Source organism: Ornithorhynchus anatinus, chromosome 2 (genome assembly GCF_004115215.2).
Source record: "Ornithorhynchus anatinus isolate Pmale09 chromosome 2, mOrnAna1.pri.v4, whole genome shotgun sequence".
In the NCBI taxonomy this organism is placed as follows: Eukaryota; Metazoa; Chordata; class Mammalia; order Monotremata; family Ornithorhynchidae; genus Ornithorhynchus; species Ornithorhynchus anatinus.
This window is the reverse complement of record NC_041729.1, coordinates 91,927,738-92,216,095: the sequence shown is the minus strand read 5'-3', so window position 1 is coordinate 92,216,095 and position 288,358 is coordinate 91,927,738. Positions and strand designations below refer to the sequence as shown.

The 288,358-nt window shown below is 39.7% G+C and overlaps 1 protein-coding gene across 6 annotated transcripts; it reads left to right on the top strand.

The window, feature by feature from the left end:
• Positions 1-48,787: 48,787 nt before the first annotated feature.
• EYA4 (EYA transcriptional coactivator and phosphatase 4) lies at positions 48,788-280,931 on the top strand. Of its 6 annotated transcripts, none has more exons than XM_039911180.1 (20): positions 48,788-48,950; positions 52,677-52,789; positions 77,006-77,109; positions 153,640-153,689; positions 206,248-206,372; positions 215,055-215,147; positions 220,717-220,783; positions 222,165-222,307; positions 222,429-222,572; positions 227,333-227,412; positions 229,496-229,679; positions 241,128-241,264; positions 242,711-242,794; positions 258,971-259,060; positions 263,428-263,486; positions 263,593-263,753; positions 266,389-266,503; positions 268,874-268,995; positions 272,647-272,747; positions 277,360-280,931. In XM_039911180.1, the coding sequence occupies exons 3-20, from the start codon at positions 77,077-77,079 to the stop codon at positions 277,438-277,440; spliced, it is 1,869 nt and encodes a 622-aa protein (XP_039767114.1). In that variant the 5' UTR covers positions 48,788-48,950; positions 52,677-52,789; positions 77,006-77,076; the 3' UTR covers positions 277,441-280,931. The 6 variants fall into 6 exon arrangements, with proteins under 6 accessions (XP_039767114.1, XP_028938814.1, XP_039767112.1 ...); XM_029082981.2 differs by having other exon boundaries at positions 48,789-48,950; positions 229,496-229,661; XM_039911178.1 differs by lacking the exon at positions 272,647-272,747 and adding an exon at positions 272,787-272,887 and having other exon boundaries at positions 48,789-48,950.
• The last annotated feature ends 7,427 nt before the right edge of the window (positions 280,932-288,358 follow it).

The window sequence follows — 288,358 nt, the reverse complement described above, 5'->3', positions numbered from 1 at the left end:
GCTTTCTTCTCAAGCCTGTAATTTTAGGAGAAGAGGAGAAAAAGTACTTTGAGAAAATGCAAAGTAAATGAACCGTCCAAAGTGTAAAGGAAAAAAAAAGTCTGTCTAACTGTTTAGGGTCTCTAGGTAAAAGGTTTTTTCCACGTTTTCCTCAATTTCAAAATAGTAATCAGCTGTTAAAGAATGAATGCATTTATCTGAGAGTAAGTACTATTAAAATAAACTGCCCCCAAATCCCCCCAAATCTAATTTACTAAATCAGTTTAAATTTTTCCTTTATTGTCATCCAGTTGAAAGTTTATGTGCTTATTCGTTACAAATGCAGTAATGAAATGAAACCAGCCTAGTGCTACTCCTTTGTACCAACTAGAGCGTCAGTATTCTGTGGCACCACTCTCTGATTATTTTTATACTTTGTTTGACAGACACTTCTGGAAATGTCTTCTTGTTTTACGTCGTCAGCATAGCTCCTAGGCAAAGTTCCTTACGTATCTTTAAAGACCGCTAAGCTGATTGGCATTTACTCATCCCAACTCTATAAGAATCATGGGGTCTGACTTGGCAACAATTACTTTTTTTTTTTTAAATAGAACAGCTGCCCTCAAAACCTGAATCCATCCGGTCCTATCTGAGAAATGATAGCGGGGCAAGGAACTTTAAAATCAGTTAGCGCTAAGTAGAAGAAAATTGTATTTCAACAATTGAAAGGTCTTTTCATACTCCGGAGCTGACATTTCTACAAAGAGCTTAATTGCTTGCGTGGGCCGAAAGGGTTATGTTCTTTTTTTAAGCTTCATGTGCTCTCAGCCAAATACTAGCTCGAACATGCTGGGAGTGGTTTCTGGATCAGCAGTGGCTCTTGCTATTTTAGACTGGGTCACAGCTTGAAGTTGTAATTAATTTTGATGATCCTGACAATCACCATTTTGACAGATCATGTTTTTGATGAAACTTCCAGAGAATTATTCTCGCTGAGGAGATCTTGGGGTCCCATCCTAGAGGAAGTATCTTACAACCTGGGTTCTAATTCTGACTCCGCCGCTTGTCTGCAGTGTGACCTTGGGGAAGTCACTTAACTTCTCAGTGCCTCAGTTACCTCATCTGTAAAATGGGGATTAAGACTGAGCCCCATGGGTGACAGAGACTGTATCCAACCTGATTAGTTTGTATCTATCCCAGTGCTGACACATAGTAAGCTCTAACCGATACTATTGGAGAAAAAAGGCACAGTGAAAACTCCTCTTTGGAAGCAAAATTTTTTTATCCAGTGTTTACTATGGGCAGAGGGTTGCGCTAAGTGCTTGGAGGAGTGAAATATAATGGAACTGGTAAATACAATCCCTGCTCTCTATGAGCTCACAATCTAATGGGATATCTTCCTTATTTTCTTGTGCTACTGGGTGTGAGCCTCACATGATTTCATTCTTCTCAGCACTGTTAATGCTACTGACTTTTTTCTTAAAAACCTGGAAGTTTTTTTTATTCAATGGAAATGCCATAGTAATATGTAACTTCTGTGTTTTTCTTAGATGTCCAAAGCTTGGCCTTCCTCTTCCTACTTATTTCTTAAACAATTACTCATCTACACATTCACTTTTCCTTCTTCCTCCTATTTGCAAAATTATTTTAGTATATGTTGCCCCTTTGTCCCCCGCTATATTGTTAGCTCCTGAGGGCAGAAATCATATCTGCTATTTCTGTTGTACTCTTCCAAGTTTTTAGTACAGTTCCCTGTACACAGTATGTGCTGAATAAATGTGACTGATTGATTAATTGATTGATTGAAAATCCAACCCCCTTGTTACATCCTTTAGGGTCTTACTCTCTCTAATGCTATTTTCATTTGCTCATCCACTTTCCATACACTATATTCTCTGCTTGTTTAGTAGGTCTGTCATTTTCAATCAATCAATCAATTGTATTTATTGAGCACTTACTGTACTCAGAGCACTCACTATACTAAGCACTTGGGAGAGTACAAAACTCTCTTGTGTCTATATAAAATTAATTTCCATGATTGATCCAGGAAAGTGGGGGCAGATTCTTGGAACCAAATCTGGGACTTTCCATATATACCCAAATTAATCTGTAGGCTTTTTTTATCCAGATCAGGAAATTGCTTCATGACTGCTTAACTTGATGGGGTTTTTTGTTGCTATTGTTTTAAATAGTATCTGTTGAGCACTTACTATGTGCCAGGAACTGTACTAAGCGTTGAGGTAGTTAGAAGCTAATCAAGTTGAAGACACAATCCATGTCCCACCTAAGGTTCACAGCCTTAATCCCCTTTTACTGATGAAGTTACTGAGGCACAGAGAACTTAAGTGATTTGCCAGAGGTCACCCAGAAGACAACTGGCAGAGTTAGGATTAGATCCCAGGTCCTCTGACTTCCCAGGTCTGTGTTCTTTCTTCTAGGCCGTGCTGCTTCCTCAGTGTGTATGTATACTAGATTTACTCAAGAATAGTACATGAAATGTCTGCAGCTTGACAGTCTATGACTCCCCCCATAAATGAAAGGCTTCCAGGAAATCTCTGTTTTTCAGATTCTTCTAATTAAAGCATTAGTTTAGTTGGGCAAGAGGATTGTCTCTATCTGTTGCCGAATTGTATATTGCAAGTGCTTAGTACAGTACTCTGCACAGAGTAAGTCCTCAATAAATACGACTGAATGAATGAACCCACTCTCCAACCCTCTCCTCTGATTGATTCCCCCAGGAAGGATCTTACTGATTGGCAAATCTGTCCATTGAGAGTTCACCATTATCTGATTGAACGGAAAACCTGGCTGCCCTTTGGTGGGAAAACCTGCCGGATGAGTCCCTGGTGCTATTGACACAGTCCCCTTTGGAGAGCAATTTGGATAGAACCAAGATGGAGTCTGAGCCGGGTGACACTCACTTGCTCATAACCTCCCTAACCCTACCCGGTGGGAAGAAGAAAAAGCAAAAACAGGTCCAGAACCCAGGGAGCCTTATGAAAGCTCCTACAAGGAGGAAAATCAAATTCCCCAGGAAAAGCAAGGCACTCCAATTTGAACATTATCACATTTATAGCAAATCATTGCATTTGTAACACACTTCAATGAATAAACATGTTGAAGTCTTCATTTGTGAAAACTTAGTGCAAAGAAAATATTTTGTGTCATTTAATTGGTGTGGCCTGGGAGATGAAGCACGGGCCTGGGAATCAGAAGGATTTGGATTCTAATCCCAACTCCACCACTTGTCTGCTGTATGACTTTGGGCAGGTCACTTAACTTCTCCGTGCCTCAGTTCTGGCATCTGTAAAATGGAGAATAAGACTGTGAGTCCTACGTGGGACAGAGACTCCATCCAACATGATTGTATTGTATCTTCCACAGTGCTTAATATAGTGTCTGGCACATAGTAAGTGCTTAAAAAGTATCACAATTATTATTAATCATTTAAAGGCACTACATTCAACAAGTATGTAAGAATGTTTTTATTCACCCCACAGCATTCATTCACATATCAATAAATTACATATTGTATAATATTTATTCACATTAATGTTTGTCTCCCCCTCTAGACTGTAAACTCCCGGTGGGCAGGAAACATATCTACCAACTTTGTTGTATTGTACCCTCCCAAGTGCAGTGCTCTGCACATTGTAAGGTGCTCAGTAAATACCGTTGATTAATTGATTGATCAATTCTATTTGTTTTTGTTGTCATCGATGAAGTTTGGTAAATTTTGATCTTGAGAATGCTGATATTAAATTATCTCCTATACCTTGGATTATGAAATTATTTGTATGATACTATTAGGCTGATCAGGTAGCCCAGTTCCCAGGACTTAGGTGTTGCCTAGTGGAAAGAAAATGTGCTCGGGAGTAAAGCAAACTGGATTCTTGTCCTGGCTCTGTCACTTAGCTGCTGTGTGACCTTGGACACTGTGCCTACATTTCCTGATACGGAAAATGGGGATTAAATGCCTTGGACTGGGAATGCTATTTGAGAGGGGGAACTGTATATAATCAGAATATAGTGTATCTACCCCAATAATTGCATCATTATTATTATTATTATTGCATTTATTAAGCACTTACTAAGTTCCAGGCACTGTACTAACTACTGGGGTGGATACAAGCATATCGAGTTGGACCAGCCCCTGGCCCAGGTTGGGCTCACAGTCTCAATCCCAGTTTTATAGATTATGTAACTGAGTCACAGAGAACTGAAGTGATTTGCCCAAGGTCATGCAGCAGAAACAGAGAAGTGAAGTAACATCCCCAGGGTTATAAAGCAGACAAGTGGCAGACCTGGGATTAAAATCCATGACCTTTTACTACCAGGTCCATGCTCTATCCACTGCGCCATGCTGCTTCTCCGTAGTAGTAATTGTAGTAATAATAGTAGGAAAATTGTCGTAATGATAATCATAATTGTGGTATTTGTTAAGAACTTACTAAGTACCAGGCACTGTTCTAAGCACTGGGGTAGATACAAGGTAATCAAGTTGGAAACAGTCCCTGTCCCACATGGGGCTCACAGTCTTAATCCTATTTTACAGATAAGGGAACTGAGGCACGGAGAAGTTACGTTATTATCTTAGGTCACACAACAGACAAGTGGCGTAGCTGGGATTAGAAACCAGGTCCTTCTGACTCCCCTGCCCATTCTCTATGCACTAGGCCACACTGCTTCCAGTACTTAATACAGTGCTTGGCTCATAGAAAGTTCTTAACCATGACCACAATTATTACTACAGTTATTATAATAATAATGACTCTTATCATTATTCAAGATGATTGCATTTACTCCTATCATCTTGCATAATAATAATAGTCATTATTATAATGTTATTATTATATTATGACTATTATTATTATTCAAGATGATTGGAGGAAATGCATACAAATATCCCATAATTGCAAGCATCTTCCCTGGCCCCGATTAGACGTCTCCCCCGATTAGACTGTAAGCCCGTCAAACGCAGGGACTCTCTCTATCTGTCGCCGACTTGTTCATTCCAAGCGCTTAGTACAGTGCTATGCACATAGTAAGCGCTCAATAAATACTATTGAATGAATGAAACCAGGAAACTCCCTACTGCTATTCCAACCATGGGGTAGGCTCACAGAGACTCTTCTTTCCCACTGACTGTCACATCAACTGGAGAAGCAGCATGGTCTAGTGGAAAGAGCACAGACCTGGGAGTCAGAAGACTTGGGTTGTAATCGTGGCTCTGCTAATTGTTCTAATCCTGGCTCTAATTGTTTCCTGTGTGACCTTAGGCAAGATGCTTTTTCTCTGAGCTTCAGTTCCCTCACTTTTAAAATGTGGATTCAATACCTGTTCTAATAATAATAATTATGATACTTGTAAAGTGCTTACTATGTGTCATCCACTGCTCGAAGCACTGGGGATGATACAAATGAATCAGGTTGGACATAGTCCCTGGGGCTCACACTCTTATCCCCATTTTACAGATGAAGTAATTGAGGCACAGAGAAGATAAGTGACATGCCCAAGGTCACATAGAAGATGTGGCAGAGCCGGGATTAGAGCCCAAGTCCTTCTGGCTCCTAAACCTGTGCTCTACCCACTAAGGCATGTTGCTTCTTCTACTACTTAGATTGTGAGCCCCATGTAGGCCAGGAACTCTGTCCAACCTAATTAACTTTACCTACCCCAGTGCTTAAAACAGTATTTGACACATAGTAAATGCTTAACAAATACCATAAAAAATTAATGTTATGAATATGTCTTCTGTTCTTGGAAGTCCCTTTAGAAGGAATCCAGAGTCCTGGTTTTCCAGAAAAGTGTGATCACCTAGATTCAATCAAAACAGGATTTTCTAGAATCAGGAAAACTGCATTCCAAATCCAACACTCCTCCTAAATTTGGTGAGTGGCTTTGAATGCAAGCTGTTTCAATTTCTCTCTAAGTGTAAACCAAGAGAGGGTATCCTTTAACTTTTATCCAACAATACAGACCTTTGTGTTTAGACTTTAGAGATGTCTCCATCTGATTAACTGACTACAATAAATGCAATTGTATTTATTGGATACTTATTCTCTTCAATGCCCTATGCTAGGTGTTTGGGAGAGTACAATAGAGTAAGCAGTCACAATCCCTGTTCTCAAGGAGTTTACATTCTAGTGAGGGAGACATTAAAATAAATTATAGGTAGGGGAGGCAACCCAGCATAAGGATATGAATACTCGTGTGAGTGGGGACAGGAGAGTAATTAAGTGCTTATGGGATGAGAACTCAAGTACATAGGTTTCACCAAAGGGAAGTGGGAATAGGGAGGGGAGATGAGAGAACAGTCATGGAAATCTTCCTGGAAGAGATAGATGCATGTTTAGTAGGGCTTTGAAGAAGGGGACAGTGAATTTGTGGGACGTAAAGGGGTAGAGAATTCCAGAAAGTAGGAGTTGTAAAATCGAGATCCTAGCTTTCATCTCTTTTGCCATGAGGCAAGCTTGCTGAAAGCAGGGCCAGGGCATCAAGGGGAAAGGAAAATTACTACCTGGCACCAAACTTTGGCACTGGCTATTAACTTTCCAGGAAACTTTTTGAGGACTGTGGAAAATAATACCTGTACCTACCTATTTCATGGGGTAGAGTGAGGTTAACTGAGTTGATCTATCTCCTATAAGTGGACCTCTTTTCTGCTCTCTCTATATAAAGTAATATTATCATTCACACTTGCATTTTCTCATTTTTTCTGGAAAAATGTATTTTTGCTTTGAGTTCCATGGAATGGATTCTGAGACTGTAGCTACATTTATATAGGATTGAAACACTATCTTGGCTTCATGGTCTTTGCAGTTTAGAAGGCTCAGTAAATAGGTGTCTCTTGGGACCCCCCCAAAAAAACCAAAAAAACCCAAACCCAAATGTGGCCCAGTACAGTCAGGAATCTAGGCCAAATGTCAGAGGTAAAATACTGTTAACTCTGAGATGGTTGGTTAATTAAAAACAAAATTAGTTTCTTGGGACAGATTTACCAAGAATCATAAAGCTTAGGAAATAAATACTCAGGTGTACATGTCAATCAATCATATTTATTGAGGACTTACAATGTGCAGAACAATGTATTAAGTGCTAAAGAGTACAATATTACATAGTGGGTGGATGCATTTCTGGCCCACAAGGACCTTACATTCTAGAGGGGGAGATAAGCATTTTTCAGAGTTGCCACAGATGCTGAATGAGGATTCATCCTTATTGCCGCCTGAGTTTCTTCAGGATCTCTGGTGAAGTCTCTTATCTTGACTCTCAGCATCCCTCCCCCTTTCAAAGTCATTAAAATAAAATTCTGAAATTTAGAATAAATGGATTTATTAACCAAAGTTGTGCTCAAGGTAAGAATATAGTCACAGTTTTCATCTAGAGTTATATCAGGTTTTCATGATCAACCACTTACAAGGTTTTCGCCTTCAAAAGTAATTTAATATTTTCATCAGGTTTGGGATGTTTTGTGCATTGACTGAACCTGTAATTGTTTTTGGAGAAATAACATGAAAGGAAGAAAAATCATGCCCTCGCTAAATTATTAAATTATGAGTTATTGCAGAATAGTTTTATAATCATATCTCTATTTTGATCAGAAAAAAGTAGCCTCTGGTGAAACCACAGCACTTAAAATACCCTGGTGTTTCCTTCATTATTAACTTAGGAAGGTGAAAAAAAAATTAAGCTTTCCTGCAAATTTCTGGTCTTTTAAGAAAAGCCCAGAATTGCATATTCTTTTAAAACATAAACTGTACTTACTGTCACACTTTCAATTTGGTTTTCCTTAAACCACATTTCCTCATCTCCTTCTCTCATGCCTACGTACAATAGAACCATCTGTTGTTCAAGTAGTTGTTCCTGCATGAATCACTCTCTGTCAAAATTTTGAGGTTATAAATGTTCAGCTAATTGAGCGATCTGACTAACTGAATATGTTGTAAGTGCTTTAAAATATCTTTCAACACTTAAAAATGTATGGCACATTTAAAACTTCAGAGTATTGAAAAGGTGGGGTGAGCCGCTCACATCTCTTTAGATGATAAAGCCGAATTCATATTTGTAAATGTGTTTACAATTCTGGCTGAAATCAATGTGAATATTTTTAATTTAGGCATGCTAGGAATTTCTAGAGAAGCTGAAATATTGAAAGTTTATGCTAACATTTTAAAAGTTTTCCTTTATTCCAGTTTTATAAACTAATATAAACTAATATTCCAGAGAAAAAGAAAGCTTCTCCTTTATTTCCAGCCTATTTTAAACAACTACCTGATGTTCAATCTATGATTGAGGAAACAGGGAAATTATCTTTGCAATAACAGGTGTGGTTTTATAACCATCACAATCCCTTCTCCTGATCTCTTTGGATAAATTTAAGAAAGTTTTGTTCCTGGCAGGCACCTTCAAACAATCAATCAATTTAGTGGTATTTACCGACCACATGCAGAGCACCCTTCTAAGTGCTTAGGAGAGTAAACAATAATGTAGATAAAACCCAATCTGCCCACAAGAAGTTTACCGACTGAAGGGTAACTAATTTATTACAGATTACAGACTTTCTGAGTTAACTGTCCCCAGACCTGATAAAAATTATGAACCACAGTTTGTTAGGAAGGAGCAAGAATCCCTCTTCTTTCTTGTTATTTTATTGTGAACTAATTGAGGGCAGGGACCATATTTTTTTACTTTTATTCTACTCTCAGGAATATAATAATGTACTCTAGGGAAACCCAGAAGATGTTCAATAAATAGAAATGAATGTGTTAATATAATTGGGTTTGATTTGCCTTTAGGAATGTCATTCTATCTCATCTTGCTCTTTTAAGACAGTGGCTGGTGTTGTCCAAAGAAGGCAGTGATAGTAGTAATAGTGCGGGCATTTGTTAAGTCCTTATTATGTGCTAAGCACTGGGATAGATAGTCCAATCAGATTAGGCACGGTACCTGTCCCAAATGAGATTTATAGCATAAGGGGTGGGAGAGCGGGTATTTCATCCCCATTTTACGGATTAGGAAACTGAGACAGAGAGAAGTTATTTGCCCCAAATTAACCAGTAGATGTGGCAAAGTAGAGATTAGAACCCAAGGCTCATTGAGGAACAGGGATCACATCTAATTCCCACCCAGTATTTAAGCATTGTTACTCCTAGTGCTCCTACTTAGTCTCTAGTCCTGTACTCTTTTCACTAGGCACAACTGCTTCTTTTTTCCAAGGTATGTGTTAAGGATTTACTATGTGTCAGGCATTGTAGTAAGCACTGGGATAGATACAAGTTAATCAGGTTGGACACAATCCCTGTCTAACATGAGGTTCACAGTCTTAATCCCCATTTTACAGATGAAGTAACTGAAGCACAGAGAGGTTGAGTGACTTGCCCAAGGTCACACAGCAGACAAGCAGTGGAGCGAGCTTTAGGACCCAGGTCCTTCTGACTCCCAGGCCCGTCCTCAATCCAGGAGATCATGCTGCTTCTTAACAAGACAAACCCCTCCTCTCATAGAGATCAGATTGTAAATCACCAACATCTGCCCGTCCAGCCGTTAGAATGTAAGCTCCTGGAGGGAAATGATAGCATGTCTTGCTTCTCTTGTTTTCTCCCAAGAGCTCAGTATCATGCTTTGCTCTGAGTAACCATTCAACAAATGCCATCGTTGATGATGATGATGTTGATGGTGTTGGTGATGATGGGTCAAAGTTGAAACAAAATAAGTCCCCAAAGCAGGCTGGGGACAGGGCAGGATCAGGGAACATCAGTGGGTACTGAGTGTGCGGGAAGGTGGCAGCTGTGGGGCTGTGTTGGCTGGGCAGGTTTGTGCCGGAGAGATGGCACACCTGGCACTTCTCCCCTAGTAACCATGCCATCAGCCACCGCTCCCAATGGTTCTCGCACCCCGCCGGTCCGGAAGAGGACTCTGTATCCAGTCCATTGGTGGCCTCTTTCCCCCTCAACCTCCATTCAGATCCCCGTTTCTGGCTTCACCTGCTGGACTGATTGCCTGGTTGATTTCAGGGCTCCTGCTGAGCTCCCATAATACCGTGACACTAAGCAATGGCTTTCCTCAAACTGAACTTCCACCCTTGTGAGTTGAGGAAGCATAAATGTTTGTCTGACAGAGGGAACCTATTTAGAGTTCCAGCTCCACTAATGACGTTCCTTGTCCAGAAGTTCCTAAGACTCCCTAGTGCCGAGAAAAATGAAATAAATTCACTACCAACTAAAATCTGAGAAAGCTTTTAGAAGCAATTCTCTACAATGGGACTGACTGCATTTGAATCTGCCTTAAGCTGCATTTCACAAAAATCATTTTCTCCTTTTCAATTTTGCTGTTCCCCATAGGCTCAAAATTGAATTCCCAAATTACTGCTTTAGAGAATTCTGGGACTCTGTTTTGGCATGTCAAAGCAGAGAGATTTCTGTGTGTTTTTAACGGTGACCCCAGATGGCTATTAGGCTAATTAGTGTATTATCCAATTTGGACCACTTCTCTAAGAAAAAAACACTTGACTTTTCTGGCAAAGCCACAGGAGACTCCTGATTTTTTTTTTTCAATACTAGGAACAATTTCTTGGTTTTGAGTCTGGGTTTCCTGTTCAATTTCTTGAGGAAATTATTCTCTTAGGGTAACTGTAAGGTAAATGACAAGGGTTACCAATTCCCCAGGCTCTGTTCTTTTACATGTGGGATGTTCTGTGAATGTATATTTTTTTCCTAAATTAATTTAAAGAATATCCACTAATGAAATGAAAGTCAGCATGATTTGGTAGAAACAGCATTGGATTAGGGGTTAGCTCTGACTTTTATTCCTGACAATGTTCCTGACAAACCAACCTCTTCAAATCCTATTTTCCCATGACTTTCTATTGTGCCAAAAATCAATCAGTGAATTAATCAGTGGAACTTATTTAGTCCTTACACTGTGAAGAGCAACTTACTAAGTGCCTGGGAGAGTACAGTATAGTTGGTAGATACAATCCCTTTCTCAAGGATCTTACAGTCTAATTGGGGAGACAGATGTTAAAATAAATCATGGGTAAGGGAAGTCAATCAAGAAAAAAGATATGTACGTCAGTGCTTAAGGGGGTGGTAGTCAGAGAAAGGGGGGGTTATCTAAGTACTTAGGGGGTGGAACTAAGTGTATGAACCCAGGGACATAATAATGAAGGATCTGCAAGGCAACTGTAACAGTTGCCACCCTCTTCTGACAGCTAGGGTGGAGAGTCAGGGAGCTCAGTGGATAGAGGATAAATTGAAGAAAAAGAGGAAGAGCATCTGGGAAGTGGTGTGGCCTAGTGGGAAGAATACAGCCCTGGGAGTCAGATGATCTGGGTTCCAATGCAGACTCTGACACTTATCCGCTGTATCACCTTGGGCAAGAAAGTTGCAATTTATCTGGGCTTCAGTTACCTCACCTGTAAAATGGGGATTAAATGCCTCTCCCTCCAAATTAGATTGTGAGCTTTATGTGGAACAGGGACTGTGTACAACCTTTTTTTTAATGGTCTTTATAAGTGATCACTATGTGCCAAGCACTATATTAAAGGCTGGGTTAGGTACAGGCTAATCAGGTTGGACCCAATTCATGTCCCACATGGGGCTCACAGTCTTAATCCCTATTTTATAGATGAAGTAACGGAAGCACAGAAAGGTTAAGGGGCTTGTCCAAGGTCACACAGGAGACAAGTGGAGGAGCCAGGATTAGAACACAGGTATTTTGATTCCCAGGCTTGTGCTCTATCCACTAGGCCACGTTTTATCTACCCCAATGCTTAGAGTAGTGTTTGACACATAGTTAATGCTTAACAATTATTATTATAATTATTATTTTTAACTCTACCAATCTTTGAGAGTCGAGGTGAAGTCCTGGGTAACTGGATCTCTGTCAGGTTTGTCTGGAATAGGCTGCTTGGACCGATCTTTCAAAATCCATCCCAGAGCTAGAATTCATTCTTTCACTTGAATGCTCCCTGCTCCCCATTTCATTAGATGAGATCAGCAGTTAGAAGAGAAGAAAAAGTGATTTGAGCCAAAAATGATAGAATGGTTGGAGAGAAGCTCAGGAGACAAGCCTGGACCAGAAAGATGCGCGAGGGTGAGGTTGTAGTAGTTTTGCCTGAATTGACTTCATTGCCAACATTCTAGAATGGGCTAGGGAAGTTTTGTAAGGGCCTGAAATGACCATGCTTCCAATTTCCTGCAGTAGAGTTAAACGCATGCTAGATGATCTCTTGTATCATCAAGATGAATGGGAGCAGGTACGATTGCTAAGATAATCACGGTAATTTGAAACTTGGTATTTTACTGTCCTCTAGACCATAAGCTCCTTGAAGGCAGAGAACATGCATATCTGCTTTATTTTGTACTTTCCCAAGCATTTAGAACAGTGCTCTGCACACAGACAACACTTAATGAATACCATTTATTGATTGATTGAAAGTTGTCATCAGGAGCAACAATAATGATTGAGAATTTGGGGCATATAATAATAATGATAATAACATTGGTATTTGTTAAGCGCTTACTATGTGCAGAGCACTGTTCTAAGCGCTGGGGTAGATACAGGTAATCAGGTTGCCCCACATGAGGCTCACAGCCTTAATCCCCATTTTACAGATGAGGGAACTGAGGTCCAGAGAAGTTAAGTGACTTGCCCACAGTCACACAGCTGACAAGTGGCAGAGTTGGGATTTGAACCCATGACCTCTGGCTCCCAAGCCCAGGTTCTTTCCACTAAGCCACGCTGCTTCTCATAATAATAATGTTGGTATTTGATAAGTGTTTACTATGTGCAGAGCACTGTTCTAAGCATTGGGGTAGTTACAGGGTAAACAGATTGTCCCACCTGAGGCCCACAGTCTTCATCCCCCTTTTGCAGATGAGGTAACTGAGGCCCAGAGAAGTTATGTGACTTTCCCACAGTCACACAGCTGACAAGTGGCAGAGTTGGGATTCAAACCCATGACCTCTGACTCCCAAGCCCGGGCTCTTTCCACTGAGCCATGCTGCTTCTCGAGGATGAATAAGAAACAATCCCTGCCCTGGAATAATTTACAGACTAATGGGCAAGACAAGCAACAATACACATATTATAGTTCATAGACTGAGAGAATAGATTGAAAATAGCATGCACAATTGGATCAATAAATCATAACATAAATAAGTATATAAATAAATGAGGGCATTAATTATTACCTAAAAAGTGCAGGTTATCCTAGGTGTGATTCCAAAAATGAAATTTTCCAATAAATAATGATTATTATTATTAATAATATTTGTGGAATTTGTAGGTAGTCAGAGTTGAGCAGAGGTATACCCCTTCCATTCCTAGCTTGGGCAGTAGCTAGTGAGTGGAAGGCAATCTGCTATGAGTCAAAACCCACCTTTGCTGGGCAGCAGCAGCATGGGAAAGTGTTGAGGGGGGAGAATCAAGTTTACTGTGCAGAAGGCGGCAATGGTAAACCACCTCTGTATTTTTACCAAGAAAACTCTATGGATCCACTACCAGAACAATTGCAGTTGGAGAGCGGGGCCTTCTGGGAGAGATGTGTCCGTGGGGTCGCTATGGGTCGGAAACAACTCGATGGCATAAGACAAGGCAAGACACCTCATAGTGTACCTGCAGGGGCAAAACACAAGCCAGATCATGAAAGCACAGCAAGTTTCAGCCTCATATTTAGTGCACTGAAGCTTTGTTCCTGCATTGTTCATTAGAACTGAACTTTAGTCTTTTTTCATTTCCCTTTTGCAGTGAGATGGAAGGTTTCAATACACTTTTTTCATGTCTTCCTATTACAGGAAAATTCCTCTCCTTTTTATCATCTAATATCCTCTTGCTCCGCAGATGACTATCAGTAAAATGTGGGCTTTTTTTCGGTCCTCTCTCCTCAAATATGAATTCTTACTGTGCTGAAAAATTACTGAGAAATTCCAAAAATGTTAAGATCCATTACTGATTAACATAGTAATAGTAGAGAATATCAAAACTGTCTGCAGTTCCATCACATTATGGAAGAGTTTCCAAGCCTAAAGAGTTGATTGGAAAAATAAGCCTGGAATGATGAGTGAAACTCCAGTCCCGGATTAAGTTGGAAGAGTAAATGTGGTCTGTCTTTCTGTCAGTCAGGCAGAAAGCAGTGTCAAGGAACCCCTACTCTGCTGAGTTAGATTGAAAAACATTAATAGTAATAAAAAAGGCTCACATTGATCCAGGGATGTGGAAGACTGGCTGTGAAGGTGGTTGGATCCCCAAGTCACTGTTTGCTTTCCACTTTACCTGGAGTGAATATGCATCCCTCCCTCCCTTCCACAGGCTGTGCTATTTTTAGCTGAGTATAGCAGCTGAGACAGAGTTCAGTGTACAAGGATGGGGGATGGTGTTAGGCAGCACAATGGCCTACCTTTATGATCATGAAAGGGGGCCCCCTGATGGCAGTGGGCTTGGAACAGCTGTTCCCCCTGTCCAATTATGAAATAATTTCCTGGAAGTGTGGAATGTTAAACACCGTAAAGGGGAAGGCTGTGGAGTCCCTTTTCCTCGATGCCTATGAGGGAGGACATTTTCTCACTCTCCGGTTAAAATTTGTGACAGTCTCCCCAATGGCTAGAGTATGGACTAGGAAACATTCTAGACCAACCCTACAACTGTGTAAAAACGAATTCAAATCTACCCAAACTAAAATGGATAATCTGAGCCCAAGCGTTTACTGTGAAATTTCTAAGAGAACTGACAACCTATCATTAGATATCTAGTCCTGGTAAGATATAAAAATTCTGGAATCAAATTAAGGATATACAAAATAAAGTTAGTACATTTAAGCCTGTTTATGAGACTCCTTTTGCGTTGAGCTAAAACAGATTTTATTGTTAATGCCCTGGCCCAAAAGCACATTTATATAGTTAAAACTGTCATAAGTAAGGTTTGTGGGAAAAAATGTATTCCAGAATCCAGTAGACAATGAGAGCGAATACATGTGCATAAACAGTTCTATCTACATTTACATGTGCAGAAGATAGAATTTCTCACAGAAACTGGCATGTGTTAATGCATTAACAAAGACTGACATATTTGCAAAGTCAAAATTGCATTTTATGCTTAAGTTCATTTTCATATGTGTTATTCTTCTAAAAATTAGTTGAGATAAAATTCTAACTGAAAGGAGATTAAAAATGTCATTTCTAAAATTGAAGTCATTTCTTGATTTGGTCATTAACTCTTTAATTAATGATATTATTAATGACTTAGAGAGGGGAAATTACTTTAACAAGATCCCTAAAAGTCTAATAGTGAGATGTGATCAGAAATAAAATATGTTAATATCCTCAAAAGTTGCACAGCTTTAATATGTGACAATCAATTTGATAAATATAACAACACAAATGCAACACCCAGGAACTTCTCTATAAAGTTTTCCATTTTCCACTGAGCTGAGGTTTTTTAATGTTTCTTGATGCTTTTGGGACCTTTGGAAAGGTCATTAAAAATGAATATGATGGGCAGGAGAATGTTAAATGGAGGCATGTTCTGATTAATTTTCACTATATAGTATTTGTGTTCAGGGTTTATATAGCACAGTAAAACTTTGTTCATCCATAATGTGTAAAAAAACTTTGGTCCCTTGGAAAATATTACCATAAAGATCCACTGCATGACAAATCCACAAACTACAGTTCAATTCAGTTTATTTTTACATGGAGTCATTATGAGCTAAATTTTTTAAAAAGGTTTTAAACAGAGTCTATTCTTCTCAAATAAAGCATCTCTGGAAGTGAATTTGTACTACAGATGAAATTTCATTACCATGCATGTGGTCACACCTTGTCAAATTTTAGGCCCCAAATTCCACAGTGACATTGATATTTGTGTATATTTAAAGTGACATTCATTGGCAGAAGGACAAGTATGTAGTTTGAGTTCATGGTACACATTGTGGTGAGGGGCTACGTGTTATGAGGTTAAAGCAATTTTTAAAATCACTTGCTCATATGAGAGGGTGGAGAATTTTCCCATTGGCCATTTTGTTCTGCCAGAGTCACTTTGTATCTGACCTTTGTGGTCTTCAGCCAGGTTCAAGTGAAGTTAACCACAGAAGCTGGTTCTCAGTTTTAGCGGCATCAATCCAGTTCTTCAGGATGAGTAGTTTTTTTATCATAGTGTGTGACTGACCAGCTTTTTGGTTTTTGTTTTTTTGTTTCTAGGATATTTGTTAAGCACTCACCACGTGCTAGGCACCGTAATATGCCCTAGGGTTGATACATGTTAATTGGGTTGGACACAGTCCCAATCCCACATAGGGCTCACAGTCTTAATCCTCATTTTTCAGATGAGGTAACTGAGGCCCTGAGAAGTAAAATGATTTACAACGGTCATGCAGCAGAAGAGTGGGAAAGCTGGGATTAGGACCCAAGTCCTTCTGACTCTCAGGCCCATGCTCTATCCATTAGGCCATGGTTGATCAGCCAATCAATCAGTCATATTTATGGAGTGCTTATTGTGTGAAGATCGCTGTTCTAAGTGATTGGGAGAGTACGAGTCAGCGATATATCAGAGCTGGTAGATACAATGAACCCAAGTCGCCTAATGAAACCATTTGTTCATTCATTCTTTCAATCATATTTATTGAGCACTTACTTAGTGCAGAGCACTGTACTAAGCACTTGGGAAGTACAATTCGGCAACAGATAAACACAGTCCCTACCCAACAACTGGCTTACAGTCTAGAAGGGGGAGACAGACAACAAAACATAACCAGTAAACAGGCATCACTACCATCAAAATAGATAAATGGAACCATAGATATATGCACATCATTAATAAAATAAGTAGAGCAATAAATATGTACAAATATATACAAGTGCTGTGGGGAAGGGAAAGGGGTAGACAGAGGGAGGGAGAAGGGGCAATGGGGAGGTGAGGAGGAGCAGAGGGAAAGGGAGGGCTCAGTCTGGGAGGGCCTCCTGGAGGAGGTGAACTCTCAGTAGGACTTTGAAAAGGGGAAAAGAGTTAGTTATAATTTGTAAGAGTCATAGTAATAGCATTCATTAAGCACCTACTGTGAGCAAAGCAGTATATTAATCTCTAAGAAAAAAGTACACATATGTGATATAGCCAACTAACAGTTTGGGCCACATATCTTCAGAAGTTTTGATCCCTCCCAAATCAAACAATAAGGATATCAATGATCACACTCTACTTGGGTTCTTGCCATTCCAGCCAAGTGTCATTGCTTTATTTTACTGCAAATATAGCAGTTTATGAACTAGAGAGCAGTGGACCAGAGTGAAGGCCAACTCATCTGAGGAGTTCAAAAAGATGACCACTAGGGTCTTTGGCTCAGAGATTTTTCAAATAGAAGGCCCTGATATTACTCACTCTCATTTACACCTTTTTAGTGTAGAGAAAACTTCAGCATACAAGTCCAGGAGGCTTATTTGAACTTCAGGTGGTGACATGTAAAAATAACTTTTGGGGTGTCTCTTAGGCTATTTATTGAAATTAGGGTTTCTTCCCCTCCTCTTCTTTCTTCTATATCCCCAAACCTCATCTTTTGGGCAAAATGAAAAAGAGATGTAGATAAAATACTTCTGTTCATATATAGCTTAAAGAGGAGTTTGCTATTCTTCATGCCAAACAATGACGTTTCCTATCGCCTTCATAAATCTTGGGAAATCCTGTTCCCTTCTATGTTCTATGAAGAAATTATGTGTTCTTTGATTGAGAAGAAAAGGGAATTGGGGCAAGAATTCTTGCCCAGGGAGATTTTCTTCTGGCTCGTGTCTAAACTGAGGCATCACCTGTTACTTGCAGAAAGCCTCTGATTTGCATGAATCATTTCACTGTGGCCTCTGGGAAACTATCTTTAGACTAAAAGATTACCTTGCGACTGGAGGAGAGGATGATGAAGGTGAGGTGGGCCATCTGGCCCAAAGGATATAAGATAGAAAAAGAGGGACTAAGCAGTGTACCAAGAGATAGATTGAAAACTCAAGCCAAGCAAATGAGAGTTGGCTAAAAGTGACTAAAGACCCTGTAGGAAAACATAGTGTGAGAAAGAGGGAGTGATGTTGTTTTAACAACTCTAAATTATTTCTGTCTGTCGTGGGGTGACTCTTCCACTTCTATAATACCAGTTACAGGTAGGTTATTATCGTGTTAGAGGTATGTAACCAGCCTGTTAAGAGTTCCCAGTAGTTAATGGAAAGCCCTTTTTACTTAACAAGGGAATGTTATTGTTTATTTTGGCTATTTTCTGTAGACTTGAGGTTCATGCTGTAGTGAAACTGTAAGCCAAGCAAGGGGTAGGGATTGTCTCTATCTGTTGTTGATTTGTACATTCCAAGCGCTTAGTACAGTGCTCTGCACCTAGTAAGTGCTCAATAAATACTATTGAATGAATGATGATTCTTCTAGAGACTGAATAAATCATATGTATTTAATGCTTATCAATTTGTGGTATTTTTTTACTGCTTACTAAGTGCAGAGTACTCTACTAAGTGCTTAGGAGAGTACAATGTACCAATTAATATCTCAGGATTTTGAGAGTGAGCTTGAACCTTCTGTTGGGAAAAAACCCTTAGTCTAGTTCTTCCTGACAGATGAGGAATGATATCCTGACAGGGACGTTTTTCAAACATGAGAAGGGGTGATTGAGGAGGCTATGGAAATTCTGTCTCAGGAGATTGTTAAGGTAGAATAGATATCTGCCTAGCAAAGATAATAATAACTTTGGTATTTGTGAAGTGGTCACTATGTGGTAGTCCCTGTACTAAGCACTGGGATAGATACAAGATAATCTGGTTGGACACAGTCCCTGTCTCACACAGTGCTCACGTTCTTAATCCCCATTTTATAGCTGAGGTAACTGAGGCCCAGAGAACTTAAGTGACTTGCCCGAAGTCACACAGCAGACAAGTGGCGGAGCTGAGATTAGAACCCAGGTCCTTCTGACTCACATACCCATGCTCTATCCATTAGACCATACTGTTTCTCAGGGGCATATTCTGTCTGGGATAGGATTGGATTGGAGCAATACATTTCTGCTTCTTTGGGTTGTTCAAGCAGTTGCAAGGGGCCAGGTCCAATTTTATTTTGCAGGAGGTGGAGGGGAAAGGAGCAGAGCCTATTTTGTTCCAGGACCCAAAGACCGTGAGAAGCTGCAGCATGGCCTAGAGGAAATGTCATAGGCCTGGGAGTCAGAGGACCCGAGTCCTAATCCCACATCCACTGCACTTGTTGTGTGACCTTGGGCAAGTTACTTAACTTCCCTCATCTACAAAATAGGGATTCAGTACCTGATTTCCTTCCTACTTGGACTGTGAGCCCCAAGTGGGACCTGATTATCATGCATCTACCCCAGTGCCTAGTACAGTGCTAGGCACAGAGTAAGCACTTAACAAGTATGATTTTTATTATTAGAAGGCCCATGAGCATCTTTCTGTGTCTCAACTCAGATTTCCTCTCATGTAGTTTCTGATGGGAGCTGAAGAGTAAAGAGTTCTCACTTGTCACTCATATCTTCAATTTGTTTTGATGTTTGGTCCTACGATATTAGGAAAAAAAATTATACTGGGTAAACAGGAAACTACACTCCAGTGAGCCATAATATGTGTTTTCACTATGTGTTTTGGCTAGAAGACTGTAGCGAATCGTAGTACGTTCATCCAACAACTAGAGCCTGTTTTCATACTGTGTGCCTCAGTGTCAGTAGAAATGAAATATTCACTTAAATGTATTTATTGAGTGCTTACTGTATGCAGAGCACTGTACTAAGCACTTGGAAGGTACAGTTGATCATTTTTGTCATTTTTAAAAAATTAGGTACAAACATTAATTCAGCTCTCCAATACTAAATGATGACCAACAATTTTAATTCCCCTTTCACATTTGAATAATTTCAACACCCTCTCTTTGACACTGACCATACAATGAAGCATAGTGCCTGTGGTCCTGTTTTATAATTTAAAAAACCATAAGAATAATAATATTAATAATTTACTATGTGCTAAGCACTGGAGTTGATACAAGACAATCAGATTGTAACAACCTGTCCCACATGCAGCTCACAGTCTAAGGAGGGAGGACAGGAATTGAGTCCCCATTTACAGATGAAGAAACTGAAACAAAGAAAAATCAAGTGACAGCAGGCAAGTGGTAGAACCTGGATTAAAATACAGATCCTTTGATTCCCAGGCCTGTGCTCTTTCCATTAGATTACACTGATCCTTTCAGTTACTAATATAATATGTTAATTACTTGGTTATTGTTTTTGTTCAAATGTGAAATTGAGAACAATTTATTAAGTAGTCCTTTTGGCTAGCATGTGCACTGATTACTGGGCATGGGTTATATAATTGCTACACTCATTAGTAGGAGTTAAAAGCTCCTGTATACCTTCTGTAGATATGTACCATTCAGAAAGACTCGCCCTTTGCCTCCAAATACATTTCTCTTATTCACTTAAACTACAGCATTGGTGGAATGATGTTGTTCTGGCATCCAGATCACCTTATGTATATAAAAAAACCCACGTCTGCCACTTGCAGTAGTTGATGTAACACTGACTCAAAGAATTAGGCAAATTTATTGCTTCAGTATAGTGGCCCCGGAACGTTGGGCTTATCCTATATTAGACAAATTGCTAATTTTAAGAGGGTAATGCATTGATTTCAAGTGAAAAATGAAACCCAAGGTCCACCATTTACTTTAGGTTTGGAGATCTGCCACTCTACTTGTCTGATTGTAAACAGGTGCTTGTTTACAGCTTCACACCTGATGCTAACAGAATAATGCTTTCAAAGTCACAGGCAGTGTATCTTATGAAAAGTAGTCTAAACCTTTTCCAAGAAAAGTGAGCTGCCTAAATAAACACCTCAGCAATTTTCTTTACTGCCTGTGTTTAAACCATTCAGTTTAATTTGACTGTATACATTTTAGTGCAAACACTAAAAGGTCAGTTCTGTCTAAAAAAAATAGTAAAATAATTTTCTGGGTGAAAGGAGGAGAAAAGATAAATTTTTCAAAGCCACGATCCATTATATTTGAGGCTTTGCCTGAAGATTAAACACCATTTTTTGGTTAGCGGCATAAGCAAAGCCTTTTAGTGCCAAGAGGAAGGAAATGATCTTTCAGAAAGGAAATGATCTCTCAGGAAATGGTACGTTGAATCACTTTCATTTAACTTCACCTCCGAGATTTTGGTTTCAAGCCATCTCTGCTCTCCTTAACAGAATGAAACGAAGGAATCCAGTAAGGTTGAAATGACTGTGGGTCCTGTGGCTTTTGCTCAAATCAAAGAAAGCTACAGCTTATATCAAATTAAATGTCAAGTAGGGACTGCATTTCTGCACTTTCAAGGGTTTTTCCACATCCTAATTACATGTTGCTTTCTTTTCTGAAATGGTTTGACTTTTATAATTTTGCAATTAAAAATGTTTGGGAAAGAAACATTCAATGCAGTGATTCAGAATTTGTTTCAAACCATAAAATATGCAGAGGAAAGTAAAGGTATTTTCCAACCCTTCTCTTAGGTATGTATTCAGCAGAAATAGAATCCACTAATTATTGCAAAAAATATTTTGTAACATTGCATTTCCACTTCTCATTTCTTTTCATACCATTTTTTTCAACTCATCAGAAGCATTCCAAAGAACAAACTTTGGCTTGGGCCTACTCCCACGATAAGTATGCTTTTGTGGCTTTTACAACCTCACATATTTTGTATCAATATTGTCATAAAAAATGCTAAACCCTTTGTGATATTTCTTCTAGAGGCCAGTTTTGCAGTCCATGTTGAGCCTGCCCTAAGGTCACTGAGTAGAAAGCCCAGGAAGCTGACAAAAGACCTTGCTAAACAAAAAGATCTAGTCCAGTTGCAGGCATTAATTCTCTTCATTTTCACATTAAGATTATTTCAATTCAAGACTTCATGTACCCCATCCTTCAGCCTTCAGGTATATTGGCAACTAAAACCAGCTAGGAAAAGGGGAAGATTCTTTCTTAGTGATTTTTAAAGAAGGAGATTCTATAATTCCTTATTCCATTAAAATACTAACGTTAGTTAAAATGGTTAATCAATCATATTTACTGAACATTTACTATGTGTAGAGCACTGTACTAAGCACTTGGGAGAATACAATACAACAGAATTAGCGGATACGTTCCCTACCCATAACTAGCTTACAGTCTTCTTATAATAAGTAATTTATAACCAAAAAATATAACACCTATGTTGTTCTTAAAAAGTAACAATATATGTAGTAGTTCAGATTGGATAGTGATAATTCCTTTGATTATTTTCCACCATTTTAAATATATTGCTGTATCTTATATAATCTGCATTCTTAGGATTGCAGGGATTGTGTCCAACTTGATTTGTTTGTATCCACCCCAGCACTTAGTACAGTGCCTGGAATACAGTAAGTGCTTAACAAGTACCATCGTTATTCTTGCTAAAGCAACATCCATGAAAATTGGCCAGGAAGCAAGGCACCATAAGCCTATTTAGACTGTGAGCCACACGTGGGACAACGACTGTGTCCAACCTGATTAACTTGAATCTTTCCCATTGCTTAGAACAGTGCTTGACACATAGTAAGCACTTAACAAATACAATAATAATAAGCAGTGCCAATACTCAATCAGATGTTGGTCCGGTCATCCAGCCCAGTATTCTGTCTTCAGTACTCTGTCTTCAACAGACAACAGAAGGCACAATTTGATGGTTGCCCTGTTAAACACCCATCTCTTCTTTAGGGATTTACCATGTAGTCCCTCTGAATTTCCCTCTCTATCCCCACGTTTTTCCTCTAGTAACCTATTATGAACCATTCTTGAACCTGCTGATACTTTTGGCTTGCACAACTTCCTTTACTAACCAGTTCCATATGCTTACCACCCGCTAGGTGAAGAAGCATTTCCTTTAGTTTTGAACCTAAAGTGCAAATGTTCGACATATGACGCATAAATATAGAGCAAGATACATCTACCAAAATAGCCACTATAGTTTGATTACTCGATCCAGGAACCAAGGTTCAGGGGGGTGATATGGAAAATGCAGCCACCTGAAAATTGGAGAAAGATGCAATTAGTGTACTGACCTACTCTAAGATAAGAGAGGGAATTGTGCAGGGAACTGGGGGTTGTTGAGAAGGCAGGAGGAATAAGGGGAAGGGAATCAGAAGCAGAGGAAGAGAGAGGCAGGGAACTGGGGGAGCCAATCGTAGAAGATGAATGTGGCTCCTGGAATTTTGGGAGGAATGTGTCAGGAATTTCTGGGGTCTTAGGGCCATGAGTTCAGTCTTCCGATGGAAATGCCAAAAGACCAGACAGGTTGTGAGTGAGTAAGAAAAAGAAGAAACAGAACAAAGAAAGCATAATAAACCTAACTGGCCCCCTGAAGCAGAGAAAACAGACTGGGTAGAGATATGTCCACCATTGATGTCTGCAAGGGGAAAGTGTGTCAGTGGCATACCCCAAGGAGATTTGGGGGCAGGGCAGATGCCATGCACTCCCACAGATCCTGCCGGAAGCAGAGCAGGAGCAGCAGCAGCCGCCACCCCAATCTTGTCTCAACAGTTCCCTAAGTATTTAATAGTGATGGTATTGGTTCAACGCTTACTTTGTGCCAAGCACTGTTCTGAGGGTAGATACAAGGTAATCAGGTTGTCTCACGTGGGGCTCACAGTCGTAATCCCCATTTTACAGATGAGGCCCAGAGAAGTTAACTGAGGCCCAGAGAAGTTAAGTGACTTGCCCAAAGTCACACAGCTAATAAGTGGCGGAATAGGGATTAGTACCCATGACCTCTGAGTTCTTCCAACTAAGCCATGCTGTTTCTTGAGATCTGCTTATTTCTCTGGGATCTGGAGGGCATAGAGTTAAGCCATGGATGGGGACACCCTCATGGGTTTGGAACTTGGGATAAATGAGTCATAATTTCCTCTTCTCCCATTCCCTTCTGTGTTGCCAATACACTTGGATTTGAGGCCTTGTCCTCACTCCTACCTCAGCCCCACAGCTATCTGTACTTATCTGTAATGTAGTGATTTATATTTATCTGTCTTCCCCTCTAGACTGCAAGCTCCTTGTGAGAAGGGGACATGTCTACCGACTCTGTTATATTGTAACCCTCCTCCCCTTAAGTGTTTAGCACAGTGCTCTGTACACAGTGAGCACTCAGTAAATATGATCGCTTGATTAATAGTGTTTTATCCACAGGACTTCATCATCCACCGTCTGGGAGGAATCACCCAGATTCACTTTACCCCAGTGATATCCCTGACCATGGAGGTCACTGATACTTGGGTGTCTGACTTGGGGCTCCTCAAAATGTCTCATTTCGGGGTTCCATATCCTAGGATTGCAAGTGTAATCCACAATCTAAATACCAGTCAAGAAGGGTTAATGGTGAAAGAACAAGAGGGAGAATTTTTGATTATTCCAGACATTCTCAAATCATCAAAACAATTTTAATTTTAATGTAGAAAGCTAAGTGCAAATTTTTGGATCTAATTCTTAGACTTCCCTAATTATAAAAGCTTCATTAAGTATACAAATTTGAAAAAATAAACATTTTCCTGGATATGAGTGAATACGCTTCTCTGATACGCCGATAAGGGGAGGAGGGTTAATGGAGCATGACCAGGATAAAAAATCCCTCCCCTCCTCCGAATTTAAAAACACTGCCTGACTCCCTGATTGACTGAATTCCTCTTATCAAAGGGTTCCCCTTTGTTCCCTGAATCCTGAATCCTAGGAAAGAGAGGATTTTAGGAATTGACTTCCTCCTCTTCCTTTGTCTCCTCTGAGTACAGTTCCACCTCCAAAAAGGTCCTGAATACTTCAGTTAGGCTCAACCAACACTAGGAAGTAATTCTCTGCAGGAACCAGATTTGTGACCATATAACAAATCATCAAAAACCAAGTGCCAAAAACTCAAATGCTGACAAATCAATCACCTAGTGTCAGCAAATACAATTATTGACACATATACCTAAACCTAACCCATAGCCATAAACCTTACTCTAAATCCTAGTTTTGGCCTGAACACTAACACTAGCCTTAGTCCTAACTCTAATGTGTTTTTTCAATGATTGAGGTTGTCAACGGGTTGATTTCTATTTTGGGAAATGTTGATGATTAAAATTCCATCACTGACTCAACTTTGGGTTGTTGGTTTCAGGCAACCTGTCACTCCCTCGTGAGTTTACACCTGCTTCAATTAAGTACATGTATAATTATATTCAGTATATATATGGAGCACGGGCTTTGGAGTCAGAGGTCATGGGTTCGAATCCTGGCTCGGCCACTTGTCAGCTGTGTGACTGTGGGCAAGTCACTTAACTTCTCGGTGCCTCAGTTACCTCATCTGTAAAATGGGGATTAAGACTGTGAGCCCCTCGTGGGGCAACCTGATTCCCCTGTGCCTACCCCAGCGCTTAGAACTGTGCTCGGCACATAGTAAGCGCGTAACAAATACCAACATTATTATATCTCTCTCTCTCTATATATATATTCAGTAACATAAAGGTAACCATTATCAAAGAATTATGTTCCTTAGCACACTGACCAGTGATTTTAGAATTTCTCAGTAATTTTAAAGAGCAATGATACAGTGATACATAAGCAAGTAAAAACCAAATGCAAAAGGCTGGATTATCCTTTGGGAGGCTGAGTATGAAGAAAGCAGGGTACCAGGCTCTCGATTCTATTTATTGCTATTGTTGTTGTTTGTCCGTCTCCCCCGATTAGACTGTAAGCCTGTCAAAGGGCAGGGACTGTTTCTATCTGTTACCGATTTGTACATTCCAAGTGCTTAGTACAGTGCTCTGCACATAGTAAGCGCTCAATAAATACTATTGAATGAATGAATGCTATAGCTGTAATGATGATAATTCATTGTGGTTTTTGATAAGCACTCACTATGTGCCAATCATTGTATTAAGTTCTAGGGTAGGTAAAAGATAATCAGTTCAAAGACAGTCACTGTTTCCCATGGAACAGACAGTGTAAAGGGAAGGGAGAATAGATATTTTGTCCCCTTTATACAGATGAGGAAACTGAGGCATGGAGAAGTTAGGCGACTTGCCCAAGATTACCCAGTAACCAAGGGGTAGAATCAAGATTAGAACTTTGCGTTTCCCTAACTCCAAGCTGTGAGATCTGGATCCCACACAGGTGACACATCCATCTCCTTGAGTATCAAGCAACATAGCCTAGTGGAAAAAGCACAGGCCTGGGGGTCAGATAACCTGGATTCTAATATTTGCTCCTACTTGCCTGCTATTTGACCCCGGGCAAGATACATAACTTGGGAGCTGTAAGAGGCTTGGCTACTCTGACTCTCTTATTGCAGCCATTTCAGGAGGATTGACCACTGTCTCACAGCCTACCAGCCAAGGGTTGGAGCAAGGAAAATGGTGCAGACTGGATTTCCAGAGCTGGGAAGATCGGTCTCTCAGTTACTTACTGGGGCCATCTAGAAACAGGTTGGCTGTCGAGAGAGGATGGAGTTCCACTTTGAGTGGAAGAATGACAATAATAATAATAATTGTGGTATTTGTTGAGGACTCACAGTATGCCAAGCAGTGTACTGAGCACTTTTGATACAAGATAATCAGGTCCTACTTGTGGTTCACAGTCTAAGTAGGAGGGAGAACAGTACCAAATCCCCATTTTGCAGATGACAGAACTGAGGCACAGAGTAGTTAAGTGACTTCCCCAAGGTCACCCAGCAGGTAAGTGGGAGAGATGGTATTAAAACTTAGGGCCTCTGACCCTCAGTCCCATATTTTCTTCATAAGGCCACACTCCTTCCCTAAGCATGCTCGACCAGACCATGCTTGTGGTCAATTGAACTGGTCGACTGGAGGTCGAATGGTACAGTGGCAGTTTGTGTGACTAGGGGCTACACTGAGGCATGGTCATGACCTCCTTTTCTTTTCATGGTATTTATTAAGTGCCAACACTGTTCTAAGTGTGGGAGTTGCAACAAGTGAATTAGGTTAGACACAGCCCTGCCCCAGCTGGGGCTCACAATCTAAATAGGAGGGAAGACAGGAAGACTGAGGCATTGAGAGTTAAGTGACTTGTCTATGGTCACACAGCAAGCATTTGGCAGAGCTGGGATTAGAACACAGGTCCTCTGACTCCCAGGCAAGTGCTCTTTCCACTAGGCCATACTGCTTCTTCTCTTATCCAGGATCCCCTTAGTCAGAAGCCTGGGCCACCCGCCCCTGAGCCTCTGTATTAATATGGCTCTGATTAGAAAATATCTCTCAGTAATGTTGTAAAAATTCCACCAGAATGTTTATCCAGACTGCTAAGGCAAATTGATTATAAGTATCTGTGGAAAACCCCCAAATACCACCATCACCAAAGTGGGTTAAATAAATCTGGATTATAAAAGTGGATTTAGCTCACTGCTATGTTGCTTACATTAGCATTATTTTCAAGCATAAACTCCTGAGAGCATTCTGTAGTCCAGACTACAAATCTTTCATCATTCAGTCTTTAATACATATTTTACCTCAGCAATGGCATAAACCCTTTAGTTTATAGATTGATATTGTATGTAAATGCAAAAAAAAAAAAGTATCCAGAATCAAGATTCCACTATATAAACACCAGCTATGCAAACCCAAATGGAAAGAGTTCATAACTGAAAAATAGCACAAGTGGGGTTGGAACAGATTGAACATCCAAACCTTAACAGCCATGTCTTGCTGCCATGTATAGCATTATGGTAATGCTATCCTACACATGTGGTCATGGGAACCAAACGCAAAGCTTGGCAGATAGGGTCAAAATATGCATTAGTCCACAAACATTTCACCCAGCTCTCAAGGTTTTCTCCATTCTTTCCCACACTTTCCCAGGGTCAGAACGACAATGCAAAAATAGTAGTAAGCCTAAAATACCTATACTATCTTCTACGTCTTCAGTAGTTAAAACTCCTATTTCTCTGTGCTCTGCACACAATAATAATTATGGTTTTTTGTTAAGCAGTTACTATGTCTCAAGCACTATTCTAAGATCTGGGGTGAATACAAGTAAATCAGATTGCCTACAGTCCCTTTCCCACATGGGGCTTACAGTCTAAGTAGGAGGGAAAACAGGTACTGAATCCCATTTTATAGTTGAGGAAACTGAGGCACAGAGAAGTAAAGTGACATGCCCAAAGTGACACGGTCAGCAAGTGGTGGATCCAGGATTAGAACCCAGGTCCTCTCCAGGTCCTTGTTCCTTCCACTAAGCCACACTGCTAAGCAGTCAATAAATGCAATTGATTGATGGATTTCTCTCTGTATGCTAGAGATAAAGATCTGTAATTATCTCAAATTGTTCAGAGGAGTACAACATGTACAGGAATATATTTGCATATATATATATGTATATAATATTGGTATTTATTAAGCACTTACTATGTGCAGAGCACTGTTCTAAGCGCTGGGGTAGATACAGGGTAATCAGGTTGTCCCATGTGAGCCTCACAGTTAATTGCCATTTTACAAATGAGGGAACTGAGGCACAGAGAAGTTAAGTATATGTATACTATGTATATGAATGTGCATTACGTGTATAAGCACTCTGTATGTAAGTGCGTATATATCCTTCATGTTTAAAGATTGTATGGATGGTTAGATTTTGTTCCTGAGGGAAGTATACTTTGCAAAGTTTCTTCTTGTGGTAGTGGCTGTAAAAAGGCTTTTAAATATTTTGCACGTATCAAAATAGTAGGAATCTTTTCTGGTCCGTTGCCCAGTGGTGGTGTAGGGTGTTCATATATAAGGCTGCTAAGATCCTAAGGAGACTGCCCAAGGAGGCTGTTCCCTTTTCCTTCAGCAACTAAGTGTCCATTATGGGTCTGCTTTCTCAGCTAGCTATCTAGTTATGTTTTGTAATTGCTCCTGACTGATCCCTTTGTTTTGAGAAGCATTGTGGCCTAGTGGAAAAAGCACAGGCCTAAGAGTCAGATGGCCTGGGTTCTACTCCTGGATCTGCCATTTGTCTGCTTTGTGACCTTGGGTGAGTCACTTCATTTCTCTGGGCCTCAGTTCCCTCATCTGCAAAATGAGGATTCAATACCTGTTTTCCCTCTTACTTGGACTGTAAGCCCCCTGTGGAACCTGATTATCTTGTATCTAATCCTGTGCTTAATACAATGCTTGACACATAGTCCATGCTTAACAAATATTACAATTATTTTGGAGTGCTGGGTCCTGAGAGGCTGCCTACCTACTCTATGTGCTCTCCCAAATGCCCCACACTCAGTAAGCACGCAATAAAAACTACCAATTGAATGGGATTTTCCGTGCTTCTCCATGAGCATCAGAACCAGGTTACACTTCATCCCATGGCCAAGGTTTAACTTCCACTCCCCAACCTTCAAGTCTCACACCAATCCATTGAGCATGTACTCCATGGGAGTGGAATGCCCTCTCAAGAGTCCTGGTGGAATTCATATAAACTGAAGGAAAAACAGAACAAACCAGCCAGAGCAACACAAACTCAGGCTCCAGGGACATAATGAGAGTGATCATCCCAGAACATGATTGCAAATGTGATGTGAAATGATCATCACCACCTGTTTGGGAAGGCCTTGTAAGTCTCTGGTATAAATAGTAAAAAAGAGGTGATGATCATTATTATCGATCGTCAATAATAAGTCCCCGGTGCCACTTATAAGTAGTGTGGTCATCCCAAGCACAAGGGCATAGACGTTTTATAGCACACCATACCATCAGACAGTTGCTATTTATATGTTTATAATATCTAGTTTCAAATGTTTCTTCCACTCGCTGCGGGCCCAACAAGCCATACAGCAAACCAAATTTAAACATAGTCTTTATTTTTCCTTATACCTGATGATCTTTCATAACGTAAGCATTGTTCTCAGCTTCCCTCTCCTTTTGGTAGCTTATTAGGTTATCTTACCATCAATAACCGCCATAAAGAAATGAACTATCCAGTGCAAAGTTTCCCCTTGTGGTTTAAATAAAGTATGGAGGAAACTGTCAAATGGTCTCTGAGGATCTGTGCAGTTAGAAATGTAGGGAAATAAAGCTTGAAATATTCTCTCTGGTATTATTCTAGACAGGGCTATTAGCGGGGTAGAGGGGTGGTAAAACTAGGTTGAGGTGGACTCTGAGAGCATTGTGAGGCTGACACTTTTTTAGGGCTTTTGGGAAAACCCACTGAGTGAAGCAATTTATATACTCTATATCCGCTCCCCGTTCATAATATATTATAGCTCCTTTTTTTTTTTTGGCCAGGCGCAATTCAGTTACTTGAAACAAGACAAAATAATATAGAACAGTTTGGGCTCTTATAGCTGCTCAGTAAATTGGGACTCATGAATTTTAATGTTCTACCAATGTCCTTTCACAACCCAAGAAGCGTTAGATTTCTCCTATAAACTTAAATCGGAAACTGGTTGTGTGTTTTCATGCTCTATAGAAAAGCAAATAATTAAAGGGTCAAAGAATTCTCTACTCCGAAGAAACTGGAAGCTGTGAATTTGGAAAACTGCTGTGGTATTTTTTAAAAGGACTGTCTTTGTTTATTTGATTAACACTTGCCTTTTGAGTGGATTTTCTTCTGAGGTTTCTTTTTGTGGATAGTTTTAAGCATTATTATTGAGTCCTGCTTTGCTTGAATTTATCTTGAAAACGAATCACTCCCCACCAATGCCAAGAGAAGCTACATGGCCTAGTGGAAAGAGAAGAGTTCTGTGAGTCGGAGGACCTGGATTCTAATCCCGCTCCACCACTTACCTGCTGTGGGACCTTGGCCAAGTCACCTTTCTTCTCTTTGCCTCAGTTCTCTCATGTGCAAAATGAGGATTCATTACCTGTTCTCCCTCCTACTTGGACTGTTAGTCCCTTGTGGAACCTGATTAGTATCTAGCCCCTCGCTTGGCACAGAGTATTTAATAAATATTGTACTTCTGATTATCACCATCATCATGTCCCTGGCCCTACTAGCTTCTGGGCCAATTTCATCCAGATCAGAACATCTCTGCCGCCCATTTTGAGGGTCTAGGTCCCCTAGATAGCATGACTTGCCTCTGTTCCCATCCCAACCCAGCCTGCACGTTTCTCCCCTCTAATGCCAACCTACTCGCTGAGACTCATTCTCATGTCTCTCACCTTTGATCTCATGCTCATACCCTTCTTTCTGCCTGAACTCCCTCTATCTTCCATCTGGAAGACTCTCCCACTCTCCCATCTCCAAAACCCATCTGAAATTGCATCTCCTTCAGGAAGCCTTTCCTGATTAATCTCTCATCTCCTCTACCCTATGTATCCCTCCACCGAGTCACCTATGTACTTGATTCTATTTCCCCCTAAGTACTTAGGTACTCACCAAACCCCACTATCCTTATATACGTACCCTTAAACTTTGTTGCTTCCCTCTATCTGCATTTTAGTGTCTGTCTCCCTTACAAGACTGTAAACCCTTTGAAGACTGGGTTCATATCTACTGACTTGTAATTTTTCAAGGGCTTAGTACAGCGCTCTTCACAGAGTAAGAACTCCATAGATACTAAGGATGATGATGATGATGATGGCATTTGTTAAGCGCTTACTATATATACAAAGCACTATTCTAAAGCACTGGGGAGGTTACAGGGTGATCAGGTAGTCCCACATGAGGCTCACAGTCTTAATTAATCCCCATTTGACAGTTGAGGGAACTAAGACACAGAGAAGTTAAGTGACCTGCCCAAAGTCACACAGCTGACAAGTGGAAGAGCTGGGATTTGAACCCATGACCTCTGACTCCCCAGCCCATGCTCTTTCCACTGAGCCACGCTGCTTCTCAGTAGTAATTGAGTAAAACTAGTAACTAGTATTAGTAACTAGTTACTAATAACTAATAACTAGTTACCAATAACTAGTAATACTAGTAACTGATTGATTGAGTTGCCCAATTTAGATTGCCTTACCTTCAACTAAAGGTATCCAATATGGAACACTTCAACTGCTAAAGTACTCTAAGGAAAGATTTTTCTCATGGCCATTCCCTGCCTGGTGCGTAAGTCCCTAACAAGCTTCTGAAAATATACTAATGAGATTCATTTTGAAACAACAATTTTATGTTGCAGCTATGGTCTTTGAAAATGATTCCTTTTTTTAGGCAAATAAAATCAGTGAAGCTGCTTAGACCTCTCTCTGCAAGGTCACCAATTGGTTAATCAATGGTGTTTATTCAAGCACTCACTACTACTACTACTACTAATAATAATGGTATTTGTTAATTGCTTACTCTGTGCCAAGCACTCTTCTAAGCACTGGGGAAGATACAGGTAATCATGTTGTCCCACTTGGGGCTCACAGCCTTAATCCCCATTTTACAGATGAGGTAACTGAGGCACAGAGAAGTTAAGTGACTTGCCCAAAGTCACACAGATGACAAGTGGTGGAGCTGAGATTAGAACCCACGACCTGTGACCCTCAAGCTCGTGCCTTTTCCACTCAGCTACGCTGGTCACTGTGTGCAGAGCACTGTAATCATTCATTCACTCAATCGTATTTATTGAGTGCTTACTGTGTGCAGAGCACTGTACTAAGCACTTAATGATTGTGGGATGGTTAAGTGCTTACTATGTTCAGAGCACTGTACTAAGCATTGGGGTGGATACAAACAAATCAGGTTGGACACAGTCCCTGCCCCAAACAGGGCTCACAGCCTTAATCTCCATTTTACACATGAGGTAACTGAGGCACAGAGAAGTAATGTGATAATGTGACTTGCCCAAGACCATTCATTCATTCAATAGTATTTATTGAGCCCTTACTATGTGCAGAGCACTGTACTAAGCGCTTGGAATGTACAATTCGGCAACAGATAGAGACAATCCCTGCCCAATGATGGCCTCACAATCTAATCGGGGGAGACAGACTGCAAAGCAAAACAGAACAAAACAAAAACAAAGACCACACAGCAGACAAGTGGCAGAGTCAGGATTAGAACTAATAACCTTCTGACTACCAGGCCCGGGCTCTATCCACTACACCATGCTACTTCCCCTACTAAGCGCTTGGGAGAATACAATATAACTGAGTCGGTAGACACATTCCTTGCCCACAACAAGAAATGACCTCTTGCTCTCCTATTCATATTCTCTTCCACCTTTTGGCTGCACTGGGCACTGTGAAACAGTCTCTTCTGCCAACATTGTGTATCCTTGGTCTTTTTAAAAAAAAAAAAACTGTTCCTCCTCGTTTCCTTCTTACCTTTCTGGCTGCTGCATCTCAGTTTCTTTTGCTGGCTCTTCCCCTGCCTCCTATCACCAAGCAGTGGCTATTCTTCGCTGTCTCATTTTCACTTCTTCCCTTGGAGAGCTCATTCTCTCCCATGGCTTCAACTACCACTTCTTTGCAAAAGACTCCAGAATCCAGTACCCACCTCTTCTCTTCTACATCTTCTCCTACTGCTCGAGCATCTCTCCATAAATGTCCCTCTAACACCCCAAGCTCAATTTGTCCAAAATTGAATGCCTCATCTCTGTCACATTATCTCCTCAACCTAACTTCCCCCTGCAGCTGACAATACTACCATCCTCCCTGTCTCCCAAGCCCAGAGTCTTGGATTTATCACTATGACTTCCTGCCCTTTCAACCTCTATATTTAGTCTGTCACCAAATCCTGTTGGCTTTTCCTTCACAGCATTTTTAGGATCCACTCCTTCCTCTCCATTCAAATGACCATCACACTGATCAAGGTGTCATCCATCTCAGCTGCATCAGCCTTTTCACAGATCTCCCTGCCTCCAGTCTCTCCTCTGTCCAGTGAGGCCTTTCTTGACTAAACCCTCATTTCTTCTTCTCCCTCTCCCTTCTGTTTCACTCTTGCACTGGGATTTTTATCTTTTATTCACGCCTCCCTCAGCACTTATGTACATATCCATATTGTATTAGTTGATATTAATTTCTGTCTCCCCCTCTAGATTGTACATTCATTGTGGGCAGGGCACGTGCCTACCAACTTTATCGTATTGTACTCTCCCAAGCGCTTAGTACAGTGCTCTGTACACAGTAAGCACTCAGTAAATGCAAAGTATGGTCTTCTTCACTCTGCTGTCTGAATCATTTTATTTAATAGATTGCTCTGCATACAACTCCCCACTCCACAAAAAAATCTCCTATGAGTGCCTATTATCCATATTAAGCAGAAACCCTTGATGATGAGTTTTAAGGCACTCAATAATTTCTCTCTCTTACTTATCCACTTGATATTTACCACTTTTCCAATTCAGTCTTACCCCATCTCAAGCTAGATTACTCACTGTGCCTCATTCTCATCCCTCCTCCCACTGACCTCTTGCTTATACCTTCAACCCTGCCTGGAACTCCCACCCCCTTCAAATTCAACGGACTATCACCATTTTAGAAGTCTTTATGAAATCACATCTCCTCCAGGAGACCTTCCTCAATAAACTTCTAATATCCCTTGTTTATTTCCCCCTTGTCTTTCAGCATCCTGAAGCACCTAAGCATTTATCTACTCATAACTTTCCATGGAGCTTTTATACTTCTCTTCCATACTCCTTTTGGAAGTAGCATGGCCTAGTGGCAAGAACTCGTGCTTGGGAGTCAGAAGTCATGGGTTCTAATCCCAGCTCTGCCACTCATCTGCTGGCTGACCTTGGGCAAGTCACTTAACTTCTCTGTGCCTCAGTTACCTCATCTGGAAAATGGGAATTAGGATTGTGAGCCCCATGTGGCACAGGGACTATGTCCAACCTGATTACTTTGTATCTACCCCAGTACTTAGAACAGTGCTTGGCACATATTAAGTGCTTAACAAACACCAAAATTATTTTTATTATTATTATTTTTTACTTAATTACCAAGTCATTTACCCATCCTCTTTTCCTTCTTCAGCTTCTCAGTAATTTGTTTGTGTCTTCACTACTTTATCAATCAATCAATTGTACTTATTGAATGTTTACTGTGTGCAGAACGCTGTACCAAGTGTTTGGGAGAGTACCAGAGTATACATAGCAAAGTTGGTAGACATGTTTCCTGCCCACAATGAGCTTACAGTCTATAGGATGAGACAGCCATCAATATAAATGAATAAATTATGAATATGTGTATATGTGTTGTGGGGCTGAGGGAGAGTTGAATAAAGAGATCAAATCCAAGTGCAAGGGTGACTTGAACGGGAGTGGGATGAAAGGAAATGAGGTCTTATGGAAGGCTTCTTAGAGATGTCCTTTTAATAAGGGTTTGAAGGTGGGGAGAGTGATTGTCAGATATGAAGAGGGAAGGTGTTCCAGGCCAGAGATAGGATATGGACAAGAGATTGCTAGAGAGATGGATGAGATCAAGGTACAGTGAGTAGGTTAGCATTAGCGGAGCAAAATTTGCAGGCTGGGTTGTAGTAGGGAATTGGGGATGTAAGGTGGGGTGGGGGGTGGGTGGGAAGTTGATTGAGTGCTTTAAAGCCTCTGGTATGGATTAACATGGTGACATTGAATATGAGGGCTGAATGAGAGAGATGAGTTGAGAATAATGACAAGGTTAGGGGCTTGTGAGACAGGTGATGGGGGGTGTTGTCTACAGTGATGGGAACATCAGGGGAGGACAGGGTTTGGGTAGGAAGATAAGGAGTTCTATGTTGGACATATTAAGTTTGAGATTTAGATGAGACATCTAATAGAGATGTCCAGAAGGCAAGAGGAAATTTGAGAATGCAGAGAAGGAGAGAGATCAGGGCTGCAGATATGGATTTGTGAATCATCTGTATAGAGATGCAGTTGAAGCCATGGGAGCAAATTAATTTTCCAAGGTAGTGGGTGTAGATGGAAAATTATAGAGTGTGAACTCTTTATTGGGATGAATCATGTCTACTGATTCTACTGTATTTTCCTAAATGCTTACTATGCACAACAAATACTATAATTGATTGAAAACATGAAATTCCCATAGCAATCTGGTAGTCTAGCATTCTCTCAAGCAGATTTTTTTGGCATTTCATTAGTGACATTGATGATGTTATTCAACTCAGTTCTGCCCTACTATCTGGTTAAGTATTGAGTTTAGACTCTGATGCGATTAGGGGATTAGGTAAAGTTCCTCCAACAATACGAATTAGCTTGAGTTTAGTGTGCCATGTTCTACAAAATACAGCTAGTAAGCATGCATGGGTGAATACTATGGTATGAGTTTTACTCTAACACCAGGTTTCACAAGAATGCAGCCTTTGCTGTTGCAGGACAACTATTGAATTTTGTAGTAAATCATCCCAGTTTAGAGCTCCTGATAGGATTATACAATGAAATTAAATCATATTTAAATTGGTGAGAAGTACTAATTTTCTTTCTTTAGAATTTACATCAGGAGCTAGGCAACTTCGGAGAGAAGCACATGCAATATATATACATATATATTGCATGTACGTCTATATCTATCTATATGTATATCTCCTAAAATTATCTCCTAAAACTAGTGAAAGGCCATATTTGAGTATCCCATCAAGGGATGATTCCTTTAACACGCAAAAGTAGTGGGAGAAGATGTTAACTTTATAAAAGTTGAAAGAAAACCAATGTAGGTTTGTTGGCTACTACTTCCATGTACACAACAGATTTTAGTTTTGCTATACAAAACTCCTATTGACATTAGTGAATAAACACTGCCATGTGATTAAACCCAAGAAATTGTCAACATTCTTGGTTTCTTAGGAAGTTTTGGCTCTGTGAAGATTCGGGGGTTTGAGGTTTAGTTATGGAGCGAGGAAAATCAAAATAAAATATAGACAAGGAAGATGAAAAAGTTGGACAAAAATCAGTTAAAATGAATATACATTTGATTCAGATGCACACAAAGGTCCAAGGCCCAAATCATATTATTTATTTGTCTTGTCACTAAAAATGGTTGAGCCGGATTTTTTACTAGTTATTTGGGGTTAAAAAAAAACTATTCAGGGGAGCAAACTTATATGAGCATACTTCAAAGTTTCACTTAAATGAATGAGGAATTTTAGTAAATTTTCATTTGTTTTGAAATAGAACCCTCTATGATGCATTGTTTGCAGATTGAGGAATGTGCATAAACAGTGATGTTATGGGTTTAATTTGTGAAATGAGTGTGAGAGTTGATTATCAGCTTTGTTTGTTGGAAACTGAAACCTAATTCAAGTTCCTTTTTAAAAATACAGGAATTTTTCTCAAATGTGAAATATTTTGGATTATGTATTTTGCTGAATTTTTCTTAAGAAAAATCCTGATTGTTTTTAGATGGCAAAATAATCAGTTAAGAACTAACTTAAAGACTATTCAATATTAGAATGAAAAACTTGCAAAATGTTATATGAGACCACTTAAAAATGACAACAAATTCAAACCTAAAATGAAACACTTGCTCCTAATTCCATACTTGAAATTGGATGTATTGGAAGCCAGTGAGACAGTAAAATCGTAAAACTGGGCCAGAATTTGAACAAGGCAATTCACCAAATCCTGAATGTGTGTCGTACTTTTCAGCTAATGAAGCTAGGTAGTCTTTTCAACTGAAATAACACATCAATTCATTCAAAATACATTTGGCTACGGTTTTAAAGAAACTTAATATTAAGGCCATAAAAGAGGAAATAAAGCCTTCATATTTTCAAGCATCTAGTGTTTTTCACCTTTGAATAATAAAAATGACCTGCATAGAAGTCCAAATGAAAGCTTTATTTCAATACTTAAAATGCTATAAAGAATTTAAAATAGAAAAGCAGTGTTCTAGAACTCACTAAAAGGTACATTTGGCATTTCATGTTTACTAAGTTTTGCCAGTTGTAACCTGCCACTGAACCAACAGGGGAACTCTATACATCAAATTACTGGGGAGGGCGTGTCACGTTTTCTTTATGACTGAAATCTGATCCTCATGGTAAAAAAAAAACCCAACCAAAAAACCTCTTTCACTCCCTCTTTGTAGGACTGTAAAGCTCTGAAGAACCAAGGATATTATTAAGTACACAGATCAGGAAACTCAGATTAATGAATTTTTATTTGAACCCATGAAGGAAAAGAGTTATAACTGCTGTTTTAAAATCCAATGTGAAAAGCAGACACCTAAAACAGGGGGAAATGTCTATCAATTATGCTATTTCTTTATTTCTTAATCAGAGAAAAAGTGCCTCATTTTTCTGAAAAAAAGTCTTCATATTTAGATAGCTCCTTTCATCAAAGGATTTCCACAAGATTAATGTATGTCAACTCAATAATCCCTACAACATCTCTGCAAGGTAGGTAGCTGTCAAATAGTATCATTTGCGTGGTGGAGGTAGAAGAAATTGAAGCCGAGGTGAGATAAATTCACATGAATTAGTGGGAGAATGTGCAAGCATACAGCAGACCTCCTAATCCCTGTAATCTAAAAGACCTCTTTGATTATTTTCCTCCATCTTGTTTCATAATCAGTGAAACTAACTTGAACCCAGATTGTTTTCCTGGAGCTGGTTTTCAATTTCCCCAGGGACGTCAGGCTGAGTCAGAGCTTGCAAGAGTCCTAAAACCAACCCTGTGGAGAAACCTCTTGCTGTTGAGAAGTCATCATCAGTAGGCAGTGATCTTGCTTAAGGACTGGTCTGGAAATACACAGTGGAGACAGACACTAAAATAAATTACATAGAGGAGGAAGTGATAAAGTAAAAAGATGTATAAATTAGGTGCTATAGGGTGGTGCTCAGGTGATATGGAAGTGCTGACATGGGAGTTGGGGATATAAAATGGGGAGACTGGAAATTAATTGGAGAAGGCTTCTTGGAGGAAGATGTAATTTCAGAAGTTCTTTGGAGATGGGGGAGAGCAGGGATCTGTTGAATGTGAAGGGGAAGGGAATTCCAGGTGGTGGTAATGGGGAAGGGGGATCCCAAGTGAATTCCAGGCACGGAGAGGGTATGAGCTAGAGATCAGCATCTGAAGAGAAGAGATTGGGGCACAATGAACTGGTTGGTTTGAGAATAGGAGACTGCCTCTTCCCCTCCAGCTTTTGAAGAAGGTTCATATGCTCGTGGTGGCAGAGGGTTTACATTCCTACTATTTCCTGCAACTCTCTCCTAGACTCATCTATCCAGCAGCATTTTTAAGACCTGGGGGGTTGGGTGGAGGGGCTGGGGCACAAAGAGGGAGAGATTATGCACATGGAGAGAAGAAGGCTAAAGATGCCATTCACATCAGTTTTCCTTTCTCCTTCTGGGCTGAGCAACTACAGTCCAACACACACCTAAAAATAGTCCTGGAGGGTTGTGTGATGAGGGCAGTGCCAATAGCATGGAGGTGCGAGGTCTGGTCCTGACAAGGGAGCCTATCTATTTTTAATTGTGAAGACCCATGGCAGGTTTGTGATCTAAAAGACTGAATCTTGGCTATATTACAGTGGGATCAACTGTGTTTTGCTTGCCAAAAGTTTTTCGGCAGAGATGAATGATTTTTCTTTCCTCTCCACTTCAAACTACTTGGTAATGTTGTTGGAATGGAGTGATGCGTCTACCAAGAAATGACTGTTTTACTGGTGGATGAGATAAAATTACAAAGTATACAATTAGCTGTGTACACAGCCTTTATGATGTAAAGTGCTTTTAGGTCCTCCAAAGGTGATATGTCATTAACATTTAGCACTCAAAATGAGCTTATTTGTGGGGCACAGTCACGCTTGGGTAACCACTTTCCTTATTTTCATATGAAATTCCTGATTTTTATTTTTTTTTAAGATTGCTTTTTGACCTTAATAAATGTTGGAAAACATAGCATACACTGCTGAGGAAAATACATATGGTTTTAAATTTTGATGTTGGAAGAGATTGCTTCACTAAAATAAATTAGAAGGAAGCTTTCATTATCTAAGCTTACAATATACTATTAGAATGTTGGGTCAACTCTTAGGTATCCACAAGTGGATTATCCACTTTGTGGATTATGTAGGGCAAATGTTTAAACTCTTACCAGCTGTAAATCTGACATTTTGCGGCCTTCTCTTTTGCAATACTCACTAGCTGCACCTTTTTTCCACACTCTTTCAGTCTGGGAATGTTTTCCTCCCAGTTTTCCTGAGGCCTCTTGCTTTGCTGTCCTGTGGATACTCTGAACATTTTCCCCTATATTATCTTCCAGGTATGTTTTACTCATTATGTTATTATGCCATTTAAGCACTTACTGAGTGCCTTGCATTGTGCTAAGTGCTGAGGTACATTGAAGACAGTCAGGTCAGGCACAGTTGCTGTCCAGAAAGGGCTCACAAACTAAGAGGTAACAAGTGGAAGTATCCTATTATAGGATGATACTATTATACAACATTAGAGATCAGGTCCGGAGAAGTTAAGTCATTGCCTAAAGTAACACAGTGGTCCAAGGGTTGATCTGGGAGTACAAATCAGATTTCCTGATTCCTAGTCCCTTGCTCTTTCCACAAAAACACACTGTCCAAGCTACTTCCCTCTCAGGATTGTCGCCTTTCAAATCCCATTTAGCGTCCGAGAAATGAACAGAAGCCAGCATTAGCACTGCCCAATTTTAGAGCATCGGTGGTGTCAAAGGCAGTAGTTTCCTCTGAAGTGGACCAGTGGTTTGGGTATTTTGGTAATTGAACACTGGGAAGAAGGAGGAAACTCTTTTTTAGAAAGAAACGTTATAGAGCTCCAAGAGAGGAATTTCAGGGGTTACTTTCTGCACCTGTTCTTGACTGGAACGTTTTTTATTTTGTTTTTTTGTTTGTGTTAAAGCTCCCTTGCTTGTCGGTTCCCTCCCTTGGCCTCCTTCTTTTTCACCCTGCAGGATCCCCTCCCAGGCTTTCTGCTAGTAGGAGAATTCCCATCAATCCATCAATCAATTACATTTATTAAGTACTTACTGTATGCAGAGCACTGTACTAAACCCTTGGGAGAGAACAATATTGCAGAGTTGGTAGACAGGTTCTCTGCCCATAAGGAATTTACAGTCTAGAGGGGCAGACAAACATTAAAATAAATTACAGATATGTACATGCGTCCTGTGGGGCTGAAGGTGGGGTGAATAAAGGGTACAAATCCAAGTGCAAGAGTCATGCAGAAGGGATATAAAGTAGGGAAAATGAGGACTTAGGGGAGATGTTGGAGGACATATAATTTTAATAAGTCTTTGAAGGTGGGGACAGTGGAGATCTATCATATGTGAAAGGAGAGTGAGTTCCAGGCCAGGGGCAGCATGTGGGTGAGGTCTCAGTGATAAGATAGAAGAGATTGAGGTACAGTGATGTACAGGTTGGTATTAGTGGAGCAAAATGAGTGTGCTGGGTTGTAATAGGGAATCAGTGAGGTAAGGCAGGAGGGGGCAAGGTGATTGAGGGATTAAGGACTTGCACTGGGAAGATGTTAGGGAGCTCCCAGGGGCCTCTGAGGAGCCACTTTGGATAGAAACATCATCACGGGGCATAGATTGCACTGTAAGCCTTTAGGGTTATAACCCCAACTGCCAAGTCCAAGGGACCTCAATGTTGCCTGTTATTAATTTGGGTGATATAGAAAGCATACAAGGAATTTGCAGTCTAGAGAGGGAGACAGACACTAAAATGTTACAAAAAGGGGAATATGGGTAAGGGGACAGAGGCAGGATAAATGAGATTTAGATACAGAGAGTTGCTTCGCATTAAGGGAGTAAAGTGTGTAGGTTGGTTTGTGGTAGATCAGCAAGATAAAATAGGAGGGGGAGAGCCGATTGAGTGCCTTGAAGTTTATGGTAAGGAGTTTTTGTTTGATGTGGAGATGATTGGACAACCATTGGAGGTTTTTAAGGTTTGGGGAGATATGAGGGATTGTCTCTATCTGTTCCAGAGTTGTACATTCCAAGCACTTAGTGCAGTGCTCTGCACATAGTAAGCCCTCAATAAATACTATTGAATGAATGAATAAATATAGGCTGAATACTTTACTAGAAAAGTGATGCTGACAGCTGACATGCTCATCTTGTTTAGTTATCCCATTTCTGTGTATGAGAAGCAGCAAAGCCTAGTGGATAGGGCATGGGCCTGGAAATCAGAAGGACCTGGGTTCAAATTCTGGCTCCACCACTTATCTACTGTGTGACCTTGGGCAAATCACATCACTTCTCTGTGCCTCAGTTACCACATCTGTAAAATGGGGATTGACTATGGGCCCCATGTGGGAGATGGACTGTGTTCAACCTGTTTAGCTTGTATCTTCCCCAGTGCTCAGTACAGTGCCTGGCACATAGTAAGCGCTTAACGAATACCATTTTAAAAAAAAGTAATTGGGTATCCACTGGTCATTCATTTTATTCACATGGGTCTCTCAGTAGCATCTATTATTTGAGGACCACTGTACTTGTAACTTCTAAGGTTTAGAAGATAGTAAAATTGATTGGCTAAATGAGGGGCATGTCTTCCAGGGAAAAGTCATCCATTAATAACTTCACAAATCTGGCTCAGTGGAAAAAGAATGGGTTTGGGAGTCAGAGGTCATGGGTTCTAATCCTGGTTCCACCACTTAGCTGTGTGACTTCGGGCAAGTCACTTAACTTCTCTGTGCCTCAGTTACCTCATCTAGAAAATGGGGATTAAGACTGTTAGCCCCACGTGGGACAACCTGATAATCTTGTATCAACCCAGCGCTTAGAACAGTGCTTGGCACATAATAAGCGCTTAACAAATACCAAAATTATTAATATTGTTATAAAGAGAAACCTAGAGAGCAATTCCCACAGAGATCAACGGCGACATGAAAATAGAGATAACACAGGATATAGATTTGCAAGATAGTGCAAGAGGAGAAGTTGGAAGAACTGGGCAGCAAACATAGATGCATCAGATCACAAAGGAAGGTTAAAAAAAAGTATATCGTGTTAATGATATAATAATAATAATAATGGTATTTGTTAAACACTTACTGTGTGCCAGCCACTGTTCTAAGAGCTGGGGTAGATACAAGATAATTGGAGTGGACACAGTCCCTGTCCCACACAGGGCTCAAGCCTTAATCCCCATTTTACTGAGGCACAGATAAGTTAGGTGACTTTCTCAAGGTCACACAAGCAGACAAGTGGCAGAGCCAGAATTAGAACCCATGACCTTCTAACTCCCAGGCCTGTGCTCTATCCACTAGGTTATTCTGCTTCTAGATCATACCTAGTATACTGTATTCAGTTGCTGACAACTTACCATAAAAATAAATGATAGAAAAACTGAAGGAAGTTCAGAGGGAAGAAATCAGAATCATTAAGGGCTTGGAAAGATTGAAGTGGGGGCAACATCAAATTGACTTCAGTTTGCAGAGACTGGCTAACAGATGACAAAAAGTGGTGATGATATCTGTTTATAAAAATCTGAAGGTTGGGTGTAAACACCAAGAATGAAGAAGAATGATATAGTGTGGGGCAAAGGACGATCAATAAGAAAGGAAAAATATAGTTTGAGACAGCAGAGGAAGGATGAATGAGAAAGGAGGGAAGAGATTTGTAAAAGGCAATTTATTATAGTTCTGTCTCCCAGAGAAAGTGTCCAGGTCATTTCTAAAAGCTTGGAAAGTTTGAAGAAGTCCCGCACAGAAACAAACCAGAAAGAGTGGAGAAGTTATGAATAATCTGACTTTTCTTAAGATCCAGGAGTAGTAATAGTATTTATTAAGAGCTTTCTGTGTGCAGAACACAGTACTAAGTGATGAGAAAGAGAATACACAGGTAGGAATTACAGAGTCACTGTCCATTGGGGTGAGGGAGCTCATAATCTAAGAGTTTAATTGTGGAGAAGGGCCTGGAGAAAGAAAAATCAGAAGTGATGACAAATTGAAACACAGCACAAATAAATATGTAAAATAGGGTTCAAGTCTCAGTGGGAAAGGGGGCCTCTGAGAGCATGCAGGAGTACCTTTTATCCCCAGCCCAGCAAGCATGAAGCGTGATGGGAACAGGGGCCCACAGTAATGGGAGGTAAGACTGTGGTTCCTATGGTGGTTTTCTCGGAATCAATGGAGGAGTCGGAGAGCAAACAGGAGCAGCTTTTATCGTAGCATCCCACAAATTAGCATCAACATTTTAATGTTATCTCAAAATATGTGTTTAATATACATCAAACCTACAAGATCAGCAGTATTCTGACTTTTGGACTCCTGTTCAATCGTGAGCCAATTATCTGAATACTCTACTGTTTATCAGCAGAATGGGTAAAGCAAAAGCGGACAGTCTTTATGGACAGGTTTGTCTTTGGTTTCCTTCTCTACAAATTATTCCCCTGAAATTTCCAGGTTAGGAGAGACTCTGAATAATTTGAACATTCCTTGCTGGACTGAAACCAAACTGCATTTGGGTAGTTTCCATTATGTGTTCCTTGGAATTCAAAGATCCTGTCCAGGTGATCTATGGTTTCTATTTTTATAAGGTTCCAGCCATGCTAACTTTTCTTCCCAGAAAAAAAAAATGAGCAGTGGTGATAGTTGGACATGTTCTACAAGTCCACTTCGAAGCTCACAGTTAAAAAAGCATTTGTGGTTGTTTCCCTTATAAACTAATTTTCAATTAAATGAAAATTACATTTTTCGTTTGTAAGTTCCTAGAGGGCTGGGACCCTGTCTTTATAATTTAACTTGTGTAGAGCCCAGAATAGTGGCATGAACATGCAGCTATTTAATACTCAATAAGATGGTAATAATTCATAGATTCCAGAAGCAGCAGGAGCAAATGGTTCGGCAAAACCATAGCTAATGTAACCTTAGGGCCTGTTTATTAAGTGGGACCACACCATGTTTAGATGAATTCAGTTTTTATTATTGTAATAATAGTAATTATTATTTTTTTTAGTGGTTATGGAGCATGGGGACAGGACTGGGAAATGAACTCTTTCCTGGCATGGAGTTAGCTTTTAAATAAAATCGTACTTTAAAGCATTAATGTCTTCATTTTTAATTCCTTCAGTGTTTTTAGATAGCTAATTTTTTTTTAAACCCTGGGCTAGGACTATAGAACAGGGTAAGAAAGAAGCTAAAATAATTAACTGGGAAGGCTAAAGTTGAATTATAGCTACTTTGATTCCAGAATTCCATTTAGCTCCAGTAACCTACTTAGAGGACACTGAGGGATTTTCAGATGTTACCATAATTGCTATTTTCAAAATTTATAAATTTTTGGTGATTCCATCTGTTTTCTTGTAGTTGAGATCCCCCCAAAAGAATTCCAAACAGAAACTTAATTTAGAGGCTACTGTTTTATAAATATATGACTTATGGGTCTTCAGTCAACAATAGGATGTATAAGCAAAGCAGCTCTTGGTGGGTGGTAATTTGGAAACTTGTAAGTTTGCACCTGTTGGGTTCTCACAAATCTTTTAAGGCTGCTCATGATTACTTCCTATCCAGGCTATTGAAAGTACTTTTAGCAAATGCTAAATCATTCATCCATTTGGGTCAAGATGCAGATCTCCTGGCTCCATTTATATCTTATTTGAAACACTTGGGCTTGGTTAGCCTAAGGTTTGCAATGTGAGAGGGTGCGGAGGAGAGAGACACAAATCAATCATTGGTTTAGCAGAGAACTACTAAACACCTGGGAGAGTACACTAGAATCAGGAGACCTGTCCTCACATAACTTATAACCTAAAGTATTGCACCATTGGTGATAGAAGTAGCTGAATTAGTTATATTGCTTGAGCACTTACTGTGTGCAGAACACTGTACTAAGTGCTTGGGAGAGTACAATATCAAAGAGTTGGTATGCATGTTCCCTGCCTATTGTGAGTTTATAGTCTAGAGGTGGTTTAGGTTCTTCACCAAAAGTACCACATCTGGAATATGCTTTGTTATATTCCCATTTCTTCTTCTTTCATTTAAAGAAACAAAATAGAGAATAACACTATCACCCAAAAGGAGATCCAAAATATGGAGAAAGCCTATTGCTAAGGCTAATTTAATTCATATTTATTCATTCATTCAGGGGTATTTATTGAGTGCTAACTGTGTGCAAAGCACTGTACTAAGCACTTGGGAGAGTGCACTTTAACAATAGACACATTCCTGCCCACAACAAGCTCACAGTCTAGAGAGGGGGACAGACATCCCACAACAAGCTCACAGTCTAGAGGGGTGACAGACATTAATATAAATGAATAAATAGATAAATTACAGATATATACATATCATGATGCCAAAGTGGAGAAAGTAAAGCCAGTATTACTGCTTAGGAAATCCTTTAGCCAGGACAAAGAGACACCCATTAACGTTTGAAAATGTTAGGTTCAAAACAAACAAAAGGAAATATTGCAAAATTAGTAATAAATATTTGAAATATGTTGCTATAGCAAGTTGAACAGGCAAAAGCATTAATTTCTAAGTTTGAGAGGTTTGGGCAAATTTAAAGACAAAGATACCATAAGGGGCAATTAAATCTCCCCCTCTGGACCCAGCTCTGCCACTTGTCGGCTGTGTGACTGTGGGCAAGTCACTTAACTTCTCTGTGCCTCAGTTCCCTCATCTGTAAAATGGGGATTAAGACTGTGAGCCCCACGTGGGACAACCTGATTCCCCTGTGTCTACCCCAGCGCTTAGAACAGTGCTCGGCACATAGTAAGCGCTTAACAAATACCAACATTAATTAATTGACTAACTCGTTATGGGCAGGGAGTGTATCTGCTAATTCTGTTGTATTGCACTTTCCTAAGTGCTTAGTATAGTGTTATGTACATAGTAAGCACTCAATAAATACCATTGATTGATTGAAGGTTAGGGATTCTAGGTGGCCCATCGATTATCATTGGGATATATGTCCAGGAGACCAGCCACATTGGAGGCTCTACTATTGGAGATTGAAAACTAGACCGGATAGACCATTTATCTAGCCCAGTAGAGGTATTGCTTAAATCCATAATATATCCACTTAAGAAGTAGCAAGGCCTAGTGAATAGAGCATGGGCCTCGAAGTCAGAAGGACATGGGTTCTAGTCCTGGCTCCTCCACTTGTCTTGCTGCATGACCTTGCACAGCTCACTTTTGCTCCTCTGCTCTTCATCCACCTCATCTGTAAAATGGGAATGAAGACTGTGAGCCCCACATGGGACAGGAACTTTATCCAACCCAATTTGCTGGTATCCACTCCAGTGCTTGTACAGTGCCTAGCACATAGTAAGTGCTTAAATACCATTTATCATCATCATTATTATTATTATTCACTTAATATATAATTTACTGAAAACGTAACTTTCATTCTGTCTTTAAGAATCTTGGAAAATTGTGTACACAATCTTAGGCGCTATCCATTTGAAGTATTGGAGCTGAATCATTGAAGCTTACTAGCAGACATTCTATACTTCTCATGGAAGGGAGAAACCAGATCGGAAGACACTGAGTGTTTTACTTTCTTTAAGTGCATTATTCATTCATTAACCCCAAAATGGCAACAGCTTTTCCTGGAGGTAGTTGGAAAGCAAATAATGTGGGCTATGGAAGCAAACCTTTGTTAAGGAAAAAATGAAGTACCAATTTCTCCAAAGTCAAGAACTGCACAGGCTACTTAAGATTGCTGGGAGTTATTATTTTCTTATGTAAAAGAGTTAAGGTTCTGTTCTTTTATCCATCAGCCCTGCAGGAGAGGTCCACAAAACTGGTGAGAGTACAAAACACTGCATTTCCTGCAACAGGGTAATTGTCTATGTTAGGGTAAGGCCACCAGGCTACAAGCATAAGGAGGTGGGGAAGGCTTGATTATCTTTGGGAATCCAATCTTTGCTTGCCTAATGTGGGCAGGATTTTTCTATTTGCCCTCCAGCACCGAATTGGAGCTACTTTTTTCTGGGCCAAAGTTCGCTTTGCCCTCATCTGTGAATGCCATACATCTGCTTCTCTGCCCCATGGAAAAGTCTTCACTTAGTGTATGCCCTTCATTAAGTTTACACCTTATCCAGCCCAGGTGCTTTTTTTTTTTTTTGGAAGGGTGGGGGTGAGGTGTCATGGATTCTTAGTGAAACCTAAAGAGGAGAAGATGGGGACTGATGAAGAGGAGGAAGGGGGAGAGAAAGGGAAACTATAAATTCCTTGTGAGCCGCGATCACATCTGTCAACTCCGTGGTATTGTTCTTTTCCAACTGCTTAGCCCAGTGCTCTGCAAACAGTAAGCGCTCAATAAATACTATTCATCGATTGAAATGGAGGGACACAACGGAAGGGGAAGAAACGAGGATGAAGGAGAGTGAGGGAAGAAGGAAGAGAGGAAAGGTAGAAGATAAAAGGAAAAGAGAAAACGGGATGAGTTGGAGAAAGAATAGAGGGGGACAGTAGGAGAGAAGGGGTTGAAGAGGAAAAGGGAGAAGAGAGGGTTGGAAAAGGGGAGGAAGGGAAGGGGAAGGAGGATGGGGAGAGATGAAAAAGGGGGGAGGAAGAGGCAGAATCAGAAGACAGAGTCCCCCCTCATAGCAGGGGGCTTTTCTTGCTTTCCGGGTCCTCCCACGCAGGAAAAGGATCCCCGTGGGGTCACGGACTCGATGTTCCCCAATGTGCCCCCCCCCCCCCCGTCGGGCTGCCCCCCCTCCCCCCAGGTTCCTTGTCCTCCTGGGTCACGGCCCTCCACTCCACACCAGTGCCGCGCACTCTCTGCTTAACGCTCCCTTGGCTATTTGATTTTATTTAAAATTTCTTTTCTTTTTCTATTTGCGGGGAAACCCCCCGCCCCTTTCTCTCCGAAAGGACTTGCATCTGACAACTCCTCTACGGGAGGCTTATTTTGTTGTTGTTGTTGTTTTGTTTTTAAGGGGAGCCAAGTTTTGGCTTCTTTTACTTTCCTCCTCCCCCCTCCCCCTGCCCCCGCCCAATTCTTTCGCACTTGTGCAGCTATTTGCTGGGGGGGTGGTGGTCGAAGGGGATGTCCTGTTTTCCGCCGGAGGAACAGCTCACAGGAGGAAACTTGGACTCAAAGAAGAGGCCAGAATAAAATCAAATAAATAAGGATCCGGGGCTTTTTTTTAAAAAAGAAAAAAGAGTGACGGCTATCCTGGAGGCGGGAGGTGAGTACCCTCTTCTGCTTAGCCCCCTCTTTCAGTCTTTCAGTCGTATTTATTGAGCTTTTACTAGGTGCAGAGCACTGTACTAAGCGCTCCCCGCTTAGCCCATCAGTTCTGCCCCCTGGGTACCACGGGGTGGCCCCCCGACCTGCCCTCCTCACTGCTGGTGGGGGTGGGTTTTGGGGGGGGGGCTTTTTGCAGACAAGGCAGAGGGAAGCCGCCAGAATTGGGGGGCTGGAGGAAGGGCGAGGGTGACATCGAGCCGCTTCGGCCCCCCCGGCCGGTCCTTCTCATTCATTCATTCATTCAGTCGTATTTATGGAGCTCTTACTATGTGCAGAGCACTGAGCGCTTGGCATGTACAACTCATTCATTCATTCAGTAGTATCGAGCGCTTACTATGTGCAGAGCACCGTACTAAGCGCTTGGAATAGACAATTCATCCAGTCGTATTTATTGGGCGCTTACTATGTGCAGAGCACTGGACTAAGCGCTTGGAATGTGCAACTCATTCATTCATTCAATCGTATTTATTGAGCTTACTATGTGCAGAGCACCGTACTAAGCGCTTGGAATGTATAATGCATTCATTCATTTAATTGTATTTATTGAGCGCTTACTCTGTGCAGAGCACTGGACTAAGCGCTTGGAATGGACAATTCATTCAATCATATTTATTGAGCGCTTCCTATGTGCAGAGCACCGTACTAAGCGCTTGGAATGGACAATTCGGCAACACATAGAGACAATCCCTGCCCAATAACGGGCTCACAGTCCAAACGTCCACGGCCCAGCTTTCCCCTCCAGGCCAGGAGACGAAGCATTCCAAGCGCCTAGTACAGTGCTCTGCACATAGTAAGCGCTCAATAAATACGATTGAATGAATGAATGAAGCCTCCTCCCCAACAGACCATCGTGGCGATGGGCTAATACCAGGTAGCAGGGGAGGGAAAAACCAAACAAACAAAAAAAGCCAAAATCCCACCACCCTTTCGGAATTTGGCCGGTGCCTTAGGTGGGCGTGCTCCTCCTGGCATCTTCGCCCACCCCGTGCCCACCTCTCCTTCCCCTTAACTTTTCCAGGGGGAAGATGCTGAGCCAAGGGAGACAGGAACCCGGGTGGGATTTTTGTTTTTTGTTTGTTTGCTTTTTTTCCCGGGTGGATAAAAGAAGACTTTAGTACCTTTGGGAAGTTGGCGAGGGTGGAGTAGGCCCTGCTTGCCAACTTCTCCAGGACTGGACCCGGCCGGACCAGGCCAGGGGGAAGGGGAGTGGCCATCCACAAACTGGCACCGGCTCTGCCCCGGGGAAGGGGGCACCCCTCGGTTTACCACCCTCCCCCCCCACACTGAGATGCAGGGTGAATTTTAGGGGATCCCCCCCCGGACTGTCCTTTAAGCCCCTCTCCCCCCCTTCTCTAGCAGCCAGCTGGGCGCAGTAATTTCCTTGAAGCTGAACAGTGCTTAGCACATAGTAAGCGTTCACCAACTACCATAATTATGATTATCACCTAATACCATTATTATTACTATTAATTATTAAAGGCTGTCTCTTTCCCGGCATTGTTCAACCTGGCCGTCCCTCCCCGGCCTTTGGTTGGGTTGTTTAATCGGTGCCTCTCGGCCTCCAAAAATCTTTACTTAGTAGCACTTTAAATATTTTCCTTCCTTTGTATACAAAGACCCGGGACAGCTTGTAGCTATTAGGAAGCTCCGCCGACGGGGTCCCCTTTCAGAGCAAGAGGAGAACGGGGGGTTGTAGGGGAAGGGTCGCACGTCTGTCATTGGGTGGCTAATTTTTGCGTTGTTTTTTCGTTGTGTTTTGTTTTGTTTTTCTACACCCCTTAGAGGGAGAATGTTTGGGGCCCGGGTTTGGCTTGCCGGGCAAAGACAAAGAAGTGTGGGTGTTTTGCGTGTGTTTTTAACACAAGTGTGTGTGTGTGTTTTGTGTGTTGAGTGGGTTTGTTTTGTGTGAGTGTTTGTGAGTGGTTTATTTTCGCGTGTGAGATGTGTTTGCTCTTTCACCAGCCCAGGGCAGGAGAGTCATTTAATAATCTTCACCCTGGGAGAGAGGAAGGGGAGGTGTCGTCCCTCCTCTTCCTATTCATCTATTTTGATGCTATCGATGCCTGTCTCCTTGTGTTGTTTTGTTGTCTGTCTCCCCTGTCTCTCCTAGACTGTCAGCCCGCTGTGGGGCAGGGCTGGTCTCCATCTGTCGCCGAGTGGTACTTTCCCAAGCGCTCTGCACACAGTAAGCGCTCAAAAAATACGAGTGTATGGATGAATTGTACTTTCCCAAGCGCTTAGCCCAGCGCTCTGCACACACTAAGCGCTCAATAAAGACGAGTGAATGGATGAATTGTACTTTCCCAAGCGCTTAGCCCAGGGCTCTGCACATAGTAAGCGCTCAAGAAATACGATTGATTGGATGATTTGTACTTTCCCAAGCGCTTAGCCCAGCGCTGTGCACATAGTAAACGCTCAATACATACGATTGAATGAATGGACTGCACTTTCCCAAGCGCTTAGCCCAGGGCTCTGCACATAGTAAGCGCTCAAGAAATACGATTGATTGGATGATTTGTACTTTCCCAAGCGCTTAGCCCAGCGCTGTGCACATAGTAAACGCTCAATACATACGATTGAATGAATGGATTGCACTTTCCCAAGCGCTTAGCTCAGGGCCCTGCACATGGTAAGCGCTCAACAAATACGACTGAATGGATGAATTTTACTTTCCCAAGCGCTTAGCCCAGGGCCCTGCACGTAGTAAGCGCTCAAGAAATACGATTAAATAAATGGATTGCACTTTCCCAAGCGCTTAGCCCAGGGCTCTGCACATAGTAAACGCTCAAGAAATACGATTAAATGAATGGATTGCACTTTCCCAAGCGCTTAGCCCAGCGCCCTGCACATAGCAAGCGCTCCATCCATACGATCGAATGGATGAATTTTACTTTCCCAAGCGCTTAGCCCAGGGCTCTGCACATAGTAAGCGCTCAAGAAAATACGATTAAATGAATGGATTGCACTTTCCCAAGCGCTTAGCCCAGCGCCCTGCACCCAGCCAGCGCTCCATCCATCCCTACGATTGAACGGATGCACGGTCCTTTCCCGAGCGCTTAGCCCAGCGCTCTGCACCCGGGAAGCGCTCAAGAAATGGGGAGTGGATGGAGGACGCAGGAATGAAGACTTTGTGTTTTGGTTTGGAGGGCGGTTCCACGTGCAGGCCCCTCGGTCCGAGTGTGTGTGTGTGTGTGTGTGTGAGTGTGGGTGTCTGTGTGCAGGGGGAGGGGGCGGGGACAAGGGGTACGCGCCGTGTACCCGATCGGGTACGAGGAGGTAACAGGATTCTCCGTGTTCAACCCTCCTGGGCCTTGGGCCATCAGTTTGCCTCTGGCTGTCATTCCAGACACTTCCAAAATCCGATAGCTAAGACAACCGACAGGTTCGATTTCACATTAAGGGCTTTCCCTCCCCGACCCCCTTTCCTTACCCCTTTCCCGAAGGCGACCTCCGGGAGGGATGGGGATGGGAATGGGGACGGGAATCGTCTGGGCGCGCTGAGAAATTCCCTCCGGAATACCGGCGGTGGGCCATCGCGATAGGGATCTGTCGACGGTGTCGCTCGCTTACATTTGCACCTGGGAAACTGACGATACTAAAAGACGCCGGAGGGTTTGTTGATTTGATTTTTTTCTCCTTCCCTTCCTTGGATTTCCCGGGCCAGCACAGGGCATGGATTGAGCCGAAAGATCCAACTAACTTGGTGGAAAGATGTACCTGGAGGTAGCCAGGAGCTAAGCCAGAGCGACGTTTTTAAAAGTCCCTTCGAAGCCACAGGTTCGTTATGGGTTCATCTTGGGGGGGAGGGCCAGGTCAGAAAGCGTTTGGAAAAATTATCTGGCAAGGGAGACCCCCAGAAATAAGCCTTCTTGCTGCTGGATCTGGAGAGGATCCCGTTGCAGGAGGGGGAATGAGCCTGTAGCAATAGGCACCGGGGAGGGAAAGGCCTCGAAAATGATGGTTTCTGTCGTGATTATCCCGCAAAGGCTTTGCTCTAACCGGTGTCAAGGTTTGAAGTGTAAGTTAAAAATGATTCCTGCACACCAACGTCAGAGAGGTGACCGTTTTATGTTTCGAACCCAAGTAAACCATAAAATGGGGCTGATTGTTTTCTGATTTTTCTAAAATTTCCCCCGTTTTGTTTGGTGTTTTTGCCCGATACCGGTAAAGAAATCAGGGCCCTACAATAGTCACTGTACTCTTTAAGAATGTCACTTTAGCTCTTTGGGATCATACCAAAATTAATGTAGTAGCGCTAGAAGATTTAGAATGGATGAGGGGGATTTGGTGAGTCAAGGAAGTATGCGATGGAGAGGCTTTTGGATTGATTTTTAGGAAACTAGATTTTAGGGAGTTATAGGACTCGGTAGAGAAATAAAACTCTCTTTCAGAAAGAAAATGCTAATGTGAAATCATTTTCAAATTACTCTGCAACTTAATCTGTGATGTGAGTTTCCTGATGAAAAACAAAACAAAAGTTGGTTCAAGAATGTGAAGTCACGATTAGGAGTATGTGTTGATTTCAAAAATAATTTAGTTAAATTAATATTGGAAAAAGCCCGACAGGAATAACTTTATTTCTTTCCATGCATAGGCTTCAACAATTGTCCCTTACAACCTTTTCAGATAGAGAATGAGTTGAGTTTGAAAAGAATTAAAAAAAAGAGATCTGTTTTCCTATATTACAGTTCCTTTCAGATGCCTGTAGTGACTTTTGGTAAATTGTACATGGCTGCTAGAATGTCCATTGCATGTTTTTAATATTTCTTAGTTTGCTGATGCCGAGATTTAAAACTGTATTTCTGTATTATAGCATTTTAGAATACCGTACTTTATGCAAAGGAATTAAATAATCCAAATTTCAAAGAGTTGTAGAGGGATAGAATACGCATGAACTGTTATGAAAGCTGAGTACATTGGATAGTTCACATTCCAAGTTTTGAATGATAAAGTTAAACTTATTTCACTCATTGAAACCATATCTATTCTGTAAAATGCCAGTAGAGGAGATCTAATCCTTTTCAAAAATTTAGAGAGGGGTCAGATAATTTAAAGCACAAATATTCGTTATGTTTTTTTCATTATCTTTTTCAGTTAAAGTAAATGAAGAGACATTATGAACTCTGAGTGAAACAGTTCTCTATAAGGAGTTTATGCAGCATAGTCCCACATTGCAGCTGTGGGTCATATTTCATAGAGCTGTTAAAGCACTTAAAACCTAAAATTAGGTACTGTCTGGTAGTAAATATTTCAGATCACTGCTTGAAGAAATAAATAGAAAAGTGTGTTAACAAAAAGAAAGAGACGTTTCGAATCCCTGTCACTGGAGAGTTGAACAATGAGGAGAGTACCATACACTTTAATTTTTATTGAAAAGTATGTTCTCACAGTTTCCTCCACAGAAAGACTAGTGTCCTTTAATTTTCTTCATCTCTTATAAATTATCTCCTTTTGGAGAATCTTAAACTAATTGTATTCAGGACCATCGCGAGGTATTTTGTTACAGCAGTTACTGCTGGAGTGAAACTGATACCAGGAGATATCAGATGGATTTCCAACATACCTGTTCCCCTTCTGAATCTTTCTTACTGAGCTAAGAGGTGAACTGAACATTCAGGTGCAGTTCTAGGAAGCATAGAATAGTGTTGAGCAACCATATGTCCTTAAATAGCATGGAGCTTTTGAGTGTTCAGCAAACATATCAGGGTTTGATTGGGTTTGTTCAGTTACATTGAACCTGCATGCAAGAAAGCAAATGAGCAAGCAAACCAAAATAGTACAGGCATTTTACAGATGGTTGTCAGGAGTTCTCAAAGGATTAATAACCAAACTTTGATGGAAACGTTGCATGTCTACATAAACCTTGATGTTGCTGTATTTTGCGGTCTATTTCGACATTGCCTGAGATAGCTTGACCATTTCTGAATGTGTGTTTTCTGAGACAAAAACATTAATGATTTCTATTTACATATTCAATACAGAAAAAGTTAGGGCTGGTTCATTGTTAAATGAAGAGACTTTTTAAAGCCATAAGATGTGTGTGTGTGTGTGTGTGTGTGTGAAAGTTTTAAAACTTCTGAATAAGTGATTTTCAATAAATTCTAGAGAGCATTAATGTGAGAGTTGTACTATAATCTTTCTTGTCATTGAAAAGTGCTAATTGATCTTGGGATACATATATAATAGCATAGTTTGATATTTGAGAGCTCTGGGCTTTGATCTGGCACTTTTCTCCCCCGTGAGATTCCAGGACATAACTATCTTGAAGGCAGAACATGTGTATTTCTGTTTAGAATTTCAGAAATGTTTAAAAAACATGTTATCTTATGGCATTAAGAAAATGTGTTTGTGGGATAAAAGAATCAAACTAAGATTTTTTTTGACAAGCTATAAAGGCTAAAAAAAAACCTTCTGTGGGTTTGTTGGGGAAATTTAGAATATTATTATGCAGAAATAGGTATTTGTTGTGGCGAGAGATGTGGCAGGGAATAATTATTACATTTATGTTGGAACAGATTCTGAGTTGAGCTTCACCAGCTGAGTGTGGTCAAGCCGTTTTGAAATTTCACACGTAGGAATTGCCTGCCTTCACTTCAGATCCTTAATCCTTTCATTTCAAAATAAGATCTAAAATTTAAGTTGGTCTTTTGAAGCCCAATGTGTTGTAATATTACTCCAAAGATATGTGGGCCTTATTTTGATATTTTTAATGTACATAAGAGACTTCCTCAGTGACAACAATAATAACGGTAACAATAATAAGCCTACATAGATATGTAGGTAAACCTGTATTTACGTGTATAAATAATATTGAATATTCTTGTCTTCTCTGGTTTTGTAAACTCTTAGGGTGGTTTACACTGATCTCACAAAATAATGTCTTTTAAAGATGCAGGCGTCTGGTGCAAGAAGTAGGTACTGTCTTTTCTTTTTATTGCGTTCTCCCAATCACTTAAAATAATACTGTGCACACAGAAGGTGCTCAAAATTACTACTGATTAATAGGCATCCATGCTGAGTTGCGTTTAATCCATTTTTCAAGTAGAGGGAAGCAGTGTTGCCTAGTCGAAAGATTATTGGACAGGGAGTTGGGAGACCAGGCTTCTAGTTCTGGCTGTGCTTTGTGAAGTTGGGCAACTCTTTCAACTTCTCTGTTTCTTGCTTTCCTCATCATAAAATGGGAATAAAATGCAGTCCCTTCCTTTTAGAACATAAACCCCTTGTGGGTCAGGGACTGCATCCAATCTGGTGATCATGTATCTACCCCAGGACCTTGTCACACAATAAGTGCTTAATAAATGCCATTCCTATCAGTGGTAGAATATTATGTTTTGTCATTCTTAATGAATGTCCATCTCTTCAGATTATCTCCCAAAGCCCAGTGGAAGATCCTTTTTAACAAACCATAATTGAGAATTTTAATTTGGGCCAGGGGAAGAGGCTGATGGTAGCATTCTACTGGGAGCACCACTTAGTGACTCTCAGTCCTCAGGGAAGGGGCCCTGCAGGAATGAAATAACAGATCTGGAGGCAGCGGTGTCCATAGGTTCACGTTCCACCTTCTTACCATGTTGCAATTTGATTGCTTCTGAGTACGGGAAAAACTTTCAAGGTGATCATCAGCTGTACTCTAGCTGAATGTAAATCCGACTTCTACCTGAAATTGTTTGCTTTTTATGGTGGATATGAAGATATTTTTGATGCAATGTAATTTTGATATCACTAACCTGGCAAGATCCCAACTTAGTGAGTTCGTAAAGAATTACTGCTTCTTCTGTCTCTCCTCCCCCCTTAGGAGAACAGAGTAGTTCTATTGAAATGTCTTCAATTAAATCATAAAAATTTACATTCACATGCCATTAAGTTTGATTTCCACTCACAAAAGCAGTAGCTTTGAGCTTGAAATTCTATCCCTCACCTTGGGTACGGGTCCCACATACTGTGCAGTGCAGCTTGAATGTAAGGTCACATACACAATTTGGAGATCCCCGAACAGAGCTAGCAGGGTGAGCTAAGTATTACATTTCACCTCTGACTCTGAATTTCCTTGTATTTGAAGGTTTGACAGAGACCCTCAGTGTTTGGCTATGCAATTGGTTATTTTTAATGTTTGTTCTTTGAGATAATATAAAAGAGGAGAATGAGACTTCAAAGATTTGAGAGTGATCTTTTAATCTGTCAGAGCTGGACCTTTTCCCTATCCAATCAACTGACAGAGTGCTTACTGTGTGCAGGACACTGGACTACAAACGCTTGGGAGATTGCAACCGAGCTATCAGACACCATCCCTGCCCTCAATGAATTTGCAGTCTCTGTAAGCGGCTTCTCACAGGCAGCTAACTTGAACCAGCCCAAGAAGGGAGAGCAAGCCTCCTTTTCCAGTTTTGTAGATGCACTTTACACTCAATTTGCTGGTCCAGTTATTGATTATTCAGGCTCAGACTTAGAAATCCCGACGAATACTGCAGTGGTTTTATAATGTGCTAAATATTTTCTCGCGTCAAGAATGGTGCCTCCAGTTTAGCGCAGTTAATGCTAGTGGAATGTGCCTGCTGGATCATTATCCTCAGGGAGTGAAGATGTTGCCCTTGACGGTATTGCTATCCACAGGTAGGGGTGCAGCTGAAAAATCCTATGTCCGATGAGCAGTTCTTTCTGAGGAGTATCTGGATGAAGTCCACCCTTCGGTTGACAGTTGAGGTCATGGCCTAGAACTTAATTTCTGCCTCTTTTCACAAAAAGATCCCCTCTTCCCTTTTCTCTTATGCCTCTCCTCGATTTCTGGCCTGTTGCTTTGCTTTATTATGCTGTCATGTGCATTTTTTTACATCACAAAATATTTTGCCAGTGCTGCACTATTTTTCTTGCCTAGGTTTCTCTAAAAGATATCGCTCAAGTTAGCTAATAGTTAACAGCTCCTTTAGCTAGGGCTTCCATTCGGATCCCCAAACAGAAAAACAAACTCTTTTCTATCAGTTTGGGATTGAACTGACAAATCTGCTGCTGATCTTTCTTCAGGAAGATGTGAAAGACTGTGATAACACTGGTTAGTGTAAATGTGCAAAGGTAGCTGAGAGTTTTAGCTAGAATGGGCAAATAATTTTAGGTTAGTCAGGACAGTCCTGGATATTTTATTGATTGCACTGGGCAATTTTAGAAAAAAAAAATCATATGAATGGATCTGGGCAGCCTACCTTGTACTGAACCCCAGGACACTTGTTCATTTTAAATGATTGGAGTCCACATAAACTACTCCTCTAGACTGTAAGATCCTCCTCTAGACTGTTAGCTCCTTATGGACAGGGAATATTTCTACCAGTTCTGTTACACTGTACTATCCCAAGAGCTTAGTACAGTGCTTTGCTTGGAGTAAGCATTCAGTAAATACTACTGATTGATTAATTGAAGAGGGAGCTTGTATGGATTCCATCCCTCATTATTCCGGGACTTGTAGTAGAGTCATCTCAGAATGCTAAGGAATTTTCACTCCCTAACTCCTCCTCTCCTGTTCTCTGTCACTGCGATACCCTAGTTTTAGCTGATGCCCAGCTCATTTCCTTGAATATTCCCCAAGCCACTGATAACTTTTTTGGGCTTTAGAACAAACCTCTGTATTTCCTTAACACTTTTATTTCCTTGATCTGTGGGAAGTGTGATATCACATTTACATTACGAGCTAGAGGATTGTGGTGAGCCAGGATAATTTTTTTTGCAATGTGTCACTAATAGCCATGCCACAGATTATAAAATCTCCTGCTAGACTGTTAACTCCTCTGCTAGACTGTAAACTCTTTGAGGGCAAGGATAAGGTCTACTACCCCAGTTGTACTCTCTCAAGCACTTAGTACAGTGCTGTGCACAGAGTAAGCACTCAGTAAATGCTGTTGAATGTCTAATGTGGCTCAGTTATTCCAAGGCAAATCTCAGTTTTCTTAAATACTTTTTCTTCAGAATTCCATTTTCTCCAGAAAATCTCTTTAAATGCAGGAAAGATCCTGCCTGATCCATTCCAGGTTAATGAAATTCACTGTATCTATAGCTGACTTCTCATCACACTGGCCCTAAATGCTAAGGATTCCTGATAATACATATTTCCAGAGGAGTGCATAATTCCAGAGGACTTCCACATCAGAATTAACAGAGTCAGCAGGGCTGAGTGGGAACTTCAGAGCCATTAGTGGGTTGTTAGTTCCAAGCTGAGCGTCTCAGAATAGTTGTTGTATATTGATAGAACGATTACACTCCTAAGATATTTACCAACTGCCACTGAGTTCATCCCTATTTTATTCCCCCCTCATGATGGGGCAAACCTCAAGAAGGAAATCTTTTACAGGAAAGAAAACAGGTCACTTGAGTTCTTCTGTAACTTTCTCTTCTGGGGAATTGTGTTGATTCATTTCCAAGAAGAGGCCGTTACCTGTCCTTCACGATAGGAAAATGTTTAATTTATGGGAACTTTTTTCTTTATGAGTCTTCTTTGTCAGAAAGTATTAACTTACCTGCAATGTGATATGATGTATCTTTTCTGTTTTGTCTGCAGCACACTGAAATATGCCCAGGGTGCCACATCATTTGTACATTTTTTACCTGCCATTTGAAACTTTCTATGGAAAAAAAATGTTCCTGCCTCTCGTACCTGACATTTTATACTGATACAAAGCTCAGGACCTCTTGTAGCATTTATTCATTGTGAGGCTTACTGTTTTTAATGAAGTTCTTCATATTGTGATTTTGAGTGGAGCTATTGATTGTGAGTAGAGCAAGGGAATTTAAAATATTGACATTGAATGTACCTTTTATGTGGAAAAAAATTGACAACGCACCCATGTTTAAGGATGATTGTGGTTGAACAATTTTATTTATTTTATGCTTATATTCCAAAATGATTTATTGTGCCTAAACATAAACATAGTCAGATTTTTTATTTTTCTTTCTGGAGAGCCTATCCTCATATGGTAGCTACATGTTATTCATCTTATTATTATTTCTCTAAATCATTTTCATTGGTGTCCGAAGAAGATGCTACTGGCAGTGACTGCTCTTAGAGTATGTGCAGGTGTGGCTATAAAGACCGATACAAGACAAAGGGGACTGAGCACTAATAAACACTGTCCTTTTGTCATGGGAAGCAGCATGGCAAAGTGGCTCGAGCTTGGGCCTGTGAGTCAGAAGGACCTGGGTTCTAGTCATGACTCTGCCATTTGTCTGCAAGTCACTTCTTCTCTGGGCCTCAGTTACCTCATATGTAAAATGAGAATTGAGACTGGGAGCCCCATGTGGGACAGGGACTGTGTCCAGCCCTGTTTGCTTGAATCTACCCCAGCTCTTAGTACAGTGCCTGGCACATAGTAAGTACTTAACAAATACCATTATTATTGTTATTATTATTATTACTATTTCAGTGCTCTCGCATTTGCTCCTGGCAACCCTGGGAAGCTTTTTTTTATTCTCAAAAATTTCCCAATCTTCCTGAAGCTACTGCTTCGGTCCCTTCTTCTTTCCCTCCATTCCGGGTGGTCACTCCTGTCTGCTGTGCCCACTGCCAACAGTGTATGACTATGTTGCATTGCTGGAGATTATGCTTTCGAAAGGGGTATTTTTTGGGCGGATCCTGTGGATATGAGACAGAGATGTCTTTCAGCAGAGGCCATCTAGACTGATAGATGTTGTAAAGCTAGGCATTCGTCCCCCAGAATGCTTTAAAGATGACACAGATCTGTCACAGATGAAGGGACTAGGAGATTTGGTTCCTTTAGCAAACCCAATTGCCTACTGCAAACGGGTGTGACTGCTCTCCCTGGGAGCAGCATGGCCTAGTGGATCGAGTTAGGGCGTGGGGACCTGGATTCTATTTCTGGCTCTGCCATTTGTCTGTTGTGTGACCTTGGACATGTCACTTTACTTCTCTGTGCCTCAGTTATGTTATCTGTAAAATGGAGATTGCTACTATGAGACCTATGTGGGACATGGACTGTGTCCAATCTGATTACCTTCTATCTATCCCAGCACTTAGAATAGTGCCTGGAACATAGTAAGCATGTAACAGATATAAAAGGAGATTCTGGGGCACCCTAGGAATCTTCCAGTGGGTTAATGCTGTGTTAAAAAGGCCAAAGGTCCAGAGGAGACTTCTTCGATTCACATGGACCTCTTGGAAAACCACAGAATCACCTTATCAATAATAATAATAATGGTATTTGTTAAGCACTTACTATGTTCCAAGCACCGTTCCATATGGGGCTTATAGTCTAAATCCCCATTTTACAGGTGAATGGAACTGAGGCCCAGTGAAGTGACTTTCCCAAGGTCACACAGCAGACAAGTGGCAGAGCTGGGATTGGAATGCATGACCTTCTGACTCCTGACTACGCCATGCTGCTTCTCATGTTTCCCCGCCATCTGCCCGTCGAGAAATTTTTTGTTTCTGCCTCTCCCCTGGAGCATTCAGAAATATTATGAGACTCTCCCATCCTTCTCCATAGAAGAAATAGATATTCAGCAAGAGCAGGTCAGGGGAATCCTTTCCACTAGCAGCCCCATGCAGGGCTAATTGGCCAAGGTCATGCTGCCCTGCCGGAATCCAATTAGTCTGGAGAGAAACACTATCACCAGGCTAATCAATCATCAATCATATTTATTGAGAGCTTGTTATGTGCAGAGCACTTTACTAAGCACTTGGAAGAGTACAATACAACAATTAGCAGATATGTTCCCTGTCCATAATGAGTTTACAATCTAGAGGGTGATCAGATTATATTTGTTGAATGTGGGACATAGTCATCATCCAGAGCTGGTGCACCTTTCCCATCCCTTGTGATCCCCAAAACAGGTAAGTAAGGATGAAAATGGAGATAGTGACAAGTGTGAGCTTGGGCAAGTCACTTAACATCTCTGGGCCTTAGTTACCTCCTGTAAAATGGGGATTCAATACCTGTTCACTCTCCTACTTAGACTGTGAGGCCTCTATGGGACAGGGACTTTATCTGACTCAACTATCTTGTGTCTTCCCCAGAGTTTAGAATAGTGCTTGATGCATAGTAAGTGCGTAGCAAATACCACAATTAATTAGTATTTAAAGACTCTTAGTGTTCTGGAAGGTGGATAATAAAAGCCCTAGAATGCTCTGAGATCCAAACTGAATATATATATGGAGCATATTCCAGCCTTGTTGTGGATTTTTAAGCTTTAAAATTGAGCAAGACCTGTTTAGGAGGTCAAGGCAGGGAAGGCTGCCTGGGGTAGACAGGGTAATCTAAAAGTCCAATTTTTTTTTAATTCTCCAGTGCAGCCTACAGCAGTCTGGGTCTAACCTGACTAACCAGGAGCCGTAGCTAGCTAACATAACTAGGTCAGTCTAGTTTCAGGCATAAATGGCCAGTGGTACAGATATATCTGTGAGCCTTGATATCTGAGCCTTCTTGTACCTCTTATACTGTGAAATGTAGTCTGTCAGCAACCACAATTTCACAGATTGGTCATGCTGCCTTCATCCACCTAAAGTCATGCCATATGGGCTGAAGGCAGACCACTGCGGGCTCTTCAGCCCGCTAATGATTTGTCTCGGTGGGGGCATGCTTTTTTGGTCAAGATGGTGGAGCAGTGATGGATAGGCGTCTGGGTGACTGTAGCTAATACTGTAATTTGCTGCAGTCCTGTGGTCTCCTGAGGAGTGGGAAATTGCATTCTGGCTTCTGGGTTTTTTTTTATTATTATTAATAAACTGAAAAACAACAATTTCCAGTTGAGGGTTTAGGGTCCTTGCTCTCCTTCATAATTGTCTGAGCATACAGAAGTTGGCTTCATCCGATAATTTCTGTTGAGCTCATCCTTCAGTCAGTCTGGGAATTTTTTCCCCTAGACTTAAGGATTCCACGTAAGAGGTAGCTTCTCCAACATCATATTTGTTTATGTTACTGCTTCAAAGTGTGGGGAATATCAAATCCCTGGAGTGTCTGTTAAATATACAGTAGGCCTCTCAGTGATAGTGAGTGGTTCTCTTTTCAGGCACAGTTGAGGAAAGGAAAAAATGTTGTTTGGTTTTCAGCGGTTTGTTTATAGGCATTTTCCACAAAAAGATGAGCAAAACCCTTCAAAAGCAACCAAAGTACTAATTTAGCCAAAATATACTGCCTTACTAGTCCAAAAATAACATACAATTAAAATTAGTGTTTCCAATAGTTACACAAATTGTCTTTGCTTCTTCTCATGAGTCACTTTAAGGATCCAATGCCTGTTTTCCTTGATGCTCAATTCAGCGTCATTTGTCTGCATTTGTGGAAGCCAAATCATTCCATCCCACTATCTTACTGAGGAAACAACGGGATGTTATTGAGGATTTTATTTTCCCTGTAAGAGTAGAAAACATGTTTTGAGCTGACTCTTTTCAGAGCATATAAACTCTAAGATGGGTGAGTGCTAGCATCTTGACAATCTCAGGCACATCAGTGTTGCATGATGGGTTGGAGAAGATGGGAAAGGGGGGAGAAGGTTTGAGGCAATGTGGCCTAGTGGAAACAGCATGGGCCTGGGGCTTAGAAGGACCTAAATTTTAATACCACCTTTGCCAACTGCTTGCCGTGTGACTTTGGGCAAATCACTTAATTTATCTGTGTCTCAGTTTCCTTAACTAGAAAATGGGGATTCTAGTTCTCCCTTCTCCTTAGACTGTGATCCCCATGTGGGACAGGGACTGTCTGACCTAATTGACCTGTACCTTCCCCATTGCTTAGAAAAGTGATTGGCACCAGAATAAGCACTTAACAAATACCATAAAAAAAGAGAAAATCTATTTACTGTTCCACTGATTCTACTCCTTAAACTGACCCTTACTCGATCAAGATTTGAGGGAGAGGAAGGCACCAGTAGACTTGCTTCCTTCAGCAAACCTGATGGTTTTTGCTTAGTGACCCCCCAACCCCTCATCTTAGGGAGTCCTTGAAAGGGTGAGGGTAATTTCTTAGTGGCTTGGTGGTATGTCAGGCCAGAGTTCTCTTCGGACCTTCCTGGATCCAGTTAGATCGAGCCCAAGAGGCTTTGGTTCGAGTGCATGACAGTGTCTGAGGTTCAATCCCGGGAGCTGGTGGTTTAAAGAGCCGCACTGCAGCAGCACAGTGACAAGTCTTCAGTGTTTAAACTCTGGCTCATTCTTTCTCCCCCAAAACCAGTGGTGAAGAAATGTCAGCTTGATCTAGGACCACCATATTTAGCACCAGTCATCTGAGGACTAATCATCATTCATAACCAGTTTCAGGTGCAGGATGCCTAAGGGGCTGCTATTAGTGTAGTGACTGCCCACCTTACCAGCCCCCAAAATAGGCTCTGTTTCATAAGGGGAGAAAAAAGAAAGTGGGCTTTGGGTAAGACTGGTTTGAGAAAACTGATATGGCTTCTGCAAAGCATCCCTGAGGAGAAGTCAATGAGGGATGATGGACAGTATGTTTGTTTACAGAGAAAGGGCTCAGAAATAGGTTGGATTGACCCTTCATTCATTATTGATACTTGCCCTTCCAGTCTTGCAATACCCTCAAAACAAACTTGATTTCTCCCCCACCAAGCTATGATAGAAATATAGATGGAAAAAGCAGCAGTCCTAGGGCTCAAGATTACTTCTAGTTTGGGGAAGGTTCTGACTCAGTGGTCCCATCCCAAAGTGATTCCCTGGACTTTCTGCCCACCAAGTGCACCACAGCTTGTTTGATCTGGGCTGCACACAGCCACCATAGCCCCACAACTTCAGGGTTGGCCTAGTAGCAGCAGCAATATAATTGGGGCACTCTAGAGGCCCCTGGGCATCAGCATCATAGTACTCCTATTTCAGTGACCCAGAGCATTTTACCTGAGCTCAGAAATGGACCATTAGCCCAGACAAAGCCAATTCCCATTTCTTTCCCCACTTAGCTATTGGGGATTGAATGGGGGAGAGGTGGCACTTGTGGAAGGAAACAAAACCAAAGCCCTCATCACAGCCCAAACATTGGAGTGTTCTACCCCTTGACTCAGTTATTCTATGATTTCCATAAAGAGGAAAATTGTTTTTGACATAGGTTATTCATGGAAGAGGAAACTCCAAGGGGTTTTAAAATTCTCATTTTTGTATGTTAAATTTCATGATCCACAGCTTTATTTTTCTACTAATCTTCCTCTGCTCTCCATGGAGCATGATGGACTCAGCCCTGGGGCGATTCCAGGAAGCAAAGCAGTACAAAAGCTATGTTTACTCTGCCCCACCTCTAGGGGAGACATTTAAATTCAAGTCAGTACTGTACCATTTTCTATTCCTTTTCCTTAGTGACCTGAAAGTTCATGCAGCTTCCTCAAGAGAGTAGGTTATGTACTGGAATAATCTTTTTTCTTCTCTGATGCTTCCTGTTTTTCTACGGAACCTATAGTAGTTAAGCTTGTAAGACTGAACTTATATCACTGCGGGGAAATTGGTCTGGACCTCTTAGGAAGAACTCCTTTGCTAATCCTGCCATTTGTGTAGACTGGCAAAAGTGTTTCCTTCAAGAAAGTTAGAAACTTCACGTATACCATTATATAAAACTAGTAAATTGAAAGAGGGTTTAGTTTATTTCCAGGAACTCTCATGAGGATTCAAATAGTTATAAGAGTTGAGTCTAGAGTCCAAGGTAACTGCACAAGACCACCAGAGCTACTCTTGTTTCCAACCATACTGCTTAAGCATGAAATCTGAGTGAACTTTTATATTTGTTATATTGTAGTTAGACTTCTACTCGTGTCTTACCTATTCTGACCCCAAAGGCTGTGTCATTGGTGGGGATTATCACCAGAATCAGCTGCCACCAAGCACTGTTTATTACATTCATATACTTTCTATCTGTTTAATAATCTGTGGTATCTATTGAATACTTACTATGTGCAGAGCGCTGTACAAAGTGCTTGGGAAATAACAATATGATAGAGTAGGTAGCTGAAATCCCTGATCACAAGGGATTTACATAATTTGTCAGTTCAACTGAAAATGAAAAAAAGGAAATCAACAACTATAGCATGAGTGATGTAGAGTTGAAAAAAGGAAGAACTTTTTGCCATATGGGTTTGTAAAGAAGTATTTTAATAAACTTCCGAGGAAGTTATGGTGCCATATCCCCTTTCTTGGAATCTTTTACAACAAGCTTAGTATCCAGCTGTGTACTTTTTATTTATTAACCAATTTCTCTTCCAAATGCTATTTTCCAAGCTATTGGTGCCTGAGTTCTGAACTTTTTCACAAGCTTTTAAGGAATCCCCTCCCTCCCAGCCATATTGAATAATAAAGCTGATGTTTGTATGAACAAGAATTTGAGTTTGACTTAGACTGTGAGTCCCCTGGACGCCAGGGACCGTGTCTATTTTCATCTATGTTTTACCAATTTTTTCCACTTTTCCACAGTTTTGCCCACAAAAGTCGCTCAACAAATGCTATACGGCTTCAGACTTTGCCGGGGAGGTTAGAGAGCAGGCTTCGCTCTGATCAATTTGTTGTAGGAATTGCTATACTATGGTAATTCTGGCCCTGCATTTACAAATGAAAGCAATGTCATGATTGGGCAAGATGGTTGGCTCTTTGAGCCCAATACCTTATCTCCAGTAGTGTAAACAGGGATATTTGAAGAAACTGTGTTATGGTTGCCCATGTGAACATCCATCTTAGCAGCTAGTAACTGACTGTTTAATATCACTAACCTTTCCTCTAGTGTAATCCATATTGGCTACTGGCCTTTGAATTTATCCAAACGCTTCTTGAATCAATTGATATTTTGGACTTGTACAGCTTCCCGTGGAAATAGATTCCACGTGCTCACTAGTCCCTGTGGGAAGAATGGTTCCTTTTGGTAAACGAGTATAAATCTACCTGCCTATCAAAATATCCTTAGATTCCCTGTTCATCTTTCAAGACTTGCTGAATGTTTTCTCCATGTATTGCTGCTATGTTACTGTGGAGTGTAAGAATGCACTGATAAAGTCAACTCTGCACTGCTGTCTAATATGGCATAGGACATTTTGTGGAGCAGATAGAAAACTTATCAGCCTTTCTTCCATGTGAACAGGGAACAAAAGTCTGGCAGTCATAGATTACTGCTTAAAATTTCACTGGCATAAGCAGTGCCTGAAGGTATTTGTTTGTCACAGACTATATGAAATGAATTAGGAGGTGAGTCTGATTTGGAATTGAATGAGGCAGCAGGATTGCAAGGCCATTTCTATGTTTGCCTCTAACCACACCCTTATTGCTTCACTGAACAAAGAGGGCAGTGAAATGTTTTGGGGAAAGATATGAGGAATGAAAAATGCCCAACAAAGATATAACTCCAGTCACCATCTGTTATAGACCCTTAGGATTTGGAGAGTGAGAACAACAACAAAAAAAATTCCTGGACCAATTCTCAGGTTTTTCTAAAATGTGAGATACTATGCCCAGGAGAGACATAAAGTAGTCAGGCATATGTTGGGTAACAAATACAGCCATATATTTATCATCAAAGGGGTTCCTGGGTTACACAGAAGAAAGCTTTATGGGCCAGAAAGAGTGGGGACTACAGCCAGTCAGCCTACTTTCTCAAAGGAGCCTGGGAAACTTCTCTGTGCCAGCCCCCTGGTAGGAGTAAACCATTAAGCAGCATAGAATATAAATGGTTTCTTTTAGGCCAAGTTTAATAATGAAAATATTTCAGTGCATTAAGGAAAGAAAGAGTAATCTGAGCAAGATCTCTGTTCACCTGCAAAGATCACTTAAGGTTGCCCGGAATGTCAATTATTGCCTCCAGAAATCGACTGATCTTCCCCTTTATCTCTGAGGTATTTTGAGAAATGTCTCCCTGCCGCCTGACAGTAAACTCACTGTGGGCAGGGAATGTGCCTGTTGATTGTTGTATTGTATTCTCCCAAGCGATTAGTACAGTACTCTGTACCCAGTAAACCTTCATTAAATATGATTTAAATATGGAGAAGCAGCGTGGGTGGCTCAGTGGAAAGAGCATGGGCTTTGGAGTCAGGGTTCATGAGTTCGAATCCCAGCTCTGCCACTTGTCGGCTGTGTGACTGTGGGCAAGTCACTTAACTTCTCTGTGCCTCAGTTCCCTCATCTGTAAAATGGGGATTAAGACTGTGAGCCCCACGTGGGACAACCTGATTCCCCTATGTCTACCCCAGCGCTTAGAACAGTGCTCGGCACATAGTAAGCGCTAAACAAATACCAACATTATTATTATGATTGAATGAGTGAATGGAGTGTTTAATGGTAGTAATAGAAGTATTTATTGAACACCCACGTTGTGTAGTCTACAATAGCAGGCACTTGGGAAATACAGAAAAAAGAAGTGATGCATACCCTGCCCATAAGGAATTTACACTTTAGTGGGGAAGACAGACATGAAACTATTTACAATAATTGTCAAAATAAATAATTGAGTGAGCAGTTGAATGTAAATACAAGAGTGCTTAAAGTAGCTAACTTGTTTTCCAGTAAAACTAAAATCTGTTCTAAACCTTGCACCTGGAGAAATGAAGTGGGAGGAGAAATCATGGTGAACTTTAGAAAATACCGATACTAGCTAATAAATAAATATTGCAAAGTAAAGACAATTGATTCATACAAAATATGTGGGTGCAACTTCACTTCTGAGTTAATGATACCCTTATTCCCTAGTATTCTCTTTTCTTCTTCATGCCCCTTGAAGAACAGAAGGTGTGAAGAAAAAAGGTGTGGAAAGAACAGCAACCAGGCCAGAGTCATACATATCTGTTTAAAGATCTGAAGGTAAAAATCAAACACATTTTTTGTAAGATTTAAGAACATCCAGTTGCTACAGCAAAAACTTGGGAGAATGACATCATTTGGTGAGGTGCTTACCTGGTATTCTTATGAAATTTTTCATGAGAAGTCCTACTCTCAAACTGGATCCAGGTATTACATGCAGAGCTTGAATAAGGGAGCAAACCCTGGAATGAGATTTACCACAAAAGTTACGAGTTAAAAATCAGACATGAGAGAGCAGACCTGTCAATTCCAACCCCCAGCAGTATGTCAAGTCCTTTTACCCATCCTCCTTAATCACTTAAGCCCTTTCAACAAAAAATGGCTGGCTGTTTCAGAATGCTGCGTCCAACTGGACAATAGTCTACTTAGAACTGAGGCTTAGTGGAGAGGGTGATATGACAGGTAAGGGACCAGGGCAAGGAGAGATGATGAGTACTCGGTTGTCAGAGCCAGTTTGGTAGAGAGCCCCACTTGGGTTTGGCGACCCAGAGTTTAAACTGCTCCATGGTTTGGTGACCTAGAGTTTAAACTCTTCTATTCACACAGATGTATTCCGTAAAATGTCAAGGAAGGACCAGTTTAAGTTCTGCTAGATTCATCATTTCTGTTGGACTCCTTGGATAGTTTTGGTAGCCAGAAACATCTTTCCAGCTCCAGTTTTCCAGGGGATTATCCTTCTCCCCAGGATCCAAGGTCTTGCCAAGTACTTACTCACGTTCTTTGTAGGGATTTAATCTTGGTGACTTGCCCAAATTCATTTTGGAACAATATACTCTAACATGCTTCCTGGTCAAAATTACCCACCAAGATCACACCATTCCAGTGATTGCCACCATACACAGGCTGTACATACAATATCTGGATCCAGTTTAAGAGACAGAATTCCCAAGGCAGAATTTCAAGTGAATACTATGTGAGCACCTCAGGAAATGGTAATGTTCTCCCCAGTTTTTTCTCTAGCAGTTGGTTATTCCTAAATTCAGAGAAGACAGATGCAGATTTGCTGGCTTTCAGCTTAAACGTATGGATATGTAGTTGAGCAGTCATTTTTGGAAAAAAAGCTGTATCTTCTATGTTGTTGCATTGAATGTCTGTAATGCTTATTTGTTCTTAAATCAATTGAAGTATTGGCTCATTGGGAAAGGTAAGGCACTTAAGACCACTCAAAATAGCTTATTATTAGGACCAAGAGAATGTAGATGTTACCTATAATGGAAATCCTCTCTCTTCTATGATAATCAGGGAATTTGACTCTCAAAAGAGTGGTCATTTTGCCAAATGATTGGGGTGGATAGTATTACCATATAATTGTCATTAGCCGATTTAGTAACTGCTTATTTTGTGCTAACTGCTGGAGTAGATACAAGGTTATGATTTCATACAAAGTTCTGTCCCAATTTAGGCTCAAAATCTAGTTTGTCCAAGTTTTCAGATGAACCATGAGCCCCAGAAGTTATGTCATTAACTTGCTTGAAGTCACACAGTAAGCCAGTGCAAAGCTGGTACAGGAGCCCAGATCTCCTGACTCACAGTCCTAGGATCTTTCCACTAGGCCGTGGTCCACCCTGGAATTTTGGGTTGCACGGGTTCTGACCTCAAGAAAAATAGACCCAGTTAAGATGGTGCTTGTGACTTTAAGTATTTGAGTAAACTGATGCTATGGGATTTAGTCTAAATAAAATTAAACAATTTAAGCAAGAATTTTCAAGAGATTACTTAGGGGGTGGTTACTAACCTTAGAACTGTCATTCAAGAGTAGTATAAATAAAACAGGAATACTACTGACTTTAAATTGGTTCAATTTTTATTTTTCCATTTTATTTTATCAAACTTTGATAAAAATTTGTTTCCACAATTGCACAGTGGTTGGGGACTATGTCCTCACATCAGAGTATGAAGGCAGAGATCATAATACAGCAATGAATGGGATAATGCAAATTTTAGTTTCACAGGGCATCTTGATAGAAAGAGGTATCAAATTCTGGTATCATTTCTCATCTTCAATAGATGCTTTTTCAATAAAAAAGGACACTGGTGCCTGTGACATATTGCATTTTATTATTTATCTGATCACTGAGTACTTTGTAAAGATGAATTATAATTTAACAAACTGATAGGGAACCTTCCCTTTCATAAATTAATAATCAACCCAGTCTCTCAACAGAATTCTTTCAGTGCTCAGCAGAGCACAGACTGAACTAGATACTTGGGAAGCACACACAAGACTCAGTCACTACCTTGGAGAAGTTTACAGTTTAATCTCCTAAATACTTTTTCTAAGATTAGAATAAAAATACATCTCAAGAAAAACAATAAGGTTTACATTTTTGTGAATATGTATACTACTTATTAGATTTAGATTTGTCTTACGGCTTTATGAATCTGAAGTAAATTACGCATACTTTAGCACACAAAATTTTAGCGTTTGGTGGCCTTACTGGTCACTCAAGTCATGGTGTATTTAGTGAAGGGTTACTGTGTGCAGAGTACTGTATTGAGAACTTGGGAGAGTGCAATATGGAAGATATGAACTTTTAAAGAATAAATATATCAAATTGCTGCATAATTTAATTTCCTGCTCTGCACATTTAGTAAACAGTGGTTGAGAGAAGTCAAGGACAATATTCTTCTGATGGCACTGATGGTCAAAAGAAAAGCACAGTGAATATTACATATCTTTAGTATCCTCAGAGAAGTGTGTGAGGCTGAAATAGATGAAAATGATGTGCTGGGATTGGGGGTGGGGAGGAGGTGTGTGTGTTTGAGAGAGATTAAAATTGTTTGATTTAAATGATGTAATAATGGTGTCAGTATCTCAGATTGGCCCAGGCAAACCTTCCAAATATTTTAGAAGCAGTATGGCATGATGGATAGAGCACGGGCCTGGGAGTCAGAAGGCCATGGGTTCTTATCCCAGCTCTGCCACTTGTCTGCTGTGTGACCTTGGGCAAATCACTTAACTTCTCTGTGCCTCAGTTACTTCATCTGTAAAATTGGGATTGAGACTGTGAGCCCCTCTTGGGACAGAGACTGTGTCTAATCCAACTTGCATGGATCCACCCCAGCACTTAGTACAGTGCCTGGCATGTAGTAAGCACTTAACAAATATCATCATTATTATTACCATTATTGGACCCTGAATTCACAGTGAAAAATAACAGATAAGCATCAGTGGAATGGTGCTGGGGTATATAAGAAAGTGGAACTTGGAGTTAGTCTCACTCTGGCCAGGCAATAACTTGTCAGAATATGAACAAAGTGAGGAGAATTTGGAGGGAGTCCAGAAAAGAGTAACAAAATAGATTAAAGAATAGAAAAAACATGTCTTGGCAAAAAGTGAAAGGAATTGCGGTTATTTAGCCTGGAGAAGAGATGTGTGGCCCAAAGAAGCCCTCCAAATATTTGAAAAAACATATTGTTTAAGCAGTGGTGAATGTCTTTTTTCAGTTCCATAGATTCGGGGACAAAAAGGAATTAAACTACAGCAGGATGGCTGAAGTTAAATGGGCAGGGATTGTCACTATCTGTTGCCCAATTGTACACTCCAAGCGCTTAGTACAGTGCTCTGCATATAGTAAGTGCTCAATAAATACTATTGAATGAATGTAGAAAAAGAGTTTTGGGTTTGAAAAGTTTTGATGAAATATGTTAGCATGTGATAATGTGGAATCCACTCTGGAAATGTTCTAGGGGACAAAGGAGTTAGTGAGCACCCTCCTGTGTAAGATGGTGTTTCAACATCGTCAACATCAATACCATCTTGAAGTCCTGTGGAAGAAATTGCCTTTGAGAAGTTCACAGTCTAAGGGGGCCAACAAGGAGGCATAAATGGTTACATAAATAGTTTTAAAAAATCAGAATAAATATGGATCCACTTGAGATTTATAATTTGTAAATCTTTTGCTAATAAGAATGATAACAAGAATAAAAATGGTATTTGTTAATCACTTAATATGTACTAGGCACTGTTCTACGCCCTGGGGTAGATAGAAGATAGGTTGAACATGGTCCTTGTCCCGCATAGGGCTCAGTCTTAATCTCCATTTTGCAAATGAGGGAGCTAAGGCATAGAGAAATTAAGTGATCTGCCCAAGGTCACACAACAGACAAGTGGTAGAGCCAGGATTAGAACCCATGTCCTTCTGACTTGCAGGCCTATGCTCTTTCCACTAGGTCATGCTGCTTCAAAAACATAGACCAGACAGATGCATTACCGAGTGTAGCATGATGGGGAAGGCGAAGAGATTAATCAGGGATTTAATTAATCATGGAATGAATCAGGGAATGCCACCTGGAGGCCGAGGATTTTACAGACAAGAGGAACTTGGTTTATCTAATCTGGCAGAAAGGAGAGAACATTCTAGATAGGGATTATGGATGGTGTGACCTCAGATTCTATTCTGTCAGTCTTTGATCCTTCTGTTGCTTCTCGATTTGCCTGGTATCCCATCTGTGAAATGATGCTGTGTGGGCCAAAACCCACTATTCAAACATTATAAGGACATTTTACAGCCATGTTTTAGATATATGAAATTCTAAAACAGAGAAAAATGCCACACAAAAAATAATTATGAGTACCTGGAAATCGGAAGAATTCTTCATTTCATTCCTAATTTAATTTTTCATTAAAATGTAAGAATTACTAAGTTTTTCCTCAGGCTTAAAGTCACAAATCCCAAACTGGGTAAAAGAAATAAACTGTTTTTCCATGACAATTTAGTGACAGTTTTAAAAGGCTGAAGTGCTTCTTATGACTTTTATGTTTCATGTATTTATTAAATGAAGATAGGAGGCTTGATTCCCCTTTCAATTAACCTTACTTGTAGGGATAGACGATGAGAGATGTGAAACAGAATTTTTTGCCTCAAAAAACAGCTTGAGGTTGGTGGTGTTCCTTAATTTTATATTTTGATTTAAGAGCAATATTGCTCTTACATTATTAAATTTATTTTCTAAGACCTTTCTTTTCCTGGCAAATTTACAAAAATCAAACCTTGTAGGATTTGATTCAACTTTCATTCCCAAACTAGGATAATAAGACTAAACAGTTTAATTTTGTTCATAATATTTTAGAGCATGACTATACTTGGCAAAGAAGCTAATTTTTCCATTACCATGAACATTCTGATTTTAAAGAAATGTAAATGTTACACACTGAGGTACTCAGTGGTGTGATAACACCACTGAAATTTCCTTTATAGCTAACACTGGAGTAGATAGTAATAGATGAAATAGCGGATCACTTTAAGAATACCTGTTATATATAGTCTTCTGTCAAATCCCTGCTGGTATTTATTGATAATTTTCAGTGTTGTATTTATTGAGTACTTACTGTGTGCAGAGCACTGTACTAAGTGCTTGGAATGTACAATTCGGTAACAGATAGAGACAATGCCTGCCCAACAATGGGCTCACAATCTAAAAGAATTATGCCACTTCATCGAGATGATTGTGATATTTCTGAACTATCCTCTCACTTTCTCCAGGACCATGTTGTGTCTTCTGTTTTCATTGACATCAAAGGTCACAAATTTCAAATTATCCACAACTTCAGAAGGAAGAGCGTTCATAAGCAGTGTCATGCTATTATCAGTGAGGACAGTCCTTACAACAGACTCTCCTTATGGTGCCATTTACAGATTTATAGGAGAAGGAGGAGCTTTCCTTTTTATTTCCATCCACTGCCTTGATGCTGTCCTGTAGCTGCACGGGGTAAGCCCCCGTACAAAAAAAACGGAAGAAGGTGTGTTTACCCAGCAATGGCTGAAATACTTACTGGACAGTGTAATGCCCTTAGTGACAAGGTTCTAGCCATTTTTCTAGGGGAAATATTGGTGGGAGCTCTCTAGTCCAAAGTGACTGGAGAAGAACTAAGTGTTCAAGGAGCTCTGGGAGAGCTCTCCCAGAACTGTTAGCCCTGCAGGCATTCATAGTTTTTAGCTGGTGACCTGTGGTTGGGGAAATCCTGGGGATCTTGGCTTTGGTTCCAGACCTCCCTGCCTTTTTGGTGGACTCTGGTTCTAATCATTGAATAGCATTTAGTGAGCACTTGCTCTGTGCAGAAACCTTTACTAAGTATTCAGTAGATTACAGTGGAGTAAATAGACATGGACGGTGACCTCAAAGAGCTGACGGTATAGTGATTCCAACCCTGAAGGTCCTCTAGACTGTAAGCACTCTGGTTAGGGAACTCTGGTCTGCCAACTGTGTTGTCTTCTTCCAAGCATACGGTACAGTGCCCTGCACATAGTAAGCACTCAATAAATACATTGAGAGAGTGACTGAAAGCTGAAATTGTGGGAAAGCACTGCTGAGTGGAAGACTACATTACTCCTCTACTGTGAAATGGAGTGGCTGATTTTATAGCATGTGTGATTATAATTTGAATGAATAGGAGCCCTGAAGCCATCCCAAAGCCCTGCCTCTGGAATCTGGGGACAAGGGTTGTGAGCCTATAAGCCAGATGACCGAAATTTACATTGGCAAATTAAAGCCTTGGAAACAAAAAGGGCTTGACTTACTATAGCGTGTCCTATCCACAGCAGCGTAGCTCAAATTTTGTAGCTAAAACTGGGTCAAACCTGTGACAGAAACATAGATTACAGTTTGCAGAGATTGAAGGGTTTGTTGTGGTGTTTCAGGATAGGGGAAAACTTGTTGCAAGACTATATTTTCCTCCATTTTTCTTCATTGCTGTGATCCCTCTTCCCACTCCCGCCCAAGGTTGTCACATAAACTTTTACACCACCTAAAACTATGGTTGGTTGCTTCTTGGTACAGTGCCCCATTCTCAATATGTCCTCAATAAATACTTTTGATAATGATGTTGATGATGATTGGGAGGGGAGTGGGGAAAGATTGCACAAAAGTTAATGATATGGGGTTGGATATTTACTTTTCCGAGCTCATGGATGGCTCATTTCAGCCATCTTCTTACATATCTTGTTTTAATAACTGTGGTACTTGTTAAGCACTTACTAAGTGCTAGGCAATGTTCTAAGCGCTGGAGTAGTTGCCAGATAATCTGGTTGGACACAGCCGCTGTCCCACCTAGGGCTCACAGTCTTAACCCCAGTTTTACTGATGAGGTAACTGGAGCACAAAGATGTTAAATGACTTGCCGAAGGTCACACAGTAGACAACTGGCAAAACTGGGACTAGAATACAGGTCCTTCTGACCCCCCGGCCCAGGCTCTGTGCACTAGGCCACACTGCTTCTTGTTTTCATATCATTGCTCTCTCTTCATCACTCCTTTTGGCCTCCTCTTAATCATGTTCAACCAATGGGATTTAGTCAGAGTATTGACTGAGAGCTTACTCCAGGCAAAACACTATGTTGAGCGCCCAGGGGAATATTATAGAGAAATAGGCAGGCACATTTCCTACGCTCAAGTACCTTACAATCTAGTAAAGTCTAGGTATATTCAACTCTAGTCATTCATCTATTTGAACTCTGAATTTTATTCTATCCTTTTGGAAACATAGGATTTAATTATTCCATCTCAATTATCCTATACCTCCATGTTTATCCATCCTCTTTATGAATCTGATTAATGGTAGTTGTTTTGGAAGCTGTAAGTAATTAAGCCTTATTATTTATTCATTATAGGGAACTTCCTGTTTTAAAACACTTTGTGTATTTCATATAATCCTATAGGGTGCTTTAATGAGACTACTATAAACTAATAATTATATGTGAGTTTGTCTTCCCTGCCCACTCTCCACCTCACCCTTTCATTTGCCTAATGGTAAGGATCACGGATTAAACTGTTAGCTTGTTGTGGGCAGGGAATGTGTCCGCTTATTATTATATTGTACTCTTCCAAATGCTTAATCCAGTGCTCTGAATACAGTATGTGCTCAATAAATATGATTGAATGAATGAATGAATGAGTCTATTGTGAAGTGTGTATTCAGTGGTTTGGTTTTGTGCTCTATAACTATGTTTCTAGAGTTTTCTCTCAAAGGTTATCTTTTGTTGGCTGCATTCAATAAGCATTTCTAACTCTACTAGGACTTTGTTTTCATGAGACCTTTTCTTTTTTCTGGCAGGAGTGGGAAAGCAAGAGTGCTAAATTATGTTATTTTAAAAAATTATCTCGTTTCCTCAATAGCACTTGACATGTTGAAACAAAATGCTTTGGTAATTTTAGGTATGAATTAAGGGTACAATTTGGAAAAAAATAACCATTTTTGTCTTTCTCCCTTTCTTTTCTTTGTCTTTTTAATTTAAGGAGTGCAGTTTGAATTTAAAGAGGAAAGACTCCTCTTCTTGGGGAGGGAAAGAGAGAAGTGAGAAAACCCCATGGAAGACCCCCAGGATTTAAATGAACAATCAGTAAGTCTGAAATTCAAACACGTTTTCATTTGAAATGTTGCTGCCTGGAAAACACAATGGTATGTTTTGAAAGAGTAACCTGGTAAGAAATAATTTGCCTAGTTGGGAATTCTGTCATCTCCTTTAAAAATGTAGCACTATAGGAAGCCTTGGGAAATTTTTATTCAGAGCTCATTTCCGCTTAAGGGTAGCACATTTTGAGGGTTCATTTGAATCTCCACTTGTTAATCACAGAGCCATCATAAAATTAGGGGGAAATTAGGCCAAAATTGAAGGAGAAAATTGAAGATCATATTCGGGATATTATCAGCAGGTAGAGTGCTTAAATTAGATATGTGCTTAAATTAATCCAGGAAACAAATTAGCTAAATCTGTCCATCTGTCCCTAGTTGCTTTAAAGGGACCAGTGTGGCCGGATATCTGAGCCCAGAACCCAATAATCAACTTGTGTTGATAGGCAAAGAGTGGGTAAATAAAAAGGTAGAAACTTAGATAGGCCTAAGCTATGGTTTATATGAACCTTATGATAGGAGTCCAATGCTATCAGATCTGACTGTATATAGAGTTTATAATTGCTACCTGAGTTTCTTCATCTGTGATAAAGATGTTTGTGGTGACTTTTGAGTGATAGATTGCTGGAGAACCTTCAAAAATGTTTTGGAGCCAATCACTGTCGTTTCTCTACTGAAGTGGGGTTGCATTGTTGCAAAATATAGTAGAAAACTGAAGGTGTGTATTGAAGCAATTTAAAAAATGCCTAGGCCTTGAAATATCATAAGATTCCTAGGTCATATGTCATTGAAACACAATAGAGGGAGGGTAGGTCCTAGTGAGGTCCAGTCACAAGATGTGGGTTCTTCCAACACAACTTCTTCTGGATCTGCCCCTTCTTCTCCACTCAAAAAGCCACCACCCTGGTACAATTTATGGTCCATATCAGGATAGCTATTGTGTTCACCTTCTTGCTTGTCTCCCTGCATCCAGCTTCTACCCTCACTAATTTAAACTCCATGCTGCTGTATGGATCAACACTTGGGAGCTAGCTTGGCCCACATTTTTCTCAAAACTTCCCTGGCTTCCAAAGGGTCTTCACATTATGCAAGAACACGTCATAGTTGGCTTCAAGGCTATTACTGCCTTACCCCCTCATACCTATCTCCTCTATTCACCTACTGATTCCATGATCATTCCCTTTATCTTACAAGCTATCCTTCTAACTGAATATGATTCTTGACTCTCCCAACTACTGCTCCCTCACTCGTGCTATTGCTTCTGATTGGAATTCCCTTCCTTTCCAAATCTGACAGACCAAAGGTCTCCACACAGTCAAAGCCCTTCTAAAATTCCATCCCTTTCCCTATTCCTTTCTGGCAGTATTGAATCATATAAATCCAGGTGCCATCTCTAGCACTTATGGAATGATCTTCCTCAGCACTTTTGTATAATAGTATTTGTATATTTTGTTGTTATACCTTAATTTTCTTTGCTCTTCTATTTATATATTTTTTTATGTCTGTCTCTGCCTTTAGAGTGTAAATTCCTTGTGGGGAGGGAATGTGCCCATGTGTGTTTCCGATTTCCCAAGTGCTTCGACCAGAACACTACACTGAGTCCTCAAATATGAATACTATTTTTGATTTTACAAAAAATGATGGATTAAAGGCACCACCAGCAGTAGGAGGTGGTCCTGCAGAACAGGGCAGAAAAATGGCAGCTAGCTCTGGGATGTTTGTGTCAGTTGGATGAGGAAAGTGCTGAACAGTATGGGTCCATTGGACAGACCCTTGGACTACTAACGAGGAACACAATTTCTCTGCTAGAAGTCCATGCCTGCTGAATGCTGAAACATGGATTTTAGCCATTCTTATCCCAATAACCAAACTGATTGAAAATTCCCATTTGTTCTGATTACAAATGAGGATGGAAACTTAGTACAGAGCAAATCGCTTAGTGCAGTACTTCACCCACAGTAAACCCTCTATAAATACAATCAATAAAACACTTGGAACAGGTGAGGATAGAGTCACATATTTTTTTCAAGTATCATTTGGGTTTGCCTCGTGCAGACATAGCCACTGAACAGCATAAAAGGATCCAAGAAACAGAACTTGCTTAGAGATTAGGGAAGCCAAAACTATTTCTATCACTCCGCTTTTGTCTTTTATGAAACTAAGCAGTTGTTTTACATTATTTTTCAGTTTACCAGCCCTGGGAGATTAGTTTCTATCTTTTATTGCAGTTATTATCATGCCCTCTAGCCCTGAGAGGGGACTAACCTGATCCCAGCTGCTGCACAAAATTAATAGTGGTCCCAGGTGCTTTAATGTTGCAAAATCCATACAATGGCCAACAATCCTCAGGGCTCTAACACCAGGCCAAGAGTCATTCATTGTATTTTTAATGCCTCTGGACAGGACTTCTGCATTCTGGGTAATGTGGCAGCTGACAGTTTACAGACCCGCTGTGCTCTTAGTAAAAGTCCATCCCATTTGGCAAGTGGCATAACAACATCCAGATCTATTGGAGTGACACATCTACGTTCCAGGAACATTCTGCGTTTCAAAAAGATTTGTGTTGGGGTTGGAAAAATTCTGGATCCAATTGTGTGTGGGATCAGACAGATCCACATGTTTGACGTCAAGTGAAGCGGTGGATCTAGGCAGATCTGTTTGCTCATTCATATTACTCCAACAGATTCAGATCTGTAGTTGAATGTAAAGCTGCTTGAAACACCTAGATCCCTTTTGGAATTTTTTGCTGGTGAAGTATCTTTATGTTCTGCATCAACACAAGAGTTGCTAACTCTCCGGTAAATTTGCCTATTGCAAGCAGCAACAACAACAAAAAAATTACAGGTAAATTGTGGGTGCCCAATATAGTTTTTTTCTTCATTTAATTTCTTTTCCATTGATTAGATTTTTAAAAAAATAATTGGCAGTGATACTTTCTCATTTGTAAAACATATTTAGAAATTTAAAAGAAAATGAAAATAATCTGGATTGAACAATGTTTCTTTTTTATATTCAGTCGTATTTATTGAGCACTTATTGTGCTAAGAGCACTGTACTAAGTGCTTGGAATGTACAATTCAGCAACAGATAGAGACAATCCCTGTCCAACAATGGGCTCAACATCTAAAATGGGGAGACAGACAGCAAAAAAACCCAAGTAGACAGGCATCAATACCATCAAAATAGATAAGTAGACTCATAGATATATACACATCATTAATAAAATAGAGTAATAAATAATATGTACAAATATACACAAGTGCTGTGGGGAGGGGAAGGGGGTAGAGCAGAGGGAGGGAGTTGGGGCAATGGGGAGGGAAAGAGGAGCAGAGGGAAAGGGAGGGCTCAGTGTTGGAAGGCCTCCTGGAGGCGGTGAGCTCTCAGTAGGGGTTTGAAGAGGGGAAGAGAGTTAGTTTGGCGGATGTGAGGAGGGAGGGCATTCCAGGACCGCGGTAGGATGTGGGCCAGTGGCTGATGGCGGGACAGGCGAGAACGAGGGACCATGAAGAGGTGAGCGGCGGAGGAGCAGACTATGTGGGCTGGGCTGTAGGAGGAGAGAAGGGAGGTAAGGTAGGAGGGGGCAAAGTGGATGGAGAGCTTTGAAGCCAATAGAGAGAAGTTTTTGCTTCATGCGAAGGTTGATAGGCAGCTACTGGAGATTTTTGAGGAGAGGAGTGACATGCCCAGAGCGTTTCTATAGAAAGATAATCCGGGCAGCAGAGTGAAGTATAGACTGAAGCGGGGAGAGATAGGATGGGAGATCAGAGCGGAGGCTGATGCAGTAATCCAGTCGGGGTCATTCTGATCCTTGGTTTGCTGCTTATGTTCAATCACATTTATTGAGCACTTACTGTGTGCAGGGAAATGTATTAAGCCCTTGAGAGAAGTACAATATAACAGAGTTGGCAGACATAATAATAATAATGATAATAATGTTGGTATTTGTTAAGCGCTTACTATGTGCCGAGCACTGTTCTAAGCGCTGGGGTAGACACAGGGGAATCAGGTTGTCCCACGTGGGGCTCACAGTCTTAATCCCCATTTTACAGATGAGGGAACTGAGGCACAGAGAAGTTAAGTGACTTGCCCACAGTCACACAGCTGACAAGTCGCAGAGCTGGGATTCGAACTCATGAGCCCTGACTCCAAAGCCCGTGCTCTTTCCATATTACTTACCCATGACAAGCCTACAGTCTACATGGGGAGCCAGGCATTAATATAAATGAATAAATTACAGATACCTATCTCCATAATTTATATATGTACTTTTGTATATATATAGTGGGGCTGAAGGAGAGGGCATAAAAGGATACAAATCCAAGTGGAAGGGCAAGGGGGGGGAAATAAAATTACTGAGCCCAAAGGCTTATCTGACAGCCAGAGTTGTGGCATAAATTGCTGTTGCTATTTTTGTTCATATTTTTAGGATAAAAAGATTATAAAGATTTTTCTTGAAATGAAATCTTCCATCATAAGTAACTACCAGCCTTTGATCAGTCCTGAAGACTTCAGGACCGAGAACTTGAGCTAAAAAATTTATTTTAATGCAGTTTGTACCTACAAAGCCTTTTACACTGCTTCATCCTAGCTCGTCATGTTCTCTCTAGTTGGTGGGTGCAATTAGCACGTTGACAGGTTGCACATGTCTTCTCATTCTTCAGAAACCTTCAGTGGTTTCCCATTCCTATTCATGTTAAGGAGGAATTCCTGAACATTAAGGTGCTCATTCAGCTCTCACTTTTTCTCCTACTTATCTACTCTCTTCTCTGTCTAAACTTTGTATCTTTCAGAGTAACCTACTCATCATGAATCATCCTAATTTTGCCCACCTCCAATCTCTTTCACACCCTTTCCTCTGCATGGAACTCCCTCCTCTCTCCAGTTCCTTCTTTCCACAGTGATATCCATCATCTTCAAAGTTCTTCTGAAGTATTATCTCCTCGGAAAGGCTTTTCCCAATTCATTTCTGTTCTCCCTAGCTACTACGTTAGCATTTCTATGTCAGTTATGCACTTCTGCACTCACAAACACCCACAGCTTTTTTGTCTCAGCTTTACATAGATAGCACATTGGGGGTTGCATGAGTTATTTTATGCATAAACCCATTTAAGACCAAAGTGACTCAATAAAATGCCACTTACATGGCATAAAACAAGAGACTAGCACAGCTGTTCCATATAGCTGGGTTGGTAATCATTAAAGCTTCTACTTCCCATGTTAACCATTTATTTTCAGGATAATTGCTGAGCCTGTCCACCATATGAGAAGCTCTTAGTCATTCTGTGGTCAACATGGACCAGTCTCCACACACATTTCTCTATTTCACCCCTCCATCTCAGTCAGGTGTGGATCAGATTTAGGGATTATTTCTCATAATTTTAAAGTTAATCCACAAATAGTGTTTACTAGATTCCATATTTGGTTGCTAGTTTGTAAAAGTAATGTACTTGGAGTTTTATTTTGTTTCTAATATCAAAAATTGCTTTCATTTCAAGTACTTTTGGATCTTGAGAAGGATACATTTGGGTTGAAATTATTCCTAACCTTCTAAACGAAAAGAAATGAACAATTGACAAGTATCTCTATATTACTGAACCTATCACTGCTCATTTGTGGAAGTGAACTGGGATGGAAAAATTCATAAATTAGTGAATTCAAGAGTAGGCAACTACTAAGAGTCTCTTAACAAAGGTATTCAACACTTCTTTGTGATTTTTTTTCTCCTGGTTATTATTTACTGCTCAGTCAACATTAATAGAAGAAAACTAATTTGGATGCTAACTTGCTAGTTTAGAGTTTCAAAGGGCCTTATTAGAGACTGATGTAATTTCATCCTTTGGACCGTTTATATAACAGAGAGCATATTTGAGTTACTTGATTTTAACCTGGAATTGCATAATAGATTGAAGTCCTATAAGCCCAAAAGATTTGTGCAGCTAACATGTGTAAAGCCTGTTTAGGATTCATGGAGGGAGGAATACACTAGAATGCTAAGCCTTACTTATTTTACACATACAAGGTACAATTTTACTAATTATATTCTTTAGAGTATCAGTTTAGTTCTCATCTAACTGCTCAATGAATTTTTCTAACTCCTGCTTGTACATTCCTATTACTAAAAGGTTTATCAGAACTTTTCTTAAAAGTCAAATGATTTTAATCAACTCTGAGTTTTTAAGCAATTTTATATTTTTCATGCCAGAATTTTTAGTAATCTGATTCTGGAAATTAAAGTTAATTTTGCAATTATGCAATCACTTTTATCACAGGCAATTTCTTATTTAGGAATAAAAGCAATAATTCTCTTGAAAAAGCAGAAGTTTTTGTAATGGTAAAATGTTTAATGATGTCTTATAATGAAAAATTGTGGTGTAGATTTCTTGGATAGTAAAATAAGATTAAAAAGATGGAGATTTTTTAAAAAGCCTAACAAATCATTGCTTAGCCCCATTCAGACTATGCTGTGTGACTTAAGAAAGATGGAAGAGATCTGAATAATACTAGTCACTATGGTATATTGAGTGTAGGAGTGCTCATAATTTCTAAGAATGCTGTAGTTTGCATTTTTTTAATTCAAACATTTCATATTGAGGGAAAATTTTGTTTCAACACTCAGTTCACAGTGATACTGTAAGAATATTTTTTTTTCCTACAAACTAGAGTTCTCCCAACTTCTGATAGTGCATTTCTTCTGTTATTTGAGCTTCTTTTGAGTTCATGAATTTCAATTACTCTTAGAAATTAGTTTTAGGAAATCTGTATTTTTTAAGTGAGTTTTTTGGCAGATGTAATAGCACAGTGAGTCACTCAAGGGAATCAGGGTAGGAATTTACTAAAAACTGTTGTTCCATTTTGGTTAAGAGCCACTGAATTGTTAACTTACTGAGGGCATGGTCTACTTTTACTTCTCTGGTAAGCATGTGCCTGGTAGAGAGATGAGAGTGTCTCTGTGCAAACCAGTATCATTATAATCAATTAATTCCCTCACCTAAGTTATTGATCCTTATCTTTTCTTCAGGATTGAGGTTCATCCACTGATTAACATAGAAGTGCATCACCATCATCACTTTTTCCAAAACCTAGGGTAGTGCTCTGAATTCAGATATTTAAAAATACTGGTGAGTAAATGACCACCATTTCTGGTAATACTACTAGTAATAGTAATAGTGGCATTTAAGTGCTTACTATGTGCCAAGCTTTGTACTAAGTACTAGAATAGATATGAGATAATTTGGTTAGACAAAGTCCCTGACCCATAAGTCCTCTGACTCCCAGGGTCTTTCTCTTTCCATTAGGCTATGCCTATTGCTGTGACACCTGAATACTTTCGGTATTCCCACAGATAGATTTTTACCAGTGGCTAGTGCTGTTTATTCTTTATTAGTTGTGAACACTTCGAGGGCCAGGGACCATGTCTAATTCACACCTCTGTATACATTACCAATGTGTAGTGTAGGTTTCTGAACACCGTAAACTCTTAATAAATACTATTGCAACTACTGTGATTTCCAAGTAGTAGGAGATTACTTGTTATGGTGAAAATGTTTATGTGCCCCTACTGAGGACAAAGATATTCTGAGGAAGTAACTCGCATCCTAGAAGTATCTAGCTGAACATTTGGCATTACATGCTTTCAAATGACTACCCATCATATTAGAGTTTTTTTTCTTACCTTAATATTAGAAGTTAACATCATCCATCTTTTATAGCAGGGTGAACTGAATAAGGGAAATAAAGACTCATACAGAACATTAATACACCTCAATCATATTTGGAAGGAATAATGATGCTAGAAATAAAAAATATAGCTTTGAGATGGTGCTGAATAACCATATCAGGATTTATCTAAAGAAAATGGGAGGAAGAAATGCTTATGGATATGTGATGGAGGTAGCAAGACCGAGAGCAGGAGATGAGTTCATGAAGCTGGAATGATGGCCACTGGGTGGGATGATAGAAGGCTAGGTGAGAAAGTGTTACTGGAATGGTGGGAGAAAAAGAAAGTGAAGAATGATGAGAGCAAATTCACAGAGAAAGTCCCAGTTATGACATTAGGCTACTGATTTCTGGTAGCGTTACTATTAAGATGCAGTCAGAATTGGAAGGTTTGCATTTTCATGATTGGTCAGATTAGATATTTACAAGAAACTGCCAGTGGATTCTAATGTATTTTTTGACTTCTATTATCATTTTAATTTCCCTTTCAAGAGTTTACTGTTTCTTGTCCCCACCTAATTACCCACCTCCTAATCATTGCAGGTGTCCTTCCCTAGGCTGAAATATCCTTCCTAAAATCATATCCATCCATTCCTTCAAATCTCTTCTCAAACCCATGTCTCCCGAGACATCTTTCCAGATTTACTCTCCTCCTACTCTGATCATGTTACTCCTAAGCATTTCTAATACAGTTCATATTTCTGTTACTTTTGCTATTCATATTTATGTCCCTGTCCCTCTAACTTTTTCCAAATTTTGTGTTCACCAATTTGTGCTCTTCTCCTCTTTGCCACTGTATTACAAGTTTATACAGCCAAGTACCATATCCCAGTTCACTGGGCTCTTGGTCTTCCACTGAACATGTCCGTGTTTCCAATATTTATCAATTTTGGCTTTATTGCATATTGCTACTAGAGTTCATTTCATCTTAAAAATCATCGGATCATACTTAATTTTTTTCAGAAATATATATAGAATTTCTGTCAGGTGAGATCAAGATGAAATAGAGATCTCTTCTTTGTGGCATGTATTTTTTTATGGTATTTGTTAAGTGCTTACTATATGCCAGACACTGTACTAGATGCGGGGGATAGATACAAGATAATCGTTTTGGACACAGTCCATGTTCCATATGGGACTCATAGCTTTAGTCCTAATTTTACATACGAAGTATGAGGCACAGAGTAGTCAAGTGACTTGACCAAGGTCACACTAGCAGAGAAGCAGCAGTGCTGGGATTAGACCCAGGTCCTGTGCCTCCCAAGCCTGCACTCTTTCCCCTAGGTCACACTGCTACTTTTAATTAATCTCTAGTATCATTTACTGTGGGTATGTGTTTCAGTGTGGATGCAGGGCTTGAAAAGTCCATATCAATGTATATATTGGCTTGTAACATCATAAATATAACTATATATGGTCTCATTTGCCTTCTGTTCAATCATTACTCTCTCTTCTGAACTTCTAGAATGTGAAACCAATTCCTGCCTCCCTCAATTCCTATGTTTTTGGGTTCCTTCCTGTCCTGGTTTCCATCCCAACCCCGATTTCCATACCAACCCCTTGACTGAATCCTTACCCCTAAGGTATCTGATATCCACTCCATGGCCAAATTCTTTCTTCAAACTTCATCTGCCTTGATCTTGTTTGGAGAGGGGAAGAGAGTTAGTTCAGCAGATGGGAGTTAGTTTGGCGGATGTGCAATTGTTATTTATTATTATCATCATCAGTGGAATTTGTTTAGCACTTACTCTGTGCAGAGCACTGTATTAAGCACTTGGGAGAGTACAACAGAGTGTCAGCTACCTTTCATAAAATTCATTCAGTCGTATTTCTTGAGCACTTACAGTGTGCAGAGCACTGTACTAAGTGCTTGGGAAAGTACAATAACGCATTCTCTGCCGACAACGAGCTTACATTCTAGAGAGAGGAGACAGCAATACAAATAAATTACAGATATGGTCATAAGTGCTTTGGGGCTGGGAGGAGTGAAGAAAAAGGGAGCAAGTCAGCGTGACACAGAAGGGAGTGGGAGAAGAGGAAAGGGAGGGCCTACTCTGGGAAGGCCTCTTGGGGGAGATGTGCTTTCATTAAGGCTTTGAAGGAGGGGAAGAGTAACTGTCAGATTTGAGGAAGGAGAGTGTTCCAGGCCAGAGGCAGGACGTGGGCCAGGGGTCGGTGGCAGACGGCATTGTTAATGCAATGCATCATAGCTATTATTTCCAACTTTTATTGGAGAATATGGCAGCAGGATTGTGGCTTTACTTAGAATTAGACCCTATCATGGCCTCCTTCTTTCTCACCTGTGATCAGAAGAAGTTGGGCCAGTGGAAAGCTGTCTCCAGAATAAAAAAAAAAAAAGGATCGGCCATTTTATTGTGAGGAGAATGAATGGTGTATTTTCTGGGACTGAAATGAAGGAAAAGCTTGTCATCTCATCCCACCCCTTTCTCTGATCAAATTAAAGAAAACAACGTTTGAGAAATCACTCTTTTCTTGAAGTGATGCATTGTGAGGCAAAAAAAAAAAAAAAAGCCAAACCTTTTTTTCAAAAATACTGAAATGACCAAGAGGAAATTGTTCTGAGAGTATATGTGGTCTTAGTAGCATGTAGTGAAATATTTTTAAGTTTATATACCATGACTTTAAAATTATCTATTTGATTATGTGATCTGTTGCATATATATGCATATTGTTAATACCCAGAGGAGAAATACTGGGAATCCTGAACTTGCTCTGTTCAGTCAAGAATTTAATGGTATTTTACAGTGAGCACTTAATAGGCACCATTGATTTGTGATAGTTCTTTTTATTGGAAAACTTAAGATAATTACCTTGAGCCTTGACTATCACTACAAATAGACCAGAGGAGACTTAGATTAAGAAAATAAATATTAAAAGTAAAATTTGGTCTCCAAATAAGTATTCTTTTTTAGGTCTTTTTTAATGATATTTTCTTTGTATTACAAGTTTAATATGTTATTTTCAAGCATTTATCCAAAATTTATTTTAACCTGGTTGGCTTTTGAGGTGGTAAATTTTTACTGTGACTTGTGTCCTGTTCAAGAACACTCTAATTGTTTTAAAGTTTTTGGAGGAGTTGGGGAGAATTATGAGAACATTTTCATGAGGTAGGCCCTTTTAAAACACTAATGAGCATAATAGTTGGGTCATTATTGAGACTGCTATACTTGCCTAGGCTATGCTGTACCTCTCCCAGATTGCCAGTGCTATAAAATTAAGAGTGAAGTGTTAATTATGAAAGAAGTTTCCTGGAAAATCTGGGCAGTTAAAAGGTAAAGGGAACAAAGTCTGCAAATTTTTTGAATATTCCTTCAATATTAAGATCAAGCAAAGATACCCATTTCAATGAAGAAGCTTCTGGTAAGTCATCTTGTATGGTAAAATACTGAGACATCCTTGTAGGTAGGTCATCCAGCACAAATATTAGATTGGTGTAATAAATGATCAGAAAGCGTATTCAATATACAAAGAGAAATACAACTCATCTACCCCAGTGCTTAGAACATTGCTTGATGTGGAGTAAGTGCTTAATAAATACCATAATAGTGGTAATATAATGCATACTGTATTCAGAAGCCAGTGGGTTTCTGTCAGTAAGGTAAATAGAGTGTATAAATGTTCCTAGACAAGACTCCAGTCATTCCTCTTGGCCAGTCACACTCTCCCAGCCATCCTGTTCCCCCCACCTCTGTGTCCTTTTCTCTGCCCTGTGGCCATATGCATTTTCATTGGTTGACTCAATTTCATAGGCAAGCAGTTTAGTCCTCTTTAAAACTCATTTCTCACCAGGGCAAACTTTGCTTTCAATTTAGGGGATCCAAGTTAGAACCAATGAAGTCTTCTCCCATTCTACCCCCGTGGGATTTGATTGGAATGGGCTGATGGGAGCAGAATCCCTCTCGCCTCTGTCCCTGTCCTCCTCCCCACCATAATAAGTGGCTGCAGTGGCATGCTGGAGCCCAAGGCGGGACTGGTGGCACTCTGCTGTGCTGCTGCTGCTTCTCCTGCTCATGCTTCTGCTGTGAAAGGAAGGAAAAAGATTGTGCCTTTGGGACTCTTCCTTCTACCTCCCCCTCAACCTCCTCCTCCTCCCTAGTTTCTGATCTTAGAAAGAGTAAGTGTTGCTTGAAGAAACCTTCTCAGTAATAAATTGCATTTTAATGTCAACTAGCAGTTGGTGTACATGTGAGAATTAGCTGCCCTGATGATTGCTTAGATCAAAGTAGGCTTCACTGTTGTGGTATCCAGACTACATTGCCTCATCTATAGGGTTCCAACCAGCTTTGCCAACTGATTTTGACCTTAAAGCCATGTATTCCCCTGTTCCCCCTTGCTGTCACCCACTGTTTTTCACTGATCCCTTTGTTCCTTCCAACAGTGGCCACCAGAGCCCTGGTCTATTAAAAAAATGGTTTTCATAAATTCCCAAGATCAATGTAATGGGAAATTCAGATTTCACCATTTTCTCTGGGGTCTGAGTTAGGGAGAAAATCTGGTTGCAATGAAAAAGCTGTTTGGGAGAAGTAAAATACTGAAATATGAATTCTCACTTGTATCCATCCAAATTGTCTATTAACAGCAGAGATCTGTTCCTGTAAAAAGGACAGCTGAGACTTTCAACTTTCAACGACAATTTTAGTGGTTTTCACAGAACCTTGTTAGTGAATAATATATTGTATATATTTAGTGAGCAATTTCCAAAAGAAACACCAAAAAGACTAAGATATTTACTACAGAATTATTAGTTTGCTTGTCCTTAACACTGTTTCGGCTGTATTGGGACCTATAAAAATTCTTAAGTCTTAGGCCACTGTTTTTTCATGATATTTGCTGCGAGTGAAAATACAATTATACTAGAAACACTACTTCTTTCTCAGAACTGTACACTTTTGCAGAGTTTGTAATTCTGAACTCTTCTAAAGTTACTTTAGTAAATGCTTCCTTCTAACTAGTAGTTGTATAGGAACAAATAGCAAGGTCCAGGAAAACTGCTGTTGGCGGGAAGAGGAGCTCTTAATCTATATTTAAAGTTGTGAAATGTCTATCAATTTTTGTTTTATAACATTAATTTCAGGTAAACCCTACTAACCTTACTATGTTTGCTAAACTCTTTAGGCAAATAAATTCATCATTCATCCTTATTCATTTACAGGATAAATAAAAAAAATTCTGTATTCCTTTTCTACTTTAGAAAGTTCTTTATGATCTCTGTCTCTCTCACCCCCAACACACACGCACACTTTCTTTTCCCATATCTACTATCTATTTTTTTCTCCCCTCGATTTAAGTAACTTTTTGATAGACATATGGGTGGATCATGAAGCATGTAGCTTTATCTAAATACTATTTAGTGTGGAATTCTTGTTCTACAGTTATGGTGTCTGTGTTTTGCAGTATTTTTTAATCCACTGGTTTTCATCACTTAGTACACACATAATAGTATGCAAATAAATGACTAACATTAAAAATGGATTATTCCTTAGGTCCTGCTATATACAGGGGAGGCAGAAGGGACAGAGAGCGATTTCATTGAGAGCTGGGGCAAGGGAACTAGGGAAAGGAGTGGCAGGAATCTGGTGAGGGTCTAACCTTGGAAATTTGTGTTGCTCTACTCCCACTTGAATGGAGAATCTAGCACCAGATTAATCAAAAGTTTGTCTCCCTCAGTTCTTTGGAAATGCCCGTTGGAACTCAAGGAGGGAGAAAATCAATTTTAATATCTAGTAGAAAACATTATGATAAAACATCTGTTATACTCATGGTTGCTTCTGCTCTCTGTATTATTTTTTAAAGCATCCGTAAGACTTCCTTTTCATCCTTCCCTCCCCTGCATCTTCAGCATTTGGCCTTGCTCTACCTTTACCCTGTACCACAAACTTATCTCTCCCCAATTTTCCTGGGCCCTGATCCAGTTATGGACCTTGCCACCTCCTCCTCCCCTGACTCTGCCATCTCTCCCTCCCCATAACCACAGAGCTGAGACTGGGAGGGATGGATTGGGAAATGAGGGGAGAGGAGGTGACATTAGAGGATGTCTGGGTAGGGAGAGCCTTAGATTTTCTCTCCCAGGTTTCTCCTACTCTGAACCCCCCTTTCACACTTCATTGGTGCCATCTTCAGATCTCTTCTCAGGGTCTCTCAAGTCCTCCCTTCCCTCCTCCTCCAACTTTACTGCCACTTCCTGGTTCAGAATCAGCTTTAGTCCTCTGACTTCATGGCCTTGATAGGTGAAGATTTCTGGGCATGGAAGGGGTCAGGGTAGTGGAAGTAAGCCTTACTTTATTGGACTCCACCCCCAAGAAAGTTACAAAAATAGATTTAAAATAGATGACGCAGGAGAAACAAGGACGCAGGGATGATGGGATGGGTGCCGGTGGGGCGGGGGGGAGGGGGGAAGAAGGGAATGAGGCCAGAGAGCAGGAACAGGCCCAAGAAATCACCGGACTAGGGATCTTTGCAATAGGAAAGAGATGCTGGGGCTTCTTCCTTTGCAAATTTGCTAAAGCAAAGATTCAATTTGCTTTGAATTTGAGAAGTAATTTCTTCCGTGCTGACATGGAGCCATCCCCCGGCAGCTGTCTTCCAACATTCAGCTAGGATGCCACAGTGTCCAACTGTGTGCTTTACTGCATCCTTAAAATAATTCCACTTGTGCCCCTTCCCCATGCTGCTCTGTTTCCTTTGATGACCCCAGTTCACTTCACAATTTAACAGCTGCTTGGGTAACTTACTGTCATTCACTAGGTACACATATTTCATCCAGATAAACTCTGGGGAAGAGAAGGTAGTAGACTGACCTCTTCCCAGAATTCATTATTTTGGATCTTGTTCCTTCACTAATTGTTGTATTTACTGAGTGCTTACCGTGTGAAGAGCACTGTCCTAAGCACTTGGGAGAGTACAATATAACAACAATAAACAGACACATTCCCTGCCCACAGTGAGATTACAGTCTAAAGGATGAGCTTTCCTCCTGATATTGAAGTTGGAATGTAGGTAATGCTAATGGACCTGCTTAGGCAGTTGGGTGAGTTGTCCTTGATGGGGAAGAGGTCTCACAATCAACAAAAAGGTGGGACAGCACTATAGCTCAATCGATCTTCAGGTTGTCCTACAGCTTCACATCTTGCTGAACTGTAGTCTTTCTGACAGTCTTCCACCTTGATATATTTTTTATTTTTTTTTTAACTAGCAGAACATCCATGAACAGGGTGATGCTTGACAGCCATCAGTTTTGTGTTACTAATAAAAGATTTTGCATGTGTGTAGGCTTTCCCTGGTGAAAGCTGATATACTGCTGTGATTTTGCTTTTAGGCTCATTATCAGTCCATAGTGCTGATCTGACCGTCCATAGTGCAATTACCTGTCTTATTGCATGTGTGTCTTTAAGGCACAACCCTCTACATTTAGCAACTCTAGGAAGGTGGTCTTGGTCTGGATTGTGTGGTAATAATGCTATGCCTTAATAATATTAAGTCTCATAAATTAGTTGAATTTATTAGTACTTTGTGCAGAGCACTGTATTAAGCACTTGGGAGAGTAGAAAATAATATAGTTGGCAGACACATTCCCTGCCAATAGCGAACTTACAGTCTAGAGAGGAATCAAGATTTTGTTTAGCCAGAAGTATGGCTGCGTCATTACTGGCATCAAATAAAGGTCTATCCAGTCTGAGCAGTGGTACCTGAGATGCTTGAAAGAATCACGTGATGGCTGCCCTCTTTGATATCCTTCTCACTGTGAGATGTGCTATCTCACATTTCAAATTTTCCCTATAATAGCTCATCATGGGGCTATTGTCCCATAAATGTATCCAAACCCTTCTTGAACTTATTTTTTCAGCCTGCACAACCTTCTGTGGTAACACATTCCATAGGCTTATCCCCTGCTGAGTAAAAGGCATTTCCTTTTGTTTATTTTGAACCTGCCACCTTCAATCTTCAGTGGATACCCCCTCACTCGGGCACTGTGGGATATGGTCACAGTCATTCCATTCTGCCCAGTTCCACTTCATGCTCTTGTCGACTTGTGTCTTTCCAATTCTGAAAGCTTCTAGTCTTTGTAAGTGAGCTGTTCCTTTCACCCAGTCATTTTAGTTACCTTTCTCTGTGGCTTTTCTAGCTCAGTTAGGCATTTCTTAAGAAGCAGTACCCAAAACTGCAGACCATTTCCCGATGGTAGACTGAATTGTAACCTCAAAAAGTGACAAAGGTTGTTCTTCATTTCTGTTTTCGTTACTACCAGGAGGATTTTTAAAAACTTTTGCGAAGGTTTAAAAAAAAAGGAAAAAGAAAAAAAAAGAGAAAGAAGAGTTCCCCCACACCTGATTGCTACATCACCACCTTGGTCTATCTTTTGATGTTGCACTCGGTAGTGATGCCTTTGTTTTTAAGTAAAACACATGGAGTACGAGGACAATGCCACAGAATTTCAAAGATGCCACAACCACTATGTCAGAAGTAAGATGAGAAAGCTGACCACAGCAATTCAGCGGCATCTCACAGCTCTCCGTCATAAGCAGGATCTTGGCCAGTGTCCTTCTGGATGGACTTACTCTGACACAGGTTCAACTATGCACTCCTAGAACCACAGTTACACTGAGCGGAATAGTCAATCATGTGTTTGAAGTAGAGCAGTGAGAGGAAATTACGTCAATGGACAGGGCAAAGCTTCAGCTTTGCCCGAAGGGGTTTAACACCTAAATTCTGGAAACTTTTAAACAGGGTGTGGCTACCCAAAAACTTTACCCACAACCTCAAGAGCCCACTAAACTTTCATCCAAGGAGTAGCCTGTACTTGGGGAATGAATGGCTCAAGACACTCTTGTTGGCTAAAATGCTTTATAGCATATTTTAGAAGTATATTAGAAGTAGCATGGCCTACTGGAAAGATCATCGGCCTGAGAGTCAGTGAACCTGGATTCTAATCCCAGTTCTGTAACTCGACTGCTATATGACTTTGGGTAAGTCATTTAACTTCTCTGTACCTCAGTTTCTTCATCTGTAAAACAGAGATTAAAAACCCCTATTCTCCCCTCTATATAGACCGCGAGCCTGTTATGGGACAGGGACCGTGTCTGACCTGATTATCTTGTATCTAACTCAACCCTTAGAACATAACTTGGCGCATAGCACATAATAAATAATACCGCTATTACCATTATTATTACTTTAAACTCCATAAAACACTTTGAGACTGGAGGATGCTATCTCTCATATAATAAAAATGTTTTTAAAACGTACTCCAGCCATTAACAATGGCTGCATGACCCAAATTTCCTATTCTAGTACTGGTACTGTTTCAGGCAGGACCTCTCTATGGTGGATAGAGCATGGGTCTGGGAGTCAGAAGTTCATGGGTTCTATGTGACCCTGGGCAAGTCACTTCACTTCTCTGTGCCTCAGTTACGTCATCTGTAAAGTGGGGATTGCAAATGTGAGCCCCGTATGGGACAGGGACTGCATCCAAGCCAATTAGCTTTTATCCATCCCTACGCTTATTACAGTGCCTGGCACTCAGGAAGCACGTAACAAATGCCATTATTATTATTTTTAATGATAATAAATAGATCTTTCTGCCTAGATAGGGTGTTTCTTGAAGATAAATTTTATCCAGACTGTACAGAGCAAACCTCATGCTAAGAACATATTCAAGATTTTAGGAACTGATTGAGGAAAGGAACCATGTCTTTTAATTTGCTGAATGCTTCAAAAGCCTAATATTGTTTAGTTTCCAAGGTAGATGTTCAATAAATACTGCATGTGGACAAAATCTAACAGCCACATGCAGCTAGTCCTGGATCTGCCCCAGGAATCTTGATGCAGCATAACTGATAGCCTTGTCTAACATTATCTAGTCCTTCTGTAGAAAGGTTCTATTAGCTGGCTGATGTTAAGAAACAGGTGAGTTCAGTGAACATTTTTTTCAACCTGGCATCAAATTTGCCCTAGGCAGACACAAGTAATGTACAAAATGCTACACATCACCTTAGTTAGACCACAAATATTTATTGAGAAACCACAGGGTGCATAGCAAAAAAGCTTGCTCTGACTTAGGCATCTGGAAGAATTCATGGAACTTTCCAAGTTCCATGACTACTCCCAGGATGTTGCAAAGACAAGTGGAGAATTTGAACAAGGTTAAAAGAACTGGGATTATTCAACTGGGTTTACAATATCCAGGGTGATCCCTTAACCAATTATTTATTTCTTCAGGCATCTTCCTGGGCAACCTCCAGGAGCATGACCAATGTTCAATAGAACCCCTGCTAGATTTTCTCGCAAGTTCCTGCTTCCTGAACTTTCTTTTGCCCACATGAGAGAAAGAGTAAAGTTGGTGAACGAAGATTAAAAAGGGAGGATGTTCCAAGATTTTTTAACCAATTCCCATGATGTTTTCCAGGATCATGCTATATGTTCTTTTTGCTTCCCAAAAAGTCATTTAAAAGATCAACTCCTGGGGGTTGGGGGGATATAGAAAGGTGCAACGTTTTAGTAACTTGGCAGAAAGACTTCAGTTTATCTTGATATCAAAGTAGAAAACTTTTTCTTTGAAGAAAAACGGTATTAGAACTAGAGAAGTAGCAATCGGAGTTTCCCCATCCACTTTTCTTTCTCCCTCTGCCTAAAATGAGTTATTCACCAAGTAGCAAGATGTAAGACGTACAGTGAGGTTTATTTTTCTTTCTGAACCATACTTAAAGTTATTGTTCAGATGAAGACTCTCAGCTTGTGAGTTTTGGCATTCTCTCCTTTGGCATTTTTCTCTCTCTGTGTACAGCACTCACTCTCTGGCACTCTTGCTTGGAAAGATTTCATTGGAGCCTCTACTGCTTAAAAGTTTTAATTTAAAAATTATTTTGAGCAAGGCTGCTCTGTAGTTTATTTTTTCTGTCAACTTTCAATTATAAAGCATGAGTGAAGTTTAATGTTTTGCCTAAGTGGCTTGAACATTTGGCAACGTTGTTATTATCATTATTATTATCAAGAATTGGCCTGTTTTGTAACAGAATTCTCAGAGGTATTTCATCAATAGTAACTTCTCAGAACAGTAGGAAAAACTTCAACTACTCTTTTAAGAAGATCCTACAGGGACTAATGATATGCACGCAGTCAGGAATTATCAAAGGATTGAAATGAATTCATTTAATTCAGTTATATTTATTGAGCACTTACTGTGTGAAAAATATTGTACTAGGCACTTGGGAGAGTACAATGTAACAGATGCATTCCCTACTCACAACAAGCTCACATTCATGAGGGTGATTGCTTTGATAATGATGTAGACCAAAAAAGTTGTTAAAATGGAAACTTTTCTCACAGCAAAACCTGCAGAAGAAATCAGATTTTTAATCTTTACCATATGTACAGTTTATATATATATGCATATATGATATATGTTTATATGTGTGTGCATTTTATACATGTGTGTGAGCGCTCATCTCAAACTATATTTTTCTAATATGAGATAAACCATACATTACTTAGTATTCGATATATTTACATAATATAGAACATTTCCTCTGAATAGCCTAGTTCCCTTATGTTTAGAAAAATATAGTTGCCTGATCACCACTGAGAAATATATCTTATACCTGAGTGATAAGGCTGTGTGTATATCCTTAACTTCACTGTTGATCAGCTTTCTAGTTCTTGCAAAGTAGAGCTAAGGTAGCCAGTTGTAACTTTTCAAAGCAAGCAGACAGGTGGTAAGGCTGATCTTAAAATAAGGACCGCATATGTTAAGCTCAGAGTTGGAAGTGAGATAGATTGGAATAGGACTCTCAATTTTTCTTAAGATGAATCCTTTGGATTTAATTCTCAAAAGTCTTTCCTTGCTCTGCTCCTCCCTGAACAATCTCCTACCTTAATTCATGGGGCACAGCTTGTATCACTGTTACGAAACTGCCTTCCACTGGTGATACTTAAAACTGTATCCACCAACAAATAACCCTTAATGTACATGTAACACTTACTTAGTAGGAAAGTAAGAAAGCATTGGTGTTGATGGTGAAAAAACAATTATAATATACTCCATTTTGCATTCATTGAAAAATATGAGCTCCTATCTTCTTCCTATTGAGAATTTTCCCCTTGTTCATCTTTCTTTTCTGTCTTCATGATGAGAGATGCCTCTTTAGGGAAGAGATATTATGGGTGTTGACATCATCATCATTATCATCATCAATATTAAGTTCCCAATCGGTAGCTGATGGCTTGGCATGACTAGAATGGACAATGGACTGCTTAAGAAATGCCTCCTGGAGGAGTTTTTTAAAGCCTTGGAAAAACTATGGAAAAAAAACATTCCAGGGGAAGAGAAAGGCATGAGAAATGAGTTATCAATCATTCTATCAGTGGTATTCGTGGAGCACTTAATGTGTGCAAAGCACTGTACTACGTTCTTGGGAGTGTAATCATTTATTGAGAGCTTATTGTGTGCAGAGCTCGGTACTAAGCATTTGGGAGAGTAAAATGTAACAAGAGTTGGTAGACATGTTCCCTGTCCCTGAGAAACATACAGTCTAGAGGGGGAGACAGATGTGAATATAAATGAATTATCATGTGAAGTGCTGTGGGGTAGACGTGGGGTGAATATCAAGTGTTTAAAGGTTAGAGGACTAGAGACCAAAATTTAAAAATGTTAATGAAACAAATGTGATTCTATTTTGTGGTGAAAAGAAATGGTTGGTCAAAGTGGAGGAAAAGAATTGGAGAATGAATCCTCCAGAGACTAGCCTCTGTGAAATTCTGGAGGGCTGACTGGATGGGAGGAAGAACGATGGAATCTTCCATCAGGAAAGACAGTTGAGTCTGAGTCCTGAGTTTACAGGACCAAGAACCTGCACATCAGAATTGATTTCAGTGATAGAGGCTGGCACTTCGCCATTCACCCCATCTCATTCCTTTCAGTAATGTTCCTGCTGGATCATGGCATCCAACAATTGACTGGCAGAGATACAGCACACTATGAAGTACATGTGTAAGAGAAGCAACATGGCTTAGTGGAAAGAGCACGGGCTTAGGAGTCAGAGGATGTGGGTTCTAATCCTGTCTCTGCCACTTGTCTGCTGTGTGGCCTTGGGCTAGTCACTTAATTTCTCAGTGCCTCAGTTACCTCATCTGTAAAATGGGGATTAAAAGTGTGAGCCCCATGTGGGACAACCTGATTACCCTCTATCTACTCCAGTGCTTAGAACAATGCTTAGCATACAGTAAGTGCTCAACAAATACCATTATTATTATTATTACTACTATTATTATAAGTGCTTAACAAATACCATAATTACAATTATTATTATCTTTGCCTATTTTAGCCATTATGCTAGAGACAGAGCACACAGAGTTACATAGGGATATATATTCGTAGTAGCATTGGATAGATGTACTCGATAATTTTCCTCTCTTTGTAACCCCCAAGGCTTTTCTCCTCTTCCAATAGCTCTTCAGTAGCTGCAGAGAGGAATACTAGGTGGAACAGAGCAAGTGGAGATATGAACCATGACAGAGGGCACTGTAGGAAACTATTTTCCCTTTCCCAGCTCCCAAGGGTGCAGTGCAGCACACTCAAAAGTGTTAAGTGGAACAGTAGCAATCAGTACATATATTCTACTTCAATCTTTGGCAAAATAGTCTCACTTATTTAATTTTGTATGTGTATGAGTGCAGAACCCTTCGTTTTACCCAGCCTTTCCTAAGTGCACACAAAAGAAATGAATTCTGTCTTCAAATTTTCTGAACTACTTAATGGTTTAATTAGAAGATTTATTTAAACCACCGCCTGCTTCTCCTAACTCTGTCCTCGTGTCATTTTGGGGTTTGTGAGCAGTACATCCTGAGAAGTATTTTACCTTTGACTTTCTCTGACTCCCAGGAGGTGCCTCTGTTTAAATTAGAGTATTACCCAAGGTCAGATTCAGCTGCGTTTGTGAGTTCCTTGTCGATAAGCTCCCCTAGAACTTGGCGTTGTCCCAAGATTTCTACATTTGACATCAAATCACACATGCTGAGAGATTATGAAGCAGTATAACTCATAACTAATGATGCTAGCACTTGAATAAATGGGAAAAAAGTTATATATGCATATACATCAAAATAAACATTAGGTATAAATACTGACTGATTAGTAAGTTCAGAACATATCATTTTTTTGTTGCCAGTAGGTGACTGACTCTTTATGATATAAAGCTACGTTTATACAGCAAACCTCAACATTACTGTAGTATTTTTTTGCTTTGGGTTTCAAAGCACAGAGTCTCCTATCTGTCACTGGGCCTTGCACAGGAATTCTAGGTAACAATGATTATATATAAAATTTCATGGGATTTAGTTCAGTATTTCATGGTTGATTGGTTAACCAATCTAGTTGCTTTGTGTCATTTTTGTTTGTCATTGGGTAGCTGTGAATGTAAAAATGGTTTTAACACTTACAAATCAAGGATATACATACCTCATTAATATGCAAAATCTTAAGTCAATAGAACTGTCCTGAGCAAGTATCCATACAGTAACATTTAAAAAATAAGCATTTAATTAAATTTAATACTGACTCTCCGTACACTATGAAAAAGGTGAAATGATTTATGTACATGAAAACATTTGTATTATTTTTATAGTGTTAAAACAGAAATAAATACACAATTGGGAGAGTGTGTTTAAATTATCTTCTGTCATGTACTGTATAAACCCACAATGGTTTGAAATACATTTAAGCCACCATCTGGGAAATAGAAAGACTGTTCCAGAACCCAGGCATTGATGAATGTTATCCCAAGGTTCATTAGTAGTCTCCTAGCACGTCTCCATATCCTGAATCATTTCTTCAATTGTTTGAAAGAATTCCAACATCCTTGTTACTTCCCAGAGGTTTTGAGTGTATCCAATGGCATGAGGCAGATCATGGCATTCATTCTGGCCTCATAAAGAATTGTATCAATAATGTTAAACTTCATTAACATTTAACTTTTCTCTGAATCTTCAGAGATTAAATTCAAGACTGGCTCTTTGAAGAATTCCAGCTTACAATAAGCAGGCATTTAGGAAGGAGCACCCTTCCCTTTAATATCACCAACGAATCCTTCTATGATTGATGATGCAACTAATTTGTACACAACTTGCAATTTTACCTACAGGCCTGAAAATGCTGTAAAGACATCAGATTGAATTTTGTGCCATTGTGTAGGAAAGGCCAAGCTCTGTTTCTTCATGTGTGCATCTGTAGCTAAATTGTGGCCTAAAAATAAACTGTGAATCAATTATCTACACAATTCTGGCCCCTTAACAAACTTTCTCCCAAAATATTTGAATGCTTGAGGTCAAAGTGTATTGTTCGGACTTGAAATATCCAGCAAATAGGGGTAAATTCCTAGAGTTAAAGGAGCCTAAACCAATTTTGCAGGGTCAATAGGAACTGTGACTAGATTTCTCAACTGTTTTAGTTTACTGTTTTCTAATTTATTTTAAAATTTAATCCTTTTAAATTTGATGCGCCCACTAGAATAAATCATGAACCATGGTATTTTTCCTTTTTCCAAACTTTTTCACTGTACCATTTTGGCAGCGTACTGTAGTGGAAAGAGCAGGGGTTGAGGGTTAGGAGAACAGCTTCTACTCAGCTATATCACAGATCTGCTCTATGACTTCAGGCAAGTAACAGGACCACTCTTTGCCCCAGAGTATTAATAAATTAAGTAAAATATTTAATATCCACTTTGCCTAACCCTAGACTCTTATGAGAATAAAATGACATATCAGTAAATGGTGTTTATTGAACACTTAACTGTGTGCAGTACACTGGACTGAGTGCTTGGGAAAGTACACTGTAATTAGTGGACATAATCCCTGCCTACAAGGAGCTTACAGTCTACAGGAACTCATGTGAAAGCACTTCAGATAAAAATAAAAGTGTTATACACATTCACAGTAGTACTATTACTATTTTGCACCATAAAGCTTTGGGGAAGGAATCCATGAAAGTAAAAATATTTGTTTTCGCTCACTTTTGGAAGACTACCAGTGTCTTTGTGACACAAGTCTGTTTTTCTAAAAACTTCAAATCTGCCATGTTAGAAAGTAGATCATATGATACATCTGCTCTTAGTCAGTGCATAAAATAGCAGACAAAGCGCATAAGGCCAGTATTAGTTTTTGGCTTATGAATTACTGGAGCCCAGGGACACAAGTAATTTGCTAACCCTCTCTATTTCTGTTTTGCTTCTTATTTTAAAATATTTCAAAAGCAGGTTTCCATGCATCAAAATTAAGACCATTGCCTCTTCAGTGAACACTGCCACGTCTCAAAGCTACCAATAAGTGGAGTTTTCTAATGTGTGGGGGTAGGCCGATGGGGAAGGTATAGACATAAATTATAGCTACAGAACCTCTTATTTACTTAGAAACGCTCTGAAAATGTTGTGGACACAATACAGAAGTCTTTGATGACAAAGATATCCCATTGAATATTTGCTCAATTGCTTTCTATGTTCAAAAGCCACTGAAAAGCTTTCCTGTTAAAAAAAAAAAAAACAACAAACCACCAAACTGATCGTAAGCTTTATGCAAATGATGACATAAGTCTTTTTCCTATACTTGGCTTAGAATAGTGCAGTATTACTGTGAAGCATGCTGGGATGGTTTTCATTAATTTGCTATTTATCTTGTTATACTGAGTTTCTTACCTCATTAAAAGACTAATAAAACCATTGACCACAGTAGGATGATGTGCTGACATGAGGGCTTAACACAAATTGCTTTTCCTGGTTTAAGAATTGGGGATCCCACAGTCATTTGGCTCATGGTCTTGGGAAGTGGGGTAAGACGTGTGGAAGGATACATGATCAGACACTGGGACTTTATGTGAAGTAACTTTGATGAAAGCTTTGGAGAGCTAAACACTTTCCTTCTCATCAGTCATGTTGTACCCTCAGGAATTGGAGGTCAGATAGAACCGCCCCCCCGCATCCTCACCCCAAGCAAAGTCAAAGAGGTTCTCCCCTCAGCATAGAGAACATTGACTAGATTCTGTTTCTGACTTCAAGTGGATGTATCTTCCCTCCTAAACCCTGTCATCTCCCTGACTTTCCCGTCACTGTGGACAGCACAACCATCCTTCCCATCTCATAAGCCCGCAAACTTGGCGTCATCCTTACCTCCATTCTCTCATTCAGTCCACGTATCCAATCCGTCACCAAAGCCTGCTGGTATCACCTTGACCACATCACCAAGATCCGCCCTTTCCTCTCCATCCATACCGTTACCACGTTAGTACAGTCACTCATCCTATCCCGACTGGATTACTGCATCAGCCTCCTTTCTGACCTCCAACCTCCTGTCTCTTCCCTCTTCAGCCCATACTTCACTCTGCTGCCTGGATTATCTTTCTACAGAAATGTTCTGGGCATGTCACCCACCTCCTCAAAAATCTCCAGTGGTTGCCTATCCACCTCTGTATCAAACAAAAACTGACTATTAGCTTCAAAGCTCTTCATCACCTTGCCCTTCTTACCCCACCTCCTTCTCTCCTTCTACATCCCAGCCCACACACTCCGCTCCTCTGGTGCTAACCTTCTCACTGTGCCTCATTCTCACCTGTCCTGCTGTTGATCTCTGACCCATGTCCTACCTCTGGCCTGGAATGCCCTCCCTGCCAAAATCCTCCAAACAATCACACTTCCCCCCTTCAAAGCCCTACTGAAGACTCACTCCTCCAAGAGGCCTTCTCAGAGTAAAGTTCTCCTTTCTCTCAGCTCCCCCTCCCCTCTGCATCCCCCCGACTTTCTCCTTTTTATCTACGCCCCTCTCCCTGCCCCACAGCATTTGTGTTTGTATGTAGACATCTATCAGTCTATATTAATACCTGTTTACTTGTTTAGATGTGTATACATAATTCCATTTATTTATATTGATGCCTGTTTACTTGTTTTGAAGTCTGTCTCCCCCCTTCTGGACTGTAAGCCCAGTGTGGGCAGGGATTGTCTCTCTAAATTGCTGAATTTTACTTTCCAAACACTCTGCATAGAGTAAGTACTCAATATATATGATTAAATGAATGAATGAGTGGAGTGGGTTGTAAACACAGTAGTTCTACTTCTTAAACTGCCCCATCTGAGAACTTTTACTTCTGCAGATTCTAGGTGGAATTCTTCCTTCATCTCTGTGGCCCAGAGTAGCGGCTGCAGCCCTGAATGGGTAATGGAGCCTTCCCTTTCTCCCTGTCCCCATGGTCTGTACCCAAAGAGATGACCTGCTTTTTCCACACTCCTTTTCCCCAAAACTAGCCCAGGGCCCTTATAGTGGAGTAAAAAAGGAAAGAAGGTTGTGAAATTGAATTATCCAGTGCTCATTTCCCTCTTCCAGGTGTGCCCCAGCCCATTTCCAAGGGCCTTCTAAAATAAGCTTGAGGAGACCTGATAAGATGAAAAAGGTCACGTGGAAACAGGCCCAATTTCTGTCATGACTCCCTTCACCTATCCTCTCATGCCTCTTCTCATGTCCAAACTTACAGGATGTCCCCAGGTAGAGAGTGGTGTTTTCAGCAAAGACTCAGGTGGATGGGTAGAAGAGACATATTAAAATGTAAAATTTAATCTTTATGATTTCGTTCCAATAAGTAAGATTTCAAAAGACTTACTCAAGGTGATCTTATGACAATAGTCAGGTATGGCTTCTTTACTTCTACCTATGGCTCTTTTCTTACAACTAGGAAAAAGAGATCGCCACCCTTCCTTATTTGCTACCATAAAAAGTGTAGATGTGATTGCTTGGCATTGCATACTAACATTTGATACTTTAGAGACCAACAATTGGTGCCTAGTGAAGAGATAAGTTGGGGGTGACAGAGAATGTCTTTGGCAGCAATGCAGGAACTGGTATGTGGAGCTTTTGAGATCCTATTATTTCTCCCCTCTTTATCTTTCTCATGACGTTTTTATTTCCCCAAGTTGACCTTCACTTCCTCCCTATGACTACAATCATGTCTGCTTCTCCATTTTGTAACTGTACTAATTGTCTTTGTAGTTGGGTAAATAGAAAATATTCATATTCAGGTTGTGTACGGTTCTTTTAATGTTTAAAAAGTTACTATGTGATCAGTTCAAAACTTTGCTAATATGAAGAATTTTAAATTTGTAATTTATGAATTTCTTAGTTTTAAATTTGTCTGAAAAAAACTGTTACACCTCATGTGTCACAGTAAAAATTAAATGTACTAGAGCCAGGTTTGAAATGGCAATAAGGTACATTTTTAATGTTTTGTCTATGATGCTTGAAAAATCTGTGCATAATACTTTGTTCACAAGGACCTTTAGATTTTAAGGTTTTGGAGAATTTAAAATCTATTTAAAGAAATCCTGGGATAATTATTTGAAATAAAGACTATTATATTTTTAAAATAAGATATGCTCTGCTTTAGGAGGTCTTTATTCCCCATTTTCAATTTGCCTTTTTCTTTATTGCCCATCTCTGTCCTTCTCACTGGTTTCCAGGATGTCCAAGTCTCCTGCTAAATTGAAAAGACTTCTGTTGTCTTCACCACGTCTCTCCAACTTCAGCCATTTATCCTCCCATTCATGTCTGTGCTTCATACTCTTGTCCTGTCTTATGCCTTAGAGTAGTCTCCGACCTATAGCAACGCCATGGACACATCTCTCCCAGAACTCCCAACCTCCATCAGCAATTGTTCTGGTAGTGTTTTCTTGGTTAAAATACGGAAATAGTTTTCCATTGCCTCCTTCTGTGCAGTAAATTTGAGTCTCCGCCCTCGACGCTCTCCCATGCCACTGTTGCCCAGCACAGGTGAGTTTTGACTTGTAGCAGTTTGCCTTTCACTCGCTAGCCACTAACCAAACTAGGAATGGAATGGACAGGCCTCTGCTTGACTCTCCCTCCTGTAGTCTAAACTGGTAAAGTACTGGAAGCTCTCCAGTTGCTTCCCTAAGAGGGAGGCTTCATACTCAGGCTCTGTAAAAGTATACCTCACCTCAGTAGCCTTAACTCTCTCTCTTTTTATTCTTTTTAGGCTCACTTAGATTTGTAGTGACCACAACAGTGATCACATCTCCTTTTTTTCTGCTCCTCTTTACCCTGGGATTTATGTCCAGCACTCAGTTATGGTATTCATTAAGCACTAACTATATGCCAAAGTGCTGTGGATTTTCTCCTCCAGGATATGCTTTCTAACCTTAATTCCCTCAAAGGAAAATCTCCTACCTCTCCTCAATACTTCATCAGGAGATTAATCTACATCTGTGACTATCTCAGATCCCTTCTGGTCAGTGTTGCATCTCTTGAATGGAAGGACATTTCCACTGGATGTCATGCAACATCAGTGCAGCCAAACTTGATTTTGTATCTTTTCAAAACACTGACCAAGTATCCCTGTTAGGGAAGAAAGCATCAGCATCTGCTTAATTATCTGGGTTTGGGAGTGGATTGCCATTTAGAGCTTTTGCCTTTCCCCCGAATCTCTCCTTTCCCTTTCCTAGTTGTTTGACATTTTGGGATTCATTTTCACAACATCTTTCAGAACTGTTACTTCCTGGCCACCTTTTAACTTCACCTCCCTTAGAAGTGGCATGGTCTAGAGGAAAGGACACAGGCTTAGGAGTCAGAAGACCTGGATTCTAATCCCTGGTCTGCCAATTGCCTGTTGTGTGACCTCGGGCACCTCATTTTCCTTCTTGGATCTTCAGTTTTCTCATCTGTAAAATGGGAATTCAGTACCTGTTCCCTCTCCTACTTAGACTGTGAGCCCATGGGAGACGGGCTGTTTTCCAATCTGATTAACATATCCCCCCATTCCTTAGAACTGTGCTTGACACATAGTAAGTGCTTAAACTATAGCCACCTGTAAATGCTTCTGTACTGGCTACCCTAATCAATTAGTATCATTTATTGAATTCTGACTGTATGAGAGCCCTGTCCTAAGTGTCTTTGAGAGTTCAGTGCAAAGGAATTTCCCCTTGTGCCCCTCTCATTCTTTATGTTTGTCTTTACGTATCCATCCTTCATGATTGGATCTATTCCTCTGGTCCTGTGATCTTTCCTCTCTGTCTTTCCCATTCTAGTAAAAACTTTGGAGTGATAGTACTGAGCAGCTATCCAAAGAGTGCAGAGGAGACATCCTACCTTTACCAGATGGTGGATCCATGCCTGTTCCTACACCACTGTAAGCTCGTTGTGGGCAGGGAATGTGTCTGCTTATTGTTGTATTCTCTCAAGCACTTAATTCAGTGCTCTGCACACAGTAATTATTCAAGAAATATGATCGACTGACTGACTATCCAAACTGGACAAGAAGGCATAGCCAGAGCAGTCCGCTTTTCAGTATTGTTAGACTTTTGCATATGTTGCTGGATTCGCCGTTACCTACATATTTTTCATCCTGCCTATCCTCTAGATTGTAAATTCCTTGCCATGAGGTGTGGGTTTACATAGTACCCAGAACACAGTCAATAAAGGTTAATTGACGGTGCCCACAAGAATGTCGCTATAAGTCATCTACCTTGATTTTTTTTTAGAATTTTCTTCAGTTCCCTCTAATAAAAATCTGAAGTAAAAGCCTTACATTACTTCATTAGAACATAAGAAATGGATATACATTTTTTCCTACTTAAAGGAGTTACAGTGCTGGGTTAAATTAAAAAAAAAAAGGTTTGTGAGGTAGGTAAGTTCTTATTAAAATATTTCTATAGTCTCAGATCTTTCTTGTTTTTAGTTCCAAAATATATTAACAAAGGTCTGACAGTTTAGGTGAATTATACTGTATTTAAAGTCTAAATTATTACTATTTTAATTGGCTTCTTGTTTCACGTTCTGGGACATAGTCATCTGTAATAATTCTCTGGCTTCTATTCTTCATAAACTTTTGGATCTGGGCTTCGTCTCTTGTCGACTTTAAGCAAGCATTTTATTATTATTTGTTTCAGTGGACCAGAGCAGGAGTGGAGTTAGAGAATGTATACAAATTATCCCGCGGTGCCTTCTGTTCTTTTACATCTGACTTGTTTTCCTGAGGGACGCTAAGTGGTGAAGTGGTTTAGTGTAGTGACCTCTGACCTCTCAAAAACAGTTTCAAATACATCCTTTTTGTAAAATCAAAAATGCCTGAAATGTTGGGAAGTTCCTCTTTTTTCTAGGTAGAAAATTTGATTAAAAAAGTTTGCCTTTAAAAATTTTTTAAAAAGACACATACAGAGAGATGTTTATTGCTCTCTAATCAAAGTAACAGTCAAAATGCTAAAAGAGTGGAAGAAAATATAAGTGTAACAAAGCAGTATACACAAATCATTAATAATAATGGTATTTGTTAAGTGCTTCCTATGTGCCAAGCACTGTACTAAGGGTTGGGGGAGATACAAGATCATCAGTTGGGATGCAGTGTCTGTCCCACACTAGGCTCACCGTCTAAATGGGAGGGAGACAGATATACCAACATTGAATCTCTGAAACTGAGGTACAGTGAAAATGTGACATGCCCAAAGTCACATGGACTTCCACTAGGAAACCATGTTGCTTCCTTATGATTTGAGTCCTTCAACTCTGAATACTGTATAGAAGAAAGACTGAATGTAGATTTACATTCTCATATGTATATGTACCACATTCATTTATTCACTAATGTACACCGACACACACTCATCCTTTATTGAATTTTGGTACTGTTGTAGCTACCTGTCTAGGTTTCTGGTGGCTACACTGCCAAGAAATTAATGACTTTGCCTAAATGTTTGCTCTCATTCCTGGGTAAACTTTCCTGTAAAATGGAAGCAATTGAGTCTCTTTGTCCTCCCTTCTGATCAATGCAGTTCTGACTCTTGGACAAAAAAAAGTTATTTCATGATTTGAATATGTTTTTCTCTCTCAGTGGAATTGCAAGAACTCAGTAGTCATATGAGAGGCCAAAATGTCTCAACTGTCTACTGAAGGAGAATAAGGACTCAAATCAAAAAAATGAATGGTTAGGATTTATGAATCATGCCATTTTCCTTCTGAGCTAATCAGAAGGCAGAGTTTTAGGAGCATTCTGTTTTCTGAGTGCAAAGCCAAAGGCAGAATTTAGACGGGGGGAAAAATGGATGAATGAATTCTTTCCCAGTTCCTTCCACACCCCCAACCCAATAACATTTAAATTTCTAACACTTGAAGTGCTTAGTGGAAAGATCACAGACCTGGGACTCAGAGGATGTGGGTTCTAATTCTGACTCCACCACTTGTCTGCTGTGAGTCCTTGGGAAAGTCGCTTAATTTATCTGTGCCTCAGTTATCTCATCTGTAAAATGGGGATTAAGACTATGAGTCCCATGTCAGACAAATTGTTTACCCTCTATCTACCCTAGAACAATGCTTGGCACATTGTAAGAGCTTAAAAATACCATTATTAACATTATTATTATTATTACTGTCTGCAGTGGAAAAGGGGTGGGGCTTAGGAAACATGGTGGTGGATGGTCTCAAACTTCACTTGCTCTCAGCTCCTCCTCTCAGCTTTTTCGATATAGCATAAACAGAACATTTTATTCAATGCAACCTATCAGACATCCCCAGCTAAGTTTTTAGAAACCATGTGTGTGTGTGTGAGCTAGTAGACTGCCTGAATGGATGGAAGCCAGGGTGTCTCCTGGAAAATAGCTAGTGGAGCCTCTGGATAATAAAGATCTGTGATTGCTGAGGCGGCACAGAATTTCAGTTTTCAGGCCACTAAATCACATTTGGCCTCCACAGCTGTGTAGCTGTGGGAGTCTCTGATATTATTCAGAACAGCAATCACAGCATCTGTTTTTTAGAGAACATTTTTTTTCCGTGTTTTTGGAAGCCATCAAGTGTTAATACTAAGTGTTTTTTGAGTTTGTTGAGAAACTCATTCTCCTTTTAGAAGTTTAAGCATTAAGAAAGCCAATTATACAAGAAAAGCAAAAATTGCAGTATTAAAAATGTGAAACATAATTCCTTATTAAGAAGGGTAGAGGGGTGCTTTTTGCGTGTTTCCACATTAAAAAGATTGGAGATACCATTTATAAAAACTTCTACAAAGCAATAGAAAAACGTTTGAACACCTTGAATGGCAAGGTTGTATGGGAAGACAGAAAGGTATATTAAGGCATACTGAGAGACAAGTAGAGAAAGGGAGATCAGTGAGGTAGATTAGAGAAAGCTCACAAATGAATGTCATGAAAGACACGTTTGAATTGAGCCATGACAGGGTGACAGTGGAGTTAATTGTAGATGGGTGGGATATTAAACATTTCCCTTTAAATTATGCCAGGGAAAAGACGATTAATTTATTGGCATCACAGCAGTGTCTTACATTTCTTATGCGCTAGGCTCTCTGTTGAAAATTTAACATGTTAGGGAAATCACAGTGCCATATAGTGGCAATTTATTATGAGGGCCAGAGAGTGGTAAGTAAAAAGTGGGATGTAAAATCAACAGGAACACCGTGTTTCTGGAAGTGTCAGCTGAAAGGTCTGTCAGGCTGGAGCAAGCTGTGAGACTGTACAGTACACACTCTGGAAAACACTTATGCTACTCCATCGAGTATCATTCAAACCATAGCAGGATGAGAACTCATGCAACTCTTTCAGCTGATGTCACTGTGTAAGTTAGTCTGTGATTTGTATTCCCATTGAGGAGACATTTGCTAATTCTCACTTCACTAAGCTTGAAAACCCTATAATTCTCTTTAAAATCTGGCAGCCATACTACTCATCTCAGCAAATAGCATTAAAAACATGAAGTAAGGTCTTATTTTGAAAATGTCCTTAGTTGTGAGCAGGGAACATGTCTACCAATTGTGTTATACTCTTCGAAGTGCTTATTAAGTACTCAATAAATACCATTGATTGATTTATTTAATAAAGTGTACCATAATTAGATTTGCCTAAATAAGGAAATTATAATTTTGTCCCCTGGTGCTTCAGATAGGTGTTTTATTCAGTTAGGTGGAGTTCTCTTTTCCATCTTCAAATGTGTAGCACATTTTAGGATAGCACTTTTACATGAAACTTTGAGGTGGAAACTGTGGCTTTGAACAAATGCTCAGTACAGTGCTCTGCACAAAGTAAGTGCTTAATAAATACCCTTGATTGATTACTCTCACCTCCGACCCCTAGAAAGATGTTGTGTAAATGACTGTGTTATTAAAGCAGCAGCATTATTTAGTGAAAAGAGCACAGGCTTGGGAGTCAGAGATCATGGGTTCTAATCCTGACTCCTCCACTTGTCAGCTTTATGACTTTGGGCAAGTCACTTAACTTCTCTGTGCTTCAGTGACCTCATCTGTAAAATGGGGATTAAAAATGTGAGCCCCATGTGGGACAACCGGATAACCTTGTATTCCCCCCAGCATTTAGAACAGTGCTTGGCACATAATAAACGCTTAAGAAATACCACCATTATTATTATTATTATTAAAATGAAACATTGATTAAAGAACACCAAATCTTTAACCTTCATCCATTTACTCTTCTCTAAACTCTGCTTTTGGACTCCTATTTTCCAATACTCTTACTAACCTATTTTACTCTCCTTCCCACTCCCAAAGTTACTTCTCCCTTTTTCATTTTGTTGTTTCTCCTTCTCAATCAATCAGTAGTATTTGAGTGTTCGTTGTGTACAGAGCATGGTACTTATGTGCTTAAGAGAGTACAGTAAAATAGATGTAGACATGATCCCTGACCTTAGAGAGTTTACAATCTAGTGCAGGTGACAGACACTAAAATGAATTACAGATAGGGGAAATAGAAAGGTATAAGGATATGTACTTTTGTGTTGTGGGTTTGGGGGGAGTTCAGTATCAAAGTGCTTATCAGATACAGACCCAAATACATAGACAACACAGAAGGGAGGACAAATAGGATGGGAAGATGAGGTTAGTCAGTGAAGGCTTCTTAGAGATTTGATTTCAGTAGGGCTTTTGAAGATGTGGATTCTCTCAACCAGACACCTCTTTCCAATTTTCTATCTTCCCTGTGGTGCTCCCAAAAGATGACTGTAAGAGTTACATAAAAAAAAAACACTAAAGACATAATTAATGACCATAGAAAACACAAGAAGGAAGGCAAATAGTATGGGAAGATGAGGTTACTCAGGAAAGACTTCTTGGAGGAGATGTGATTTTAGTAGGGCTTTCAGTGGATTCTCTCTACCAGGCACTTCTCTCCAATTTTCTGTCTTCACTGTCATATTCTCAATAGATGACAAGTAAAACTCACATAAAAAAATACTGTAAACATAACTTATAACCCTCGCCACAATAATGATTATAATTGTTGTGATTGTTTAGAGTGTACTGTGAGCCAAACACTGGTCTAAGTACCGGGAGAGATACAAGATAATCAGGTCAGATATAGTCCCTATCCGACCCGGAACTTATTCTAAAAATGGGGAGAGAGAATGGATATTTAATCCTCATTTTACAGATGAAGAAACTGAGGTACAGACAAATTACATGTCTTGCCCAACGTCATATAGCAGTTGATAAAGGGTAATCAGTCTGGACACAGGCCTTCCCATATGGGGCTCACAATAAGTAAATATGAAAATGATAAAGCTGATCAAACATATAATCTCCAGGAAGACTTGTTCCCGATTCACTGAAGGTAACACCAAACCCCAACCTTTCACCTTTGACAGCCTGGAATTCAATTTATCCCCTTTGAGCACAAAGTGTACATTTGTGCTCAGATGTACAGATATACTTCTCTTGATGCATCAATTGACACCCTCAACACCAGCCTCTTCACTGAATTCAATTCCCTCACTCTCCTGTCCCTCCACTGATCTTGTAACACTAACCCACAGCCCTGGATCACCTACAAAGTGTGCATCCTCTGCTCCTGTGCTTGAGCTACAAGACACTGTTGGCGGAAATCCAGACATCATCCTCATCTGCAAAACAGGTGCCCTCTCATCCACCTGGCAACATTATTTCTCCATCGCTATTAATTCCCATGCCCATTCAACTCCCTCCTCAAACACCCTGTCCTCCCACTCTTCCAACTGTTGCCCCTAGTAACCTGGCTAGGTATTTTACTGATATAATTGGACCATCACGTGTAATCTCCATAAACTCTCCCCTGCTCCTCTCCAGTCCCTCCCTTACACTGTCTCCTTTCTTCTACTCACCCATCTTTCCCAACAGTGTCTCAAGAGATCTGCCTTTTTTTTTTCCAAATCTATCCTCTCCACCTGCACCTCCAGGTGCAAGGATCATGTCTACCAACTCTGTTTTAGTATATTCTCCCAAGTATTTAGTACAGTGCTCTGCACATATTAAGTGCTAAATTAATATGACTGATTGGTCCCTTATAACACCTCTCCCTTCCTTCTTCCCTCCCTGATTCATTTTCAACCATTCACTTTCTAGTGGCTTCTTCACCACTGCTTTCAAATATGTTTATATATCCCCATCTTAAAAAAATATAGGAAATCCCTTTCCTTGACCCCAGGGATCCCTCCAGTTGTAACCCCTTCTCCCTCGTACCATTCCTGTCCACACTCCTTGAGCAAGTTGTCTATACCTGATACTTCCACTTCCTCTCTTCCAGTTCTCTTCTTGATCCCCTCCAATCTGGTTTCCTCTTCGTCCACCCCATGGAAACTTTTTCTCTAAGGTTACCATTGATCTCCTTCTTACCAAATCCAACAGCTTCTACTCCAAACTAACCCTTCTCAATCTCTCAGCTGCCTTCTACACTGAGGACCACCCACTTCTCCTGGAAACATTGTCTAAACTTGGCTTCACTGACACTGACCGATCTCTTCTGGTTCTCCTCCTATCTCTCTGGCTTTTCCTTTTCAGTGTCTTTTGCAGGCTCCCCTTCTGTGCCCCACCTTCTAACTCTGGGAGCCCCTCAAGGTTCAGTTCTGGGACCCCTCTATTTTCCATTGACACCTTTGGCAAACTTATTAACTCCATATCTACAACTATGATCTCTATTTGGATGATTCTCAAATCTACATCTCCTACCCTGACTTCTCTCCCTTTCTGCAGTCTCATTTTTTCTGCTGTCCTCAGAGCATTTCTAGTTGGGTGTCCTGCCGAAATCTCAAACTTGGCATGTCCAAAACAGAACTCTTAATCTGTCATGGCAACAAACCCTGCCTTTCCCCAAACTGTAAACTACACCACTATCCTCCTTTTCTCAGAAACCTTGCCATTTCCTTCAATTCATCTTTCACTCAGCCTACATACTTAATTTGTCACTAAGTCCTGTGAATTCTACCTTTTCAACATCACCCCAAATTTTCCCTTTCTTCTCCCTTCAAACTGCTCCTACACTGATCCAAGCAGTTATAATTTCCCACTTCGACTGCTGCATCAGCCTCCTCCCTGACCTCCCTGCCTCCTTTCTCTCCTCTCTCCAGTTCAAATATTCCACTGCCCGGGTGATTCTTTTAAAAAATAAATTCTGTCTGTGTTGTCCCTCTCTTCAAGAACATCCAGTGGTCGTCCACATAAAGAGAACATAGATCATCAACTCCTCAAGCCCAGGCCAGGAAGGGTGGATGATCCACTTCTGTATTGAATAGAAATTCTTTACCATCAGCTTTAAGGCAGTCAGTCAGCATGCAACCTCCTAATTACCTCTCTGATCTCTTACTACAACTCAGCCTAAACACTTTGCTCCCTCAGGGCCAACCTAACTTACTCAACCTCACTTTCATCTATCTCACCACCAGTCCTTGACCAAATCCTCCCTCTGGTCTGGACTTCCCTTCCCTTTCTTATATGACAGAGCACCATTCTCCTCACTTTCAAAGCCTTATTAAGACCACATCTCCCCCAAGAGACCTTCTCCCACTAAGTCCTACTTTGCCCTACTCCCTCTCCCTCCTGTGCACTTGGATTTGTACCCATTAAGCTCTTGATTTTCACCCCATCCTCAAACCCACAGCACTTTTGTACATATCCATTATTTATTTTAATATTTGTCTCCCCTGCTAAACTCTAAGCTCCTGATAGGCAGGGAATGTGCCCACCAATCTGTTGTTTTGTACTTTCCCAAGTGCTTGGTACAGTGCTCTGCACAAAGTAAGTATTCAATCAATTAATTGTATTTACTGAGGCCAGAATACTGTACTAAGCTCTTGGAAGAGTACAGTATAAGATTGATTGATTAATTGAGTGTCTTTCAATGAAGATTCTCATCTTCCCAACCAAACCCTCTCCTCCCCATGACTTTCCCATCAAAGTAGACAGCAGCACCATCCTTCCTTCATGTTTCACAAACCCGTAACTTTGGCATTATCCTAGAGTCCAATCTCTCATTCAACCCATATATTCAGTGTATCACAACATCACCAAAATCTGCTCTTTCCTCTCCATCCAAACTGCTACCACGTTAAACCAAGCACTTATTCTATCACATCTTGATTATTGTATCAGTCTTCTTAGTGACCTCTCAACCTCCTGTTCTCTCCCCACTCTAGTCCATAATTCACTCTGCTGCCTGGATCATTTTTCTATGGAAAAGTTTAGTCCATGTTTCCCCATTCTTCAGAAAGTTCAAGTCATTGTCCATCCATCTCCATGTCAAACAGAAACTCCTTCCCATCGGCTTTAATGCATGCAATTGCCTTTCCCCTTCCTACCTCATCTTGCTACTCTCCTACTACAACCCAGCCTACACACTTCACTCCTCTATTGCCAACCTACTCACTATCTCACCGCTGACCTCTCGTCCATGTCCTGTCTCTGGTCTGGAAGGTTCCTCCCTCCCCCTCCCCATCCCCCATTTTCATATCAATGACTCTTCCCTCCTTCAGAGTCTTACTGAAGGCACATCTCCTCCAAGATGCTTTCCCTAAGCCTTCATTTCCTCTTTTCCCACTCCCCTTTGCTTCACCCTGACTTGCTCCCTTTACTCATCACCCCCCACCCTCCAGCCCCATAACACCAATGTACATATCTGTAATTTATTTATTTATATTAATGACTGTCTCTCCCTCTAGACTTTAAACTCACTATGGGCAGGAAATGTGTCTGTCATATTGTGCTCTCCCAAGCACTTAGTACAAGTGCTCTGCACATAGCAAGTGCTCAATAAACACTATTGATTTATTGATTGAATCACTTTTTTCTATACTGACAGGGACTTTTTTTCAGAGCACTGAACGAGGTGCTGGCCTAGTAGAGGCCTGGCCAAAATAATATTTTTACAGTAAATTAATCAGCCACATTGGTTGACACGTGATCAGTGTTCCATTTGTGTTTGTTGGCACAAAGTCAGACTTCAGTTCTCCTATGGAAGCATTAGGACAAAAGGAATTCTTATTTGACCCTTGGTAATTTAATAAAATGCAATAATGCTGCATTGCTGAAATTCCTATTTTGATGTTCCCATGTCGTGCAATCCCAAACAGATATATCAACAGATATCAAGTCAACTATGAGTCTGCATTATAATTAAAATCTAAATGACAATCTGCATTATTTTCTTTTGTTCTTACGTTCATATTGTATAGCTCGTTTTGTCAGTTCTCAATTTGTACATGCCATGGTCAGATAATCTAGTTAATGACCAATATACCCATTGCTTTTCTTCTTACCTCTGTACTGTAAGCACAGAACTTCCTCTGTACTGTAAGTTTCTGCTTCCTCTAGACTGTAAGATCTCTGTGGGCAGGGAATGTATTTACCAACTCTGTTGTATTCTCTCAAGCTCTTACTACAATGCTCTGCACCCAGTAAGTGCTCCATAAATACCATTGATTGATTGATTGGATGGATTGATTGTGCTGTTCCACCAAGTAATATATGTTGTAGGTCAGTTCCCTGGATTATTACATATGAATGATATTTTATTCACAAGCTTAAAATATGTAAATTTTTGAGAAAAAAATAGGATGGTGCCCTGTTATTTTCCATTTTGGTACAAAAGAAAAGGGAATCAAGCTCATACTTTACTAAGTACAAATTCAGCACATAGAAGAATTTCCTGGTACGTTGTTAAAAAGCTATTTGAGTTACTGAGGGTCTTCTCTGGAGACTTTCAAAATCAAGATAGCTTCTCGTTAGTCTGGGCGATAGAGGTGTTTATCTGTCCTCTTTTCATGTTAGTTTGTAAATACTTTTATACTGGGGGACCAGGGACCCAGGTCTTCTAAAGTAAAGCCATTTTTATGTTGGGCTCCAGTAATTTGGACTTAGTGCAAATGAAAATGATTCTTCCCCCTTGATTCCCGGTTTGCCTTTCTACTGATGCAAAAGAGAGGCAGAATCTGATCCAGGAAACCTTCCCCTCCGATCTCCTTCGACTTCTAGAGGCAGTGAACTGGGTAATTTGGTAATACAGGTGACCTGTGCTGTGAATTTTAATGTCCAGCCTGGGTGACCTAAGCTTCCTGGGAAACCAAAGCCAAGAACCAGTGAGGCAGGTGTATGCTTTGGAGAACTCTGGGTGAGTCAGCAGATAGGTTTGGAGGATGAGAGGCAAGGTGGGAGATATCCACAATTTCATTCAATTTGCGTTGTGCTTCTGACTCCCAGAGGGGAAACCTAATACAAATATGGACCTTTTCCTCCATTCTCAACTGCCCTCAGCTATCCATAACCCCTCTCTCACCAGTTAGGATTTGGAGAAAGTGCACTTACCACCAATTTAGACAGATAAAGAGTCATCTCATCTTTTGTTCTTTAGAGGATTTCAATTATTTAATAAGTGAGTAATTAAGGCATTAAGAATTAAAGTGGCTCCAGAGATCAGGAGACTCTGAAGGGCAACAAGAATTGCTTGGGTTTATGAGTTTCAACAAAAGTTAGAATATTGGGATAGTCCTTTTTGTTTCTAAATGAAATGAGCCATCTTGCTATTTATCTAACTACAGTAATAGTCTTTGGGGTATTCGTTAAGCAATTACGAGATGCCACACACTTTACTAATATATACTCAGGTCTACATTGTAAGTATCTGGGAAAAGGATCGTCTTACATAAGCCCGACAAAATGAATTCCTTCCCTGAAACAGTAAAACTAGAGGGGATGCAAAATGTATGTTTTGGAATAATGTATACTGTTCTGGAGGACAGGGATTTTTCTTTTGCATGGCCATTTACCACAATGAGTCATTTTATTGTCATTGTCATTAGGATAATTCGCCCTACTCTGTATAGTAAAAGCCTTAGTCAGCCAAGGCAAACCATCCCTTTGGTGAAGAAGCAGCTTTAAGGGGAGCAGCTGCCTATAAATCTAATAAATGATGATGATGATGATGATAAGTGACAACCCCAGGTTGGGTTTGGAAGATACTAAATAGTTTCATAGATCTTGTGCTTCTTTGGTCACGGGAGGGCATGTGTAATACTGTTTTCTGTGCATATGACACACATAGAAAAATAATTTGCATTCAGTGCAGTTTTACAATCTTAGGAAAGCAGAAAAGAGCTCTTTAGAATCTGTTTTCATTTTTGAATGCGCCTATTTAAAATGCATTATTCATTCATTCAATCGTATTTATTGAACACTTACTGTGAAGAGCACTAAGCATTTGGAAAGTACAACTCAGCAATAAAGAGAGACAATGCCTCCTCACACCGAGTTTACAGTCTAGAGGATAATAATTAGGGCTCTTGTTAATCTCTAACTATGTGCTGCATAGTTCTAAGAGCTGGCTGGATTCTAGTTAATCAGGTTAGACATGGTCTCTGTCCCACATAGGGTGCAGACTCTAAATTCCCATTTTACAGATGAGGTAACTGAGGCCCAGAGAAGTGATGTGACTTGCCCAAGGTCATACAGTAGACATGTGACAGAGCTGGAATTAGAACCCATGACCTTCTGACTCTCAGGTCCATGCTCTAACCACTAAGCCATGCTGTTTCTCTTGCATTACTTATTTTTACTTATTCTGTTTTTTATTGCAATTTCATATTTGTAAAAAAATCCTTTAAAAGTAAACCTAGGTTTCACGGTCCCCTCTCCCCCACACCGTTGCAACCTTTATATCCACAGCTATCCATTTATATCCACATTTGGAAAACAATTCTATGACCTTTTAAAGGAGTTCCTTCTCCCAAAGTGATGAGGGGTAGGCATGATCTTCACTACTTTTCTCTTTCCATCAACAGGATTTTTAGGGTAGTCACTGTGAAATACTGAATTAGGTATTGATCATACATGCCCTATTTGGGAGGCCAGAGCAATACTGATGGCCAGCAACAAGCTGAGTAAATTCAGCCATCTGTCAAGGTTCCTTACACTATCTTGCTGGGGATACTTTCAATTCTACAATAATTTCCTTAGGAACAATGACACCATTCTTTGAAGGGAAGTGGAAATTGGGGGAAATTGAATTATAGCGTGTGGTTTTGAAATATTTAAATTTATCTTTGATTTTTAGAACAGTGAGTCTAGTCCTTCTAGTGCTTAAATTTACCCCCTAGAGGTAGTAGGCCCTTTGTGGGAGGCATTAACTTAGCAGAATATATACTGAACATCTTTAAAAACAAATCATCATGATATATATGATTGCAAAATATAGCCCTTGTCCCTTTTTTTGCATTTTCTATGGTATTTGTTAAACGCTTACTATGGGCTAGGCATTGTACTAAGTGCTGGGGTAGATACCGGTGTATCAGGTTGAGGAACAGTGTTGTCTAGGGGATAGAGCACAGACCTGGGAATCAGAAGGACTCAATCCTGGCACTGCCACTTGTTGACTCTGTGACCTTGGGCAAGTCACTCAAATTCTCTGTGCCTCAGTTATCTCATCTGTAAAAGGGGAAAATGCTGCGAGCCCCATGTGGGACATGGACTCTGTCCAACCTGCTTAGCTTGTACTCTCCCCCAGTGCTTGACACATAGTAAGCCCTTAACAAATACCATCATTTTTATTATTATTATTAGGTTAGGCACAGTCCATGTGCCACATAGGGCTCACATCCTTAATCCCCACTTTACAGATGAGGTAACTGAGGCACAGAGAAGTTAAGTTCATGCAGCAGACGAGTAGCAGAGCCGAAATTAGAAACCTAGGTCCTGCTGACTCCCAAGCCCATGTGCAATCATCAACAAGGGCTATAAATCATTCATCAATCACAAGGGAGGCTGCATTTTGGAATATTGCAATCTGTTATTCACGCCAGTTAAAAAAAAAGCAAAGTGTAAATTGTGTTGGTTTTTGTGACATATTATGGCCTCTGTATATTTTTAGTGAAGATTAATTCATTTCTTTGTTTAAACTCTTCAACATTAAATGAAGTAATAATTATGATTGATTCCATTTCTGATGTTCTTTTAATGCTGTGCCTACTGTATTGAATGTCATTTTTATAGGAAATGTTTATGTGTGTATGTGACCCACCACACTGGCAGAAAATTAGGGGAAAAGAGATGAAGACAGATTCTAGGAATAGGAAATATAAATGGAAAATTCAATTTAGATGAAACTGTTAGTGTGTATCAATCCAATGTTTCCAGTGCTATGCTTTGGGCTCGTGCAGTATTTATACTTAGATAGGATTTGGGTCGCACCTGAGTTTCCAGTACTCTACCAGTCTTGACTACAGGAGGGAGAGTCAAGCAGAGGCATGTCCATTCCATTCCTAGCTTGTGCAGTAGCTAGGGAGTGGAATGCAATTTGCATCAACTCAAAAGTCACCTGTACTGGGCAGCAGTGGTATGGGAGAGAGTGGAGGGCAGAGACTCAAGTTTACTGCATGGAAGAAGACAATGTTAAGCCACTTCCGTATTTTTACCAATAAAACTGTATGGATACCCTACCAGAACTATTGCAGATGGAAGTGTGGCGTTCTGGGAGAGATGTGTCCATGCATGGCTATGGATCGGAGATGACTTGACAGTATTAGACAAGACAAGGAAGAGGAGCTTTTCTCTGAACTATTTTTGATTAAGTTCAAGTCGAGAAGAGTTCTAGTACTTGTTTTGCTGCATGTTTGTAGACAATACTCTGCTGCTTGAACATCTCATCCCATGAATATGTATGTCACAAATTTTTCCTCAAAACTAGTCAGTTGACTTTGTTTAATAATCTGGAGTCATGAGTGTTTGAACGGGGGAAAGCAAATGACTCTTCTTTTAAGGCCAAAGTCTGATACAATTTACAGCTCGTAACTGTTAATATCATAAATTGCCTATGGCCAGATTTCTTGAAGGCAGGAAACAAGTCTTTTTACTGTTGTGGTAGTCTCCCAAGCTCTTAGAAGCGGGATCCACACATAGCAGGTGAGCTCATTGTGGGCAGGAATGTGTCTGTTTGTTGTTATATTGTACTCTCCCAAGTGCTTAGTACAGTGCTTTGCACACAACAAGCACTCAAAAAATACTATTGAATGAATGAATAGCAGGCACAGCCGGCCTTATTGATTGATTGTTTGTGAGCAGATTACTTATGAACTTCCAGTCTAGCACTGACATTAGCAGAAAGCTGTCACTTCTCCTAAACTATATATATGGGAATATTTGTAGTGTTCTCAAGCAGTACTACTTTCTCCATGGAAGAAGGAAGCCGTGTCTGCTCGCTTCTGAATCTGATTGCCCGGATTTGGCTGTCAGAATTCTCCTAAGGGTGATAGTAATATTATTTATTAAATGCTTATTGTACTAAGCGTTTACTGTACTTAGTACTGTACTTCTGTACTGTATGGAGAACTGAGAAATAAAACACAGGTGGGAATTAAACATGGTCCCTGGCCTGAGAAGTCTCAATATCTAAAAATATAAGAAGTAGAAGAAGAGAGAACTAGGCACAGACATAACATTAGATAAAACAAAACACTAAAACAACATGCAGACATGGGCAGATATAATCAAGATGTGCTCCATAAATCTGAATGGATAACAAGTAATGAATTTTTTAGCTTAAGTCTAGCATTGCACCTGAAAGACTATTACAGAAGCTATCGATTTGGATGAAGAGCTCCCACAGTTCCTTTGGGAAGGAAATTAAGAAAATGAGGAAATTTTTTTCTGTGAATTGTTAACCTGATTTGGTAAAGTCTGTTGAAAAATATTTCCCTGAAATGGAAATGACATGCATCCAAATTACAGTCTTAGACAGAGATTCCAGTCGACAAACATATTTTTTAGATTAAATACCAAGCAGAGCAGTATAATTAAGACCAATGCTTTCTGATGGTAATTTTTGGAAGAGCAGATTTTTTTTTGATGCACTGTGGCACTGGAAATATCCCAGAATCCCCAAGATAAATAAAGAAATATCTCATTAAATGTTTTCACCCCCTCAGAGTCTGGTTTAGTGGTTTTATTATTTTTATGGAGATTTATCAGAGTATGTATCTTTTGCAAAGTGTGGTAGGCTTAGTGTGTTTACAGTTCAGAAGTATGTGGTCTATTGGCAAGACCTAAGAAATGGTGACTCACGTTAGGGGCATAGAAGCATTTCTTTTTAAAAACGTGCACTGGCTTTGCAAAAATCCACCCACTGATAATTTTAAAACCCAGCCAAGAAAACCCTGGAAGTTTCCATTCCTGGTGTAATCCAAGCACTTCAATCATATTCGTTGCAGTGACGTTTCACATGTTTTTGGAATCTGTCTGCTGTAGAAATAAATGTAGAAGTGAAACATGGGGAAAAAAGGGGATCTTTTTATATGTGTTCTGAAGTTGTTCATGTTCTACGTTTCAAAATTATTTTTATGAGGATCATTTATTTTTCATATGCATAGGCAGTCTGAAAAAGTTGATGAACCAAGTCAAATTTGTTCAATTAACAAGTTTCAGGAGACTTTTAAGAATATGTTTGACAAAGTTAATGGTATGTTTATTATGCCACTAAGTTAAAGAACAGAAAGCACTTATGAAGTTTAATATGAAGGAGTTTTATTTTTTAGTAGAATATCATAAGGCTATGATTTTGAGGGGAAAGAAATTTGTAGATGTGAGTGATTCCATTCTTTGCTGAGAAAATGGCATAGGGTTCAAAAATGCACCTTTGTAAGGCTGGGCACATACCCCACAAATGCCAGTGTTATCAACCACATCATTTAAAACATGGCACCAGCAGTGACATCTGGGAGCCAATTCATCATTTAATTAAATTATCCTGTAATGAAATCTTCTATAATGAGATTAATTTTAATTATTAATCAGTAGTTGACATGGGCCTGAGGCTTTATGAATAATTAATGGAGGCTTTGTCTGCTCCATTTCTAAGAAGGGACCTACTTTCCTACAACCATCTTTCGGGCAAAGCTACCCTATTTTTTGCAGTGGAATAATCTGTGTTACTGAATTGATTTTTATTTCAAAGCCTTAGGTCTTCCTCAGTGGATTTTATGTGTAGCTTCCAAGTTTATCATTTTTATGTTATTTTAATGAGTTTCAGAGGGTTTTTTGGGTAGAGTATTTTGAGAATTTCGCAAAACTGTTGTTAGAAAGGAAGTGGTTCCTTTTGATTATGAAACAAATTTCTAATTCACAGAAAAATTAAAGTGGTATCTGCAAGAGGGAATAGATCCTCTGGTTGAATATCTATCTTTTGTGCTTATGTACTGTAGACATCATCATTCTTTACTACTGGGGATCTGCCAGCATGAGGTATTGGGATAGGGGTGGGCAACAAATTTTGAGTTCCATAATCAATAAGGAATGTTTTACCTAATATAAATTTAGTCACTTCTATTCATCTTAAGAAAGTCTTGGAAGGAACTTGTTATCAAGAAGACTCCAGAAAATTGGTGGGCTGTGAAGCCTAATCTGGCACCTTTGTGTTGTGTGGTAAAAACACCCAGCATGTATCTATTCTGTACCGCACTCATTCATACCATTTTTGGCCAGGTGTTAAGCTTTTCAAGGATAGGGATCGTGTCTATAACTCTCATTTGTACTCTCCCAAAGGCTTAGTATATTGCTGTGCACACAGTTAGCACTCAATAAGTACTGTTGATTGATTGATAAGACTTTAAATAGGATGCTCAGGATTAAAGGAAGCAGGATTAAAGGATTCGGGAAATAACCACATGAGACAGAGGCATGGTGACAATCCCCACCTTAGCTGTCTATTTTAGCTGTGGCCTCCAGGACCCTAAATCCTGCCAATGGCCATATGCTTACTCTTCTTCCCCATTTGCATCAACTCCCCACTGGAATTCTCATGTGGATCAAGTAGGGCTAGCAAGAAACTAGTAATGGTGGCCTATCCTTCAGGTTTTTCCCAGGAAAAGTAATAATAATAATGATAATAGTGTTTATGTAAGCGCTTACTATATGCCAAGCACTGTCCTAAGTGCTGGGGTAGATACAAGGTAATCAGGTTGTCCCACGTGGGGCTCACAGTCTTAATCCCCATTTTACAGATGAGGAAACAGAGGCACACAGAAGTTAAGTTACTTGCCTAAAATCACACAGCTGATATGTGGCGGAGCCAGGATTAGAGCCCACGACCTCTGACTCCCAAACCCGTGCTTTTTCCACTAAGCCACGCTGCTTCTCATGTAGTAGTAGCAATAGTAATAATATTTACTAAGCATCAACCATGGATAAAGCACTTTCTTAATTACCGGGGAAAGTACATAGCTGAGAATGTGATGTGGTTCCCCTCCCCACACACACCCCGCCTTAGACTGATAATCTAAGAATAAAGTAGGAAAGAAGGTTGGATACAGACACCTTAGAGCAAAAAAATAATATTTAAGACAAGGTTCCTGATGAATGCAAGAGCAATAGAGAGCTGTGGTTGGAGGAGCCGAGTTTCAGGCTTCTCTAGCTCAGGGCAACAGACCCAAGTTTCATTGGTAGTCCCTTAATAGTCCCGGGAATTGACAATTAGAGTTTAGGGGTCAGGCAGAAGAAGCGGGTGCTTCCCCAGTCAGAAGGAGCTGGGTTCTAATCTCTGTTCTGCAACTGCTCTTCTATGTGACTTTGAGCAAGTCACTTAATTTCTCTGTGCCTCTGTTACTTCATCTATAAAATGAGGATTAAGACTGTGAGCCCTGTGTGGGATAGGGAGTGTGTCCAACCTGATTAACGTGTAACTATACCAGTGCCAATACAGTGCCTGGCAAACAGTAAGCGTTTAACTAAAGTCATAAAAAAAGTGCTATGAAAAGCTATCTTTCCCTTCTGGGTTCAAAGAGATATGTGGTGGGGTGCTAATTTTGTGGGGAGAGATGGGTAAGACCTGATGAATTCACTTATGAAAGGTTTGCGTCCAGTATGCCATAAGTAGAAAAAGGCCCACTACATATGTATGTGTATGCATACATATATATAGTATGTATATTCATTCACCCAGTGTCCAGTGCTCTTTTCTCTCTCTCTTTCTCTCTCACTTGCTCTTTACAGGGTGGTGGTGGGGGGTGAGCATTGGATGCTGAATATCTCCATGGTTCACGTTCCCAATTAATAAAATAAGGATTTAACCTAAAATTAAAACAAAACAAGATCGAACATCAAGCAAATCCATGTTCCTCTCTAGTCCTTATTTATGGATCTGATATATTGGATTGGATATGTTTTCCGGATCCAGGACTATAAAAAGGGTAGTGAGTTCAGGAACTAGGGAGAACCCGTGTTGTGAATCACTTCCTGTTTCTAAGAATTACTACTTTATTTCATGATATCTTGGAAAATTTTATTCTTATAAATATGGAAGAAATATCGTGCTACATATTTGGAGCCACATGCCAGAGAGGGACGAAAGAGCTAAATATTAACTCTGAAGGTTTAATCAAGAAACTCTTACTTAAACCCACCTTCAGCATGTGTGCATGCATGTTTATTCTATTGGACATTCGATTATTTGGATTACTCTAATTTTAAATCCTTGCATCGTTTTCCCCCCATTAGAATGTAAGCTCCTTGTATGCAGGAAATGTCACTTTCTTGCTTTGTACTTCCCAAGTGCTTAGTAAAGTACATTGCGCCCAAGGGATCCTTTAAAAAATGCTATTACTACTGCTGTCTTGCTGCTACTGCTCCTACTACTTGAAATATTGCGATAATTAAAAAAAAAAAAACTACCTCTTTGCTACTTTAACTGGTAACTTCTGAAAGATAAGGCCAAGCATTGTTCACTTTATGATTTGCTGATGTAACCAGTCTATGATTAGCTGTGCTCTTAAATCAGAAGGAAGGATCGTGAACAAGTGATGCTATCTTTATCTCAGAAGAGATACCTCCTGGCTGGTGGCATGGTTTCAATCCACTTCTTGTTGGCTAAAGCTTAATGAATCACACTTGGATTTATGGGAGGATTTCAGATCATCCATAGTGTGTCTGAGCAGCAAAATGAAACACATTATCTTCTCTACCAAAATGGAATACTTTGGGAAATGGAGAAAGCAGCATAAGTCTACTAATGCTTCGGAACTATGGAAGAAACTGTAGAAGTGCCTTCAGAGAAATGAGAGAAGAAATTTTCCTGGCCCCTGGGTAGATTAAGTTATATGCTAAAACATGAAATCTGATAACCACTTCTATATTAGGACATAAACATTTTATAGGTTACAAAATGGTCTTGCCCTAAATTATAATTTGTTGATTTTATTTCTTATCTTCTGTTAAGGGAGTTAACAGAATGTCTGCATGCTCTCTCAAAAGGACTATTTCCTTCTAGTTCCATAAATGTTACTTTATGTTGGTGCTTACGATTGTAGTTCTGCAAAACTGTTTAAAGGCAAAGCAGAAACTAAAGTAAAAAGAAGCCCAAATTAACATGCACATGTGGTGGAGCAGAACTGTCCATGTAGTTTCAGGCCAATGCTAGTCTTGGATGTCCATTGAATATTTTGAGAATACACTAGCACATTCTCCTGATCCTTCTTTTGGTCCTAAGATCTAAGAATAGAAAATTAAGGCCCCACAGTTTCGCCTACCGAACTTTAATGCATTCCAGTCAAGAATGGAACATTTCTCTCATCAGGTTCTGTTCAGATGCAGGCTGGTAGTAATAATAAGCCTCCAGTGAAGGATTGTTTTGTTTTTAAATAGTCTCTGGAAATTAGTAATTGAGAGTAGCAGGTTGTAAAAAACTGATTATTTTTTTTTTGCACTATTTTCCTGCCACTCTGAGTTTAATTTTCCTGAGATGAAACAAGAAATTGGGCTGAAACTTTTAAATCATTTTTGTTTTGTTTTGAAGGAGATACCTACTGGCCTTACTGCTCTGACTAACTTACTTCTCATAACAATGTTATAAGCCTTTTTTCAAGTGCTATAAAGGTGATTATAGCCAGTATCATTAGGACTTTGTTACTTTCACAAGGCGCTAGTCCTTAAGGATTTACTTATAGTGTTTCACGCTCACATACTCTTATGTATATTGAATACTTGGTGATGCATTTGTTCTGGTGGACATATATTTGAATATTGTCAAAAAGAAAAATTATTCTTTGTCTTAGTCATGAATCAGTAATCAAGACCTTTGAGCTAATATTAGGAGTGTGAATGTGTAAAACCTTATATGGACAAATCATGTAGTAGAGTGTGTTGATTGTAAAAAATTGTTTTTATTAAAAAATATTCATTTCAAGCATGACTGGCTAGGAATTTTACATTTCTATTTTTTTTTCTCTTTTTTGGTGTTTTTGTTTTGAAGACGGCCCATGGATCCGGTTCATTTCAGACTGTTTTGGAAGAGTTGCTGCGGTTGCTCAGCAGTGTGTCTCTTTAGTTTTAAGTTTTTACTTTGGTGTCTAGCCCAACGCAGATGTATTCAGTAGATGACAGATAAGAAGGCCCTGTTGGCCAATCTGTGCATTTAACCAGCAATCCCATACTTTCTTTCAATAGTTTTAAAAGCCTAGGCAAATGTTGAATATCTTTGTACACTTGCAAAATGATACTCGTGCCAGTCAAATACAATTTAGTTGCAAAAACATACCTCTGCAAAGCATTGGGTTAATCCTCTGTGCACAGGACAAAATAGATTCGTAATTGCTTTGGCTCAAAACGTTTCCGAGATCATGAAGCTAAACTTTCTCTCACCAAAGCTCTTGTTCTGTATATTACTTATTTCCCATAAAGCCCTGCTGTAGCCAAATAGCACCTGGTCTCTGCATAGCTTTTTCCAGCATTGTGAAGTTTAGATGGGTTTTCTGTAGGAATGTAAAGTAGTTGGCTACTGTTTTTAGAGCCGTCTTTACAGTAGGCTTATCACCTTGCTGTATTGATCTTTTGCTATTTAAGTGGTATACTCTCTGGTTACAGTAAATGATTTTTTGCTTTATTTGAAATGTCTTTTGTAAAACATTATATGTATATGGCACCACCCTTATTTTATCAAAAAAAGCATACTGAACAAATACATGTGGAATTATATTTTAGAGAAATGGGAAGGGAAGATCTCAGTTTAATTTGCGCCCCTAATTAACAGTGCATTTAGACAGCACTATCCAAAATTCAAATAGAGATCATTACTTAAAGTCTTTAAGGCCACGTGTTAATGACTGATAGATTTTTGAATTGGAGACCATATTTTGGGCAATTATATTAGCCTCTTGTTAGTTTCCTGCAGCAATCTCTAAGTTAACTGAACAAGGTATAAATAAATAAAACAGGGCTTTTCTTCTAGCATAACAATAAAATATTGCCCAATAAGAATCAGTTCTTTAGATCCATGAATCAAACAAACAATCGTATTTATGGAGCACTTACTGTGTGCAGAGAACAGTAGTAAGTGCTTGGGAGAGTACAACACAACAATGTAGCAACACATTTCCTGCCCAAAACAAGCTTTCTGTCTAGAGGATGTGCTTACATCATGGATGATAGGTCTACCAAAGACTAATTGCAATATAAGAGAGGAGATAGTCTAGATGGTCCATCCCTAATCATGAGGGGATAAAGCAAGAAGGGCAGCAATCATACTATTCATCCTGTTGCTACTCTAGGACACAAAGTAAGGACCTGGGAAGACCAGAAGTTTGGCCCAGTGACTTATCACTTATCCGAACTCAGAGCTTTTGAAGGATGGAGATTTTGAGATGTACCAATTGCAAAAGAAAATTACAAGTAGAATATACCTATTGGTTTGACAGCCTTAAGCCTCAAAATGCATTAGGATAACATTCCAGTGAAGGAAAGGGGCATTTTCCTTTTCCTGCCCTGAGGTAGTCTAAGATTTGGAGATGACCCTGGTTCTAAACTGGCTGGAAAAGTGTATTTTCCTGTGATATTCTCCTTAAATTATTGAAAATTAACTATCATATCCTGAGAATTCCATTTCTTCAACAGAACTCTTCATTGATGCTTTGTTTTGTATCATTAAAATAATGATATTATAATTGCTTAGCCTTCATTGGTCAAAGGAAAACATTGACTCTTAAATGAGGTGGAGGTAAGAAAGAGGGATTTCAGCATAAGCAGAACTAAAAAAAAACCCAAAACCCTCAATATTTGTTACTGAGTTGTTAATGGGGTTGGTGGCAACAAGCCAAGCACCACTTAGAAAATAAATGCTTGCCATTCAGTAAGTGAGAACATTAGAGGGGACTGGATAGTATCTATGGAAATTTGGCTTTCTCCAGTTTTCTCAAGGAATTGAGTAGAAAGTTTCAATTTTTTAATTTTTTTTACCTTTTCTATCTGGCTTCTTCTCCTTATATGATAGTTAATTTTAGAATCAATTTTATACTGTATATCACCTAATGATATTTAAAATGTCCTGTGGGCTCTGCAGTAAAGGACAGAATTCACAAAATGTGTCACAGTACACTATCTTAATGCTTTCATTTTTATCATTTGAATCTAATCCCTCCTTATACTCTTTTCTCTATTATGTATTTGCAAATTTGTCTTTGCTGTTTCCCCTTCTAGATCACAAGCCCCTCGAGAGCAAGAAATGTATATTCTATTCACATTGTATGTTTCTTGGGTTGCACATTTTCTTACCCAAAAGGATTGGGAAATAATTAGCATTTTCTTAAAAGGCAAGTTTTCCTTCTTTTAGTGTTTTATACTTAGGCCTTTCTCTTCCACATCAGAGTCTTTGCATATGCGAGGCTTTTTTTATGTGTGCATGCATAGATGGATCTCTCAGTTCCTAAATGGGTTTCCATCTCCTTTTCTACTTCTAAATTACAGTTCAATTCCTCTGTTAATGTCATCTATTCTCCAGTCAGACAGCTCAGTACAAGAGACCCTCCTCCCCCAGAATTAATTCGTGTAATCAAACTGTAAACTTGTGTGTGGGAGTCATGCCTACCAACTCTTTTGTATAGTAGCACACAGTACGTGCTCAATAAATATCACTGACTGAGTGGTTATATCAGTCTTTCCATATTCCTGCTGACTGTGCATTTGCTGGATTTGTTTTTCGTATTAAACAGTAAGTTTTTAGAGGATAGAGATTATGACTTCTCTTGTGTCTATAAGCACGTTGTACAGAAGGAAACATCATGGAGGCATTTATAAAAGACATGTTGAAATTTTTTATGTATTACATGGTTACTGTTTTTAAGATTTTTTATAATTTTCTAAGGAGTAAGTCAAGTCCTATGGAGATATTGTATCTATTAGTGGAAGAAGTACTAATTTTTCAGATTTTAACTTTTCAAGCGCAGTTTTCTTCAGGAGCTTTAAAAATGTGAATTTGGCATCTAATAGTCATATATATTATGTATATATATACTTTCCTTCTTACCATTTCACCAAGTTTGAAATAGTTGTGTTTCTAAAATAATTTATTGCACCTATTAGTTCCCTTTATATTAGAAAAAATTGTTTGTATGGGCTGTTGGCTTAATTCATGCTTGATGATGGACTAAACAGCTAATTCAATGATTTTCAGTGTTGCCAGAATCAATTATACAAACAAGAAAGGTGTGAAAGCCCCACTCATATAGATGAAAATATATTTTGCCACAGATAAGATGGCTTGCTTATTCTCTGAACCCCACTTAGTCTCTCATACCACTTTGGGAGTCCTCAGCAAGTATACATATCCTCAAATCCAATATGCTTATGCATTTCTGTTCTTTGCATTTTAAAACCAATTTTTATTTATGTTTTCATTTTTGTCATTTCATGTATGTTTATTTGGGTTGATTAAGAGTGCTTGCCATATTTCCTACTTTGAATTGAAGGACTCTGCCAGGTCAGGGACTGTGTACTTTCTTCCCCCAGAATACAGTAGTTTAGTGCGCTGAATAGAAAATTGCCTTAATGCCTTTCAGGCAGCTAAGTATTCAAAGTGACTTTTCTGAGCAAAAGCTTCTTAAGGAACAAGTGACATGAGTGAGAAAGAGATCATGGGGCAAGGCTCTGCAAACATTAAACATAAAAACCCAATAAGCGACAGGATTTTAGTGTGCGTAGCATGGCCAGGATTGTGAGTTCCCCTTTAAACTTTCCAGACACAAGTCACTCTTAAGCAAATGTGACCATCATTGGTGACTTAGAATATAAAGAACAGATATGTATGTATATATATAGATACATATATTTGCATCATTCATTAGGGTTTTCTAATTTTATACTGGTCTCAGGAACAAAATCATTTTTAATTAACCTTTTTTCCTTTTAATGAGTCACCTTGTTATAATTAGACTAGCACAGGGAATGTGGTTATTTGACCCGTGTCCTGTGGAGCAAATTTAACTTCTACTTCTTTTCATAATAATAATAATAATAGTAATAATTGGGATATTCGTTGAGCACTTACTCTATGCCAAGTACTATTTTAAGTGCAGGATTAGATGCAATTTAGGTCAGATGCAATTCCTTTCCCACATGGGGTTCACAGTCATGGAGGAGGGAGAATAGTTACTGAATCTCCATTTTACAGATGAAGAAACTAAGGCACAGAGTAGTTAGTTGATTTGCCTGGGCTCATATAATAGGCATATTCATTCAATAGTATTTATTGAGTGCTTACTATGTGCAGAGCACTGTACTAAGCGCTTGTGGCAAAGTCAAGATTAGAACCCAGGTCCTCTGACTCCCAGGCACACTTAATCTTTTGCCCTTACCACTAGGCAATACTTTTCCTCTGCTCTTCAGCCATGCCATCTAGAGACATCCCCCTCCTGCTCCCCACCCCCATTCATGACATCACCCTTCCTCAAAACCCTGACTACTGAAACCTCTGCCAAATTTCTTGCCATTCTGTTCATTTTTCTGGCTGCCCCTTGTCAGCTGTGTGACCTTGGGCAAGTCACTTAACTTCTCTGTGCTTCAGTTACCTCATCTATAAAATGGAGATGAAGACTGTGAGCCCTACATGAGACAACCTGATTACCTTGTATCTACCGCAGAGCTTAGAACAGTGCTCGGCACGTAGTAAGCGCTTAACAAATACAAACATTATTATTATTACTAAGTAGTCAGACTCTACCCTGAGTTAGCTCTGCAATTCAGTTGTTTCTGAAGCTGTTGTATTGCCATCAAAGACCAAGGAACAGGCAGTGGATCTTAAAAAAATGTTGCTAAACCAAGGAACATTTTGATTCCTTTTTTCATTCTTATGTTTTTCTGTTCATTGTTGTAAATCAGGAGTGTAGCTTTCTGATGATGGAGATATGAGGGGGAAGGACAAGGGAAGAGAATAAACAGTTGATCAGCACTCAGGAAAATTGGATGCACTGGATTATTTCTTGAAGTGGAAAGTATACTGTTAGAGAGTAGTTTCTGTTATCAATCAGTTGATCAATCACCAGTATTTATTGAGCACCTATTGTGTTTGGAGTACTGTCTGAAGCACCTGGAAGAGTACAAAAAGTTGAAGATAAAATTCCTGGCTTTAAGGATCTTCAGTCTGGCAGGGTAGACAGGAACTTAAAAAATTCCAGATAATTGCTATAACTTCTAACTTGTCTGAATTTGGTCATCACTTTTCTTCTTGAACATCTGTGTTTTCCTACTTGAACACCTACGTTTTCCACGTTTGGCAGTGTTCTCTGGCAACTTCAGGTAATCAGAATACTGAAGGCCTGGGCAATACAGAAAAAATTATTAAACCATACTCATTTGTAAACCTCTTTGAATCAAGATGAGTTAATATATCTTAAAACGCACTGTATTAGCTACTTAATATTGACCTACTCATGCAAGAGTGTAATCATTCATTTTTGCGATATAGACTGTGCAAATCTCTTGACTAAACCATTTCTAAGAATACTATTCCCTGAGGAGGAATCAGTATTTAGCTTAATCCCTCAAGTAGCAATTGCTTAATTAGCAGATTATCTGTTAACATATGTGTAATTAGGAGAACACTTAACCGCATGTATAAAAGTAATTCCGTATGAAAAGTTGTATTAAATTGAAGTAGGCCAATGATCCAGACCAAGATTTGGTGTGATGGTTACCTACATGTTTATGTAATTTATTATAGCTACCAGTGTGTACCTTGATATTAAAAAAAACAAACCCTTTAGTTTAGTGGTCACCAAATCCTGTGTCCTCTTGAAAGCTCACCTCCTCCAGGAGGCCTTCCCAGACTGAACCCTCTCTTTTCCTCTGCTCCTCCTCCCCTTCCCATCACCCTAACTTCTGCCCTCTGCTCTGTCCACCCTCCCTGCCCCACAGAACTTGTGTATATATGTACATATTATTCTATTTATTTTATTAATGATGTGTATATATCTAGAATTCTATTTATTTATATTGATGCTATTGATGCCTGTCTAGTTGTTTTGCTTTGTTGTCTGTCTCCCCCCTTCTAGACTGTGAGCCCATTGTTGGGTAGGGATTGTCTGTATTTGTTGCCGAATTGTACTTTCCAAGTGCTTAGTACTGTGCTCTGCACACTGTAAGCACTCAATAAATACAATTTAATGAATGAATTAATGGAAAAATTGTTGGCGGTTTTCCTTCTGAATACACAGACAGACTCACAACAAATTTTTTAGAAGTCTTTATCGTTCAGTCAATCAGTGGTGTCTCCTGAGCACTTTCTGGATGTAGAACACTGTACTAACTGCTTGGAGGAGTACAATACAACTGTAGAGTCCACAGTTTTGCAGTCTATAGGGCAAGCTTGCTGTCTCTGTTAAAATGACCACCATATTTATCTCTTTTAGGAGGTTGGATGTCAGGTAAGATTTGTAGTGAGGTAGGGTGGCCATGATGGTGTTTCAGCATACAATAGTAACCATTTCTTTCCCTTGAAGCTGGGAGATTTTTAGGACCACAGGAGCCAAAGAATACTTGTTGAGGGTGGAAAAAAAAAAGAAATGGACTCCAATTCCATTTTCCTCATTAATGAGAGTGTGGTTGTCGTAAATGGGCAGTCTGCGGGTGAAATTTGTGATGGTTTTAGCAATGGCCCCGATTAGACTGTAAGCCCATCAAACAGCAGGGACTGTCTCTGTTGCCGACTTGTTCATTCCAAGCGCTTAGTACAGTGCTCTGCACATAGTAAGCGCTCAATAAATACTATTGAATGAATGAATGAATGAATGAAAGTCATACATGCTAATTATTCAGTTTTTATACATTATTCCTGGTCTTCTTAGGGCTTGAAAGACTTCGTTAAAATTTCAGTAAGACTTGATTTGTGTCATTGACTTTCATGGTCAAGATGAAGCTCTGATGATGATGTTTTTCAAGTGAGTGAGAGTGGCTGAAAACAGTGATGCTTGACCACACTAGCCGCATACCGTTCTTTGGTTTGTGGACACAGCTGCTGTTTTCGGCGTCATCACCCTTTATGTGCTTGTCTCTACGTACAAGTGGTTCAAGTCAAGCAGTTTATTGATTTTTTAAAAAAATATATATCTTTTGAGTCATAAAAGAATCTTTGAATCATTTGAAGGTTTCACTGCAGATTTGTTTAGAGCAGATGTAGGATGGTTTTGTTTGAATCCACCTTGAGAAATTGGACAAAAATCTCCGAATCTGATCTTTTCTTTTTCAGCTGTCCTTTAAATACCTTGTAAACTTGAAGCGTAACACAGTCTAACCTCTACCCTCCTGGAGGAAATGATCTCTTTTAACCTGTTTTCGTAGCAGAAGTCCTTGACACTTGATACTCTTTTCAGTGTGCTAATATTTTGGGTTTTTTTTTTAATGGGATTAAATTAAATAGAAACACATCAGATTGGATGACAACAGCACACTAAGCAATTCTGCTGAACATTTCCTTCACGTGAATTTAATAATTATTACTACTAATAACATATTTATTGAGCCTATAATATCCACTGGACAATCTGAGCACTACATAGTACAGACATTCATTTAGTTTGTTTTTTAAAACTGCTTCCTGGGTTTATTCTGTATTCTCACTTATTTTAAGGTGATTCTACATGACTTGCCACATAATTTTTTCTGTGAGTACTACCAAGAAAGATTTTAATAGGAATATAAAATTTAAAACCGTCTCCCTTCTTATGTCTTCAGTACAATTTTAGACTTGAAATACTTTTTAATTTTAGTGGAATTTATTTCTTAAGCATTTTTATACCAGTGACCATGTAACAATTAAAATAGCAAATAGTCCCCATATTTCTCAGAGGAAAAAACTGAATTAAAAATGTTGGGTAAACACTATGTTTATGTAATAGACTTATTTATAGAATTCCAAATTTCATAGGGTTTTAAAATTTTGAAATAGTTGTCTTAAATAATCTGCATTTGTTTTATACACTTATGTGGCCATGCATGCAATCTTGTCAAACCTTTAACCCAATTATTGAGCAGCAGTTAAAATGTGAGGGCTCATACTGTGTAAATGTGAAGCAGTCAGCATTGAAGAGTATGCTGAACAACTCCCTCAGAGTATATATAAATTATTATGTTGAGACCTGCATTCCCGGCACTGTATGTTTGAAATGGTATCTGAATGGCTTGGAGAGTAATCTGACCTTCGTCTTCATAACTCAGTGGCTTGAGACTTTTGTCATTCAAGTTGAATTTTTAATCAAAATTTTATTGGTAACAACAGTGGTCACAGTATGCTTATGTTATAAAATTATAGAAAGTTTCATAAACTGTGCATCGATTATTTGAAGTTTAACATGTCATTAAAAAGTCTCAGTTATGTATTTTATTTTATCATTGGTTAAAGATCCTTTTGATCTATTTATCCCCTTCACGATATCCTTAGAGTGGTGAAAATTTCCATTTGGTTTCCTCTTATACCTACCTAGTTTATTCTTGTCTTAGCAACCTCGTTTGTTTAGAAAGAAGGGAAAGGAGATTTTTTTTTCTACAGGCATCACATCACAACATATGCTTTGCTAAAATCTGTCACCACAACAAAAGCCATGATTATGTAGTGGAATCAGTGGATTAAAGCAAATTCTAAAATGTGGCTTTGTATTTAGACTGGATTGGAGTTTGCCTCTAACCTAATTATATATATTTTACACACATATATATTTTACATATATATATAATGTATCTGTGTGTGTATATATGTATATATATATATAAATATATGTATGTATATACACTTTTTTTAAGGATTCAAGGACCAATCAGATAAGCTTCTAAACTATCCTCCCACTCCTCCCCATAAATTTCAGTATTTGACACAAATCCAAACAATTCAATTTCCAGGTCAGGTCAAAAAATCCAAACTGCTTATTTTGCTGTGGTTTTTCAGGGTCCCAGGAACCTATTATTCTTTAACCACCTCATCCTGCTAATATCAGACTTTCTTCTCCTGGGATACAGCCATTCTGTTGAGTGGAGACACAAACCATCTTTCCTGTTTTACAAGCCATAACCTTGGTGTTATTTTCCAACTGCTTCTTCATCACACCTATACTGACATTTTCAAGATGATTTAAGAATCTCAGCAACCTGATTTTTCTATTGAAATGAGTAATGAATGGAATTAGCATGAGAAAAAGTGTAGCCTAATGGAAAAGAGCACAAGCCTGGGAATCAGAGAAACCAGGTTCTATTCCCTACTTTGTTGTTTGCCTGCATTGTGACCTTGGGCAAATCAGTTAACTTCTCTATGTCTCAGTTTCCTCCTCTGTAAAATGGGAAGTCAAAACCTGTTCTCCATCCCCCTACAGTCCCTGTCCACAAGGACTGTACCCAATGTAATGATCTTTTATCTAGTCCAGTGACTAGTACAGTGCTTAGCACAGAGTAAGCACTTAAGAAACACCACAATCAATGAATTGATTAGCCATATCTTGAATACAGTTTGTGGGTTAAGCAAATACAAATCAAATTTTAATTTTGGCATAGTGATTGTTACATTCTCTCTCCTAGAAATACTGCCTCCAAAAGAAAATGCTTCCTCTGGGAAGCAGATGTTGGGACTCTCAGAGCAACTGGACATAATTCCACTTTGCTTTACAAAACACTTACTCTTGTACTTGTTCTACTGTGTAGTCACACCCCATCATTATCAATTCATACTTTTTAAATTTCCAAGTGTTCATGGCACTCTAATACGTGCTCTAGAGCAGTTTAAAAAGGGGAAGTTCCTCAAACTACGACTATAAGGACGTCTCTTGCTCTTTCACTTTTGCGCTGGATTTTTGTCCTCTCCATCAATCACTGCAGCACTATGTGTATATACAAGACTGTAGGTAAGTCTTCCCCTTTCTTTCTAAAAATAACCTTCCTTCCCTAGCTGTCTGCCGTTTGCAAATGATGAATTTCATCAGTCCAACGGACTGAGAATTGGCTTCTCCCGTTGCAGACTGAAGCAAAGAATGAGGAGGTGATGGTGTTTTGGACTGTAGACATTACCTCAATTTTTATATTCTCTGAACTTCTCGAGACTGAAAAATTATAGTCTTTGACTCAACTTTTTTGTTTACTTTCTTCCTTGACAAAGAACATTTTCTCTTCTACTCCTTTTGTTCCTTTACATAAAGTAAGGAAAAAAACACCCAAACCTTTTTAAAGCATTATATGAGAGCTTATTATATACTTCCCAGAGTTTTAGGTATGGTTGATTGAGTCACCATTGTCATAGAGGCAGGCCTGTACTTATGCTATTATGAAGGATTCATGGACTCTTGAGGTCATTTTAAATGACTGGCACCCATTTAAGGAAGTGCCCTTTTTTCAAGTAGTATTCTTTTGTTGTTTGACTCTAAATTCAACTTCTAAGAAGTCATAACTGCTTCCAATATTTGAACTGCAGAGTAAACATTGGTCTTTAAGAATTTATCAGTGACACCTCACCATCCTGGAAATCCTTTCTAATAATAAAGCCCTGTCAAACGATTGCCCAGCTCTTCTAATCTGAACTGTCAGAGGTTTATAGTCCTGTTCGTCAATCATGTTTTATTAACTCCGATAGAGCCAAGCTGCTATCTGTCATTTAAATGTTGCGGTGGTGACAAAAGCCCGATACTGAAAATGTGCTGCAGGTGTAACTTTCACTCAAAGCTGATTTCTGAGCAGGGGTGCACAGGGGACTCGGGTGAGGAGAGAGTGCCATCTTCAGTTACAAATATCACAGTTTAGTAGCATAGAACCAGAGAGAGGTACAGTCTCTCTGTAGGCCTTGAAGATATGTTGAATAACCATTCAACTCTAAAAAGAAAAGGACTTCCAAGATAGAATGTGTGCCAAAAAGCTTATTGGGAAACTTTTTTGTCCAAATCAGCATTCGGGTTTCTGGTTTAGAAGCTATAGCGTGGAAGCCAAATTGTAATTTGACCCCACAGGTGCGTTATGTACAGAGAAGGCCATGATGTGCAATCCTCATTAAAAATGTCTTCCTCCTTTAATAATAAGAATACTGTGGTCTTGAGCAACCAAATAAAATGGAATATTTGGCTATTCAGTTCTGTATTAACCAATCAAATGAACTTTCTGGTATGTGTGAAATTTTATCCAGTTTCAGTCATATGATTGTGCCCCAAAACAGCATGTTATAAGAGTAAGCTGGTTATATTTGTTAAAAGGAAGGAATTCATCTCATACTTGAACCACTGGAATAATCGTGAGATCTTTGCCTTGATAGCTTTTGGGACAAAGCCCTATCTCAATCTGCCTATTCGTGTTTTGGCAAAAATTATAAAGAACATTTTACATGGATTGATAAGTATGGCTCAATGAACTTAATTTTGTGGGGAAGGAAATCTTAGTTATAGGATAAATAAAAAACTACACTTCAGGGTTCCTGTAACTGAAATGTTTAAGATAAATGCTGTTTTATTATAGAGAGCATTTGTACTATAGAGGAGGGACTGATTTTTGAGATTGGGAGCAGGAGTTAAAGTGAAAGCCAACTCCTTTGCTAAAAACACTCCAATTTTTAGAGGAGATTTTTAGTGAGGGAAGAGGAACTTGGCAGTTTAAACTCAGGGGTTGCCTCTGAATTACAATGTACTGTACAACGTTTTCTATGGAAAAATATTCTCAGATAAAATCATGTATATTTGGAAAATTTGAACGTTTCTCTTGAGCCAAATTCACAACTAAAATATTACACTCTTTAAGAAACCTCATACAATAAGTAGCAAACGCGTCACAGTGACAGCAGGCGAACAGGGATACAGAACGTGGCTTCATTAAAAGTGCCTTGGGATAAATGCAGCACATTAGATACCCACTGAAAGACAGGAGCTGTTGATGTGGGTGACCTCTGACTGCAAGTCATCTTACTATAAACAGAAGGGTGTGGACAGCCATTGGTCAGAGCCAAGCGTGTTTACTATCTAGTTCTCCGAGTTAACTTAAATAACTCCACTGATCCCAGGAGCGCAACGAGAGTTCACCGAACGAACTGCTTCCCTGCTACCTGTAACCACCTAAAGCAATTCAGTTACTCTCAACAGAAGGAAGTTTGGGATCCCGAAACTGGTCTCTGACTAGTGGAATTTAGTTGGTGTGAAACCTCAGTTGCGCTTGCTGCCGACTACTGCTTCTACAAATTGGGCAGTTCATTTCTGCGCTTGTTAGGTGAGTGCTTTAAAGGTGGGGTTGTGATGGGCTTTCTTAATATGAGGGTTTTATAATCGGGTTATGAAGTGATAAAATATGCTGAGAGGAATAAGAAATCTTATCTCTGGTTTCTCCTGTTTAGCCCTCTGGCTCTCAGTTTTCACATCACTTGATAATAGAGAGTTATGTGTTCAGAAACTGAGCAGGTAGCTCACATATGTGCACTATTCAAATGTCATTTTCTTTAACTTGCCTATACCTAAATGTTTTTGATAATTATCTTCTTAGAACTCTTAAAATCTTGAGTTTGAAACGCTGTATTTAAATTTAAAGTACAAGCTAGGTAAATGTGTAAGTGTTTAGGAAAATTTCAGGTGAAATGAGGAAAATTTCAGGGAAACAGTTACTGGCTATATGGTAGGTGGTAGGTTGGAGATGCTATTAAAAAGTTTTTTTAAAAAAAAACTTACATAATTTTTCCATTGCCATTGTATGGGTTATTGGTTAAAGTTATCTGTCAGAAATTCAACGGGTTTCTTGGCATTTGTGGTTTGAATTTTTAAACTTTGTAGTTACTTGAGCACTGCTTTAAAGGTAATTATCACATTGACCTGGATTTTATATCTGGGAGAAAAGAGGAAAAAAAAAGCTAAAGTTTACTCTGCTTTCCTTGGAACATTAAAATACGGAACTAAACTTCCATTATAGCTTTACTGACATTAGAAATCAACTGGTGTGGTTTATAATTATTCACACATACACTTGAGAATGGATTGTGATGGTAAAACACCAGTGTTTTTGTTGCTTTGCGGGTGTGTTTTCTGTGCTGGGTACATAAATGCATTTTTGTACCTTTGAGTCAGAGGAGTAGATGAACGCAGCAAAGCTGTTCTTCTGTCGCATTCAGGGGCCATGATGTGAGTTGGCATAATAATTACAGCTTCTTAAATGTCTGTTTCATTCAGAGGAACTCGGGGAGGGAGTGCTGTATAGACTTTTATTGTCCTGAAGAGGGAAGCGAAGTTCAGAAGGGAAAACAATAATACTCCTCAGCAATAGGTATCTGTAAAAAGGGATTTGCTGCTACAAGGAACTGAATTGTGAGGGAACCTGTTTGGAAGAAATGTTTGCTGAGTTATTACAGCTAAGAAGTTATTCAATTTAGTTTCAAGGGTCTGCTGAACAGCAGTCAGCAATATCCAGTTACATGTTTCCTTTCTTAAATTATCCGTTATTTTCTGAATTGCAAATCAGTGTGGGATAACGTTGAACTCTCACTCCTCTAATTTTCCATTTTCCTTTCCTGAACAGTTTGTTAATGTCCATGTAAGGAGAAACAAGAATTATGCCACTTGAATTTTGTTTTTATCCCCACCACATTCACCACCTTTTTTCTCAAATTTTTATTCCAACTAATTTTTTTTAATGGCATCTGTTAAACACTTACTGTGTATCAGACACTGTTCTAACCTCTGGGGTTATTTACAAATTCGGACAGAGGACCTGTCCCACATGGGGATCACAGTCTAAATAGGAGGGAAAATGGGTATTGAATCCCCGTTTTTCAGTTGAGGAAACTGAGGCACAAAGAAATGAAGTGACTTGCCCAAGATCACACAGCAGGCAAGTGGATGAGCTGGGATTAGAACCCATGCTTTCTGGCTCCCAGACCTGTGCTCTTTCTACCTACGGTTAATTTGCTGCTATTGAAATTGTTAAAATTGAATGAAATATGAATCAATGAGGGTGTATCCACCATGCCGGGAGAGGGCTTTCTTCGGATGTCCTTTGGACAAGCTCAAATATAACCTGGGGGTAATGCAGTGGGCCTGTTGAGAAAGTAATGCAGCTGTTGAGAATACACAAAGCCAAATGATTTAATATGTGTGTGTTGAGTAAACCATGACAAATTGACCTCAAAGCCACAGCTCAATAAGCTACATGAAGTAATGTATAGTAGGTGAATCACTGATATATTGGCTTGACAATTGTGAAGAGTCACAGAAAATTCAAGGGATTAAATCATTTTCAACTTTAAGCGCGTCCTTCTCTTCCAGGCATCCAAGATTCTTCTGACACCTGTCACCTCTTTGTTTGAAATAACTTGGGAAAAACTTATCTAATTTTTCCTCAGTTGGATTTCAACTTTAGTAAAGGCTTTAATCGCTCCATTGGTTATAATTGCTCATTTGTCTGGGCATTTTTAAAAATTTCAAACCTGCCCATTTTTTTTTTTTTTGCCACCGCTATTGGTTTTTAACACCTTGAGACATACTGTTTTGTCTGAAATAGAAATAACTCTAATAAGTGAATCATATCACAACAACGTGGACTCTAGAGATGTTTTCTCAGGGGAAAGTCCTGTGCACACTTCATGTAAGTACATGGCTAAGAAAAAGATTTTAAGCACTGGGAAAGAAAAGTGATGAAGCAAAATAGTAAAGTTTGACAGTATCTTGACAGTAAATGTCAAGAAAACTTAGAAAATAATGCTAAATGTTTCATGAGCAAAACGGTTTTAACAAAATGTTTGCCATCGATTGTTTTAGAATAAATTTGAATTGTTTAAAAAAATAACGTCTGTACTGGATATCAGAGCTCTAAAATTGTATTGCTAAAAAGACAAGTGTTCAAACTTAAAATCTCAAATCTACATATTACAAAATTTGGCCAGTATAAAAAAAAACATAATTTCCTTGGTGGTATGATTATTCTGTTTTGGCTATTTTAGTTGCAGGGGTATCTATAACCTATCACCAAAAGTAAAATTCTATTGTTCCTTAAATCAAAATGGCTTATATAAAATATCCAGTATTTGGTACCACCTGTTAAGTTTTCCCATTTACAGAAGTGTGAAATTGTCAGTTGGAACTAGGTTGACTATATCCATTGGAAAAAAATTAATTTATCAAGTGAAAATAACCATCTGGGTAAGAAAAATGGTCTTTAAAAAGGTTTTATAGAAGTGTCTTTTACCAAAGTTAATGGAAGTTTATACTGACATACCAACTAGCTCTGTATTCAATTAGAGCTTAAATTGAAAAGTCTAGGTATCAATTATTCCTAATATTCAAAATGTTAGCTCCCCTAAAACATGTTATAAAATGATTGATATTTATGTTTGAAAGCAAATGAGAACTAATCTATGCCTGTGGCAAAATTCTTTTGAAGTGTCATGCCTATGATGAGCTGGATTAGTTAAGTGGTAGAAGGCTGGTTTGGCTGTAGTCCTGTTGTGTTTGGCAGGTCGTGATAAATGGGGGAATCTCTCTTAACCTTGTAGCCAAAACATTCCAATATCTCAGGCAGAAAAAAAAAGGATGCAGAAGACTTTGCACAAGTCCCGGCAGAATTTTTCTGCTTAGGGAGCAGGGTAAAGTACATGCAGCTTGCTTTTTGCTCCAACTATTATTGCTTGAAAAATGACATCTATAAAAAACTGGGAACACTTCTGGTTTGAGATTGTAAAATGTTTAAATATGTAAATAATCAGTTGAGGCTGAAATTCTAATTTTTCAAAAAGAGTTTATGCTGTAAGAATGAGGGTACTTTTTTCCTAAATAGCGATGGATAATGAACAGGTAAAGGCCATCAAGACTATCATTCTGATCATCTTTTTCTGCATCGTAAATAAGCATTAATGCTTAGTGCAAAGCATTCTAACTTATCAGGAGCCTATAATCAAATATTAAAAGCGTTATTCTCTGAAGTTGAAAAATTGCAGGAAAACTGGAGAGGAGTTCAAAGAATATGGTGGACAATAATTTCCATTTGTGCATTTGCATTGGCTTAAAACACTTGTGAATATCAGGTAATAGTTCCTGCATTTACACCAGTACCTGTGCGGAGAACAAAGTCAGAAAGTGTCGCTATAAAATCATAATCTAGTCTTAATTTCCAAAGTTAAAACAAAATTAAAATGAAGCACTTTAATATGAGCTGTAACACGATCGGCCACGGCATCTTGTGGTTCTTTCTGTGGCCTTTTAAGTGCAGTATTACCTCTGACATAGTCCCTGTGGAGTAATACTTGGAAAGTATACCATTAGAAGGTCCGATATTTTTCTTGAATAGAACATTATAAACTGTAAATGCTTAGTTTATGGCAGGTGACAAAGACCTATGACATGTCTGAAAGTCTATGCACAACAGCATTTTAAGGGGTCTCGACTGCCATTCTATTCAATGCAGATGTGCATAAATAATTTGTAATTTGTTTTGCAGGGTAATTATTAGTATACTTCTTTTAAAATGGGTTTAACCTCACAGTGAACCCTCAAACCCTGTCATTAATTTGAAAGCCAATCTTGACAGTTGCAGTTGACGAAGACTTATAGATGATATGATTTTTTTTTCTATAGAAAATAATTCCTCCCTAGAGTAGTGTCCTGTTCACCCCACCCCTAACAGCAGAGTCCTCGAGGCCCTGGAGTTTAAAGGCCAGAAAGCAACCCAGGAGCTTGTTGTCCTGGAAAACCCAAAGACAATGTTAGAAGCGTTAGGTTATATTTATTAAAGTCGTGAGCCTGATATGAATTTAAACTTTTCCTAAAGAATATTTGAGGTTGTGGAAGCACAATTTAGAACATAATATTAAACTGTACTTTCATGCATATTGCCTGCAATTTGAAGTTGGATAGCAGGATACATTAAACCTAATTGTAATATATGTTCCTAATAAACTGGAAGGAGTTAATGAAAGGCATGGTCTTCTAAAATATCAATAGATTGAATCAATATTCTGTGCAGAATTATCATTAATAGAAGGATTGATTTTTATTAAATGCATGCTGTTAGTTACAATAATTAGGTTAATGTGAAATAGGTTGAAGAAAACTACATTATCTTAAGGGAAATTGACAAAATGACTTCATTAAAATATTTTCACTCTCTAAACATTGAAAAATATGAAAAAAGAAATACTTAACTGGAATTTTTCTACCTCACATTGTATAGTAAATTTGCTTGTTTCTGTCACTAAATCAGGCACTTGATAAAGGCCTCAACCATAGGTAAAACGGGATTGATATTATATAGTCAGATTTCTGAAGCTTTCTCCCTTTGCTTTTGTAGAAGGGGTAATTACATTATTGTCATTTTCCATGCAAAATACCATTGTAAAATATCATCAAGTGGTGTTATTGGACAGCCAAATACGCTTTGATATTCAAAAAGTGGAAAACCATTTAAATTTAAAATACTAGTTTTGCACTTTCGATAAATGTCTCAAATTATTTAACAAGTTTGCAACCACCTGTGATCCCAAGGAATTGTTCTCAGTTTATTTTTTGATCTGAGCAATGCCCCCTCTGTTTTTTTTTTATTCCTCCTTTGCACCAATAACTTCACCAGAATTAATTTTTATTCTATTTCCACTGACTAAGGTTAATCATAGGTGAAATGGGTCAACGTTGCAACGTGGCTCAATGGAAAGAGCACGGGCTTTGGAGTCAGAGGTCATGGGTTTGAATCCCGGCTCGGCCACTTGTCAGCTGTGTGACTGTGGACAAGTCACTTAACTTCTTGGTGCCTCAGTTACCTCATCTGTAAAATGGGGATTAAGACTGTGAGCCCCACGTGGGACAACCTGATTCCCCTGTGTCTACCCCAGTGCTTAGAACAGTGCTCGGCACATAGTAAGCGCTTAACAGATACCAACATTATTATTATTATTATTTTTCTAAAACTTAAATCTTTATTTTCAAAATATCCTGGAACATGCATATTGTTCTTAAAACAATATCCCTAGTTTATTTGGCTTCTTGCTATATTTAGACTTGGGACATGTCACAAAACTACATTATATTATTCCAGTGCAAGTTTACGAAAGAAGACTCTAAACTTACATACTGAATTTTCAGCAAGGTTTTGATTGTTTCCTAATTGAAACCTTTTCAATGCTAATAATATTTAGTAAGTGCCTGCTATGTGCAAAGTATTATACTATGGAATGGGAATAAAAATATTCTGGTGAGAGAGAGACACTGTCCCACAAAGGGCTCACAGTCTAAGAGTGAAGTGCGAGTCCAGTCTTGTAGATAGACAAATAGAGATAAAACAAAAGTATATAATATTTGGACAATGATAAATAACAAGAGCAGCAAGACTTCAGTTCCTCATGATTCAGACTAACAGATAGAGAAGTCACAGCTATAACCAGCAATGTGGCCTTCCCAATATTTTAAAAGTTAAGAAAGCTTCATGCTGCCTGTATTTGTCCTGTCCCAACTAAATAAGAGTTTAACAAATGCCATTAAAAAAAAAAAGCTCCCAATGACACATGGGTGGGACAACCTCTGTCCTGCGTGGTGGGCCTTAAAAGTAGGGAGAAAGGAGAGCAGTGAAAGATTTACACTGCTCCAGCTTGTTTTAGTCCTTCCTGGGCTTGAGCAGGGGCTGATGAGAGTCACCCCCATCACATAGTGGTAGGACATTTCTTCCTGTGCAGTAGATCCCAGAGGCTTGTAACCTATTAAACCTTTTAACTTAAAAGCATAACTTTTCCAAATATTTTAACAGGAAGGTTTAAAACTAAAAGCTTACAATGCAACTAATAAAAAAAGAAAACCTGTCAAATAGCATGGCTTAGTAGAAAGATCATGGGCTTGGGAGTTATAGGTCATGGGTTCTAATTCTGGCTCCGCCATTTGTCTGCTGTGTGACTTCGGGGAAGTCACTTAACTTCTCTGTGCCTCAGCTACCTCATCTGTAAAATGGGGATTAAGACTGTGAGCTTCACTTTGGACAACCTGATCACCTTGTATCCTTCCCAGCGGCTTAGAACAGTGCTTTGCACATAGTAAGCACTTAACAAATACCATCATTATTAAATAGATTGAATTATCAGAAATCAACTCTATTAATTCGCGGGTTATTTTGAGACTGGCATAGGGATATAGTATTTGCAAAACCCTGGATAACATGTTTCCTTGCATTCACGGTTACTGGGGATTCTCCAACATTCAAGTGAAATTTAGAAGAAATCACAATCTTTTTCGGTCTTTGAAAGTCTGCCAATAAAGATACGTGACCCTCAGTAGTATTTTATAACTGCCTTGATTCAGGCCGAATGGGGTTGATCTGGTGAAGTCACTCAAAATAGACAACCAATCTGTAGAAGTCAGGTCAAAAAAGAGATTATCTATCTCATTATCTAACAAACCACATTTACAAGAATTATTTAAATAATTCAGGCAAAATGAATTTTGGGAACCTGAATTGTCCTTTCACTGAGTATGGGAGTTTGAACTGATGGCCTTCTTCAAAGCAGCTTCCTTTATTGCAATTAAAAATGGGCTTTGAAATAGGAAAATATGATATTTTTAAGAATAGTCTCATTTTCTTGCTATTCAATAACTTTCATGACAAGTACCAGTCATGGGAAAAATAGGATCTGGTTCTCTTTAGCATAATTATTTCAATTCTTACATTTCAAATTGACCTCTTTGAATCTTGAGTAGCCTATCACAGTCTCCTAAGGAAAATGTCAAGAAGAGCAACCCTTTTTTGGTTCCTCCAAACATCCCATTGTTCCTGTCATGAACAGAATCTTAGGTTGAATGGATCACTGGCCTGCCCCGAAAATGATATTACGTACTTCTAGCCACACTTCCAGAAAATAGCAGAATTGTATTTCAGCTCCTATCACAAACTAAAGATGTAGAGATATAGAAATTTCTGTGAGGAGAGCAAAATAAATTTCCTAACTTTTATTTGATAGATCATTCATTTTCACCCCATCGCAATGCCTATCTTTTTTGGTTATCTGCTTGCTCTAACAATCTTGTCTATATTATCTCGATTGTTCACACTTACTTCTACCTTAGTTCTATTGAGGCTTGAGGTGGGATGTGATAAACGGAGCTTGAAGTCAAATGTAGTTATGGCAGTCCTGCTTTTTTGCCTATGTTTTAGTCTTATTTTTCTAGGCAAAATTAAGCTGATAGTGGGGAGGAGTGTCGTACTAGAAATTCCCATCCACAGCCCAGATGGGACAGTTTTAGAGTGTCCAGGCAATCTTGACTGCTCATCATTTAGCCACTGCACCACTCACAGTTGACGCCCCACTCTCTTAGACACCACCTCCATTTTGCCAAAATCACCAGCTTTCTGGTCACTTTTAGATATATAAGAAATGATGACCATCAGAAGTGAATAGAAAACATAAGCAGTATCCAATTTTTTTGGTTTCTGGTAAACTAAGAGAAACAATTTAACACTTGCCCAACCCCCACCCCCACCAAGTATCTATCCATATGTTTAGAAATTTACCTTCTAACATTTCAAAATTTTTCCCCTAACATTTCTAAATTTTTCTTCTAATTCTTATGAACCTGATATTGATATCTGTGTCAGCATTAACAGAGCTTACTATGAGCAGAGTATTGTTTTGGCATTTGGGGAACATATAAAATACATTATCCTTACCTTTGTAGTTATTCTGCAGTAGAGAAGATAGTACATTTGACAGTTATTTGTATAATACAATTATTTTCATCATTTGTATCAATTTTTTTACACTTTTGATGATGAGGAGGATGGTATTTGTTAAGCGCTTACTAGGTGCAAAGTGTGTAAAGCACTGTTCTAAGCACTGGGGGCAGATACAAGGTGATCAGATTGTCTCATGTGGGGCTCACAGTCTTAATCCTCATTTTACAGATGAGGTAACTGAGGCACAGAGAAGTGACTTGCCCAAGGTCACACAGAAGACAAGTGACAAATCTGGGATTAGAACCCATGACCTTCTGACTACCAGGCCCGGACTTTATATACTACATCACCGTACATTCAGAGGAAGGGGCTATGGCTGGTCATTCAGTGTTTTTTACTGAGCAATTACAGTGTGCAGAGCACTGCACTGAGCACCTGGGGGCAAAGGGAAAGGGAGGAGTGGGTTTGAAGAGGAGGAAACAGGGAGAGGAGAGAGAGAGATCAACCCCTCCAGCTTCCTGTGGGGACTTCCTCACCCTTCTCAGGCCAGGTTCTTCTCCCCACCAGTCTCCAATAATAATTTTATAATTTATAATAATAATAATTATGGTATTTGTCGAATGCTTACTGTGTGCCGGGCAAATATGTGCCAGGTAAGGGCACTACACTCAGTAGGTACTCAGTAAATAGTAATGATGATGGTGATGATTTAGAATGATGATTATACTATTATTAAGAATGCTAATAAGATATAAATGCTAGACCCAACGGAATAAACAAAATAGATACATGGATACATTCGTGATTTATGATCGCAAGATAGCTTTGGGAGTTCTTATACTATTTTCTCTGAACTTCTTTTGGTTTACCTAATCTCCCATTTTCACTGTTTTCCTATCTCTGTCACGTTTTTCATAACCACATTCCTCACTTCATGATAATTTCCCTTTATAAATGCAGTGTTTTGGTATTGCTTTTTTGCCTTCCTTGCCTTTTGCTATTCTTGCCGTTCCCTGCAAGAGTGTTAAACAGGGATAGAGGAGCTTCTATCTGGGAAGAAGTTTCTAGAAGTTGTTGCTATTTTCAATTTTGCGTTCTAGTGATAGCGGTTTCAATATTAGAACAATAGCACAGCAAAGGGCAATTTTTACATATTTCCCATGTGGAAGTATTTCACAATGGTCTTTTCAGCCACACCTGCACAGAGGGATAAAGTTCACTGTGTCCAATCTTGAAAGACCATTCATACGCATAATCCAGGTAGAAACAGGCTCTCTGGGATGAATTACCTAAATGTAGCTGTGGAAGCCTAGGTATAGGGACTTGAAAATGGTGAGCAATGTGGAAGAAAAGCCCCGTGGTGGTTTGAAGTCTTTATTCTTCTTAGGCTTTATTTTGTTAGAGGTATGGGAAAATATTCTTTCATTGCCAACTGATGGCTTGGGAACTTTTGTTCTTTGATAAGCAGAGAGAAACAAGGGTCACTGGTAGATTTCCATGAATCTTGCCAGGTAGTTAGTTCTCCTTTCCCAAAAAAAGGTATTTGGGAGGAAAAAGATACCATCGTCTTTTGCGCTCCCTCAAATTTCATTGTTCCAGTTAAAATTAGCTTAAAGGTCCTTCCGTGGCTCAAAAACAACCCTTTTGGATGGAGGATTATTGAAAGTCATTTCATCTGTGTTGCCTTTGTTTTTATGAAAATGACAAAGGAGCAAGTCTATTGGGAGTCAGTGTAGCCTATGGATTAATAATGTTAAACACTTACTATGTTCAGAGCACTGTTCTAAGTGCTGGGGTAGATACAGGGTAATCAGGTTGTCCCACGTGAGGCTCACAGTTAATCCCCATTTTACAGATGAGGTAACCGAGGCACAGAGAAGTTAAGTGACTTGCCCACAGTCACACAGCTGACAAGTGGCAGAGCCAGAACTTGAACCCATGAGCTCTGACTCCCAAGCCCAGGCTCTTTCCACTGAGCCACGCTGCTTCCCATTGGCCTGGGAGTCAGGATATGTGAATTCTATCCCCAGTTGTAGAATTCCCTGGGTGGGAAAGTAACCTAATGGGCATTTACAATTTGGAAGGTGAAGATAATACCAACCTTTAGCTAATGTACTTCACAGATATGTTATGAGAAAAACCAGATACAAGAAGGTAATTTAGAGCAATGTGGAAGAAAAGCCCCGTGGTGGTTTGAAGTCTTTATTCTTCTTAGGCTTTATTTTGTTAGAGGTATGGGAAAATATTCTTTCATTGCCAACTAATGGCTTGGGAACTTTTGTTCTTTGATAAGCAGAGAGAAACAAGGGTCACTGGTAGATTTCCAGTGCAGAAAGTCCAGGATATTTAGCAAAGTGCTTTGCGCACTGTAAGCACTCAATAAATGATTGAATTAATATTTAATGTTGCTTTTACTATAAATGTGGTCACTACACTATCTTTTGGGAGAGAAAGTTGTCTTCAATTTGAACTGAAATTTTTAACATAATTAAAGATGGCAGAAATTGGCTCTCAGTCCAGCACTGAGCCCGGGAGAGTGGATTTCTTGGCTAGGTGTCCAACTGGAGCACCAGAATGCTAGGACATGTGGGTTTCTGCCCCATTAGCCCTTCACTATTATCCTGTAAAGGCCTGATTTAGACCATCTTTATTTAATCCAGAGAAGAGAAGGCTGAGGGATGACTTGACCACAGGAGGAGAGGGTATGCTTTCCAGCAAGGATGTATGGGTTGCAATTCGATCCAGAAAGTCTTTGCTTTGTTACTAAACACCCCAACTTCTGTGAGACACAAAAACTGTAAGGTAGACTTTTGGAAATTTAAAAGAAAAACATGGATGATTTAGTTAAGATTTGCCAAGGTAGAAGAATGAGGATCATTAACACCTGAAGTTTTTGTTTCCATCTTGATAATTCTGTGATGTGTTGGAAACAACAACCCCGTGAAGGATATAAAATACCGTTGCATAATAGGGGCTAAGACTGGGACCCACCAAAAAAAATTTTTCATCTCTTCCTTCAGAACTTCTTTTCCTCTTCCTTCCTGCTTACTGTGGTTGTTCCTTTTCCTCTCCTGCCAAGTATGAGCAGAAAAACCCCCCAGAGGGATTCAGAACTGTAGGCTGCAATGGTAATAATAATATTTGTGGTATTTAAGTGCTTATTATGTGGGTGGATACAAGCAAATCAGGTTGGACACAGTCCCTGTCCCATGTAGGGTTTACAGTCTCAATCCCCATTTTACAGATGAGGAAACTGAGACCCAGAGAAGTGAAGTGATTTACCCAGGGTCACACAGCAGACAAGTGGCAGAGCCAGGATTAGAACCCATGACCTTTTGACTCCCAAGCCCATGCTGTATCCACTACACCATACTGCTTCTCTGAAAGGTAGCAGAGAACACTGACCCAGATGGATCAAAAAAAAACCCCACAAATTGGAGACTCAAAAAAAGAGTGTAATTGTTTATTTTCACACCCTCACTTGCACCCTACAGTTTGTCAGCTTCCAAGATTTCCACAACCCGAAACTAGATTGGCTCTTACTGTGGTAGTTGAAAGGTAGATCTTTCCTTTCTCGCCACTTAAATGACATGGTATAAAGTAACATTTTTAATTTGGCAGATTTCCCTTACCTCAGCTAACCCTTAGCTGGACACTTCTCCCAGGACACAAAGGGCCCCTTGGGCAAAAGTAAATGAAGTCATTTAGTGCATTTCCTCACTCTTCACTTATGAGAAACCGAACAATTCCCAGGCTGGTGAGAGTCTTTTAGAAACCGAGATGAAGCTAGGTGGATATTTCATTGTTGTGTTTCAAACTTGCAGGTGGCTCATTCCAACGACTCCAACGCATACAAAGCAGCTCGAGTTGATTTTTGACAGTGGTTTCCCTCTTCCTTTTAATAGGTTTAACTTGTAGTGGCACGACCCTACAGCATAATGGCTTTAAGGGACTCTGGCAAAGAGACAGCCAACAACGTTCACATTATATGTCTCTCAAATGCAAAACTGTAATTGGTTACGGACACTCATTCAGGGAGCTGCAGGTTGAGTTTGTCTTCCCAAGTCTTTGGAACCTGTGATCTCCTTGGCTTCTGGGAGCCATAGGTATCACCTTGGACATTTTCAAGATGTAGCACTCAGACAATTAAAGTGCCATGTGCCAGGAGAGCAGAATATCCTGCTTTCTTCCTGACTGAAAGTGAGCTCAGTGATAACACATTTAAAGACATGGCAATGGAAAAGTGATGCCTGGGCAATGGTTAACTCAGTCCTGTGAGACGTCGGCAGATTGCCTGCAATGAGCGAGAGGGAAAAAATGCCAATGTAAACATAGGACTGCTTGGGAATTCCTTAGGATTGAGTTAGTTAGTAAAAAATGTAAATTTGTATTTTGAAATATGTCTCCAATTTAAAAAATTGAGGGATTTTTTTCTCTTCTTAGAGATAATTATATGTCTTAATAAACACAGTTTCTCCCTGCCTAAGCAAATTTTTATACAAAGTGAAATAATGTCTTTATAAATCTGAGTGATTGCCGTGAATTGACTGTCTTCGTAACAGGCAGGGCTGTCATCAGGTATGTTTGGCATTACATATTTCCTATCCCTTTTTCACCACTCCTCTCCTTATTGTTGTGATAAACCCTGCCTTCAGTATTTTACTGTGCAAAAAGTCTTATCTCTTGGAGTACTTTTCAGTTTAGTGTCTACTATGTCCTCTCTTTGTCAAGTTTCCAGTTTAATACAGATATCAGACGGCGGTTGTATTTGTATTTGCAAATTATGGAAGTCATCCTTCCTGTCTTCAAAGTAAGCTCCTTCTGTTTTCTCCATTCTTTGTGACTGCCTTCCTCATTCTAAGAATCAACACTGGCCTCTTTACCCCTAACCCCAGTACCTAATTCCCGGTAGTTTGTCTTTCAAATAGGGGAGGGAGGATGAGGAGATGAGTTTGAAGGGAGAGCTGTAGCTGGAGATAGTTGGTCCCTAGAATTTTCAAGACGAAAGTCTGAGAAGGTAAATGAGAAAAGCCAGTTCTGGGGATGCTTTACCTTGTGTCTTTCCAGTTTGTTCTCCCACCTTCTGTCCCTCCTCCAAACCTCCTTTTCTCCTAATTCCCTGTGTAGTTCCTTCTTGCAAGATTCCTCTCTGAATCTTCCCAAGCCAAGAACTCTTTCCCTAGTCCTAGGGACAGGACAGTCTTAGTCCAGGACAGGTGGTGGTGAGTGCAGGATTTTTGATAACCATCTAATGACCTTCACGCACTAAAAATGATAATGATCAATAAATATCTGCTCATAGCAATGGTAAAGATAATCCTTCTTTCCCATTTCTTGTGATTTTCTATTATTAATTTTTTTTATCATGTGGAAAAAATTGACTGCATTTAGCATCAAGGAAGACCAGGAAAATAAAATGTTCCCTCTAAGTAAACATGGAATTTAATTTTGGAGATAGAGAACAAAGCAGAGATTTAAAAGTCACTGGGTGTTTAGAATTTTTTTTTTTTTTTGGTTCAATCACTATTGATTCCTTGCAAGGAACTTTTTTGCAAACCTTCACCTGTAAATAAATGTGACTACAAAATGGAACATCCCAAGAATTGGATTTGATAATCCCTGAACATTGGTTTATAGGTTGATAGTTTAAGTAAGCAAGGTGGATAGCTTTTAATTTGCAAACCACAGGTCAAAGGGGAAAAGATACTTGGATTTCTTGGATTCCTAATTGTGAAATGTGCAGTAAAAATAGACACTAAGAATCTGCTACAAATGATAAGATCTATGTGCATATTTTACCTTTCAGTAGAAGGGAATTAGGAATCACCCCCAACTCCTTCAGTGTGTATATTCATATATGTTCCAAAAGATTATCTGAATGCAAAAATGAAGCAGATGGTTATATTATCAGCGGTAATTAACTAGTAGCCTGTCCTGAGCTTAGGTGACACACCACACTTTCTGATGATCAGGAAAAAACAGTTGTGAGAAGAACCTCAATCTTCAGGCTTTACCTTTGGTTAGACCTAATGAACCACAAAGTTAAATCTGAACAATGAAATATAGCCCGCATAAATATTCTGCACATATGTGTGAGAAGTCTGTACTCGGGATAAGAACTTACTTGATACTCTGAGGAAAATATATGAAACTTATGGTCTCTGGATTCCAAAACTGAAAATTAATGTATGAATTATTTAGCTAACACTGCACTTTGCCCCAGAATCTGGTGTTTATTATTGTGAGCTTCAGCAGGAAACAGAAGTAATATCAATTGGGAAAACATTTCTTTTCTGAGCTGGGAACAGTATGGCTTTCTAGTTTCTTACCGGGGAAACCTGGCTCTTTGCTTTCTTTGTTTCTAGTTAGACTTCTCCTGAGCTATTTTAGCTGGACATTTTACATACTAATGGAGTCTAGGGGCGTGCAGTTGGCAGCTGTTCATGGGATAATAATGAAACACACTGTTAGTGCTACACACTGCCGCTGTAAAATGCGGGAAGTATTTTATAGAGATCATGGTGAGTAGAACTATATCCACTTTCGGCATTGTGAGTGTGGGTATTGAGCATAAGGAAGCTGTATTTCATATAAGAATACCTAATAATTGCTTTCTTCTTTCAGGTAAAGAAGACGTGTGCAGAATCAGATGTTTCAGAGCCTCAGAACTCCAGGTATGGTTAACAAAGGCCTAGACACTTTAAGCAAAGTTTTGGGTTCGGGAGAAAAAAATGAAAGAGGATATGCTGCAGACAGAATTTTGTGACTAGTTAGATTAGCAGGTTCTTTGCAAAAAACTATGACTGGCAAATAGAATTTCAAACTGGTCAGCACATTGAAAATGTGGACAGTAATAGCTAATAGAGACTGGGTTGAGTTTAAAAGAAGGAATCGATATGTGTGGTCGGTTGTACGGGAATTAAAGAGGGCTGAATTCATCTCCATTTTTACCCCGTCTCTTTTTGGAAGTAATAGTATCATTTACACTCCTCCCTTCATTGCAGATTTAGACATTCTAAGTACATTCTCCAAAAGAGAAAACTCCTCATAGTATCTGATTCTTTATTTGATCTTTCCCAAGCCTTTTGTAGGTTGTGGTAAGATGTTTTAAATTTCAGTGAGCCTTTTAATATATTTAGGATTAAATTGGTGAAAATGTAGATATTTTGTTCTATAAATGTGAAATGGTGATTCTGGAAATTGGCCTTCCCATTATTTGAAGATTTTTACACCATTTTATTTGTTCATAGATGAAAAATGGGGGATTCTGAAGTTCTTTCAAGATGTCATTTAAAAATATAGTCCTTGGAGGGACAAGGAAAAGTACAGTTATAATGATACTAATAAAACCCACACCAAGCCTCTATATAATATTAAAGGGTATGATCTAGTTCCCTGAAAATCAGGAAGTTCTCGTTATCAAACACTACAACCTCAATCTTTAATTTACCTTTTCCTCCCTCAGGGCTTATAACATGAATGGTGTGTATTTCCAGGCTCGTGCCACCAGTAGTATCTTGATTCATCAGAACAGTTTACCAGTTGAGCTGTACTGTAGAATTTATTTTAATTTATTTAGAATATGGAGTATTCTTTTGAATAAACAGATTCTTCTTCTGTCATTCCCATGTAAATGGGATCATGTATGCCCATGTGGAGCTCCAAAACAGGTTCTTTGCTTGTTTCCAGCATCTCCTTCCCCAACTTAAATTAAACAAAGTGACCTTCCTAGCAACATCAATCTAATATTTTTATTGAATTCAATGCTGTGGTTCAACAGCATCACATGAGATTCCTGACAATCTGCCTATATCCTTTGTATTGCCAAGTTTGAAATATCGTCATCAAATTGGACAGTCTGGCTAACTGCGTGGCTTGTGGGGAAGTTTTATTTGGTTTAGGTTTTTCTTTGAGATGCTTTGGCTTAGGAAGATAAGCAAAAAAAGTGGTAATCAAAGTCCAAGGTTTCCCAATCCATCTCCTAATTTCAGCCTCAGGACTGTGGTTACTTCACTTTAAGAGCCTTGAGACTACTGACCGACATCACCAGAGCATTGTGAAGACCAGCTAATCACGGATTGTATAGTTTTGCAAGCAAAATGCTGAGTGAATGCTATTGTTAGGAGCAATAATGCATACATATAATCATCTACTTTTTACATATATAAATTCAAGTGGATTCTGGGCAAAAGTCAGTTTCCCTTCAGTGCTCCCATGATTTTTGAGCAACCATTTCCACTTGAATCTATTCCCTTTGAATTTTGGTTGAGGGGAAGAGGGGACAGGCAGGGAATTCTTTTTTTTTGTACGTTTTTACTTACAAAATGAAGTCTTTCCTGAGCCAAGATTTGTTTGCATTCAGGCTAACCCAGAGAAAATTGTGTCAGAATCAGTCCAATGGGTTCTGTTCAGACCTTTGAAAATAAAAACACTAGGGGGCATTGTTTGAAAATAAACCCGGGCACATGTGTGCATGTAAAGCAATGTGCGCACCCACATGCACACACGATTTAAAGCCTGAAGCAAGATAATTCTTTTCTAAACAAGTCCTAAGTGAAAACATTGCGCACAAAATGAAATATCAGCATAAAATGTATGCCGGAGACGCATTGCTTTACAGACCAGCTCCTGGCTTGGAACTGAAGGCCAATATCCTTCATTTATTTAGCTAGCTTTATAGTGTGTTGGTTTTGGATTTGAAACTATTAGAATAAATGCAGATGGAAAGTGTTTTTACAGTAGGGAAGTAATTAAATTGGGTGTGGGAACTTTGTCAGGAGAATTCTTGGAGTGACATGTGTGTATCAGCAAATTCTTTGTCTTGCTTGGCTTTCATTCCCTTTTGGAAGGAAACACTCAGACTACAGATGTGACTGGTAAATTTGGGTAAAGGGGAATTCACTAACCTATGCAGTATAAGCAGGGGAGAGAATATCCGTTCCAAAAAATCTCCTCTGGTGTATGCACTGAAAATCAGAAACTAGTGGCAATGTTCTTTCGGGTTTTTTCTCCAGAATGATATTCAACATTTACAGACGCACTGTAGTTTGTTTCAGAACTGTCATTCTTCAAAAACTTCTCTATTTTGAGTGCCATTTCCCATCTTGTGCCCAGTGTCCAGAAAGCATTAGTACTGTCATTTACTCTGTGGTCTACTAAGAGTGATGTTAACATCGCTCCAGTAAAGTGGGGTACTTAAGAAAATGGAAATTACTACATTTCTCTTGTGTCCTCTTTATACCTACCCTAAAATTAAGTTTACTGCCTGACAGACCATCTTAAATCTTTAATTACCAAGAGTCAGTCATCTACTATTTTCTCTATTGTGCTGAAGCAGAAGCTCATTTATAACATATTACATGATTGTTTGAGCTCATTTGAATGATGACTGAAAAATGGAAACTTTTGGGGCCAGCCTGTGACTGTCAGGTCCTGAATGGAATGCAATCATTCCATCCCAAAGAGTCTGGGAATTTCACAGTCCTTATCATGCCCTTTCTTCAAATTCTTTTCTTTTATTAAAAAGGTCAAAAATCCCTCTGGTCATATTTTGGTTCAGTGACATGACATTTTGTACCAGTATGCAAATGCCAAAGCACACTTAAAGTACTATATTTTAGTTAATCTTTTTAACAACTTTTGGTGATTATTCTGGCACAGTTTATCCAGGCTTTCTGATGCTGCATCTCCTAATTCCAGATTTCACTGATCATTAGAACTTTCCAAGGAGGTGAGGAGGGTTAGGAAGAAGAGGGGGAATGTATCAGTCATTGTTGCTACCTATTTCGCAGCTGTCATAAAGATTTGGGGATGAGATGTTTGGAATGATTAGATGTGTTTTCAGTCACTTTCATTTATCTCTGCTTCCCTACCCCCTTTCATGGACACAGTAAAAAATCAGGCAATCAATGGTATTTATTGAGCGATTGCTGTATGCAAAGCACCAGTCTATGCCTTTGGGAGAGTACAGTACAACAAAGTTTCTTTTTTATGTCATTTTGTAGTTCATTCATTCAGTCATATTTATTGAGTGCTTACTGTGTGCAGAGCACTATACTCAGCGCTTGGAAAATACAATTCAGCAACAAATGGAGACAATCCCTACTACCCAACAGTGGGCTCACAGACAAGAAGGGGGGAAACAGACATCAAAACAAGTGAACAGGCATCAGTAGCATCAATATAAATAAATAGAATTATAGATATATACATGTCATTAATCAAATAAATAGAATAATAAATATGTACATATATTCACAAGTGCTCTGGGATGGGGAGGGGAATAGAGCAGAGGGAGTGAATCAGGGCAATGGCAGGGAGGAGGAGCAGAGGAAAAAGGGGCTCAGTCTGGGAAGGCCTCCTGGAGGAGGTAAGCTTTCAGTAGAGGTTTGAAGGGCTTTTAGTGCTTACTATGTGTCAAACACTGTTGGTAGACACATTCCCTGCCCACAGGGAACTCATGGGCTAGAGGGGGAGACAGTTATTAACATAAATAGGTAAAAAAAAAAAATGAGCAGTTCCCAATTTACCAATTTTCATTGAATCTAAGGGTGTAACGGTGACTCTCAGAGAAGTGATAGCAGAGCCAGAATTCAACATAGAGCCCCACCCTTTCTGTCTAACTAGTCAACTGTTAGGAAACAGAAGATCAAATGAGTAAGCTGAACTCACTCCCACCACATACCCCAATGATTGTACCAGGCAGCAGCAGTTAATTTCATTTTACCTATTAATATTAAAGCCAGGCTTGGGAAATTTAAATGGCCAACTCCCTTATTAGACTATAAGAGTTATATAAATCAGTGAACATCCTTGGGTATAAGGGTGTTAATGTTTCAAGACCTTCTACTTTGTATAGAGTTTCTCTACGTAAAGGAAAGGTAATTTTCCAACTACAGGGTCTCTGTAAGGATATGAGGTTTTAGTCCTTTGGCTTTGTAGTTATTCATCAGCTGTGGTTATCTGTGTCCTTTTTGGGGGCATGGGAGGCTTGTGAGGAAGGGGTCCTTAGAATTTCTAATTTTAGAAATTAGAATTTCACTGCCCTTAAAAATTTTACAGACTTAAAGCAGAAGAAAAATTAGAGATGAAGCAGTTTGGCCATTTTGAAGTCTATTGGCAGCTCTGAAAATAAGAACAGATTAGAGGAAAGAGTCTCAAAATTTTCACTAAAGTGAGTTGTTTTGGAGTTACCTCTAGATTTTGTTTAGTCCTGTTAACTCCATACTTATAAAAAGATATGTGCCAAATTGGTAGTATATGTTTAGTCACTTTTCCAGTTAGTGTCTGGGGGCTTCAGGATTCTTCACTGAGTAACTTTTTGTTTAAAGCTATTAAGAATTTTATTTTCCCTAGGCACAAACACTGAGCTCCTTCAGATTTCAGTGGCAGGATAGCATTTGCATGTATAGAGTTAGCATCAACAAGGGAATCTCAGAATGTGAAATAGGTGCTTAGAGGTTGTGAATGTTTTTTCCAAAATAGCACTTGAATTATTTCCTTCATTAAAAATGATTTGCCTGTGAGATTTCTCATGTATCTGAGAAGTCTGCGTCTCATGGTCTAGAGTTGCTGTTTTCCATTTGATAGCTGGCCACTTTTGTCTTGCCAGCTTGCATTGCTCTCCAGGTATGAGGAAACTCATAATTTCCTCCAAGGCCAGTGATTCATTCCAGCCCATGAGTCTGCAAGTAGTGTGATGGTTCCGATCCAGAACAGAGGGACTGCACCTCCCCTCCCCTCTGGGGTTCCTGTGCCAAGTAATGGCAAGCACAGTCTCTCCTGTTATGCACTAAGCTATTGTAAAGTCTTTACAAGTGCAATATTAGACCATTTTGTCTGCTGGAAATATTCTCCCCAGCATTAATGTAGTTAACACCCACAGATAAGCTGACTTTAGGTAATGGCTTTGGACACCAAATCACTATGTGGTAGCATTCCATTCAACCCATTTTAGTCAAACTATTCTAATTGCTTGTCAAGGAGAAGTCCATGTTCATTTACCATCATATAGTAATTGGAGGGTGAATATTCAGAGACAATGAAAGGCTTCGAATTTAATACTGAACTTAATCTTCCCCCAAATCTTCTCTCCTTCTCCCTTTTGTCCCCAGCCAAAAATTTCAGCATTTACTATGGCTAACACTGAGAAAATTGCAATATTTCTCTCTCTCTCCTTTTTTAATGGTATTGGTTATTTAATCAATCAGTGGCACTATCCTAAGTGCTTACTCTGTGAAGAGCACTATCCTAAGTGCTTGGGAATGTCGAATACAACAAAATTAGCAGACAACTTCCCTGTCCATAATGAACTTACAGTACAGAAGGGGAGACAGACATTAATATAAAGAAGTGATAATATACAATTTAAAGATATAATAATAATGTTGGTATTTAAGTGCTTACTATGTGCAAAGCACTGTTCTAAGTGCTGGAGGGAATACAAGGTGATCAGGTTGTCTAATGTGGGGGTCACAGTCTTAATCCCCACTTAACAGATGAGGTAACTGAGGCACAGAGAAGTGAAGTGAAGGCTGGTGCTCTTTCCACTTGGCCATGCTGCCTCTCTTGTAACTTTTTGTGACAAACTGGCAATAAATGCTCCTCTCCCTAGATTAACCAAACCTCAGTAGATCTCTTCTCCAGTCCCTATTACCACAAGATAGCATAAGCTATCCAAGTGTTATGTTGATTATTTATTCATTCACTCATATTTTTCGAGGGCTTACCGAGTTCAGAAAACTGTTCTAAGAACTTAGGAAAGTACAATACAACAAATGAACAGTGACATTCCCTTCCAGCAACAAGCTTACAGTCAGTGACATAATGAAGTCCAAAAATGGGAAGCTTGTGGAAATAGCCTGTCTAGAGCACTGAGTTCTACTTGAACTGAGGAGACTTTCTGATGAATAGTCCCCTCTGCTCCGATTAACTCTACCTGCAACTGTATGAATGAATGAATGAATGAAAGAAACTGTAACTGCAGAATCCAGAAGATGACCAATTAGATTCATCTTTGCTCAGCAGAAGCTGTAGCAGTCTTTGTCTAATTTGTCTGCTTTTCAAACTGGTCTCCATTTTAGCTTTTCGTAATTTCACTGATATTTACTGTGTGCTTACTGTTGTGCTTAGGACTGTACAATGCATAGAGTTGGTGGACACAATCCTACCCACAAAGAGCTTACAGACTAGATGGGGAGGCAGTAATTAAAAGAAATTACAGATTGAGGGAATGGCAGAGAATAGGGATATCCATATAAGTGGTCTTGGGCAGGGTGGAATGAGGATTGAAGTGTTTAAGGGCTACAGATTCAAATACATAGGTTGTTCAGAAGTGACAGCAAATTGTGAAGTATGGGTTTAGCCAGGAAAAGCTTATTGGAGGGGTTATAATTTTAGCAGGACTTTGAAGAAGAGGAGTGTGCTGGTCTGTGGGATATAAAGCAGGGGTTATTCCAGGCCACAGGGAAGATGTGGAGAAGGGGTTGGTGGTGAGATAAACAAGATTGAGTTACAGTGAGTAGCTCATGTTGGAAGAGCAAAGTGTGCAGCCTAGGTTGTAGTAGAAAATTAATAAAGTAAGGTAGGATGGGAAGTCCTTTAAAGCCAGTGCTAAGAAGCTTCTGTTTGATTCAGAGATGGATGGTCAATGACTGGAGGCTTTTGAAGAATGGGTAGACATGGATTGAATTTTTGTAGAAAAATGATCTGAGCAGTAAATGAAATATGGGCTGAAGAGAGTGTAGTGGATAGAGCATGGGCCTGGGAGTTCGAAGGTCATGAGTTCTAATCCCCGATCTGCCACTTGTCTGCTGTGTGACCTTGGGCAAGTCACTTCACTTCTCTGGGCCCCAGTTATCTCATCTGTTAAAGGGGCTTGAGACTGTGAGCACCACATGAGTCAGGGACTGTGTCCAACTTGATTTGCTTGTATCCACTCCAGCACTTGGTGAGCACATAGTAAGCGCTTAACAAATACCATCATTATTATAATTATTATCATTATTATTAGAAGGCAGAGAAGTCAATGAGGAGGCTGATGCAGTAGTCAAGGTGGATCTGGTAAAGAGCTTGGATCAGTGTGGAAGCAGTTTGGATGGAGAGGAAGAAGCAAATTGTAGAGATACTTTGAAGGTAGACCAACAGGATTTCATGGTAAATCAAATATGCGGATTGAATGAAAAAGATGGGTCAAGGATAATATCAATGTTATGGATTTGTGAGCAGGGAGGATGGTAGTGCTGTCTACAATGATAGGAAAGCCTGGGGGCGGCCAGGTTCGTATGGAAAATGAGGAGTTCTGTCTTGGACATGTCAAGTTCATTATGGGCAGGAAATGGGTCTGCTAATTCTGTTATATTGTACTTTCCCAAAAACTTGAACAGTGTTCTGCAGACAGTAAACGTTCAATTAATATGATTGATTAAGTTTGAGGTGTCAGCAGAACTCTCCCAAGCTCTTAGTATATTTCACTGCACTTAGTAAGACTCAATAAATACCACTGATTGATTGATTTATTCATTCAATAGTATTTATTGAGTGCTTACTATGTGCAGAGCACTATACTAAGCGCTTGAAATGTTCAAGTCGGCAACAGATAGAGACAGTCCCTGCCCTTTGATGAGCTTACAGTCTAATCAGGGGAGAACAGATTAACATCCAAGTAAGGATGTCTTGAAGACAGAAGAAAATGCAAGACTTCAGAGAAGGAGGTTGAGGCAGGAGAGTTAGATAGGGAATGTTCTGTGTGGAGAGGAAGCTGTGGGAGCTCTCCAAGGGAGTGGATGTATATGGAAAATAGAAAAAAACCTAGAACTGAGCCTTGAGTTAGAAAATGGAAGGCAAAGGGGGAACTGGTGAAAGACACTGAGAAGGAGAATACAGAGAGATAAGAAAAGAACCAGCAGAGGGTAGTGGAGGATATAGTAGTCTCCTAAGTGCTTAGTTCACTACTCTGCATACAGGAAGCACTCACTCAATATGATTGATTGAGTCATACATCCATTCAATAATAATTGTTCAGCACTTACTGTGTGCAAAGCACTGTACTAATCTCTTGGGAGAATACAATATAACAATAAACAGGCACATTCCTGCCCATGAGTTTACAGTCTAGAGGGGAAGACTGACATTAATATAAATAGATAAATAAAATTATAGATATATACATATATACTGTGGGAATGGGAGGGAGGATGAATGAAGGAGCATATAAGTGATGTAGAAGGAAAGTGGGAGAAGAGGAGAGGAGGGCATATTCAGAGAAGGCTTCTTGGAGGAGATGTGCCTTCAATAAGGCTTTGAAGTGGGATAGAGTAATTTGAGTAATTATCTGTATGATATGAGGAGTGAGGGCATACCAGGCCAGAGGTAGGATGTAGGCAAGAGGTCAGTGGTGACATAGATGAGATCGAAGAAGAGTGAGAAGGTTAGCATTAGAGGAAAGAAGTGTGTGGGCTGGGTTATAGTGGGGAAGTAGCAAGGTGAGCTACGACGGGGCAAGGCAAGGTAAGGGCAAGATTGATTGAGAATTAGTATGGAAAAGAGGGCACTGGATTTGAACTGGGTAAATATGGATAGCCAAACTATATAGGGGAAGAACCATTAAAGGATGTTTGCTTTTTACTTCTGGTTTTGTTGTTGTTATTTTTAAACTAGTTGTAATCAAATTATCAGGTCCTGATAACATACATCTTAGGAAATATAAGGAATTAGTACATGCTTTACAAAATCACTAATACATTAGAGAATTCATGATGAACAGAAGTTCCTGAAGACTGGAATAAGAAAACCAATATTTCCATCTACATGAAAAGATGACAGAACAAATTACCAATTAATCAAATGGTAACCACCTGAAACAAGGTAAGATACCAAGCAGCCACCAGATTGGATCTGTGATCTGTGAAGGATTTACAATTTGCCAGAAAATTTTAATTTTATTTTAAGGCAGAATTATTGGCCAGCAAAAGCAGGGAATATGCCTACCAATTCTGTTATATTGTACTCTCCCAAGTGCTTAAACTCCCTTAAGACTGTAGGCTCATTGTGGGCAGGGAATGTGTCTATTAACTTCGTTATATTGTTATATTGTATTTTTTCAAGCTCTTAGTACTCTGCACACAGTAAGTGCTCAATAAATATGATTGATTGAAGAGGCGTTAGGTTCCATTTCTCTAAATTTTAGTAATATTTTTATTCTGCCCCATATGCTAGCCTTGTTGATCAGCTAAAAAAGTATGGCAAGGACCATATTACCTTAGGTGGATGCCTAGTTGCCTTTAGGGCTGAATCCAAAGCATAATTTTAATAGTTCTATATCAGACTAAAGATATGGAGAGCTTTTAGGATTACCAAGACAATAACTTGTCAGTTTATGTATGATGCAGCATCAGTACTATGTAGCTGCAAATGAGTCCCACACATACAAAACGTTGCAGTGTACTGTTTCCCCATCTGACTACTCACTCATTTAGAATTCCCAATGGGAAACCTCACCTTCCTCCTCCTCCATCTCATCATCATCATCATCAAAGAGATGCATCAAATGGTGTCCTTCAGGAATACTTTCTAATCTATATCTCTATTTATTTCCTGGTGAATTAATCAATGAATGCTTATCCAGTTTACAGATCATCAAGTAAGTGGGGGCATTGCCAAAGTTTCAGAAGTCAGGAAAAGTTCAAAGTCCTTAGACAAATTGGAAAGTGATCCTACATAGACAGATTAACAATTGATAGAGAAAAGAACAACTGCTCTTGAGATAAAAATAAAAGTCCACAAATACAGGGTAGGAAAGATGAACTAGTCCCACATATAGCAGAAAGAGATTATATCATGTTGTACTTATAGAGTACAGGATATGTCTCACGTACTTTGAAAGAAGCCAATGGATGGTATCCACATGGTACTAATTTAAGTAATTCATTCATTCATTCAATAGTATTTATTGAGCGCTTACTATGTGCAGAGCACTGTACTAAGCGCTTGGAATGTACAAATCAGTAACAGAGACAGTCCCTGCCCTTTGACAGGCTTACAGTCTAATCGGGGGAGACAGGCAAAAACAATAGCAATAAATAGAATCAAGGGGATGAACATCTCACTAAAACAATAGCAAATAAATAGAATCAAGGTGATGTACATCTCATTAACAAAATAATAGACTCAAGGTGATCTACATCTCATTAACAAAATAAATAGGGTAATGAAATTATATACAGTTGAGCGGAGGAATACAGTGCGGAGGGGGAGAGGAGGAGAAGCAGAGGGAAAGGGGGGAAAAGAGGGCTTAGCTGAGGGGAGGTGAAGGGGGGGTAGAGGGAGCAGAGGGAAAAAGGGGAGCTCAGTCTGGGAAGACCTCTTGGAGGAGGTGAGCTTTAAGTAGGGTTTTGAAGAGGGGAAGAGAATTAGTTTGGCGGAGGTGAGGAGGGAGGGCATTCCAGGACCGTGGGAGGATGTGGCCCAGGGGTCGACAGTGGGATAGGCGAGAACGGGGCTCGGTGAGGAGGTGGGTGGCAGAGAAGGGGAGCGTGCGGGTGAACAGTAAAGGTAGGAGGGGGCAAGGTGATGGAGAGCCTTGAAGCCTAGAGTGAAAAGTTTTTGTTTCGTGTGGAGGTCGATAGGCAACCACTGGAGGTTTTTAAGAAGGGGAGTGACATGCCCAGAAGGTTTCTGCAGGAAGATGAGCCAGGCAGCGGAGTGAAGAATAGACTGGAGAGGGGAGAGACAGGAGGAAGGGAGATCAGATAATAATAATAATAATGTTGGTATTTGTTAAGCGCTTACTATGTGCAGCACACTGTTCTAAGCGCTGGGGTAGACACAGGGAAATCAGGTTGTCCCACATGGGGCTCACAGTCTTCATCCCCATTTTACAGATGAGGGAACTGAGGCACAGAGAAATTAAGTGACTTGCCCACAGTCACACAGCTGACAAGTGGCAGAGCTGGGATTCGAACTCATGACCTCTGACTCCAAAGCCCCTGCTCTTTCCACTGAGCCACGCTGCTTCTCAGAGAGAAGGCTGACACAATAATCCAGCCGGGATATTACGAGATCCCGTAACAGTAAGATAGCCATTTGGGTGGAGAGGAAAGGGCAGATCTTGGCGATATTATAAAGGTGAGACTGGCAGGTCTTGGTGACGGATTGGATGTGTGGGGTGTGAATGAGAGAGCCCAGTCAAAGATGACACTGAGGTTGCGGGCCTGAGAGACGGGAAGGATGGTCGTACCATCCACAGTGATAGGGAAGTCAGGAAGAGGACAGGGCTTGGGAAGGAAGATGAGGAGCTCAATTTTGGACATGTTGAGTTTTAGTTGGCAGGCAGACATCCAGGTAGAGATGTCTTGGAGGCAGGAGGAGATATGAGCCTGAAGGGAGGGGGAGAGGTCGGGCAGAGATATAGATCTGTGTGTCGTCTGCATAGAAAAGATAGTTGAAGCCATGAGAGCAAATGAGTTCACCAAGTGAGTGTAGATGGAGAACAGAAGAGGGCCAAGAACTGACCCTTGAGGAACCCCAACAGTTAGAGGATGGGAGGGGGAGAAGGAGCCTGCGAAGGAGACCGAGAATGAACGGCCAGAGAGATGAGGAAAACCAGGAGAGGATGGAGTCCGTGAAGCCAAGGTGAGATAAAGTGTGGAGGAGAAGGGGATGGTCAACAGTGTCAAAGGCAGCTGAGATGTCAAGGAGGATTAGGATAGAGTAATCAGTTGTGGTATTGGTTAAGCACTTATTTTGTGCCAAGCAATGAACTAAGCACTGAGGTAGATACAAGATAATCAGATCAGGTACATCCCTGTCCCACATGGGGCTCACAGTTTAAGTAGGAAGGAGAACAGGTATTGAATTCCCGTTTTATAGGTAGAGAAACCGAGGCACAGAGAGGTTAAGCGACTTTCCCAAGGTCACACATCTGGCAAATGGCAGAGGTGGGATTAGAACACAGGCTCTCTGACTCCCAGGCCCATGCTACATTACCGAGCCACACTGGTTTTCAATATCTACCACCTGATTCTAAGTGTCTTAGGTGAATCTATGGCATATACTAGTTTACAATATTCCCTTATTAAGGATTTTAAATATGTTTTTAATCAATCAAAATCAGCATTTGCTAAATACTGTTTTAAAGGGAAGATGCTGAATCCCAATCCCTTTCATCACATTTTTTATTAAACCCATATAGACATCCATTCATGAAAATATATGTATACTAGCAGTAATAATAATAATAGTTGTGATACTTGTTAAGTTCTGTATTAAGCACTGTAATCTAGTCACTGTATTAAGCATTGGAGTAGATACAAGATAACTGGATTGGACACAGTCCCTGTCCTACATGGGGCTTACGGCCTTAATCCCCATTTTACAGATGAGGTAACTGAGGCACAGAGAAGTTTAGTGACTTGCCCAAGGTCACACAGCAGACAAGTGTCAGATCAGAATTAGAACCCAGATCCTTCTGACTCCCAGGCCTATGTTCTATCCACTAGGCATCATTGTTTGTGTAAACAAAATGCAATGTATTTAGGCCAATAATTCATTTTAATGAGATGTGTGCATTAGAATAAATAAGTACAACCTTTTGATGCACTAATGATACTTTTAGTTTGTAAACTCCATGGGGGCAATGATGTTATCTTTTATGTTGTATTTTTCTGAGCACTCAGTAAGTACAGTGGTCTACATACAGTAGGTGCTCAATAATTACTATAAATCGATTAATTTGATCTTAGAAGTTCAGTATACTGAAACTCTGTGAAGTAAAAACATTCTTCTGGAAAATATACATATACACGCACATAAAATTTCAACATTCACTTTCAGAAAAGTTCATGTGTCATCCACAATCCCTCTTGCTTTGCAGCTGAAGTACCCAATATGTACAACCACAGCACCACAATTCTGAATGATTGCTTTTTACATCTATATTCTTATGATTTTATTTTCTTAAGCCATTCCTCTGTGGGTCCTCTTTGGTATTTGCAAATTTCAGACATTTAAAAGTAAATCATTCAGATGCAAATCCAGCATCATGAAGACTATTTTTATAAGGGACAACTGCACTATCTTCAACTCTGGAAATTGATGCAGCTATCATCTCCTTTTCCCAAAATTCCACCTTCCACATAACGGAATGAGTGTCCCGACAAGAATCTCTTGGAAAAGATATAGATTAATCTCAATAAATCTTCCTCTCATAATATTACTTAGTTAATACTCTGTTCTCCTTGCAGTCTCTAGTTCCTCAGAGTCACAGCGCAAAGTTCTCATTTACTTATTTTTCTCCTAAGTCCCATTGCAAATTATGGGTCTTTCTTCAATAGAGCTTTCTTTTTATCTCTGCCCATAATTGAGCATTTCTTATTAAAGTTAGGAAAACCTTGTACCTGGGTTGGTATCTAGTTGGCCGCAAAGATCAAATGTATTTCCCAGTCTTGGGAAAGTACCAGTTTGTGAGACCTGTGAGTTTGGTACAGTCTGTGATAAGGGCTGTGGCAACTCATCTTACTCCTTCAGAGCTCAGTATTGTATTGAACTAAATGTTTATGCATCAAACCATGTATTTTTCTATCTCTGATATTTCCACTTTTTGCTAAATGATCAAATATGACTTTCTAACATTTCACTGCCTTGTGATTTAATTTGCCCTCCCTTTTTCCTTAATTGATCTATCAATGGTATTTATTGACACTCTACTAATGCTTGGAAGAGTAAAATGTAACAGAGGTAGATTTCTCTCTGTGCTGCTGTTTAGAGTGGAAATTTTGAGAATGAGAACCTGTGGAGTTAAAGAATACACATCATGGCCCTCCCTGTTGGGGAGCATGGGAGAGAGGTAGGTCACAACAGATGGAACAGATTGATTTTGCCAGTTCCAGTATTTGGTAGAGCAATGGGTGTGACTTTAAGGAGTTGGCAGAGGGTGGTGCTTTCTGCTATGCTAGTCAGAGATATTGGGGGAAATGGGTGGGGCCAAAGCTTCGATACACTTCCTTCTTTTGACACCATTTTGGGATGCTTGGAGCTATCCTGAGAAGCAGCATGGAGTAGGGGAAAGAGCATGGGCTTAGAAATCAGAGGACCTAAATTCTAATCCCCACTGTGCCACTTACCTGCTGTGCGACCTTGGACAAGTCACTTGACTTCTCTGTGCCTCCCCTCATCTTTCATTCATTGTCATATTTATGGAGTGCTTACTGTGTGCAAAACATCTGGGAAATGGACATACAGTACTCATTCTACCTCCTATTTAGACTCTAGGCCCCATGTGGGACCTGATTATCTTATATTTTTCCCAGCACTTAGTTTAGTTCTTGTCACCTAGTGAGCACTTAACAAATACCGTTATTACTATTATTATAATCCTCAGATTCCAGTAGCAATCAGTCAATCAACTAATTGTATTTATTGAGAGTTCACTTTGTGCTAATAACTGTACTAAGAGCTGGGGAAAATACAAGATTACCAGATCAGACAAAGTCCCTGTCCCACATGGAGTTTACACTCTACGGGGAAGTAGAACAGGTAGCGAACCCTAATTTTACTGGCTTAGTGGTAAGAGCCTGGGCTTTGGAGTCAGAGGTCATGGGTTAAAATCCTGTATCTACCACTTGTCAGCTGTGTGACTGTGGGCAAGTCACTTAACTTCTCGGTGCCTCATGTGGGACAACCTGATTACTCTGTATCTACCCCAGTGCTTAGAACAGTGCTCTGCTTATAATAAGTGCTTAACAAATACCAACATTATTAAAAGAAGAAACTGAGACACAGATAATTTAAGTGACTTACCCAAGGTCATATAACAGGCAAGTGGAGGACCTGGAATTAGAACTAAGGTCCTTTAACTATCAGGTCCATGCTCTTTCCACTAAGCCACACTACTTCTTATTGTGTTATAGACAGTATAACAGTATTGTGTTATAGACAGTGATATAGACAGTATCTATCTGTTAGAAGATAGAATGAGAAAACATAATCTTAACATGGGATCAATGCTCTTCCACTAAGCCATGCTTTTCATTGATTGTGGTCTCCTCTTGCTTGAGGGAACTGAGGGCACTTAGAGGAAATTACTTAGGCTCCTGAGGCAGTAATGTAGGCTCCTGACCTCTCAGCCCAAGGAAAAGCTGCATGGAATGCCAAAGGAGTCATCGGAGGTGGGCAGGGTCCAAACTTCAGAGAAAACATGAAATGCCTGGAAAACGTGCTAATATTTGCATAACCTGATCAACTAATAGGATACTGGATTGGGAGTCAAGAGTCTCATCCAAGTTCTACTTCCAACTTCATGAGGGCAAAAACTTTAGGGCATGGGTGATTCTTCTATTGCACTTTTTGCAGGAGCACCCAATAGGTGCTCAATAAATGCCATTGATTGACTATATCAGAAATGAGGTTTTTTACCATTATATCCCTCTAATTTTCATCCGAGGGAAGTAATGAGAATAAATATAATAGGTACTCTATGGGGGAAGACTCATTGTCATAGTGTCTAGGGAGCTCGCTATCATTACATTAAGGAATCCTGGTATTTTCTTTGTGAGGCTCAAGATGACAATGGTGCTGAATCTCCTCCACTTCATGGGTGAGAGCGAGTAGAGATTAAGATGGAAAAAAGGCGAGAATGGTCAAATAATAATGATGGTATTTGTTAAGTGCTTACTATGTGCCAAGCACTGTTCTAAGAGCTGGGGTAGATACAAGGTAATCAGGCTGTCCCAAGTGGGTCTCACAGTCTTAATCCCCATTTTACAGATGAGGTAACTGAGGCACAAAGACGTAAAGTGATTTGCCCAAAGTCACACAGCTGACAAGTGGCGGATCCGGGATTAAAACCCACAACTTCTGACTCTCAAGCCCATGCTCTTCTCACTAAGCCACGCTGCTTCTCAGTCCCACAGCATTTAGGTGCATATCCTTATACTCTCCCATTCCTCTATCAGTGATTTATTTTAGCATCTGTCTCCACTTCTAGACTGTAAGATCCTTGTGGGCAGGGAACATGTCTACCAACTCTACTGTAGTATTCTCTCCCAAGTGCTTATTCCAGTGGTCGGCCCACAGTAATTGTTCAAAAAATGTCATTGATTGATTGATTCCCCCGTTACAGATGGAGGCACCTTGCAGGACATGTGCAAGCCTCTGCGACACAAAGTCTCAAAGGTGTTTGACTGTGGTGTGTTGGGAGAAAGACCCAGGAATCATGTGGACCTCAGGTTCTGTGGGACATGATTCTAACTCCTCTTGACCGTACTCAGGAAAATAGTACTTGTAGGGCAGACCCCATCAATACCTACAATGTGAAACAGCTTAATTCCTGGGGGCTGCCAGTCTTTTTCCTCTGTCTCCCAAGATGAAGATGGGGTAGATTCATTCATTCATTCTATTGTATTTCTAGAGTGCTAAATGTGTGCAACACACTGTACTAAGCGCTTGAGAGGGTACATTATAACGATAGACACATTCCCTGCGCACAGCAAACTTCATGAAAGATGAAAGAGGCTCACTGCTCCCAAGGAATCTGCACTTCCTTGCTAGGACTGGAGAATCAAAGTGACTATAAAGGAATATTTTTCTCTTCCATAAATAAGCAGAAATAAAAGTTCCTGGAAGGGATAACAGCTAGCCACAGGCTCTTCAAACTTGGCCTTGTACCCAGCTCGGCTACACCCTTTTATAAAGAGCTCCACTCCTCCCTCCACTCCACTCCACTCCTCCCTCCTCCACTCCCATCTTTTAGGAGCCTGAGCAGGTGCATTCCAGAATGAAATAAAATGTGGATATTATTTTCTATTTTTCTTGGGGAAGAAGTGGTTCCCTTCTGTACAAAGTGTCTAGTGTGCTGACTGTGCTTTGGCTTCCTCTCCAGTGGGCCTAGTCAAAGACCTCCTCTCTCCAATCTACTCGACTACTTATTCTGAGATTCCTTTTCCTAAGCACCATCATACCTAGGTAATTTATTCACTTTTAGTCATGACCAAACTGGCCCCTCAAGGATTGCCCCTTCTCAAGACTCCATCTCTGGGAAGGGCCAAGGATCTCTCCTCATTTCCAGAAGTTTATGGGAACATGGAAAAAGCCTGTGGAGGAAAGATCTGGGGAAGGCCCACAGCTTCCATTTCCCAGCCCTGTAGAGTAAGCCTGGGTTATTTTACAGAAGGAATTTAAAAAGCACTTTTCTTCCATTTATATTTGGAAACCTGGTTCTCAGAACTCCTATCACACACATCGGCTCATATTCATTTTATCATATTTATTGAGTGCTTATTCTGTGCAGAGCACTGAACTAAGCACTTGGAAAGTACAATTCATTCCTATTAGTAAAGACCTTTGCACACACTGGCTCCTACCTACTAGTGATGACATTCTTATAGAAAGATGTCAAATCAGTCTCCATCTATTATGTTATTCAACTCCTAACACCTCCTTCTAAGATCCTTTCTAAACTGGTCCACCTGAGATGTCTTAAGGGGAATGAATGAACTGTGAGTCTGAGATCCCAAAATCCAAATGGTAAATTCTCATAGCTATTTTCCTTTTAAAAGATCCTATTTTTTTTTCTGTGTCAATTGAGGCTTTCCTGATGTTCTCATTCCACTTCCAAGAAACATTTTGGGTGTGGTCTTGACAGGAAAATACAGTTCCATAGAGTTTCACTTAGTAAAGTTTTTCACCCCTTATTTGGAAGAATTTTGAGGAGATTATATTGATTAAATGGCTAGAAGCCTATGATTTTCATCTCAGCCTCTCCCTATAGCTGCAGTGGAGACATTAGTTCTATTGAACCTCATATGCTTATTCAAATCAAAAATGATATCCACATTTAAAGCTCCCAGGATGTATTTATTTATTCACCTTTGCAAACAGCCATTCACCAGGATTATTATGACCAAGTGAACAGTAAAAGCTGTAGATGCAGGCTGATGATATTGTCTGGGTAAAAAAATGTTGGTTAATCTCCTGCTTAGTCTTAATTAGAAGAGTAGACTTAAGTATTATGAGGGTTATTTTCTGAATTTCCAAAGATTAGGATGCACCTATGCATATGGAATCCAAGCAAGTTTTAACCTGTAATGGTCTGTCCACTGAGGACATATCAGTTTCCATGGCTCTCCCCAAGTGAAAGCGTTTCCAAATGGATTTCAGTGTCTACTTATGTAGATTGTCTGGTTTATTCAGCTGTTAAGGTTTTCTTTTTTTGTCATATTTCATGTTGCTCTGAGCCAGTTGGCTTTTCTGTTTATATTGTCACTATTAAGAGCAAGAGCTACTTAGTCTGACATGTGTTTTTTATTCCCAAGCCCTCCTATAATGTTACTCCTTTTTTCATAAGCGCGATGGAAGCTTTGTTTGGGGAATTGGGGAAGAGACTGAGCTGGAACAGTTCAGAATCCCGCCAAAAGTTTGTTCATTTTAATTATGTGGACTGGACTATGGACTGAGAGTGCAATTCTCACAGGGGTATCCTGATACGTTCTTTTTGTGCCAGAAAGCTAATTTGCAGGTAAAGTTTCTGTTCACTGAGATCGTAACCCTACTGAACCCTACAGTGGAAAATGAGAGCGAGGGAGGGAGGGAAGGGGAGAGAGAAAGAAAGAGCACACACAAATCAACAATAAATGGTTGTATCTGATATCCCTAGAAAGTGGCACAACTGGACTCAGTTTAGCATGTAGCATTTTGGAGAGGTTTGGTAATTAAAATAGACACTTACAAACAATTTATTCTTTAGTTGAAATAGTGTCTTCCAAAATTAAAATTCTCCCTTTCCTTTTTCTCCTTTCCCCAACCCCCCAATCCTTCTTCTTTTGAAAGAGTCTGAGGTGCCTGGAGAAATATGAATCTATTGAAAGTTATTTTGTATCCAATTTGGTATTCTTGGAGGTTTGAGAGAATTTCAGGAGAGTGGTTGTTTCTATTTGTACCCTTGTACCTACACACAGTAATGCAATTAATATATGTTAGCCAATATATTTCTAGTTCAAATGTCTTCACTTAGATTTGATGACCCAATAAGTTGATGCAAAAAAAAAGTTGAAGTAGCAGGAGAGAGAGTTTTATTAAGCTGATGCTTTTATGCCTTTTTAACCCAAAAGGATATCTGCAGAAAGAAACAAATTTTATTCCATTCATTTCACAGTACACTACAAATTTTCACTTTATATTCTGCTGGCTAGTGGGGAAACTTGGTAAAAGAAGCTAGCTAAACAGTTCATAAAGGTTAATGCAAAGTGATGAAGTTCCTTATGTTGGAAATCTGACTAAACAATGTAAACAGATTTTCCAGTTTTTTGAGCTTTTATTACACTCACCCAAAGTTCAAATCTAAGAAGTCTTCTGAATAAAGCCCATTCTATGATGCAGAGTTCCTATAGAAGAGATAATGTGATTTCCTTTTTAGTCTTTTAAGAAATATCTCATTCTCACCTATAAAAATGGATATTAAAAATACCTCTTCTCCCTCCCCATGGGGACTGTCAGCTCCATGTGGAACAGGTATTGAGTATGATCTCCAAATATTGTATCTACCTCAGCAGGTAGGACAGTACTTGGCATATAGAAAGTGCATAATGAGTGCCACAATTATCATTATTATCCAAGGAAATCATCCACTGCATAGACAATTAGAGAATTCACATATAGACTATTAAATAAAGGATTCACATATATGAATCAAGTCCTTCACTGTATTTTATAGGGGATAGCAATCCTTTTTTCCTAGCAAGAACTACAAAGTAATTCAAAGAGTAACAAAACCTAAGATTGGCATTGTTCCCTGTAATCCTCATGACCAAATGACCAAATGTAATCGTCAACATCAGTGGTATTTATTAAGTGCTTATCGTTTGCAGAGAACTGTACTAAGTGCTTGGGAGGGTACAACACAACAGAGTTGGTAGGAGATTCCCTGCTGACATTGAGATTATAGTCTAGAGGGGGAGACAGACATTGCTACAAATAAATTTATTATGTATAATCCAGGTTTGAGTTCCAAATACACAATGCATATGTTTTAATGTCTCTCAACTGTCCTCAGTTAGAGACTCAGTAATTTTTCAAATAAACAAAAAACAGTACTTTCAAATCAAAAGTCCAAAACTGAAGGAGGCACTTTATTTAAAACTCATATTATGGAGGTTGGCAAGGTGAGAGAGAGTAGATATTATGTATAACAGAGCCATAAAATTTTTTTTAAAAGTTTTGAAGGTGAATGCAGTATTTCTTAATTAAGACCATCAAATCCAAAATTGATGCTGTGTAATTGAAGTAGAGTTGTACCTCCAGATTCATTCATTCATTCAATAGTATTTATTGAGCGCTTACTATGTGCAGAGCGCTGTACTAAGCGCTTGGAATGAACAAGTCGGCAACAGATAGAGACAGTCCCTGCCGTTTGACGGGCTTACAGTCTAATCGGGGGAGACGGACAGACAAGAACGATGGAAATAGAGTCAAAGGGAAGAACATCTCGTAAAAACAATGGCAACTAAATAGAATCAAGGCAATATACAATTCATTAACAAAATAAATAGGGTAATGGAAATATATACAGTTGAGCGGACGAGTACAGTGCTGTGGGGATGGGAAGGGAGAGGTGGAGGAGCAGAGGGAAAGGGGGAAAAGAGGGTTTAGCTGCGTAGAGGTAAAAGGGGGTGGCAAAGGGAGTAGAGGGAGAAGAGGAGCTCAGTCTGGGAAGGCCTCTTGGAGGAAGTGAGTTTTAAGTAGGGTTTTGAAGAGGGGAAGAGAATCAGTTTGGCGGAGGTGAGGAGGGAGGGCGTTCCAGGACCGCGGGAGGACGTGGCCCAGGGGTCGACGGTGGGATAGGCGAGACCGAGGGACGGTGAGGAGGTGGGCGGCGGAGGAGCGGAGCGTGCGGGGTGGGTGGTAGAAAAAGAGAAGGGAGGAGAGGTAGGAAGGGGCAAGGTGATGTAGAGCCTTGAAGATAGATAGATTACATGCCTAAGCACTATAAATATGGAGCTTTTCCAGGCAGAATTAGCTACCTCATAGAGAAAGCTTGCGCAGCAAGGAAAAGGTGAAAGTAAAAAAATACAAAGATGCAGTTGCCTAGTGGAGAAAGGAAAACACAATTGCTTCCAGAAATGTTTGGATAAATTAATGAATGAGAGCTCCATTATGAATTGTTAGAGGGAAACATTAGGAGTATTCAATGATAATTATGAGCATGGATGTCATTGGAGAGAAGCTATCATCATTTCTCCTGATATCCTTTGCTACCTTGAAGCAAGACTGAATCCTGTGGTTTTGGAACCTTGATTTGATCCAGTATGACTGTGTCAAAATCTTTACTCCTTGAATTTACATTTTCTTTTCCAGAATTATCTTGAAAGAAATTTAATTTAGTTATGTTTCTACAAGGTGAAAGTGGTGTGTTGACAGTTGAGTGTCTAAAGTTCCCAGGTTATTATCAAAGTGTACATTGCAGGCTGCAGTTGATCTAGCAGACATCCCAATGTAATGCTGCCAAAAGGTGTCCTTTCATTTTCTGTTCTTTTAAGACTTCTCTCATCATGGTCTTTCTTTGTGGGCCATGTTAAGTAAATACTTTGAGCACTTACCTACCACATAAAATAGATATGAACCACCCATGTGTTTCTAAAAAGTCACAAAATACGTACCTTGAATTGCAGAGCAACATCTTTGAACAAACCCCTACCCAGTTGTTGTCTGTTCTCTAATCTTTTCTCACCACATTCCTGGGCAGTTGGCAGTACCCAGTTCTGTGTGATGGTGACTTGAGTAGGTCCCACCATCCTGCCTTAACAGCACACTCTGATTCCCCCCTTACTACAGGTTGTTCTCTCTAAGGAATGTTGGTGAATTTGTATGCCACTGGCTGCTTTCCCTTTACTTTGCTTCGGAGACCTCAGTTTCCCAAATTCCTTAGTTATTCTTATTCCTATTACTAGTTCAAGATATACCTCTTTAAGAGTCAAATTTGGTAAGGAACATTTTGTTGTTGTTGGCTGTTTATATGGTTTCACAGCACTGCAGAGGTGTCTGAGGAAATTTTGCATGCTGCTACATTTATGATTTCCCTTCCCTTGCCTTCTGTGAATCTAGGATTGAGCAGCCTATTATTTTCTTTCCTATTTCTTTGTTTGAAATATCTGAAATAGAATGATTTGGGAGCAAGCCTAATCCAGCCTGTGTGAAACTAACTTCTAATTAGAGTCTTGATGAATCTGATGAAGAAGGGTAGAAGCTGTAGGAAGATGGTCTGTCCATTCACTCCGGCCTCTTTCCTCCACAATCCTCTCTCTGTGGTATCATGTTTCAGCCAAACATAGGAGAAGCAACTCCCGCTCAATACCAGCTTTCCCAACTGCCTTGGTTAATCTGAACAGACCTTGCGCTGAAACAATAATAAATCTATTCAAACTCCATCAGTTTGTACTCCTGAGTTCCAATTAAATTGATTCCTTAAGGGATTTGTATATCAAACTGGCGAACCCAGACTAGATCAGATTCAAGTCCAAGTTTGGGCTTTCTATGTTTGCTTTTAAGAAAATTATTTGCTGCTGTTTTTCATTTTTTTCAAGTCTCTGGTTAGGTATTTCCCATGTTATTAGGACTCATTTTTATTGAGTTGCTAGACTACTTTTTATCAAGCATCCCAGTTTTATTTTTACTAAATGATAGGTCAGAAATCAAAAGCAGCATGTTTAGGTATTTCTCATTTTTTTCTAGCTTTCTTTGGAGACATGAAAATTGAAAAAAGAGATCTGGCTTCCATTTAGCACCAAACATGGGAGAATCATCTGAACTACAATTAGTTAAGTAAATATGGAAAATTAGAAATAGAAAAACATGAAATAGAAAAACATGAATGGAAATAAATTCTTTTTTCGTGTTTGGGTTGTAATCTATATATACTCAAGTATCAGTATCAGTATTTTTTTCCATTCTTATTCAATGAATTGGGAACCTGCAATGCCCTTGGTCTATAAATTTTTTGTCTACAAATTAATCAGATCATCATCCCATTGCCTTCTTTTCCTATAAGGGCATTCAGACAGTGAAAATGACAAACAAGCACCTGTCTAGTTGGCTATGTCCTGAAACACTCTGCAATAGGTTTGCATTTCCTATGGGTTTTCTGTCAGTAAAACTGCCAAGATGCCTTCTGCAAAGCCTTGTTCTTGATATAAATTTTGTCTGATTCATCAAATATATAATCCTGGCTCCGTCACCTGCCTGCTTTATGACTTTAGTCAAGTCATTTAATGTACCTGTGCTCCAGCTTCCTCATCTATTGCTGTTCTCTCTCCTACTTAGACTGTGAGCCCCATGTGAGACAAGGACTCTAACATGATTACCCCAGCACTAAAATGCTTAACAAACACCATGATTGTTACTATCATTATTAGTAGTAATATTAGTAATAATAATAATGTGCTTTATGAGTCTGGAAGAAACATTGGGCTTCTCAGAGCTCAGAGAGATTTCCATAAATCCAGGCATACAAACAGGCTACACTGTAATTCCAGTTGAATTTGGCAGCCATAACTGCCAAGTCATTTAATGGTGAATGGTTTTGAGTCTAAATGTAACACATTTCTTGGGGAATTGCAGGATTACATCACTGGTTTTAGTGCCAAATGACTTTACCTCCTCTTCAAGTTTTTAATTGTACTCACCTTCAGCTCACTGAAGCTGTCCTCCTTTTCAAAACCACAGTCCAGACCTGGATTTGATTAGAAGTGAAAATTAGTTGGAGGCACAGGTGGTAACTTTTCATTTTGAAGGCAAGGGTGAAAAGAAAGCAGGAATTTCAGGGAGGATGAGGACTGTGAGGGTCCAGTCTTTGGAAGGGCTAACAAACCAGAAAATCACTATTATAGTAGTGGTTTATTTTATGTGCTTACCCTATGCCACACATTGTCCCAATTACTGGAGTAGATAAAAGATAATCCTGTCAGAAACACTCCCTGGTCTGCATGGGAGGTTGACAGGTCTGAAAGTGGAGGTAAAATAGTTTTTTAATCTCCTTTATACAGATGAGAAAATTAAGACCCTCACTCCACCTTCAGTCCCAGGGCACTTGTGCTCATATCTGTAGTTTATTTAATGTTTATCTTCTCCTCTAAACTGTAAGCCCCTGATGGACAGGGAATGTGTCTTCCAACTCTGTTGAATTGTACTCTCCCAGTGTTTAGTGCAGTACTCTGCACTAAACTTCAGTACGCTGCACTAAACGAGGAGCAGCGTGGCTCAGTGGAAAGAGTCCGGGCTTTGGAGTCAGAGGTCATGAGTTCGAATCCCAGCTCTGCCACTTGTCAGCTGTGTGACTGTGGGCAAGTCACTTAACTTCTCTGTGCCTCAGTTACCTCATCTGTAAAATGGGGATTAAGAGTGTGAGCCCCACGTGGGACATCCTGATTCCCCTGTGTCTACCCCAGCGCTTAGAACAGTGCTCGGCACATAGTAAGCGCTTAACAAATACCAACATTATTATTATTATTACTCTGCAGCCAGTAATTACTCAATAAATATAATTGATTGATTGATTGAGACACAGAGAAAGTAAGTGAATTTCCCTATGAAAGTAAGGAAAAGTAAGTAACTTTGACAAGAAGCGTTGTCTAATGGATAGAACATGGGCCTAAGATTCAGATGGACCTGGGTTGGAACCCCCACTCTGCCACTTGTCTGTTGTGGGGTCTTGGGCAAATCACTTATCAGTGCCTCAGTTACCTCATCTGTAAAATGGGGATTAAGACTTGGAACCCTATGTAGGTCATGGTCTGTGACCAATCCTATTAGCTTGTATCTACACCCAGAGCTTAGTACAGAGCCTGGCACATAATATCTATTCAACAAACACCATTTTAAAAAAGAAAAAACCCTAGGTCACACTAGCAGATCTGGGATTAGAACCCAGACCTTATGATTCCTATGCTCTTTCCATAAGGTCAAATGTGATTTGAGCCCTAATGGGCACTCCCAATTATTGTTAGAGCTAGTATTAATCAACCTGGGAGCCCAATTCAAAAACATGCAGGGATAATAGCTCCCATTCCAACCATGGAATTAATGCATATGGTTGAAGTGGTGAACTGGTCCCTTGGGAACATCTCTGTGCTGTTTAGAAGAGGCCCAGAATTTGACTAGCTTTGATGGATGATTAGGATGAATTAACAGCACTGTTTGGATGCATCTTCTGCACTCAAGTGAAGCTAAAATGGTGCAATTCTAATTATTAGCCTTTCACTAAGTCACATAAATGAGTAAGTGTTGAGATGCAGCACTATCAATCTTTCCTTTCTTTGAACTCTTGAATACTCAACCCGTAAAAGAAATGTGTACCATACATAACAGATCATGCCTCCTAAAACTTTGAATTATAAAACCATCTCGGAGAAAGACAATATAATCAGACTTTGTGGAATCCGGATTAAGACCACTGGAGTCTCCAAAAAGTTGCAGAAAGTCACAATCAAGCTGGAGAGTAGCAATTTGCTTCGTTTCCTCCTATGTGTCACAAACCCAACCCCATTTCATGGATAGGTTTCCTAACTTCTTGACAGGTTGAAGGGGCTTGAAGGCTCACACAATTAGCCAACATGCATTTTTAGAATACCAGCTTTACCAATAAAGGGTAATTCTGTCATCTTTAATAGCACAGCACTGGATGGTTTGGCCAGACCGATCCCTTTGTAGAGCCAAACACAATACACATCACAGAATGTCCCCACTGAGGGCTACCATGCCATTTAGTCAGGGTTCATTACACATTTATTTTTTTGCATTGCACACTGCTGAAAAGTGAGATTCTTAACCAGCATTCTTAAAAAAAATTACTATTTCTCCTCATTTGATTTGGACAGTTTTATTATAATATGAAAACATGATCTTATTTAGTCTAAATATTAAAAAGAAATAGGCAGAAATATCACTGTGATAAACAAATGGAAAATATATGGATATATTACTGATTTTAGAATAAAGCAATGAGTCTGTATTAGTTAAAAAGAAAATGTAAAGACAATTTTAATTCTCAGTTTAGCATAGAAAAGATACCATAGCAAGAAAATAGTCCTTGAGAGATAACCACTTCTTGTGTATAGTTGTCCCTTCTGAATCTTTTGGAATTTTTCAAGGTTCTTTGTTGAGAAGTCATAAAATGCTGTTCCTTAATCATAACAATACTCTTCTGCACCTCCTAATTCATTCTTGTCAGGTCTGATCCTCTTCCTGCACTTTCCCTGCCAATCTATTCTTCAATATCATCATCACCATTTATTTATTTATTTATTTTGTACTTGTTGGGCAGTAGTATTCATTAAGTGCTTACTATTTGCAGAGCCTTGTACTAAGCATTTGGGAAAGTATAATGCAACAGAATTATCAGACACATTCCCTGCCCATAATAAGTTTACAGCCTAGAGAGGGAGACAGACATTAATGTGAATAGTAAATAATCTTGAATATATAATTTAAAGATATGTTAAGTGCTTTCTATGTGACAGGTACTGTACTAAGTGCTAGGGTATATATGAGATAGTCAACTTGGACACAGTCCTTGTATCACATGTGCTTCCAATCTTAATCCACATTTTATAAATGAGGTAACTGAGGTATAGAGGAGAGAAATACCTTGCCCTAAGTCACACAGCTGACAAATGATGGAGTCAGGGTTAGAATCCAGGTCCTTTGACTTCCAGGCACATGCTCTTTCCACTAGGCACACTGCTTCTTTATTCAGAGTTTAATATGTGTGGTGTACTTTACTAAATTTTCAAAGGGAAGAAAGATTCAATCTTTGCTGCTGGGAGGCTTATAGATATCTTAAAGAAGCAGCAGCACAGCCTAGTAGATAGAGCACAGGCCTGGGAGGCAGAATAGCCTGGAATTTGTATGCTGTGCATCCTTGGGCAAGTCACTTAAATTATCTGTGTCTCAGTTACCTCATCTGTAAAGTGGGGATTAAGTGATTGCCATGCGGGGCAGGGACTGTGTCCAACCTGATTTGCTTGAATCTATCCCCAACCTTAGTATTGTGCCTGGATCATTGTAATTGCTTAACAAATACCATAAAAAAGGACAAGACTACTCAAATTGACAAAATGATAAAGGTGAAGATGAACAGGTAGTTGGATGGCTGGATGGCTGTAACATAATGATACCTGTGGTATTTGTTATTTGTTTACTAAGTGTTAAGCAGTATCCCTCATCACTGGCATAAACACAAGTTAATCAGGTTGAACACAGTTCCTGCCTCGCGTAGGGCTTACAGTCTGAGTAGTTCCAGTGGGCTATGTTGTGAGGGAGGAGACAAAGATCAAAAAGATAAGTATTCTGGAGAGTATCCAGGTGATGACACCAGCTACCAACTGCTACCCTGCCATTGCCTCCATCATTTATTCATTCATTCATATGTACTGAGTACTTACTGGGTGCAGAGCACTCTACTTAGTGCTTGGGAAAGTTCATTACAGCAATAAAGAAAGACAGCCCCTGCCCACAATGAGCTTACAGTCTGGCGGGGGGATGGGGGAGACAGACATCAATAACAGTAAACAGACATCAGTGTAAATAAATAAAATTATGCATAAGTGCTGTGGGGTGGGGGGAAGAGCAAAGGGAGCAAGTCAGGGTGACACAGAAAGGAATGTGAGATGAGGAAAAGTGGGGCTTTCTCTGAGGTCTCTTGGAGGAGATGTGCCTTCAGTAAGGCTTTGAAGAGGAGGAGAGTAATTACCTGGCCGATTTGAGGAGGGAGGGCTTTCCAGGTCATAGGTAGGACTTGAGTTAGCGGTCGGTGGAAAGACAAGTGAGATCGAGGCACATTGAGAAGGTTGGCACCAGAGGAGTGAAGTGTGTGGGCTGGGTTGTAGGAGAGAAGTGAGGTGAGGAGGGGGGGGGGGGGGAGGCGCAAGGTGATGGAGTGCTTTAAAGCCAGTGGTGAGGAGTTTTTAATTGATATGGAGGTGGATAGGCAACCATTGGAGATTTTTGAAGAGGGATTGACATGCCCTGAACATTTCTTTAGACAGATAATCCTAGCAGCACAGTGAAGTATGGACTGGAGTGGGGAGAGGCAGGATGGATGGAGAGGAAAGGGTGGATTTTAGCGATGGCGTGAAGGTGAGACCAAGAGTATTCCAAGAGTTTTTAGTGACAGATTGGATATGTGAGTTGAATGAGAGAGAAGAGTCCAGGATAATAATAAGGTTATGGGCTTGTGAGACAGAAAGGATGGGGATACCGTCTGCAGTGACCGGAAAGTCCAGGAGAGGACAGGGTTTGGGTGGGAAGATAAGGAGTTCTGTTTTGGACTTGTTAAGTTTGAGGTGATGGAAGGACATCCAAGTAGAGATGTCTTGAAGACAGGAGGAAATGTGAGCCTGGAGAGAGGGAGGGAGATCAGGGTAGGAGATGTAGATTTGTGTATCTGCCACATAGAGATGGTAGTTGAAGCCATGGGAGAAAATGAGCTCTCCAATGGAGGGAGTGTAGATGGAGAATAGTAGGGGACCTAGAACTGAACCGTGAGGGACCCCCACAGTTAAGGGGTGGGAGGAAGAGGAGGATCCCGTGAAGGAGACTGAGCATGAATGGCCCTGAAACTGCTCTCATCCCTCCCCAAGTTGTAAATCACAGAGCATGGCCAACTACACACTACACAATCTGCTCTGAAAACTGTGTTAGATTGGAAATCCTGTAATTTAATTTCCAGCTGATGATAACATTCATTGAAAAGTAAGCAATTTGCATAGTGAAAGATAGATTTAATATCCCAAAATGCATATTTATTTCATTCATACTATTAATAATGTAAAACTGGAATAAAATATCCCTTTAATACTTCCTTTGGATTTCTTAATTGAGGATCATTCTATACTGGTTAAAAGATTATTGACTGCCATTACATTATACTTACATTGTATGCTCTCAACAAGGGTTGCCAACAGTCAGTGGTATTTATTGAGTACTTGCTGTGTGCAGAGCACTGTATTAAGTGCCTGGAAGAGTACAGTACCACAGAGTTGGTATACAATTTCCCTGCCTATCAAGAACTTGCAGTCTAGAGGGGGAGACAAATTAAAATAAATTATGGATATGTACATAAGTGCTGTGGACCTAGAGTGGAGTGAATTTCAAGTGCTGAAAGGATACAGCTCCAACTGCGTGGGTGATGCAGAGGTGAGAAGGAGTAGGGAAAATAAGGGATTAGTTAGGGAAGGCCTCTTGGATTTTAAGAAGACTTTTTAGGTGGGGAGAGTGATGGTCTGTCGTGTATGGTAGTGGGGGTGGGGAGGAACTCCAGGTTGGAGGGAAGACATGGGTAAAATGTCAGTGACAAGATAGACTAGATCAAAGTACAGTGTGAAGCAGCATGGCTCAGTGGAAAGAGTCTGGGCTTGGGAGTCAGAGTTCATGAGTTTGAATGCCGGCTCTGCCACTTGTCAGCTGTGTGACTGTGGGCAAGTCACTTAATTTCTCTGTGCCTCAGTTACCTCATCTGTCAAATGGGGATTAACTGTGAGCCCCAGGTGGGACAACCTGATTACCCTGTATCTACCCCAGCGCTTAGAACAGCACATAGTAAGCGCTTAACAAATACCAACATTATTACAGAGGGTAGGCTGGGTTGGAGAAGAAAAGTATGGAGGTTAGGTCATAGTACAAAATCAGTGAAGTAAGAAATGAGGGGATGAGGTGATTAAATTCTCTGAAGCCAATGTTAAAGAGTTTCTTCTTGATGCAGAAGTGGATGTTCAGCCACTGGAAATTCTTGAGGACTGAGGGGATGTAAACTGAATGATTTTTAGGAATATGGTCCAGGCAGCAGAGTGGAGTAGGGACTGGAGTGGGAAGAGACAGGAGGCAGGGAGGTCAGTGGGGAGTTTAAAGCAGCAGTGAAGGATATAAGTTCTTGGATCAATGTGGTAGCAGTTTGGATGGAGAAGAAAGGATCGATTCTAGAGATGTTGTGAAGATACAACTGACAGGATTTGGTGACAGACTGAATATGTGGGTTGAATGAGAGATGAATCGAGGACAGTGCCATGGTTTGTGACCTGGAAGATAGTAGTGTTGTTTATAGTGATGGGAAAGATGGGGAGGCTAAGGTTTGGGTGGGAAATTGAGGAGTTGTGTTGGGAGTGCTATTAAGTTTGAAGTGTTGACAGGATGTCCAAGAAGAGATATTCTTCAGGCAGGAGGAAATGGGAGACTACAGAGAAGAAGAGTAGACGGGATGTAAGATGGGTTAAATTGGAACATGTCCTTAAAATCCATAAAAGTATTTGAATGCTTGTAGGTATCGGTGGCCACCACATTTGGGGAGCAGAGCTGGAATCCCAGAGTTAGAATTACTTCTGCACTCACCACAGCCTCTGCTGGGATCTGGACAGTGGGTGCTCCATACAGGTCGAGGATAATTACAGTTTGCCAGGATATTAAAAGCCCTAAAACAGTCGCATTCGGATGCTGATGGGAACCTCTTTAAAACCACCACCAACATAAAACTGTAGATGATACATGTTTGAGCATTTTGGTTGTAGAGAAATTGAGAGGGACTGTATTAAGTGATGGGGTGGATACAAGCAAATTGGGTTGGACACAATCCCTTATCCCATGTGGGGCTCACAGTCTCAATCCTCATTTTACAGATGAGGTAATTGAGATAGAGAGAAGTGAAATGATTTACCCAAGGTCACACAGCAGACAAATGAAAGTGTGGGGATTAGAATCCATGACCTTCTGACTCTCAGGCCTGTCCTCTGTCCTCTAACCCATGCTGCTTCTCTTCTATTTGGAGGTTGGCAGCTTTTCTTTAGATTGAATGGAAAAGTATTACTCAGTGGACAGAGAATATCCAGTCCTCTCCTCTGCTTTTGTGTCACTTAAACTTTTGATTCTGAGAGTAGGTGTTTTAGAAAATAGATCTAAGAAAAACAATATGCTATCACAGTGAAAATTATAAATGAAACATACACTGTTTGCAGGATGGTTTAAATGTTGCTTTCATTTATTCTGTCAATCCGCAACAAAAAAATTACTAAAAAAGAGAAAGAAGGCCAGCGGTGATTAGCGTGGCAGGTGGACAGCCATGAGACCATCATTGCAAGTAGAAGGAACTGCTTGGCTTGTTTCCCACAGAGGCACTTGTGGACTGAAGAGGGGACTGTCTGCAAAAATCAAGCTGTTAAATCTACTTGGCCTGGGTCAAACATCACCTGGGAGGGATTTTGAGGGGCCTGAGAATGTACCATAGCGATGCCCAGGATGGATGACAGGATCTCTGAGGCAGATGTCTGCAGGAGATGAAAGACCCTTCGGAGCAGCCGTGCTGGTACTTAGAAAAAAAAAAAAAAGAAATTAAAGCCTATGCCCATGTTAATGTTTTTCCCAGGTATCTGTACTGTCTTTTTTTCTTTTTACTTTCTAATTTTGGCACATGTTAAGTGCTTACTATGTTTCTGGCACAATACTAAGTGCCAGGGTAGATAGAAACTAATCAGGTTTGACTCAGTCCCTGTCCCATATTTATTATTTTATTTATTTTATAATATCTGTTAAGCACTTACCGTGTGCCAGGCACTGTACTAATTGCTGGGATAGATATAAGTTAATGAGATTGGACACAATCCCTGTCCCACTAAGAGCTTACAGTCTTTATCCACATTTTACAGATGAGGTAACTGAGGCACAGAAAAGTTAAGCGACTTACCCAAGGTCATTCAGAAGACAAATGGCAGAGCCAGGATTAGAATCCATGTCCTGGCTCCCCAGCCCAGCTCTATCTACTAGGCCGTGCTACTTCTCAAGGGCTATAAAATTAAAAAAAAACACTTGAGGTCTTGAATCTTATGCTCCCAAGTAAATAGAGCGCATGACAAATGGAGACCAGAGACCTCAGCTTTCCAGTTCCTCTGTCTCCCCATACCAAGTGGCAACAGGCATAGCAGCCCTCTGCAAGAGACTAGAATGGTTTAAACAGGATCTTTGAGATCAATCAACCATACTGAGGATTTACTGTATGCATTGCACTGTACTAAACTCTTGGGAGATTATAATGCAGTAGAGTTTGTAGTACATTCCCTGCCCTCAGGGAGCTTGGTATCTAGAGGGGAGACAGACATTAAAATAAATAAAGGACAGTTATGAAAGTTCTGTGGGGCTATGGGTGGAGTAAATATTGAGTGCTTAAAGTTTAGAGGGAGAAACCCATAGGCAACACAGAAGGGAGAGGGAATAGTGATAATGAGGGATTAGTCAGGAGGACCTCTTGGAAGAGATGGAGATGTGATTTTAGGATGATTTTGAGGGTAGAGTGAGTGTCAGCTGTTGCATATGAAAGGGGTTGTGATCTCGTCCCTCAGTCTGATTCTGGTCATCCTGGTATGGCCCAATGACTCACTCATTTGCCCTGTATTAGTGAAGGCAGGAAATGATAAATGCTTGGGTGAACATGGCAACAGTCGGATGGAGAGAAAAGGACGGATTTTAGAGATGATGTTAGGTAGAACCAACAGAATTTCTTGGCAGATTGAATATATGAGCCAGATGAGAGATATGAGTTGAGGATAATGTGAGACTGGGAGGATGGTTGTGCCGCCTACAGTGATGGGAAGAACAAGGAGAGGACATGGTAGGAAGATGAAGGGTTCTGTTTGGACATGTTAAGTTTAAGGTGTGAGTGGGACATCCAAGTAGGGAAGGGGTTGGTGGGGGTTTATTCTCTAGACATCTGAGTAATATCTGCTGTATGATACCTTGTGGAATTAAATAATGTTTCTATGGTGTTTTTCCCTTCCCCCATCCCTCTACTGCAAGCTCCTCTTGGGTGCAGTGTGTCTCAGTCAATAAATCAATAATCATATTTATTGAGTGCTGTGTGCAGAGTACTATACTAAGCACTTGGAAGAATTCAATATAGCAGAGTTGATAAACCTGTTCCCTGCCCACAACTTGTCTCCCATTTATATCTTCCTAGGATGCTCCCAAGCACTTAACACATTACCTTCAGTCAGTCACTAAAAATTAATGATGATCTACAGTTTTATGTTTAGAACATTTATGTTTAGAACATCCTCCTTTCTCTCCCTGTGTGAGTCTATACTTCACTCCATTGCCTGGATTATCTTTCTGCAGAAACGCTCTGGGCATGTCACTCCCCTCCTCAAAAATCTCCAGGGGTTGCCTATCAATCTTTGCATGAAGCAAAAACTCTTCACTATTGGCTTCAAAGTTCTCCACCACCTTACCCCTTCTTACCTCACCTCCCTTCTCTCCTCCTACAGCCCAGCCCTCACACTCCACTCCTATGCCGCTAACCTCCTCACTGTGCCTTGTTCTCGCCTGTCCCACTGTCAACCCCTGGCCCACGTCCTACCTCTGGCCTGGAATGCCCTCCCTCCTCACATCTGCCAAACTAACTCTCTTGCCTGTCTCCCTGTTCTAGACTGTGAGACCATTGTTGGGTAGGGATTGTCTCTATCTTTGGCTGAATTAAGCTTCCCAAGCACTTAGTACAGTGCTCTGCACACAGTAAATGCTCAATAAATACAATTGAATGAATGAATGAATGAATGAATGAACATTTAAGACAAATATCCACATGGTCCTAGTTTCAAAGACTCTCCAGGTTTGCCCTCTGGACTCTCTCTATACATTTTAACAATATTTATTGACCAGAGGACTGTACTCCACATTTGGAAAATATACAAAAGAAATGAAAAATATGACCCCTAACCTCAGGAAGCTTACAGTTTAATACGGGGGACAGTAGTCATAAATTCACAAATATATAGTAGCCAAGCATGAGTTACTAGGTAGAAATAGAAGCCAAAGATCAAAGAATGAATCAGTAATCATTAAATAATAAAAAAACCCTTAAAAAACCTGAGGACTAAAATTGCTAATGGTATAGTACAGAGATGTGGGTGGATGGGAGTGGGGGCTCAATCAAGGAATGCCACTTAGAGGAGGTGACTTTTTAGGAAGATTTTTAGGAAGGGAGGAGACAATGGTGAAGTTAGGAAGGGAAAACATGAGCATCTAGTCTGTGTAGGAGGAACAAGAGACAGGGAACAAAGTATATCTCTTTACTTTGTACTATTTCTATCTGGTGATAGCACTAAATTAATGTATTGCTAAGTAAATACCACAGAGGTAGAAGCATCACCTCAGTCCCTACATAAAATGGAGGAGCATTCATCTTAGGGAGCAGCTCAACCGGGTTCTTGCAGTCCGCATTCTTTGTCAGGTTTTCCCTACCTGTTGCTAGGCAACAGGCTTGGGAGCTCTCCAGACTCCTTGAAGTGGTTGTGGGAAGGCAAAAAAAAAGAACATATTGGGTTGGAGGATGGAGTCTTGTCACTACAGAGGAAAAGACATCCAGAAAACCTCCAGGGATCCAATGAGGGTAAAATCAATCAATCAATCAATTTTATTTATTGAGCACTTACTTTGGGCAAAGTACTGTACTAAGCACTTGGGAGAGTACAATACAACTGTATATAATAATACATTCCCTCCCCACAACAAGCTTACAATCTAGAGAGTACCAGGGACTGGAAGCACCTGATTAGGGGTGACTGGAAGAGGTCAGATCATTCCTCCAGGAATCCAGAGAACAAAATACTAGCCAGGGTGACTGGAGCTACGATTGAGGTCTAGTTCTGCCTCTAGTAGTAGCACTGAGTTATGCTGCATAAATTCTGCACCTAGTATAGTGCAGAGTACCAAGTGGGTGCTCAATAAATGCTACTACTTAAGAACATAGGAAAAAAATATAGTGCTAATGGAGAAGAAGGAGGCAGGGGGAATAGACTTGACCAGACAAAAAGTGTGAGGTTATGCCATCTCTCAAGAAACCCTCCATCACACTACAGCGGTATACATTCTGGCTGGAAAGAAGGCATCTTGCCAAAGCCCCTTATGCCCCTGCAAAACCTGTCTTCCCTTCTAAAACTGGGCAAGTACCAACACAGTCACATATATCATGTGGGTATGATGATATTGCATAACCCCACATTTAGGAAAATTCACATTATAAAACTCAGCCCATGTCTAACACTCAGTGCAAGGGATCAGTCATTTCTCCAGCACTGTGTTGCACTCTTTCCTGGCAGACGTACCTTGTCAGAAGAGCACTCCCTAAATCTGCTCCCACATTCTAGGTAAAACACATTGTGAAACATGACTAGCTGGCTGAAAGGATGAGGAAAGACCCTTTCAAAAGCTCAACTGTTGCTTGTCCACTTAAAAATCTTAGGAACACACCCTACAGATTCATGTTTCTGCTCTGCTCAGGAAGGCAGAATGAGCTCCAATGATGTCTACATTACAGCCAACTACAGGAGACATGAGACATATGCAGCAGGTCAAGCCTGTGGTTTGTCATCATGGAAATCATCAACTGGAAAATCAGCCCCCCATCACAGCTGCATTTTGAGCTGCATACTTTTTATGCAATATTATATGTGGGTTCATACTATTAGAGAGGAGTGATTGTCAAGGTGAAATACTAGCAACACCGGAGTATTACAAGTGCAATATGAGCAGTCCTGGTCTAGTCAGAGAAGCAGCTTGGCTCTGTACCCTGAATGTGCCAGAGTATAACAGCCCAACTTCTGGAAACTGACTCATTCATTAATCTCATTTGCTGGATCCTGAGTCTTTAGAGTGGAAGAAAGACAAAGGCAGCCCCTTGAAAGAAGCATCCTTTCCTACCCCTTTTCTTTGTAGTTTGCTTCCTTCCCTATCTCAGAAGTGGACAACAGATGATATGTACAACATAAGGAAGCAGTGTGGTCTAGTGGAAAGAGCACAATCCTAGGGGTCAGAGGACCTGGGTTCTAATCCCAGCCTTGCCACTTGCTTGCTATGTAATCTTGGGCAAATAACTTTTTTGGGCTTCAATTAGGTCATCTGTGAAATGGGGATTCAATACCTGTTCTCCCTCCTACTTACACTGTGAACTCCATGTGATATAGGAACTGGGTTTCACATGACTATCTAAATCCAGTGTTTGGCGCATATTAAAGGCTTAAAAATATCACAGTTGTTATTATTTGATCGGTTAGTGCTGGCCTAGGTTTGGTTTGCACAGGAGCTCTATGATCAAAGGACGTATAGCCTCATCCAAAAGGAGGAAGAAGTATGGTCATGGCTCTATTGCCTACTGCATTTGTTAAAATTTGCATATGATTTGTAACTCCAGATTGAATCATAGAACTAGAAAGAAGCAAGTTCAAAATGTTTATCAATTTCAACCCTGCTCCCCTCTCTTACCTTTCTGTCTTTTCTCCCCCAACTACATCCTTCCATTGAAATGCCTTACCCAAGGTAAATAGATGGTCATTACCATTTTTTTTTTATTATTGCTATCTTAAAGATTGGAAATTCATCATTTTCCTTGCTAGTCTGTTCCAATGGTCAAGTCATTCAAAGGCAAGTTCTTCCTGTTTTAAAACTGTGGTCTCTCTTGTTCTATATCCTTGCCCTAATTTGCTAAGCTCCTATACATGCTTCAGGATTTATTGCCAGTGAGCATCAAGCAAAGAAGTAGGGAGAGTAAGTCCAGACCTCTAACTTCTTTCCCCCAACTATTCCCCGCCACATTCTCCGCCACAGCTGTTGCAGCTCCCACCTCCACCACAGCTTCTATCTCACAATTTTTCCTTCTCTTCCTCCGTCATAACCACTGCCACCCACCTCATATGTTGAGTCCCTTTGACCAACCTCTTTTTTTCCAGGAATTCCCAGAAAGCCCAGGAAGTAGAACTAGCCAACACACCAACATAAACATACCAGAGAGTCTATGTAAATCAACTTGTGTCCTGTTTTAGGTTGTTTTTTAACTCCCCGTGCTTGTGGTGAACCACAACATTTTCAATTTATTACACATATGTAACATTTGCTTACATGAGGGGTTCTTTTTAGCAGGCACAGTTGGGGATGGATTTAGGTGTTTTTTAACATTTAATGGTTTGGGGACTAGGATTCTATCATTTTACTGGACTCCTGTTGCTCGTCCGCCCCCTTTGTGGAGAATTTCAGGTAGCTGATGGAATGCACTGTCTCTATTTTCTGAAATCATAGGAATGAGATTGAAACCATGTTTGTGTGGTGAGCTTAGCTAACTAGTGTCTAAAAAAACAGCCACACAGTGGAGGAAGAGACACTTAAAAACTTGAATTAAAATGGGGTAAAGTTAGGGCTCCCTTGCTCCTACCCTAGTGTTCGTAAGACCACCAGTGGGGCTTTGAAAATGGGGATGAAACAGAGTTTGATTTTTCCCTATCTGTAATTTATTTTAGTGTCTGTCTTCCCTATTAGATTTCATTTCCTTGAGGATGGGGATCATGTCTACTAACTCTCTTGTCCTCTCCTAAGCACTTAGTATCTTAGTATTGTTCTCTGCATAAAGTGCTCAATAAATACTATTGATTTCATCCTATTAATAAACAACTCTTTTCTAGAGGAATCACATCTTTTTTATAGTGATATATTTTTGTGTGATTTAAGGGTTTGGTTTTTTCCTCACTTTATTAAATTTTTTATTTTGTTGTAATATATTTCAGGGCATGCTGTAGAATGCATTTAGAAAAATTAGTAACTAGCCATTTTTGCAAAATATTGTTTTGTAATCTAGGTTTGAACTCTGTTGTGATTTTTATTTGCTACTCCAAATTCTGCCTCTTGTATCAGTGTACATTTCAGTACCATGTCTGTAATTTATGTATTTTGGAGTCTGTCTCCCTCTCTAGACAGTGAGCTTGGTGGGAAGGGAATGTGTCTCTTTATTACTATAAAGTACTCTTCCAAGTCCTTAATACAGTGCTCTGCACACAGTAAGCACTTAATAAATATGATTGAATGAAAAAATGAATGAGTATCAGGCTCTAGTGAGATTTCTGCATAAATTTATCCATGTGTTAGAGTCTGGTTTAGTAATTTTGAATTAGCGAGCAAATGCTGCATCTAGGAGGCTATTTTCTTTTATTAGACACCAAATTTTCAAAGCCAGTTTTCAAATTTTCTCAATAATGAAATGGAATGTCTGAAATATTAATAAGGAAAAAAGGCTTATGAGTTCAAACATAGTTATTCAGTTCCTAAAGTGTTCTGCCATCGTAATATTTTCCTAAAATAAAAAAGTGGAAAATGCTATATTATTACTAGTCTGGGAGTTTCACTTCTCTGTGCTTCACTTCCCTCATGTAAAGTAGGGATTAAGACTGTGAGTCCTATGTGGGACAGGTATTGTTTCCAACCCAATTATCTTGTATCTACCCCAGACTTAGCACAGTGCTTGGCACATAGTAAGTACTTAATATCACAATTATTATCATTATCATTTATCATGTAAACCTGATTATTTTAAAAGCACACAGACCATTAAAATACTTTTGAAATGTTTTGTACCATCTTAGCATTCACAGAACAAAGCTTAATTTGGAAATAGGGCTGTGAATTTCACTTTTGGCTCCACATGGCTAAATTTCCCATGAGAAAGTGCTTTGGTCGCAAGTCATAAAAGAAAATGTTTGAAATCCATGTGGATAATGGTTTCATTTAAACATGCAAAGATATTGAAATCATTATAAGCATATTTTGCTTTCTATTACAAAAGTGGTTGTTTTTCCAATAAATGCAGTCCTGCTAGGGTAGCCAAAGATGCATTTGATAAACAATAATTGAGGTAATTTCATTTATGAAAAAATAGTTTGAATTAATTCAAGAAAGCTGAAATGTCAAGGCAACTTTCTGTTCTTGATATTTTTTGTAACAAAATTTAAAAATATATCTAAAGGAAAGCATCAGTTTCTTTTGGAAAAAATCATACTGAAAAAATAGTGCAAATTCTCAAATGGTCTGAGAGCATCATTACCTGGGCATTACATGATAACCGTGTGATTTAGTGCAACTGGTGATTTAATGAAGTGCTTTCAGGACTTTCAATCATTAAATTAGAACACTGGAAACTCAAACTGTCATTAGTTGAGGGCCACCATTATTCATTCATTCTGTCAATCGTATTTATTTAGCGCTTACTGTGTATGACCTCATTTATGAAAGGTTGGTGAACTCCAGTACACTAGGCTTTGAATGTATGTCCAAAGGTTCTTTTTGAGTACTGTGTACATCTCTGAAAGCATTAACTACTGGAGCCTACCTCATTTTGTATTGTGTTTTCAAACCTTTGGGGAAGTTGGGTGGCCATTTGACTACTTTTAAGCTAGTCTGTCCTTTTCCCAGTACAGCATCCCTTCACCATGGCTCTGCCTCCAAATCCCTTGGCTCAGAAGTGGCATTCATTATCACAGGGGCCTGGGAGGTAACACAATAGCTCTGGAGCAAGGGGTGAGGTCAGAGATCCCCCCTTTAGAAACACCTTCATCCAGGCTAACTGTACGGTCATCAGCACACTGGCCCTTGTGGTTTCAGTATCACTACATTCCCAGCATGTGCTTAGAGAAACAGCATGGCATAGTGGATACAGCATGGCCTGGAAGTTAGAAGGTCGTGGGTTATAATTCCGGCTCTACCATTTGTCTGCTCTGTGACCTTGGGCAAGTTACTTCACTTCTCTGTGCCTCAAATTACCTCATCTGTAAAATAGGGATTGAGACTCTAAGCCCCACGCCGGACAGTGGCTGTCCCACCTGATTTGCTTGTAACCACCCCAGCACTTCATACAGTGCCTGGTGCATTGCAAGCGCTTAACAAATACCATAATTATTATCATTATTATTATTTTAGGACTGTCCATGACCATACTATTTAGTAGAAAGATTGATTTCATACTGCATCCTACAGGTCCAACCACCTTTAGCATCTGCACATTTCCAAACAAAAGCAGGGGAGAGTGTCTAAGAGGAATCAACAAGTGATGCAGAGATGCACTGAGCATACATACCTATAGAGAATGGGCTTCCCTGAGGGGAATTGTTGGGAGAACTGGACTACCAGAGGGCTGGGGTTGGAGTAGGAGCAGAGGAGATGGGTTGGAGAGAGGAAGAGAAAACTGGGGAGGCAGGAGGGTCGAAGCCAGTCAGGGAGCTTAGAGCCATTGGACAAGTTGGGAGACAGAAGAGAAGCAGAGAGTCCAGAAGAGAGCCCAGATGTGAAAAGAACAGGGGCAGAAGCAGGAACTATTTCGGGATTAGGGACATTAAAGGAGCCAGTGATGAGCGACAGGGGAGAGACTAGGAAGGGACAGCAGGTGCAGCCTGTGTACACGTACACCGTTCACATGTGACTCGGTAAGACAAAACTGTCCTTGCACTGTTTCTCCAAACTTCCACTGCAGTGGTTGTAAGCTCATTATAGGCAGGGAATGTGTCTACCAACTCTGTTGTAATGTACCATCCCAAGTGCCTAGTACAGAGAAGCAGGATGTCTTGTGGATAGAGCACGAGCCTGGGAGTCAGAAGGTCATGGGTTCTAATCTGGACTCTGCCACTTGTCTGCTGTGTGACCTTGGGCAAGTCACTGCATTTCTCTGGGCCTCAATTCCCTCATCTGTAAAATGGGGATTAAGACTTTGAGCCCCATGTGGGACAGGAACTGTGTCCAAGCAGATTGGCTTGTATTCCCCTCAGTGCATAGTACAGTGCCTGGATCATAGAAAGCACACAACAAATACCACAATTATTATTACTATTATTACAGTGCTCTGCACACAATAATAAGTTCTCAATTAATATGATTGAGAAGCAGCATGGCCCAGTGGATAGAGCACAGGCCTGAGAGAAGGACCTGGCTTCTAATTCTGGCTCTGCCTCTCATTTGCTGTGTGACCTTGGGTGAGTCACTTAACTTCTCTGTGCCTTATTTACCTCATCTGCAAAATGGAGATTAAAACTGAGAGCTCTATGTAGGACAGGAACTGTGTCCAGATATCCAAGTGCTTAGTACAGCGCCTGGCATTTATTAAGCTTATTGTGGGCAGGGAATGTTTCTGTTTATTGTTGCACTGTATTGTCCCAAGCACTTAGTACAGTGCTCTGGACATAGTAAGCACTCAATAAGTATGATTGAATTAAACACTTAAATACCATAAAAAAGAGTTACTTTTTTATATATCCCCCCCACCCCAGAGAAAAAAAACACTGACCATATCCTGAGGGATGTGATAAAGGAAATAGATAATCTACTGCAAATAATACCTTCCCCCTGGCAAAAAGACAGTACCGTAATTGAATCCCAGAATGTTTGTGATGCCTTTATTTCTGCCGGTTCCTTTCTGGCTGTGGCAGATGAAAAGATTTGTTAGCTTCTGCCAGCCTTTCAACTGCCAGTTCCCAATAGACAGAAGGGAGCCAGTGGGAACCAGGTGGAAGAGTTTTGCGTTGCAACTCAATGCACAGTGAAAGTCAGTTGGCTGCAGTTTTTCTATGGAATATTTATACTGGGCTGTTTCCTTGTCAGACTTTAGACCGGCTCCGCTTGTGGGGCTCCTGTTGATTTCCATGAAGGAACTGTGGGCTTGGAACATCTCCATGGAACTTTAGGTCAAGTCAATCAATAATCATATTTATTGAGCACTTACTATGTGCAGACCACTGTACTAAGAAGTTGAGAAGGTAGAACCAAATCAGCAGACACTTTCCCTGGCCATAACAAGGTTGCAGTCTATAAAGGGAGAATAGGAATGAGAATAGGAACCTAAATTTGTCTTCCTAGTTGTCTGGTTGACTTTAAATTCCTAGAAACTGAATGTGTCATGTCATAAATATGGAGCATATTAGTTATGTATCCTACAGTGGCTTGATATATGACGCACACTAGAATTCCTTTACCATCTCCAACTTTCCATAGAACTGTGACCATCCTTACCTGTGTTTGTATTCAACACACTACTTTGGTGTGGTGTTGCTGTTTTTTCTGTTCCTTTTTCACAGAGATTTTATTTTGGCCTACTAATGGCAGTCACTTATCCCAGGGTCTCTCATCACATTTCACACACTGATCCTTAATGGCAGGTGTTAACTTCCTTGCACTTCATGTGAATGGGTTGAATAACCCCATAAAGAGACAGAATGTCCTGGCATATAAAAGGAGGGAGAGTAGGATGCCTCTTTGGATTCAAGACACATTTGTCACCAAGTGAACCTTGTGAACTGAGAAAGAAGTGGGGATTGGGGGGCGGGGAGGGAACGTGGGTGGCTGAAGAGAGGGAGGAGTCAACAGCTAGTAGCACATGAAGCTAATGACATCAGTGGTATTTATTTTGTGCTTACTATGTACAGAACAGTGTACTAAGTGTTTGGAAGAGTACAATGCAACGTAATTGGCAGACCTGTTACATGCCACCCGGTGAACTAGTAGCAGACTAGAAGTCAGGCCTGCTGTTTCTGATGTCCCATAGTTGTTGATCCTGTTGATTTTTTGTATTGATTTCTTGGAGGCCCATTTTGATATTCTCTATCAAATTTAACCTCAGGAAAATCAGCTGAGGAAATTTGTTCTGTATACAGTACCTTTGCCATATCTTTTGGGGATCAAGGATCCAATTTGAGTTGGATCATTCTAAATTGAGCCGTGCTCTTACAGGACATTGATGTCTTGGGGAACTTCCAGGCTGAGGACAGGATTACCACCAGTCATTGATTTTTCTCAAGTAGTAAATATATTTATCTACATATAGATATAGATATTCTTCTAGAGGTTTGTTTCTTGGTAAAAATAATAATAATGGCATTTGTTAAGCGCTTACAATGTGCAAAGCACTGTTCTAAGCCCTGGGGAGAATACAAGGTGATCAGATTGTCCCACTTGGGGCTCACAGTCTTAATCCTCAATTTACAGATGAGAGAACTGAGGCACAGGTAAATTAAGTGGTTTGCCCGAAGTCACACAGCTGACAAGCAGCCGAGTTGGGATTTGAACCCATGACCTCTGACTCCCAAGCCCGGGCTCTCTCCACTGAGCCACGCTGCTTCTCGTATAACAGCATAATGTAGTCCTTGACACAATTGGTAGCATTAACTCTTCTCTCTGAGGAGTAATTAGTCTCCTACTTGATACAGAATAGTCATAGTCTGTTTAGTTAGCCCTGGTTGGAAATACATCTGAAAGAAACTGAAGACCTTCACCTTTTAAGATATACAGTTAGGAAAAGCACCCTGAATAGAGTGAATAGAGCACGGTCCTAGAAGTCAGAAGGTCATGGGTTCTAATTCTGGCTCCGCCACCTGTCAGCTGTGTGGCCTCGGGCAAGTCACTTCACTTCTTTTTGCTTGTGTTACCTCATCTGTAAAATGGGAATTAGGATTGTGAGCCCAATATGAGACAGGGGCTGTGTTCAACCCAATTTGCTTGTGTTTACCCCAGTGCTTAGAATAGTGCCTGGCACATAGTAAGTACTTAACAAATACCACCATTAATATCATTATTAGTAGGGAGTTTGTTGGTTTTATTTTGAAAATTAGATGTAAATACCAGAACCATAATTTAATAGGAGGAAAGATAGAGATGACTTTAAACTTGCAAGGTGGGAGGCAGAGTAGTAACAGAGAGGGTACTGGACCAGATCTTTGTTCTCTGCTTGCTTTTAGCCAGTGGTACTCAAGTGTAGCTTTTAATCAGCCTGGGCCTCAGTTTCCCTACCTATAAAATGGGAGTGGCAGCATCTGCCACTACCTAAGGGAAAGAAGGGTGTAAAGATATTTATGAAGATTCAGTATAATTTCAAGAGGTAGTTAATACAAAAGAACTCTTTTAGCTCTCTTCAAATTTTGCAGGATTATTTGAGAGTTATTGTGGGGACCTGTTAATAGGCAGCTTTGCCTCTGACAGTTTCCAACCGGTGATTTTAAGCTGGAACAAAATGAAAACAGAGAATGTAAAGGAGAACGGAAGAAGTATTTAGGTCCTTTTCCAGTCCAGTAGGCATGTGGTTGATTCTTCAAAGCTGCAAGGGGCTGACTCAGTGATCCTGAGTCATAACTGTAGGTCCATAAGGCTACAGGTTATATAGCCTTGGGCAAGTGTTAAGCTTTCTATATCTCCACTTCCCAGTAAAAAAAATAGGGCTCATAGTAATTGGAACTTTACTGAGTTGTTCAGCACTTTGAAAATATGAATAACAGAAATACGCATTTCTACCCAACTAAAGCTGCACCCACTCATCTAGAGGTCTTCAGAGAGCATTGTAAGATATTTGTTTCTGCTTTAAAACTCCTGGCGTGATCATCTCTAGCAAAGTCTGCTGGCAGAAATCCAATTAACATTAAAAACTGAAGAGTTTACTGTAATTTTGAACCAGGGAAATGAGGTTACTCCTGTGTGAAAGAAAGGTTTGCATTAGTTCTGAGGCCATTTAAATTGTCTTGTTGTTTCCTTAAATACCCTCTGGACCTTTCTTGAAATACTTAGAAATAGTCTAATAGCCAATTCAGTGGCTTTGATTATTACATAGCAGACTTCCAGTAAATGTGGCTTTTATCATATTTCTAGATAGGAACAAAAACTTTGCTGACAGGTTTTCTAAGCCCCAGTAAATGTTCCCGCAAGTCGGTGGAAGGAGTAAATGGAAATGGTGTCCAGATATTTTTGACCTGTCAAGGTGCTCATGACAGAAATACCACCTATATTGTATCCAAAATTTAATCCCCAGGTAGTCCACCTACTTCACTTGAGAAATGGCTAAATGAATTTCAGATGAGGGGAAGGACTGAAGCCCAGGCTGATAAGGAAGGTCATTTAGAAAAGTCTTTTTCAGTCCCCAGACCAATAGCTGACACTGAAGAACACCAATGGCACAGATCATAGCATCTGTCACTGCTGGATTGAACTAATGGCCCATCCATCTGGCCCCAACAGTGGCAACTGAATATTTGGAGAAGTACTGTGTTTATTTCCCTCCTTGAAATACATGGTAACGGTTCAGAACTTCCACCTAAATACCGTAAATTTTTCATCTACCCATTATGGAGTCTTGCTAATGAATTTATCCAAATTCTACTTGAGCCTATCAGTGATTTCAGTCTGCTCAATTCCACGGGACAACAAATTTCACAAGTTTTCAAGCTACCGTGTACAGAAATGTTTCTTTTTTTATTTGAGCCACTCACCTTCAAGATTCAAACGATGACCTTCCATCATGTTGTTGTGGTATTTGGGAGCAATTCCAGCTTTACCTTGCTCACACCCATCTGGATTTTGCAAACTTTAAACACATTCTCTCTGTTTTTCTAGACTGGAGTACTAATATATTATCCCTGTGGGTGAAATTCTCTAGCTTCCTGACTGTCTTGGTTTCTCATCTCAAGCATTTCCAGCTATGACTAAACACAGGCAACATAGCAACCATTTGTTTGCTTATCATACTTAAAAGACATTAATTGCCTTGGTGTCATAAATGATAATAATAATAATAATCATATTTGTTAAGCATTTACTCTGTGCCAGGCAGTGTTCTAAGCGCTGGGGTAGGTACAGGATAATCAGGTTGGACATAGTCCCTGTCCCACACAAGGCTCTCAGTCGTACTCCTCATTTTACAGATGAGGAAATTGAGGCCCAGTGAAATGACTGACCTAGGGTCACACAAACAAGAGTCAGGATTAGAACCCAGGTCCTCCTGACTCCCAGGCCCATGCTCTATCCACTAGGCCAAACTGCTTCTCTAGCCACAGCAAACTGAGGAAACACCAGTGGAAGCAGAGTTCAATGAGGAAACTTGAAATAGTGTCGTCAGATCCTTTAACACTCTTTGCGCACTATAGTGTAATTAGTTTATCCATTATTTTGATATTTGATCCTCTCATTACTCAGAAACCTGAAAAGTTTTCAATAAAATACACAATGTAAGTAGAATCAAGTGGAACTGATTTGGGCTCTATATTGAGTACTTCAAGTTCATACTAATCTAATTTCCCACTGACAATCTGGTAAACGATGTCCAAGTCAGTATTTTATGAACTCCCTTCCCCACCCCGTCCCCTGTTTGTTTTTTCAATTTTGTGTGTAATTTTAAGGATGTGATCACAGGAGCTAGTAGGGTGCTAACCTAAATGGTTTTGGTCTATCATTCTATATAGCTAAAATAGTTGTGATTTGTGCCTGAATCATACCAGAAAAAGTGTATATTCTTCTCTGGGAGTAAGAGGACGTAAATTCTAATCCTGGTTTTGCCATTTGTATGCTGTGTGACCTTGGACAGTTCACAATTTCTGTGCACCTCAGTTCCCTCATCTGCAAAATGGAGATTCAATTCTTGTTCTCCCTCCTACTTAGACCATGAGCCCCACGTACGACTCGATTATCTTGTATTTACCTGGGCACATAATACAGTGCTTAACCCATAATAAAGACTTAACAAATACTACAATTATTATGTGTCAAGGGAACCAGGTGGATAACGATTATGACAATTTTGTTATAACACAACATCTCCCCCTCTGTTTATCAGGAGGAAATTATCCATATTCGTGCATTGTACTTTCCCAAGCATCCAGTACAGTATTCCGCACATAGAAACTGCTCACTAAATAAGAGTGAGTGATTAATTAATTGACCTAGAAGTTAAAAGTCCTTGCTTCTGTGTTAGATTTGTGATAAGATCATATAACCCTGTTGCTACTGGTATAACCTCTGGACAGCAGCTTTGCTGGAGTAAGCAATCCAGGGAAGGGCATAGTTGGGATGTTAATTATCTCTACGCTCCTGAAAGGTCTTGGAATTGGCACCTTCCTGGTTTAGAGAAGGATGGAATCAAACCCAGTGGACAACTATGTACCACTCCACATTTCTGAATAAGAGTCCTGGCCCTGAAAAAATTATCAGAGTGGATCCAATAAAATTCAAATGGAAAAGTTGAATGGACTCCTTTTATTTCATTGGAGTGTAAACTCCTTAAGGACTGGAACTTTGACTAGGGATTCATCTCAATGTTTGCTGCAGAATGTTACCCAAACTTGGGGCTCAAAAATCACTATGGGTGATCTGATTTACTTGAACTAAATGTGCATTGCAGCCAGTTTCTTTATGGAAGCCGATCCTCTCACTGATCCCTAGAATAGCTGAACCATCCTTATGAAGTACCTCAGTTTTTCATAGGAAACACTGAACTCTTGTCTTATGAAAAGTAGAAAAGTGATACTCAGTTACTGTCTCTCCAGGAGGTAGGTGGAAAATAAAATGAACCAAATCAACCTTCCTGGCTGACAGACTTACTCTCCATGATAAGCCCGAGAGGCAGTTTATAAGTCTACATAATTTCAGGAGGAAATAGTTGTAAATGAGTGAATAGTACACCAGGATGAATCCAAATTTATATTTCCAGAGACAGGTCAAATTCCATTTGCTGACTTCCCAGGGTAGGGCACAATCTGGGGCTAATATAATCACTTACGTCTCTATTCTAATGACCAAAAGACATTGATTGGACAAATGCTGATGAAGTAAGAGGTCATATTCTCCTTGACATATATAAATGTGTTCATACTAAGTTATATCCTGTAGGTCATGATACTCCTCCGGATTTTGAGGGGAATCTAGGTGATGGATTCTGAAAGTAGAGCTCATTATTTTGAATTGAGTTTATTATATTCAGAGGGAAATTTGATACTTGAGCTCTCATATAATAGCCAACTGCTTCTTAAGTCTTTTCTTAGTGAGGGACAGATATCTTCAAGCAAGGAAGACGAATAGCCTAAAACCAAAAGCTTTATGTTCAATCATCAGTGACCCCCCATCACTGTATCCCAAAATCAACGCATCAAAAACTTCAACCTTTTCAGTTAGGAGAAGTCAGTTTGTGGATTGTATTAGGCCTAGAATTAAGACTGGTGATTGGATTGAGGCAAATTGGGTCTTCAGGGTAAGATTTAGGATTAGATGTTGGGTTGGTATGTTTTGTCAGTTCTTGAATGTCAGTGAGTAAATATTGGGTGATGGATTTATCCATGACTGTCTTGTAAGCATTTATTTTCTACCAGTCTTTCGACATCTGTCAAGAAACAAATGTGATTTAACTTGAGCTTATTTTCACTCAATGCAATGCTTATCTCCATAGTTCACACATCATATTGTGAGAGACTAATCGAACTACTTTAGTATCCTATGTGTCTTAGTCTTCACATGATCTCTGAGTCACTCCTGTCCTTTGAGCACCTCCATATATCTGACTCCTGTTTGCTAGATTGGTCAGGATGCCTTACCCTCAGTTTGGAAAATGAGGGGATAAGGGACACAATCTGTCTCTCTTTAAATCTTCTCTTTACAAACCTTTTAAGACCCCAGATATTTTGTAAGTGATTCTGGGCAATCTTCACTGTGCACTACTCTCCATCTTCAAAGCCATCGTAAAATCACATCTTTTCCAAGAGGCCTTCCCTGGCTAAGCCCTCATTACCCCTACTCATTCTGTACTAAGTGCTTGGGAGAGTACAATACAGCAGAATACAACAGGCACATTCCCTGCCCATAATGAGCTTACAGTCTAGAGGGGGAGACAGACATTAATATGAGTAATATGTACCTAAGTGCTGTGGGCTGGGAGGGAGAAGGGAATGGAAAAAGAGGAAATGAGAGTTTAGGGAAGGCTTCTTGGGGGAGATGTGCCTTCAATAAGACTTGATGGTGGAGAGAGTAATTATCTCAGATTTGAAAAGGGAAGGTTTTGCAGGCCAGAAGCAAGGTATGGACAAGAGGTCAACAGTGAGATAGCTGACATTGAGATACTGTGAGTAGGTTTGCATTAGCAAAGCAAACTATGCAGGCTGGGTTGTAGTAGGAGAGTATTGAGGTGAGGTATGAGAGGGCAAGGCAGTTGAGTTATTTAAAGCTAATGGTAAGGCGGTTCTGTTTGATGTGTGTATGTGGTTGGGCAACTACTGGAAGTTCTCGAGGAGTAGGGAAACATGAAATGAATGTTTTTCTAGAAAAATGATCTGGACAGCAGAGTGAAGTATGGTGTGGAGTGGGAAGTGACAGGAGGCAGGGAGGTCATCAAGGAGACATACAGTAATCATGGTAGGATAGGATAAACGCTTGGATTAACATGGTAGAAGCTTGGATGGAGAGGAAAGGATGGATTTTAATGATGGGAAGGTTGTACCGACAAGATTTAGTGATAGATTGAGGATGTTTATTGAGTGAGAGAGACGAGACAAGGAAAATGCCAAGGTTACGGGCTTGCAAGACAGGAAGGATGGTGGTGCTGTCTACAGTGATGGGAAAGTCAAGGGGAGCACAGGGTTTGGGTAGGAAGATAAGAAGTTCTGTTTTGGATATATTAAGTGTGAAGTGATGGCAGGACATTCAAGTAGAGATGTCTTGAAGGCAGGAGGAAATGAAAGGCTCCAAATAGTGAGAGAGATCAGGTCTGGAGAAGTACCTTTGGGAATCATCTGCATAGAGGAGGTAGTTGAAGCCACGTACGTGAATTTGTACTCCAAGGGAATAGGTCTAGATGGAGAATAAAAGGGGACCCAGAACTGAAACTTGAGAGATATCCATAGTTAGGGGAGGGGGCAGAGGAGGAGCTTGTGAAAGAGACTGAGACTGAGTGGCCAGAGGTATAGAAGGAGAACCAGGAAAGGAGGACAATGATAGAGAACCAGGAGAGGACAGTGTTAGTGAATCTGAGGTTGGATCATGTTTCCAGAAGAGGTCAACAGAGTAGAAGGCAGTTAAGACGTAGAGGAGGATTTAGGTGGAGTAGAGTCCATTGGATTTGATAGGAAGGAGATCATTTGTGACCTTTGAGAGGTTGGTTTCTGTAGCATAAAGGGGATGGAAGCCAGATAGGAGGGGGATAAGGAGAGAATTGGAGGAGAGGAACTTTAATAATTATAGTAATAATGTTGGTATTTGTTAAGCGCTTACTATGTGCAGAGCACTGTTCTAAGCGCTGGGGTAGACATAGGGGAATCAGGTTGTCCCACATGGGGCTCACAGTCTTAATCTCCATTTTACAGATGAGGTAACTGAGGCCCAGAGAAGTTAAGTGACTTGCCCACAGTCACACAGCTGACAAGTGGCCAAGCCGGGATTCGAACTCATGACCTCTGACTCCAAAGCCCGTGCTCTTTCCACTGAGCCACGCTGCTTCTCTAGACAGCAGGTGTAAACAACTCACTCAATGAGTATGAAGGGGAGTGGTAGGAGGGAGAAGGGGTGATAGCTGGGAGCAGTGGGGTCAAGGGAGGGTATTCTTTTTTAGATTTGGAGATACATGAGCATGTTATAAGCAATGAGGAAGAAACCATTAGGGAACAAACAGTTGAAGATGGTGGTCAGGGAAGGAAGAAGGGAGGAGGTAAGTGTTTTTTTTTACCATGTGAAGGGATGGGGTCACATTTGAGAGTGTGAGTCCGTTGTTGGGTAGGGATTGTCTCTGTTGCTGAAATGTATTCTCCAAGCCCTTAATACAGTGCTGTGCACACAGTAAGTGCTCAATAAATACAAATGAATTAATGTGCAGATGAAGGGAGTGGGTTTTGAGAGAAGGCAGATCTGCTCTTGAGTTGCTGCTGCGAAGGATGGGAGAGTTGAAGGAGGGCAGGAGGAGAGAGGGACTGAAGAGGAGCAGGGGAGATTTTAGGGAGATTATGCCTGATATTTTCAATTTTCTCAATAAAGTAGGTAGCCAGGTTATTTGGGGAAAGGGAGAGGGTAGGCACGGGGATAGGTGGTTTGAGGAGGGTGTTAAAATTCTGGTATACCTGTGAAGGTAATGGGCATGGGTCTCATTAAGGCTGGTGAAGTAATGCTGCAGGGCAGAATTAAAACATGCTCTCCCTTCTGCATTGCTTGTGCACTTGGTTAAGTACCTTATAAGCACTTGATATTCACCCCACTCTCAGCCTTATGGTTCTTATGTACACATCTTAAACTCCACATTTGCCCCATCTGTATTTATTTCAAACTGTCTCCTCCTTGAGACTTTAAACTCCTTATGGGCAGGAATTGTGTCTATCAACTCTATTGTATTGTACTTTCCCGAGCACTCAGTACCACCAGTTGATTTGCAACTTTGCTTCCCATTTCTTGGGATCTTCTGGCCTATGACTTAGTTGTCAGAAAGATAGCACTGGCACCATTCCCCAAATGTACCACATGTACAAAGATAGGAGTAAGTGTTTAGATTCACACACTGGCTTTATTGGTAATTATCTGGAACCTTTCTTCATTAGAAACAGCAGCCTTGATCATGTAGAACGTTTGACTGACACATCTTTCCAGATAGACCAGTTGTCAGCATTGAGTCACCTCAAAAGGCATTCAGACATTTCCCAAGCGCCTGATGGATAAGATGAACGTTTTGTACATTTCCAGAGGGAGAATAGTGAGCAGGAGTATCTCTATTCTGGTCTTCACCCTTCCCCCTAATGATGTGTCAACAAATCCCAGAAAATCTTCCACTCCATCATCATCATGATCGTCAGTATGTGTGGAGCAACTACCGTGTGCCAAGAACCATACTAGATATGTAGAGGACCTTCAGAAGAAATGTATAACACGATTTCTGCCCTCAAGGAGACAAGATGGCATAAACTGATGAATAAACCATTGTTAAAATAGCGTGGAAGGATTTGGCCTTGCTCCTTGAGAGCAGGGACTGTGCCTTTCTCTGGTTTCTGTGGTATGTTCCCAAGTGCCTAGTACAGTGTTTTGCTCAGAATAGGTACTCTGTGAATGTTGTGAATGATGACAGTGTATATAATTTGTCCCTACCAATTGGACCGCACTGGCATACAGCAGTCTGTTTCTCCCCCGCAATTTTTTCCATGGTGGAGTTATGTGCTTTCTCTGTTATTCACATGCTTGCTTCAGAGAAACATTTCTGTGGCAAAAAGCTAAGTGAAGCTGGTTAACTCTTATGGGGAAAAGATGTTCTATTTTTTAATCTCATGAATGAAAACTGATATTTTATACTGATTATTTTTTGTTTCCAACATCAACATGATTTTTTTTTTTTTGTAAATGGTAGCGCCTAGCTCTGAAATAACACTTGCTTCCATTTCATGCTAAAAAGTAGAAACACATTTCTTCTGGGAAACAGTTGTAGGAACAGTGGCAGGCAAGTTGGGAGTATGGGACCCACAGGTCTATTTTTTAATAGGTTTCTAAATTTTAACTTGGCTCATTAGGAAACCACAGCTACTGGTAGCAGTATTTGCTGAAGCCTAACTAGCTGCTTTTTCTCAGTAGAATAAGGCCGATGGTTGATTCAACAATCACTGCTGAGATTTCAACTTTTTGCTGTGCTGCTTCCTGCTCTAACAGGTCTATGGAAATGCAGGACCTAGCAAGCCCTCATTCTCTTGTTGGAAGTAGTGATACTCCCGGTAGCTCCAAACTGGATAAATCTAATCTCAGCAACACATCAGTTACCACAAATGGAACAGGAGGTAAGTTGATTGCCCAGAGGATGCACAGAATATAAATTCTAATGATTTATTTTAATCTAGTGAATTAGGGTTCTGAATAACTGAATAAAAAAACTTTATTAATATAATGCATCTAGAGGGTGTCCTAGAATATATTTAGTTGATGGATACCATATTACTTAATTTGGGTCATTTTTCTCCTCCTCGGTGTGATCTTTGAACTGGAAATACTCAGAGTTGAAAATATCACCTACTGAGAGTCAAATCTTTGTCGACCACCATCATGATTCTGTTTTTGAAATCTGCTCTTTAGCATTTCCCCAGAAGTTGAGTAATTGTGGTTACAGTTGATCATTTACACCAGGAACAGAGAACAAATTGCCAATTGTGGGTGCCATATGGGAAATAATGACATACCAATCAGCTCCTGAATTGTAATAGACTATTAATGAACTGGCCTCATCAGTTTATGGAATGATTGTTTAGAGTAGGCAAAATTTAAAACACTTGTACGCCTGCTGTATTTATTTTTCCAAGGGCATGATTAATGTTTACTTGTCAGGAAGGGCATACCATTATACCGTACTGTACGTCTGTCCCATTTAGATAGATTCAGGCAGTGTAAATATGGATAACCGCATTTGGCCTTATAAAAACCTTATGGAATCATTTATTTCTTGCTTGTTGTTTTAACAAATTAGTTCAGTAAAAGGTTGTAAACTGGTAGGTGGTTGAGGATTATCACATGAAATACAAGTACCTGTCATCATATATTTTTCTTTTGAAAGTATTTCAACTTTATCGGAGAGATGCTATTTTGAAAAAGAGCTGGTGGGTGGAACTCGATGGCATTTAAATATTTTTTTCCCAATTTTGTTCATTTCAGTAAGTTTAAATTTTGTTTTTTGCATTTAAGGCTTTGTAGGGGAACTTTTTTCTCATTTATAGATGTACATTCATCTTTCCATATGGGCACTTTATTCCAGTTGGTGGTGCCTGAGGGGATTTTCATGGACATACGGGAGAAAAATGAAGGCTACTCAGCAATGCATTTTGGATGATCTATATTTATCTTGCAAAATAAAATCAAGTGCAAATATTAGCCTAAAAAGAAGCTCAAAATTATGTAAGCACACTTTGAAGTAGATGAATTATTATGTGTCTATATTTAACTTAATAAAATACATAAACCAGGTAGAATGATACTTCTCCAAGAAATCCAAGCAGTTAAAAGGTCTGGCCAAGTGCACATAAACACTTACAAGCATTGAAGAATATTCATGTACGTTGAGCAGGCATTCAGACAATGATCCATTGTACTGTTCCTGTTCTCAGGAGACAACATGACGGTTTTAAATACTGCAGACTGGTTGCTGAGTTGTAGCACTGCCTCTTCTGCTACAAGTATGCGAGATCGTGGTACACTGCATGCGTGTGACTGTGTGGGCCTGCCTTCTGATTTGCTTTCTGTTTCTGAGCTTTGGTTTCCAACATTTAGGATCTTTTTCCTGTTTTTTTTCCCTTATGGAAGAAATACAGTGTTAACAGTAATGAATCGTTTTTCATTATATTTGCTAAAAATGTTGGATGCTCTTCTGCTAAAGATTATCTACATTTTTTGCTTTTTGGTTTTCTGAACTACACTACCCAAGAGTCTATTTTGTTTACAATCCAATTTGGGAATCTCTGTTCAAAGTCTTGCCTTTCAGAGCCTATTTTCAGCACTCTTTGTAAATACGGTGAACGTGATGAGTATATCACTTTTAGAATGTTAATAAACATTGTAAGACCCTTTGAAACTAATGAAATATTCATTTATAATGAATGAAAATTCATAGTTCTTAAAAAATTGTACCAGATATTTCATGACAACACAATCTTTGGAACCCAACTATTACTAGGACTAAAAAGAAGAGTTTCATAGAACAGCCAAAACAAACTAGGATTTGTCTAAAACGGGAACACTTTGGAACATGGAATTTGATAAGTTTTGAGTTGGCCGTGGAATGTTTCAACCATTTTTTTTAAAATTAAATGAGACCTCTGCTTAGGAATTTAAAGGACAAGTTACCCTGCTACTTATTTTTCAGGTTTAATTATAAGGGCTTTGCTTTGCTATTATCATCAAACTGTGGTAGGCAGTAAACTAGGTGTAATTAAAAAAAGCAATATGCACACATATGTATATATATATGCTGGGTCAAGCATATTAACTGCAAAGTTAATGTGAATCATGTTTACTTTGCATTATTTGCATTACTAAATTGCTAGTCCTTCAGTGAAAGAACACAAAGGAATAAACTTCTACCAATGAGATGCAGATTTACTTTCAAATGAAATTACACTATATATATAAATATATATATATATTATATATATATTTCAATTATGAATCTTTCTCAAGTGTAGTGCACTACCATGGGTTTTTTTTTAACATTTATAAGTTTGGTGGGAAGAAGCCACAATTCATAGAAAATATTAGGTACACATTTTTTTAAATCACTAAAAATACTGCTTTGTAGGCAGAATACAGTAACTATGAAATCGCAAATGCTTAAAATCAGGGATTTTATAGTAGAGCTGTAAATAATCAAATCAGGCTAAACTAAAAATTTGGACTTGAACTCTCCAGTTAGGGGCAAATGGTTTCATATTTTTTTCATGCTAGAAATCTCGTTATTCAGAGGAATTATGAAAAAATGTCTCCTATATTGGAATAGTTTAAGAACTTTAGCAGAGAAGCAGTGTGGTCTAGTGAATAGATCATGGACCTGATAGTCAAAGGATCTGGGTTCTAATTCTGGTTCTGCCACTGTCTGCTGGGTGACCTCGGGCAAGTCAGTTGTTCTGTGCCTCAGTTACTGTATCTGTAAAAGGGGATTAAAACTGTGAGTCCCATGTGGAACGATTATCTTGTATCTACCCCAGTGCTTAGTACAGTGCTTGGCACATAGTAAGCTCTTAGCCAATACCATTAAAAAAAGAAGTTATCTTTCCAATCATTACTGAAGAGTAAACCACAATACTGTATATTAAAAAAAACAACTACAGGACCAATTGCAATCCTGAAGGATTCTAACTTTATAAATCCATTCCCCAGAAATTATTTTCAGGAATAACTGAATCTCTGATGTTTCCAGTAATAATCATTGTGTCAGTATTATAAAGGGCACATTATTTTGACTATAAGCCTACATGAATAAAGGGTTGCATAAGTTAATGTCTAAAGCCAGGATTTGGAGTTGGTTTTGTGCTGTTTCCTGTGATTTCATTGCACCTAGTGAATAAAAAGAATGAAGTGTTCCAGGAATTTGGCTAGTCAAGGAAATTGCTTCAAATGAATTATTCACTGTTTGATAAAATCTAAATGAACTCATCAAATTGGTAACATCCAAGCATATCTCAAAAAAAACTTAAACAAAGCTTCTAATCGGGATGAATGTAAAAAAATTCTTGGGATTGTAAAATGTAAAAAAGATCTTGGGATTTTGGAGTAAATTAAATCATTTATGGTTCCTTTTGGAGACAAAATAAATTAACCTGGGGAATTTGTGATGTATTTGAAAATAGGTGTGTGTATGGATTTTATGAAGATGAGGTCACAGGGGCTGAGACAGTGATTAAGACCATTCTTGAATAGGCAAGCATTGTTCATGCCTCTACTTCATGCTCAGTATCTCTAGAATGCTTTCTAGAGAGACCTCTTCTAGAACCATAATGTTATGGATTTTGCCATGGGGTCATGTCCCCTTGGAGATGTACACAAGTGATAAACATTAAATAATGTGTAATGGGTGAATTTGAACCCAGGTCTCCAGAGGTAAAAGATAGAGTTTGACCATATTCTCTTTGACACAACAGCATCTCTATTAACTAAATTCACCTAATGAAGAGATTCAGCAGACAGATAATTATATTTTTCCTTTTGGTTAGTCTCTGAAGACAACCAAAGCAAAACTTGCTTCAGCTGACCCTTAGGGCAGAAATGTTGATGGTTTTCTGATATGTTTCAGAATGTTACAAAGTACATTTCAAACTATTTAAAACGGTCCTTAAACTAGCCAGAAAGCCTGTTTCTAGCCTTGTCTTATGCTATCAAGTCATCTTGGACCCATAGCGACACCATGTACACATCTCTCCCAGATGACCCACTTCATAGAGAAGCAGCGTGGCTCAGTGGAAAGAGCATGGGCTTTGGAGTCAGGGCTCATGAGTTCAAATCCCAGCTCTGCCACTTGTCGGCTGTGTGACTGTGGGCAAGTCACTTAACTTCTCTGTGCCTCAGTTCCCTCATCTGTAAAATGGGGATTAAGACTGTGAGCCCCACGTGGGACAACCTGATTCCCCTATGTCTACCCCAGCGCTTAGAACAGTGCTCGGCACATAGTAAGCGCTTAACAAATACCAACATTATTATTATTATTATGTTTTACCTATACAAAGAAAAACCGAGAAGAATAACCTATACATTCGCGGAACTGATTAGACCATATTATACACTTAGCTATGTACTTGGGGTCTGCGTATCTTGAGTATTTAAAAACATTATTCAGATTCCAATCTATACAAACTTCTTATGGACAGGGAACACTACCAACATCTTTGCAGTGTACTCTCCCAAGTGCTTAGTACAGTAACCACTCAAATACCACTGATTGGTTGATCATTTTTAATGGAGTCTTCCCTAAACATGCCATTGCATATTTTGTATTAATGCAGTGTTAGCACTGAAGTAAATTGACAATATGCAAATGTCCCAGAGTGAGAAAAATGGCAAGAAGCTTTGATTTGAATGATTTGTAGAAGCTTTAGTTTGAATGATTTTAGGAGGTTCAAAGACATTACAATGTTTTGCTAATTTTAGCAATGGCACTGGCAATGTAAACACTTACTAGTACAGTGCTCAGCACAGAGCAACAACTCAATAAATACCATTGATTTATGTAGTATTTCACCAAGGTAATCTTGGCATCAGCAAACACTCCTCTTCACTATTAAGTTGGATTTTTTTTCCGAACTGCTGCTCCAGGAAACAATTATAGGTAGTAAACCTAATTTTCTAAGGGACCTTGATAGAAAAGTAGGCATTTAGGGCAGAAAATTCATTATTTTAGATTATCATTTACATCATGGCCAGAAACAGATAGTGCTTCTCCCAAAGTGATTCTCTATCAGGGAAAATAATTAGTCCCTTAGACAATTGGTTTCATTATAGATACAAGAAAAGCAGGCTCCCATTTTATTCCTCAATAAAGCAGAGCCTATTCTGTTATGGATTTTCTGTGTTCTTCCCTTCCTTTTGAATTAGTCTTGAAACTAATGAGAACATGGGTAAAAGGTTATCTATTACACAAGAAATTTGTTCTTTTTGATGGAAGAAGGGGTTTTCCACTTCTTGGTCCGAGGAAAACCAGAGCGGTAAGCCCTTCATTTCCAAAATATGCAGGGTGCTGACCCCAGAGAACAGTTTGGGTTCTTTAGAAATTGGAAGCCATGAATTAGCCTTGTTGTTGGTCCAGTTGAGAGGAGCCCTGCTCTGGGAACCAGGACACCTGGGTTCCAGTCTAGGCTGTTTGCAAACTGGCTTATTTAGGCAAAGGCTACATATGCACTTCTCCTGTGCTGCACCCTTGCCTGTTCAATCACTTTTTCCATGGTGTGCCTCAGGGGAAACATGACTGGCAAAGAAGAGAGACAGCGATTGGCACTATACAAGCCTCTTACACCTCAGCTCATGTTCTCAGTCCTGAAAACCTAGGCTCAACCATTATAATTTTCCTAACAGGAATCTTCAGCCACCATGAATTGTTGGGTAATGAGTTGCTGCAAAGTTATCTATGTCAGTGTTTCATATGTATGTATAAGGACATGTATTGTCCAACCAAAAGTAAAGTATCTTTGGGTATCATTTCCTAATATAATGAATAAGCAGTAAACTCCTCAATTAAATAAGAGAGAAGTAGTATTTTTCTTAATGAAAATCCCATCGTGTGGCCATTCCTCCACATAGAAAAGCACAGAAGGAAGGATTCCTAGGAGTTGTTTTAGTAGTTGTTGCTGCAATAGTTAAGGCTTGTAAAAACAAAATTATATGAGCCCATTCATAATCCTCTTTGATAGATGGGACATATCACTCATTGCTGTCTTGGTATTCTTCATTGTGAAAGGGAATTAGAAGCATGAATTTTCATCAAAGCCATCTGAAAGGAAGTGTATGACTATGTGTTTTTCACACATGGGAAAATGCAGATATGCCATGTCTAAAGAGTTTAATTCTGGAGCCAGAATTAGCACTTAAGAGGTCCTGGATCATCAGATTATGCTCAGTCCATATGACTATGCCTTTGATGGGGGAAAAAAAAACCTTGGCATTATGTTTCAACACTGAAAGCCTATACTCCATCAATGTATGAATATGGAGAGCACTGTAGAATCCTAGGAATGGAAAGGATCCTGAAAAATCATCTTGTTCACCCCTCATCGACAGGCATACCTACACCTAAAGCACTATAGGCCTCGAGGAGAGGAGTTTCCGAACCTCCTTCCTGTAGCCCATTCCAATGTCTAAAGCATTAATTGTCAGGAAATTCTTCATCTTTACCTAAGTCCCTCCTGATGGAACTTAAGCCCATTTCCTCTTGTTCTCTCCTCAGTGGAGCTGCCGCACATCTGGCCACCATCTCCTGAATAATATTCTCGCCCCCCGGCCCAATGTATTTGAGATGACCTTCATATTTTTAGTTTGCCCCCAGACTTCTCTTCTCTAGACTGAATAATCTCCGTTGCCTTAACCTTTACTCCCAGGTCTTTTCCTCCCTTTAATCTATTTTAATACCCATTCCCCACTCTGTATTCCCTTCACCTTTCTCAAACTGTGGAGCTAGACCATATATCAGAATGTGATCAATACAGACTGACCATTCCTACAACCTATTCTCCCTTTTGAGACATACCAAATGACACTTTCTGACTCATGCTGTGTCCCCCTGTGATCCTTGTACTGATAATAATCATGGTATTTGTTAAGCACTGAGCCAAGCACTGTTCTAAGCACTGGGGTAGATACAAGTTAACCAGCCTGCACACAGTTCCTTTCCCACTTGGGGTTCACAGTCTTAATCACCATTTTACAGATGAGGTAACTGAGTCCCAGAGAAGCTGAGTGACTTATCCAAGGTCATACAGCAGACATGGGGCTGAGCCGGTATTGGAACCCAGATCCTTCTGACTCCCAGGCCCATGCTCTATCCACTAAGCTATGCTATTTCTCTTGTACCCAGCCATGTCTCACATTTGTGAATTTGTTGCTGGATCACACCATACTGGAAGCAGTATGGCCTAGTGGAAAGAGCACGGGCCTGGGACTAGTGGACATGGGTTCTAATCACGGCTGAGCCACATGTCTGCTATGTGACCCCCCCTTCTAGACTGTTAGCTGAATTGCTGAATTGTACTTTCCAATCACTTAGTACAGTGCTCTGCACTAAGTAAATACAAATGAATGAATGACTGTGGGCAAGTCACTTAACTCTTCTATGCTTCAGTTACCTCAGCTGTAAAATGGGGAATAATATTGTGAGCCCTATGTGGGACAGGGACTGTGTCCAACCTGCTTACCATGTATCTTCCCCAGAGCTTAGAACAGTGCTTGGCACATAGTAAGTGCTTAACAAATGCTACAATAATCGTAATTATCATCATTATTATTATCATTTGGTTTACACTCTAAAGTATCAAAAAGAGTAAAAAAAAACTTACCTTAAGATCTGAACCCACTGTCAATCATATTTTAGGTTTTTGGGTTTTTTTTACTTCTTTTGAGTAATATAGTTTAATAGTTCCAACACTAAATGATGTGGTTGCTCCCTCACAGTTGACAACACCTACCAACACCAACCGGTAGTTTTCCCAAGTGAGTTTTTAGTATATGTTTAGAATAGAACACAGTGGCAGAATTAGGGAACATTCTTTTGACGATGTAAGTCTGCCTGGATAGAATGCAATGGAGCATTTAGAAGAAGCAGTTGGCAATTGTAGTAAATCACAAGTTTGTCTTAGTAAGGGCTTCTTCAAGAATGCAATTCCTCCTTTACAGGAAAACTGTACTTCACTATACCTCCATAAAAATGGCCCACTGATTATTACATAATTGTCTGTATAAAGTTTGGATTTGATTAACTTTCCATTAAAAAAGAAATTGGCTTGGGTAGTGTCTATTGAAAGCAGAAACATTCACTACCTTATTTTTCATGTGCTACATTATTCAGTACTTTGAATAATGAAGTCCTGAAGAATGTTTATGATTTTGTTTTCTTACTGATATCTGGGGGAAAAATTAGGCAATTTATTTCTTATGTGGGATTGCACTGGGAAGGGATAAAGCCTTAGTGACTTTTCTGAATTTGTTCCTAGTTTCCTTGCAGACATGTTGAGAATGGAAAAGTGTATCCTGCTATTTCATGTGCTAGGGATTCTGCCTTCAACAGATAGGTCTTAGGGAATTGTTCCACCTGGAAATTTTGAATTATAGTGCATGAATAAAAGTGAATTAATTCAGAAGCTGAATTAACAAGACTGTTGTCACAGATTACTGAATGTTTTCTCTTGCATGCACCGTCTAGTAAACTATTGCTAGTTCAGCTAGATCAGGTCTCTGTTATAAAATAGACATAAAATCTCATGTCTACTTATTCTTCTATGTAGTGTCTCTTCTTGCAGTCAAAACAGAGCCTATGAACAGCAGTGAAACAACGACGACAACTGGAGATGGAGCGCTTGACACTTTTACTGGGTCAGGTAAAGCCTTAAGCGCATGTGTTATTGGGTACACATTGCAGAATTCATAATCCTCTTCAGTCCAAGACTGTAAATGCTAAAATAACATGAATCAGCTAAAATCGGACTAGAATAATCAACTTTGGGGCTATTAAAAATCAAGAAATAAATTTGCTCTTAAAATTAATATGCCTTTAACGGTGTGTATTAGATAACTTCAAAATGTTTTTCATAAAACTTAATATATTTTGGTTGTTAAATCCTTTCATTGACATTTTCATTTAAGGTGCCTCATCATTGACAGATAGTGAGATAGTAATAAGTCAATCAATCAATCATATTTATTGAGGGCTCGCTGTGTGCAGGACACTGTACTAAATGTTTGGGACAGTACAACACAGAAATATAACAGACATTCCCTGCCCACCACAAGCTTACAGTCTAGAGAGGGAGACAGGCATTAATATGAATAAATTATGAATATGTACATAAGTAAGCTCATTATGGGCATGGAGCATGTTCGCTAATTGTGTTGTATTGTAGTCTCTCAAGTGGTTTGTACAGTGCCTTGCACATAGTAACCACTCAATAAATGCAATTGATTGATCGATGGATAAGTGCTGGTGGTGGAGGTGGTGAATAGAGAGAGCAAGTCAGGGCAACCCAGAAGGAAGTGGGAAAAGAGGAAATGAGGGCTTAGTCAGGGAAGGCTTCTTGGAGGAGACTTTGAAGGTGGGAAGAGTAATCGCCTGCCAAGTATGAAAAGTATGTTCCAGGCCAGAGATAAGACTTGGGTGAGAGGACAGCAGTGAGACAGACAAGATTGAGGTGATATAATAGTCATTATTTTATATGAAGTTTGATCCAGAAAGGAATAAATTATTGTCATAAACTTTCACCTACCATTTTACTAGTAAAGCTATATAAAAACTACCTCCTCTCCAGGACTCTAAATGTAAAATTATCCATGTGATTCCAACTAAATAGCCTCGTTTCCTCAGTAGGTTAAAAAAAAAATCCTCCTCTGTAAGCAGTTGAGTGAAAAGTATTAAAGGCTAATGGACTGCAGGAAAGCACATGCTGCTTGAATTAGAACACTGAACTGGGGAGTGCTACTTTTGCTATTAATATGTTGAAGAGAACAATAGTTTAACTATAAACATCAATCCATTTTAAATATAAATTGATATATCAACCCAACAGTTACAGAATCATTTAAAAAATGGAATGATTTTGTTCATTAAGTTGTTTACAGAATGTAAAGACTTTTACTTATGTAGGTTGATAAATATTTAGCATGTAAAAAAAATTCCTATGGTGAGCAAAACTATTCATTCAATAGTATTTATTGAACGCTTACTATGTGCAGAGCACTGTACTAAGTGCTTGGAATGAACAAGTCGGCAACAGATAGAGACAGTCCCTGCCATTTGACGGGCTTACAGTCTAATCGGAAACTAGAGTAACACTAGAGTTGGTGGAAGGCAGATTATATAAATTTTGAAATGAGACCATATACTATGTGTCTGAAAATTAAAGCGTATTTTCTATAAAGCAGTAAATATAGGTGAAAAATGAATCAATGTATTTATTGAGCACTTACTGTGTATAGACACTGTACTAAGCACTTGAGAGAGTTAAATACTGCGGAGTTGGTAGACTTGTTCCCTGCCCACAGTAAGTTTACAGTCTAGAGGATAAATCTCAAATTTCAAAATCTCCTGTATGAAAACACACTACTGTTTTATTCATCCAAAGCCATTCATACTGTATATCAAAAATAGATGTGCAAGTAAGTTGAATATATTCATATATGTGTGAATTATATGCATATGAACTCTGTGCTCATAAGTACATGCCATCTTTTCAACTAATCTGGCATAAACAGTGCCTCACTACTTAGTACAGTGCCTGGCACATAATAGGTGCTTAAATGCCATAATTATTATAAATACTTAATCATATTGCTCTTCTCCAAGGAACACCAGGAAATAAATACATCAGAATTGCATTTTTTAATACCTTTCCATCTCCGATTGCTTTGGTGAATGTGTGAATGACCCTTATGTGGTAGGTGTATGTTCATTTATAGTGAGTACAGTGGTGTGAAACTGCTCATGAACTTGAATTGCATCTGGATTGGCTGATTAGTAGTTAGAAAAATACTCCATATATAAATAGCATGGTTAGATTGAGAGAAAGATCCAGTCAGTCCCATATCTTACAGATTCACGACATCGTAGTAATTCAGTTATCTGAGCTCTCCAAAACTTTCATTTATTAATTCAGTCGTATTTATTGAGCGCTTACTGTGTGCAGAGCACTGTACTAAGTGCTTCAAATGTACAATTCGGCAACAGAGACAATTCCTGTCCAACAACGGGCTCACAGTCTAACAACGTGAATGTAGTCAGAATCTCTCCTACAGTAGCCATAGGGCTCATGTCTTTTGGGATCCATCTTGCCCAACATGTGGAACCAACTTGGACTTGAAAGTAATGACTCCAGGGCTTGATCTGGGGACAAGATTTAGGAATCAAGTTTCATTCTTTAAGCAGCAGCCTCTTCAAGCAGCAGCAGGGGCTAGTAGATAGAGTACAGACCTGAGAGTCAGAGGATCTGGGTTCTAATCCAGGGGAAGCAGCGTGGCTCAGTGAAAAGAGCCTGGGCTTCAGAGTCAGAGGTCATGAGTGGGACTCCTGGCTCTGCCACTTGTCAGCTGTGTGACTGTGGGCAAGTCACTTAACTTCTCTGTGCCTCAGTTACCTCATCTGTAAAATGGAGATTAACTGTGAGTCTCATGCAGGACACCCTGATGACCCTGTATCTACCCCAGCGCTTAGAACAGTCTCTGCATATAGTAAGCGCTTAACAAATACCAACATTATTATTAATCTGGTTGCATCACTCTTGTCTGTGTGGATAAGTCATTTAACTTCTCTGTGCCTCAGTTATATCATCTGTAAAATGGAGATTAAGACTGAGCCCCTTGGGGGACATGGACTTGTCCAACCTGATTTGCTTGCCTCTACACCAGCACTTAATACAGTGCCTGGAACATAGTAAGTGCTTAACTAATATTATTATAGTTATTATTTTTATCATCATTATTATTATCCCCCCTCTTACTGGACCTAGTTTAGTAGGTGTAGGATGGTAGGGATTAACACCATTTTCATAGTTGAAATTCCAGGGCAAGGAGAAGTGAAGTATCTTGGTCTGGTTTACCCTGAAAATCAAAGACTCATCTGGGAATAAAGTTTAGTGCTTTTGCTCTCCCAGAACAATGCCTGATCATTTTGGGGCATAAGCTGTACTAACTCTTGGACAGAGATGGCTTAACCCAGGGTAACTTGCTTTGATAGGTAAAGTCACAGCCTGGGGTACACATTAATCTTAGTCTCTGAACTTAGTTATCCATAAAGTCAGATGAATTAGAACAAAATGTATAATTTTACTGAGTGTAACATAAACCCTTTCTCAGATTTCGTCTTCCTCATCTCACACTTGCTATACCTTATGGCCACTGAAGAAGAAAAATCGTTCATCACTTGTTTAGTCATTGACCAGTAGACCATGGGTCTGGAGTTTAAAATGAAATTGAATATAATCAGGTCATTCTGTGGTTAATGCCATTTTATTAATGATGTCTGGGGAAAAGAGGGGAGAAGAAGGATACTTAAATTGTCTTTAAATATTTTGGCTTGCTGTGAAATCTATTTCTTACTACTTGGCTGATCTTTATAAGAGAAATGGTTATTTTTCTGTTGACATTGCTTCTCCCATAAATTGCTGTGGTAGGACAGAACTCTGTTTCTCCAAAACTGATTAAGAACATGTGGATTTCAAGCATGCCAAAGCAGAGTTTGGCAATTAAAGAGTTAAAGACATAGTGCTAGGCTTCATCTGATTATACTTCTGATCAAAAAGGGCAGAGTAGCAATTAATGAAACATTAAATTTGATTGACACATGAAAAAACAAGCTAGCCTTGAGTTTGCTGTTACAGACCCATAAGGCTTTCAGGTAGAAATTCGTGTGGTTGTTATTATGTAATATTTATTAAGTGTCCACAATGTGTTAGAACCAGTCCCCTGCTCTCAGTGATCTCACAAGCTAAACTTTAAGTGTTCTTTAAGTGCATAGTAATTATGAAGTACCCAAATGGTTTAGTGGTCTGCTTACTTTGATCTGAGTAGTTACATAAAGTTAATTTTCCATTCTGGGTGACTGAAAACAGTCAGCCTTGTTTCTAAAACATCCTTGCCCAAAACTCCCTTTCTTCAGATTTGACTTTTGGAATTGCTTGCTGTCGATTTCAACACCATGAGGGAAAACTATTTTAAATATTCAGTACTTCAAATATCCCAGTCTCAGTGGCAAAGGCATGTTTTAAAAGGGCTAAATTCTGTATACTTATGAAGCAGTAGATCACAAGGGCACTTAATGGTATTTGGGTGTAGATATATATCACATTTCATAAAATAGTTAGAGACCTAAACCTATTTGTCACTTACATGATTCTAAGAGTTTGGTTCCAGTACTCCTATGAACAATGTAGAAAGGATATTCTTTGAAGTATAACTATGATTGATTAGGCTAAAGCAATTCCAGTGCTACATTGTGTATGACTTTAATCTTTTTGAAAAGTGAATGAACAGCAGATGGCCTAATAAAGACACTCTGTATGTTTGCCCAGTATGGATTAGCTCTGAACGGATTGGTTCAACACTTTAGAGTATATATATTTGGAATACATCTGTCTTAGTCAAGACAGATGGTTAAAGGAAAGAGAGACTGCTAAACTCTTGGAATTAGGCCAGTTTGGGGCAGTATTCTTGGATGAAATGTTAATAGGGTATGACTATCGCTCTCTAAACTCTTCTTGAAAGAGGCCAGCTTTTGATAGCCTAGAGATATAGCTCTAGATGTGGTTGCTACTGTAGAGTTCAATTTTATAGTTCTTTTTAAAAAATAAAATGTTGCTGTCATTGCCTATGTTTATTCTATAGGCTCTATCAGTGAATAGAGAACTTGACTCTGCCGAATTATTTTCTCCTTGGCCAGATTTATAGCTCCTAAAACTGAAAGACAGAAGCAAAAATAGCAAATTCAGAATTTGAAAGGGAATCTTTTTTATTCTTTTTAGGATTGTGGCAAGTATTTTTATTGTCATTGGGTGTGATGCCATTTAATTTGGTCAGTGCATTAGAATTTCATTTTGGAATTAAATCATAATTTAGATTTCCAAATAATCAAAGGAAAACCATTTTGCAACGTGTTATACCGATATCTGAAATGTTATTTGAGGTACCGAAAGTGTCAGTCCAAGGTGGATACATCCTATGATGTGAGAAAATATTTTTCCCACAAAAACAGAGTTTAGTGGGTAAGAGAAGGTGTTGTTTCTAGCATGTTTTGAGTATCTGTGTTTGAGTACATTTGTAGATCATTCTTAAGCAGTTGGGCTGCAATTTAAAAAGAATATTCTTCAAATAGATGTGGAAAATGTCATACTTCATTCACTCTTGCAAATTGATGAAATCAATTTATGGGACCACCTTTTGTATGCTGGTTTTTGTGTCTTGCAGTTATAACAAGTAGCGGCTACAGTCCAAGATCTGCACATCAGTATTCCCCACAGTTATATCCCTCTAAGTAAGTATCTGTTTTGTTTGGCTGGCCTTTAAGAGCAAAATGCCTGAAATCTAATTTTTTTTTATTTAAGCATTTTACTAAAATCTGAATGTATGTTTTTGTAAACTACTTTTAAAATATACGACCAAGATTGTCCTATGTAGTGATAGTGGAACTATGAAAATTATCCTTAATTTTATTCTGTGAAAAAGGGATCAGTCAGTATTCTTGTTCTCGGATGTGTGGTGTGGCTAGTCGGGTGTGCTATAAACTTAGGGAAGATTTGCACATGCCTTTGTCTGGGCACTTGCGACTGGACTGCTTTGTGAGTTTGGATGAGTCACTTAACTTCTGTGTGTCTCAATTTCCTCAGTTGTAAAATGTGGACTAAATATGTGCTCTCCTCCTACTTAGACTACAAGCTCCATGTTTGGCAGGGATGGTTTCAACCGTATTATCTTGTATCTACCTTAGTGCTCAATAAACACATTATAAAAGTACTTAAAAATACTACTGTTATTATTGTTGTTATTATTATTATCATATTTGAATACCACACTTATAGCCCAGGTACTTCTGCCAGATATATGTTGTTGAAGACAGGCACATGATTCCTTAACTGTGGCTTTACTCCACTCCCTGGAAATGTCCTCTTGATCTTGGTGCAAGATTATTTCCAATTTTTATTCAACTAATATAAGTCCCTAAAACATATGTATGTGCCTCTGTGCATACAAACACGGATACGTACAACATTAAGGGTATTTTTCAAAGTAAAAGTTTCTCAGTTACCTGAATTTTCAAGCCCAAATGATGTTTTTCTAAAGAGGGGAATCCTCTTTATTTTCTTAACCAATTTTTCAGAATTTCTAAAATAATTGATCATCAACATGTTCTAAATATTCTGATTGAGGAATGAAAAAAAATCACTGTTAGATTTTTATTTAAAGATGGAATTTGTAGAGTGAATCAGAAATGACAAGACTCTTATAAGTGTTTCATAGACGGATGGTCCCAGATATGTATTTCAACCTGTGAGCCCGTCACTGGGCAGGGATTGTCTCTATCTGTTGCCGAATTGTACATTCCAAGCGCTTAGTACAGTGCTCTGCACTTAGTAAGCGCTCAATAAATACTACTGAATGAATGAACCTCTGTGGGCCTCAATTACCTTAGTGGTATAAAGACAATATTGCTTTGGAAAGCTATAGTTTGCAAGGATAACATTGGAGATAACTAATGAAAATGGTTGAAAAATACCTTGCTGCACTAAAATGCTACATGCATAGGTAGATTCACTGATTTCCTTCTGTAATTTTTAAAAAGTTTTAATAATGCTAAACTGTATGAATCCACATGAAAAGCCTTTGTTGCCACAGTAATCTATTTTTCTGATATTTAGGCCCTACCCACACATTCTTTCTACACCAGCAGCTCAAACAATGTCTGCCTATGCGGGTCAGACTCAGTATTCAGGAATGCAGCAACCAGCAGTCTATACAGCTTACTCCCAGACAGGACAGCCTTACAGCTTACCAACTTACGGTAGAGTAACTTTCTTTTTTCCTCCTCTTATTTAAGTGATGAAGAGTAGAGTCTGCTCTTTAGATATGCATTATTTTTCAGTGTGGTGAAAGAACTGTTTGTAAATTAATTTCTCTCACAGATTTAGGAGTCATGTTACCAGGCATCAAGACAGAAAGTGGACTTTCCCAAACGCAATCATCCCTCCAGAGTGGATGCCTCAGTTACAGCCCTGGATTTTCCACACCCCAGCCAGGCCAAACACCTTATTCTTACCAAATGCCAGGTGAGCAGCTCAAAGGAGAAACTGTAGAAGAGAACTCAATTGCTTTTGTGCCCTGTTTAATGCACACTTGTGAGGAAAGCCTGTGTTACGGAGTCAGTTATCCTGGGATTTGCAAAAGTTCCATGATGTAAGACAAAGAGCTTGAGAGAACTTGATGAAAACCAATTTCTGTATGTGCATCACTAAACTGCACCAAAATAACAACTTCAGAGTTGTTAGCACATTACATCAACGTATACCTCAGTCCAAACAAAGCAATGTCTGAACCACTCCTGACGACAGTGTCACTCCAAGCAGTGCTTTCCTTGTCAGTTTAAGATTCATTCCAGACTCATACTAGAAACTAGTATTTTCTTTTCACTTTTTCTGCAGAACTCAATACATTTGATGAAACTCAACGATCACTTTTAAGCAATTTCCCCTCTTTGGATTGCATTCCTTCATTTTGTTCGTGTGCTAATCAGTGAGGTTTAAGCTTAAATATTTAGCTCATAAAATGGCATGGGTTCTCTAAATTTTTCTCCTCAACTCCCCTACCCCACTCTCACATCGTCTATACATAGTAAGCGCTCTATAAATACAATTGAATGAAGCATCTCTCATCTTTCTCAGTGGTCTTGTAAAAAGCTCTCCCACCTACTCTCAAATTCCTTGGATGGTGCTTCCACCTCAGTACGGCTCAGTGGAAACAGCCTCAGCATGGGAGTCAGAGGTCGTGGGTTCTCATCCCGCCTCCACCACTTGTCAGCTGTGTGACTTTGGGCAAGTCACTTGACTTCTCTGGGCCTCAGTTACCTCATTTGTAAAAGGGGGATGAAGACTATGAGCCCCACGTGGGACAACCTGATTAACTTGTATCCCCTTCCAGTGCTTAGAACTGTGCTTGGCATACCATTATTGAGAAACAGCATGGCACAGTGGGAAAAGTACGGGCTTAGAAGTCAAAGGTCATGGGTTCTAATCTTGGCTCTGCCACCTGTCAGCTGTGTGAATTTAGGCAAGTCACTTGACTTCTCGGTGCCTCAGTTACCTCATCTGAAAAATGGGGATTAAGACTGTGAGCCTCACGTGGGACAACCTGATTACTCTGTATCTACCCAGCACTTAGAACAGTGCTTGGCACATAGTAAGTGCTTAACAAATACCCACGTTATTATTATTATTATTTTTATTATTACCTCATCCTTTATCACTTAATAAATGCACAAGCATCCATTCTTCCCTCCTTGGCTAGTAGCATAAGCTGCTCACTCCCTCATGGCTCCTTCCATTCTTTCTTCAAACATGTTCTAATGTCCCCTACCCTGAAAAAGCCTACTCTGGATCCCCACTGCACCTTCCAGCTACTGCCCCATCTCCCTCCTGCTCTTGCTGTACAAACTCAAACGAGTTGGTTACACTTGATTTCTCCACTTCCTCTCTTCTAATTCCTTTCTTGACCTCTACCATTTAATCTAGTTTCTACATCTTCAGCCCACAGGGATTACTCTTTCCAAGCTCACCTCTGATCTCTTCCTATCAGTCAATTGGTGGTAGTGATTGAGCTTTGACAATGTTCAAGAACTGCACAGAGTGCACAGCAGAGTACACTAAAAGAGAATTGGGAGTAATGATACATTCTCACAAGGAGTTTACAGGGTCCACAGGAGGAAACAGACATTAAAATAAATTTCAGATAGGGGAAATAATAGAATATAAGGATATTTCCAAAAGAGTTGTGGATCTGGGGTATGCTTGCCAAATCCAGTGACAGCTTAGTGGATAGAGCACGGTCCTGGGAATCAGAAGGTCATGAGTTCTAATCCCGGCTCTGCCACTTGTCTGTTGTGTGACCTTGGGCAAGTCACTTCACTTCTCTGTGCCTCAGTTATCTCATCTGTAAAATGTGAGTTGAGACTGTGAGTCCCATGTGGGACAGGGACTGTGTCCAACTCGATTTGCTTATATCCACCCCAGTGTTTAATACAGTGCCTGGCACACAGTAGGCACTTAATAAATACCATCATTATCATCAATAATAATGGTATTTGTTAAATGCTTAATCCTCCTTGACTTCTCAGATGCATTCAACTCTGCAAACTACTCCTTTCTTCCGGAAACACCATGTATCCTTGGTTTTACTCACTCAGTTCTCTCTTGTTTCTCCACCAACCTCTTTGGACAGTCTTTTTTTAGTTCGTCCTTAGTCTCCTAATTATGAGTGTCCATCAGACTCTGTTATGGATTCCCTTTCATCTCACCTTACACTAAATTCCTTGGTGAACTAGTGAACTCATATTCTCCTATGGCTTCAACTACCACTACTCTGAAGTTGACTCCCAAATATACTTCATCAGCTCCAACCTCTTGCCATCTCTGTAATCTTAAATCTTATCCACCTCCAGAATATCTCCAGGATGTCCCACTGGCACCCCAGTGGGAAACTGCATCCAAAGCTGAACTTCTGTTCTCTCCCAAGGCTTCTCTTCCATCTGTTTCCCATCATTTGACAACTCTGCCATTCTCCCCATCTCTAAAACCTGCAACCATGGAATTACCCTTGATCTCTCCCTTTCTCAAGCCCCTTATGTCATCTATTGCCAAAACCAGTCGGTTTTTCCTCCATAACATTTCCACGCTTTCCTTACCATCCAAACAGCCAACACTCTGGTCCAGGTTAGAGAAGCAGCGTGGCTCAGTGGAAAGAGTCCAGGCTTGGGAGTCAGTGGTCATCGGTTCTAATCCCAACTCCACCACTTGTCAGCCATGTGACTTTGGGCAAGTCGCTTAACTTCTCTGAGCCTCAGTTACCTCATCTGTAAAATGGGGATGAAGACTGTGGGCCCCACATGGGACAACCTGATCACCTTGTATCCCCTCCAGCGCTTAGAACAGTGTTTGGGACATAGTAAGCACTTAACAAATGCCATCATCATTATTATGATTATTATTACTTACATATCCTATCTACTGTATCACTTTCTTCCACTGTATCACTTTCTTCCACTGGTTTGCTTGCCTCCAGTCTCTCCCTTCCCCAGACCATACTTCTACCTCATTTTTCTAAAATATCACTCTACACATGTATCCCGACTCCTCATAAACCTCCAGTGATTACCTATTTCTCCCCTTATCAAGCAGAAACTCTTTGATGTTAAGGCACTCAATCAACTCTCTCCTTCCTGCACATGCATTTTCCTCTGCTAATGGTCTCCCATTCTCACTCTTCATTCCTTTCGTGCCAGCCAACTCATTATGCCTTTTTTTGTGTCTTCCACCACCAACTACTAGCTCATGACTTTCCCCAGTTCTGGAACTCTCTCCCAACTTCAAATCCAACAGATCACAACTCTTCCAATTTTCAAAGTCCTTCTAAAATTACATCAACTTCAAGGAGTCTTACCTGATTAATCTCAAATATACTTAGCCTATTTAGCAGCATGACCTACTGAAGAGCACAGACTTGGGGGTCAAGGCTTTGATCCCGGCTCTGCCACTTGCCTACTTTGTGTCCTTGAGCAAGTGACTCGATTTCTCTATGCCTCAGTTTCCTCATATGTAAAATGGAGATTAAATCAGTTTAATTCTTGGCACATAATACTATTATTAATATTATTATTATTATTGTCATTATTGCAACTTAGTATTCTTGCCCTTTCAACTATCTAAAGCACTTATGTACACATACCCTATAATTTAAACACTAACTTATGTACATAGGGTACATTCCCCTTTCCTTCTTACTCCTATCCATAAATTATTTTAGTGTCCGCCGGGCTGATAGATTGTCAACTAGAGGGGGTGATGAGATTGACACAAAAGCTTCTGAGAAACCCTAGGCCCAGAGAAGAAGCAATGACCTCTGGCATCCCTGCCATCCCAGATCTTCTAGCATGCCACCTTCTAGGGTATTTAATGGGGTTATCAGTGCCTGAATTGAAGAACTGGAAAGAAAAAAAATAATATAGTTCACTAGTCTCAATTTTTAGGTCAATTCTATTTCCATAATGATGGAATCTTTTTTATAAACCTAACTTTCCTTTATAAACCTAAATTTACTATCTCTCAAAAAGGTAAATGGCCTTAAGTCCAATGTCTTCCCCTGTAAGCCAGGGGGAACAGTCATAAAATACTTGCATTGAAGTGCTCATCACATCTGAAACTACATTTATGCACACAAACACAAACTCTCTCTTCCCCAGGATGCTGTAACCAGGCTTGCATTGTCAAACAGATATTTCCTAATCTCCTAACAGCATTCTACCCAAAACACATAGTGAAAACACGTCAGAGCTGAGTGTATTTTTGAAAAGAACCATTTAAACGCTTACTATGTCCCCAGCACTGTGCTTGGGTAGAAATACGAGGAATTCTGTCCCTATACCAAATGGGATTCATGCACCAAGTTTCATCTTCTTTTTATCAGATATTAAGTTTACTCCTATGAGCCTGTGAACACTTTGGGAAGAGCACTGACTTTTTCAGACCCCCTAGGAGCTCCTTAGTGCTACAGCAGCGTATGCACAATATAAACAGCACCACCTTAAATGGTACCTAACTTTACCTATATAAAGGTTGAATACATTTCCCAAATACATTTCCCAAAGTGCCCAACTTAGAAAAGGAAGAAGTTGCTTTGGGTGAATTGGTCTCAACTCTGGATCATTTGGCTTTAGTAATATGAATTATGCAAGATTTGGGAGTGCAATATTTACATTTCTGTGATGAGATATAGTCCCTATTATTTTACTATGTAAATGAAGTATGTTCTTTACCTCTAGGCTCCAGTTTTGCACCATCGTCTACTATTTATGCAAACAATTCAGTCTCCAGTTCAACAAACTTCACTAGCACACAACAGGTATGATACATTTTTGTATTGATGTTGAAAATAAAGACCTATATAGAGAGAAACATTTCAGGTTGTGTAATAAAATACATTCATCTTGAATTTGCCTAAAGAGAGTTGGAGGGTTATTTATAGCTGTCAGTGCTTTAGTGTTTACTATATATAATGTTTTACTATATATATGTATATGTAAATACATATATACCCATATATATCATAAGATGCTTTAAGTGTTATTTCCTTATTTTAAATTTGCTTAGTTTATCATTGTCTTATCAAGGTCACAAAGCAAATATTGAGGTTTGGATATTGAAATATTATGCAAATGAAATCATTTAAGCATGTAAAATTATCTTAGTGAGAAGGATGGTATATTGAATGACCAAGACTCCAACCCTGGATAAGTAGGATTGAACAGTCTAAACGTATTATGAGTCAAGCATCTAGATAATCCAAAAGAGTCTACTTTCCTTAATTATCTGATTTGAATGAAATAGATCCAGAAATTCTCTAGAATTCTCTAGATACTTCAGTACAGCTGCAAACTGATTTTTTTTTAAAATCAGTTATGAAGAGTGCATAGATCTGAGTTAGACAAATGGTTTGGTCCTCAGGAGAACTGGAAAGCCCCAAGCTCCTGCTTGGAGTTTAATAAATTATTCTGGTTGACCTCTTCAGTTAGTTATACCAGTTACCTCGGCTCTCCATGGCTTGAAGATAATTAGCTACTGACCTGGACATTAGGAAAGAAAACCTTCCAGGCAGAAGTGTGGCTTAAACTGTGTTGAGTAGAGTCTTGGAATTCCTATGCTTTCTTATGAAAATTTTTTGACCAAGGTCAACTATATTGTTTTTATGGAATAGAGTCCCATAGCATTTTGGGATGCCCTTTCTATATATCTCAGAGTGCTTTGGGATCTAAATGGAGTGCGTATGGAGCAGGCTCCACCTTGGTCATAGAAATCCAAAGATTTAAATTCCACAAAAGTCACTCCGAGGAAAGAGAGGTGGAATGTCCATTTTAGCAAGGGCAGTCCAATTCTGGAACATTTATGTGATTTTCTAAGAGACTACAAAAATCTGGGATTTTCATAGTTATACCAGAGTGCTTGGTTTACCACATTTTTCCCGAGAATCAGAAATAGTTCATCTAGACTACTCATAATCATATTTCCAAATTCCTCGAGTTATGCTTGTTTAAAAGTTGCCTCTAGAGAAAACAGTTTTATGTACAGTAGAATTTAGATTATTGAACCAATATGGGCTGAACTGCTTTCAGGTACTGGGAGTGCTAAATGTACTGGAGGATTGTCTAAGAACAACAAAGCAGAGACATATGTCTGCCAGTTTAATTGTGTTGTTTCCCTGCTGTCTTCTCCTTTGAGCAAACAACCTAAGAACATTTTCTTGTACTCACCAAACATTGGCATCTCTTAATATAAATAGCCAGATAGCTGTAAATGGGTATTTGTTCAGTTAAGAATTATTTTACACATAATGACCTAAAGATAGGATGCTATGAAATGATAGTTAATTCAAATATGAGATGAGGCTGAACCCATATGCCTTGTGTTACCTGGTGATATGTTTGAAAGAAAGCTCTAACTCTACTTCATGGAACACCTGAAAATCCTGCTGAAAAAAAAATAATTTAGTATCATTAACAGTGATGGCATATAGGTCATTAAGTATGAAATTTGAAGAGATAATTCTCTCTTATGAATTGTGGTATAGATAATAGTCCTGGGAATTCTTTTGAGAGAAAGCTCTGATGCATTTGTATGATCTCAGAAATATTCGCGAAAAAAGCACTTTATTCTCAGAAATTAATTTATCAAAGTACCACAACTAGGTCATCAGACAAAATTTATGCTCTCCTCAATTAGTCAAGTCAGTGGGAAAGCCAAAGATTGGTTTGGGGTAAATTATTTGCATATGCAGCATCAGCATGGTTTTTGAGACTTCTAAGCCCATCAAATTGTAGAAATAGGTATTCTACAAAAGTTTTTTAAATGCAGAGCATATTGGAAAAAACCTTGTTCCCAAGAACAATGATTTTATCTCCTAAATGTGATTCCATTTCATATTGATCCAGGAATATCCATCCTACACTGCCTTTGGCCAAAACCAGTATGCGCAGTATTATTCAGCATCAACCTATGGAGCATACATGACTTCAAACAACACAGCGGATGGCACATCTTCATCATCATCTACTTATCAGTTACAAGAATCTCTCCCTGGGCTGACCAGTCAACCAGGTACAGATCTCCATCCAGGTGAAACACTCTTCTATATTTTGCCACGTCTCCTGAGATGGTTGTGAGTGAAAATTCCAAAATGGTGGCTGATGCATACCTAGATGGTTACTTGGTAGGTGACTCGATCCCAGTATCATTGGGTTATACGTGGCACTTACACTGCGTCTTAAGAAACCTTTTGATAAGTTTGGAAGCATTTAATTGAGAGTCCTTAGTAGAAAAAGCAGCAAAATATTTAAAAAATATATATTCAAGATTAGTTAAAAGGGTTCAATGTATGTATTGCATTTCCCTACTGGTATTGAATGTGTATCTTATATGCAATTTAGATTATCAATTTATAAATACTCAAAAAACATCAAAGGCTGTAACTAATAATCGTGACACTACTCTTAAGAGCTTGTCCATTTCACTGTTCATTTAATAATTAGTTATGTTAGTAATCAGACATTTGCTGCATTCCTTCAGGGGTTGCCCATCCACATCTGCACCAAACAGAAACTCCTTATCATGGCTTTAAAGAACTTAATCACCTTGCCCCTTCCTACCTCATCTTGTAATACTCCTATAACTTAGCCTGCACACTTCTCTCCTCTACTGCCAACTTACTCGCTGTGTCTCAAATTCACCTACCTTGCCACCAACTGCTCATCCATATCCTGCCTCTGGCCTGGTTCACCCTCCTTCTTCATATCGTACAGACAATTACTCTCCCCTACTTCAAAGCTTTACTGAAGGCATATATCCTCCAAGAGGCCTTCCCTAATTAGACCCTCCTTTCCTTTTTGTCCACTCTCTTCTGCGCTGCCCCTACTTGCTCCTTTGTTCATTCCCCCTCCCAGCCACATAGCACTTATGTAATTCATTTATTTATATTAATTATTAATGTCTGTCTTCTCCACAGACTATAAGCTTGTTGTGGGCAGGGAATGTATCTGTTACATTGTTATATTGTACTCTCCCATATACTTAGTACAGTGCTTTGCATGCAGTAAGCGCTCATTAAATGTGATTGATTGATTCCTAGGATTTAGGGAAATCTAAAATGAAAAGACTTGGGAAGATTATATGTTATTTCTGCCAACTCATGGTTGTGTGTTCCCAACCTAGAAATGATTTGGATACCATATTTCTGAATCTCCTTTTAAGGTGTTTTACATAGACTTTATTTTCTAGCATGTGCACTCATTTCTGTAAGAACACAGGGGATATAATCTTAAACAAACCTGTGTTAATGGAAAAACATTTCACACATCTTAACCAATGTCTTGTCCATGTGCAAAACTGTTTCTTCTGATGTCACATCACAGCTTATCCAGATAGTGTTTTGCTGAAATAATGCTCCCTAGTTTTCTACTAGTGTTATACTGGAAATGGATTGTGAAGACACATGTTGTGGAAGAAAAAAGAGAATATTTGAAGCAATCTGTAGGTCTGTAGGAAAAACTCAGAGAAGAGTTTAAACATTTTTGATTTTTGTAAATATATATATCAGCTTATGAGCCCTCAAATAGTTGAAACATTATCATCTCTGTCTCTTTTCACCTCCCTGCCTTGAATTTTAAACCTTTCAAACTATCAAGGAAGTCAAGGTACCATTTTGGAAAAGGCATGATAAATAGGGATGCTGCTACCCAATGGGCCTATAACGAGCATTTTGGGAAAAGAGAAACTGGAATATGCAGGCTGGAAAATATCTTAAATGGAGAATTATAAGCTACCATATGCCAAATGGTCTTCAAAATAAGGATTTCAAATAGATATGTTCCTCAGGTGGGAGGAAGGTTCTCCCCTCAAGATTGTTTACTAGCTGCCCAGCAAGATGTAAATGATGAGGTTTGAGAGAAGGATGATAAAATATTGTTCTCCACCTCTGGTCCAGTGCCAGAAAGCTTAACAACATGTCTTTCCTTCAATATTTTCAATTTTCTGACTCATACACAAGCAGTATGGTGAAAAGAAAAGAATGTTGGAGCCAGTTGGAAGTGTTTGTTTCATCGACATATGGCCTAAGAGACCACATTTTGAATAGTTTATCCATTAAGTGGTCTTAGTACCTAGCAGCACTTCCAAGGATACTGAGGAATCTCAGTTGACATCCAATCGAGATATTAATGACCATGTTGTTTAGTTTAACTTTGGCCTGCATTGTTCTAGAAACTATGACAGAATATGATTGGGTGCTGTGGGTGTGATACCCATCACTGCTATAGAATCATATTTTAGAGATATTTTAACTTAGTCATTTGACTGTCCAAATACCTAGCTGGTAGAGTTGTTCTTCAGTTCAAAGATGATGCTACTGATAAGACACACTGTCCCCAAAGATGTATGAAGACCATACAGAGAATTGCTTGACATTTTGTCCATGAAAATATAGCAGTTCACCTTTTCTGAACCCTTATTATTCTCATATTAGCAGAGTGATCTAGTGGAAAGGGAGCTTGGAGCCACGAGACCTTAGTTCTAGTCTGGCTCTTCCACTGTCCTGTTGGAACATTTACTTAACCTCCCCGGGCTTCCACCTTCCTCATCTGTACAGTAGGGATAATGATAACAGTAGGGACAAAAAGGGGATGTTGTGAAGACCAAATGAAATAATTGACATGAAAGTATTTTAAAGGCTTAAAAGGTAGGGTATATAAGTCGTTCATATACTGAAGTGGTACAGGTGGATGTGAGTGTCCAAAAAAGTAGTTGGCACAGAGGTTCTGAGGTAATATTAGTGTGATTCTGTCCTGGGGAGATGAAAACCTTATGGAGGAGGTATGCTTTCAGAAGGGCTTTGAATATGGGGAAACCTATAGTCTGGTAGATTTAAAAGAGGAGGGATCTTAACAGAGGTGGGAACAAAGTGATCATAGGCAGGATAAATCAGAACGATGTACATTGAGTAGATTACCTTGAGAGAAATTAAGAATATACACTGAGATGTAGTAGAAAACTGGATAAGTAGAAGCAAGAGAGCTGATTGAATGCCTTGAAGCCAATATTGAGGATTTCTTTTACTTGATTCAGTGAGAGAAATGAGTAATCACTGAAGGTTTTTGAGATTTAGGGAAAGATATATCAGAAATATCAGAGTATGGGCAGGAGGAAGAGAGGTCAACAAAGAGGCTGATGAAGTCGTCAAATAAGGCTATGCTATGAACTAGGGTACTGGTACTTGAATGAAGAGAAAAAGTAGGATCTAGAAAATGCTGCAGGAAAAACTGATAGGATTTGCTGACATTAAATATGAGAATTGAAAGAGAAGTAGTACTCGAGGATAATGCCAGGGTCTGTGGACTTCAGAGATAAAAAGGACGGTGCTATTTCCAACTGAGTGGGAAAAGTTGGGTGGAGGAGAGAATTTGGGAAGGAAAATGAGAAGTGTAGATTCAGGCATACTAAATTTAAGCTTTGACTCCTTCCCCTTCAACTCTCATATTTAGTCTTGCTAAATACAGTTAGTTTCTCCTTCATAGCATTTCCCTTATCCATACCCATCTAGACAATGATAAGAAAAGGTTATTTCTAAATGTTAAACTTTGGCAAAACTCTGTGTCAGGTCTAAATTGAAAATCTAGAACATTGAATTTACCATCAGTTGTGATATTTCAAGAATATTAAAGAACTAAAGTAATTTGAGGGGTGAGGGTTCATTATTATTATGTCTTTTGAATTTATTTTAGGGACAAAAAAATGTTTCTTATCTAACATGAATTACATGTTGTACTCAAGAGCAGTTCAAACAGTTCAAACCTACAGTGTTTCTAAAACCACATACTACTGGCTTTTGCCATTCTTAAACAGAAACATGCTTTGAGTTCAATGAGAGACAGCTGGTCATTCTGATTTAAAGATTAGCCTAATGAAATAAAGTTGGATCTAAATATCCAGAACTTATAAGGTGCAGTTATTAGTTGCAGTACTGATTAAAGGATAATTATGCAATCGGGCACAGTGTTGCTTCAAGAAGAAGCCCAGGGCATTTGGTGGGGATAATGGTAACTGGAAATTGTAAATAGCATTGAGTTATTTACTTTACCTATTAGGTAGTTTCATAGAAGATTGAGAGTGGTCTCTTTACAGTAATTGAGAACAGACATTTTTAGCTCTTTACTTTTTATAAGGATTCTTGATTACTTTTCACTTGAAATTTGTCTCATAAATGTTTTAAAATTTTGTTCATATTTATAATGACTGAAAGTGTATGATGAAAATTTTATTCTGTCAGTTTTTAAAACTAGAGTATTAAGTGCAGTTTTTAGACTGACACTAAGCATAATTCATAAAAATATTACTTTCAAACCTGGGAACTCAGTGCATTTTTTAAATCATTAGCTGCTTTAACTTACCCACCGCTCTTGAGCAGTAAAAGATAGTGAGTTTGTTTCACTGAGGTGCAGAAAAATAACCTAGTAAATTTAAAAGAGAAGCAGCATGATCTAGTGAAAAGAGCAGAGGACTTGAGTTCAAATACTGGCTCTGCTCCTTGTCTGCTGTGTGACCTTAACCAAGTCACTTAACTTCTCTGTGCATCAGTGTCCTCATTTGTAAAATACAAATCCAATATCTTTCCTCCCTCCTACTTAAACTGTGAGCCATCTGTGGGACAAGGACTGTGTCTGACCTGATTAACTTGTGTCCACCCCAGTGCTTAGAACAGTGCTAGACATATGGTAAGCATCAATATAATAATAATAATAATAATAATAATAAGTGGACACAATCACAACTTCTGTAACTTCCTCATCTCCATTTTTATTCAGAGGCATCAACTTCAGGAGAGAATTTAGAACTTAGTATCCTCTCCTGATGTTGCAGATAATGGAAATGTGTCCCAAGGTAATTAATTGAGTTGAACTTTAAAATTGCTCTGCAACTAACAGCTTTCATTTTCTATTAATAAATTTCACCAAAATTTTCATGATAATATAAGATCAGGATTCTAGGTCTATATCTCATCAAAAAATTAACACCTCCACTAGGTTTATAATTCCACTGTTGTAGGCTGTTGAAAAGTTGGTTGTGGAAGAGTGTTTTATTACAATATGCTGCTCAACCTGTGCAGAATTCCGGCAACTCTAGACCAAAGTGATTGACTGAAGACCAGGTAACTTCTAAGAAGAAGGAGGCATTAGATGAAGCAGGCAGTCACTTGTCATCACTTTTACAGGCCAATCTCCCTGCCTCACTATGCTTAATTAGGCAGTATGCTCTTTCACCACCTCACCTTTGAGTAGGGAGACCTCAGAAACTCCAGTATAGGGAAATGCATTCACTGTAAGATTTCATTCCTAATATGGCTACAATTGAAAGGAAACAGTGACGCCTATGACTTAGGATAAACTGTTTTTGGCTTCCGCTCATTAAGATCTCTCTTCAAGTTTTTCCTCTGTTCTAGCCCAATTTTCCTCAATCTGGGGATCATAGTCCAGCAAAACCTGATAGGAAAGCTTTTAAAGTTCTCAGAAAAGAGGTATTGAGGGTTTAATGCCACTCTGTTGGTTATTACAGAAGACTGACCACCTAATAGGGCCAGTTTGCCTTTAGCCCACCACACTATCTCCACACATTTCCCCTTTACAGGCTGCCTCAGCTGCTGCTGATTATCTCCATCTTCCAGTATTACTTCGGTATTCTGCCCCTCTGGGCCAAAAAAAATTAAAGAAACCTACTACCTGCATTTTCTCTCTCTTCCCCACATGCAGTCTATCAGTAGAATCTCTTAAAATGATAAACTCCTTGAAGGCAGGGGCCGTTTAGATGAGATAGTTTTTTTGTATGTGTGGAAGAATGATAAAATGGTTAAGAGGCCACTTGGATTTTAAGGGACAGAGCTGGCTTCAGACACCGGGCCTCCCTGAAGCAAGAATCCAATTGGCTACACTCCCTCCTTTCCACCTTACATGATCTACTGATGTCATGCGGTACACCATGTGACAGTATCACATTCCTGTCCTGCCAACATGACATGCAGGAAGCAGTCTTGGGACCTCCAATAGTAATCCCAAGCTACTTGCACCAGCTGTAGGAACTGTTTGCCTGTCTGTTGGCCCCTGGGAGGAGGAGGCAGGGCCCAGGTCTGGGGGCATGGGGAGAGAGGAGTAGATTGGTACCCCTCACAACACAGCAAACCCCAGCTTCCTGCTCAGCCTCTCATACATCTGGAGGTGTAGTAGGCTACGAGATACCCGAGAAAACCCCGCCATGAGTGGTAGAAAGTGTCAGCCATTGTTAGAGCTGGTGACCAAGCCTCCTGATTACCCCTTTCCTTCGAGGTTTGTGCCCTTCCTGGTCTCCCCATGCGCCTGATTTATTGGTCCTGAGTTTTCCTCTCAGTACTTCCCTACCACTTCTCTGCTCAATGTGTGCTGCCCTGGGATTTTCCCCAAGGAGAAGGGCTGCTCCAAGGTTGCATGGCAAAGAGGCCCTGGCTCCTCTGCAGAGCACCCCTGATTCCCCAGGGCGGCAGCTGCAGCTTCCTGCCACTCAAGAGTTAGTGCCTGGAATGCAGCCAGCTGCCTAACTGAATCAGTCGATCAATGGTATTTATTGAACGCGGACTCTGTGCAAAGCACTTGGGAGAGTGCAGTAAATCAGAATAAGCAGACATATTCCCTGCCCATAATGGGTTTACTAAATAAATGAAGAAACAATTTATAAATGAAAAAGTCTGGTGGCACAGGACATTTTTATTTCAAAGACTGGGAAGAGAGAGGATCATAAAACATGCCTGGCCACTACATGGGCAAAATCAGAAGGGGAAGGTGGGAATGCTGTGTAGTGGTCATCTTGAGTGGACTGAGAAAGGTATCACTGCCCCTGGGACTTGCGACCATGAAACAACTGAAGACCTGTGTATAATCTGAAGCCAATCAGAAACAGCATGGAAAGATAGTGGGTTTGGGAGTAAGACCTGGGTTCTAATCCCAGCTCTGCCACTTACCCGCTGTATGGCCTTGGGCAAGTCACTTAACATCTCTGTGCTCATGTGTAAAATGAGGATTGAGACTGTGAGCTCCATGTGGAACAGGGACTGTGTCCAACCCGATTGTATCAACCCCAGCGCTTAGATCAGTGCTTGACACATTGTCAGCACTTAACAAATGCTACAAGTATTAGTATTGTTATTATTATTATTATTATTATTGTTGTTGTTATTATTAGACCAAGACTTGTCAAGGAGGCAGGAAAAGAAGGTCAAAGTATGAAAAAGTTGGAGAAATGCCGCCTTCCCGTATGCACTCGAAAAGACCCTAAAAAAAAGAATAACTTTGTTTTTCCAAATTATGAAGTGTTGTAAAACAGTCTGAGGGTAGGCAAATTGCCCTTAGCTCACCAATGTCTGATTTTTATCTTGTTTACAAACAGCATTTGCCCACATGTGCATCTTCTAAAATACGTCATAAAAAAATTCCTCCAGGACTATGCTCACCCTAATAGGTTACTCTGTCCTGGGATTTTAAAAGGTTGCCGGATTAAGTGTACCAGTTTCTGGTATGTATGAATTGAATAGTTCTTTGGAAGACTTTGACACAAAACCTTAGAGGTTAGGATAACCCAGAATTCTGAGATTTTTATTTATTGACCCATAAAAGTTTGAAAAGGATCTCTCTCAGAAAGATTGGACCAGATGAGTTGTAGGTGTAAATAATTTGAATAGATAAATCATCACACATTTTTTCCAATAATAATAAACTAGTTCTCAGAAATTTTGAAGGCTTGTAAATTCACATCTTCACATGGGTAAAAGATTTCTCAACCCAATATATCTTAAACTGACAATTTTGTAACACATATGTCTATGACTTTATATGACCTTCAAAATACGATGAATCAAGCTCAATGCCTACTAATGCTTTCTATGAGAACAAGAATGACATTTCAGTGGTTGATGTATTAGTACTTGTATACTAGTAGGAGACTGACTCACCATCACTCCGAAAGCTTTCACTTCTTTCTAAAAGTTACTTAGATCATCACTGTCATAAACAACAATATTTTTTATGTATTTATTGAGCAGATGTGTACAGACGTTTATACTAGATGTATGAAGGACACGCAGAAGACATGTAAGATTAATCCATACCCCAGATGAATTTACAGTCTGAAGGGGAAGCAGCATGGCCTAGTGGAAAGAGCGTGGGCCTGGGGTCAGAGGACCTGGGTTCTAATCCTAGCTCTGACAGGTGCTTCCTGAGTGACTTTGAGCAAGTCACTTAATTTCTCTGTGCCTCAGTTGTCCCGTTCTCCTTCCTACTTAGACTGTGAGCCCCATGCGGGACAGGGACTTTGTGCAACCTAATGGACTTGTATCTTCCCCAGCACTTAGAACAGTGATTGACACTTAGTAAGCACTTAACAAATGCCATAAAACAAACAAGGGGGAGATAGGCAGATACAAATGGACAAAACAATAGTTGCAAATATGAGGCAATATAAATAGATATAAATAAGTAAAAAAAATTGTAAGTACTGTTCTGATAGGATAACATGATTGGATAAGTGCAGAGGCTATCAAGGAATGCTTCCTGGGGTAGGTGGCCTTTTCAAAGGACTTTGAAAAAAAGAGAAATACCATTTTGGTAAAGCTGAGGAGGGAAGGTATTTCAGGCATGGGCAAAGGCGTTAACAGTATGTTGGATGTGAAAGTGAAGAATGACAGTAACTAAATAAGTGAATGAATTCTGAATTTTAGGATATTTCCCAATACTACTTTGATGTTCCTAACAAAGTTTACTTTCACGCATGAATTTGTAAGAACATTAGAATTTCCTTTTTTAGCTGCTTTAGTTCTTGGCTTAGTTTGTCTTTTATGCAAGAGGATGAAATTGCCTTACATTTTCCCATCTAATATTCATTCATCTTTCCAATTTTCTGTGTGTTTCAAAGAATGTGCAATCCACATCCACCTCAGGGATACCGCCTACTCTAGTCATTGCTTCATTCTGCCTTGAGTTTGGGAAGCATTTGAAGTCACTGTGGAGGAGTGTAATGGACATTAAGAAGCAAATAACTGTTCCTGTGAGCACTTCCATTACTGACGCTGCTGCTGCTACTGCAGCTGTAAAAACAACCAGAAGGGAAATTGTCCTTTAGGCTGTCTTTTGGAGGCATGCCCCGGCTTGTCTGAAATCACTACAAGTTTGAGTCCGCCACTAGGTATACCGTTGCAAGGCCTCAGAAGAGAGTCACATACTGAACATGTGGTGTAGGAGTCACAGGTCCAAGCATAGAAATGCATAGCATATTCATGAAATATTGTCCATGAAGTGCATTTTAAAGTTTAGGGATTGAAGTTAGCAAGTTTTACTAAGCCCATAGTGAATTACCATTGAAATAAGCATTGCTTTGAGCTCAAGGCATTTGGAATTGAAAAATAAAACCATAAAGAGTGGGTACAGCCTCCTCCATGGACATGAGACTTGGTGATCAAAATATGTGTTTAGATCAGGCCATGGTATCTAAGGTAACATCAATCAATTGATTGCATTTACTGAGCACTTAATATGCAAAGAGCACTGTATTAAGTGGTTAGGAGAGTAAATATATCACTATAACAGAGTTGGTAGACACATTCCCTGCCCATAGTGAGCTTTCAGTCTAGAGGATGGTCCATCCAATAAAAGTTAATGAAATCAAGAGATGGGCAGCATTTACCTCTTTCTGTTGAGCAAAACAAGCACTGGGATGGGTGTGCAGAGGACTGGTTGTATTTAGCCAATATTTTGTTCAAAAATATTTCCACCCATTTTCACCTTCACTCTCTCCTCCTCGCTCCTGCCCATCATTCAACGAAAAGGGTGGAAACATTTTGAAAGCAACTGGCTGCCCTTTTAGGACAAAAGCAAATGTTGGCAGTCACCAAAACAATTGCAGAAATTTCTTCTGTTCCAAAACTCTTTCCAGCCAATGGGGATGTTTTGGCTGCAACTACACTTGGCCTGGGGAAGATGCCCCAGTTTAAATGTTTTGAGTGAAATCACAAAGGCTTCATTCAAAAATGTTAATTTGAGTAGATGTAGAGGATTGAATTAGGGAAGTATTTTTCCAAGCAGTTCAAAATCTCCTATTGACATCTATCAGTAGGAAGCTGGGTATTCTTACCATAATGGAAATTGCAGGAAAAAAAATATGTTGTTACCAGCCAAGTTGTCATATCAAAGCAGTTGGCTTAAAACAGGGAAGCAGTTAAGCAGTGTAGCCTGGTGGAAAGAGCCTGGGCCTGGAAATCAAGGACCTGGGTTCTGATTTTGCCTTTGCCACTTGCCTGTTGTGTGACCTTGGGCAAGTAACTTAATTTCTCTGGGCCACAATTTTCTCATTGTAAACTAAGGATTCAGTATCGGTTCCCCCTTAATAGTAATAATAATGATGATGGTATTTGTTAAGTGCATACTATGTGTCAAGCACTGTTCGAAGTGCTGGGATAGATTCAAGATAATCAGGTTGGACACAGTCCCTGTCCCACATGGGGCTCACAGTCCTAATCCCCATTTTATAGATATGGCAACTGAGGCACAGAGAAGTTAAGCGACTTGCCCAAGGTCACATGGCAGACAAGTGCGGAACTGGGATTAGAAACCAGGTCCTTCTGACTCGCAGGCCTGCACTCTATTTACTAGAACATGGTGTTTCCTACTTAGACTGTGAACCCTATGTGGGGCAGGGACTGTGCCTGAGCTGTTTATCTAACATCTACCTCAGTGATAAATACAGTGCTTGGTACATAACAAATGATTAACAGTTACCATTATTATTATTGTTATTTTTATTTTCTAAATGATTTTAATGTTCAATCAGCTCTACTTTAATGAGTCCTTTTTATTACCAGTTTTGACCAGAATGCTATTTCAGAATTAGGAACCTTTTTCTGACAATGCACATCTCTTTGGATTCAGCCTGACCTGGCTTCAAAAAAAATGATTTTGCACATGTACGTGGCATTGGACATTTGTATTCCCTTAATGATGTAAGGAGGGAAGGAGTGGTGGCTTGGACCAATAAAGTAGCATTAACATGATATATGTGGGCAAGACCACTGCCAGTTTTGTGGAAATGAAAAATTTTTAGTGGGGTTGAAGCTTTTTAAAATATATCTGGGAGGCTATAGCATAGCAGTTATGCCTTTTCCCTTCAGATCTGTGATTTGTCACAACACATCCTACAATTATTTCCTTACTTCTGAAGTTTCTGACAGTGTTTTGGTGAACTCATGCCATTACTGGGATTTAGAAATGTGCTCTTTCAATCCAACCAAACAGTAATCTTGGCCTCTAAACTCTTGGATCCTGTAGGATTAAAGTTGAAAATGATCACTTCACATTCTATTGATGCTGAGAGCACCTTTTGTATGAGATTAATGTTTGGGTCAACAAGGAATTTGAGGGTCTTAATTTTATTATTATTTTTGAAAGTTTTTGCCTTATTATACCACATTAAAAAATTAAACACAGACATGACTGGTTGTATTTACAGGAGAGTTTGATACAGTACAGAGCCCTTCCACCCCAATCAAAGACCTTGATGAGAGAACATGTAGGAATTCTGGCTCAAAAAGTCGAGGACGAGGACGGAAGAATAATCCATCACCCCCACCAGACAGTGACTTGGAGGTATGCCCTCTTTTAATTGATGAATGGTAAAGAGAAGGTTTCCTTTGCTGAAAAGAAGATTCTGCACGTTGCAGCTGCGGAAACAGTTTAAAACCTAAAAAAAAACTGAAGCCAGAAGCCTGTGGTATCATTAATTGAGTGTATTTGCTTTGTAGCAAGCATTTAAAGGTGTACAATTTAGGCCATTCATTCGTTATAAATGAACACAGGGAGAGTTTAGATAACAACTTGAAAATGATACTGCTCTGAGGCTTAGATAACAACTTGAAAATGATATTGCTCTGAGGCTTCCTATTCTGAGATAAGTGTCTCTTCCTTTCTTGAGTGGTGTAAGGAGGAAGAATGGGATAAACTGGAAGAGTTTTCTTTGTGGGAGACATTTTTGATATTCACATTTTATTTTCCAAAGTAATAAAAGTCATCCCCAGCTTATTGTGGTGATTTCTCCAGTTTAGTTCAGGCTACATGTTGACAATAAAGGCATTTTCCAGAAAAGAATGTATTATCCATCTCTTGATATTCATCTACTTAGTCCCATGGGGTGTGATCCAGGTCTCTCTGGACGTCATTGCTCAGCAAAGGTTATTTGGAAGACCGTCAGAAGGATAGGCTTTAGGCAGAGGCCTTAGTTAAAACCGTTTGTGATTCTTTCACATTTGAATATTCATAAGGCCCAAGACTTTCAACCTTCAGAATGTAGCATGGGACTGTATGTGAAAATTATCTAGATAATCTGTGCCTCACAGTAAGTGCTCAGTAAATATGACTGAATGAATCTGAAGCCATATAGAATTAAACCAAAAACGAATGAGACAAAAGTAATAATATACTGGATAATTCGGATATATTTTGAAAAGGTTGAATCATCCAATTAATTTGAAGTGAGACATCCCCTGAGCAAGACTTACAGGTTAAACCAGTTTTGGGCAGGGGTTGAGGGGCAAGGGGGTTGGAGAATATAACTGTTTAAAAAACTGAGTGATCACAATGAAGTAAAGTTCTACTGATTTTTTTAACTTCTTAGTTTGACTTATTTTTTAACTCTTTACCGGAATTCAGATTTTCCAAAGAGTGTCTTACAAATCTAAAAATAATCAATTTTATTTCATAATCCAGCATCAAGATATCAACGTACCAGACTCAGAGATTTTTCAAATTCTAGCGTATTTTTAATTTTTTGGAGACCACATGGCCTGGTCTCAAAGAACACGGGTCAGAGAGTCAGGTAACCTGGATTCGAGCTACAACTCTGCCCCTGACCTCCTGTGTGACCTTGGGTCTCCATTTTATCATCTGTAAATTGGGGATGAAATAAATGGTGAGCTCCTTGTGTGATAGCACTTGGTGCAATATTATAACCTTATGTCTACCTCAGCCCTTAGTATATAGTAAATGTTAATAAATGTCATTATTATTATGCTGAAAATGTTCATTTCTGATCTTCAGCGTGTTTTTGTCTGGGATTTGGATGAAACCATCATCGTTTTCCACTCACTGCTTACAGGGTCCTATGCACAGAAGTATGGCAAGGTAAGAAATTGAGGAATCTATCATGGGTTCCCTCCAGACTTTTAATTTGAGGCTATTTTCTTTTAAATATCATCTTTTCTATTGTCAGCATCAGTGCTATTTTTTTAATATTCATAAAGCCCAAGACTTTTTTAAATGCCTAATTTATTATTATTATCAAGTGCCGTCGATTTGTTTCCGATTCATAGAGACTCAATGGATATGTTTTCTCCAGAATGTCCTGTCTTTGCCATAATCCTTAACCTTTCTAACAGTTCTTCCATTATCGTTGTTTTGGTCTCTATCCATCTAGCTGCTGGTCTGCCCCTTCCACATTTTCCCTGGACTTTTCCTAGCATCAGTGTCTTCTCCAGAGAATCAGTCCTCCTGATTATGTGACCAAAATATGTTAATCTAAGTCAAGTCATTTGGCCTTCCAAAGACCACTTTGGCTTAATTAAAATGCCTAATAGTATCTTTTAATTATTTGCTGAGACTTACTATTCTATAACTTAAACTGGTGACTTTTCTCACAAGTAAGTCACTTAAGGCAGTTTCTCATACATCTGTGACTACAGCAGGTTATGATGAAGTCTCTATTTTTGGGAATGACAGATGAGCCTCAATCCAATCAGGAAGACTTTGGAACTGAGAAACTAATCAAAGGAATTGATATCAGTACTTTGGGTGTGCACAGCAAATGCCTCTCTCAGGCCCATGCCCATTGATTCTGCTATCACTCCTTTCTATCTCTGTCCCAGAACTCTCAATTCAAATCCAAAGCCCCATTTCCTATTTGACACTTCAATTATTTATCATTATTACATTAGGTGAGCTGCCCTTCATAGATTCACTGCTACCCTTAACATATTGAACCAGTCAATGGTATTTATTGAGTACTTACTGTGTACCAAGAGCTTGAGAGAGTACAAATAGAAGAGAGTTGGTGGACATGTTCCCCGTCCACAAGGAACTTACAGCCAAAGTGGGGGTGACAGACATTTCAAAAAATTACAGATCTGTACAAATATGAGACTGAGGGGGGTGAATATCAAGTGCTTAAATAGTACTGATTCAAGTGTGTGGGTGATGCAGAAGGGAGAAGGTATAGGAAAAATGAGGGCTTAGTTGTGTAGGGCCTCTTGGAGGAGATGTGATTTTAATAAGGCTTTAAAAGTGGGCAGAGTGATGGTCTCTATGAAGGGGTAGCAAGTTCCAGGCCAGAGCAAGGATGTAGGAAAGAGTCTGGTAGCAAGGCTGATGAGATTGAGGTACAGTGAGTAGGTTAGTATTAGAGGAATGAAGTGTGTGAGCTGGGTGGTAGTAGGAAATCAGCAAGGTAAATTAGGTGGGGGATTACTGACTGAGTCCTTAAAACTGATGGCCAGGAGTTTGTGTTTGATACGGAGGTGGGTGGGCAATCACTTGAAGTTCCTGAGGAATGGGAAGACATGGACTGAATATTTTTTTAGAAAAATGACTCTCCATAGCATTTAGTTCAGTGCTCTGCACACAGTAAGCCCTCAGTAAATGCAATTGACTGACTGGCTGACTGGAGTGGGGAGAGAAAGGACAGAATGAATGGTATTTTTAAGGGTTAACTTTGTGCTAAGCACCTATATCATTTGTTGCTCAGTTTATCTGTGTATCTGCCCTATGTTCTGCCTACCACTCCATGCCTCACTAACCTCCCAATGCATTCTTATGGAGTGAACTGCCACATTTTTGCCTATACCGTATTGAAATTCCTATGATGATTTAAGGCCAAAGCTAGTCTACATCTATGTAGTGGTAGTGTATACAGCTTGGGCCTGGGCATTACAAGGACCTGGATTCTAATTCCAGCTCTGCCACTTGTCTGCTATGTGACACTGGGAAAGTCACTCAACTTCTCTGTGCCTCAGTTTCCCTCAGCTGGGGATTGAGACTGTGAGCCCCATGTGGGACAGGGACTATGTCCAACCCAATTTGCTTGTGTCCACCTCAGTGTGCCTGGCACATAATAAGTGCCTATCAAATGCCACAAAATCCTTACAATTATTATTAAACACTTACTGTATACAGAACATTATACTAAGCACTGAAAACGAATACACAGGTGGAAATTAGAAAAAAAAATAATAATGTTGGCATTTGTTAAGCACTTACTATGTGCAGAGCACTGTTCTAAGCATTGGGGAAGACAGGTGAATCAGGTTGTCCCATGTGGGGCTCACGGTCTTAATCCCCATTTTACGGAAATGGCTCCCATCCCTCAAAGGGCTCAAATCTGACCTTCACTCTTCCCTTAAACTGGCCTTCTTGCATGATTTGCTAGTTTTGTTTCCCATCAGAGCTTCCTTCAGCAGCTGGTTAGATATCCTGCTACCCCCACTTGGATCCTATAGCACCTATGTTCATATCCATAATTTATTCATATTAATGTCTTTCTTCCCCACTAGGTTAAACGTTTTTACATTTCTGATTTAGATGATGACTGCTTCTTGGAGGGCAGTGGACTTTAGTAGCAAGCTCCCTGTGGGCAGGAAACGTGTCTACCAACTGTCTCATATTGTACTCACCCGAGTGTTTAGTACAGTGCTCTGCACACGCTCTGCTCTGCTTATATAATATAATCAGAATCGGTGTGGCTTAGTAGAAAGAGCATGGGCTTGGGAATCAGAGGTCTTGAGTTCTAATTCCAACTCCGTCACTTGTCAGCTGTGTGACTTTGGGCAAGTCACTTAACTTCTCTGTGCCTCAGTTATCTCATCTGTAAAATAGAGATTAAAACTGTGAGCCCCACATGGGACAACCTGATAACCTTTTATCTACCCCAGCGCTTAGAACAGTACCTTGGCACATACTAAGCACTTAACAAATACCATCATCATCATATATTAAGCTCTCAATATATAAGAATGATGGACTTATTGATTGATGTATGGATATGTTAGTGTTCTGCCAAAGGGGACAGACTGATTTTCGGAAAGCACCATTGGCAGTGTGTCATTGTCTGAGCTTCAATGGAGTGCCTAGATGATGTTGATGAAACTGTTCCAAAAGCTAAATGTGACTTTTGCTGCAAGTTCATGCCTCACAGCAAAATAGAAAGGCCTTTATTTTGTTATCATCATCAACAAAAGCATTTATTAATCACCTGTCTGCTCTTGTCTGTGCCTTAGATACAAAGTGAATTGAAGTTCTTTGGTTTCTAGGTGCTTACTTTAAAGAAAAAAACACAAAAAAAAAAGAAACAGGCAAGTCACTACAGAGAACAGGAAAACAACTGTTCCTAATAGAGACAGAATATTGGTTAAAGAATCACTGACCTGATCCAGTCAGTGGCACAGCTTACATTTTTACATTTCTGATTTAGATGATGACTGCTTCTTGGAAGGCAGTGGACTTTAGTAGCTAACTCAAAAGCCGACAGAGATAGCTTGGTGAAAGCTATTCTAAATGCAGCATAAGAGAATCAATCAGTGGTATTTATTGTGTCAGTCAGCCAATCATATTTACTGAGCACTTGCTGTATGCAGAGCACTGTACTAAGTGCTTGGGAGAGTATAATATCAGAAAAACAGACACAATCCCTGCCCACAGTGAGCTTATAGTCTCTAGAGAGGGAGTCAGACATAAATACAAATAAATACATTACAGATATATACATAAGCACTGTGGTTCTGGGAGGGAGATGAATAAAGGGAACAAGTCAGGGCAACGCAGAAGGGAATGGGAGAAGAGGAAAGGAGGTCTTAGAGAAGGACTCTTGGAGGAGTTGTGAGATCTTACTATGTACAGAACACTCTATTAAGTGCTTGGGAGAATACAACAGAATTAGTGGGCACATTCTAACAGCTTACAATCTAGAGGGCGAAGGCTCAAATGTAGGGCTCTGAGGAGCTTTGCTGAGGAGGGAGAAGTTTGAAAGTAGAAAACAAAGGAAATGAGGTAGTCTGCAGTGACCTGATGAAGAGCTTTAGTACATAGGTGAGGTCAGACAGTGTCCAGCTTTAATTTCTACCTGTGTATTTTCTCCCAATGCTTAGTACAATGCTCTACATACAGAAAGCACTTAATAAATATTATTGCCATAGGAAGTCATTTTATGGTCTTCAGGAGTGTCCTTGAAAGAAGAGTCACTGGATGCAGAAAGTCTTGTGAGGAGGGTCCTGGTGAGAATCAATCACTGAACTAATACTGTAATTGTAGGCATGGAGGGGGCTTGTTCTTGAGTTCCACCATACTCTATCTGCTAAACCTTATCTCTTCTTCACTCTGTACCTTAAATGCTTGGTACAGGAAAGCAGATTGGCACAGTGGAATAATAATGGTGGTATTTGTTAAGCGCTTACTATGTGCAGAGCACTGTTCTAAGCGCTGGGGTAGAGACAGGGTAATCAGATTGTCCCATGTGGGGCTCACATTTTTAAATGCCCATTTTTACAGATGACGTAACTGAGGCACCGAGAAGTTAAGTTACTTGCCCAAGGTCACACAGCAGACAAGTGGCAGAAGAACAAAGACCTGGGAAACAAAAGATTTAAGTTCAAGGCCCAGATTTGCCTCTTGCCTGCTATGTGACCTTGGGGAAGTCACTTTACTTTTCTATGCCTCAGTTTTCTCAGCTGTAAAAATAAAAATAAGATAGCTGTTCTCCCTGTCCCTCAGGTTGTGAACAACTTTTGGAGCAGGGATTGTCCTAGGCACATTGCAAACATTTAACAAATACCACAGTTAAATTGCAGGCACCCTATCGGCATTCACTATGTAGACATTCTTGTGAGGCAGTGAAAGTACACTTTTAGAGAACTGGGGTACTCCGCCACTTGATAGTTGTTTTGTTAGTTTACTTTGGGAGTCCCAGTGGTCTGAAATATGCAATATCCAACATTAACATCCTTAAAGGACTAATGTTTCACACTCCTCTCCCTTCTCCCTGGTACCAGAGATACAGCCTCGAAAGGGTCACACAAAAATATAAAGTCTGGAATGCTAATTATAAAAAGTTTATATACTTACCTGTTATTTTAAAATGGAAGTTAAATCATGATCACCATCTTTAACTTATCCAATTGAAACAATCGACTTCTAAGCTATAAAAGAAACATCAATCGATCAGTCATCAATATTTATTGAATATGTATTGTGTAGAGCCTTGGACTAAGTGGTTGGGAGAGTACAATACAACAGAACTGATAGGATTGTTCCCTGTCCACTATAAGCTTATAGTCTAGAGGGGAAGACAAATAATAAGATAAATAATTTATAATAGAGAACGTTTTGATTCTTTTCAAGTGCTACCTGTAAATGGCCTTCATGAGCTACCCAAAACATTTGGAAATCTTCTTCTTGATTCATTTATACAAAGAGGATTAAATCATTTCTTCATTTCTGAACTTGAGCTTACTATTCTGCCACTTAACGTTAGCAGCGATTGTACTTTTTGTTCATCTCATTTGTTGACATTCCTCATGCCTGGGCAAATTCTATTTTTGGTTATTTACCACAGAAGCAAATTATGTACATTGGCATTTGAGCTGTTATGACCTGGGAGGCTGATGATGGTTTTTGCAGCTGAGCACCAGTTGGCACATAAGGTTTTCTACAATGTGAAACTCTTAAATAAGAGTCTGTTAATGTGACAGGACATGTGCTAGAAGTCTGCCATCATCTGTTAAAGTTTATAAGGAACATTCCTGTTCCCTGATTAATAGTACATATTATTTTACCCGATATGTCACAGCAATTCCTCACTTTTTGGGGGGTAGCCGCAGCGGAATAAATTGTTCTTCAGCGGTTTTATTCCTTTCAGAGCATTAGCATTTCATACTGGGTGAAGTCATGCTTCTCTAAGGTCAATTCAAAGAGTAAAGATATAGAGGAAATAGCGCAAGTCAAGGATCAGACTGAGGAAAGAGAAAATGGTTGCCTTATAAGGAAGGAAAGAAATCTTAGCTCCCCAAACTACATGTTCATTTTAGACAACCTGTTAAACAAGTGCCAAGTGTGCCGGAGCAGAGCAGCCTTGAGGAAATAATGTGCTCATTAAGGTAAATCCAACTGCAGACGTGGCATAAAGAATAACTCTATATTCTGCATCTTATTGAAAACCATGAAATGACACCCTCTGAGTGTACTGAGCCATGAAAATATAGGTGCTAGGGGTCTGAAAAAAGCATCAGGCCTACTTGAGGAAGTTTGAGCAGGGCTTTGAAGATGGGTACACAGTGGTTTGCTGGAGAAAAAGTGTTAGCAAGAAGTTGGTGGTGGAAAAGGCAAGAATGAGGCACAGTGAGTCTTTTGGCTTCAGAGAGATGAAGTGTGTGAGCTGAGCTGGAGTAAGACAAAGAATGGATAAGTAGAGGCAAGGAATATTTTATTATTATCATTATTATGGTATACATTAAGTAATCACTATGTGTCAAGCATTTTTCTAAGCACTGGGCTAGATACAAGTTAACCTGGTTGGAGACAGTCCTTGTTCTCATAGGAGGGAAACAGGAATTGAATCCCTGTTTTATAGATGAGGAAACTGATGTGCCCAAGGTCACACACAACAGGTAATTGGCAGAGATGGGTTTACAAAGCAGGACCTCAGACTCCCTGGACCATGCTGTTCCCAGTGGACTGTGCCGCCTCTCAGATGGCTGAATGCCTTAGATCCAGTGGTCAGAAAATTCTACTTGATGTGGAGAGGAATAGGTGAACACTGGAGGCTTTTAAGGTATGGGTATATGTGCACAGGATGACATTTTATAAAAATATGAGCAACAGGGAAAAGTATCGACTAATTAAGAAGAAGACTGAAGATTGGGGAAGTCTTCAAGGAGGTGGATGCAGTAGTCAAGACAAAACAGGACATAAGAAGGGCCTGAACCAGGGTATTGACCTCCAGTAGGCATAGGCAAAGTCTTCATTTTAAAAGCTCTTCCAAAAAAGATAGTTGTTGACCATACTTTTTTAATTCAACACCACCCCCCTTGCACAATTGCCTTTGATAATACATTTCAGGATTTAAGAGCACTTGTATCAGGAAGTTATTTCTAATGTGTATGTAAAATGCTTCCAGCTACTACTAAAGTCATTCCTTCCCATCTTATGCATAGTGTGAAGAGAAGACGCAGTCTACTTCATATTCTGCCTCTCCTCTCAATCCTGTGTCTCCGCCTCCCCAGAGGGCAGTGTCTGGATCCAAACTATTATTCGTACCTCTGCAAAGTTCCTCCGAGCTGTCCATGAGATTTTCTGCTTGACATCCTCATCCTTCTTCTGTTTTTTATTGTGCTCTCCCTTCTGCTGGGTGAAGCTAAATGTACCCCTGGTATTAATTACATTTTCTTTCCATATGGCCAGTGGTCTTACTCTTGAGTGATGCTCATGGTCTCTTTCTTGCCATCCCTAATCCCAAAGGATTTAGAAAGATGCTTCAGGAAACTCTTAACCCCTGCTTTCAACCTAGTTAAGAGGCCTCCACTCTGAGTCTACCATAGGTTACTTAAAAGTAGTTCCAATTGGCCAACTCACTTAATAGTTGTACTCAGATACTTTGTCTCAGGTGCAGATGATTTCCAGAGCTGGAGTTTGTCTCTGCCACTGGTAGCAAAACACCAAGGCAGACTCTTGGGTGGTAATTTTCTTGGATGTGATCATTTGAAAACCTGCTGTTTTTTTTAACTGGGATTCAGCTTTAGGATTGTCTAAGTCCACCTTTACTTAAGAGTGGGTTTGGCTTCCATTTTGAGCAGCTTCTAAGCTTGCCGTGTATAGCCGAAACAGTAGAGCGCTACAAGATCTGAAAGAGCACTATCTGCACCTCTTTTTAAAAATACGTACTTGCAGGCTCTCCTGAGATATTTTTACCTTGTGTCCCAGGAGGAATTCCAGTTGATGGCCCAATCTAGTACAGAGGTCCACAGGCAGACAGTCTGGCTCCAATTTATACTCTGCACTAACACAACTAAAAGGCATTAGTATTTTGATATAGAGAAGTGCTGTACTTGATCCTGACTTCGTTATACACTGGTAATATCTGGCTTGGAATCGTGCATGTAAGGGCCAGAGAGCTGTTTCTTTTTTTGTTCTTTTTTTGTATTCAACAAAATATCTAGGGAAAAGTTCCAGTATTTTTAATAGAGCGGTACACAGAGTAAATTGGCAGGAGTTCAGGGTGCCTCAGATTGAATTTCTGTTGTAGCCATTTTCAAGCCTGCAAGGAACTACTGTATATATTTGTGCTTCTATGCCTTTTTAAATGTGTCCCCCATAACTCCCCCTCACCCTCCACACACATGCCTCTTACCATTCCTTACTTGCAAGCATTCTTAATTTTCAATATTTTGGATCCCCCCATTCAGAGATAAACAGTTCAGCTGCATCCAACACAAACAGTTTAATATTCAGTTGGAGAGTGACTTATATACTATGAACTATCTAGTGTAATTGAACATATCAACAGGGAATTTTGACAATGGTCCAATCATGGTTCTCACTCTCTATGGCTAATAAACCATGGATAAATAGGACTGAGAAACTCCTTCTTGGGTGTGTGTTGAAGAAACCCGCATTCAGTCTCGAGGCTTGTATGGCGATATTGCAGATAATTCTTCAAACTGTAGTTTACACTGAGAGCATCCACAGTATTTCATTTAGTGGGCCACATGATTTGAAATCCATATATGTATGGGCCACCTGATATTTTTTATTGATGCCAACAGTAACCTCTGTGTGGGCAAGGAACATGTCTACCAACTCTTGTGTTATACTATCCCAAGCCCTTAGTAAAGTGCTCTGCACACAGTAAACAATAAATATGCTTGAATGATCGATTAATTGTTAGCTAGTATTCAAGACCATGAGATCTTTAGCACTTATAAAAAGTTAACAAAATTTAATCAGTTTTGTTAGAGCAAAGTAAATAGATACAAGTCAGGTGTTAGCCATGTTCACTTTTGATCAAGGCAATGAGAATATTGAGATTTAACAGAGTGAATGAACCGACTAAAAATACCGCCATGAATCAGTCAATCATATTTATTGAGTGCTTATTTTGTGCAGGGTGTTGAAAGTGCTTGGGGGAGTAAAATATAAAGAACTAAGGAGTGTAGTTAGCAAAGGCACATCTTATTCCTGACTAAACTGTACTGTCTTGGTAACTCATTAGATAATAAAATGTTTTGCCAAAAATCTCAGATGGACCACACTTTATGATTAGCTGGGCACTGGACAACCCTATCTTACATTATAGATCCTCAGTGTAAAAGCTGTATGTGCTCTGTCCACTATTCTAAACAGTCTTTTGAGATGGGTGAGTGCACTTTTACAGTAGACTTCTTTTGAGTCAGCAGTCCCTGTGAGTTGGTCAGTTGGAAACAGGTAAATTTAGTTATTCCAAATCCAAATCAAGTGCTCAGAAATGAGAACAGCTCCCCCGACCGTCTTCATTTTTGTTGGCTTGGAACATTAATCGTGCCTAGCCTGTTGGGGTTAAATCTCACATGGCCAAGTAGCTTTCTGACCCCATGCCCCTAGTCCAGCTCACAGAAGAATTACAACTCACTGAAAACATTGCAAGTTCACACTTTGGCAAACCACAAACCTGGAAATTCCTAGTTGACAAGTGGAGTATGTTGCCAAAATGCTCTCTGGGTCCTGGCTGCTGCAGTGTAGGGATGTGGAATCCACCCAATAGAAAAACAACTGAGCGGCACCAACACCACTGGCGTTTCACATTCCACAACACTCTTCTATGCAGTCTCCACCACACTACTAAGTGCTTCCTCATTAAAGCATACTAGTTGGATTTTTGGAACTCAGATTGGGCATAATGTGACTTGCTGAAACAAAATAATTCACCATGGATTTTTTAGATCACTGTCTGGGATAGCAGTACTAGTAATAGTGTGTATGTTTTTTCTATGTACAAAACACCATGTTAAATCCTGGGAAAGAAATACATGGATGGGCTATAGACACTCAACTTGGGAAAACAAGAAAGCCTCAGTGAAAACCAGAAACCTGGAGCTGATAAACAAAACAATTTCCCTTCTAGGCTGTAAGCTCGCTGTGGGCAGGGAATTGGCCTACCAACTCTGTTATATTGGTATATTAGGCTCTCCTAAGTGTTTAGTGCAGTCTTCTGTGCACACTAAGTGCTCAATAAATACAATTCACTCATTCACTCAATCATATGTATTGAGCGCTTACTGTGTGAAGAACACTGGCTGAGTACTTGGGAAACTACAGTAAACAATAAACAGTATGACATTCCTTGCCCCCAGTGAGTTTACAGTCTGAAAACAACCAAAGAGAATATTATTTTCTTTTTAATATTTTTTGAAATGTCAGGGCATAGAATGAGAGAAGGTGGTTCTGCCATTTTATTACAAATTTGAAAGGATAATTTTGATGGTGGGGAGAAGAGTTTGATGTTGTAATCACAGAAGAAGCCGGAGAACAAAAATGAAAATGCCTCAATGCTGAATATCTAGCTGAAATGTGTACCTTTAGGATAATAATCATTAATACCAGAAGGGAGGGGTACCATGGCGATCAGCATTAGTGCCTTACATCAGTGAACATTCCTCAAAAGCATGTAGCATTGCTAATAGAATTAGCTGTTTTCATGTCTTAATTAGATTAGATTTTTCTCAGTGTTCTTTCTGCTTTTCTTACGTGGTTTTTTGAAGAATTTATGTGAGCCTGCAGTACAACAATATTTTCATCAACATGCAAAATTAAGTCAGGTCTCGGCAGTGGTACAAGTTGAAAGTTGTGATAAAAGGTTTACCTCGAGCAGCAGCAGCTGTGTCTGGTTGTCATTAAAATTCCAGGGGACAGATTTCAGTCTAAGAAAGTGGGATCATGTCTTGTTTCAGAGACTGTCTCTCCCTCATGAGCTTTCACAGCTAATGAGATCAACTCTCCTAACCATTAGTGGACTTGACTTTAAGAAATTGGAGACGATTTCTTGAACTTTTTCTACCAGTCTTGAGCTAAAGAAGGCCTGATGACATATCATCAATGCTTATATATTCAGTTATATATTCAATTCTTCATTTTGATTAATTTCCATATTTCATCCTGGCATTTCACTCTACTACCTCTCTGACCCTTGCTCTTCCCTCTGCTTTTATTCTTTGTAAATCTCTCTCTCGGAGTGGAAGAGCTCTGAGGACAAGGAACATGTGCTTTTCTTGTCACTCCTTCTTATTTAATTAGTACTATGCTTTGCACTCAGTAGGTGCATAATATATACCACTCATTGATTACTAAGCCAGGAAACTTAGTGTTCTTAGAGTTCTTAGGGTTCTGGAAGATCATGTGAAATTTTCTTCCAGCCTCCTGTACTGAACCCTCCCTTTCTCCTAGGATATTTTCTGGTCTGAATGATGCTCTTTTTCCCATGTGTACCTGCTGCCATTTGATTGACATCTTCTATCAATGTAAATCTCCCTCTTCATCCATCTCCCATCACACTAACCCAAGCATTTGTTATACCCTAGGTCAATTGTTATATAACCTTCTTGCAGATCTCTATGCCTCTAGCCTCTTTCTTCTCCAGTCCCTATTTCACTCTGCTGCCTGGATTATTTTCCTAAAACATCATTTGTATGTAATCTCCCAACCCCATTCCTCTTAACATAAAACAGAAACTCATGGTCGTTGGCTTTAAAGCACTCAATTAGGTCTCTCTCCTCTACTCTACACAGTCCTCTAGACTGTGACCTCGTTGTGGGCAGAGATTGTCACTGTTTATTCTTGTATTGGTCTTTCCCAAAATCTTAGTACAGTGTTCTGCAGACAGTAAGAGCTTAATAAATACAATTGAATGACTGACTGAATGAATACTTATCCTTGCTCCTCTTCCACTTCAACAACCCACCTCACAAGCTTTGCTCCTCTCAATTCAACCTACTCACTGTTCCTTATTCTCATCTCTTCCACTACTGACCTCTTGATCATGCCCTCCTTCCTGCCTGGAACTCAACCCTCTTTCAGATCCAGACAACTTCTCTCCGCATCTTCTAAGCCCTTCTAAAATCACATCTCCTTCAGGAGGCCTTTCTTAGTTAATGTCTCGTCTCCACCTCCCACAATGGCTATCTTAGTCCTTAGGTATTATCTAAACCCTTAACTACCATGCCATCTATAAACACTCATCAATGTATCTTTAAACTAATTTACTTTCTCCTACCTGCAATTTATTTCATTGGTTGTCTTACCTGTTAGACTGAAAACTACTTGAAAGCTGGAATTTTGTCTACCAACTCTACTGTGCTCTCCAAACTGTTTAATTTAGTGTTGTACATAAAGTGCTCAATCAACACTATTAATTAATTGACTGATTGTCCGAACTCCATTTCAGAAATTATTCATTAAATCCATCAGTCCCCTTCCCAATCTTGCAGTCTTTACCCTTTAAAAAAATTGCCATGCAGCTTCTTTCCTGGATCCTGATCTCTCTTGCTTGACATATCCTTGTACTCTAGGTCCTCCCTTGAAGGCACATAATAGTGTGAGCCATGAAGCCGTCTCTATGCTTATTTTGCACCCATCAGTTATATTCTCTATCCTTTAATAACCTGTTTATTTAATTAGCCATCTTTCTATTCTCCTTTTCCTTCAAAGAGTAAATATTTTGTTACTGCCTCCCTAATTTGAGTGTAAATTCCTTGCTGGGTTGTGTCTTTTGCTTCTATTCACTCTCCCAGTTGCTTAGTATAAAGCTCAACATATACTTGTGGCTTAGTGGAAAAAGCCCGGGCTTGGAAGTCAGAGGTCATGGGTTCTAATTCCGACTTTGCCATTTGTCAGTTGTGTGACTTTGGGCAAGTCACTTAATTTCTCTGTGCCTCACTTACCTCACCTATAAAATGAGGATTAAGACTGTGAACCCTTCATAGGACAACCTGATATCCTTGTATCTATCCCAGTGCTTAGAACAGTGCTTGGCACTAGTAAGCACTTAATGCCATCATTATTATTATTAGTAGTTGTAGTAGTAGTAGTAGTAAACACTCAATAAGTGCCATTGATTAATTAAAGCTTCTGGATTAGATTAATGAATGGATAGAGGAAATGAGTTTGTACAATGAAGAAGTGGGTTCCTAGGGACTGTAGATCCTATTTTGGGAGGTGAGCGGGGCCTAGTTGGACTAGCATAGGTGGCAAGCTTCCTAATCATAAATGCACAGAGGAAAGCCAAGTGTCCCCATTTTCAATTCATTACATGAAAGGCGTAGTGGTTTAAGAGATGAAAACAGTGCCTCGGCTTTCTCTCCTTCAATTTCCTTCCTGATCCCAGCGAGTATGGCTTCTAGCCTAACCACTCAACTCAAATCACCCTTTCTAAGCTCTCCAAAAGCTCTTCTAAGCCAAAACTAATGGCTTCTTTTCTGTCCTCATACTTTTATACTTGTCAAACTGCCTTGGAAGCCATAGACCTCCCTCCTCCTCACTAACATCTCTAAATTTGACTTCCAATCCTCTCAGATAATGCTTTTCCAATCAAAATGCACATGCTGCATCCCCTTCTAGGAATATTTCTTCCAGTAAAGGCCACAAGTGAGAAAATCATTTGGGACACTTTATAGCTAATGACCTAAAAAAAATGAACATATTCTGCTTCTTTTTGCCTCAGCCATACATTTATAGATGAAATACTTTTTTTTATAAACTAGAGAGCGAGTTTTTGAACATCAGGTTCAGTGGATCAATCTTATTTACTGAGCACTTACTATGTATACAACACTGTACTAACCACTTGTAGGAGCGGGGTACATACAACAGAATTAGAAAACAAGTTGAGGTTTACTGTTTCAGGCAGTCAGTAGTTTGCACTGCCCAAGGCTACTACTGCTCTCTTTCTTTGGTCCCTTGCCACAGGTTATATTTTTCTTTTAAAGTTCATTCAGTATTGGATCCCATACTTTTCTCCCTCTGCACCTACTCATTTGGGGAATCTCACCCTCTCCTGACTTCAAATAATTTACATACATGGCCAACAATCCCAACACAGACTTCATTCTTCCTTTCTAGAATTTTATCTTTCATGCTCTGTAGGATGCCACTGAAATAGCCTACCAATCCCCAGACTCACCACTATAACTCCAGATAGCACTTTTATGTGGCTCCATAAAAATAGAGAGTTAAGGAAAAGAGCACTAAACTAAATAAGATATAGTTTCCCATAGAAAATAATGTAAAGTGCAGTAATGCATTCATACACTCCAAAAATTGACCCAAACCAAATACATATTTAAACACAGTAAGTAGAGGTAATAATAATAATGTTGGTATTTGTTAAGCACTTACTATGTGCAGAGCACTGTTCTAAGCGCTAGGGGAGACACGGGGGAATCAGGTTGTCCCACATGGGGCTCACAATCTTAATCCCCATTTTACAGATGAGGTAGCTGAGGCCCAGAGAAGTTAAGTGACTTGCCCACAGTCACACAGCTGACGAGTGGCAGAGCTGGGATTTGAACTCATGACCTCTGACTCCAAAGCCCATGCTCTTTCCACTGAGCCATGCTGCTTCTCTACATGATTCAAAGTAACTTTGTACCTATAATGAAATATTTTAAATTGGATTTTTGCAGTACACATTTTGAAATATGCTCTTTTACAGCCTATATAGTGTAAAGGTTCCATAACATGCTGTTTATGATAGATGTCATTATCCATGCTTAATTGAAATAGGCTTTAATTATAGAGAATCAGTGTTGCCTAGTGGATAGAGTCCAGGCCAGGGAGTCAGCAAGACCTGGATTCTAATCCTGATCCCCATTTTGTCTGCTTTTTGACCTTGGGCAAGTCACTTCACTTCTCTGTGCCTCAGTTACTTCATCTTCAAAATGGGGATGAAGATTGTGAGCCCCACGTGAGACATAAACTGTGTCCAACCTGATTAGCCTACATCTACCCTAGCGCTTAGTACAGTGACTAGACAATAGTAAGTTCTCAGCAAATACCATTAAAAAAAATTGTCAGTCAACGTGCTTCAAGGGGTGGAGAAAGGAAGTGCTTAAGGCCTATCCAGAGAGAGAACTAAAGAAGAGTGTTATAACAGTAAAATAATTTCTGACAAGTACTCCTTCACCAAATTCAGCTTCTCTTCCATTCCCTCTAACTGATTCCAAATACTCATGATCAAAACTAACCTCCTAATCCAAGGAGGTCTAATTCACCTCCCAAGCCTTCTCCTACATTATTTCTTCTGACTGTGTCCTCACCCTCTCTTATACACTGTTGTTTAAGCCCTCTGCTCCCACTGGCAGATCTCCTTGATCTGCACCTTCCTGTGCTGCTTCCCAAACCATCCAAAAATTCTGGAGCATCCATGCTTCTTATCACCAGGCCATGTTCCTCAATTCTCACTTATTCCGTGTGGTTTTTCCAGACCAAATAAACCATCAGGTTTACACCTGCACCAACTTAAATTAGCTTTTCAAACCATAATTCATATTCTCTCCTATCCTGTAATGTCTTTTTCCACATATAGTCAGCTGGGTATTTGTGTTTACAGGTCCATATAAATATGTCTGCCACAAGACCAGAAACAAATAGTCCAAAGAGTCCAATATTCAGTTTTGATATCAAAGGATGCTGAAAGGGAGAGTGTGATGGTTGTCCTCCTTGATATCTACTGTCATGCTTAGACACATATCGGCTAGTCTATAATAGCCCACAATGTATTTCATAATAACATTATCATCATCACCATCAGTAGCATTTATTGTATGTCTACTGTGCATAGTGATGTGTATTAAGTACTTGGAGAGTACAAAATAATTAGAAGATGTGGTCTGTGCCTTCAGGGATCTTACAATCTAGTAGGGAAAGGAGACAAATAAAATTACAGATGGGGGAGTAATAACATATATATGTTCATAAATGTTCTGAGCCTGGTGGTAACTTTATGTCCTAAGCAATGCCATGCTTGTTCAGAGTAAAGACCCATCTAGCATAGTATTCAGTTCTTCCAGATGTGTATGTAAGATATCTAACAATGTATGCATGATGTTTTTTCTCTTGGATTGAAAAGTATTTGAGTTCAGGGACTGTGGCTTCTTGTTACAACATGTATTCCCTGCAGTGTCATCTACAGCACAAACCTATTACAGTTTTATCTATAGGATCTGAATAATTGTTTCTAATAAGATTAATTATGGTTCTGGATAATTTTCCTCAAATCATGTGTTTTGTTTTAAGGATCCACCAATGGCAGTAACCCTTGGGCTTCGGATGGAGGAAATGATTTTTAATCTTGCCGACACACATTTATTTTTTAATGATTTAGAGGTAAGAATACTTAATAGTTATTCTAAAAGTTCAGAATGGTAATCCAGTATAAAGGCCATTTTAAAATGTGTATGGAAAAGACTCAAAGCTTTTAGTTCATTTTCTAACTATGTGCGTAAGGTTTAATATACAAGATTGGGTGATTACAACCGTGTGGCCATAAAATGGATCATTCCTAATGTCATTACACATTGCATATGATTATTCCAGGGCCTAAACTACTTTCTGGATGTAAATTGGGCTCTTTGGGATCTGCCTTAACTCTTTCATTTCCTTTCACTTAACAACCACTTTGGTCTTTTCCTCAGCCACATGTCAATGACCGTTTTCGGTACTTCACAGTAAGGATGTTGGGTTTTTTTCCATTCCTTTCAGGAAAAAAAAAAGTCAGCAAAAGCAACTTTTAAAAATATATACAATCACTGATTTCAGATTTCTTTTTTTTTTTTTAATGGTACCTGTGAAACAATCACTATGTGCCAGGCAGGCACTGTACTAGCTGCTAGGGTAGATACAGAATAATCACACTGCAAACAAGTGGGTGGAACCAGGATTATAACCCAGATCTTCTGACTCCCAGGCCTGTGCTTTTTCCACCAGGCCACTCTGCTTCCCAGCACTCAACACATTCCATACACGCATGAAATGTGCTTGAGACAGTGACCCACACAATTTTTTGAGCTGGGCTACCAAGTTTTTTTATCCCAGGTTTTTGTCAAGAGGCCCAGTTAGGAATGAAAAAAAAAACAAGATTGTTGTTTTCTGGGCTATTATCCCTTTAGAGCCTTTCCCCTTCTTGTCCTTATCCCCCTCAAACTCCTTTCCATGCCTTGCCCCCACATTCAAAATGAAAGTTTAGCACACTTTTCTGTTGGTAGCTCAGGACAGCACCTCAGATTTAACCGCAGCCCTAACTTCACTCTGTAGGTAGATTTAAGCAATGCTACAAAACAAAAACAAAAGCAAAACCTGAAATATGTATTTTTGAAATATGTATACATATTTCAACCCACCCACTGTTTTAACTTCATTTGTCTCAAAGAGTTAAGTTTTGTTTAGATTATGGAATAATAAATTACAGGGAAATCCTAGTAATGGCAGCAAACTATTTAGTCAATCAGATCTTTCCCCCCCGCCCATGGCATTTGTTTAGCATCTACTATGTGTCAAGTATTGTTCTAAGTGCTGGGTTAGACACGAATTATTCAGGTCAGTCACAGCCCCTGACCTGTGGGAGAACAGGTATTGAAACCCCTACAGTTGAGGAAATTGACGCACAGAGAAGTTGAGACTTGCCTAAGGCCACAGAGCAGGCAAGTAGCAGACCTGGGGTTCGAACCCAGATCTTCTGACTCCCAGGCCCATGTACTACACTGAAGTGATTCTTAATGTGGATATTTTCCACTTTCTTTATCACCTTACAATATCCTGTCTTAATTCTAATCTGCTAGAATGCCGTATGCTTCTTTCTTAACAATAGCTTCTGAAAAGGCAAACTATATGATTTTGAATGTACAGTCTATCGAATTTTATTTAATTTTAAATTTGTGATCTGCTTTAAAAAGGATGTAGCGGCCTGCTATTTAATGTCAACACAAATGTTATGTGGTAACTGGGCTCTATGGAAATCAAATATTGTTTGACTTTTATATGAAGCAAAGCAATTAAATTGCATTCTGTGAATTGATAATTTAATCTCTAAAGTCATAACTCTATTGATGGAGTTTATATGAAAATTCATAAGTTCCAGGTCACAGAGATATAATGGCAGGAGGTTTTGAAATTGAATACAATGAGATTTCTATTTTCATCTATATTTCAGAGTTTCTCAGTATAGATACACCGAGCTCCCTGTGCGCAGGGAATGTCACTGTTTATTGTTGTATTGTACTTTAGCAAGCATTTAATACAGTGCTCTGCACATAGTAAGCACTTAATAAATATGATTGAATGAGTGGATAATAATAATTGTGGTATTTATTAAGCACTTACTATTTGCCAGGCACTGCATTAAGTGCTGGGGTAGATACAAGTAAATCAGTTAGACACAGTCCCTGTCCCATGTGGGGCTCACAGTCTCAATTCCCATTTTGCAGATGAGGTAACTGAGGCAAAGAGAAATGAAGTGACTTACCTAAGGTCACACAGCAGACAAGTGGCGGACAAGTGAATGAATGGAATATTGGGCTTGAAAGGAACTCCTAAAAAGCATCCAGTGTATCTCGACTGTTAAATAAGGCTAAATTGGAACTATTAAACTCAGCATTTTTAAAGATCTCTGTAAAACCTCTGAGTTCCTCAAGTGTCCCAGGGATGAAGAACTGTGGAATGGAGGAAAGGGAAACAACAGGGAAACAGTAAAGAGAACGGAAAGGGAAAGGCTAGCTTTTGCCCCATTTTTTTGTAAAGCTGATTTGGGGGAATTTTACCCTTGGAAGCCCACTCCCAGAAAATGATTGAGAATTGCTGTACTCGTCTCCTACTCCCCAACCCAAATAAAAGCTTAAAGCCACCCCTCCCCTCAGCTTGCATTCTCTCCTCTTCTACACTTACCTTTCCCAGCCAAGTTCCCAGTTGCCCAGAGATAACAGTTTGCCCATAACAGAGTGGTTAGTAATGGATGTCCCTCATTCTTGTGGTCACCCAGCCTAAGGCCCAGTATTCAGAGTAAGGAAAGTGGAGCTGCTTCACTCTGTTTTGGTTAAGAATAAATTTTGCAGGAACCACGTTCTTAGCATGGGACCAACCATGTCAATAAAATAGCAGTGAACTTGTCTCATCTCATATGTTTAAATTCATATAAGATCAGCTAAAAAACACTGCTGCAAATTAGATCAAGGTGAAGATTCCTATTTTTACCACACCATTATCTTCTTCAAACCAGTAGGGTTGCATTTCTACACTCTTAAATGATAAATTAATTAAGCTCATTAATAAAGAAGAATGCAGCCCGGAGATAATGGAAAAAAACCTTGGTGTGAGAAATATGACCTGGGATTTTGACAAAAGGAGTTGATTGAGTTAATCTGAGTCATATTTAAATTAAATTATTCTTTTGGGGTGGGGAAGGAAGCAGTGATCAACTTTGCTCTGTGAGGTTAGAAAAAGGCTGACATTTAACCTGGGCCAATTTATTTTCCTAGTCCATTTGAATGTAAAACCAACTTTTCCAATAAGAGTTTCCCAGGATTTTAAGTAGATTAGCTCGGGACACAGTAAGCACTCAGTAAATATCATAGGTGGGTTGAGAAATGGCCAGCAGAAAGAATTCCAGAAGCAGCTCTTCATAACTCTAGGTGTATATCAAGATCATGAATTTAAGGTCTGCAAAAGAATCAATCATGTCCCTTACACAGTTTTTGCATCTCAAATGTTCCCATCTCTCTATAATGGCAGTCACTCTGAACAGAGAGAAAACCCAGATTTGCTTTCTTCTCATTCCCTGGTTCTGCTGAGACCAGTAATTTTGAAAGGCTAGCAGCAGTGTTTTTTCGGTTTCTGATGCAGCTAAAAGAAGGAAGTCACGAAACTCTCAGGAGACCATAATTTGTCAACAACACTAGTGCTTAACAATAAATAGTAGTGATATTGTAAAATAACTGTGGTATTTTTTACCAAACATAAAGTAAAAGATACAATTAGGCATATTTTTTTTTCTAAAAAATGGTATTTGTTAAGCACTTACTATGTGCCAGGCACTCTTCTAAGTACTGGGATATATACAAGATAATCAGTTTGGACACAGGCCATGTCCTACATGGAGCTCAGTCTTAATCCCCAGTTTTCGGATGAAGTAACTGAGGCATAGAGAATTTAAGTGAATTGCCCAAGGTTACAGAGGAGCCAAGATAAAATCCAAGGTCCTCTGACTCCCAGACCCATGCTCTTTCCACTAGGCCACACGCCTTCAGTATACTGCCAACAAGGAGTGTTTTGAAACTTCCCCTCTGAAGTAAAAAGTGTAACTATTTTCTTCTTGTCCCTCTCTTGCTCTCTCATTCTCTATTTCTTGCTCTCATTTGTTCTCTCTCTTTCTGTCTCATAACAGCTTTCATTTTGGCAGTGTAACTTGAGGAATTCCTAGTTTTAGGAAACAAAAGGAGTCAGGTTGACTTGCATAGATACACTGGGTAGCTACTGCCATCGTGTGGCCTTAGTTTTATGCAAAAACTACTTCTCGAACTATCATAAAATTAGTTGTAGTAACGATTATATTTATTAAACACCTACTTTGCATAGAGCACTGTCGCAAGTGCTGGGAAAGAAATTACCAGTCTAAGAATAAGGGAGGGGAGAGGAGGGAAAAGATGAAATATAGGAACAGCTTATCAATTTAAAAAAATATCTTTTACATTTACTTTTTAAAGGAATGTGATCAGGTTCATATAGATGATGTGTCTTCTGATGATAACGGGCAGGATTTAAGGTAAGATGAGTCTTTCAGAACACTGCTTCCTACAGAAATTCAATGACTGACTTTTTTAAGTGTGACTATTTCTTTTATTTATTTTAATATATTTTGGGTGTTGCAGTACCTACAGTTTTGCAACTGATGGCTTCCATGCAGCTGCAAGTAGTGCAAACCTTTGTTTGCCAACAGGTGTAAGAGGAGGAGTAGACTGGATGAGGAAGCTGGCTTTCCGATACCGACGAGTAAAAGAATTATATAACACCTACAAGAACAACGTGGGAGGTAGGTCATTTTAGGCCTAAAGCTCTCTGAAAACAAAAGTTGTAAACTTGACCAAGAATTGCATGTGGCTAACTTATCCCTTATCAATCAATGGTATTTATTGAGCACTTACTGTGTGCAGAGCATTGTACTAACCACTTGGGGGAATACAGTCCAACAGAGTTGGCAGATATGTTATCTGCCCTCAACGAGTTTAAAGTCTAGAGAGAGTAGTATTTTGGTTATGTTCAGCAATTTGTATAGTCACTGGTAATTTCCTAAGAATGGATGCTCATAAAATGCACAAGCACAGGACCCATTCTAAAACAACTTATTGTAGTGTCCCTTTCGTGTGACATTTCATTTCCCAGGTACTTAGTTGGCAACCCCAAGAACAATATATTCCCCTCTGATTGTTTTTCTAGTTATCACTGGCAATGGCCTTGGAGAGAAACCGCTTCTGTAGAGGTCAGAGAAGAGAAATTACAAATGAAGGAGAAAATAGAAGTTCTAAAAAACAAAGGTCCTAATAACCCATAGTTGATATTTAATGTTTGTCCCAAAGGGAGATGTGGTACCAAAGGTCTACCAAAGAGATGTGCTATTCTTTTTTTTACTAGTCATGTAGCAAATGGTCTTGGCTAAGACTCAAGTGGGGAACAAATAATAGGGTATTCCTGTGTCAACTGATAATCAGTGTTGCTCAGTTACCTGGAAAATCTGGATTTGGAGGATTAGACTATGAGCCCCACGTGGAACAGGGGCTGTGCCCAACCTGATTTGCTTGTATCTACCCCAGTGCTTAGAGCAAGCCTGGAACATAGTAAAGTGCTTAACAAATACCATTAGTATTATTCTAACCACCAACTCTGCCCCTTATCTGCTGTGTGACCTTGGCCAAATCACTTAACTTTTCTGTCCCTCAGTTACCTCTTTGGTAAAATGGGGATTAATACTATGAACCCCATATGGACCATGGACTATGTTCAACCTGACTAGCTGATATCTACCCCAGTGCTTAGTACAGTGCCTGGTTTATAGTAAACACTTAACAAACACCATTAAAAAAAAGTGAGGGGAAGGTTTCTTGTCCATATTCCTTCAGGCCCACCATAGGAAGGTGTCTGATATTTCTTGATTTAATCCTCAATGTTACAAAGTCATACTTCATAGCTAAAGCCCAGGTTCATTACTAATTGAGGTACGTGGGGCAGTACCAACACTATATATTCCCAGAACAATGACACAAATGTTTATAAAGGTAAACTGCTCATTTCTGCTATTTAGATATTTGTCAAATCAATTTGAGGTAAATATTTCTTGATTTCCATTTGTTTCTGGGGGCAGACTGTTAAGCTAATTTAGCTGGAGGAACAGAAAAGGAAAGTTGGAGCAGGTCAGCATTATTAAGGTAGTAATGGCCCTCTATATTTAATGATCCTATGAGGAAACAACATCATCTTTTCAATATTTGTGGTGTTGTTGCTCCTGCTTAAATATGGCTACATAAACAAAGAGTCTGAGAGTATTCAATGAGGATGAGTAACTCTATCCAGATAGAACCATTTCAGTCTGCAAGGAAACTTAGCACCCTACTATAATTGTGAATATTCTCTGACTTCTCTAAAATGGAATTCATACCATCTGCCTGTTAATGGATTTTTTAGGATTGTATTATAATGAAAAGTTCTTAGTTTTCTTCAGAGCTCGCAAACATGCTATTTCTTAAAAAAGAAAACTGATGTTTAAATGGACATAGGACATCTTTATAAAATATTTTCATTCATTCATTCAATAGTATTTATTGAGCGCTTACTATGTGCAGAGCACTGGAATGAACTCCATAGAATTCTTAAAATTCCATACTAAGCGCTTGGAATGAACAAGTCAGCAACAGATAGAGACAGTCCCTGCCGTTTGACGGGCTTACAGTCTCATTGGGGGAGACAGACAGACAAGAGTAATGGCAATAAATAGAAATGATATTGCAGACAGACAAGATCACTAAGTGCAGCAGAGGGTTAGGTAAAAATTGATGGATCCATAATGGGTAATTTGAAGAAATATTTAAATTGTTAGATGGTTCATCCCCAACCATGAAGATAGTTTAGGGCAAACAGTCATCACATTGTCCATGCAAACATTCTTTGTGGACACTGTTGAAGACAGAATAGTATTAAGCTGCATGACCAAGACCCACTGCAGGAATGACATTCTTTGTATTCTTGTAGTCTTGTGATACCTTTCTCTAGACAAGAGAATTTATTTCTCCAGGGAAAAATTCCTAGAGGCCTTACCCAAATTTTTGATTTTCTTAGTGACACATTGGTAAATTTATTTTTTATTAGTGAAACATGTAATCTGGGTGAAAGAGCCTTCCATTCATTTACAGACTGGTCCATTACATTTTTATTTTCATGGTTGTTCTACTTAATTACAGTTTGTAACCAAAAGATCTGTAATTTTTGTTAAATTTGAAGTGGAGCCCAAATTGTTTGGAAAAATTCACATGAATTTTACACCTATTCTAATTTGGACTGTGAAGAAAATGCCCATTCAACCATTGCAGGCCACACTTGTATGTTTATCTCTGAGGTGCAGTTATCGCTGAGAAATCTGCCTCTTTCAGCTTTTTCTTTCGTCACTCGTGTTTCAGGTCTCCTTGGTCCTGTAAAAAGAGATGCTTGGTTGCAATTAAGAGCAGAGATTGAAGCTCTAACAGATTCCTGGCTGACAAATGCACATAAATCTTTATCTATTATTAGTACAAGGTAAGTCGTTTTCTATCTAGACTGTAGAAATCTTATATTTTCAGTTGTACCAAGTATATTTTTAATAGGACCACTTTCAAATGCAGCAGTGTGTCAATATCATTTCTTGCAACCAAGTATTTCTTAAAGGAGAGTAGTTGTACAAAAGCCAACTGTCATTTCTTTGATTTCTAGTCATGAAAGTGTCAAAAAATCAAAATATAGGATTTGAGGGTAGGGACCCATATTGAATAGAAAATAAGAATGATACTATGATAAGAAACTCTGGAGAAGTAAAGTAAATAAAATACCTGAGGTTGTCAAAAATCTAAAGCATCTCGTATCATGAAATCAATGGAATCTGTTGTTTGAGCTATATTGCTTTGGAAGATGATTTCATTGCTCCAATACCTCAGCCAGATGGAATGTGTCACCTTGTACAACAGTCACTCATAATTAGGGAATCACTGGCTGGGGTGTTCGTCTCATGTTAGCCATGTGTCCTTTGGAAGCAAACCCTGATCAGAGTTGATTAGCCATGCAAGCAACCTGTAACTGTACGGTTTCACAAACCAAATGCTTTTTGGCCTTCTGGGTCTACAGTAATATTTTTGCAAGTGAGGTGTGCTTTTTAAAAGGATGAGTTTAATGTTAAATGCTATCATAACACGTGTATCATCATATTAGATATGCAGTGCGGGCATCAAAATGTGTATGTGTGTCTCTCCGATGGTTCCTCCAAACTATAAGAAGTTCAGTTGTTATATTCAGAACCAAATAGCCTTTCATTCATTCATTCATTCATTCAGTTCTATTAATTGAAAACTTACTGTATGTAGACCATGGTACTAAGTTCTTGGAAGAGTACAATACAACAATAAGCAGACGCATTCCCTACCCACAGAGAGCTTACAGTCTGTTTTCACTTTCAAAGATGCTGCTGATGGAGTCCTGGTGTTCACCTGCTATCTGAATGACTACTTGGGAACAAATCCAGATTAAACATGCGTCCTTTGGATGCACTAGAGAAAAATTCAGAAATTATTTCCAAAATCTTTTCAGTCAGTCTGAGTCCTTTCTAGAACTGCTCTTATCATAAAATGGATGCACAGGCAAATCCCAGGTCATGAGTCTCCTGTGATAGATAAAGCCCCTACTCTAATTGTTGACACCCTGAGGTTGCATCCAGTTACTGCTGGTAAATCAATCACTGCTTCTGTCCTCCTAGGGGCTATACCTATTGGCTTTTCTGCCACTCCTGAGCTCCCTTTATAATGAATTGCCCTGCATAGCTCAGCATTTGAGGTTTTTCCTTTGCTATTAATTCTAACCTTAGTAGCCACCACAACCCCTTCCCCTCACCTGTTATTTCCATTCTGTTGGCCTGCAGCCATTATTTCCTCACCCTGTCAAAGCCACGATAATGGAGGCATGGATTGGGATGCTTGGGGTGGGATGGTGAGATTGGGGTAGGTGATGGGGTGAGATTGGGTGGGTGGAAGGGCTTCATTCATCACTGTGTCCATCCCTGTGACTTTAGCTAGGGTAGGGAGATTGCAGACTTTAGACTGTTAGCTTGTTGTGGGCAAGTAATGGTCTGTTTATTGTTATTTTGCACTCTCCCAAGGTCTTAGTAAAGTGCTTTGCACACAGTAAGTGCTCAAAAAATATAATTGAATGAATGAGTGAATGAGAGGGGGGGACTGCATGCTAACAAAAAGGAATCAGTGGGGCTGTGGGGAGGAAGAGGTGGTGACCACAGCTCTAATTCTTATGGAAGGTGAATGAAAGAACCAAAATGCTATAGAGCACAGCTCAGCACAAAGGGAAGGTAGGAGTTTGTGGGGGAGGTTGCGAGGACTGGAGAGGGAGACTGGAAGTAGTACAACTCACCAAGTCCAGAAAACACCTGGAGCAACAGCCTTTGCAAGAAGTTCAGAGATGTTCAGAAGAAGTTAGTCTGTTACAGAGAACTTTATGAAGAAAAGAAGACTGTTGTTCAATCTAAGTGGAATAGATTCTTCAGTAAAGTTGAAAACACTACCAGTCAGTAGAGGTTTTTACATCTGCAACCTCCTGCTAAAACTCATTCTCAGATTACAATAGCTCATTTAGTTAGTGTGATGTTTGCTGTGAATTACTTTAATGAAGATTTTTAAAAATTGTTTAATTATTGTTAACATGACAGTATATTGCCTGGCAAGGAATTTCATATTATTTTTCTGGAGGTTCTGGAATGATTCCTTACTGTAGCATGATAATCATACTCTATGGTTAAATCATTCACGACACAACTACATTTCCAAAGAAAGTAATTCCACTGGATTATGTGGCATGCTAGTACTCTCAATCTGTAAATCTCTTTATTTCTGAATATTTTTCCCCTCATAGGAGTAACTGCGTAAATGTCTTGGTAACGACAACCCAACTTATCCCAGCCCTGGCAAAGGTCCTGCTATATGGTTTAGGTGGTGTTTTTCCTATTGAAAACATTTACAGTGCAACTAAAATAGGTAAGACTGTCTTCTTCAATCCTATCAATAATGCATTTTCACTTGCTCTTTTTTTTTCTTTTTTCTTTATTTTTCTCTCTTAGGATTGTAACTTTCAGGCAAATTTGGGGCTGCTCAGATTGTAAAGTACTTTTGGACTCTTTTTCAAAATAACTGACATGGAAAATTAGATGTTCGAACTATATGTTGGTGTTGGTGATGACACTGTCCATATGTATTACCAAAAACATAGGAGGACATACATCTAAATATAAACAGCAACTCTGACTGCTGTATTTCATCCTATGCCTGTCTCCCCTACTATTTCTGTCTTCCCTACTAGATTATAAGCACCCCCCTTGAGGGCAGGGATCATGTCCTTGGAGAGGATTGCATTTTCCCAAGCATTTAGTACAGTGCTCTGCACACCTTAAGAATTCAGTGAATACCAATGATTGATTTAGTTAGTGTATATAGATTCCTGATGTGTACTCTTGCAGATCAGAACTTCAGGTACCCTTAGAGCATTACTGAACAATCTCTGAGGAATCACATCATACTGGCTTGAATTCCAAGAAAAATAATTGAGGTCAAAATAATTGAGGTCAAATAACCTAAATGAAGTATTAATATTGTGACAGGTGCTGAAAAACCCTAATTTCTAAAAATGTGTACTAGCAAGCTAACTCGAAACATGTTTATGTGAAAATGTTTACTGGTCTCTGAGTCCCTACAGGCATTTTCAAAAGAGTACTACTATTTACATTTAAAATGAAAATTAACATTTCTGCCATCCTGAGAAAGCTGAAACACAATCACTCATTAGTGCCCCTGAAGGTTATGAGGCTTAGGATCTGGCACATGGGTAAGAGAAGTTCAAGAGCCAAAGACTTTCTACCAAAAATAGCCCACCCCAAGTCCTACAAAGTTCAAATATAGGGACTGACAGCAGGAGCACCTGATGGCAGCTGTTGAAATGGTGTTATATTTTTATTTTACTCCTTCAAACACAAACTGAATTTAGGAGTAGTCATAGTAATACTAATATTTATTGATTGCCTACACAATTCTAAACCCTTGGGAAAGTGCAACAGGAATGAATCATACATCCTTACCAACAAGTAGTTTACAGTCAATCAATTGTATTTATTGAGCAGTTACTGTGTGCAGAGCAGTATACCAAGTGCTTGGGAGAATACAATATATCAGATTTGGTAGATGCAGGGAGCTTATAGTCTTGAAAGGAACTTGAAGGGTATCTTCAAAGGTGGCTGTTGAGGGGAACTTCCGCCATTAAGAGGCAGGATGGAAGAGGCACTCAGTATAGAGCCACTGCTGGAGAATTTGGGAGAGGAAAGAGGAGGAGCATGTGCTGGCCATGAGGTCCGCAGATCATGTAGTCTGTCTCTGATGATGTCCTCTGTTGAGCCAAGGAAAGTCACAGCCCTGAGGCCATTCATTCAATCCTATTTATTGAGAGCTTACTGTGTGCAAAGCACTGTACTAAATACTTGGGAGAGTATAAGGAAGCAGCATGGCTTACTGGAAAGAGCACGGGCTTGGGAGTCAGAGGTTGTGGGATCTAATTCTGACTCTGCCACTTGTCAGCTGTGTGACTTTGGGCAAGTCACTTAACTTCTCTGTAAAATGGGGATTAAGACTGTGAGACCCATCTGGGACAACCTGATTACCTTGTATCTACCCCAGTGCTTAGAACAGTGCTTGACACATAGGAAGTGTTTAACAAATACCATTATTAATATTATTATTACTATTATTATTACAATGTAACAGTGAACAGTCATATTCCCTGCCCACAAGGAGTTTATATGTGACCAAGTCTCTCAGCTGCTCTCTTCCCTTCTGGGTGATTGTCCTTGCCATTTCCCCTCTTCTCTGGGGAAGAGACAGGGTGGTTATCCTGAACATGCAGTATTATCTGACCAACAAGCTTGTTGTTCTCCTAGAGCAAAATATAATCACATACACATAGTACAGATAAACACACATCTAGTTTAGATAAAACATGTCTATGCACATAGGGTGACTACTAATGGCCCTAAAACTATGGACTCATGTGCTGTTACACATGTATTATTCTGAGCAAGCCATATTATTATTATTATTATTATTAATAATAATAATAATAATAATAAATTAGGTGTTTACTATGTATACAGCACTGTTCTAAGCACTGCGGTAGATAAAAGTTAATCAGGTTGGACACAATCCTTGTCCCATTTGGGGCTCACAGTCTAAGTAGAAGGAAATAACAAAGGCATCCTAGGTGCCATTTTGCACAAGAACACCAAGTTCACCAAGGCGAAGAACATTTCTCCAGGGGCCACCACTGACTGCCACCTTTGCTTCTGGGGCTGTTGTGCTCTCAGGTACTCTTCACTTTCCTCGACAGAGGAAGGGTTGTATCTGAAAATAAAAATGACAGCTGTAAAGGCATCCAGTGCCAATAGACAGGGGATAGATCAGCTGAAAACCAGATTGTAACCTATCTGTGGTCAGGAAACATGTCCACCCAACCCTGTTGTACTGTACTCTTCCAAGTTCTTGGTACAGTGCTCTGCACACAGTAATTGCTCAGTAAACACCACTGATTGATATAAAACCAGATGAATGGCCTGTCATGTTTTTTTATGGCATCCTTGTATACATCTGGCACAATCTTCCGTAGAGAGACAAAAATAATCATAGACCTATAAGAGCGTAAGTTCCTCCTATCGACTGTTAGCTTTTCTTGGCAGGGATAATGTCCACCAACTCTTCTATAATCTACTTTCCCAATATCTTAATACAGGGCTCTGCACATGGTGAACACTCAATACATACCATAGATTGATTGATCTATCACAGAACCTCTGTGAAAATGGAAGAGGAAAGTTCCTTATCCATTCTGTGATTCTAGTCTCAGTTCTGCCACTGGCCGGCTCTCTTAGGCAAGTCACTTAAAATGTACATTACTTATTTTCCTCATGTATAAAATGAGGAAAATACTTGTCTTTTTCTACCTCAAAGAGGCATTGTGAGGACAAAAAGGTGACAAGTATTATTATTATTATTTTTATATTTGTTATGCATTACTATATGCCAAACACTGTACTAAGCGGTGGAGAAGATAGATATAAGATTATTGGGTCAGACACAGTCCCTGCTCAACATGGGACTCACAGTCAAGTCATATGGCTGTTTAATTAAATAAAGTATTAGCTAGTCTTATGAAAAGTATTTTTTCTCTCACTGTACTTGGATATTTTATAGGTGGATCATCATGATTTGAAGAAAGTTTTTTTCCTGTGAGTCACTGTCTGCTACAAACATTCATTCAATTTCAAATCAAATTGCAATGAGAAGTTGCCAAACAGTGATACCTAAGCATGTCCATGACTTTAAGCAGCAATAATAACATACTGAGTCGGGCATTTTTTGTCTCAGTGGCTTTTTCCCAAGCTTAGGATGGAAACCCAGTCTCCAATAAATAAGTTGACTTCTTCTGTCCTAATGAAATGCTCCAGTCTTTCCATAAAGTTCATTGATATCACAAGTAAGAGGTTCAGAGCCAACTGTAGTATTATTCCATGCACATTTCTTTAACCCTGTGTAAATCTCTAAGTGAATAGACCAAATGACTGGAAGAATAAGCAGTGCATTGTTTTTCAGGCAAAGAAAGCTGTTTTGAGCGTATAGTGTCCAGATTTGGCACTAACATAACTTATGTTGTGGTTGGAGATGGCCGAGATGAGGAACATGCAGCTAATCAGGTAACTTCCCTCTGAACTTTTATCTCATTTATCTTCCAGGCAAAGAAAGTTGCTTTGAGCGAATAATGCAAAGGTTTGGCAGAAAAGTAGTATATGTTGTAATTGGGGATGGTGTAGAAGAAGAACAGGCAGCAAAAAAGGTAACCTGACTCACAAAATTGTTGGTGTGCTACTCCTAATGCAAGCTGTTTTGTTTGCATTTCTGTCGTTTGGCACAGTGGCAGATGATAATTTGAATTTATAGATGCGAAGTGGCAAGCGCATGAGAAGGTCATACTTACATTCAAATAAACCATTTGGATTCAAGCATTTCTGGGGAGGGCCATGGACATACGATTTTTTCAAAGATATGAAAATTGTGTTGGTCTGTTTCTCTAAAATATTCTTGCAAAAACAAAATATCAAATGCTACGAAGAAAGAAATCTTGAAATTGCAGTAAATTTCCATATATAGCTACATATCTATTTAGCTCTATAGCTATAAATTTTTAAATATGGTATTTGTTAAGCATTTACAGTGTTAAGCACTGTTCTAGGTGCTGGGGTAGGTACAGGTTTATCAGGCCAGATACAGTCCCTGTACTAAATGGGACTCACAGTCTAAGTAGGAGGGAGAACTGGCATTGAATCCTCATTTTGCAGTTAAGGAAACTGAGGCACCGAGAAGTCAAGTCACTTGCCCAAGGTCTCAGAGCAGGCAAGAGGTGGAGTCAGGATTAGAACTCAGTTCCTCTGGTACTCAAGCCTGTGCTTTATCCACTAGGCCCTGCTGCTTCCCTGTATGTATCTATATTATATATTATCTATATATATTATCTATAGATATATTTAACACTGACTCCCTTGGATTGATAAACTGAATTCCAAAAATGACAAAATTTATTCCATTTTGTAGTATTTACTAATATGCAATTTTCACGTGACTGGATTTGAGTTGTTTTTTTAATTGAGGAAAAAAATAAATTTATAACCATAGGTTTTGTGTAATAAGCAAGAGATTCTCTAGGTTGAATTTTCTCAGCTGTATTCACAGTCCTAGTCAACTAAAACAAAATGGAATGACCGAAATAGCTTCAATCCCAGGTAGGAGTGGCTGGGGCAGTACAGAACTGTACTGGTAGCAAAATGATTAGGCCCAGGTAGATGGACCTAGAAGAGTTCACCTCCCAACCCTGTTTTGTCTAGCTCTAGTGGTGTCAATATCGACAGATGTTCTCACACACAAAATGGCAGATTTGAGATCCAGGATGGCCTGAAGGGCTGTGACATCCTGTAATAGAAGATTCTTCCAGCCACACAACAGCCACATCACCTGTCTTCATTTTTCTGTGCGTCATTATCATCAACAATGTTTACTGTATGTACTGAGTGCAATGAACCATCAATAGAACTAAAAGACACAGTCCCAGTTCTCAAATACTTCGTATATTAATGGAGAATGAAAGCTGCTTGAGTCAATGACATAATTTTCCTTGAGTTTAATTTTTCACAAATGGAGTTTTAGTTTAGCTACTTTCACACCCTCTATTCATTTTCACCCATGACACTTTTTGGGGTTCTTCTCAGCATGGCCAAGAGAAATCCAGGTTATAAAGCTGATTGCCACCACACTTCTTTGAAGTGTCTGTTTTCTAAAACTGAATCCACATTTTTCAAAGCCCCCGTCATTTTCTTCAAGAAATTCTCAACTCAAAACATGATATTTCAAATTTTCTGCGCTGCAACCTGAAGCTCTAAAATATTTTTACCATGGGTGGTGGAGACAAATTTTGGCTTAGTTATAATGCTATTTCCAAATGGTTGTTTATGTGGGTACAATACTGGTGATGGTGATTATCTGTGTATGTTCTAAAATACAGGTGGCTGGTTTCTATCTTTCCCAGACTGCATGCTTTTCTTGGATGTAGCTGTAATTGCATGAGCAGAAAATCTATTTACAAATAGATCTGAACTGAGCTAAACAAATGTTATAAGCTCCAAATTTCTCTCTAGCTGAAATGGATTTGTTTTAGAAATTTTTCAAAAAATGTTTAAAATCCTTAAAAAAAATAGTGATTGTTTAATTAGGCTTGGCAAGATGCCTATCCCCATAGAGTTCCAAGAAGTATTACACAATGATAGACAAATAGAATGAGGACAAGTCCTCTAGTATAGCCTTGCAAATAAGGGTGGAATGTACCAGCTCTCAGATGGTTTTCCTAGCACCCTTTCCCCACACAGATGTACTAATTGTAAAGTGAATTGACTATCCCTCCACTGCATAAGGGGAACACAGAGTGTTTGAAGTCCATGTAAACGTAGTTACATGGTATACATAATTGTGGTATTTATTAAGCATTTGCTGTGTGTCAAATATAACACTAAGCACTGGGTAGATACAAGATCATCAGGTCAGACCCAATCCCTGTCGCATGTGGGGCTCACAGTTTAAGAAGGAGGAAGAACAGATACTGAATCCCCATTTTTCAGATGAGGGAACTGAGGCACAGAGAGGCCACACAGAGGACACATGGCAGAGCCAGGATTAGAACCCAGGTCTTCTGACTCCATGCCCATACTCTTTCCACTAAGCCACACTGCTTCCTTTGGACATATGACACAAACAGCATTCTTGGATGGAGGGTTCTAGATATGTCACATAGCAACATTTCAAGCTAACCTGTGCATATGTGCCTTGGGCCATGCTCTATCACTAGCCACTGAGGCTCCACTTTTTCTGAAATCTCTTTGCTGCTCCTGAAAGAAACATTATAAGGGGAAGAATGAAGTAGGCCACAGTATGAATGTGTCACCACCCTGCTTCAAGCAGAAAACAGAGAGGTGTGAAAAAGAGATTATGCCATTTACTTTGGCATTGGCATAAGTATATAAGAAAGGGTGGACATACAATATTTATAGAGAATGGTGACATTTTTTCTTCATTTACAAGGTATCACTAAAAGAGCCCCCAAATCTTCAAATGATTTTTATACAGGGCAGGGGTAATAATATTGCCATGTATCTACTGTTACTTGTCCTGGATGAATAGGCAAAGTGTCTATTTCCATCTCCTTTTGACATCTTCCAGATGGGTACCTGCATTTTCCCAGAGCAATTTAATGCAATGGGAGATGGATGTCAAGTTCAAGTTTCCATTCTCCTGTACAATGCAACCTCAAAGAACCTCTCATTAAGGAGAAATCATGTTATAGTATCTGTGATTGGACCTACATTGAACAGACATACAACCATTTCTTCCAAAAATACATTGCATTATACCCAATGAAATCACTTGGAAAAAAGGATCCTTCTCTAATTCCCCAGTAGTATTTTTTATGGTATTTGTTAAGTGCTTACTATGTGTCAAACACTGTTCTAAGCCCCGGGGTAGGTACAAGTAAATTAGGTCAGACACAATCCCTGCCCCTGCATAGGGCTCACATTGTAAGTAGGAGGGAGAACAGGTATTGAATCCCCACTCTACAGATGTGGAAATTGAGTCACAGAGAAGTTAAGTCACTTGCCCCGAGGTCACTCAGCAAACAATTGGCAGAGCCAGAATTAGAACCCAGATCCTTCTGACTCCCAGGCTTGTGCTCTTTCCTCTAAGCAACAACTTTAATGAATTAAAATCCAAAATGCGTAGTGCAAGCGTGCATTATGGGAGAACTGACTGGTCTGTTGTTTCCATTGTCCCAGGCGCAAGGAGATAGTCACTCAACCTGTCAGGTTAATGCGGACGGTGGAACTCAGATATCCTGAACTCTCCAGCCACTATTTTTCCCTCTTGTTATAAGACTTCAGAAGCCCCAGTGCTCACCCTCCCAGACTGGTTTTCAATTAGGTGTTCTTCAAATTAATGGCCTAATCTGAAGGATGCACTGACAAAGGAACTTTCTAATGGTTGGCATCATATCAGACTTAACTCAGATCCTATCTTGCCCTTTAAAAAGCCCTTTAAATATCTGCAGTGCTGGTTAGGCTGTCCTTTAGTAAACTTCCAGAAATAATCTGACCTAATTTGTGATTCACTAAACCTCTCCTCCTAGCAACCCCTCAAGTTCCTTCAATACAATCTTTACTGAAAGGGTTTGCCCAATTTATGTTTCTGTTTTTTCCTCCAATTAATATCTACCTTTCTTCTGTTCTTATTAATTTTTCCAAGAACTTCCCTAGAGTTTGTATTTTTCCCCAGAGAAGCTATAGCCTTTTAGTTGTCATTTATAGTTTAGAGAAAAAAAAAAAACTTGAGTTCCCATTGCCTTTCAGTAGACAGATCCCTTAACCAAGAGAACTATTCTTGACCAATGAGAGCTGGAACTTGATAAATGATTAGAGTACTCGTGTATGATTATAATGCACTCATATCATTATTAAAAATATAATTAAATATGATTAAATGGCACCTGTGGTTCCGTTATTTGTTCTTATCCAAAAGTTTGGTTCAGATCTATTTCTCTCTGATTTTGCCAAAGTCATATTGGCACTGTCAAATGATCAAATATAATCCTTCCCTTTCAAAATGTTTTTATGTGAAACAGAGTTCATGTACTCTGTATCCCAACATGTATTTCGACAATGGTTATGATCTCTTTTTCCCCCTCCTCCCCCTTCCCTTTTTTAATATTTGCAGCACAACATGCCCTTTTGGAGAATATCAAGTCATTCAGACCTCTTGGCTCTACATCAAGCACTGGAACTAGAGTATTTGTAACTGTGTTCTATGGTTGGAGATCCTTTTTTATATCTCAACTACACTGAATTTTTATGTGTGATTCGATGCCTCTGACTTTACACATATGAATTGTCTTAAAAAAAGGATGAAATCATTTGGAATCGAAATTCCAGGATGAAGAATTCAGATTGCTGAATGGAGTTAAAACTTTAGTTCTACATAAAGGAATCTCTGTGGTCTTATAGATGCAACACTTTAATGAATTAAAAAAACTATGGAGGTTGCTGAAACACACCGAACAAGCCCCCCACTGGAGTTAACAGCTTTAGCAAGGAACTTGTATAACTGGCAAAGCACCAACATGCATTTTCCGTCTGACAAGGTGGTGTCCAACAACATTCCTCAATATGGGATATATTCTCAGCACTGAGGTTTGAATCAGACTTTAGCCTACCTAACCCAGAAAATCTGAATTGGAATGCACTCAGACTGTATGATGACAATCCTGTCTAGACCTGTAATTTGTGTAAATTATTGATGGAAATAATTTACTGTGACTTTATTAGCAGCTAACTTTGGAAGTGGATGCAATTTTTTCTTTCTTTTGAAGGGTGGGGAGTGGGAGGGTGAGATGGGAATATAATATTGTCTCTTTTTTAAGTTTGGAAAACAGAATGTGCGTACTGATGTGTTGTGCCTTAAAGACAAGACAGTGTTTGTGTGTTACAATGTAACTTTGGTTAAAATCTCTGTAGATAAAGGAAAGGAAAAAAAACTTTCTGTGATCATTTTTGACATGACCAAAATTCAAATTCAATGCCCAAGACTGCATCAAAAGCACTTAAGAATTTGTTGCAGTAAGAAAAAAATAAAGGAAAATTTGAATTTTTTATTTGGATTTTGAATAATTCCACTGTTTGTGGCAAGCTGTTGGTGTATCAAAACACAAGCATAGGATATTGGGAGATTGAAATTATTTGGGGGACCTCTACTTTGAAAGTTATATCAATGTTCAACATCTTCATTTCCCTTTCTTTTATTGTCACATGAAAAAAACTAAGAGCCATGTCCATGATGACTTACGCTATTTTTGAGATGGATTTATTTTTTTGTGTGCTAAGTATCATGGAGGGTATCACAGCTCATAAAATTATGCAAAATTGCATGATGGCATAAATTGGCAGGTTACGATCACCTGATTCTACTGAACAGACCAAAACTTAAAAGCAATTAAAACCAAGGCAGTTTAATTTTCCACCTAAAATGGCATTTCAAAAATGAAAAATCTTAAACAGTTTCTAAGTCAGCGGAACCAATTAAGTAAATGTTCCTTAGGTAACGCAAAACAGTAGATGAGCATACAGGAAGATTGTTTAATCTAAAATGAGACACTATCAATCTATCAATGGTATTTATTGAGCACTTAAAGTGTGCAGAGCACTATACTAGGCTCTTGGGAGAGTACAATATAATGGAGTTGGTAGACATATCCCCTGACCACAAGGAGCTTCAGGGCAACATTATAGAAATAATATGACTAGAATTAAAATGTTCCTGATCATTTTCTCCATTGTGTGTGGGTCCTATCCATTCAGTAATAGTGTATATTATTTTCTCCCTATAATTTTATTGCACAAACATTGACAGCCTTTTGTAGGAGAAACTCAGCCACCACCTGTGTTTCCTTCTAGGTTCCCATGAGGGTCTTAGAGCTTGTCATTCCTCTTTCCTATCAGTTTCTTCTCTCTGTGCTCCACCCCCTTTGGCTCTTACTCCTTCTCTCCCTCCCTCCCCCTCAATCCTCATTTAAGACAGCTAGAGCTGGTTTTGTTTTAGAAACTTCCGCACCCATAATTCTATGTTGGAGATTTTAAAATCACTTTCATCTGTCTCGTAATTGGCCAGCCACGTGATCATACTTAACCAGATCGGCCAGTAAACACAAACCAGTTGAGGATGCAATTAGCAACAACATTATGTCTTCAAGAATGAGCTCAAATAGTGGAAATTTAATTTCCCATGGTTCTAAACTCGGCCTTTTTCTGTTGGACACTAAGACTGTGTCTCTATTGGCCAGAAAGGAACTAAGATTATCAAGTCTTGCACTGCAATGAGAGGTCTTCCACAAAACACTTAACTAAAGCTTTGACTATTGCACTATTTTGGCAACTTTCACCTATGCCACAGTTACAATAAATTGATAAATGGGAGTGAGCTTTAATCAAACCTTGTACTTTTTATAAGGAGAACCTTGCTTCAAAGATGGAAAATATAAGATAGTGCATGTTAAATTTGTCAAAACTACAATTTTTACACTGCTTATTCCCACCTCCACATAACTTAAAAAAATGGTTTATGCACTGAAATCTTGATGCTTATTTATTTCTATTGGTAAAACTTCAGTGATTTTACACTGTTACACAGGAGTCATGGCTTAAATGGTGATATTCCTACACTTCCACTTTATACCAAAAGACAAGGCTCTTAAAATTTCCATAATTGCAAGCAAAGAGGGATGTGCCCAAGACGGTCTGTAGAAGCAAAATATTTAAAAAAAAGCACAATAAAATCATACTAATATTCACACTAATTAGTCTCTTTCTCAAAATTCCGCATCTGGACAACAATTAAAAGTGAGATCAACAAAGATTAATATACTCTTTCATTCTGCTTGCCAAGTTGAAGTCAAGATTTGTCCAGTTGGGTTTTGAATACATATCTAAATGTAAATTCTGTACCAGGGTAGTTAGAAATATTATCAGTTTTTTCCCTCATGGCCCCCATTCCTTTCTGACTTCAAATACAAGTAAAACACCACGTTGGCAAATGCCTCTTGCATTTTGAATACATAGGATATTGTGCCTTATTGTTCAAGATTGAATAATGCTCTAAAACAAAAGTGGATTTTTTGCTATTGTACAAATAGGAGATGTGGGTAGTGTTATAGTCACCATTCTTAGTGTTGCACTTGCAAAATACAAATCCAGTATAATTTGTTTCAAAATAAAACAGGCAACTAATTTTACTTCAATACTATAGGATATGGAGGTAAGTTTACATAGTATAACAACACCAGTAAAAGTCCATATAGGAAGTCCAAAAACAAAGATTTCTTTTAGAAACACATGCAGGTTGTGAACAAAAAATAGGGGTGACAGCTGCTCTCAGAATATGATTTTTTTCCAGTGAGATCATGTGTATCCAAAATAGTGTCAACAGCATGTTCCAATATGACGTTTGCTTCAGTCTAACTAAGCACACTTGCTAACTTACATGCTTACATTCTCAATGAATGTGGAATTTAGTGTCTCTAAAGAAGAACATAAGCACTGCGAGCCAAAGTTGCATTTTGACTCCCAGCAATAGTTGCATTTTGGAAATCTAACTAATCAAAGCCGAGGGTCTCTGTCGTGTATTAGTGAGGTATAGTTTGTTGGGGCCTACGTAATTTAAAGAAAATGTAAATTAATATTAAAAGCTTGTAAAAATATGTACATCTTTACTATTTCTCAATAAATGCATTTGGAAATGTTGTCATTTTCTGCACTGTACCATGTTGCAAAGTTTTTGTGTTGTGTGTTCCCATTATGGTGTACAATCTGTTCCTGATGAGATTCTGCAGCCTAAAAAGTAATGGATAAAGCACTACAGGGCATTTGCACTTAGGTTTCTTTGACATATTCAGTCCCCTGACTGCGCTGTTCTGGGTTGTTTAAGGAGTCAGACAGGTTGGGAGTCCGCCAGGACGATGACTATTCTGGCTTAATACCTGTGCTGCATATGTGCAAGATCTTGATTAACAGCCATTCCTATACTCTGGCTTAATGGGGTGGGGACAGCTATGAAAATAAATCCTGGTCCAGATGGCTTGGACGTAAAGAAAATCAGGAAGCTGACCGTAGATCTCCTGGGAATCTGTATTTGTGTGGGATCTTAGAATAGATTTGCTGCAGTAGGCTTCTTTGCTTTCAGCCTAGTGATAAAGGGAACTGAAGGAAGAAATGGGACAGTTAGATGGGAATTGTGGGAACAGTGGGTGGGGCCAATGCAAACTGCTGGTGGCTTTGGGATTTTGGCAAAGTATATGCAAGGTTAGGTGAACACAGGCCTTGACAGAATGGAGTCTTCAGCCAGAACAAAGATTTCTGTGGTCTAAACTTTGCTGAGTCAATGATTTTCCAAGAGTCAGCGACCTCTGGCACGAAAACAGCAGGTGCCAGCTATTTCCTAGGTCTGATGATGCTGAGTTACTTAAGCCAAAATAGCAATTGCCTTATGTGATTTTACCGCAGAATTTAGAATTTGCTAATAACTCACTAAGTCTAGGTGTAGGATAAGGAGATAAATCTTCAGCATGAAACAAAAGGTTGTGTTTGAAAAGGCATATTTTTAAGAAAGAGCAAAGTAAATCTAATTGACTAAACTACTTGTATCCAACCAGAATCAAGGACTCAGTAGACCTGGACCATTTTCCTTTATGGGATTGAAGCTTGATATCATAACCCAGGTCTGGGGTATCCCAAAGACTTTGAGGAGTTCTGGTCATCCGTTCAGTTGAGGTAATTTTGACCTGACTAAAGCAAGTTGCTGCTGGTAAACTGAGCAGCTTGAGTCAACTGCAGCAGAATGGGCATTTAAATAAGTGCCTTGGTTTATTCCAGCAGAGCCCAAATAGCAAGTCTTGTTGTACCTTGGGAAGAGGAAAAAAGGATATATTTATAACCACTTAATATTCACCCCGCTCTCAACCCCACAACATTTCATTCATTCAATAGTATTTATTGAGCGCTTACTATGTGCAGAGCACTGTACTAAGCGCTTGGGATGAATAAGTTGGCAACAGATAGAGACAGTCCCTGCCATTTGACGGGCTTACAGTCTAATTGGGGGAGTTGGACAGACAAGAACAATGGGAATAAATAGAGTCAAGGGGAAGAACATCTCGGAAAAACAATGGCAACTAAATAGAATCGAGGCGATGTACAATTCATTAACAAAATAAATAGGGTAACGAAAATATATACAGTTGAGCGGACGAGTACAGTGCTGTGGGGATGGGAAGGGAGAGGTGGAGGAGCAGAGGGAAAAGGGGAAAAAGAGGGTTTAGCTGCGGAAAGGTAAAGGGGGGGTGGCAGAGGGAGTAGAGGGAGAAGAGGAGCTCAGTCTGGGAACGCCTCTTGGAGGAGGTGAGTTTTAAGTAGGGTTTTGAAGAGGGGAAGAGAATCAGTTTGGCAGAGGTGAGGAGGGAGGGCGTTCCAGGACCGCGGGAGGATGTGACCCGGGGGTCGACGGCAGGATAGGCGAGACCGAGGGACGGTGAGGAGGTGGGCGGCAGAGGAGCGGAGCGTGCGGAGTGGGTGGTAGAGAGAAGGGAGGAGAGGTAGGAAGGGGCAAGGTGATGGAGAGCCTCGAAGCCTAGAGTGAGGAGTTTTTGTTTGGAGCAGAGGTTGATAGGCAACCACTGGAGGTGTTTAAGAAGGGGAGTGACATGCCCAGATCGTTTCTGCAGGAAGATGAGCCGGGCAGCGGAGTGAAGAATAGACCGGAGTGGGGAGAGAGAGGAGGAAGGGAGGTCAGAGAGAAGGCTGACACAGTAGTCTAGCCGGGATATAACGAGAGCCCGTAACAGTAAGGTAGCCGTTTGGGTGGAGAGGAAAGGGCGGATCTTGGCGATATTGTAGAGGTGAAACCGGCAGGTCTCGGTAACGGATAGGATGTGGGGGGTGAACGAGAGAGACAAGTCAAGGATGACACCGAGATTGCGGGCCTGAGAGACGGGAAGGATGGTCGTGCCATCCACGGTGATAGAGAAGTCTGGGAGAGGACCGGGTTTGGGAGGGAAGATGAGGAGCTCAGTCTTGCTCATGTTGAGTTTTAGGTGGCGGGCCGACATCCAGGTGGAGACGTCCCGGAGGCAGGAGGAGATGCGAGCCTGAAGGGAGGGGGAGAGGACAGGGGCGGAGATGTAGATCTGCGTGTCATCTGCATAGAGATGGTAGTCAAAGCCGTGAGAGCGAATGAGTTCACCGAGGGAGTGAGTGTAAATGGAGAACAGAAGAGGGCCAAGAACTGACCCTTGAGGAACTCCAACAGTTAAAGGATGGGAGGGGGAGGAGGCGCCAGCGAAGGAGACCGAGAATGACCAGCCAGAGAGGTAAGAGGAGAACCAGGAGAGGACGGAGTCCGTGAAGCCAAGGTGAGATAAGGTATGGAGGCGGAGGGGATGGTCGACAGTGTCAAAGGCAGCTGAGAGGTCAAGGAGGATTAGAATGGAGTAGGAGCCATTGGATTTGGCAAGAAGGAGGTCACTGGTGACCTTAGAGAGAGCAGTCTCGGTAGAGTGGAGGGGACGGAAGCCAGATTGGAGGGGGTCTAGGAGAGAATGCGAGTTAAGGAATTCTAAGCATCGATTGTAGACGACTCGTTCTAGGATTTTGGAAAGGAAGGGTAGTAGGGAGATAGGACGATAACTGGAGGGGGAAGTGGGGTCAAGAGCGGGTTTTTTTAGGATGGGGGAGACGTGGGCATGTTTGAAGGCAGAGGGGAAGGAGCCATTGGAGATTGAGTGGTTAAAAATAGTAGTTAAGGAAGGTAGGAGGGCAGGGGCGATGGTTTTAATAAGGTGAGAGGGAATGGGGTCCGAGGCACAGGTGGAGGGGGTGGAATTTGCGAGGAGGGAGGAGATCTCCTCTGAGGATACTGCAGGGAAGGATGGGAAAGTAGGGGAGGGGGTTGGTGGGGGGGGAGGGGAGAGGCCGAGTGGTGACTTTGGGGAGCTCAGACCTGATGGTGTTGATTTTCGTGAGGAAATAGGTGGCCAGATCATTGGGGGTGAGAGATGGGGGAGGGGGAGGAACAGGGGGCCTAAGTAGAGAGTTAAAGGTCTGGAACAATCGGCGGGGGTGACGGGCATGGGTGTCGATGAGGGAGGAGAAGAAGTTTTGCCTGGCGGAGGAGAGGGCAGAGTTAAGGCAGGAAAGGATAAATTTGAAGTGTGTGAGGTCGGCTCGGTGCTTGGACTTTCGCCAGCAGCGCTCAGCAGCTCGAGCATAGGAGCATAGGAGGCGGACGGAGGAGGTGATCCAGGGCTGTGGGTTAGTGGAGCGAGAGCGGCGGAGGGAAAGGGGGCGAGAGAGTCGAGTTGAGTAGAGAGGGTGGAGTTGAGAGCGGAGACCTGATCGTCAAGAGTGGGAAGAGAGGACAGGGCGGCAAGGTGAGGAGAGATGCTATTGGAAAGACGGATGGGATCGAGAGAGCGGAGGTCTCTGTGGGGCAGTAGCGAAGATTTGCAGGGGGAGGGAGTGTGAGAGATGAGGCAGGTGAGAAAGTTATGGTCAGAGAGAGGGATTTCAGAGTTGGTGAGGGAGGAGATAGTGTAGCGGTAGGAGATGACGAGATCGAGGGTGTGACCGAGTCGGTGAGTGGGTGCGGTATAGTGGAGGAGGAGGTCGGCAGAGTCGAGGAGGGATAGCAGGCGGGTGGCAGAGGAGTCGTCGGGTACATCCATATGGATGTTGAAGTCTCCAAGGATCAGAGTGGGCAGAGAGAAGGAGAGAAGGAAGGTGAGAAAGGGGTCAAGGTGATTGAAGAAGTCAAAGGTGGGACCGGGAGGGCGGTAGATGACGGCGACAAGTAACTGGAGTGGGTGGTAGAGGCAAATGATATGGGCTTCGAAGGAGGGGAAGGAGAGGGAGGGGGGAGAAGGGATAGTGCGGAAGCGGCAACGGGGCGAGAGGAGGAAGCCAACGCCTCCTCCCTTACCGGTGAGTCTGGGGGAGTGGGAGAAGGAGAGGCCTCCGCTGGAGAGGGCAGCGGCGGAGACCGTGTCTTCGGGAGAGAGCCACGTTTCCGAAAGGGCGAGGAGGAGGAGAGAGCGAGAGAGGAAAAGGTCATGGATGAAAGGTAGCTTACCTGTAATAGAGCGGGGGTTCCAGAGGCCACACTTGAAAGTAGCTGTGGGTGCAAGGGGGGGAGGGGGGGAGGGCGGGGGGAGGGTATAATGTCTGTCTCTCCTCCACTGTAAATTCCTTGTGGGCAAGAATATACCTACCAATTCCGTTACATTGTTATATAGTTATAGTGTAGTGCTCTACCCAAGTTTATGGATTGACTGATTATTCAGTCTCTTAACCAAGAACCATCTCCCACTCTTTCCCTTCTACCTCTTCCCCCTTCTACCCCAGAAACTCACAACCAAGCTGATTCAAAAAGAGTGTAGACGGCCAAATTGGAGTGGCATTGAGTAGTTTTAGTGGCTTATGTCAGCCTGGCTTAGATGTGCTGTCCCGGCCCGTGTGGTTGGCAGAGCCTCCAAAATAAGCAAGGGCTTAGAAGAGAAATTACTACCAGCCCTTCAAGCGCAGGGCTGGTCCTGGTGCTTTTCATTTTCCAAGCAGTTTGCAAGTATTAAAGAGAATGTTGAGATTGAAATTGATTTAGTTTCCTGGATTGGTCTTTCCTTTAAAAGGAAATTTTGACTTCAAAGCTTTCTTTTTGTTAGGCACTGGAGGCTGTCTATTCAGCCAAAGTGAAGCAGAGGTTTGCATAATTATGTGGTGCATTTAAGACAATTTTCATAGCCAATCAGGATAATTCAAGACAAGGTGGATTGTTTTCCTGAATGATTAAAAGTAGTTGAAATAGTCCCCTTAGTGCAGTCTCAGTAGAGATTAAAGTCATTAAAGAGGCCACTGAAAACTATTTGATGAAGACATTGTTACCTAGAGAAGACTAGATGCTGTATCACTAAGAATTCTAAAAAAACTGCTGTTGAAAAGAAAATTATTTTCAAAGGGAGTTAATGTCAACTTTCATACTAACTTGGTTCCTGATGACTAAAAGTCATTTAAAAAGGGCAATCATAGAAATTTCTCACCTCTGAATTTCCATCGTTCCCTGGAAACCCAGATTAGGAAGTGACTAGTAGAAACCATGAGAGTAAATATGACTTGATGAACTCTGACCAACACGTTATCTGGTTGTGCTTCTGCAACCAGGTGAGAGTTAATCATATTTATTGAGCACTTACTGTGTGCAGAGCACTTTACTAAATGCTTGGGAGAGAACAATTATAACAGAGTTGGAAGACACATTCCCTGCAAGTTAATAAAATAGTAAATAATGGTAGGAAAAGATCTGTAATTCACTTAGATTCTGGTAGACGTTGATAAAGCCGCTAAGGAAATTGTACAACCAGGGAGCACGGGGCAGTCTCTTGGCATAAGTTTAAAAAGAAGTGAGGGAGAGAGAGGGGATGGGGTATAGGCAGTACTTGAAAATGGCAAGAAGATAAAAATGAGTTACTTATGAGGGTAATGATTTAGAGGATGCTTTGGGCAAGGAACATGTCTACCAACTCTGCTGTTTTGTACTTCCCCAAGTGCTTAGTACATTAATTTAATCAATCATATTTATTGAGCACTTTCAGTGTGCAGAGCACTGTACTAAGTGCTGGGGAGGGTACAGTGCTTTGCACACAGTAAGCACTCAATGAAAACCATTGATGATGACGATGAGTTAAGAAGTGAATAGGAAGGTAGTCATTTTAATAGTGGCATAAAATCAAAGCGGTTAGTAAAGTGTAATGAGTTGGAAAAAATTCCTGATGAACATGAATGGAGTCATCACAGAGCAAGTATTCGTATCTGCAACACCATCTTCAAACTGGAATGACTCTTTATACAATACAGGATGTGTTGACTACAACTTCTTAATCTATCCCCCTTAACTTTGACGCTGTAGGGTGTCCTAGAGAAAAAAACTTCACCCTTAAAAAAAGATTCTGAAAGATTTTTGACGATTTCAAGGCACCCACACCAAGCCTCAGTTTTCAGATTGATCAGTTCCTTTGAGGAAAGAGCAAATGTGCGTTCAGTTCCTGGAAGACTTGTGCAACCCTTATCCCTCTCTCAGATTTGGATGTGACTCAATTGCAAAACACTATGTGGTTGCTGCCCGGAGTGCAAATCTACCCTTAACTCATCAAAGGTCAGTTTAACGTGAGTGGCCCAATATATTGTCCACAGTTCTCCTGGCAGTCTGAAAGTCATTCCTTTACTGTCCCCGTTGATCACGTGGCTCATTGCAGTGACTTGAGTAAATACCACAGAGTCATCTCAGTGTCAATTCCATGTCGACTGTGCTCTGTCCAGAGGAGAAGTGATATTGGTTGTGGGTTTCTTGCCAGATTTAATTCCCTTAAGCTTTGGAACCTGACAGTCTCCCACAGCAGAGAGATAGACTCTTCAGCCTAGAACGGTTAGGTCCGTGTCTACTAACTAACTCTATTGTACTCTCACAGATGCTTAGAACAGCACTCTGCACACAGTAAGAGCTCAATAAACACTATTTGTTCATTGATTGATTGATTGCAGTTAACCAGTTGGACTTCAGCAGCCAACTTAACTCATGTTTTTACCCGACATTTTTTCTTACCAGGGTTTATTCTTAGGATGAGCTGTGGTTGGTGAAGCTAAGCACCCAGAGGGATAAAAAGCATACCACAGGAATGTGTGAAATTTTGAACAGAGACAAGATCAATCAATTAATGGTGTTTATTGAGTACTTACTGTGTGCCATTGGGAAAATACGATACATAAGAGTTGATAGACATGATCCTTATCTACAGGAAGATTGTCTTCTGGAGAAGACAAACATTAAAACAACTGTGGGAAATAGGATGTGAGACTGTCTTAAAATGTGAATGTCAGAAGGTCTTTTGCATCCTTTTTGGAAAACAATGAAAGTTGACTGGGTGATGGTCCCACCTGTATCCCAGGTAAGCCTTTATAGGAATTGATTTTTCTTACCTCAGCCTATCCCTAGACCCATCCTATTCTGAATCACCCTACTCTCCTGAATTTTTAACTCTACAGCTGGGAAGTCATTTACTTTTTCTTTGCCTCAGTTTCCTCATCTGAAAAATGAGGATTAAATATTCTCCCTCCCTCTTAGCCTG

Coding starts and splice junctions, on each gene's coding strand:
- EYA4 (XM_039911180.1), top strand. CDS start 77,077: ATGGAAGACCCCCAGGATTTAAATGAACAATCA. Junction 241,265..242,710: donor CACCAGACAGTGACTTGGAG/GTATGCCCTCTT, acceptor TCTGATCTTCAG/CGTGTTTTTGTCTGGGATTT. Junction 266,504..268,873: donor TTATCTATTATTAGTACAAG/GTAAGTCGTTTT, acceptor TTCCCCTCATAG/GAGTAACTGCGTAAATGTCT.